At 43.7% G+C, this 288358-nt stretch overlaps 2 protein-coding genes and 2 long non-coding RNA genes across 4 annotated transcripts; 1 reads left to right on the top strand and 3 right to left on the bottom strand.

Moving 5' to 3' along the window:
* Positions 1-55428: 55428 nt before the first annotated feature.
* Positions 55429-59862, bottom strand: LOC140426835 (uncharacterized). The gene is made up of 2 exons (XR_011948303.1): positions 59587-59862; positions 55429-57721 (listed from the first exon to the last, which is right to left on the bottom strand). It is a non-coding gene; the product is annotated as an uncharacterized lncRNA (long non-coding RNA).
* ctnna1 (catenin (cadherin-associated protein), alpha 1) lies at positions 59863-259054 on the top strand. The gene is made up of 18 exons (XM_072512062.1): positions 59863-60081; positions 89560-89674; positions 91693-91888; positions 115994-116160; positions 119207-119326; positions 120005-120274; positions 133717-133920; positions 206687-206767; positions 212436-212588; positions 214741-214833; positions 215581-215737; positions 230045-230245; positions 231588-231739; positions 234191-234301; positions 239777-239958; positions 241408-241513; positions 254958-255092; positions 257911-259054. The coding sequence occupies exons 2-18, from the start codon at positions 89570-89572 to the stop codon at positions 258193-258195; spliced, it is 2718 nt and encodes a 905-aa protein (XP_072368163.1). The 5' UTR covers positions 59863-60081; positions 89560-89569; the 3' UTR covers positions 258196-259054.
* LOC140426836 (uncharacterized) lies at positions 112733-136134 on the bottom strand. Its single transcript, XR_011948304.1, has 3 exons — positions 135959-136134; positions 119342-119482; positions 112733-113103 (listed from the first exon to the last, which is right to left on the bottom strand). It is a non-coding gene; the product is annotated as an uncharacterized lncRNA (long non-coding RNA).
* Positions 186822-189276, bottom strand: lrrtm2 (leucine rich repeat transmembrane neuronal 2). The gene is made up of 2 exons (XM_072512061.1): positions 188783-189276; positions 186822-188504 (listed from the first exon to the last, which is right to left on the bottom strand). The coding sequence occupies exons 1-2, from the start codon at positions 188784-188786 to the stop codon at positions 186952-186954; spliced, it is 1557 nt and encodes a 518-aa protein (XP_072368162.1). The 5' UTR covers positions 188787-189276; the 3' UTR covers positions 186822-186951.
* Positions 259055-288358: the final 29304 nt, after the last annotated feature.

The raw sequence follows: 288358 nt of genomic DNA, 5'->3' as shown, positions 1-288358 counted from the left end.
CATTGCTTCTTTTAATGCCATTTCTTCTGCATATTGTGCAGTGTGGGGTCCCAAAGGGATTGCAATGGTTTGTTCTGGGATATATCTGGACTCCTGAAATTGCTGTTTGACTAGTCCTAGCCCTGCAGAGGATTTCATTAATCCATCTGGTTGAAGTATTTTCATTGAAGAGGGATCACATTACCAGACATCTTTGTAGTCTGTGAGATTGTGTTGGGGTTTATTGTCTCTCTCTCTCTCTGGGTCCCCATCCTCCATTTGAGGAAGGGATTGTAAATCCAAATTGTTCAGGAGTGACTTCTCACTCAAGTGTGGGGTCCTGAAGTAATGTTAACCATTTGCCATATCTAGCAGCTGTTGTTTTTCTTTCAATCTCTGGCAGCCTGTTTAAACCTTTCATAGGATGACAAGCAGTCTGTATCAGAATTGGGGGCTATCCTTGCCAAGGCCTGACTTTAATTAAAACTTGTAAAATAAAGGTTAGAGTCCGTTCAGTAGCATTGTATCGCTGTTCAGTAGCAGTAAAATTGTAGGAATAAAAAGCTACTGGGATATTTTCATCCTTGTTGTAGGCTATTGCTACCCCTGTTTTTGATCCGATTTTAATCCTAAGGACCAGTTGTAACCGACTGTTTCTTGTGTTTAAATCAATTGCTTTCTGCACGTCATCCATTAGTTTCCCAAGGGATTGATAATCCTCATGGGTGAAAAGGAATGGATTGTTTTTTGGTGAACATCTGTCATAAAGAGGTTTAGCTAGTGCAGAATAATTGGGGATGAATGCCTTAGCATAATTTAGTAATCCTAAAATTGATTGAAGTTCTTTGAGTTTAGTGGGCATTTGTATGCGTGCGACTTTTTCACTAAAATCATTTGTCAGTCCCGTCCCGCTATCTGTGACACTCAGGCCAAGGAAATCTACTGTCTGTCTGCAGAGCTGAGATTTTTTTAGATTGATTAAATAGCCATTGTCAGTGAGTCATTTAAAAACTTGATTCAAAAGTTCAAAGTGTTCGTCTAAATCGTCTGTTGGTAGGTAGATGTCATCTACATAACTAGTTACTTGTGGTAAGCCTGACAATATTTTCATTACTCTAGCTGAAAAAATTTGTGGAAAATTTCTAAAACCCTGTAGAAGGCGAGTCCACACGTATTGATATCCATTAGGTGCAGTGAAGGCAGTATATTGCTGATCTGTTTCCCTAATGGGATGAGACCAAAAGACGTTTGCCAAGTCTATGCAAGACTTGTACTTTTTCCTAACTAATTGGCTTATCATCGTTTGGGCATTTGCCTGCTGAGCTGAGTTTGGCTCAGTGCATTTGTTTAATTTTGTATAATCAATCACAAGACGCCATTTGTTGTTGGCTTTAGCAACACCGAACATTGGCGAATTGTAACGTGAAGGCCTTTTAATTAAAACTCCTTGTTGTTCAAGTGAGTCAATTGTTTTAATGAGACTGGCCCTTCCCCAGTGCTCTGGAGTGTGCCACTGCTTTTGGACAGGGAATGGATTAACCCCTAGTGGGGTTAGCTCAATTTGCAACTTGCCACAGTGGTTTGCGTGCTGCTGTAAAGATTCCCAGTGGTGATTTAAAAGGTGTTTTAATTTAGCCCGCACTGTGCTGTCTGTGTGATATTCGAGCTGTTTCACAACATGCTCAGCTCTTTCATCCATGTCAGAATTAACGGGGAATGTGTTAAACCACAGTCCTGAATCTTTGGATCCAATTAGTAACAAAACCTTTTGTCCAGAAGGCGATGTTTGATTGATGTCTATCATTGCAGTTTTTAAATTGTGCTGAATGCCATTTAATTCTACGGGGCAGTCAAAAACCCAAGTTGACTGTGATTGTCCCGTTATCCCCACAATTTCAATTTGTTCTAGAAGGTTCTTCAGCTGACACTTGGAATTTACTTGAGGATCTACAATTGAAATGTCTGACCCTGTGTCAATTAATGCTGTTCCAAATAAATCCCTGATTTTAATGTCTAAGTAATTGATTTCTGTGCCTTGGGCTGGGTGAGTCAATTTTTTGTTGTTTAATCTGATGCTGGGAATTCCCTGGCTGTTTAATTTTTACCATATTGGTCCGGGTATGTGTTGGGGTCTGCTGGACTTTGGGTGTTTGATTTTGGCGATTCCTATTTCCTCCCTGCCTTTTGGGGGTTAGGGGAGTCTGTCCTTGATTTTCCCATTGGCTACCGTAATATCTGGAATTTGGAATTTTATTTCTAGGAGGCTGCTGTCTCTGTGGTTGTTGTCGAGGAGAATCTCCTGAGAATAATTGTCTTCTATGGGATTGAGATCTTTGTGATTTAGTTATCACTTTTAGGAGATTGTATTTTAAATCATTTCCTGCTATGAGTCCACTATCTTTATCTCTCTTTTTATTTATTTATTGATCTATTTATAACCAATGACAATTTTTGTTACTTAGCAAAGTTTGAAAAAAGTTTTAACAATTTTCTTTTAAAACTTAAAATGTTTGAAAATTCAAATTGAATTACTGACAAACTGCAAGCTTAGTTCTGATCTTAACTCAGAACTGAATTTAATATTTGCTTAACACGAGCTTGTGTAACTTTTACAACTTAATTCTTTATCTTAACAATTTTTCTAACATTCACAAAAATGTTGTCTGCTTTTGGGAGGAAGCAGTTAGCTGCAGTGATTTATACCGTTGCAAAGTCAACTGTCATCTCCAATTTTACACTTTTTTAACTGGTGTCATTAAGTTTCTATCAATCCACAAATAAACATTATTTCAAGTAATTAAAACTTAAGATTCTGGCAATTCCAATCAATTGCTTGTTAAAATAATTAACTTTTATCAAAGAAGTGGCGAACTCAGCAATCCACTGGTTTCCTTTATGTAATTTAAGACAACGTCGCTGGAATTTCTCTGACTCGAAAGAAAGCTATTGGGTTACAGTACAGCCTGCTGGAGCTGCTATCTCAAAGCCTGTCTGATGAGCACTGATCTGCAGTCTAAAACCTTTGGCTGCCGTTAACCCTTTGAGGGACTTCTGCTTGAACTACCATGTGGCATCCAATTCTTTGGATGCGTCCTTGTTTTAAAATTTTTAGGGTAAACAATTAATTGTGTGCAACTTGGAATAGGGCAGTTCCATTTATTCGTTCATTTATATCTCGGGCAACTTTATATATTCTCCCTGCATTTGGAATATTTGCCATGTTTACAGGTTCGAAAGCTTTCTATTTTAGGGACCACACCGTTTTTTCTCTGCTTTTATTTTAAAATTATTTTTTCATATTTAATATTTGTATGAGGGTATTAATCTTGCTCCACATTGGGCGCCAACTGTAAAGGATTTAGGTTATTCCAGATCTGATAATACTTTATTAATAACCTATGCTCTAGGTTAACCCACCAAAAGAGGGAAACCTGTTTTCCTGCCAAGATTCAGAATAGATCACACGAAGGGAGAATGCTTTTCTGGGTCTCAGAGAGTTAAACAGAATTTCAGTTTCTTTTTATGGGGAAAGTTCAGATGCGTCACTCATAACTAAATCTTTACCTCTATCGTCGTGGGTCCTAGCCATTTAAGGCTTCCTAAATGAGTGTTTAGGGGTTTAAACTTTGAGAGTAATTCTTACACAGTATAATTTTAATCAAAGTATTTTTATTGTAAAAATACTCCCAATAGATACATACCGAATTGCAGAGTTCAAAATATAAATTGATTAACAGTCTTTAATGATCTGTTAATAATATAAAATCGTTAACAGTCCTATGTTATCTGCTAACACACTAACTTTTCTCAATAGAATGAGATATCTGAAACATGGAAAATCCTAAAGTATCTCCTATCAATTTCTTAGTACGTTTCTAAGAAGTTAATCAAAAACATACTTACAAAACCTGAGGTTTTGGCTGACAAGGCAAGCTTGAAGAACAAAGCTTTGACCCACACTCCTGCAGGGGAGTGAGAAGGGTACCTCTCTGCTAAAATGCCCCTCTTGTTATGTACATAAAATTATCTTATCAGTCAAGAACTGTATTTGTTATCTTGTCACTTATTGTTGGTTAATTATCTATAGCCATATGGCTAATTGGGTGTATTATCATCAATACATATTTTAATGATCGTAATGTCTGTGTAAATGTCAGGTGTCTTAAGATATATTGGCAAAGGGGACTCGTAGAGAGGCCTGTCTTTTCTCGGTGTTGTCATGTTCTTTAGATTCCAAAACAGACACTTTTTCTGAGGGTGTTATTACAAGCATCAAGAAGTATAGTTAGGAAGGATTTGTGTATTATCTATCTGAAGAATTTCCTGTCCTCATGCTTTGAATATTTATAAGTGTAGGGAGTGAGCCCAAAGAATTTATGGTGTGTCAAAGGAAGGTCTTTCTTATCCTGTAATTGTTTGTATTAATGAGCCATTGAAACCAGCTCTGAGTTTCTCCCAGCAGGTGGTAACTTCAACATGACCTTTAGCTGAAGTGGTTTTATTCCACTTTGAATTAGAATGCTGTTTGTATTAATGCCTTATTTCAAACCAAATTCTGCGGCGAACGTGAAATTCATCACACAGGCCTTATAGTGAGTAACCAGCACCCTTAATTGCCCTGCACCTTGTAAAGGGAAGGTTCCAAGAAGTGGTGTGATATTTTTCTGGGCTGTGTTACTTTGAGCAATGGCTGAACATGTGAGAGAGCAAATGACAATGGAAGTTTTGATGCAAGACATGGAAAGAAGGAGACATGACCTGAATCCACAGATGGGGGCAGGAAGTCCTCATCATGTGATCATGCCTGGGAAGAATTAATGGCGAAGGTACATGCCAGGAGTGTTGGCCACTGATAGCAGAAGAAGGATGTGGAATCCAACGGAGAGACACACAAGAACACACGGTAAGATGTAAAATTGAAGCAGGTTTATTCGATATAGACAGCTAACTCTCCTCACCCCAAAGGCACACCCTTCCAGACCTCGAGCAGGTCAAAGTTTAAATACAATTAGGTTCCTCCTTGTTAAGGGGAAACCCTGCCCCATTTTACCGGGGGAGTTCATACTCCATGGTGGTCCGAGGGAGTCGTAACAGAGGATCTGTTGATCTAATTTTTTTTACACTCATTCCACTTCTTCCTCATCCCACAAATTTTTATAACACACAAGCTGCAGATGAGGTAAGTACACACTTTTTACTTTTTTCTCGTCACAACAAAACATTTGTCACTTATGCATTTCAAGTATCAAATAACTAAATACTTCTCAGTCAGTAGAAGAGAAACGAAAATCATTAAGGTAAAGAGGTACTATCATTCTCGTTCTTTCACTCTTAGCCACTAACTCAGTAATTGATGCTGTGTGTATTTTAATGGCTAAGATAAAAGAGAGATCAGCACATGGTGAGACATCAGGCACATGCACAGGAGCTAGGGTGAGGTAAAAGATAGCGGAGGAATCCACTCGCCAGTTGGCAAGGTCACAGACTAATTCTTCTGAAATCCAATTGGCTGGCAACTCTCTTAGGCAGAAGCCTCTCCGGAAAGGGTGGGTGTCTCTCATGAAAGCAATTATTGATGCTCCAGTGTTAAAGTGCTTTAATTTAAAACCTTTGGGCTTGTGGGAAAACTCCCCCTGATTACCTTTTTAGCTTGGATTGCTTGGATTTCAATGCCCATAAGATTCAACATGGGGACTTTGATTGGCCAGGCTACAGAGGAAGGATAATTTGCCCACAAAACCAAGGCCCAGAATTTCACAGAGCCAAAGAGACTCTGCACTTTATCCGAAATCATGCTGGGGCCCCGAATCTGGAAATCCTGCCCCCATTTATAACAAATCCTATTTTTGCCAATGGGGAGAAGTAGGGGAGGGGGTGGTGATTCACACACAGGGGAAATCCAAAACCAGCAGGGTCATTTTAACTCAGTACTGAGTTCTATCAGACCCCATTTTCAGTGGGGCAAGATTTATTTCATTCAGAGCATGCTTTACCTTGTTTAAGAGTAGATGTGAATGCTCATGAAAGGTGGATAAGGTTTGTGGAACTGTAAAAATGTCAAGTTATTTAAATCCCCTCCTTTTAATTCCAGCTTTCTATGTCTCTGCGCTGTAAAACAAATTGTACTTTCAATTTCAATAGCTGTGTGCTGATATAATCCTAAGGGCTATCACTGTAATATCATTACCAATTGACTACTTCCACAACCTACCATTAACACAGTTGGGGGCTGTAAGTTCACAGATTGACAGCTCCAATGGGTTATTAAGGGATTAGATACCATTGATGTGCACCTAAGAGTATGAATGTTTGCTTTTTTCTAAAAGATTACGTACTTGAGAGGATTTAAAGAAATTGAATGGTATGTTCTGTAAATGTATTGTGCACCTCGGACCCCATTTTCAAAAATTACATATCACTAATGCCTAATACAAAGGGACTTGGCTCAATTCGACCCCCATGTAAAGTCCTTTTTACCATATTTTTTGTATGACTGACATACCTTTTATAAATAAAAATAGTTTGGGTGTGAAAATAAAGCCCATTATGTTACTTTTTAATACACAGTAGAAAGAAGATAAATTAGCGGCTCTCAGCAGTGATGTTGGTGGGGCACTACAATTAATATTTGTGCTGTTGCCTGAAGGAGAGGGTAAATGCCCAGGTCAGCTTTCCTGCTCCTGGTGGCTATCTGATCGTCCTGCTAGATAATACATACATTTGTGTAAATGTTAGGTAAGATCAGCATCTGGCTCAACTGTATTGCCTCCTCCTCACTCCTCATCACAGCTGACCAGCTTGCTAATGCTCAGGACTGGATTTTCCTGTATTTAATTGTCCAGTGTTTGGTTGAATGCATCATAAAATGGTTTGGTATTGCAAATTTAGCCCCTAGCCACACCAGTAGATGTTTTCGATTGAATGCTTCTAATGCCATCATGTTCAAACATTGTGTTTGTGTTATTCCTTTTGTAAACCTCTTTCCTCACCCTGATATGACTTAATAAAGCCCCAAATGTGGGTGGAACTGAAAAGCATGTGGACACTGAAACTTTGGACATGCTTGTTTTGGTCTCTGAGTAATTTCTCCTAGATTTTAACGCAACTGCATCGGATTATTCACTTCCCAGAGGCAAGTTCCAATAGATATTATTAATAATGCTTGACACCCTGAATATTTAAATTCTCTGACGCTGCAAAATACAATGCAGTAATTTGGTCAGGCAGAGGTCCTGCCCCAACACAAAAATGACAAACCCAGGTCTTGCTGTACACCTGAATAATAGACATTTCGATGATCAGCCAGAGATCTGACAAAATAAATCAGTGTCTGGAAGTCAGAAATACTCATATAAATAAAATACAAAGTATGAAACAAAAACTACATATATATCACTAGCTAGCAAAGAATATATATTATGTGTCCCAGTACTTAAGACCCCAGTCTATACTTTTATGAAATATGTATATATCATCATGGTTACTTCCTGATGCGACAGTGAGTGGAAGTGAACTGTGGCTTTAATCCACTAGAACAGTGCCTGCCTGCAATTTCTCTGCTAGTGAGAGCCGCCTACAGGGCAGCTGCTCTTTGTACCTCCCCTCAAGGGGGCAGAACCAGGGGCGGAGCCCACAAGGGCACCAACGTGATACATTCCATGTAGTACAGTAGAATGGTCCATAGGTGGAGCCCACATGGGTAGCAGCATGATACAATGTGATACACAATGTGATACAGTCGTGAATGGTTGGTACAATACGTTCACTACACTTCCTAAAGTTTAAAAAATTGGACAAAGACTTTAAAAAGGCTGAAGCTATGTTTGCCTGTAACTTTGTACAATGGAAAATTTCTGGCAATATCAGAGAAGCTGACACCTCATTATCTCTGAACAGAGACTAATGATGCCTGCAGCATTCGAGAAAAAAATTCAAAGAGAATTATGCAAAGGCTATGTATCTTTCATAAGTCAAGCCTGGCCAATGGAGAATGCCAGTCTGGTAGGACAAAGGACTCTGCAACATTCCTTCCAAATCTTAAAGGCTGAAGTAAGAATCCAGGTAAAGGAATGCAAATCCTTTGTCAAAGCCAAAATGGATAGGTGGGAGTCATGTGACATGACACCCTAGCTGTACCACCATCTTGCTGTACTACCAATCAGTCTTCCAACTCCCATCAACAAAGCACCAGTTCACAAAAAGAGCTCCATCCTAGGTTTGAATGATTGGTCCCACCTACGCTGTATCTACTGAAACTTCTGACCTTCTGTACTATATCCTACAAGAGTAAATTGCCTCTCCATTCCCATCTCATCGTGGACGTCGTCTCTATTGGAAAAGTGGATTATCCAGCATCGGTTTCAACCTGCTGACCTCTGTGAAGGAATACACCTTTGGACTTTTGATTCAGGGCTCTGGACTCACCTGAAACAATCATTCTTATTCTCTCTGTGGTCGTTGCCTGGCACCTCTTTGTTTTCTTTATCCCCCTTTTACTGTACGAATGCAAACAAAAAGGTGTGTGTGGGGGTGGGGGATGGGGGGCAGGAAAGGAGCAGGTTGTGAACCCTTTTCCCACATTTGGAGTGTGTATAAAATAAACAAATCCACTAAGTTTATCCTATCGTGAGCTTGCTGTGGGGTTATTAATAGAACATTGGATAACACTAAAACTGAGGGGTTATATACATCAATACTTATAACGGGGGAATTCAAAAATCAAAAGTACCTTTCTGTTTACTAACAGGTGGTGAGAGGAGAAATCAGGGCTGTCTAAGTTAAACCCCCTCCTGCCCTAACATATGTAATTTTTGAAGTGTTCGCAGGGTTAAAATAGATGTGGTTGAAAAATAATCTAATTTTACTGGTATGAAGAATGATAGTAATAAAATAGCATATTGAAAATGTAATTTTCTTTTCTCATTAAGATTACAACAAAATACATTATATTTGAATGTCTGGAAAATTATTATGCAGTTGAAATCTTTTTAAAAATTAAATATTTACATTATCAGGCAGACATCTATAAAAAGACCTACATTACTGAGTCATATCCTACTTTCACACGTCTTTTTGGGAAATGTTTGAAATGAACCCTTTATCCTACATTATGCCACGTTAGACAAAGTTTTGTTGACTAATTTGTGCTTTTTTAATAATTCACTAATAATCATTGCTTTTTCAGCACCCCTATTTATCAGAAAGTACAGCTTTCAACAACACAATGAAAAAGTACCAAACCCATAAAAATGATGAATAACATGACTATATTATTGAATGATTTAGTTTACATTGTTTCAGTCCTTTTTTAAAATAAATTTAGAGAACCCAATTCATTTTTTCCAATTAAGGAGCAATTTAGCATAGCCAATGCACCTACCCTGCACATCTTTGGGTTGTGGGGGCAAAACCGACGCAAACACGGGGAGAATGTGAACATTGTTTCAATCCTAACCAACCTGTAGCTAGTACAGATGAAGTGGTGTATGCTTGCTTTATATGAGCAGACTATTTTTTGTGTATATTCTCCATAACAATATAAAAATGAAATTTATAAGATTGCAGCCTTTGAACTCCAAAGGTAATCCACCATGAGAAGCGGGTGTGAGTTTTCACAAAGATAAAAGCAAATTATTGTGCATGCTGGAATCCAAAACAAAAACAGAAAATACTGGACAATCTCAGCAGGTCTGACAGCATATTTGGAGAGAGAATGGAGCTAATGTTTTGAGTCTGGATGGCTCTTTGTCAAAGCTTTGTTAGCTCCCTTCTCTCTCCACAGATGCTGTCAGGCCTGCTAAGATTGTGTAGTATTTTATTTGTAAATTTTCACACAAGACATGAGGAAAATATTGGTGTGGCTATTCCATTGCCTGACATCGGTATCGGGAAAACTGATCAAGGGGAGAATGGAGCAGAGTCCGAAAAACGGGATCGGTGCCAGCCAGGCACTAAACCCATTGTGACGATCCGATCCTCCGCTGACGGTGGCAGCGAACTACACGTCCTCCACATAAATCCCACAACCTGTTATGCATTGCCCATCCAGGACTGTGGACGATCCATCCACATAAATCCTAATGGGGTCACATGTGTCCGGGTGAGGGGTGCGCTGGGGGGTGTTTTCGCGATAAAGGGGCCTGTATTATGGTGGGGCGAGATGATTTCACACTCATGGGGGGTTCCGGGGTACTGTAGATTGTCCGCTAAGTATGTGTGTGTTTTGGTCCGTTTAACTGTGATGTCCCGTCCTTGTAAGAGAAGGGTCCACCTAGCAGCGCGGATTTGGCTGACGGTACCGTCTTTAAGTCGTCCGTCTAGTAAAAGTTGGGTGGGGGTGTGCTCGGTCAAAATGGTGATGGGGTTCAGTCCGGCAATGTATGAAAAGTACTGGACGGCCCAGAAAACTGCGAGCAGGTGCCGCTCACAGGCTGAGAATCCCTGCTCCACAGCATCTAAAATTAGGGAGGCATAAGCCACGGGTCTTAGCTGGTCGTGCCGTTCCTGCAGGAGCACGGCTGAAAGGGTGCGGTCTGTGGTCGCTACCTCTATTGCATAAGGGGAAAGCGGGTCTGGAACTTGTAGTGCGGGGGCGGCTACGAGTGCCTGTTTTAATGATTCCACAGCATCCGTATGCTGCGGAAGCCATTCCCAGAGGGCTCCTTTCCTTAGGAGGTCTGAGAGGGGCGCTGCCTTGCTGGCGAAACCGTCAATGTGGTTTCGGCAGTAGCCAACCAGTCTTAAAAACGACCGGAGGGCTGAAACGTTTTGGGGAAGGGGCAATTTAGCGATCGAGTCAATTCTTTTGTGCTCGATCTCGCGTTTGCCGTGTGTGATAATAGTACCCAAATATACCACTTTTTCTTCCAATATCTGGGCCTTTTGGGGGTTTACTTTACAGCCAATGGAATGTAGTAATTCCAGGAGTTCGGACAGAAGCTCAATGTGCTCTTCCTTTGTGTCTGTCTGCAGTAGTAGATCGTCTACATACTGTACCAGACATTCGGGGCGAGAAAATATCGCTAGTCCATTTGCCAGCTGTCGGTGGAAAATGGAGGGGGAGTTGTGGAAGCCTTGTGGCAGGCATGTCCACGTGTATTGATGCGCTCGGAAAGTGAAGGCAAATTTATACTGGCACGCCTTTGCCAATGGAATGGACCAGAATCCATTACTAACGTCCAAAACCGTGAAATATCGGGCATGGAGTCCCTGTTTGAGCATGGTCTCGGGACTTGTTGCAACGGTGGGGGCTGCTACGGGGGTGACTTTATTGAGTTCCCGATAATCAATGGTCAAGCGCCATGATCCGTCGGGCTTCCTTACTGGCCAAATCGGGGCATTATTAGTTGAGGCTACCGATCTTAGGACGCCCTGCTCTAATAAACTTTCTATAACCTTTAGGATTTCTCCCTCTGCTTCTAGGGGGAATCCGTACTGCTTTTGGGATCTAGGGTCCGGTCCTGTTATTTGTACGGAGCCAGTCATCCGTCCACAGTCGTGCTTGTGGGTCGCGAATGCTGCCCTGTTTTTTTGCAGGACTGCCCTAACCTGTCGGTCCGTGCTGAGTGTGGTGGGGTTGAACCAAAACTCGCCTAATGCGCTAATTTTGTTCATATAGTCCCCTATATTGAGCGTTGCGGGGGCTCAAGCGGATTTCGCCATCTTCCAGACACACTGGTTGACTGCATCGAAAGAGAGGTGGTGGGAATTCATGAAGTCGATCCCCAAAATGTGCTCTGCTGTTGGGGGCAGGTCGACTAAAACTACGGGGTGTTTTGTGTTAATGGTTCCGATTTGGATGTGTACAGGGGTTGTGATGTGTCCCTGTTGTGAGTGGCCTGTGAAGCCGCTGAGGGTGATAGTGGCTGTAGTGGGCCACGTGACCTTACCAAGGGTGGAGCAATTTAAGGTGGTGCGGGACCCTCCTGTGTCCCAGAGAAGCTCGATCGGCTGTCCCCTAATTTTCGCTGCGACTACGGGTCGTCCTGACCTATCCCAAAGGGTATCGCAGACCCAACTGGGGGAGCCTGTACACCGTCAGTCCGTTCCGGTCAAATCTGTCTGATCCGACTGGGCGCTAACGCTACGTATGGGCTCTGCCTTTTTCTTATTGAGAGTGCCTGTCTGTTGGGCTCTCTGTGGCTTTTTAGGGGCATTGTATTCTTTGGCAAAATGTCCCAACTGTCCGCAATTGTAGCATTCTTGGGGTTTTGCTGGGGGGCTGCTCTTTCCCTCGTTTACCCAGGCGGGGTTGTGAAGAGTGGTTCTTACTGTCTGCACGTCTGCGGCGGCTTGTTTTTCCTCTGGGGTTCTAGCGGCGGGTTTACTGTGAGCCGACTGTTCGCAAAGGCGGGACAATCTTTTGACCACCCACTTCTCATTATGAGCCTCCTCCGAGGGGGTCATAATTACTACAGGCATTCTGTCCTGCTTCCGTGGCATGGGAGATAAGGGTGCAGGTCCATTTGGCCATATTGTCTGCGGACAAATGGACACGGTCTACGTTTCCGAAAACGGCTTCAAAGTGAATCCACAAGCGTCCTGCGAACGCTGTGGGGTGTTCCGACTTTTTCTGTCTGCACTTATTTAGGCCATCTACGGGGTCGCCCCGGTTATACCCGATCACATCCAGGATCGCGGTTATGCATTTCTGCAAGGGTGCCTCCTCCTACGTTCTGTGGGTCGGGAAGGGCTGCTGCGACCGATGGGTCTAAGCTGAGGACCATGAGCTTTACCTGCTCTTTCTCATCCAGGCCGTACAAGGTCACCTGGTGTTTGACGGTGGCAAAGAAATGGTGTGGGTCTGAAGCGGGGAGGAACGGTGTAATTTTAGCACATGCGTCCCGTAATTGGGTCACTGTGAGGGGGTGGAATATAGGACTTTAGCCTCGTCTGCTGTGGCTGTGCGGTGGGTTGTTACAGGGTTCATGGGAGCCTGAACTAACTGCTGTGTGGGGGGTGGGGGTGCTTTCCTCCTTTGTGGCTTTCCCTGCGCACATGTTCCCTGAACATATCTCTGCGCTGTCTCCTGCAATTCTTCCCAATCAGGGCCGTCTTCCTGTTCTAAACTTTCCCCAAAGGTTTCTTGGAATCCTTTTTGGACAGAAAGCATTGATTGCAGGTCTGCAATTCGCTTTTGGCACTTCGCGTGGTCTATGGTACTTTGCCTTTGTTCCGTGGTTGCAGCGTGGAGTGCTCTCAAGGCTGCCTGGAGATCACTAGATTGCTTCTGTAGCGACTCCACCTGCTTCTCTGTCTCTTTCTTAACCAGGACTGCACGCTGCATGTCCTGACAAGCCTTCTTATACTGGGATTGAAAACTGCTTAAATGTGCCAGACAAGACTGGTGACCCCGTTTGGCGTCAGCCACCTCTTCGTCCTTGGCTTCTAACTGCCTTTTCAATTCCAGGTTCTCTTTCTCCATCTCACATACATCGATTTTACTCATACAATGTATGCCTTCTATTTCTTTCCGGAGCGTCCTGACGACCTCCTCTGTGCCTCGCAATTGTGCCATACAGGACACGATTGCCATCGGCTTGCGCGCTTTTGCTCAGCTCTTCTTATAAATTTCACTCATGTTCTCCCACCAAGTATGCCCTATACTCCCGGGACCTGAGTCGTCATTATTACAGAAACCGCTCCACATGGGCCATCCTTTGCCCTGTAGAAATTTCCGAATTTCCACTTCCCAAATGGGACACCGTCCCACTTTAATGCTGCTGATCGGTGCGACTGCAAATTCTTCGGGGTTCATGAGGCGTTGCATTGCCTGCATGGCCATCTCTCTTATCTGCTTGCTTAGTTCGAATTTGGAACAGGGGGCTAAGGTGGTGTCGTAGATGCGGGTACGGCTTGCGGTAATTTCCGAAAATACCGACTTCAGACAATTTTGACGCAACAAAATCTATCAGTTTTACCTTATAACCCTGTTAGTTACGCATGCATACACACACTTCCGAATTGTGAATTATTACCCAGAACCACTTGAACATTTGTGGTTTTTTTGTTTTTACTTGTTTCCAATTGGATTCTATTCAAATTTCTGGGGTTCTCACAGAGTGGTTTTCCACTTCTATATCGGGTCCCACCAGAGTCGCCAATTATATTGCTCTTATTAGCCTTAGTTTTATTAGCTCTGATTATGTCACCTTTGCTCACGAGTCGCCAGGTATCTTTCGGATACCGCCACGTGGTTCAAGCTCGAGTTATGATTAATAAGACAGCACACCGCTTAGTAAGATTGAAATCAATGGTCATTTATTATGTACAGCAATAAATACTTACACAATAATCCTACTTTCTATATCACTACCTGCCAATACTTAACTTTTGGGGATGGCCCACCAGGTCAGGGAAACAAATGGTTTATCGAATTGGGTCTGGCCTGCGGGATTCAAAAGGCTAATATGGGTCGATGGCTAGGAGTCTCTATCGGGTAGCGATCGCTGGAGTCAAACTTACAGTTTCTGGTTGATGTTCTTGCGAAGGTTGCGAGCAGGAGAAGAAGGGAGAGAGAGCGAGATCTGAACTTGGCCCCTCAATTTATAGGGCCCAGGGGCTTCCCGCCTCTCGGGGCGGCCCTTGACCCTGAGTCCCAAGTGATTGGACTTGTTCCCAATCACTGGGTTCGATATGCTCCAATAATGGGGCGATTCCTCGATCGGGGGGTGGTTGTTCACCTGTCTTTGTTTCGGCCACTGCAGGCGCCGAGAGGTCTGGCCTGGCATTCAATTGCTAATATGTTGCAATTGTTCCCGGGGATAGCCGATTAAATTGCAGATGTCTGTGTTGATGTGCTGCTAATGGTCGCAGGTATCGATCTGGGCCGACTTCCCCAGAGCCGAATACGCTATTCTGTCTGCAGCTGTCCGTTTGTGTCCTGTTGGCTGCTTTTCCCATCAGCCTTTTCGGTTAGCCATTTTATATCGGGTTTTGGCCAAATTAATCGGGAATCAGCCATTTTAGGTGGCTACACTCGCAACATGAGTAAGACTACGAATACTAATAGGAATAGAAGCCCACATGCACGTGAGATTTTGGTGGCTTCAAATAAATTAGATGAAAAAGTTATTAAAGGAGCTAAACAGCAAGAATTGCATAGTTGGAGTGAATTTGGGGTATACACGGAAGTACCGGATAGGGGACAAAAAGCTCTATCCCACAGATGGATTTGCATGGAAAAGGTTCTTCCGGATGGAACTTATAAGGCAAAGGCCAGGCTTGTGGCAAGGGGATTTGAAGAAAACTTAGAAGATCAGGATTTATCACCTACAGCAGGAAAGGTTATTTTAAAGATCTCCTTGGCTCTATTAGCCACAAAGGCATGGGAATGCAAATCTATAGATATAAAAGCTGCCTTTTTGCAGGGGCATCAGCTCCAAAGAGACATTTTTCTCCGTCCTCCTAAAGAAGCAGCTAACACAGAAGGGGTACTCTGGAAGTTGAACAAATGTGTATATGGATTAAATGATGCATCTAGAGTCTGGTATTTTTCAGTAAGGTCAGTTTTGTTAAAGTTAGGCTGTTGCCAGTTGAAAGCAGATCCTGCAATGTTTTACTGGCACTATAAAGAAAATCTTTCTGGCATTTTTATGATGCATGTCGATGATTTTTTGTGGGGTGGGTCTAGTGATTTTGAAGCTATTGTAATCTCTAGTTTGAGGAAAGAATTCAGGGTTGGAAGGCAGGCTTCCGGTGTATTTAAATATATTGGACTGGAAATTGGACAGACTAAGTTAGGGGCAACTTTACTTCAGCAATCTTATTTGGAAAGCATCAGCCCAATAGCAATTAGTCGTGGCCGGGTTTCACAAAAAGACGCAATAGTTTCAAAGATAGAAAAAGAGCAACTGCAAAGTTTAATTGGGCAACTGAACTGGTTCGGTAGACAGACTAGACTGGACGTGAGTTTTGATGTCTTAGAGTTGAGTACAAAAATGAATGATCCCAAAGTGGAAGACATAATAAGAGCAAATAAAGCGTTGGCCAAACTAAAAATGCAGGAGTGTGTTTTGAAGTTCCCGGTTTTAGGTGACCTTAGGCACTTGAAACTCATAGTTTATAGTGATGCGTCCTACGCAAATTTATGTGATGGGGTTTCAAGTGCAGGAGGTTTTATAATTTTCCTTTTGGGGAACAATGGTAAATGTTGCCCGCTTATGTGGGAAACAAAGAAAATAAGGAGAGTGGTAAAAAGCACATTGGCTGCTGAGACGTTAAGCCTTGTAGAGGCGGTGGATATGGCCTTTTATATAAGTATGATATTGACAGAAATTTTGGGATTAGGGGATTTGGGTAATATACCTATTGACTGTCACATTGACAATAAATCCCTGTGGGAAAATGTGCACTCTACAAAAAGTGTCAATGAAAAGAGGTTACGGATAGACATCGCAAGTTTGTAGCAGATGTTGGACAGAGGGGAAATAACAAAAATTAAATGGGTCGACAGGAACTGTCAGACTGTTTTACGAAAAGAGGGGCGAGTTTACAGAAACTTTTGGAGATTGTTAATGAAGGGCGCTTGTTTCTGTGACTTTTTCTTTCTTTCTCGTCGAAACAAAAAAAAGGGGGGGAAATGAGTGTATTTTTGAGTTTCTTGAAATTTTGTTTTCACCTAATTGTTTTTTCTCCAAGGAAGGGGAGTCTGTTAAGTAATGGATTAAGAGACATTGCAATAAGTTGTCTCATTTATGTTAAGCATCCATTAATTGACATTGATACGTAAAGGGGCTTCAGGTGGCCTCTGTCAGGTGATGTATAGTTAGAGTTTTGTGCAAAGGCTGTTGAAATGAAACAAATGGGTGTTTGTGAAAAAGGAACGGAACTTTAGACTCTTCATATCACAGCAACTAAAACGTCTAACAACTATTTGGAGTATTGCGTGCAATTCTGGTCGCCGCATTATAGGAAGGATGCGGAAGCATTGGAAAGGGTGCAGCGAAGATTTACCAGAATGTTGCCTGGTATGGAGGGAAGATCTTATGAGGAAAGGCTGAGGGACTTGAGGCTGTTTTTGTTAGAGAGAAGAAGGTTAAGAGGTGACTTAATTGAGGCATACAAGATGATCAGAGGATTGGATAGGGTGGACAGTGAGAGCCTTTTTCCTCGGATTGTGATGTCTAGCACGAGGGGACATAGCTTTAAATCGAGGGGACATAGATATAAGACAGATGTCAGAGGTAGGTTCTTTACTCAGAGAGTAATACAGGCGTGGAATGCCCTGCCTGCAACAGTAGTGGACTCGCCAACATTAAGGGCAATCAAATGGTCATTGGGTAGACATATGGACGATAAGGGAATAGTGTAGATGGGCTTTAGAGTGGTTTCACAGGTCGACGCAACATCGAGGGCCGAAGGGCCTGTACTGCGCTGTAATGTTCTATGTTCTATAAGGCACACAGCCGCTTAATAGGACATTAAGCATTGGCCTGCACGTCTCTATGATTTAAATTAGCAAGCAGCATAAAGTTTTCAAGGGCTATTGAACTTCTGGGCTGAAGTGTTATAATCTCCTGAGGTACTTGTATGAAGATAGTATCAATATGACCCAATAATTCCTCTGAAAACCCTATCAAAACTATCAACCCTATATGGAGGAGTGCCTATGAAAACAACACTGCTAATGACTCACACATCCTTCCAAGGCTTTAATAATCAAGACCAAACATGCTTTATGTGGCATAATGCGAAGCTATCAACAAGGTCCAGAACAGGTTATTTTCATATTTGTAGATGTCACTCCGATTAGCATTGGAGCGGTCGAGGATATGGCAAGAATGTGACAAGTGAAATATGCTTATATAGAACCATCCCCATGAGAAGTAAATTCGCAGGTAAGTGATAAAAATCACCCTCAGTAGTCAAATATGATCATAATTTCACACTTCTAAGGGTGAGCACTCTTTTAACTAAACTGCAATTATCTCTGGTAGTGACACTTAGCAATGCAGGCCAGCAGAGTCGAAGACTGAATCCTTGTTCTGTGCTCTGTGAGCCAATGTGGGGGACAATGAAAATGCTACAATTGACTTCTGTCCCCAGGCTCAGCAGGAATGACTTATAATTGTTATAATTGTTACAGGACCCTTCCCTCCTTTTAGAAGTGTATTTGTGTGGACATTAAATAAAGATAGCATCATTCCAAATGTAACGCCTCCAAGGTTTAAAGCCACACAGTACACATTACAGCAACTGGCCTATTGAGGCATCAAAGAGCTGTCAGTAATTATGGTCATAATGTTAGGAATAGCCCCAGGCTCATTTGTTCAAGGAGTCAGCCAGTTCCTTAAAACCCCTCTTCTCTGCCCTCTCCTATCCACATGCTAAATTAGATAGGTCATAGATTTCTTCACAGAAACATGAGCAGGTCATGTATTCCCGGCAGCCTGCTCTGTCATCTAATTAGATCAACTTTTTTCCAAACCTCTTGACACCCTTATCTGTAAAAATATTTCAATATCTTAATCTCATCACCAAGATCAAGACTGCAGTTGTCTTTGTCTCCCATTCACCATAGCACATGGTCCAGCCTAAATGTCTCCCACCAAAGCAAAACCTAAACTCATCTCTCCAAGCTTAGTATTTTTTCTGAGAACCATGAATTCCTTCAATTCCTTTCCCATTTAACATCCCCTTCCTATTTCCTACGCCAGAAGATACTGTAAATTTTTCCTGTTTTCAAAATGTCTATTCCCTTCAAAACTGCATTATCACACCCCCAAAAAACATTGACCCTTGGTCATCTTCTATACTTGTTAATCTTCAACTTGATTTGATTTATTGTCACATGTACCGAAGTACAGTGAAAAGTATTTTTCTGCAGCCGAGAGAACGTACACAGTACGTACATAGTAGGCAAAAAGAATAATCAAAAGAGAACATTGACAAATGGTCCATTGACAAACAGGGCGGAACAAGGGGCCAAACAAAGCAAATACATGAGCAAGAGCCTTTCCTCACTAAGGCCCTTGAGTATTTCTTTGGTCACAGTCACCTCACCGAGTGGGATCAACTTTCTCATAAAAGCACTAACTGAAGTCAAGAGCAATGTACTAAGTGACTATACATTATCAGTCACTGCCTTTATCAACCACTGCAGGGAATTGGTATGTTCAGCACGCTAACTTCCTTCAATGTTTCTCCTCAGTCATCCAGCTTTCTGGAACTCCCTTTACATGGTTCCATTCATAACTATCCAAATCAACCATGATTTCCATTTTGCCTCTCCCAGCAACCCTGATATAAGATATTAACTAAAGTTTAATAATCATCTATTTACTTCTAATACGATCCAAAATGCTGTCAATTTTTATTTGAATAACCGATGTAATACTTTCAATCGCAGAAAGTTATTTTTATTGTAATGTATTTGGGGTGGGATGAAAACTGGGAGGTTTTCACTTATGAATGTATAAACCTGCATCACTTCTGTTTTATTTCAGAAGGAGAGAAATGCATGGGCGCACTTTTACAAGTCCGTTAGCCCGTGCCCACAAATCCCGAGCCACTAAATCTTGCGAGGAGGCCAAAACGGGATTTGCGCTGTCAAGATCTCGGTTTGAAATCGTCTCTGCCCCCTGCCGGTGACGTGATCAGGGTCACACCCAGAAAGGGCAAGAACCCTTTCAAGGGGAAGAATTTGCATAAATTTATATAAATTTAATTATCATTAAATTGTAACGTCTGGCCCCATGGAATGCTGCGGCACGTATCGCTACTGGTTTTCAAAAACGAACCCCCCCTCCCCTGGCAATGGGTCAGCGACTGGTATTGCACACCACATCCACACTCCAGCCTGATACCGCACCGTTGAAAGTACCGGGCAGCGGGTGCCAGACATCAGAGTCCTCGCCTCCTATGAGGAACAGGCCCTGGAGGTCATCGGGGTGACTGAGGACAGAGCAGTCATCAACAGCGAGGTTGGCCTGCATCACGGAGGTGAGGATCCACTGCCCCACCCCCGCCCACCAGATGACCTGTCGCAAGTGAGTTGATCACATTAAATGTAATGATCCTTCCGTCTCATTGACCACATGTCTATTCTCCCACAGGATCGCCATCGGATGGTGCCAGCTCATCCACCCCCCCTCCCTCTACCACCACCTGCACCGCCACCACTGTGCCTGATACACATCGAGTGGAGGTAGGAAAATCCAGGTGAGACAGCAGTCAGAGGTCTGCTGGATCCCAGGACCCTGCTGGGTCCCAATCAGATGCTGAGCCCCTGGACAAGGTTATCCCGGAGCTGATGCAGACTAGGGTGCAGTCTTGAGATTCAGGAGGGGATGACAATGACACTCCAGTGCATAGCCAATTGGAGGAGTCCCAAAAGCTACGGCACTGGAGATGCCGCTGGCAATGCGTGGCACTGAGTCCAACACAGCTAGGGTGGCGACTGCAGCGGAAAGCCTGCAGCACGACATCGGTATCATGAGTGGTGGTGTCCAAGGCATTGCTCAGTCAGTGCACTTTTCTTTACCTTAATTTCCTTGCTTTGCATGTTCAGCTATATCCTTTTTGACCTCCATTTTTCCTTTACTTTTTCTTTCATACCTTCCTGTTTAATATTTCTTCCCATCCATGACCTCCACCCCCCACTGAAGTCACCAGTCAATTACCTCATTAATGTTTATGGGATTTTGCAATATATAAAGTAACTGTTATTTCAGCCTATTTCACAGTCACTGCTTTTGACATAATTTATTATATGTGAAGAACTTAAAAGACATTCCCTTCTTCACACTTTGAAATTAATTTCTTTATTTCGCCTTGTTTCTATTTAATTGCATAAGTATTCTTTCCTATAATGGTTACATTTATTTGTATCCAACACTCTTCCTCATGCTCATACACACAATTAAGGTTTCGGAACCGCTGAAAAAGATGAACCTTTTATGGGGGTTTCAGGACTATATTAATAAGCTGCAGATCTTTCCATTTAGCAGCATGATGTATATTTCAAAAGTCGCAGTGCATTAATCAATGTTACAAAGCTTCCTTGAACTTGTAACTTAATAAGAAATTGAGTTAGTTGGTGCTGAGGGTAAACTTGTGTACTGAAAGGAAAATGTATGTAATTTTCTAGGGCAATAAAAAATCAACAGAGAGCCATTAATCTACAATCACATGTTACTGCAGGAGGCCCTTTTAAAGTTCACAGCAAGAATTTAGTGTTTAATCAAATCATGCTTTGCCAAAAATTGTGCTTGATAATAATGAGATTCTGACACGTTTCCACACTTAAATTATCTTAATCTTTTTCAGCGGTTAGAAATATAGGTCAAAATTGTCTGACACGTGGCGCCTCAAACGCAAACCGCGGTAGGGTGGAGAATCTGGCGCCCGACCAAATTGCAAGGTCCGCACCTGGCACGATTTGGGGCACCATGCTCCACACCCTCGTGGTGGCAATAACGAGCTTTGCGCCCCGTGCTGGCGGCGACATGCAAAACCTGCGTTTGCATTCATTTAAATGTAATTAGCACATTTGACCTACCATCTTCCAGGCCTCCGCGATGCTCCGCCCCTCTCAGGCAGACGTCACGCGAATGCGATTTACTCCAGGTATTTGCAAACAGGGACTGTGCACCGTGGCTTCTGAGGGAGAGAGAAAATCGGGGTGGCCTGGCTCAAGCTGTCATTGCTGAAGTATTTGTTCTAAACACACCCATTTGGTACAAGTTACAGGCCCCTGGCTGCTCATTCTGTTGATTGCTCGCTGTGTCCTGTAAATGTTCACCGAGCTACTGGTCATTTGAGAGCCCACCCAGGCCGCTCCTCTGGGAACCCTCAGTTCCCAGCTGACCCATCAACAGGATGGGCATGGCCAAGCTCAATCAGTGACCCACCAGGTGCACTCATCAAAAGCGCTGCCCCTCTGTAGGGGAAACAGGGGAATAGCAGAGTTCATCACAAAAAAAGGACACATGCACCATGTCCTTTGGCACCCTCCCTTGCACACTGCCCCTCTCAGGGCAGAGGCCTCACCAGTGACACTATCAGCTCACCCACTCCGCAGGACCACCTGCTGTCTCCAAGCCCTGCCTACGTACATCGTGGTGGCCTGCTGTGTCCTCTACTACATCATGCAGCAGAGGGGTGACGAGCTGGAGGAGGAGAATGAACACCAGGCCATTCGACAAGGTCTGACTCCTTCTCACGGTAGCACTTTCCACCGTCCATCTGGGTGATCCCTGCATGCAAGCCGGCCATTGCATTATATGGTCCCACCGAATCCCTGAGGTGGCAGTGTAGGGCTGGGGCGGTACGGGGGCTGGGGGGGGGGGGGCGCACCGGAGCGGTAAGCACTGGCTGAACTGTGGCCCCTGGTCCAATGCACCACAATGTCCATCCATTCCATCCCCTCGCCACCTGCACACCCTCTGCAGCCAGCCCAGACTAGCCCATCCCTCACACCCTTCTGACAGAGCACCAAAGCAGGTTGTAACATTGTGCACAGGTGTTTAATGTGAACAACTTTTTACGGTTTGTGCCCCAGCCCCTAACACTGTGCCCTGCAGCCATGCCAGCTTAACTGGTGTCTACCTTTTTGGCCTTACAGGCCCTAATGCTACACCTAGCTGGATCCCCAGGCAGTACATTAGGTACGGAGGCAGCCTGCTACGGTTCTCACCCTGTGACCTTTGGTGGCCGTTTTCTGGGGCGAATGAACCCGGAGGGACTTTGCTGCTGCTCGGGTGTCCCAGGTGGCGTGGTGCCACCTTGTTCTGCCCGCTGCCCATGTGATGTGCCAGGGATGGGATGGGGAGGGTGGGGCAGGGAGCGGGTGGACGTCCCAGGCATTGCGGTATTTCGCACCTTCCCTGCAGGAGTCACCGGCACAGGCACCATCATTTCCTCCACCCTCGGGGTTCCCGATGGCCCTGGACTATTCCATGGGATGGAGGGTGGGAGCGGAGCTAACACCCAAGGCTTCCCCTGTCACCTGGTGCTACCAGTCCTGGAGGCCCGCTCTCGTCTCAACTAGGGTCTGCATGCTCGCGACCACGGAGCACAGGGAGTGGATTACCTCCATCTGGAAGTGCGCCACATCACCCATGACTGTGCCACCACCTTTTGGTTTTGTGCCACATCAGACAGTAACAGCGCCATCTCCCCCTGGGACTGGGTGATATCCCTCTGCATCTGTGCCACGTCGGCCAGTACCAGGGCAATGCCGCCAATGCTCTCAGTCATGGCCCGCTGTGACTAGGCCATGCTCTCGAATGTTGCTGCAATGTCCAGATGGCTCTGTTACATGGCTGCCTGTCTTAGGGCAGCCCTGTCCTGGGCCTCAGCCACCACCTGCACAAATTGCCCCAGGCCTTGGACATCATGACCCATGGCCGAAATCTTCACCACCAAGGCCTCCACTGTGGAGACCACACATCGTTGGTACCACCTCATGCTCTTGCACACGGTTGGACTCCTCCAACTGCACCTGCAGGTGCTGGATGCTTGCCAGCAAACCCTCTTGCAGTCCCTGGTTCTGCAACTGCATCTCCACAAACGATGGGACTATCCATTCAAGAAGCCCGAAACCCGGCTGGACGGCAGCTGGTCCCTGGGGTCAGCCCGCCCCCTTGAGAGTTCCTACCTCTACCTGTGGTACCACAGCATAGTATCCCAGGAGCCTCTTCATTAAAGTGTCCAGTCAAAGAGATTATCTCTGGGATGGTGGAGGGTGCTGGAGGCAGCGTTGTCGGCATCTTCCCTGGACTCGAGCTCTGGGGTATCACTGGATGCAGTTCGAGGGCTCTTGTCCATGTCATTGTCATCACTGCTTGCAATTCGGGGTTGTAGTTGGGTTCGAGCAACAGAATGGCTCTCCTCATCACCAGCAGCTCCTGCAAGGCACAAGACAAGATGCATAATTGCATCGTGGGCTGGTGGGGAACATGTAGGGAGGGGTGGTTTGTGGTGGAGAGGGATGGGGTGGGGGCGGAGGAGTGGGTGTAAAGATGGTGGGGGAGGGGGTGACAAACGCACCATGGGGAATCGCACTCTGGGGTGTCTCACTTTCTCGCCCGATGCTGACCTCCGCCTCACCAACTGCCCTTTCTTTGGGCCCACCGACCACGTCCAATGCCCTGTTCAGCTGTGGTGAGGGGCTACAGGTCCGGCAGACCCCCTCCAGTCTTCATCCTCTTTCAGCAGATGTGTGCAGCCTTCTACTGGATTGAGGGGGGTGGGGGGGGGGGGGGGGGGGGGGGAGGCTGCAATGTATGGCATGCAGCCCAGGGAGTGGGTAGTTGGTGGCTCCAGTGGCCGGTATGGGTGCTGGCATGTGGTGCAGGGTGAAGGTTTGACCAACTTCGGGTGGTGGGTGGGGGATTTACGGGTGTGTGTGAGGTGAGGGTTTGTGCTAGAGGCACGGTGCTGCCTCCTCACCCTAGCCGCCCTGAGGAAGTCGTGCAATTTCTTTCTGCACGGCTGGCCGGTTGTTGCCCACAGCGTGGACGACCTCTGCCACTGTGTCCAGGCACGGCGAATGGCGGAAGCTAGCAACATCCTTCCCACCCCGGGGTACAGGGTCTCCCTTCCACGACATCCAACAAGGTCTCCAGTTCGGGGTCTGTAAATCCTGCAGTTGCTTGTCTTGCTGCCATCTTGTTGGCTGGGATGGTGTGTGTGGGAAGTGAAGTGTGTATATGCGGCTGCAGCTTGTCAACCCCCTGAGTGTCAATCGCAAAACCGGCGACTCAGACACCGTTTTTCATTGGAATCGTGTTCCATGTGGCGCTGGTGGTAGCCCCTTAACGGTCAGTGAATTGGTCCAGGTGAGGCGCCAGTTTTGCTGTTGTAGAAAGCCACTAATCCTGCCCCGGCGTCAACATTTTGTCTCAGGAACTGAGAATCCAGCCCTGTATTTATGAAAGCTAGTTTGATGGTTCAAAGTTCTTTCTTGAGGAGTGGAAGGACTGGTGAAGGAGGAACTGTGAATGGAGAAAGGGATAATGGAAAATTTGAGGGGAATGCGCAAGTCAGGAATTGCACAAGAAAATCCTTTACCCGAAAGATGTTGTTCTACACTCCCTTCCTGGTGTCTATTTTTTGTCCAAGTAGTCCTAGTCAGATCAGGATAGATAATTTAGCTGTTCCTCGTCCCTGAGCCTCTGTCAATATTGAGATAGGTGCACAACCCCACTGTGTGAGATGCTGTCGGGGTTGTTTCGAAACTCCCAAGAATGACATTGACCATAAGCTATATATTTACTGAGGGTGTGGAAGAAAAATAGATTCAGAAAAATGCAACTTCCAATGTTTCCTGGGGAAATCTAAAAATGACCATTTAATTATTACTATCGGTGTCTCTTCAATCAAATTGAGAGATCCCAACTGTACATTCTTTTGGAAAGATTCTGTCATATTAATGTCTACCAGGCTCCTCAAAGGCTTACTGACCCCTTAACATAAAAATGTGTTTCATGAATTCTAGTTCGCTTCAGTGAATATGACAGAATACTGTACATCGATTTCTTTATTACTACTGTGAAATTTCACCGAACAAGAGCACAAACTGGTTGAAAATCAGGGACAGCACACAATTTTCAGATACATACTCCAAGTGAGTATTGTTCTTGTGGTGCAGTGGTAGCATCTCTACTTCTGGGCCAGAAGCTCTAGGTTCAAGTCCCATGTCAGGATTGTTGGCCACGGAAGATACTTTCATGACATGGTTCAATGGGCTGATAATCAGCTTGAGAACCCTCCCACCTCCCCCTGCACTACTGCCCAAAGAGGCAATAAGGCGTGTAAGATATGCTGAAGAAAACTCAAAACTGCCATGACAGACGTTTAAAACATGTAGGGCAGCACGTTAGCACAGTGGTTAGGACTGTTGCTTCACAGCGCCAGGGTCCCAGGTTTGATTCCCTGCTGGGTCACTGTCTGTGCGGAGTCTGCACGTTCTCCCCGTGTCTGCGTGGGTTTCCTCGGGATGCTCCGGTTTCCTCCCACAGTCCAAAGACGTGCAGGTTAGGTGGATTGGCCATGATAAATTGTCCTTAGTGTCCAAAAAAGGTGAGGAGGGGTTATTGGGTTATGGGGATAAAATGGAAGTGAGGGCTTAAGTGGGTCGGTACAGGCTCGATGGGCCAAATGGTCTCCTTCTGCACTGTATGCTCTATGTATCTATGTATGTAAATCTAATGGGAAGGATTCTCCATCCTGCCAGCCCCCTTTTCCATTGTGGCATGCCCCACCAGCAGCAGGACCCTCCGTTCCAGCAGCAGGACCCTCCGTTCCAGCAGCAGGCCAGTGGAGTTTCCCATTGTGGACATCCCATGGTGTCAGGAAACCCGCGGTTCTCACCAACGGAGATTCCCGCAGAATATCTTTGAATTGACAGCTGTGTATGAGCAGCTGCTGTTCCATGACTTTTGCACAGAACAATGTACAGAGCGTGGCACTATTTTACTAAATGCTGTCTACTTTACAATTATGGGTCAATCACTGGAAAGTCAGTTCCCATTTTAAGTGTTGAATTCTTCAGGTTGTTTAAGGAAGAAAGGAGGAGAAATTCAACTTGCGCTAGTTTCCGCAGCATCTTTGGACTGTGGGGGGCAGTGTGATCTGAAGGTGCACAAATTGAGTGACAGGTGTGCAAGAAAATAGTGCTCACGTCCTCACTTATTGAAGATTGCTCGAGCTGCCATTGGTATTTTGCTGTTTTTTGGCAGCTCACCAACTGCGGATATTTGGTTATCGAGAGAAGTCAGGCATCGGTAATACAATTTAAACACAGCCTTAACCACTTAAAAGGGAAATGCACTTCGGCAGCCATCAATTGAATAACAGTTATGTAGGCAAAATAACGGTCAGAGTGCTGCAGAGAGGGCTCGTTGCTGCTCTGATTTGGCATGGCGGTACAATGGTTAGACCTGTTGCCTCACAGCACTAGAGACCCGGGTTCAATTCCAGCCTTGGGTGACGGTCTGTGTGGAGTTTGCACATATTCCCCATGTCTGCGTGAGTTTTCTTCGGCTGCTCCTGTTTCTCCCCCCCCCCCATTTCAAACAGCATTTCAAACTGACCATCACAAGGGATGCAATGACAGGTCACTGTCTGTGCGGAGTCTGCACGTTCTCTCGGTGTCGGTGTGGGTTTCCTCCGGGTGCCCCAGTTTCCTTCCATAAGTCCCAAAAGATGTGCTTGTTAGGTGAATTGGCCATTCTGAATTCTCCCTCTGTGTGCCCGACAGGGGTTGGAATGTGGCGACTGGGGGATTTTCACAGTAACTTCATTGCAGTGTTAATGTAAGGCTACTTGTGACAATAATAAAGATTATTATTAATAAGCACTCTGAGGTGCTTCAACACAATTTTTAAAATTACAAACATTTCAAAATGATCATTACAGAATGTGCAATGGTATTCAAATTGTCGACATCGATCATATTTCACTCTGAAGTGCTTCAATAAAATTGTGGTATCATGTACTATTTACTGTATATATATTCAATGTGAATCAGACAGGTTGTAGGGTTCTATGTAATTTCCAGCCTTTCAGTGTACTATGAGTGAAAAGCTTCAGACAGTGATCATTCCCCATTGCACTTCTGCAGCAGCTGTCCCAAGCTTTATTGCGCCCTCAGAATATAGTTCTGGACGTTTGAATGTGCCAGTTTGCAACACTCAGTCAGGGTCAACTTTTTGCGCTGGAAGACCAATATGTTTTGGGGAGACCAAAGATCATTTTTCACCACGTTGATAATCCTCCAGCTGCAGTTGATGTTTGGCTCAAAATGTGTCCCTGGGAACAGCCCTTAGAGCACAGAGTCCTGAGTCACGGAGATGCTTGAGATGACCTTTTTTCCCCTAAATTTAGAGTACCCAATTCATTTTTTCCAATTAAGGGGCAATTAGCATGGCTAATCCACCTGCCCTGCACATCTTTGGGTTATGGGGCTGAAACCCATGCAATCACGAGGAGAATGTGCAAACTCCACATGGACAGTGACCCAAGGCCAGGATCAAACCTGGGACCTTGGTGCCGTGAGGCAACAGAGCTAACCACTGCCCCACCATGCTGCCTGAGATAAACTTCGATTAAAAACGGCTGCATCTCTCTCCAGAACTTCTTTGCAAAGGTGCGTTCCACAAGGAGGTGGACAAGGATCTCTTCCCAGCACAGCCACTTAGGGCAACGTGTGGAGGGGTTGAGAATCCAGGTGTATAGGAAGGATCTGATGGGGAGGGCCTTTCTCATCACCAGCAAAGTTATGGCTTGGTGCTTGTTTGAAAGTTATGGCAATGAGGCATCTTGTGAAATTACTTTGATGGTCTGCTTAGGGAACCATGCAACAGGCTCCACCATCTCCTTTTGCTGCACGGCCTCTAGGACGTTACATGCAGACCACTACCTGAAAAGGTTGTCCAGCCTACTGAGCTAACCTGGTACTAATGAGCCATAAACTGATGTATTTTCTTGAAACCAAACATTGTTAAATTTAAAAATGGATAAGACCACCCCAGTGTGGAAGCACATGAAGTATTCTGGAACAGAAAACTGATTCAAGCATATTTCCATAGCCTCATAATTTAATACCTTGAGATTTCAATTCTGGTCCATTTACTAGATATCTAACTTAATATGTGTTCTTAGTGTGTCCCTAGAATGTACAAATTATTGTCTACTAAACGAATATTCTTAGACCATAGGGGGTTATTAAGAATCAGTGTCCCTGAGACAGGCAGCAGACAATTTACCAGAATAAAGCAGATCATAACCACTTACCTTTTCAGATGGCAGCTGATTTTTAAAAAATTTGTTCATGGGGTATGGGCGTCACTGGCAGTGCCAGCATTTGTTGCCCATCCCTAATTCATGTGGGTAGTTAACTGTCAACCTAATGAGTCTGGAGTCACATGTAGGCTAGACAAAGTAAGGACAACAGATTTCCTTCCCTAAAAGACATTAGTGAATCAGATGGGTTTTTATGACAATCGACAATGGTTTCACGGTCATCATTAGATTTTTCATTCAAGATTTTTATTTTAATTCAGATTTCACCATCTGGCATGACCTAGGTCCCACAGAGCATTACCCTGGGTCTCTGGTTATTAGTCCAGTGACAATTTCACTATGCCATCATCTCCCCTCTGATGGGATTGATTCTGCTCTTATTTACAACTCCTTTAGGCCCATCTTTTGTTTCTTTATCCTGCGAGAGTACCCTTTAAGAAATGGTGTTTAAGAAATGTACCTTTAAGAAATGGAGCTGCTCGTGTTACTGGAGTGATGTCAGAGTGTGGGTGGAGCTGAGCTCTACTTCTGCCTTTTTAGTTTCAGTTTGAGAAAAGCTTTGGTGTGTCTGTGAGCTGCACTGCTGTTGATCTCTGCCATCCAAAAACTATCTAAGGATCATTTGGTGAATTCAGAAGAAGTATAAATGTTTTCATTCTTGAATGTAAACCCTGATGTGCTCCTGTTTGGAGGTTTGTTAAGTCTTTTGGATGTTAAAAGGACGGCACACAGATTACTTAGTGTTGTATTCTTTGGGGGGTGTATTTGATTTACTGGTTGCTAAGATATTCACTGTTTGTTTTAAAAAGGTTAACTTGAGTTAATAGAATAAACATTGTTTTGTTTTAAAAACCATTGGTCCATGTCTGCTGTACCATACCTGTAGAGTGGGCTGTGTGATCCCCATACCACAATCTATTAAAAGTTGGGGATCAGGTGAACTCCATGATACACTTTGGGATTCTCCAATCCCTGACCCATAACACTTTACTTGTCCCATTACCATTGCGCTTCTGCTTCACACCATTTTCTCTCTTCTTATAGATCATAGAGTCAGGCGTAAACCACTTTATCCCTCAAGTCTGTTCCACCATACAATGAAATCATGACTGACATGCGACCTAATTCCTTATACCCAGCTTTGCCCATGCCCCTTAATACCTTTGGATTTCTTTCAATTTCAGATTTAAAATTTACAATTGTTCTAGCATCCTTTCCATATAGAAGTGTTCCCCAACTTCACTACTCTAGAACTCTAGTTCTAGAATCTTTTTTTTTTAAATTCATTTTTCCGGGATGTGGGTTTCACTGGCTAGGCTAGCATTTGTTTCCCATTCCTAATGGTCCTAGAGAAGGTGATGCTGAACTGCCTTCTTGAACCGCTTCAGTCCATGTGGTGTAGGTACACCCATTGTGCTATCAGGGAGGGAATTCCAGGGTTTTGACAGAGCGACAGTGAAGGAACGGCAATGTATTTCCAAGTCAGGATAGTGAGTGACTTTGAGATGGTATCTTGTCAAATACCTTTCAGAAATCTAACCACAGCACATCCACAGGTTCCTTTTTAATCCACCTTGCTTGTTATTTAAATTAGTCAAACATGATTTCCCTTTCACAAAACCATGTTGACTCTGCCTAATTTCATCGAGGTTTTCTAAGTGCTCCGCTATAACCTTCTTAATATCAAATTCAAACAATATCTCGATGACAGATGCTAAGCAAACTGGCCTTAGTTTTCTGCTTTTTATATCCCTCCTTTCTTGAATAGAGGTGTCACATTGCTATTGTCCAACCTGATGAGACCTTTCATGAATCTAGGGAATTTTAGAAAATTAAAATCAACACATTTACATCTCAACAGCCACTCCTGGGATGAATCAGGGTGGTACGGTGGCACAGTGGTTAGCACTGCAACCTCACAGAGCCAGGGACCCGGGTTCAATTTCGGTCTTGGGTGACAGTCTGTGTTGAGTTTGCGTGTTCGCCCAGTGTCTGTGTGGGTTTCCTCTGGTTGCTGCAGTTAACTGCCCTGGAGACCCCAGACACTAATTTGTTTGACCAAATATTGACACTTGTGAAAAAGCACTTCAACCCCAGACCCTCCATTACATTGCAGTTATACAAATTTAATTCGACCATCAGGGACCCAGGGCGACAATTTTGGCTTTTGCTGCCAGGCTTCACCAACTGGCTGAGCACTGTAAATTAGGCGTAGCGTTAAGCGACATGCTACACGGCCATCTGGTTTGTGGCATCAACAATATCAATGTGCAAAGAAAATTGTTAGTCAAAATGGAAATTACCATGGTGAAAGCGATAGAAATAGCTCAAGCCAGTGACTGAGGTGGGAAAGGTGCTTCTGAGCTCTAGGGCATGCAGGAAGGCGAGGTAAATCAGCTTTGGGCTGGAATGGCTGTTAGGCAGACACCTCAAGTGACAGGCACCTCAAGTGGAGATCCCAGAGGCTTGGTCAGAGGCACGGAAGAAAAGTGGGCCTTCAGCCCAGGAATTTTGATGACTGTTACAAATGCGGGGAGACTACCCACAAGAAATATGCCATTGCAGAGATTTTGTGTGCTTCAAGTGCAACAGGAAGGGCCACATTCAGGCATGTTGCTGCGTCAGAAATGGCAGCCCCAGTTTAAAAAAACACACACAATGACTCCACTGCATAAAGTGGAGAAAAACTCCGTAGAGGAATCCAGGTTAAATATGGTTAATGTTAGTTTTGTGAAGGTCACGAAGAATCCAGCACGCGTTTTAAGGATGCAAAGAAATAAAATTTCTTTACAATAACATATATATACACAACAGCAGCAGCAACTTCGCTTGCTCCTCGCTCCTTCCTGGCTGGTTCCAAACTGGCCAGCTTTATTTATACATGGAGTCTGCTAATGATTTCTCCACCCCCCCTCATTGGGGAAGCTCATACTCCCACAGGATTGTGGGATTGTCATTAGTCCCCAGCCAATGGTAAGCAGGCAGGTTATAACATCCATCTCCCCCAAAGTCCAAGGAATCCACCGAAGACCATGGCGAAGGAGGGCGTCGGACTCGTTTTGCCGCAGGCCGGACACCATTTGCACGAGGCGCTGGATCGGGCAGCGTGTAACGAGACGGAGACCGGCGCCTCCGTGATGAACGGCGTAACGGTTGTACATCCACGGCCCGTGGGCCCGAGGATTCCCCCTCTGATGCGTCCTGTGTCTCCATCCCGGAGTCAGAGTCTGCTGCCTCCATCATCTCGGCGTCTCTATCTCCACGCGGTTCTGTAACGACCTGCGCAGGCTTCGAGTGAGGCACCAGTGGAATATTGTGAGGACTACCTTCCCTTGTCTCTGGTCTCTGCGGCTGTAGAAATGAGCTCCGGGGGCGGGGAATCTTTTGAGGGGATAGTCTTCTGGAGCGAACATGGTCTACAAGTTTGCGCTGGAGACGACCCTGTGCTTGCACCTGGTAAGATATAGGGCCCGTTTGGCGAAAGATTACGCCAGGGACTCACTGGGCACCACCAGCAAAATTCTGAACGAACACTGGGTCACCGGGCGCAAACTGCCGAATCGGACGATGCAGAAGAAAGAAATATCCCTGCCGTTCTTGTGTGCGGCGTACTTTTGCACCGATGTTTGGAAAACCATGCTACGGCGGGTGCGAAGTCTCCGGCCCATTAGAAGTTCTGCGGGAGCTACCCCAGTCACCGCATGGGGAGTGGTCCTATACGAAAGCAAAAAGCGAGCCAGTCTCGTGTCCATTGACCTGGAAGACTGCTTCTTTAGGTCTCGTTTGAATATCTGCACTGCGCGCTCCGCCAGCCCATTTGAAGCCGGGTGGTAAGGGGCAGTGCGGATATGGCGTATGCCGTTCATCTTGATGAACCTCGCAAACTCCTCAATTGTGAATGGAGTGCCGTTATCTGTGACCGGCACCTCGGGGAGGCCTTGCGTACTGAAAGACAAACGCATCTTCTCAATTGTTGCGCAGGACGTTGTGCCTACCATCTTATGCACCTAAATGATGCCATTTAGACTGGGCATCGATTAATAGAAGGAACATGGATCCTTGAAAAGGGCCGGCGAAATCCACATGCAAGCATGCCCAAGGCCACCCTGGCCATTCCCAGTGATGTAGGGGCCTGGCCGGCGGAAGCGTCTGATGCTCCTGGCAAATGGAGCAGTTTTGGGCTACCTTCTCAATGTCGGTGTCGAGGCCTGGCCACCAGACATAACTCCGGGCCAACATTTTCATCTTGGTCACACCTGGATGCCCATTGTGTTAAAGTCTCTTAGTATCAGCTCCTGTCCTTTTTCCGGGACAATCACACGCTTCCCCCACAAGAGGATGCCGTCTTCCACGCTGAATTCTGACAGCTTGGAGGAAAATGCCCGCAACTCGCCTGGGAGCTGTCTATGCTGCCCACCATACAAGACTATGTGCCGAACCTTTGACAGGACTGGCTCCATCTGGGTCCACTCACGGATCTGTGATGCCGTGACAGGCAAGGTGTCCATAAAATTTAGGGTTGCAACCACCTCACCAGTTGTGAGGGTTGACATGGGGCCGGTCGATAAAGGCAATCGGCTCAGTGCGTCGGCATTCGCTATCTGTGTTCCTGGTTTTTGCTCCAGAGAATACTCGTATGCAGTGAGCAACAAAGCCCAGCGCTGGATCCGTGCAGAAGCAATGGGCGGTATTGGCTTATCCTCTCTGAAAAGTCCCAGCAGAGACTTATGATCAGTCACGATAGTGAAGTGGCGGCCATACACGTACTGGTGGAAACGTTTCACCGCACAGACCACTGCCAGGCCCTCCTTCTCGATCTGCGCGTCCTTTTTTTCCGTTGCAGTCAATGTGCGGGAGGCGAAAGCTATCGGCGCTCGGCCCCGTTCTCCATCTTGTGGGACAGGACGGCCCCAATACCATATGGGGATGCATCCCATGTGACGAGCAAAGGCTTTCCAGGATCATAGTGGGTTTGTAACCCAGACGACGACAATTGTTGTTTTACCTGCCGGAAAGCGGTTACTTGCAGCTGACCCCAAACCCAGGTGTGATTTTTCTTTAGCAGAAGGTGCAACGGGGCCAACGTAGTTGCCAGATTGGGGAGGAACTTCCCGTAATAGTTTACGAGGCCGAGAAAAGAACGAAGATGCGAAGTGTCACTCGGGCGGGGGCCTGTTGAATCGCGCGCACCTTCTCTGCGACGGGGGTGCAAACATTCGCGGTCCACCCGATAACCCAGGTAGACTACTTCCTTCGCTTGAAAGACGTACTTTGTGCAACATAAACAGACTCCAGCCTCCGAAAAGCGTCTAAGGACAGCCTCCAGATTTTCCAAATGTTCCTGCTCCGATGTCCCTGTGATCAAAACGTCATCTAAATAGACAGCGACACGCGGTAAACCTCTCAAAATGCCCTCCATAACGCGTTGAAAAATAGTGCAGGCAGAGGATACTCCAAAGGGCAAACGTGTATATTCATACAGGCCCCGGTGTAATAACATTTAATCATTACATATGGTCGGGAGGCAGGGTCCAGCTCCAACTGTAGGTAGGCGTGACTCATATCTAATTTTGTGAACGAGAGTCCGCCTGCAAGCTTCACGTAGAGATCTTCTATGCAAGGCATTGGATATTGGTCGAGTCGGGAAGCCATATTCACTGTATGTTTATAGTCGCCGCACAAGCGAACTGTGGCATCTGGCTTCATTACAGGTACAATTGGTGCTGCCCATTCAGCGAAACGAACGGGCCTGATAATACCCAAAGTCTCCAAACGAGCAAGCTCCCCTTCTACCTTCTTGAGCAAGGCGAAAGGCTCGGGGCGCACCCGGAAATAGCGTGGCGTGTCTCCTGGTTTGACTTGGATAAGGGCTACGGCCCCTTTTATTTTCCCCAAACCAGGCTGGAATAAATCTGGGTATCGTCCTAGCACCTCAGTCAACCCTCCAGAAACTGTTTGGAGGATATGCTGCCTCTGCAACCGCAAATGGTGCAACCAGTCCCGACCCAATAGGCTGGGCCCATGGCCGCGCACCACGAAACGCCCCTCCTTGCGTCCATAAACAACAGGGGTCATCGTAGTTCCTGCAATGTCCAATGGTTCCCCCGTGTTGGTGGCCAACCTGGCCTGTGTATCGGTTAATGTAAGGGTCTGTATACCCTGCTTGATGCAGTCGAATGTCCTCTGGGCGATGACGGAGACCGCTGCGCCAGTGTCCAACTCCATCTCAAGCGGGTGACCATTGACCCGTACTGTCACCTTAATGGGGGCCACACGGGGAGCTGCCACACAATGCAGCTGCAGGCAGTCGTCCTCCGTCTCCACGGAGTAGAGTAGTCAGGAGTAGTCGCCGCAGGTTCATCCACATGGAAGGTATGGCCCCTGGGCTGGTCCCAGTTCCGGTCGGAACGATGGCACCTCTGGCGCCCCCAGGACTGGCGTCCGCGACGGGGTTGGCGCCTACAAGTCTGACACAGACATGGCTCCTCATCCATTGGTTCTGGAGAAGGCGCCCTTCAGGGAGGAATGTCCGACTGCCACTGGCGTCGATCCGGACGTCGCCTCACCCAAGGTACTGCAGGAGTGCGGGGGGACGTTTTCGGACGGAAGGGGTTGCGCCCCAAGCCATGCACCTCCATTCCCTGTAGCTCCTGCACTCCTCGTTCTGCGCTCTCTCGGCACAATACTATTTGAAAGGCCTGTTGAAAAGTCAATGTTGGCTCAGCTAACAACTTTCTCTGGGTGGCCGCATTGTTAATACAGCAAACCAAACAGTTGCGTAACATTTCTGACAAGGTCTGACCATAGTCACAGTACTCCGCAATCCTGCGTAGCCTGGATAGAAAGTCGGCAAGGGATTCTCCTGGGGTCCTCTCAGCGGTATTAAACCGGTAATGTTGGACTATCATGGACGGGGTTGGGTTAAAATGTTGCCCCACTAAGTTCACAAGTTCATCAAACGTTTTGGTGTCTGGCGCAGCTGGGTACGTAAGGCTCCTAATCCCCCCAAACATATGTGGGCTGCAGGCGGTGAGCAATATGACCACCTGGCGCTCGTTTTCGGTGATGTTGTTTGCCTGGAAATAGTAACGCATCCGTTGTGCGTACTGGTTCCAGCTTTCCAGCGCAGCATCAAAAACATCCAAACGTCTGTACAGAGGCATGGTGTAATAGGAAACAACTTCCAACCTGTATCCAACAAAATCCAGGGAGGTGGTTTCAGCAGTGTAGACAGCTATTCATTTTAACCCTCGTTGCCAGTTTTGTGAGGGCCACGAAGAATCCAGCACGTGTTTTAAGGATACAAAGAAATAACATTTATTTACAATAACATATATGTACAACAGCAACTTCACTTGCTGCTCACTCTTTCCTGGCTGGGTCCAAACTGGCCAGCTTTATTTATACAGGGAGTCTGCCAATGATTTCTCCGCCCCCTCATTGGGGAAGCTCATACTCCCACAGGATTGTGGGATTGTCATTAGTCCCCAGCCAATGGTAAGCAGGCAGGTTATAACAGTTAGCAAGACAGCTCCCATAGAAATAGCCTTTATGATTAACGGGCAGCCATTAAACATGGAGGTCAGCACAGGGTTGTTGTCCACAGTGGTGGGTTAAAAAACCTTGAAATATCTTCAAGGAGGGCACCAACTTGAGTCTCAGCAACACCACTGCAACATATACAGGTAAACCGTTAAAAATTTTAGGTACAATGATGACACCAGTGCCGTATCAACAACAGTCAGCTAGGTTACCCATGATGATTGTGGGAGGACTAGGGCCGAATCTCATTGGACAAGATCGGCTATGTTAAATAAAGCTAAACTGTCGAGAAATTTTCAGGATATCAGATGGCATTTTCCAAGAAGTTCTGTGCAAGTACAAAGATGTGTTTCAAAACAAGCTTGGTTGAATACAAGGGGTAAAGCCAAAAATTTGTGTGAGCCCTGAATCCACGCCAAAATTCTTCAGAGCTAGGCCCATCCCATATGTCCAACACCAGTAAGAGAGGCTGAGTTGAGATGCTTGAAGAACTCAGGATATTAAAACCGATACAATTCTTGGAATGCACAGTCCCTGTTGTCCCTGTCTTAAAACCTGACCATTCTGTCAGAATCTGCAGTGACTTCAAACTCGCCATTAACCAAGTGGCCCAATGCGACAAGTATCCAATTCTCAACCATCAATACGCACAAGGGGCTTTCCCAATATACCTGATTACCTTTTGAGATAGCAGCTGTTTGCGCCATATTTCAATAGATGATGGAGAACCTGCTACAAGGAATTCCAAATTCGAGGTGTACTGAGATGATCTCTTAGTGACAGGGACATCACACAAAGAGCATCTGACCAACTTGGAAGAAGTCCATAAAAAGGTTCAGAGAAGCTGGCATCAGATTAAAAAGAGAAAAAGTGCACATTTGAGGCCAGTGAGGTCAGGTACTTAGGATTTAAGGTGGATTCAAAAGGCTTGCAGCTTTTAGAGGATAAGGTAAAGGCCAAAGAAGGCCCTGTGCCAAAGAATGTCGCAGAATTTAAATTGTTTCTTGGCATGGTAAATTACTACGGCCGGTTCATCCCTAATACACCACCTTTTAAAAAAGTACCAACACTGGCATTGGAAAGACCCATTAAAGTAAGCTTTTCATCAAGTCAAATAGGCCCTACAGTTGCCCAGCTTGTTGGTCCATTTTGACTCAGACAAACTGATAATTTTGACCTGTGGCGCTTCACTTTACAGGATAGCGGCGGACCCACAAGATGGGCGATAGCCCTGGCAGGCCCATCGCTTTGCCTCCCGAACACTCACCGATGCAGATCAAAAGTATACCTAAATTATGAAAGAGGGCCTAGTTGTGATATACAGCGTTACAAAATTCCATGTGTACATGTGCAGCCACCGGTTCACCATTGTAACTGACCACAAGCCACCACTAGCGCTACTTTGTGAGGATAAACCAATTCCACCAGTTGCTTCTGTCAGGATGCAACAGTGGGCCTTGCTATTGGCAGCTTATAGCTACAATTTCCAACATCAACTGGGGACGCAGAGCTCAAATGCCGATGCCCTGAATCGGCTCCCATTCCCTCAATGTCTGGCACCAATGCCTGTGCCACAAGAGATTGTCCTGGTGTTGTATTTTCTTGATACCCTGCTGGTCTACTCGACCCATATCGGGAGCTGGACCCAACAGGACATGGTCCCCTCGAAGATCAAACAAATGGTTCTAAGTGGATGGCACCACGTCAAGTCGGATCAGCTCAGGCCCTACCACTGAGGAAAGACAAACTCAGTTGTGAAGATGGAGTTCTGCTTTGGGGTTCCCGGCTGGTGGTACCACCCCCATCAAGAAAGCCACTGCTGCAGGAGTTGCACAGAGCATACCATGGTAAGACGAAGATGGACATTTTGGGCAGGAACTACATTTGGTGGCCGGGAATTGAAAAATATATTGAGAACCTGGTTCATCAGTGTAATTTCTGATAATCATAGCAAACTTTGCGTCCGCAGCTCATCTGCATCCATAGGAGTGGCCTGGGTGTCCATGAACAAGGTTACACATTGATTTTACTGGTCTCTTGCTGGGAAGAATGCTTGTGATACTGGTGGACGCCCACTCCAAGTGGCTGGACGTCCAGAACTTCGGGTCCACAACCTTAACGGCCACCATCGAAACCCTGAGGTACATTTTCACCATTCATGACCTTCGAGAAGTCTTGGTTTCCGATAATGGCACAGCTTTCACAGGGGAGGAGTTCTAAGAATTTGTGCAGATGGCATCCACTACATCTGAAATGTGCCTTATCATCTGGCCTCTAATGGCCTGACCTAAAGAGCAATACAAACGTTTCAATCTGCCGGAAAAAAACTCAAATTGGTTAACTTCCTCCTCTCATGCAATACCACTCCTCATATCATTACTGAGGTCACACCTGCAGACCTATTAATGGATCGTCACTTTCGCACTCAGTTAGACCTCATTTTCCCTAATTTGGAAGGGAAGGTGGAGACGAGGCAAGCCTCCTAAAAGAAGTATCATGATCCAATGAAAGATGGCAGATCATTTAAAATCGGCGATCTAGTTTTCGTAAGGAACTTTGCACATGGACTGTCGTGGACGCCAGGGAAATCTGTGGCAAAATCTGGTCCTGTCTCATATCTGGGGGATGTACAGGGGAAATGAGTGTGGAAGCACATAGGCCATATAAGGAGCTGAGAGGCTGCAGCCCCAGCAACTGAACAGATGGTTCCAGTGGGCACTGCCAACACCCCTTCGGTGGTGCCTGAGGCAAGGGAACTGGGGGGCTCAGAAGAGGCCCCTCCCACTGCTTTTGATGGGATCGGAGAGGAGTGCGCTCCCAACGCACCTGTTGAGACCTCAAAGCAACCTCCTGCTGTTGGCGTAGACACTGCCTCATTGGTGGAGGAAGCACTCAGGAAACTGAGGCATTCCACCAGGCTTACAAAGTCCCCTAGCAGATTGACTTTGTGAAGGACAATGCTGCATTGCCCTCCATGGTGTTTTTACCCTCACTGTGCACAGTTACTGTAAATAACCTGTATAATATATATATATGTATGTGCCGAGGGATTTTAGGGGGGAGGAGGGGAGAGATGTGGTAGCGTGGTCCCTTTAAGGGGTGATGTTTCGCAGGCCACATGACTCACGTGGGGCCTATCGCATGAAAGTGCGCAAACCCTGACCAATGTGAAAAATGTGCAGGGTCCTGGAAACAGGGGCCCAGGCATTGTGGAACTGGGAGTCATGGAGGGAAGACCTTTATGAGATACCTCTGTGCCTGTATATAATTATGATGTGGAGATGCCGGCGTTGGATTGGGGTGAGCACAGTAAGGAGTCTTACAACACTAGATTAAAGTCCAACAGGTTTGTTCAAAATCACTAGCTTTCGGAGCACTGCTCCTTCCTCTGAGGAAATGGCAGTGCTCCGAAAGATAGTGATTTTAAACAAACCTGTTGGACTTTATCCTGGTGTTGTAAGACTTCTTACTGTATATAATTAGACCTCATTATTCTTTCCATTATTCTCTGTTATACAAGAATCCTCCTCAGTGATACCTCACACTATTAAATTCCCCTTGTGGAAGAGACCAGAACTCGGAGACAAAGTTTAAAAATAAGGGGTCTTCCATTTAATGAAGATTTTTTTTTCTCTCAGGTAGTAGTGAGTCTTTGGCACTCTGTTTCCCAGAGACTGATGGAGACAGGGTCATTGAATATTTTTAAAGCAGAAATAAATACATTCTTGACTAAAAAGGGAGTCAGATGTTAACTGGTGGTAGGCTGCATTGCCACTGAGGCCACAATCAGATTAGCCCATAATCTTATTGAATGTCAGAGCAGGCTCACGATGCCGAATGGCCTATTCTTGCTCCTAATTCATATGTTCTCATGTTAGTAGGGAAGATCTGATACCGGTATACCAATTATGACAGGTTTAGACAAGATAAACATACAAATGCTGTTCTCATTAGCTCTGGATACAAGAACTAGGGGATATAGATCAAAGAATTTGGGCAAGTGATGCAGGGGGGTTGAGAAAGAACATTTTACCCAGCCAATGGTAATGAACTGGAGCTTGCATCCTCCAGGAAGCAGAGAAAATCAATGTTTTCAAAAAGAAATTGAGGGAAATATATTTTCAGGGAAAGAGGATAGTGGGGGAATGGATTGACTGGATTGCTCTCCAGAGAACAGTCATTGACTCGGTGGGCTAAATGGCCTCCTCCTGTGCAATAATTACTCTATAACTCTAAAGTGCTGTGACTCAAAATAGAATGTTACCAATGATTTAACTTAGAGCTCAAAAGATTAAAATCGTTAAGCAGAAGTGCTTAGAGACAAGATGTATCAGTTCATGAAATTGCACATGGCACAACACCTACCACTTTAGCGTTCCACAATTTGAATATCCATTATTTCAGTGTGATCTATTCATTTGAGCTCAGCAAGAGCTAGTTTGATGTAATCTTCACTGGGATGGGTGGTGGGGGTGCAGGGGAACCAGTTTGACCAGCGATCCTTCTAACCCATTGTCAGCCACAGAAAACTGGGAAAGTGCTGAAGGTTAGTTGGAAATCCTACTGGCAGATCCCCAGCCATAAAGAACTGTCAGTAATGGGAAAGCTTTTTAAAAACATTGATCCGGGAGAACATTAATAACCACTTGGATAAGCTTGGACTAATAATGCAAACCCCACGCAGATTAAGGTCAATAAAAACAGAATATGTTGCAGCAACTGTTGTTATGGTAAAGGTGCCATATAGTCCCAGGTGACCATAGGTTCCTTTCCACTTTGAGGGGGGAGAGGTGAGTGGTGGTGGTTTAACTGGAGGATCACCACACTCAGGCAAGGGGCCAGGTTGGAGAAGGCAGGGCCTTCATGAATAACCTCAGCCGATACAGCAATTGAACCTGTGCTGCTCGTCTTGTCTGCATCACAAACCAAGCTGTCTAGCCCACTGAGCGGGCATGGTGTTGTTACAACACCCAGGGTTAGTGCGCGCTCATAGTAATTGTCATCTAGGATTTTCAGTAGAAATAAATGTGGATAGCTGTCTTATGTGAACATAACCTAATAAGCAGTTATACCACAGTACCTGTAGAATATGATATGCTGCTGTGAAGCTCAAATTTTGTTTGAGAGACTGGAAACTATATTGTGGCTTATAAAGTCTTGGAAATATCTTGTCACTTCACAGGCCATGGGCAGAATTTTATCAGCCATATCTTATCATGCCATCAGGCTGAGAATGAGGAATTTCAGAAAATCTCAAGTTGTACCCAATACAATCCCACCTCCAGCAAAATATTCCAGAACCGGTTCCCATCCAGTAGTGACTGGCGACCAATTAATGACAGTTAAGTACCCATGTAGGAAAAAAATTAGTGGAGCCACTAGGATCTTTCAGACAGCGAATGCCCCCCCCCCCCCCCCCCCCCCCCATTGAGGTCAAAGCCCGGCAGGTAGCTGGTAGACGACATCCTGGTAGCAGATTGGGGTAGGGACTCGCAAGATCTCCCCTCTGTTAAGATATGGCTGCCAGAGGGCCACAGCTGCAGGTGAAGGCCATTCTGTGGAGTGCCTGAAAGCTGTGGCCACTCTTATTTTTGACTTTCATTTAAGCTTCAGAAAATATCTCCATTATGAGCTGCCCTTGTTACCCCAACTCTCCTGATGAAGCTGCCGACCACCCAGAGTCTCATTAGCCTTCCCAACTACGTACTCTGCATGCCATCCTTAATTGGATGGAGCTCCTGGAGGTGGCCTACCATTTGGTTTTCTCTGATAAGATTGTGCAGGCAGTTGGACTTCATTGAGGTCGTGGCCTGATCCAGCATAGCCCAAAAAGGGGCTCATTATAATCCACTTCAGGTCATAGTACAAGGAGAATATCCTGGCCTTTTCAATGGCGGAGGAGTTTCAGTCTCCATCACAACCAGAACATACAGCCTGGCCCTTGGTTTGTTGTCTTAAATGAAGGACTGTCGCTAGATCTACTCAACAACAAAGGAGCTCTGTACACATGTGCAAACATGCCTGCATAGAGTCCCACTTGCCAGCCAGGTAATTTCTATATTGCAACAGAGCTAACTTCCCCTCTTCTCCTTTACATTTTTCTTTATTTTACCCCTTATGTAAATTCTTCATAAAATTGCTGTAATAAGTTAAACCTCAGAAGAAATACATCACAAAGTTTGAATTTCTAAACATATTTTGCTTTATTTGCAGGAAACAATATCATGATAATATTACTGTGAGAAATGGACATCACATTTGAAAGTTTTACACATGTAAGTGTATGTCACATTTGCACTTGATTGGCTCAAATATTATATTCCTGAAAACAACAACAGACTGAATCATGCTGATTATTCAAAATATTACTGAGCAGGCAAACCGACAAAATCATTTAAACAACTTGCTTACATGTGAAAGTGGACATCCTCCTTCATCAATCAAGACAGTGTGTACAAAGCAAATATATTAAGAACACAAATCAGTCAACTTAAAATGAAAATCAATCATTCAAACTTAGAAATAGTGTATGGGACAGTTCCTCTTTTAATCTGAGCTGTGAAAAGTACGGAGGTGTTTCACAGGTTTCAAAAGGGAATTGGATAAGCACCCGAAGGGAAAACAAAATGCAGGTCTGCAAGGCAAGGATGGGGGAGTGAGACCAGCTAAACTGGCCTTGCAGGGAGCTGGTATGGGCTTGATGGGTTGAATGGCCTCCCTCTGTGTTGTAATCATTCTACGATTTCATTCATAATGTAAATAACTATGAAGAAGGTGCTTGAAAAGGGAAGAAAAGTATTTTGAGCAAATTTTATAAAATGACGCATAAATAGTATCACAAATACTGTGCCAATAAGGCCTGAGTTCTGAAGAAGTCACATTGGACTCGAAACGTCACCTCGGTTTTTTGCTCCACAGATGTTGCCAGACCTGCTGAGCTTATTTCCAGCACTTTGTTTTATATTCGGCCTATTTCTTTCAATATTAGCAAATGGAGTAATGTGTGATATGCTCCTTGAGTAAATTTGTGAGTTAGTGTGGTTAATCGGCTGTTGTGTTTCACATTTCATATGACGGGTCATGGGTAGTGCCAGGACATTCAATTACAAACAGGAAGTCAAAGTATCAGGGTGGGGAGCCTGGTTATACTGAGAACAATATAAAGATACAATCAGTGGTAATTAGGTCATCAGAACCATAACGCAGCCAGCAGATTATGTGGGTGCGGTTTGAGGTAGCAGTGGTGGGGGTTGGAGGAGACAGGTGATTGCTGTATGTGAGAGGTCTTAAGGCATATGCGAGCAGCCATACCATGAGCCAGTGGGGTGGTAGTGAGATACAGGCAGCAGTGAATGTGATTTATATGTTATTTACTTTAAAATAAAGTCAAAATATATGCTCTACTGAACAAAAATTTAGAAAGGGCAGTCAAAGGTTTCCAGGTGTAAATGATGTGAAGGCCATCAGGAACAAGCTGGAAGCGATGTAATAATTTTGGAGATGAAGCAGGAGAGTAAAAGGCAGAAAATTCCCAAAAAATCAGGAAACATGACATTTTAGATTTTTTAAACTGTAAAAGGGTGGAAATTAAAATGTACTTAAAGAGAAAACTTGGCAGTACCAAGGTGCCCGGGTTCAATGGGGAGGGTCAGGGGGCTACCCTGCCCTGTCCCCGAGCACCCAGGGTCCTCCGATGGCCCGGGAGACCTCCCCCCCCCCTCCCCACCTGCTGGGTCCTGTTCCATTTTTCTGTGGACCAGTACTGAATGGCGCCCAGCTGGGGACCCCCTGGGGAGGCCGATAGATCACAGGTGAGCAGATCTAAGCAGGTTTTAAACCTACTTAGGCGTGCCAGGCTTTGTCCTGCCCATTGTGGGCAGGATCCTGATCGTAACGCCTTGCGAGACTTGGGTATATCTCGCAAGACGTACTGGCTGTTGGGAAGCCCATGGGAGACCTTTCCCAGAATCTACCGGCTGCGTCCCGCTCCCGCTAGGGGGCAACACGGCCGGTAAATCACACCCAAGATATCTAAGTTTTTCTTTCAGATTCTGATCTACTTGCTTTGTATTTCAGCAACTTCTGTTTTTTAATTTCTGCTGTTCATCGTTTCAGTTTCAAATTAATTTTAAAATGCCACTTGTAGCAATGTGAAATTAATGGTGGAAAAAATCCTCCAACAAATATTGACAGCATTGATATCATAGAAATGGTAATTAATTACATTTTATGCAATGGTGCCTGTGAAAATGTTGTCACCATTCCATGTGAAGAAGCTATAGTTGAATTGTTCAGGATGAAGCGTTCAAAAGATATTGGGAGAGTGGAGGTTCGAAAAAAATGCACAATTAACATATTGATTATTACTGTGGTTGGAATAATACCCAAATACTCAATTAGATAAATGTGCTGAAGTATTTACAATTATAATCTGTTCTCTTCACGGGACAAGGGGACCAAGTGCACTTAAAGACAATTAGATATATTGATAGAGAAGCACATAATGCAAAAGTATGTACTGGTGAGGAAGGGGGAATGGTGATAAGAATTGTCTATGTGATACAGGGTAGAGGCTCAATATGCTGTGCCCATATTGAGTTGTATGAGGACTAAAACCTGAGCGTATTTTGAAATGGAAGTTGGTAGAACAACAACATGGTATTCAGCAGTTAACTGTTACCTTTTGGGGAGTCATTGATAGGAAGGTGGTCTTGGTTGCATGGGGAAAGCAAACATCAGGACTTACATCACTATTTCCCACCAGGGATGTTATGGAGTATCTGTTGTCTTTTATTAAGCATATGGTGTCATGATAGGGAGATATTAGGAACTTGGGTCCAAACATGGGTCCAACATGCAGCAGATAATTTAGGGATTAAACGGGCTAAGAAAAAAGGACAATTGAGCAGGATGGAACTGCCTCATTTTCGGTCTGCTAGGAGTCCCAGGAAGGTGGGAGTGAGAGCGGCAAGGTGCAGAAACAGTTGGGGGGAAGGAACACATCGGGTAGGGGAAGGTAAAGATCGCTTCCGGGGAAGGGGGCTATCACACAAGCGAGCAAGATAGCGCAGAGAAGAACGGGAGAAGAGGGCCCTGTGGCACAGCTCCCAAGGGCGAGAGAGTACCTGGCCGAAGGGGGGAGAGAAAACTCTAGATGGGGGAAGGAAGTGGGGGAAAAGATGAAGGAGGGGAAGGGGGGAGGCCCTCAGGTTCATTGGGAGGGGGAGAAAGGGGGGTAGATGGGTTCAGGGGGGAAACCGGGAGGTTGGGTAGAATGCTGGCTATGACAGGTGCACATGGCAACAGCAGAAACAAGTGGCTAAACAGCCGGCTTGTAATACACGCTCCACCTTGGAGACGAGCATGGCTCTCTTGCCGACAAGTCATTTTGTGAACAGATATCACAAGCCATAAACAGATAGGTTACCAACAAGCAGAATGGAAAGGTCTCACCCTCCACGTTCTGGGAAGCACTGAAGGCGGTGATAAAGAGGAGAAATTATTGAGTTCAAGGCTGCAAAGATAGGAAGGAGAGGGTGGCTAAGCAACAACTGGTTGACTCCATGCTGGAGGAAGATCAGCAGTATTAAATGGCCCCGACCATGGAACTACTGGCGGAGAAGAAAAAGCTACAAATGGGCTTTGACTTTGCTCTCCACTGGGAAAGCAGTGCACCAGCACCGCCAGACACGGGGGACATTATACAAGAATGGAGACAAAGCCAGCTGCCTGCTGAGAAATCAGGCAGCCACAAGGGAAATAGCCCAGATAAAAGACAGGAGCGGCAAGCTGGTCGCAGCGCCAGAGCAGATCAATGAAGCCTTTACAAAGAACATAGAACGATACAGCGCAGTACAGGCCCTTCGGCCCACGATGTTGCACCGAAACAAAAGCCATCTAACCTACACTATGCCATTATCATCCATATGTTTATCCAATAAACTTTTAAATGCCCTCAATGTTGGCGAGTTCACTACTGTAGCAGGTAGGGCATTCCACGGCCTCACTACTCTTTGCGTAAAGAACCTACCTCTGACCTCTGTCCTATATCTATTACCCCTCAGTTTAAAGCTATGTCCCCTCGTGCCAGCCATTTCTATCCACGGGAGAAGGCTCTCACTGTCCACCCTATCTTAAGTCTCCTCTTAACCTTCTTCTCTCCAACGAAAACAACCTCACGTCCATCAGCCTTTCCTCATAAGATTTTCCCTCCATATCAGGCAACATCCTGGTAAATCTCCTCTGCACCCGCTCCAAAGCCTCCACGTCCTTCCTATAATGCGGTGACCAGAACTGTACGCAATACTCCAAATGCGGCCGTACCAGAGTTCTGTACAGCTGCAACATGACCTCCTGACTCCGGAACTCAATCCCTCTACCAATAAAGGCCAACACTCCATAGGCCTTCTTCACAACCCTATCAACCTGGGTGGCAACTTTCAGGGATCTATGTACATGGACACCTAGATCCCTCTGCTCATCCACACTTCCAAGAACTTTACCATTAGCCAAATATTCCGCATTCCTGTTATTCCTTCCAAAGTGAATCACCTCACACTTCTCTACATTAAACTCCATTTGCCACCTCTCAGCCCAGCTCTGCAGCTTATCTATATCCCTCTGTAACCTGCTACATCCTTCCACACTATCGACAACACCACCGACTTTAGTATCGTCTGCAAATTTACTCACCCACCCTTCTGCGCCTTCCTCTAGGTCATTGATAAAAATGACAAACAGCAACGGCCCCAGAACAGATCCTTGTGGTACTCCACTTGTAACTGAACTCCATTCTGAACATTTCCCATCAACCACCACCCTCTGTCTTCTTTCAGCGAGCCAATTTCTGATCCACATCTCTAAATCACCCTCAATCCCCAGCCTCCGTATTTTCTGCAATAGCCTACCGTGGGGAACCTTATCAAACGCTTTGCTGAAATCCATATACACCATATCAACTGCTCTACCCTCGTCTACCTGTTCAGTCACCTTCTCAAAGAACTCGATAAGGTTTGTGAGGCATGACCTACCCTTCACAAAGCCATGCTGACTATCCCTGATCATATTATTCCTATCTAGATGATTATAAATCTTGTCTCTTATAATCCCCTCCAAGACTTTACCCACTACAGACGTGAGGCTCACCGGTCTATAGTTGCCGGGGTTGTCTCTGCTCCCCTTTTTGAACAAAGGGACCACATTTGCTATCCTCCAGTCCTCTGGCACTATTCCTGTAGCCAATGATGACATAAAAATCAAAGTCAAAGGTCCAGCAATCTCTTCCCTGGCCTCCCAGAGAATCCTGGGATAAATCCCATCAGGACCCGGGGACTTATCTATTTTCAGCCTGTCCAGAATTGCCAACACCTCTTCCCTACGTACCTCAATGCCATCTATTCTATTAGCCTGGGTCTCAGCATTCTCCTCCACAACATTATCTTTTTCCTGAGTGAATACTGACGAAAATTATTCATTTAGTATCTCGCCTATCTCTTCAGACTCCACACACAACTTCCCATCCCTGTCCTTGACTGGTCCTACTCTTTCCCTAGTCATTTGCTTATTCCTGACATACCTATAGAAAGCTTTTGGGTTTTCCTTGATCCTATCTGCCAAATACTTCTCATGTCCCCTCCTTGCTTGTCTTAGCTCTCTCTTTAGATCCTTCCTCGCTACCTTGTAACTATCCATCGCCCCAACTGAAACTTCACACCTCATCTTCACATAGGCCTCCTTCTTCCTCTTAACAAGAGATTCCACTTCTTTGGTAAACCACGGATCCCTCGCTCGACGCCTTCCTCCCTGCCTGACCGGTACATACTTATCAAGAACACGCAGTAGCTGATCCTTGAACAAGCTCCACTTATCCAGTGTGCCCAACACTTGCAGCCTACTTCTCCACCTTATCCCCCCCCCAAGTCACGTCTAATGGCATCATAATTGCCCTTCCCCCAGCTATAACACTTGCCCTGCGGTGTATACTTATCCCTTTCCATCATTAACATAAACGTCACCGAATTGTGGTCACTGTTCCCAAAGTGCTCTCCTACCTCCAAATCCAACACCTGGCCTGGTTCATTACCCAAAACCAAATCCAACGTGGCCTCGCCTCTTGTTGGCCTGTCAACATATTGTGTCAGGAAACCCTCCTGCACACTGTACAAAAAACGACCCATCTAATGTACTCGAACTATATCTTTTCCAGTCAATATTTGGAAAGTTAAAGTCTCCCATAATAACTACCCTGTTACTTTCGCTCTTATCCAGGATCATCCTCGCCATCCTTTCCTCTACATCCCTAGAACTATTTGGAGGCCTGTAGAAGACTCCCAACAGGGTGACCTCTCCTTTCATGTTTCTAACCTCAGCCCATACTACCTCGGAAGATGAGTCCCCATCTAGCATCCTCTCCGCCACCGTAATACTGCTCTTGACTAGCAGCGCCACACCTCCCCATCTTTTGCCTCCTTCTCTGAGCTTACTAAAGCACCTAAACCCCGGAACCTGCAACATCCATTCCTGTCCCTGCTCTATCCATGTCTCCGAAATGGCCACAACATGGAAGTCCCAGGTACCAACCCATGCTGCCAGTTCGTATTATTTCGTATACTCCTGGCATTGAAGTAGACACACTTCAAACCACCTACCTGAACACTGGCCCCCTCCTGCGACGTCAAATCTGTGCTCCTGACCTCTATACTCTCATTCTCCCTTACCCTAAAACTACAATCCAGGTTCCCATGCCCCTGCTGCATTAGTTTAAACCCCCCCCAAAGAGCACTAACAAATCTCCCCCCCAGGATATTTGTGCCCCTCAGGTTCAGATGTAGACCATCCTGTCTGTAGAGGTCCCACCTTCCCCAGAAAGAGCCCCAGTTATCCAGAAATCGGAATCCCTCCCGCCTGCACCATCCCTGTAGCTACATGTTTAATTGCTCTCTCTCCCTATTCCTCATCTCACTATCACGTGGCACGGGCAACAACCCAGAGATAACAACTCTGTTTGTTCTAGTTCTGAGCTTCCATCCTAGCTCCCTGAAAGCCTGCCTGACATCCTTGTCCCCTTTCCTACCTATGTCGTTAGTGCCAATGTGGACCACGACTTGGGGCTGCTCCCCCTCCCCCCTAAGGACCCGGAAAACACGATCCGAGACATCACGTACCCTTGCATCTGGGAGGCAACATACCAAACGTGAGTCTCTCACGCTCCCACAAAATCTCCTATCTGTGCCCCTGACTATCGAGTCCCCAATTACTAATGCTCTGCTCCTCTCCCCCCTTCCCTTCTGAGCAACAGGGACAGACTCCGTGCCAGAGGCCCGTACCCCATGGCTTATCCCTGGTAAGTTGTCCCCCCCACAAGTATCCAAAGCGGTATACTTGTTTCTCAGGGGAACGACCGCAGGGGATCCCTGCACTGACTGCTTCTTCCCAGTCCCTCTTACAGTTACCCATCTATCGCCAATCTTTGGTGTAACTAATTCCCTGAAGATTCTATCTATGACCCCCTCTGCCTCCCGAATGATCCAAAGTTCTTCCAACTCCAGCTCCAGTTCCCTAACTCGGTCTTGGAGGAGCTGGAGATGGCAGCACTTCCTGCAGGTAAAATCAGCAGGGACACTAACGGCATCCCTCATCTCAAACATCCTGTAGGAGGAACATTGCACTCCCTTCCCTGCCATCCCTCTAACTTTCTACCAAGATCTGGCTAACAACTAAATTACATTTTAAAAAATCTTCTACCGGGAGCTGCACACCTCCGAGCTCCCAGTTAGGGACTCGAAGATGAAGCAGTTTCTTGATGGACTGGACATGCTGGTCTTGGGGGAAAATAGGTGATGGGGCCTGGAAGCACCATTAGAACTGGGGGAAGTCATCAAGAGCATTAACTCCATGCAGCAGGGAAGGGATTGCGGCTGGACGGTTTCCCGGTGGACATTTATGCCAGCATTGGCCCTACACCTGCGGCAGATGTTTGCAGACTAACTAGCAAGGGGAATCCTGTCACCAACGCTGGCGCAAGCCTTAATATCGCTGATCCCCCAAAAAGACAAAAACCCGACGGAGTGTGGGTCCTACAGACCCATCTCACTCCTTAACACCGACGCTAAGGTCATGGCGAAGGCTCTGGCAAGGCGGCTGGAGAGCCGCATGCCAGAGGTAGTCGTGGAAGATCAGATGGGTTTTGTCAAGGGCAGGCAACTAACAGCGAACATCAGGCTCCTGCTGAACGTGATAACGACCCCATCCAGGGTGAGAACACCAAAAGTGATCATCTCCCTGGACACAGAAAAGCTCTTCGACAGTGTTGAATGGAAGTACCTCATAGAGGTACTAGAGCGGTTTGGGTTTCGGCCTGGGTTCACCTCCTGGGTGGAACTACTGTACAGCACTCCTGTGGGAAGCATACAGACAAACCACCAGCTTTGGTTACTTCCAGCTCCGCAGAGGCACGAGGCAAGGATTCCCATTGACCTCGCTGCTGTTTGCTCTGGCAATTGAACCATTGGCAATTGCCCTTAGAGCGGCGAAGGAGTGGCGAGGTATCCAAAGGGGAGACAGAGAGCAGAGACTCTCACTCTAGACAGATGACCTGCTCTTCGACATCTCGAATCCCCTGACCAGCAGGAAAAGAACAATCAAACTCCTGAAGGAGTTTAGAGGCTTCTCAGGTTACAAGTTTAACCTGAATAAGAGTGAAATCTTGCCTGTGAACCTGCAGGGGGAGGAGCAGATCTGGCGGGACTGCAGTTCAAACTGGCCCAGACCAAATTCCACTACCTATTGATCCAAATAGCCCATGACTAGACACGGATCCACAAGTGGAACTTGATGAATCTAATGAAGGAAGTTACAAGGGACCTGCGGTGGTGCGACTCACTCGCACTCTCCCTTGCAGGGAGACTGCAGACGATCAAGATGAACATGCTGTACAGGTTCCTCTTCCTATTCAGATCCCTCCCGATCTATATCCGTCAGCTATTTTTCAACACAGTTGATAAATTAATCATGATGCTTGTTTGGGGGGGGGGGGGGGGGGGGGGGGAAGAGGATTAGAAAGAAGGTACTGCAAAGGAGGAGAAATGCGGGAGGACTGGCCCTCTTAAACCTCCAGTCCTACCACTAGTCTGCCATCGCAAAAAGCGTGCAGAGATGGGTCAAGGAACCATGAGTGAGTGGTGAGGATGGAGGAATGTTCCTGTGCAGGGACATCCCTCTGAGCCCGAGCCACATCCACACTCCCATCCTCTCTGACCAGATACTCAAAAAGCCCAGTGGGAAGAGCCATGCTCCAATCTTGGAATCAAATGAGGCAGCACTTCGGATTAACTGAAATGCCCACCATGATTCCCTTCTGCAATAATCACTCCAGCAACAATTGACGCCTCCTTCAAGAGGTGGAGACACGCGAGGGGACACTGATGGGAGAGTAGAGACCATGGGGAAAGTCATGGAGAGGTTTCAGCTCCTTGGAGGGTACCACCTAAGGTACATACAGGTTAAAAACTTCCTCTGCGAGGAAACAATGACATGCCCCCAGATACCAGGACATCTACTATTGTTATGGGCCAGGGTTTAGAGAATCCCAAAGTGTATCATGGAGTTCACCTGACGCACAACTTTTAATAAATTGTGGTATGGGGAGCACACGGCTTACTCTACAGGTATGGTACAGCAGAAAATGGACCAGTGTTTTTTTAAAAATAAAACAATGTTTATTCTATGAACTCAAGTTAACCTTTTTAAAACAAACAGTGAATATCTTAGCAACCAGTAAATCAAATACACCCCCCAAAGAATACAACACTAAATAACCTGTATGCTGTCCTTTTTACCATCTAAAAGACTTAACAAACCTTCAAACAGGAGCACATTAGATTTATATTCAATATTGAGACTTTTTTACAATTCTGAGTTCTCCAAATGACCATTGATAGTCTTTGCGTGGCAGAGATCAACAGCAGTCAGTTCACTGAAAGAACACAGACACACCTACACTCTTCTCAAACTGAAACTACAAAAAAAAGCAGTAGAGCTCAGCTCCACCCACACTCTGACATCATTCCAGTAACATGAGCAGCTCCATTTCTTAAAGGTACATTTCTTAAACACCCATTTCTTAAAGGGTACTCTCACGTGACACTATTAGAAAGACTGCTGAACAGGACGGCACGTGGCGTAGTGGTTAGCATTGGGACTACGGCGCTGACGACCCCGGGTTCGAATCCCGGCCCTGGGTCACTGCCCGTGTGAAGTTTGCACATTCTCCCCGTGTGTGCATTGGTTTCAACCCCACAACCCAAATATATGCTGGTTAGTTGGATTGGCCACGCTAAATTGCCCCTTAATTGGAAAAGAAAAAAAATAATTTGGTATTCTAAATTTATTTAAAAAAAAGACCAATTAATGCGAGCGACCTAGATGAGGGGAACTGTTTGGACATGTAAGGAAGACTGTTAGAAGAGGTGCACTCACCCCTGTACGAGACAAAGAAGTGGAAGGAAGAACTGAACAGGGAGATGGGGAGGACTCTGGATCGAAGCACTGCACAGGGCAAGCTTCACCTTCACATGCGCAGGGCTGAACCTAACGAAACTAACGGTGGTGCACAGAGCACACCTAACGGGAACACGAATGAGCGGGTTTTTCCCGTAGGTGAAGGACAAATGTATCTCTAGAAAATTACCATGTAGATACAGTAAGCGATCATGAATGCTAATCTTTATTGCAGGGCAAGGTTGGAGTAAGAATAAGAAAATCTTGTTGCAAATATATAGGGATTTGGTGAGACCACACCAGGAGTACTGTGTACAGCTTTGTTGTCCTTACCTAAGGAAGGATATACTTGCCTTAAAGGAGCTACAGTAAAAGTTCCAGAGTTTCAATTTCTGTGATGAAACTGTAATCCAATGAGAGGTTGAGTAGTGTGAGCAGAATTGAGATTGAGCAAAACTGAATTTTTTGGGGGAGTGTAGGAAAATGAAAGGTGAACTCACTGAAATATATAGAATTATTTGTGGGCTTGACAGGGTAGATGCTGAGAGGCTGTTTTCCCTGATTGAGGATTATAGAACTAAGAGTTATAGTCTTAGTATGACAAGTTACCCATTTCAAACTGAGATTAGAAATGTATTTACTCAAAGCACTGTGAATCTTTGGAGTTCTCACCCCAGAGGGCTATGGATGCTCAGTTGTTCAGTATATTCAAGATAAAGATTGATAGATATTTGGACAGAAGAAATCAAGGGATAAGGGAACAGGGCAGATTTGCAGAGCTGATGTAGAGAATCAGTTGTCATCTTATTGAACAGCGGAGCAAACTCAAGGGACGTATGGTCTACACCTGTTCGTTTACAAAAGTAAAAGTAACAGCATCTTGCTCTCGTATTTCCACTATTCCCTGCTGTCACCACGTTATTCCCATATCAACTTCCAACCTTGTAAAAAAATATTAGTTTATCTGAAAATGTAATGTTCTCAATCTAAATTCAGGGCAATAAAGAAGTTATTAATAGATCCTGACACTGATAATTGCATTTTCTGCTTACTGCCGTTGTATACTGTGCTCAGCAACTAGCCAGGACCTATCATTTTGTCATAGTAGCTTTCAGTAAAGAGCTGGCTCAAGCAAGAAGTATGCGTTTTGGAGAATGCAGGGCATGTGACTATTGATAGCGGCAATCTGACCTTACAGAATATGAAGAGCATCACATAATTTGTGATTGCCATTACAGTTGTTTTCTTTGATAATTTCACAAAATATCAGGCAAGTCATTCCTTCCAGGGAAAAGGCAAACACACTTGACAAATGAAACTGTAAGTTTCAACTTCTTGCACTTGTGAATAAAATAGCTCCCACAAGCTGAATCAATAAAAAGCTCATCAATCCAAAGCTATTAAACTATGTAAGATTGAATATTACTTCATATAATAACAATTAATCTTTCCTACTGCCTTAAGAATAGCATGTCTAAGAATTTATTAAGAGGACAATATTTACCAGTGTTTTGTAAATGTTATGCTTTGCTATTCTTAGAGTTGATGTGTGCGGTTCAATGATAATTGCATACAACGCATAATGATCCTCAGATTGCCTGGGAGTTGAGCCAAATCAGGCCAGCAATGTCAGCAGTAGCATGCCATCCATTCCTGCCCTCCTCCAAATTCTGTCACTTAGGGATTTTTGTGGGTTGCCCCTCCAGCCCAGAAAGCTCATTCACTTCTTCAATAATAAAATCCCTTAGGACTGTCAAAGACTGATTGACAAATGCTGATTTTTGTAATGGGGTATGTGCTATGCTGGCATGGCCACCTCAATGAATATAAATTTTGTGCAGTCAGTGGAAGCCAGATTTTCAAGTTAAGTAAAGTTGGCAGCTGAGAAAACCATTTTCTTTGCCAGGATTTCCCACGGTTAGTTTTACTTAATCAAGAAAACTCACTTTGGGCTTTTAGGCACCAATCAGCATTAACATAGGCTCCTGGACTATAAAAGTAGTTCTATTTTAGTGTTCATTTTGGCTAGTTGTAGTTCTCCCTTTCTTTTCCACTTTCATGTGATGCTATTGCCCTGTTGCTATTATTTTTCCTGAGCTGCTTTTACAATGCACCCTGTATTCTCAGAAAAGTGAGCTAACTCATCCATTCTCCTGCATTTAATTTTGCATTGTGCAGCTTGTATTCCTGAAACTGGCTGCACCATGGGGCCCAACATTCCACCTCTTTGCTGAGCTAGCCGTGACAGTTTAATAGCATGCACATAGTGATGTTATGAGAAGGATTGGTGCCAGCCAAGAGGACCCCGCAAAAAATAACTTTTTCTTGTCACTAGTCTAAAAAGGTAAGTTTGTACTGATTTGGCTGCCCATAACAGAAAACCTACACTCTTGGAACTAGTAGCTGGAAAGCAGTATAAACATAGCTCTTCTTAAGTGCATGTTAGAGTTGTTTCAAAATAGCAAATGACATTATTACTGCTATCTTTGGATTAGCCAGTTCTCTGGTGCTAACAGCAATGAAACACTGAACAAGGATCTTTACCACTGGAAAATGAGCAGTTTCAGTCAAACAATGTTCATGTAAAACATTAAATAAAGATGTGTTATTGTTTTGGTTCCTAAGGTTTGTCTAAGATAAATCACAACAAAAACAAAACTGTTGAATTTATTAATTAATTTTAAACTGATGCAAAGATGCCATTCAGTACATAGCTTTTAATAAAATACATCAAATATGTTGCTTGTGATATTGTATTAGCATACAGTGTCAGTGGAGTACAATACAGATTTAATTTGGAAATACTCATTATAAATAGTTCTCAATACAGTCTTCCCCTGTCGCTGGCAGGTCAGGTGCAGGAAGTTAAGAGGAACATTTTGCCGCAGTTTCTAATTTTATTTCAGTGCCTGACGGTCTTTTTGCTGAAGTTGTTTTGAAAGGGGGTGAACAGTTGGTTTTGTCGTTTGTTTGGGCAGGGAAGGTGGCCAGGATAAGGAAGAAAGCACTTCAGAGGGACCGGCAGTTGGGGGAGTTGGGCCTTCCAAACTTGTTGTATTATTACCTGACGGAAAACATGGAGAAGTGGGGGTGGCTGGAGTAGGGAGGTGGAGGCTTTATGGGTGAAGATGGAGGCTGGTTCTTGAAGGGGGTCGGGGCTGCGGATACTGGCACCACTTCTGTTTGCCTCAGGGAAGTATTCGGGAGGTCCTGTGGTGGTTACCTCATAGAAGATTTGGAGGCAATTTCAGTAGCACTTTAGGCTGGGAACGGGGTCGAGACTGATGCCGATTGGGGGAGTCATGGATTTAGACCGGGAGGATGGATGCGAGGTTTCGGGGATGGGAAGAGAGAGGGTGAAGGAGATGAAGGATTTGCTTTTGGAGGCACGGTTCACAAGCTTGGAGGAGTTGAGGAAGAAGTTTGGGTTTCTGCATGAGGAAGGTTTTCGGCATATGCAGTTGTGGGACTTGGTTAGAAAAGTTTTTCTAACCTTTTTGGCAGCACCTGCTTCCTCGTTGTTGGAGGAGCTGCTGTCGGTAATTGGGTTGGAGGGTGCGGTCGTCTAGGCAATTTATGGGAGGATTTTGCTGGAGGATAAGGTGTCTATGGAGGGGATTAAGGCCAAGTGGGAGGAGGAGTTGAGGATAGCGCTGGAGGAGGGACTGTGGTATGAGGTGCTGCGGAGGGTGAATGCCTCAACCTCGTGCATGAGGCTGGGGTTGATACAGTTGAAAGTGGTGCACAGGGTGCATTTGACAAAGTTAAGGATGAGCCGGCTATTTCAGGGGGTAGAGGATACTTGCAAATGGTGTGGGAGGGGCCTGACAAATGATGTGAACATGTTCTGGTCATGCTCAAAGTTAGAGCAATTTGGGGATCGTTTTACAGCACCATGCTGGCGATCCTGCATGTGGATTTGGTTCCCTGGGGGCCACAGTTGGGATGGCGGATCTGTCAGAGTTGCAGATTGGAGTGGGGGAAGATATTATTATTATTATTTTTTTTTAAATTTAGTATACCCAATTCATTTTTCCAATTAAGGGCCAATTTAGCGTGGCCAATCCACCTACCCTGCACATCTTTGGGTTGTGGGGGCAAAACCCACGCAAACACGGGGCGAATGTGCAAACTCCACATGGACAGTGACCCAGAGCTGGGATTGAACCTGGGACCTCGGCGCTGTGAGGCTGCAGTGCTAACCACTGTGCCGCCGTGCTGCCTGGGGGAAGATATTATAGATACTGCCTCATTGATTGCTCGCAGACGGGTCCTGGGGTGGAAGTCAGCTTTTCCACCTGTGCCTCGGCATGACTGGGGAATCTAATGGAATTATTTCATCTTGAGAAGGTTAAATTCACCCTAAGGGGCAGATGAGGGGTTCCACAAGAGGTGGGGTTTGTTTATTTTGCATTTTGGAGAACTAGTTACTGTTAACTGTTGCGGGGGGGGGGGGGGGGGGGGGGGCTGGTGGAGGGATTATTGTATTTGGGGGTGTAATGTATTTGTCTTTTTTGTTTTGTTAAACTTTGAATAAAAATACTTTAAAAAAATTGTTCTTCATATGAAAGAATAGGGGAGTCGGATTAAATTCACAATCTTTCTAAGCCAGCATAAGGCAATATTGACTGATTGGTCTCCTTCAGTGTCGTTTGATTATCTTGAAAAGTGTGTTATGTTGCATTCAAAAAAGAGAAAAATCAGCTGGATTCACATTTCTATCAAGTATGCAATGTCAGTGGTTGGAAACTACATGTATGATCAGGCTTTTCTCTATGGTGCATTCAATTTGTAAATCATCGCTGCCAACTCTTACTGTTTCGACTCATTCGGAGAAATGCCTGTTTGGAGAGTTACAGACAATACCTACACCATGGAGTCTGTTGCACCATAACAAGTGTCTTCAGAAGTGGAGGTGGAGAGCTTTAAAAAAACAGAAACACTCTTCTTAGCCCTGTTGATAAAGACATTAAATTGTAAGTCAATTATTGATCTGTGGACATGGCATCAATCTTGGCTATATGAATTATCTATATGTTTCAGCATGAGTCATCAGTGGAAACCTGATTAATATTCCTTCACTCTAGCCCATGTAGCTCACAGCTGAGAAAAAACAGCTCAGCATTGACTGAGCAAAGTACTTCATTGCAGGTGAAACATTTTTGGGGAGAATAATAAGGATCTAAATGTAAATGTTGCCACAGTCCCAGAGGACCATAGGCGACCTTTGCAAGGTGACTGGTGCTGATTTAACCTGAGGGTCACAACATCTCAGGCGAGGGGCAAAGCTGAGAAGGCGGGGCCTTCATGAATAACCTCAGCCAGTACAAGAATTGAACCCGTGCTGTTGGTGTTACGCCACATCACATCACCCCTGTCCAGTCAAACCACCCCATTATAAAGATTGAAATAAAGGCAAACACTTGTTTTTTAAAAAAAAAAGACATTTCTGGTCTGAATGGCTCAGATCTACACCAGATGGAGCATTTCCCCATCAAGCATGGGAAACTTCACATTTCATTTTATGACTGTGAGTCTGAGGTGCAACATCAATATTAAAACAATCTTGTAACCTGCACGGCAACTTTCTGAGTACCTGGTAAAAGTTAAATTGTAAGAATATAGGCTACTGCCGTATTAACCTGTGATGTAGCTTTAAAGTTCAATCAAACCATCATGAAATTCATAGCAGCTCTATAACTGAAGGGCAGCTTTGTAACTGATTATCATAGAACTGTAGATGTCTTAAAAATGTATTCATGTTGGCTCGGTCACCCAAACTCCTCTAAACATAATCAATTGGGACCTAGTCAAAATAATATTGATGTTTTTAAGGACCGTTTATGAATACAGTACACATTTTTCATATTTATAAACAGAAAAAAATTTAGTTGCACTAGATAATTAAAATAGGGCCCATTAACAATAGAAAATGAGAAGTACACTTGGCAATTTTGTCCTAAATATAAAATCACTTCCTTCCCTTTTTAATCAGATCTTTTTTAGTTCACTGAATAAGAAAGTAGGCTTCTGTCAATTAGAGCTGTACAGCCTCCAGGGCATGAGCAAGAGTGGTCTGAGGAGCTTGGTTAATGATTTTTCTCATTTCCTCCCTTGTGAGGTAGCAGATGGCTCCCATTTGACACTTATAGTGGTGACCTGGTCAAGGTCCAATGAACATTTGTGGAAGGATTTATGGTCGCAAACCCTAATTATACAATAGTGTAGTGCAAGAAGTTATTTTTTTCTATTCGTGCATGGACATGGGTGTCGCTGGCATGACCATCATTTATCGCCCATCCCGAATTGACCCTGAGAAGCTGGTGGCTGCTGCAACGGCATGTGTGTTGAACATACACCCACAGTGCTGTTAGGGAAGGAGTTCCAGGATTTTGACCCAGCAACCAAGGAAAGAATAGCAACATATTTCCATGTCAGGAGGCGGGTGTGTACTTTGGGAGGAGATGGTTATGGGGTGCTGTTCTCTTGCAACTGCTGCCCTTAGGTCTCAGAGGTTGGGGGGTACTGTCGGAATCAGCTGCGACCACTTTTCGATTCGTGATCTCGGCCATGGCATATCAAAACGTTAAAAAGAAACCCACGCAGCAGGAAGTATGTCAATAAACTGAAAGACGGGCGAAACATGGGGGGGGAAACTGGAATTGTTCTGTGTGTTGAACTCCCCCGCCTACTTTTTTTATTGGAAAAAAAAAGGGAACAAGAGTTGAGCTTCGAAAAGGTTGCAAGAGTGGGTCGATAAGGCAGCAGATGCGAAACGTTTAGCATGTTGTTTTCTCCCCTTGCCCTGTGGGTACACACCTGACTTCCATGACACACAAACAGCCAAGCTGCTGCTCTGGGTGTGGCGCTGAGCTCAGTTCCAACTCCTGCTGCCCTCCCACCGCAAGCCGCTCACTCACACTCCTCTCCTGAGCGCCTCCGCCTCGGCGTTATCCCGGCCACGGTGTTGCGGGACCCTTTTCGTTCTCGCGTTGAGTTTTAATTTTTTCTCTCTATCTCTCTGCGAGCGCTTTTGACCGCCGCTTTCCCCGGTGGCGGGGCCCCGCGCACCAAAGTGGGGGTGCGGCCACTTCCTTGGAAGCGCTTTGCCATCCTCCCTCCCCCAGCATCGGTTTGCTGACTCACAAGGTCGGGGTTTTAAAAGTATCGCACCAGAGGAAAGGGGAAGAGAAGAAGAAGCAGCAGCAGCGGCGAAGGGAAGGGTGTAGACAAAAACAAGGAGCGGAACCAGGACTTTAAAAACATTCTGTTTGGGGAAACCGATTGAAGAAAAAAATACCTGGAAGCGAGAAAGTAAGTGAGAGACGGAAGCGAAATACCTTTTTTAAAAAAAAACGCAAACATCACTTTGAGTAAATCTGGAGTCTGGTTGAAAACTCACGGTTTCAGTTGTGCGGGCCGTGGCGGCCGTTGGGAAAGTTCCGTTTCGAACTCTGGCGAAGTTTAAATGGCCGCTCTCGGTGTCGGACTCTTTTCCGAGGACTTGGGGTGTTTGTCGAGCAGGATTTCCGCGGTTGCGGTTCCGAGGCTCAGATTTGTTCGCTTCCTCAGTGTGCGTGTGTAGTTTTTATTTTTCGATCCGTGGTCATGTTGGAAGCGGCCGTCACCGCGGCTTAGGCCCCGCATCCTCCTCCTGGATTGTTTTCCCGGATAGGGACATGGGGCCCGGCACCGCCCTGGGAACTGTGCTCATTTATAAGCATTTTATTTTTCAAACCTAGAGCCTGGTCCACACAGGCCTACCTACTCGTTAAACAGAATCCCAAATTCGCAAACTCTTCTGTGAATTTTCTATAGGTGAGCTTTAAAATCACTGCAATTAGGATGCCAAACCAGAAGCTCCCCCCCCCCCCCCCCCCCCGAATGTTAACTTTCAGTACACTGTAATTTTGAAGTATTAATAGAATGTGTAGCTGGGTGGTGATGCAACTGAAAAATGCATTAAAAGCGTGCTAGAGCTTTTGAAAGGTACTTAAATCCCATTTTGAGTCCCTTTAACGTATGAAAACATGCCCAGTTGCTTCACAAGAGTGTTATAAAGCAGCATTCGACATTGAGGCACATGAGACCAGATGGCCAAAAGCTTGGTCAAAGGGGTAAGTTTCGAAAGTGTCTGAAAGGAAGGTAGAAAGGGAATTCCAGAACTTCATATCCTAGGCAGCTGAGTACACACCACCAGTGGTGGAGAGATTTTAAAGTTGGTGATACTTGAGGCCAGAATTAGAGCAGTGCAGATTTCTGAAGACTGTGGGGGTGGAGGAGATTGTGAAGACAGGGAGGGGCAAGGCCATGAAGGAATTTGAAAACGAGGTTAAGATTTCAAAATTAACGAGTCTGGCCGGAGTGAATGGGTGTAGTGAATGGATTTGGTCTCATGATCTCAAGTTCTCCAGAGAGTAGAATGTGGGCGATTATCCAGGTGTCTGTTGGATAAGTCAAATCCAGAAGTAACAAGGTTTTGGCAGCAGATGAGTTGAAGCAGGGATGAAGTTGGATGATGCTACAGAGACGATCTTAGTGATGGCATGGATATAATAATCTTTATTAGTGTCACAAGTAGGCTTACATTAACAATGCAATGAAGTTACTGTGAAAATCCCTTAGTCGCCACACTCGGCGTCTGGGTATACTTGAGGGAGAATATTCAATTCACTGAACAAACATGTCTTTCGGGACTTGTGGGAGGAAACAGGCGAGCCCGGAGGAAATGCAGACATAGGGAGAATGTGCAAACGCCACATAGTGACTCAAGCCAGAAATCGAGCCTGAGTCCCTGGCGCTGTGAAGCAACAGTGCAAACCACTGCAACCGTGCTGCCCATACTTGTGGTGAGATGTCCACTTCGGGGTCTGTCTGGTATGAAGTTGATAGCTAGTGAGGTTCAAAGACAATGGCTTAAATCTTCCCAATATTTGGGTTGGAGGCAATCTCTGCTCATCCAATACTTGATTCCCGATGAGCACTGATAATTTAGCAACTAGTAGAGCTGAGAGAGGTATAGAAGAAGGCAGGAAAATGGAGTTGTGGCCACAGATCAGTCGTGATCTTCTGAAGTTATGAAGCAGGCTTGGGGCTGAATGGCTTTCTGCACGTCTTTTATATGTTCGTATAAAGGTGATGGTGAGGTAGATTTGTGCTTTTGGATGGTGCTGCCGAGGGGCCGAATGTAGAAGGGAAATAGGGGCCAAGGATACATTTTTGAGCGACATAGAGCGATGCAGGAGTGGGAAGCAAAACTATTTGTAAGTCGTACGCTGGCTATGATTAGATAGATAATGATGGAACCAGATGAGAGCAGTCCCACCCAGCTGGGGAAGAGACATTGAAGAAGGTTGGTGTGGTCCACCTTGTCAAAGATTTCAAAAGGTTGTGATGGATGGTTTACCTTTTTTGTAGTGGCAGTCTCACTTATAAATACTGCAGGTCATTGATTAAGATTAGGAGTGAAATCTTGGAATGTAGGCAATTTCTCATACTTGAAAGCTTCCCTTAACAAAGTCCGACACGGATGACAAAGATCGTTGTACCCCCCAATAGCTCAGCCATTGGCTGACTTGAGGCAAAGAATATTTGTAGTCAAACTCTAAGGTAATGGTTTACAGAGCAGCAGTGATTCCATTTCCATTTTCTTCGGAAACTTGTTCAACCTACAGTAGACTCTTCAAATACTACCAACAGTGCCTTTTGCGAGATCCTCCAAATGTTGTGGCAAGAAAGGCATTCCAAAAGTAACACCTTCTCCCAAGTCAACATACCCAGGACCTATAATACACTGTGGCACTAATTACCCCAAATCAGGTCCATTGAGTGGGCCATTTGTATGACCGCAGACTTCCGAGGCAACTGTTCTACTTGGACGCGGCAGCGGAAGTGTTTTAAGGATATCCTTAAAGCATCTCTGAAGAGATCAAATATTGCTACCGACTTGTGGGAAGTCACTAGAATTTGATCGACCAGTATGAGAAGGCAGTAAATGCATTGAGAGATTTCATTGGGAGCATGCAGTGGTGATGTTGAGGTTTTGGAGAGAGCGTGCAAACCTCCCAACGCATCTACCTGACCCTCCACTACCACCTTCCCTGCGTCTGGCAGTATCTGCAGATTGCGCATTGGACTTATCAGCCATCTCAGAATCCATCGGTACCAAAAGTATGAGAGATTACATTTCAAGGTCATGCTATCTCAGTTTAAAATCTCAGTATTTTGTCCTATTATAAGTCCAATTTTCTATTATAGAGTGACTCTTCTCAAGGGAATTTCGCAATTAAAGTTCCTAACTGCAATGGTGTTGTTGGGTGTAGGTTTCATGCTATGACAATATTAGCACAGTGCAAATGTGTACAATGGGAGCTTTTGATTTGTTTTCAAATCTCTATATCATTGAGGGAAGAAGAACAGAGGATGCTGGAAAAATTCAGCAAGTCTGGCAGCATCTGTAAGGAGGAATATAATTGCGGGGTCAGATTAGTATTTGCTGTGCATAGATGGTAGTTCAGGTATATTGTGCAATTCTTTTGTATACAAAAGAAGATATAACATTGTATTGCTGGAAAAAGAGATGTACTGTTGAAGCTTTTCATCTTGCATTCATCAGGACAGATGCAAGAATAGTCATTGCAAGGGTCTGTTCTCTGCAGGAAAAAGGAATATGCCCAGGCACTGTGCCTTTTTTTGAATTAACCAAAAGCATGAGAGCAATAGTTACTTGGTGTGTTCTCCATGGCAACACCTCAACTTGCACCGAATCAGCACCCTTTCTCATGCAGTAAATAAATTGTTGCTCTTGCAATTTGGCATTCTTCTGAATGTCCTGATTGCAAGCCAAAATGTGTCGACAGCGTGTCACCTTTTTCAATAGCACTTCCAGGTTTTGTACCACCAAATTACTAAATAACATTGTATTCTGATTTCTCCTGGGGATTGAGGGCACCTCTGTTCCATTGCAAAAGGAATGGAGTGTGGGCTTTGGCTCAGTGGTTGCACATTTGAGTTATGAGTTTGACGGTTGCACGTTAAGGTTCAAGCCCCAATACCAGTCCCGTGAGTATATATTTAGGCTAACTGTAGTAAATTAGTGTTGCACCATGGGACACCGAAGAATCTCAAATTAGATGTCAAACCAAGACCCCATGAAATTATTTGAAGAGTGGGAAAGTTTGCCGGAGTGTCCTGGCCAACATGTATCTTTCAACCAAGATCATGGAAAGTTAACTGTTCATTGATATTTGTGGGACATGGGTGTGTGCAAATTGGCCAAGTGTCCCTTGCGTCCAATGCCTATACTTCACAAGTACACCTTGTACACAAGTACACAGATGCTGTGAAAGGTGTATTTTTGGAATTTAACGCATTGAACAATGTTAACTGCAATGTTTCTTGCCTCTCTCCAATTAATTTACATCGTGTTCCCAGTGCTTAATTGAATTGATATCTGAAATCTGCTCTTTAAAGTATCCTTGTGAGAGGACTTTATTCTGAAGTGTTTGCATTGATGCTGTTCTTGGAATGTTCCACTTGTGCATTGTGGTATCTCAAGTTCTGTGAACCTAGGTGCAGTTCTTTTTCTTTGAACTAGCCATTCATAACTGGGGTGCTCATGGAACATTATCATTGGCTTCTGCCTGCAAGGGAGAGAACAGAGGTTCCTGATCAGCAACTATCTTCCTCGTTCTCTGATCGAAGTGGGTGTTGAATGAGGCTCTGCTCAGGTTTGACTGTTCACTTTTGCATGACGAATGAGCATTTAGGCAAGCTGTTGACTATTTCTGGCTACACACCCAGATGCTAGCATGAATGCTTTAGGAGAGAAGTGAGAAGATGAAAATATAGGAAAAAAGAAGTCCAAAACCCTGTGGTATGTTTTTTTGGCAAGTTTTGGAAGAAGCAGGGGTGTGCTTGTGGCCTAATGGAAAGTCTTAATTGCCTCCAAATCCATTAATTCTACAAAAGGATGAGGGGAGGCAGGGAGTGACTCCTGGTTATCCTGCCCACTACAATCACAATAGTGACATGAATATATATATATAGTGCCTTTAACATAGTAGAATGCCACAAGGCATTTCACAGATTGTTATCTTAAAGGAGGAAAGACCAGTTAAGAGCAGTTTAGAGCTTTGGACAAGACCGCATGGCTACTAGTGGTGAAGTGATAATGGAGATGCTTAAGAGGCCAGAATTGGATGAACACAGATTTTGAAGATTTGTATGGCAAGTGGAGATTGAGAGATGGGAAGGGGTGGGGTGGGTCCATGGAAGGATTTGAAATGGTTTCTTGGAAATTATTGTTGATGCTGTAACAAAAATACTCCCCACTCCCATCTAAGCGATAGATGGATAGCTTTTTCTTTTGGGCACATTATCTAATTGATATAAGTTCTCAAAGAAGCTTTCAAGTATCCAAACAACCTTTGTCATTGATGCTAATATTGTGATTTTGCTACAAATCTCTAGATTTGACCTTGACCTTTTTCCTTTTTGTATATGAAATGTGTTTCATCAAAATGTTACAAAACATTGAAAGCTAAGGTTTATTTTATGGCTTTCTTCAAATACTTGGATTTGTTAAATACTGTTGTCCAGTTGGCTCTTTTTCAGGCTCACATCAGCTGACCCCACACCATGTCCAACATCATGATTAAACTAAATGTTCTAAAGTCATGATCCACTGAATTGCCATCTTAACATTTTCAATCTCTTCTATGCTGGAAAAGATGTTATACATATTATTGATTGGAGGTTCCTCAAAATATGTTCATGTAATCATTTGCTAGCATTACAGCAACCGCATCCATCTGTTTTGGAATGCAATCTGTATCGGAGTATGTCCTCAGTACTGAGCGACCTTCGTAATAGTACTATGACTCCATTTTAATGGTCATGCAGTTGAATTATCTATACAGAGTTTCAATAGACTCCATCGATTTGTGTAGACCCCATCAATCGGAGGTTGTTATGGCCGAATGTATGTAGTTTGATCATCCTCATCTCTGATGTAAACTTTGAGGAGCAATGAGTGGGATTATCGGTAGCGTTGTCTGCAATCTGATTCTAAAGCTGAGCAAACTAAGTTGTCCGGTAACTTAGGTTTTATATTTAATTCTTTGCATACTCTGTTTATTGGTGTGCCTTATGAAGTTTACTGCTTTTGCTGTTGTCACATGTATTAATTTAATACTTACTAGAGGTCATATTTCAGCCTGGTTCCTTTTTAATATCAGTTTTATTTGCTAAATGTTATTTGTCACTTGTTAAAAATGTATAAATAAATAACTTGAGAAAGGAACTTTAATCCCGGCTAGTAAGGTCAGAAATTGGGGTTACTGGGTTAATTGGGGTTACTGGGTTAAGGGGATGGGGTGGAGGAGGTGTGTGCTTGAGTGGGGTGCTCTTTCCAAGGGCCGGTGCATACTCGATGGGCCGAATGGCCTCCTTCTGCATTGTAAATTCTATGATTTTATGAAATGTTAAATTTGGACAAGTAGTAAAAGGAAGAATATTGAAAGTTCTTTGCTAAATTGCATTTTTATAAATTTTCAATTTAAGATCTCTGGTTTTACTAGTTAAGGATTATTTTAAGGTAATTTATTTTCTGGATTAATTTTGTTTACATCAATCTTGAGATTATGCTAGACAGACATTCAAGCGAAATGGGCATCAGATGGGAAAGTGGAATTGAGGTCAAAGATCAGCCATGATTTTATTGAATGGTGGAGCAGACTCTAGGGGCCATATGACCGACTCCTTCTATTTCTTGTTTTTAAGCTGCTTTGCTAAGGGAGTTAAATTACTGTTCAGGATAAGCATTTATGTGCTGAAAGACCTTTCTCAACCATTGATTATTATAATGAACAGTCCCTCTAAGCTATGTGAACACGTAAACCATTCCTGCTAAGATGCACACGTAACCAGCTGCACAGCCTTCTTTAAGGGACTGTCCAGTGTAACAAATGGGCTGCACACAACAAAGGGAAGGGTATATTTTATTTATTTTTCAACTTATTTGCAATACATATTGAGAACTTTTCAACATAATCGTTATTGTCACAAGTAGGCTTACATTAACACCAATGAAGTGACTTTGAAAAGCCCCTGGTCTCCACGTTCTGGCTCCCGTTCGGGTACACAGAGGGAGAATTCAGAATGTCCAAATTACAACACGTCTTTCGGGACTTATGGGAGGAAACCGGAGCACCCGGAAGAAACTCACACAGACACTGGGAGAACGTGCAGACTCCACACAGACAGTGACCCAAGCTGGGAATCGAACCCAGGTTCCTGGTGCTGTGAAGCAACCGTGCCAACCACTGTGTTACCATGCTACCCCGAAAGAGCAAGATGCATTGAAATGGGCAATTGAAGGGCCATCAATGTTATGCAACATCTTGAATTCTTCCTCCTCTGCTGCTTGACTGAAAAATATATATCCATTAAGCACCCATGGACCAAAACAATAACAGCAAAAATAAAGACTGGGGAAATAAAGGAATCACCAGGAAGGACCCGTACAACTGCTAATCACCAATGAATAGTGTTATAATTCTTTTTACATGATATTATTCATGCCTTCCTTTTTTTTTTTGCAAATATGAATTTTTTTAAATGTCACTCATCGAAACAGGCAACCTGGATTTGGGTAAACTATGTGGTATAAAAAAATTGCAGAATATTGCATGTATCTGAGTTATACACAAAACTATACAATAATATCTTCAATGTTTTACATCCGTCTATTAATCCCTACTTATGAATGACTTTTTGCTGCTAAAATTGACCATGCCCCCAACTCTGAAATGTGAATATCTTCTAATTGCTCTTGTTTGGGAGTGTTGATTGTATTCCGCTGTGTGATCTGGACATTGAGATAGCCCCCAGGAGAAAAAGAAAAAAACCTAGATGTCCAATGTTCAGCCATGACTCTTGGCTCTCCTCAATGCCGTCCGCAAGCGTTGAGATGGCCTCTTCCTGAGGGATGAACCAGGAAGTTGGGAGGAGGTCAGTGCCACTGGGTCTCAAAAAATAAATGCCCTGTAGTACAGGAAGAGGGGCGGCATGCTGGTGGAGCAGCATGGTGGCAAAGTGGTTAGCACTGCTGCCTCACAGCGCCAGGGACCTAGGTTCAATTCCGTTCTCGAGTGACTGGGTGGAGTTTGCACTTTCTCTCCCGGTGCTCCGGTTTCCTCCCATGGTCCAAAGATGTGCAGGTTAGGCCATGCTAAGCAGCCCCTTAGTGTCCAGAAGGTTAGGTGCGTTATGGGGATAAGGTCAGGGCGTGAGCCTAGGTAGGGTGCTCTTTCCAAGGTTCAGTGCATACTCAATGGGCTGAATAGCCTCCTTCTGCACTGCAGAGATGCTATGAATTTCTATTCCTTATCAGTGTTTAATAGAAGTGGAACCAACCTTGTTCTGCCCACCTGAATGAAAAATGTAACTTCGATATGATAACTTTTTCATTCACAAGAACACATACCACAATGCTATCTATGCAAAGAAAGCTATTTTGTACAACTAAAGGGGAATAAGATCAGTGAAAGCTGAAAATAGGCTGATAAAATTAGACAAGCCAAAATATTTGGATATTGGAAATCTGGTAAAATATGTAGCTGATCAGGCAGCATCTGTGAAGAGAGAAACAGTTAAACATTTTAGATTGACGACCTTTTAATCAGAGAATTAAAGCTGTGTAATTTAGACATGAAATCAAAGCACTTTTTTTCGCACTATAGTAGAAATCTGGAATTCCTTTTTCTACCTAAGGGTGCTGTTAGCTTTTGTAATGCTTTTACTTGGGAGTACCCAGAGCCATTCAAACATGTTTGCCTCAATTTTGGAATTCTTTTTCTGGAGAGTTTTGCAGGTGAGTTACATTGTATGGTGTAACTTGTAATGAGGACTTGGTTAAATTGAAGTACTCATTCAGAATTCAAGAAAACAGGGGCTCGGTTAGAAAAATGTAGATATTCTGTTTATTATTTTTCCTTTATAAATGCCACGTTTTCTGCAAGACCATTTGGGGGGACTTGCCAGGTGCTTTTAACTGCATAGTGAATGGCAGCGAAGTATGTAATTGGCTTTGATGACAGGTGTATCATGGTCATGCCCTCTCCGAATGTTCGCTCATGCATGCTATTCCTGCCGGACTCACTGAATAATGCTCAAGCTGGGACTGCTCCAGTGTTTTGGTTGTGGATGTGCATTGGAACTTCCAGTGCTGCAATAACTGAGATCACTTTAAGTAATGTTTTCCAGATATTGAAACTAGCATTTGCTTATCCTATTGGCTCAGTATGGCAATGTAGTTCATTTATCATTGCCTACCAGATGCTGCAATTTTTTTGTAATTTAAAATATGCCACTCCCAACAAATTATAATGAAGTGTATAGATTGCTGGATGATGTAGTTTAGATTAACTTCCCTTTATTTTATTCAGCTGTAAGCTCTGTATTGCTTATAATCGGTACAGAAGTGCTCAGAACTTTTTTTAAATGTTAAAAGCAAGTCGTTTTATTCGAAGTAACATAGAGATTTTTGAGTTTGTTATTGACAGTTGGGCTGTTTTGATAGTTGGGCTGTATATAAAATTTTGATAGCAAAAATGAATTCAAATATTTGAAGTGTCATTACATGCTAAAAGGTTGCTGCATCCAAGTTTCAGTAAAGATGGCACTTTTTATTGGATAGAAAGTGGATGGAAGGTACAATGTCCCTTGTAAAAATGAGAAGGGAAAGGGTTACAGATTACAAATTAAAAAAAAAAACAGTGTTGAACTTTCTATTTCCAGAAAGTTTCTACTTCTGAATGCGTATTGGGTCTGAGCATGTGTGTAGAACAAAGAGTAGTGTATGTTGCTGTTGTGGTACTTCACATTAACAAGTGTTGGCGGTTCAATAACTCAGCTCATGGTGATAATTCATTGATCCTCTTTTGGTGGTAGACTTCCATAGAATTTAGGTGGCAGTACTGAGGAAAGAAAAACTTGAGATAATTTTTAGCAATTTGAACAATGAGGCAGATGTCACTTTGTAATTAAAACAGAAAATGCTGGAGGAACTCAGCAGGTCCAGCAGCATCTGTGGAGAGAGAATCAGAGTTAACACTTTAAATCCGTATGACTTCCCCAGAGTAAGGTTGTGTTTATTTACTGGCATACTAAATTATATCAGGTTGGTCATGATAAATTGTACCATTTTTAATGGTCTTGGACCATCTTTATATTGCAATACTCCCAACAAAAGACCGCACTCCATGTTGGTGGTATCAGTGTACTGCTAAGAGATACTTCTGGTGGAGTGATTCTACAATTCCCATCTGTGTTATTTGCTCCTTTTTGAAGATAATAGTGTGTGTTTTTGTTCTTCCTGAGTGCTTAGACCCTGCAATCTTAGCTTTCAAAGAACAGTGCATGATATGCTTGTGCTTATGTCCTTGTGTAATCGACTTGCAGTCCAGGAGGTGATCTGAACGGTACTAATGAATTCAGCATTTTGCAGGACCCTTTCAGATGCCATGCTAGATTTAATTTAAAGGCGGCTAAGCTGCTTGGCGATTTTCTTTTATAAAAAAAAAAATTAAAAAAATTAAGATCCTGTCTCCTTATCTTTGTCTATTGCCCCCTTTATCTTGTTTTTTTTTAAAGAATAGATAATTTACCCAAGGTACTTCACAGGAGATGATATAAACATATACTTTTTGTTTTTACAAGTTCTTAAGGGTGAAGGTGGGGAGGGGAAAAGTTGTTGAATTGAGTTGATGGGCCATGTTGGGCCTGTTTGGTAACTATGAAAACAGATTTGGTTCTGCATGAGTATTTCTCATATTGAGGTTAATTATTTGAAATGTGCAATATTGTGTAATCTTGTACATTAATAAATACTCTTATCCTTATGACCTGATGTAGAGCTTCTGCCCTGCCTCCTAAATGTTCAGAACGTTTGACCATGCCCATAAATCAGTCAGATATAACATACCAGATTATGAAACCATTTCCTGTTTATTGCTGTTGAATGGAATTCCAACAAAAATGTAGCCAAGTGCTTGTCCCATGCAGAGTGTTTTCAATTAAAACCAGAAACAAATACACATTGCATTAGTCAAATTCAGCAGTCAGATAAATGTGATAAATAGTTGAGCCATAGAAGTTCTCATGTTTACTGTTGGGGTTCACGGCTGGAATGGCATTTGAAGCATAGTAACTGGTTTCAAATTTTTTGTGTTGGGAAATCTTCTAGAATACTGCTTCTGATCACCATCTAAAGATGCCTGTGTGGATATCTGGAGAGGCAAGTCTGTAGTGGTGTCCTTGTGCTGAGGAGTCTGCTGAGATATCTGTGCTAGGCAAGTCCACATTGTAACTGTAGGCTAGATGCAGCACTATGAAGCTAAGGGAATTTAATTTTCTGTTATTGCTTGCTTAGCTGGGCAATGTTGGTCAGAAGGTCTGTAAAAGTCTATTCTTAGTGTTGTTTCTTTGTTAATGGGTAAGTCCTACATTGGAACACTGACATTTGGTTATAGTATGCATAGATTTAAACCTTGTGGCCCGAGAAGCTTCATGGTATGTCCCCAAGTAGCACAAAAGATAGACTTGGTGGTCTACATTATTAAAGGGAAAGGAGTTAGCTGTTTGGTGAGTTTCGAGTAAGTGGTTAAGGTCTGTTCAATCCTAAGGTTTAAATAGTATGCACACCGGTGGTAAAATTAATAAAATGTATAAAAAAAACAAAACCAGTGAATAATATAATTGAGTAATATAAAAGACTGCAACATGTGGGTGCTCCTGGATGCCAGTGTGATCCTGGGCAAACATGTCTGTAATAAGTGATGATGACATAAGGATTGGGACAGTCATTGAGCTGGAGGCTTAGCTGCAGAAACTGCAACACATCAGGGAGTGAGCATGTTAACTGAATGCTTTGCACCAGGAGGCAGTCATACCACTTGGGATAGGCCCTTCTGATTTGGAAAGTAGCCAGGGATAGGAGGGTGTGACTGCAAGTGAGGCAGATAAGGGACCCAGAGGGCAGGAATTCAAAACTGGCAGCTTCTGCAATTGTCCAATAGTTCTGAGGTTCTCTGAGTTTGTTGAGTGAGAGTGGAGGCTGCAAGGTGGATCAGCAAACTGACCAATCTACAAGAAGCCATTAGTGGGGCGCGCAAAAAAGAATGAAGTGTTAGTAGGGGACAGTGAAGAGAGGGGGATTGACCATATTCTTTACAGCAAAGAATGAGAGTTTATGCCACTGTGTTGTCTGTCTGATGCCAGGGTTCAGGACATTGCTTAGGGCTGGAGAGGACCTTGCAGTGGGAGGGGGAGGTTCCAGTGGTCATGGTCCATGCAGTTACCAACCACACATGTCAAACTAGGAATGTGTGCATGAGGACCTGGGCATTAAATTAAAAAGCAGAAAATGAAAGCTTATAACTTCTGGATTATCACCTCAGCCACTTCTAAATTCACATAGGGTACATAAAATTAAAGAAATTAATATGTGGCTCAAAGACTGGTGTGGTATGTGGGGCCCTGGCACCAGTACTGGGGAAAATAGGGGCTGTAACATTGGACAGTCTGCACCTGAACCATGCTGGGACAAGTGTTCTTGCAAACCACATTAACTAGGGAAGTAGAGGGTTTTAAACTAAAGAGTGGAGGCAACGGATAAATGTGGGCAGATGTGGTATATCAAAGTGTGGAGACGAGATGAGATTAAGTTATTAATATGGGAAATGATAAACACTCTTTGACCGGAAAGAGCAAGAAGTACAAATCGGAGTAATTCAAAAGACCAGGCTAGTGGTTACAAAAGTTATTAAAGGACAAAACTTAAGACTCTGTATCTGAATGCACATCATATTTGAGACCAAATCCCCATCCGACTCGACCCTGTACAGCCCCTCATAAAAGGCCTTTAACAGCTCATTTATCCTCTGCAGATTGCCATGTTCCCCCCCACTTCACTTGAAGAATTTCCATTGTGCTGCCTGTCGCTGCAGCTGGTAATAATATTCTTTATTATTGTCACATTTATTGCTTACATTAACACTGCAATGAAGTTATTATGAAAATCCCTTAGCCGCCACACTCCTCCTGTTCGGGTACACAGAGGGAGAATTCAGAATGTCCAATTCACCTAACAGCACGTCTTTCGGGGCTTGTGGGAGGAAACTGGAGCACCCGGAGGAAACCCACGCAGACACGGGGCAAATGTGCAAACTCCGCACAGACAGTGACCCAAGCCGGGAATCGAACCTGGGACCCTGACGTGGTGAAGCAACAGTTCTAACCACTGTGCTACCTTGCAGCCCATAGCCAGCATGTGACCAACCTTCTCCCCATACTCGTACTGCGCCTTCCGCAACTGACCCACTGCCCTTCCTGTCGTCAACCATCAATCTGCCCTTGCAACTTTTTTCTTTCCGCCAAGTGGGGCCCACAGAATACCTCCTGTTCCCCTCAACTATCACTGCCACAATCCCACAGAACATTTGTCAGCCAAAAGTCCTGAATCGAGATCTCTACCCCAGACTCTGCGACTGGCCCGGACAAAGTCTTGCATCTGGATAGTGTGGGACGTGGTCTGAAATCACTATTCCCGCACATTCTGTACCTCCACCCCATCAGCACTGCCCGGCTCACCACAAAAAAGTAAATGTGGAAATATACCCTTTAGATCTACGAGCAGTAGTTCTCCCTCCCCCAAACCTTCACAGATCCATCATCCAAATCCTTCCATAAACTGTCCCAGCTCTTGTGCTGTTCTTGACCTCCTCATTGACTTGGGGCTCACATCCAATAAACAATTAAAATGCCCCCCCATAATCTAAGCAGGTGAGAGTCCAAATCGGGGATTGCCCCGAATAGCCTCTTCATGAATCCAGCATCGTCCCAATTAGGCGCATACACATTCACCAACACCACTGGCGTCCCCAGTAGCACCACACTCACTTCACAAACCCCCCCCCGACTTTGAGCGAATCCCACCCACTCCTTCCTCAACCTCCCTTGTTGACCTTTCACCCGAAGGTACGACTCCTACAGGAAAATCACCTCTGCTCTGAAACCCTAAGTGCGTGAACACCCGGGACTGCTTATTTTGCCCGCGGACATTCCGTGTCAAGGGTTCTACCTCCTCTTCCCCCCCCCCCCCCCTCGAGTCCGTCAACATCACCCTCTAGCAGCAACAACCCGCCCCCCGCTGCATCTATAACCAAACTCACACTCAATTACTGCCATGTCGGCCCCTCCCCCTACTTCTGTTCACTGGCATTTCTTGCTAGGGTGATGACGCCCATGCACCCAATCCAACCTGAGAAACAACACCCCAAAATGACTTCCATACAGAGCATTCTCGAATGATCCACTGCCCCACAACAACCCCATATGCACTGCACAGAGCATAACCAACTGAGTGCAATACAATTAAGCACTATTCTCCCAACACTAAAGGCCCCCCCTCTGAAAAAAAAACAGCAATTTAACTTCAATACAAAGGTAACAAAAATTCAAAAATGGAGGGTGCAATCACCTCCATAACAACCTTGCCCATTCAGCAAACCAAAACCGATAACAAAATTCAACAGACAGAACTTCCACCCCCTTCAGTCCTCCCCCAGTTTATGTTCCTTAATAAAGTCATTCACTTATGACTGTGTCCCAAAGTAATATTCACGGCCCTCAAAATCTGGCCCCAAACCAAATCTGTTACTGGTCCAGCACTGTTTTGGTCCTACCGAATGTGGCTCGTCTTTTGGCGAGCTCCGCACCAATGTCCAGATAAATCTGGATTACGTTTCCTTCCCAATCATAAGCCCACTGCACCTTGGCCCACCTCAGAATCTTTTCTTGTCATCCTTGTCCTGGAGTTATCACTGCCTATTGAGGCGCCTCTGCCTCCGGGACCTATGCGCCCGATCCACTGCTGGGGCCTCGTCCACCAACCTGGCCAGCATCCTCATGACATAGCCCGTCACATTCATTCCCTCCACTCCCTCCGGTAGTTCTCCACTCCTCCGATTTTGCTGCTTGGACCCATTTTCCTGGTCATCTCCACCTTTGCTTGTGTCCCCCAGAATGGATCGTCTTCTCCACCTCCAGCGTTTCAATCAGGTCACTCTGGTCAGGCACCACCTTTTGCACCTCCAGGCTCTTCTCTACCAGTTCCAAAGTTCCGCAGAGATGTGCCACTGCCCCCTCTAATGATGTTTATCAACTGCTCCATTTGCAGTTTTCCAGTCGAGGGCAACCCTCCCTCCTCCGCCATTTTTGCAATTGATGCTGTGCCATGAGTCATCTACAAATCCTTAGCCAGGGCTCTCATTGGCTTCGGTCGAGTTTGGTAACCTGCAAACACACCATCAGGGGGCGAACTAATCGCCTTCCACTCTCAGTACAACTTTGCGCCAAGATTTCTCAAAAGTTCAGGTAAAAGTGGCCAAAACCAGTGCCTTCAAGCAGGAGCCACCCTGTGTGCGACCGCTCACTCCATGGCTGCCACCGGAAGAGTTTGTCTCTATATTTAAGGAAGGATGTAAACACATTGGAAGCAGTTCAGAGAGGATTTAACCGATTAATAGCTGGCATGGGTGGGGTGTCTTATTAGGAAAGGTTGATCAGGCTAGGCTTGTAGGTGCTGGAGTTTAGAAAATTGAGAGGCGACTTGAGGGAGTGGATTTGGAAAGTATGTTTTCCCCTTGCGGGAGAGTCTAGAACTTGGGGCCATTGTTTAAAAGTAAGAGGTTGCCCTTTCAAGGCAGAGATGAGAATTTTTATTTCTCAAGACTGCTGAGAGACTTTGGTATTCTCTTCTTAAAAAATGGTTGACATGATGTGGCGATGCCGGCGTTGGACTGTGGTGGGCACAGTAAGAAGTCTTACAACACCCGGTTAAAGAACAACAGATTTGTTTCGAATCACTAGCTTTCGGAGCCCAGCTTCTTCCTTACAATTCACCTGAGGAAGGAGCTGTGCTCCGAAAGCTAGTGATTCAAAAGATGGTTGAGGCAGTCTTTGAATATCTTTAAGCCAGAAGTAGATAGATTCTTGATAAGCAAGTCGGTGGTAGGCAGGAATGTGAGGTAGTATTCTCCCAAGACCTTGCCCAAATGGTTGCTCTTAGTGTCGGAATGATGTTGGAGCATTTCAGCTGAACTCCAATTCTGATACTGTCTGACATCAAAACAGCACAGCTTTACAGTATTGTTTCCTGGGTAGTTGTTGGGAACATAAACACGAGCTGATTTTTCTGTATCTTGATGTGCTGTGGGTTTGAAATCCTGTACCCTTGTTTCCACTCTTGAGGTAATGACTCTGCAGAGACCAGAACTATAACCTTTTTTTTGTATGTTGCGGTGCTGGATGCAACTTCATTTACTTGCCCAGATTATTGAATTAAATACACTTTTATTGTACAACTATTTATTTCAATCGTTTTTGGGTTGGATTGAATTGCTGAATGGACCAGCTTATTTTCATATCTCGTTTATAGAAATTTGTTTTGGCAATCTTGTAAGACAAATATCAGCAATAGTTTTTTTTTAGCTGAAATGTTGTTTTCAAAGAAATGTTATACCATTGTAGCATTGCTTTCTTTCCCCTTTCTCCCACCTGTTTTAATTTTTCTGCCAACTTTAACCATGGACAGAAAGTTTGCCTTGCTGGTTTTCTAAATGTGAGTAGTTAGTACACAAATTAGTTAACTTTTTATTCTGGTTGAGGATAGCCTGTCTTTGAAAAGTCTGGTCAAGATTGAAACCAGTCATATGAGAATGGAGGGTTAAATCATGGATTTTATTACTTGTATTCTGGTATAGCATCTGCAATTCAGGGGAGATCCTGTGAATGAATTTTGAAATTATTTCTTCACCATCTCTCCTGATATCCACTTTGAGTTTATCTTGTCCATGAGGCCCAGTTTCTGTTCCCCTAACCCTATTTCCCAAAACTGCTGATCTCCCACCCTCCCATGTTAGCCAGTATTATAAATGGCTCTCTGCAGGTGTTGTCCTCTCTCCTAAAACTGTTGCCATCACCCTCACAGAAAAAACTATTTGACCCCACTGTCCTGGAAATTGACTGTCTAATTTACAACCTCCCTTTCTCTTCCAAAGCCCCAGAATGTGTTGTCGCTTCCCATATACATTCCATCTTTCACAGAACTCTCCCTCCAACTGGGTTTCCAACCATGCCACGCTACTAAAATATTTCTTATCAGAATCACAAATGGCATTCTATCTAACGGTGAGAAAGGTAAACTTTCTCATTTCGTCCTTCTTGAGCTGTATGCAACCTTTTGGCATAATTCACACCATCCTTCTTCAGTGCCTCTCCAGTGTCATCCATCCGGTTGAATGGGACTACACTGTCTTGGTTCCGTGCATCTAATCATAATCACAGAATCACTTGTAATGGCTCCTCTTCCTGCTAGTGCACTGTTTGCTCTTGTGTCTCCCAAGGATTTATTATTAGCCCCCTCCAGTTTTGCACCTACATGCTGTCCCTCTGTTGCATCATACAAAAGCATGGCATTAGTTTTCACATGTACTGATGCCACCCAGCTCTACCTCTTCAACACCTCGCGTGACAACTCGACTGTTGGTAAATTATCGGACTGGGTGAGAAGAAATTTCCTCCTATGAAATATTGGGAAAATTGAAGTCCTTGTTTTTCATTCCCAATCAGCTCCATTCTCTAGCAGCCAACTCCATCCCTCACCCTGAAAACTGTCTGAGCTCAAACCAGCGTTGCTAACTTTGGCTTATACTTAGCATTGGCACTGGCCCACCAGGTCAGGGGAACAAATGGCCTTTCGTTCGATTCTGAGTCTGCAGGATTCAAAGCTGGTATGGACTGGTAGCTAGGAGCGCCTGTCTCGTAGCGTGCGTTGACTGGAGACTTACTTGATTGATGCGGCAGCTAGGCAGGTCACTGTCAAGGGTTGTTTCGAGCTGCTGAGTGACCCTGCCAAGAAGGATGAATTGACCTTTGGGACTATACTTTATAGTCCCCACGGGCTTCGTGCCGTTCTGGGCGGACCCCGTATCTGGTTCCAAGTGATTTGACTAGGTTCTGATCACTTGAATAGATTTCTCCAATACTGGAGCCGTTCCCTGATCGCTGGGCGGTTCCTGAGTGTCCGTTGGCCTTCCTTTGTCTTGGCTCCTGCTGGCGCCGAGGAGTCTGTCTTGGCCTTGTTTATCTTAACTGTTTTCAATTGTTCCTGGGGGTCGCTCATTAATATGCAGATGGCTGCTAGTTTCAGTGCTGTCTGGGTTTCTGCAAGTTCTAATACCCAGGAAACTTTGCACATGCTAGTTTTTCCTGGCTTGATTGAATTTCCCTGCATTTTTTGCGGATCTCCATTTTAAGTCGGGAAGTGGCCAACCCAGGTGACTACACCAGTCTGCTCATAACCTTGGTGTCACGTTTGGTCCCACAATGAGCTTCCAACCTTGCATTCATTCCATCATTAATGCAACCTATTTCCAACTCCATAAAGCGTCCTCAATTCACCCTAGTCTCATCCCATCTGCTGTTGAAATCTTCAGTCATGCCTTCATTACCCCATTTCTTCAGTCATGCCTTCATGACTCAATTTTTTCAACGTGTTCCTGGCTGGGCTCCCACATTCTTCCCTCTAAACCGGAGGTCATTCAAAACTGCCTTTGTCTTAACTTGTGACAAGTCCTGTTCCTTTTTCACCTTTGTGCTCGCTGACATATATTGGTTCCCGGTCAAACAACGTTTTGAATTCTTACTTTTAAACCCCTCAAATGCCTTGCCTCTCCCTATCTCTATAATTTCCTCCAGCTCCACAATCCTGAGATTTATTTGCTCTTCTAATCCCCAAATTTAACTGCACCACCATTGGCGGCAGTGTGTTCAGTAGCCTGTACCAGATATCTTCCCTACTCCGCCTCTACATTGCATTTCTTTTAAGACGGTCTTTAAAATCTACCTCTTTGATCAAGCTTTTGGTCATCTGACATACTCATTCTCTGGCTTGGTGTTCTACTTGTTTTTTGTCATGCTTCTGTGAGGTACCTTGGGTTGTTTCATTACATTAAAGGCACTGTGTAACTAAAATTGTTTCCTTTTATATTGCAAAGTTTGCAAGGTCTGTAAGTCTTTCAACCTCTATTTAATAGAGTAAATAACGGGGTGGATTTGAACTAGCATTGCTGTGCAGCAAGCTGCATTCACTGTCTGCCATTTTTCCATCAAAATGTTTTCATAAATGTAAATCAAATTTAAAAATCAATAAACAAACATACTGTGGTGACTATCTACTATTTTCCCCTATTCAGCCAAAATTATATCATCTACCGAGCTTCAGTGCTTATTTTATGTATTGTGAACTCCAAATATATGTGCACAGTTGTTAAAAGACCTGTTTTAGTGCCTCATAAATGCAGATGCACAGAAACAGCACAAGTCGGGTGGATTTGGGAGCATGAGCCCAGTAAAGGGAGTGTGAAAGTTTTAAGAGTATTAAATGATACGTGTGCATCGATGACGTGTCCTTGGACTGTACTGAATAATTAAGGTTTCTGGGTTTGATGTCTGACTCTGAAGTGTACCTGTAGGATGTTAGTGTAATATTTACTGTTTAGTTAGTAATTTATAATGGAACAATATTTTCTACAACTTCTGATGCATTTACTATAATATTTTACATGTACCTAGTATCACGAGAAAGAATATGTTTGATTTATCAAACATATACTCTGCTTTTTTTTTTCTTTCCCATTACTCCCTACCCTTCCCTTTCCAAATCAGCTATGTATAGTACCTTTGAATTCTCTTGCTAGTATATGTACTGTTAAGGGCATGCATTTGGTAAATTCAGAGTTGTTCAAATCCCAGAAGGGAAACTTGAAACTATTACCCTCAAACTGTGCCTGCAATTTGTATGTGGAGAGGTGTGAAATCCAGAAAATGATGTCCTCGACTGTTAGTAATGATTTTATTTAAATAAATGTTTATTATAAAATAGAAGGAAACAACAATCAAGTAAACTAGAAATACCACAAGACAATAGCTTTACAGAGTGTCACTAACAGTTTCAAACCACCTTGTCTTCGGAGCCAACTCTTCCCAATTTGTTTCACAACACCTAATAGATTTTGAGATCGATTTATATTAAAAAAAAAAAAAAAAAAAAATCCATTAGCTTTTTACCACACAGTGCTTTTGTGTCTTTGGGGTTGCTTCTGAGGTAAACCAGCAACTTTTCAAATCAGACTTCCGCCACCCATTTTGCTTGCTGGGAGATAAAGAGCTAGTCCTGCTTTGGCTGAGATCTTAAAAAAACAGCTTCCCTGCAGAGGTTTTAGTATCTCCTCAAATACATTTCCCCTTTTGATCTCTCCCTTATGTGACCTGATTACCTTAGAACTGTGCTCTCCCAGTCTTTATTACCTCCATCACTCTGCTTTTGCATTCTGAAAGTTAAAATAAAGTAATCTCACTTTGCATATCTTTCTTTGAATCCTTAAAATCTACATATTCTGCACCACTTATTGCTATATTGCCTTGGGGAAACATCTGCTTGTTGCATTGCTCAGCTCAAAACATATTATTCTATCCCTTAATTATCTTACTCACATTCCCACAGTTTAAAATTATATAACCAGAACATTACCAGCAGAAAATAATCCAATTTCTTGGATTTGCCTGATATATTTTTAGGACAGGCTGTAGCACTAGTCTGAAAATTTCAGCCATTTAAAAAAGTTTAATGCTCATATAATCGTTCAATACTATAGAACTTGAAATTGCTGAAAGAAAGGACATGTTAAAGCTTTTTGTCTTGCACTCATCGCGGTAGCACAGTGGGTAGCACTGTTGCTTCACAGCTCCAGGATCCCAAGTTTGATCCCTGGCTTGGGTCATTGTCTGTTTGGAGTGCATGCTCCCTATGTCTGCGTGGGTTTCCTCTGGTTTCCTGCCACAAGTCCCGAAAGACGTGCTGTTAGGTGAATTGGACATTCTGAATTCTCCCACTGTGTACTCGAACAGGTGTCTGAATGTGGCGACTAGGGGCTTTTCCCAGGAACTTCATTGCAGTGTTAATGTAAGGGAAAGACAGGAAAGTGCTGATTTGGTTGGCAAGTAAATTCTGGTAGAGGCATTGCCATGGAGAATGCATCAGGTGACTGACCAATTTACTGTTCAGCATCGTTTGAAATTTAATATCAGTTTGATCCTGATTAGTCAAGGCATTGATTGCACTGGGGAATGAATCGGCGAATGGCTGTCACTTATTTTCTTTAGCTGACACAGGTGGTGCATGTGTTCTTTCAGTCTGCAAAGAACAGGGCCCTGTGTATTAATATATGTGGCTTCCACTACACACACGTGCCACACTGAGTCTAACTGACTTTCTTAAATTGGTTGACAATCCTGTGTGCTAACAATTGCACTATTTAGCAAATGTTGACCAATTGCAGAATCACATTTAATGTGGACACTGTTTTGCGTTTTGCAAGCATGGGCTTGTTGGGGCATGGTTGGTACCGTGCCTTTTGTGAGCAGTGGCTGGGACATGTTGTTTGATGCAATCAGCTCGTCTTTAGGACATGCGGCCTACATATCGAGCATCACACTGGCACAGAGATTCATATACCACATTACTCATTTGTGTAATAGGCAGAGTGTCTTTTTGACTTGATTGTAGCACCCTAGTGGTGAATACCACTCGTGTTGCTATTTCATGATAGCAGTGTGAAACATTAGCTTCACCTGTTGCTGAAATGTTTTGAGATATCTTGCCCTTCCAAGGCAGTCTAGGGTATAATGTGCACTTTTCAGGGCCGAAAGGGAGTTTCTGTGATATACAAAGAACAACAAAGAACAAAGAAATGTACAGCACAGGAACAGGCCCTTCGGCCCTCCAAGCCCGTGCCGACCATACTGCCCGACTAAACTACAATCTTCTACACTTCCTGGGTCCGTATCCTTCTATTCCCATCCTATTCATATATTTGTCAAGATGCCCCTTAAATGTCCCTATCGTCCCTGCCTCCACTACCTCCTCCGGTAGTGAGTTCCAGGCACCCACTACCCTCTGCGTAAAAAACTTGCCTCGTACATCTACTCTAAACCTTGCCCCTCTCACCTTAAACCTATGCCCCCTAGTAATTGACCCCTCTACCCTGGGGAAAAGCCTCTGACTATCCACTCTGTCTATGCCCCTCATAATTTTGTATACCTCTATCAGGTCGCCCCTCAACCTCCTTCATTCCAGTGAGAACAAACCGAGTTTATTCAATCGCTCCTCATAGCTTATGCCCTCCATACCAGGCAACATTCTGGTAAATCTCTTCTGCACCCTCTCTAAAGCCTCCACATCCTTCTGGTAGTGTGGCGACCAGAATTGAACACTATACTCCAAGTGTGGCCTAACTAAGGTTCTATACAGCTGCAACATGACTTGCCAATTCTTATACTCAATGCCCCGGCCAATGAAGGCAAGCATGCCGTATGCCTTCTTGACTACCTTCTCCACCTGTGTAGCCCCTTTCAGTGATCTGTGGACCTGTACTCCTAGATCTCTTTGACTTTCAATACTCTTGAGGGTTCTACCATTCACTGTATATTCCCTACCTGCATTAGCCCTTCCAAAATGCATTACCTCACATTTGTCCAGGTTAAACTCCATCTGCCATCTCTCCGCCCAAGTCTCCAGACAATCTAAATCCTGCTGTATCCTCAGACAGTCCTCATCGCTATCCGCAATTCCACCAACCTTTGTGTCGTCTGCAAACTTACTAATCAGACCAGTTACATTTTCCTCCAAATCATTTATATATACTACAAAGAGCAAAGGTCCCAGCACTGATCCCTGTGGAACACCACTGGTCACAGCCCTCCAATTAGAAAAGCATCCCTCCATTGCTACCCTCTGCCTTCTATGGCCTAGCCAGTTCTGTATCCACCTTGCCAGTTCACCCCTGATCCCGTGTGACTTCACCTTTTGTACTAGTCTACCATGAGGGACAGTGCAAAATGATCTGAACGGGGTAGCCATAATCCCGCAAGGATATCTTTATGGCCTATTTCAGCCTCAAACTTGAATGGTAAACAAATGACACTGGCCCTATTTACCGTGTTGCCAATAAGACCATCCCTATAGTGTGGCAAAGGGCGGCACAGTGGTTAGTACTGCTGCCTCACAGCACCAGGGACCCCGGTTCAATTCTGGCGTTGGATGACTTGTCTGTTTGGAGTTTGCACTTTCTCCCTGTGTCTGTGTGGGTTTCCTCTGGGTGATCCGGTTTCCTCCCACAGACCAAAGATGTGCAATTTAGGTGGATTGGCCATGCTAAATTGCCCCTTAGTGTCCCAAAGATGTCCAGGGTAGGTGGGGTTACAGGGATGGGGTGGGGGAGTGGGCCTAGGTGGGGTGTTCTCTCAGAGGGGCGGTGCAGACTCGATGGGGCGAATGGCCTCCTGCACTCTGGGAGTTCTATGGTGTTTAACTGTTCTATGCTCCTTGGGTCTAACTTGATTCCTGCAATGTTCAACTCCTGTTTGAAAATTTGTAGTTGTCTTGTCACTGAAATTGATTAATTACTTTATAGCAGCGAGTTTCCAAGGATAGTAATATCTACAAATGCTCTGAAGTTTCACCTTTGCAAATGTGCACTGATGAAATTTGTATCGTTGTCATTTGCTGGTCGCATAATGAATAGGGTTGTTGGCTTGTCTGGTAGTTCAAAATATTATCTGGGAGCTGCCCTGTTATCAATATTGCATGCTGGCTTGTGCCAGTGATAACTGACATGCCCACATCCTTGTATTCCACACCAGGAGTTCTCAACCTTTTTTCTTCTTGAGCGCCCTCCCACCCCCGTTTTATAAAAATCCCATGTATTTCCTTTTAATACGTTTTGCAACTAAACATAATTTTATTCTCATTTAATTTGTTGGGGCTCGACAATTCTGAAACAATGGTGGTATCTTTCCAAGGGCTTGCTTAATGTTCATATTGACTCTTATACTGAAGTTGGTTGACTGTTGTTGAGTTTGGTGGCATTCTGCTCGAGTTGGTACTCTTGTCACTGGGAGACTGTATCAGAATTGATAGGGTGCTGTTGAGACCAATGTGCCAGTTCTCGCTTCTCCTTTATTACCGATGGAGTTCTAACATGACACTGGATACGATCTCCTTGACAATACAACAGATCATTAATTTTGAACCTCTGGGGTAAAGTGGCAGTTTTCTGTTCTTCACAGTCTGTGGACTGAAGTTATATTGTCAGGGTTGATACTGTAACCTCAGGAATTGGCAATAAATTAACTTTAAATTGCGTATGTAGTGGAGACAGAGCCACTGGTAGATTCCTTGACAGCATTGGTTCAGAACCCCTGTTCTGCGCAATCTATTTCTCCCAATTTCACCTCCCTTCCTTCCCCATCTGCCCTTTTAGAAAAACAAATCTCTCTAAATCACCTATCATTGTGCTCAGAAGCTGCCGATTGCTTGCCCTACCAAATACTTTTTCAAACGCCTATCCTCTGCCCACTCATGTTTGACATTCACTGCCAAGTGTATGCCAAGTGTAATGTGCATGTGGTTATTTTTACTAAAATTGAAACTATTTACTCTTTCTTTCTCGCACTACTCTCCAACCTTTGTCCATGGAGCTGAGCCTTTGTCACCGATTACACTGTCCCCAACCTATCCTTGATCTTTTTCCAGTTTCACTCCTCTTTGCTCATGCCCTCTCTTAGCATCGAGTGAAACCCACTATCAGCTCCCTTGTCTCCATTTCCACTGAACTGTCACCCATCCAGCTTCCTTTCCAGTCCCAATGTTAGCTGATGATCTAAATAGCTCCCTCATCACAAAATTACTGTACCTCCCCTTTCACAACTGTAGTTTTCACCTCTTCAAAACAAGTCAACTTCAACCCATGTATCTTTGCCAACTACCACCTACAAATTTCTGCCCCAAGTCATTGAATTTATTATTGTATCCTAAATCTGTGCCTGCAACTGTTTCTGTTGATTTAGCTGCACTGAAAAGGCCATTGTCAAAGTCACAAATTGCATTCTTTCGAACTGTAACCATTTAGCATTTTCTCCTCCTCCTCCTCCTCCTCCTCCTCCTCCTCCTCCTCCTCCTCCTCCCCCCCCCCCCCCCCCACCACCACCACCACCACCACCACCACCTTTCTCCTCTCCCACCACTGTCTTACTGTTGGACCAATGTCCAGTCTTGACGTGCTGCAGTTTCTTCTTGTTAAATATTGGGAGATGGCAGCTGTTGTCTTTGTTCCTGCTGCAAACTTCATGTTTCTCACTGATTCCACCCCATCTGTGGCCACTGGGCTTTTTTTGCAGCAGTTGAGTGTCTTCCCCTTTCTCAACACTTTGTTGAAACTCTTCCCCTATGCTTTTAATATCACTAGACTTGACAATTCTAATACAAAAGCAAAATGCTTCAGATGCTGGAAATACACATGTCAGACATCATCAATGGAGAGAAAAAATAGTTAATGTTTCAAGTCAACCCTTCATCAGAACAGTGTTACCTCTGTTTTGTTCTCCACAGATGCTTCCTGAGCTGAATATTTTCAGCATTTTCTGTTTATACTTGACAAAGTCAATGTTCTCCTGACTGACGTATGCTCTGTAGCAGAGGTCGAGTTAGGAGTAGTCAGTGCACATGTGGATCCTGCTGCTTTGACTTTGAATAGCAGTGCTGAGGGGCAGCATGTAGACGAGAAATAGGGGACAAAGAATTGTTCCTTGGATAACTCCAGGCGCAAAGTACAGATGTCGAAAAATAAACTTGATTTGGTTACATTTTGAGGTAAAAATGGGCAAAGTGAGGATAGTGCCACTCATCTGGACACTGGAGGAACAAGTTTGGAGGACAGTGGTGTAGTCAACCATGTTAATAGCTGCATAGATTGAGAAAGATAATGAGGAAAAGCGTATCACCATCCTTCGAGGATGGATTTGATTTGGGCTATTTCAGTGCTGTGGCAGGGTGGAAACTTGATTGGAAAAGGTCAAGAATAGAGTTGCTGAAAAGAGTGGTGTATACTGATGAGCTGAGCTTTGGGGAGGCAATCGAGATGGATACATCTTCTACACAGGTACACTGCAGACTACTTGAGATAGCAAGTATTAACAGTCCATAATGACAGCTGGTATTTGATGTCAGATTGCATTTCATTGGCTTGTGCACTCTTGTGTAGCTTGGCCCACATTCCTGGATCCAGCATTCATCCTCGCAATAGAACCGTAGACCTACTTTCAGAATTGAGGAAAATTGGGATTCAAGTGAAATTGCTGAGTATTTGCTTTCATTCTGTTAGTTTTAGAATATTTGCTTTTATTCTTAATTTCAGAATAATGGCAGATGTAGAACTGTAAACACAAAAATTGAAATACCCCAGTTCCTCAAATAATTTTGATTCTTGTTTCTGCTATGGCTTGTTTTGCTATTCTTTAGGCGATATGTTGCTAAATAGTTCAGCAGGGGCTTGGGAAACTGAATTGTAGCTCCAGCATACAGGAGGTTGATAGTAGTGAGGTCATGAGTAAGGTTTTAAAGTTGCAGGAGTGTACCGGCAGGCAGGAAAGTGGTTTAAAGTGTGTCTTCTTCAATGCCAGGAGCATCCGGAATAAGGTGGGTGAACTTGCGGCATGGGTTGGTACCTGGGACTTCGATGTTGTGGCCATTTCGGAGACATGGATAGAGCAGGGACAGGAATGGTTGTTGCAGGGGTTTAGATATTTCAGTAAGCTCAGGGAAGGTGGTAAAAGAGGGGGAGGGGTGGCATTGTTAGTCAAGGACAGTATTACGGTGGCAGAAAGGACGTTTGATGAGGACTCGTCTACTGAGGTAGTATGGGCTGAGGTTAGAAACAGGAAAGGAAAGGTCACCCTGTTAGGGGTTTTCTATAGGCCTCCGAAAAGTTCCAGAGATGTAGAGGAAAAGATTGCAAAGATGATTCTGGATAGGAGCGAAAGCAACAGGGTAGTTGTTATGGGGGACTTTAACTTTCCAAATATTGACTGGAAACGCTACAGTTCAAGTGCTTTAGATGGGTCCGTTTTTGTCCAATGTATACAGGAGGGTTTCCTGACACAGTATGTAGATAGGCCAACGAGAGGCGAGGCCGTATTGGATTTGGTACTGGGGAATGAACCAGGACAGGTGTTAGATTTGAAGGTAGGTGAGCACTTTGGTGATAGTGACCACAATTCGATTACGTTTACTTCAGTGATGGAAAGGGATATGTATATACCGCAGGGCAAGAGTTATATCTGGGGGAAAGGCAATTATGATGCGATGAGGCAAGACTTAGGATGCATCAGATGGAGAGGAAAACTGCAGGGTATGGGCACAATGGAAATGTGGAGCTTGTTCAAGGAACAGCTACTGCGTGTCCTTGATAAGTATGTACCTGTCAGGCAGGGAGGAAGTGGTCGAGCAAGGGAACCTTGGTTTACTAAGGCAGTCGAAACACTTGTCAAGAGGAAGAAGGAGGCTTATGTAAAGATGAGACATGAAGGTTCAGTAAGGGTGCTCGAGAGTTACAAGTTAGTCAGGAAGGACCTAAAGAGGGAGCTAAGAAGAGCCAGGAGGGGACATGAGAAGTCTTTGGCAGGTAGGATCAAGGATAACCCTAAAGCTTTCTATAGATATGTCAGGAATAAAGCTTTCTATAGATATGTCAGGAATAAAAGAATGACTAGGGTAAGAGTAGAGCCAGTCAAGGACAGTTGTGGGAAGTTGTGCTTGGAGTCCGAGGAGGTAGGGGAGGTGCTAAATGAATATTTTTCGTCAGTATTCACACAGGAAAAAGACAATGTTGTCGAGGAGAATACTGACATTCAGGCGACTAGACTAGAAGGGCTTGAGGTTCATAAGGAGGAGGTGTTATCTATTTTCACCCTTTCCAGAATTGTTAAGTCCCCTGGGCCGGATGGGATTTATCCTAGGATTCTCTGGGAAGCTAGGGAGGAGATTGCTGAGCCTTTGCCTTTGATCTTTAAGTCATCTTTGTCAACAGGAATAGTGCCAGAAGACTGGGGGATAGCAAATAATGTCCCCTTGTTCAAGAAGGGGAGTAGAGACAACCCCGGTAACTATAGACCAGTGAGCCTTACTTCTGTTGTGGGAAAAGTCTTGGAAAGGTTTATAAGATATAGGATGTATAATCATCTGGAAAGGAATAATTTTATTAGACATAGTCAACACGGTTTCGTGAAGGGTAGGTCGTGCCTCAAACCTTATTGAGTTCTTTGAGAAGGTGACCAAACAGGTGGATGAGGGTAAAGCAGTTGATGTGGTGTATATGGATTTCAGTAAAGCGTTTGATAAGGTTCCCCACGGTAGTCTACTGCAGAAAATACGGAAGCATGGGATTCAGGGAGATTTAGCAGTTTGGATCAGAAATTGGCTAGCTGGAAGAAGACAAAGGGTGGTGGTTGATGGGAAGTATTCAGACTGGAGTCCAGTTACTAGTCGTGTACCACAAGGATCTGTTTTGGGGCCACTGCTGTTTGTCATTTTTATAAATGACCTGGAGGAGGGCGTAGAAGGATGGGTGAGTAAATTTGCAGATGACACTAAAGTCAGTGGAGTTGTGGACAGTGCGGAAGGATGTTACAAGTTACAGAGGGACATAGATAAGCTGCAGCGCTGGGCTGAGAGATGGCAAATGGAGTTTAATGCAGAAAAGTGTGAGGTGATTCATTTTGGAAGGAATAACAGGAAGACCGAGTACTGGGCTAATGGTAAGATTCTTGGCAGTGTGGATGAGCAGAGAGATCTCGGTGTCCATGTACATAGATCCCTGAAAGTTGCCACTCCGGTTGAGAGGGTTGTTAAGAAGGCGTATGGTGTGTTAGCTTTTATTGGTAGAGGGATTGAGTTTCGGAGCCATGAGTTCATGTTGCAGCTGTATAAAACTCTGGTGTGGCTGCATTTAGAGTATTGCGTGCAATTCTGGTCGCCGCATTATAGAAAGGATGTGGAAGCATTGGTAAGGGTGCAGAGGAGATTTACCAGAATGTTGCCTGGTATGGAGGGAAGATCTTATGAGGAAAGGCTGAGTGACTTGAGGCTGTTTTTGTTAGAGAGAAGAAGGTTAAGAGGTGACTTAATTGAGGCATACAAGATGATCAGAGGATTGGATAGGGTGGACAGTGAGAGCCTATTTCCTCGGATGGTGATGTCTAGCACGAGGGGACATAGCTTTAAATTGAGGGGTGATAGATATAAGACAGATGTCAGAGGTAGGTTCTTTACTCAGAGAGTAGTAAGGGTGTGGAATGCCCTGCCTGCAACAGTAGTGGACTCGCCAACACCAAGGGTATTCAAATGGTCATTGGATAGACATATGGACGATAAGGGAATAGTGTAGATGGGCTTCAGAGTAGTTTCACAGGTTGGCGCAACATCGAGGGCCGAAGGGCCTGTACTGCGCTGTTATGTTCTATGTAATTTTGCTTCACTCCGCAAATCTGAATCTTGCTTAGAAATGGACAAAACCTTTGTAAGCTACAAAGTACACATGCTGCTTTTAATTTAAATTGCCATCAGTTATTTTGTATGGTGTTACCTATTTTCATTTTGGTCTACAACATTTTTAATTTGGGTGATTATTCTACCATTGTATTGTTTTCTGCAGGTTGCCCTTCTGGCTTAGCTGCAGAATTCATTTTTTTTTACTGCTTTATTTGGTCAACAATTATAATAGTGCTAAATGTTGGGTATCAATTTTAATTGACTGTTGTTTTAAAATTTGGCAGGCAAGTAAACATGACGACTATCAACACTCAAAATATTAGCTTCAAATGGGATCCAAAAAATCTGGAAATAAGAACTTTGGCAGTGGAGCGTTTGTTGGAACCTTTGGTCACACAGGTAAGAATATTCCATAGAAATGCTTAATTGGAATTACACATTTCACATCTTTTAGCATGGAGGAAGCTATTGGTGCCGTATAATGTTAAATGCATAAGCTGTCATGTCAAACAGTTGAGACCAGTAAATCTAAATATTTGAATTCCTAATGCTGCCTGTATGATACCATGAGGCAGAAATGAACATTTTGGGAAAGGAATGATATTTGGGATTATACTTTGTCAAATCTTCACAACTGGATAATTCCACAGCTTTTGGGGCTCTTGGAATTGAGGTACTGAACTGGTAGTATGACATGGAACACATGAGCAGGAATCAGCCATTCAACCCCTTGAACCTTGATAGACCATGGCTCATTTGTATTGTAACTCAATTTACATGCCTGTGTTCCACATTCCTTACCCTTGCCTAATAAAAAAAAAAACCAATACGTTTTGAAATTTTCAATGCACATCTGCAACACTTTGTTTTTGACAGTGCCCATTTTCCATTACGAAGTGTATCCTGACACACTCCTGACAGCTGTAAGGTTATGCTGCATTATTCGAGACGTTCCCTCCAGAGAAATAGTTACTCTCTGTCCACCACATTTAAGTCTTACAATCATCTTGAAATAATTGACATCTGGTTGTGCTGATTTGGAAAACTGATATGATTTCAATAGACAGTGAAATATTACTCCTGGAAGCCTTGCACTTCCTGATGATAACCGGAATATTGATCTTCCATTTCTATACTGGTTCTCGTTGCTGAAGCAGTGTGGAAATGTTTGCATGTTATGGTTCTTTTTTCCAAGTAGCTTTCAAAAATCCTTCTCTCAGCTTACAAGGTGTAAACTAATATTTCTACAGCTATGTTTATTTATGCAAGTTTTTACCAAATCTTAATGGATAGGTTAATAAAGTTTACATGCTGGAATGCCATTATTCTTTGATTTGGATAGTTAGTGGATTTGACACTCAATATTTCAATAAATAGCACAAAGATGTTCATGACACTTCTTCAGCATGGTGATTGGCATCTTTGTGTATTGCTGAACAGCAGAGAAAGGACTGCTAGAATACAGTTCATGGGTTTTAGTGATCCTTAATACCTACTAAAACAGTTATGATTCATGGATGAGCCTACGTAGTGCACTGGCAGATTTTGTTTCTGATCATGTAGGGCATGATAGCTTAATTCTCATCTCGTAAAATTTTCATCAAAAATTGCTAGCAGCAATTTGGAATTGTAGTTAATGGGCTCTTTTTCTCATTTCCCTAATTCAGAAGAGTCTGCTGTATTGTTTCAATCACCAGCTCAACAAAGACCAAATATCCTCTTTGGTCTATAGGGCTCAATATTACACATGGTGGACTTAATTACTCATCCTCCAGGGCAGTTGTTTTTCCCTCATTTGAGATTTTATCACCAGTTTATTTAAGTGGCAGTCCCTCCTATTGAAACTCCTCCTTTCTAGATTGGTGACTGCTTAGTTTTTCCACATTTGTTCCTACCTCAGCTTGCTGCTAAAACATTATTTATGCCTTTGTCACCTGTAGACCTGACTCTCAGTGCTCTCCTGCCATCCTCTATAAGCTTCAGTTCTTACAAACTCATTGCTTGTGTACAAGTCTTACCTACCGAACACCTCATTCTCACTAAGATTCTTATCTTCATAATTAAGTCCTATTTCTATAAATTCTTCCACTCTTAGCACATCTCTGACCCAACTTGCGTCAACTCTCAATTCTAACTTGGACATTGTTTACTGGCTTCCCCCAGTAAACAATGTCTTTAGTTCAAATGTTTTGGAATTGTCGTTGTAAGTCTTTGCTGTCTTGATCACTCATTCCCTGCTTGTAAAGCCCTTTCTAACACTATGTCTTTGGTTACTTCTCTTAATATCTCCTCTTGGCTTTGAACTTCACCTTGATTAGTTTCTTGAAGTGTTAATGATATATAAATGTAAATTCTTTCCATCGATCTTTCAATGCAATATCCATTTGGACTTTTAAGACCAAAATTGTACTTTGCAGGTGACAACCCTCGTTAACACCAGCAATAGAGGGCCATCTAACAAAAAGAAAGGACGTTCTAAGAAAGCCCATGTTTTGGCTGCTTCTGTGGAACAGGCAACACAGAATTTCCTGGAGAAGGGTGAGAAAATTGCCCATGAGAGCCAATACCTTAAGGAAGAACTAATAGCAGCTGTGGAGGATGTACGCAAGCAAGGCAAGTGTATTAACATTTGTACAAAAATGGTGGTGCAGGTGCTTGAGCATTTTTGCATCAGAAGTCATGCTGGCAAAGGCATGTGTAATATAATTTATATTTTAATACGCAAAATATTTATTCAGCTCGAACATATTGCTTTCAGCCAACACGTGTACAAAATCTTTTTTGGGAAATGAGGGCATAAAGAAAAACTGAATATAGAATGGCCCAGCTGGCACCTGAGGAAACTTAAGAAATATAATTGTAACGCAATTTGCCTATAACTCCTCATTTTGCTGCTTTGGGAAGGCCATACTATATTGTAGTATTTTTCCCTCCTTGGTGATTAGTGTTTTTGTACTTGGATCTTATTTTTCCTTTTAAATCAATGTCGGCTGACCAATGTTTCGACTCTGTCTTCATGACTGCACAATCTTTAAGAACAATCTATATTGAACTTAGTGAATGCTTGCTTGTGACTGGAAGTGTCAGGAACTTTTTCTTGTTTTTGTTTATCTTCCTTTGGGAATGACATGGTTTTCATTACTGCACAGTGGTGAAATTACGTCATAACATTGTGGAAGAGCATTATAGGAAACATTGTTCAATTTTTGTGCTGCAGTACTGGTTGGGAGATACCCAAGCTAAAGATGAATCAGTAGAGGTTTGAAGTTTGTGTTGCCTGAATACACATAATATTTAACCACTAATATTTCCGTCCCCAAAAAAAGTAAATTTCTTGTGCTTATGTTTGTGTCCTTCTGTTCTGTATCCAATGAATTATCCTCAAATAAGTTTGCACATCTCCCATTTGAAAGCTTCCATTATATGTCATTATATCAGTCTCCTTAACAAGAGAAGTTAAAGTTCATCTTCCTTTTTTTTTTCCTCTTGGCCCCTAACCTTTTTAACCTTCTCTAGCCCAATTACATCGTTGGTGTAGTAGGTGTTTCAGATCTGCACATAATACTTAATTGAGCCCATGATCTATGCAACGGCAGGATAACTATTGTGAGGGCAGGACGGTGGCGCAGTGTTAGCATTATTGCCTCATGGCGCTGAGGTCCCAGGTTCGATCCCGGCTCTGGGTCACTGTCCGTGTGGAATTTGCACATTCTCCCCGTGTTTACTTGGGTTTCGCCCCCACAACCCAAAAGATGTGCAGAATAGGTGGAATGGCCACGCTAAATTGCCCCTTGATTGGAAAGAAAATGAATTGGGTACTCTTTTTATAAAAAAAAAAAAAAAAGTTTTCAATGGATATCTATTGTGGCTGTACACTCTTATTTCTTTCATGAAATGTGTGCATTGTGGGAAAGGCTAGCAGTAATTGCTCAACCCAAATCGCCACTGCAAGCTGTGGTGTAGTTATACCCAAAATACTGTTGGGAAGGGAGTTCCAGGATTCTGACCCAGTAATAATGAAGGAACAGTGATATATTTTCAAGTGAGTGTGTGACTTGGAGAGAAACTTGTAGGGGGTAATTTTCCCATCTGTTTACTAGCCTTGTGTTTCGAGGTGGTGGGGCTTATGGGCTTACTGGGGTGGTGCAATAAGAGAACGCTTGGCAATTTACTGCAATGTATCTTTCAAGTAATGCATTCCGCGCGGGCGACACAGTAGCACAGTGGTTAGCACTGTTGCTTCACGGCATCAGGGACCAGTGTTTTATTCCCAGCTTGGGTCACTTTCTGTGCGGAGTCTGCACGTTCTCCCGGTATCGATGTGGGTTTGTTGCGGTTTACTCCCACAAGTCCCGAAAGACGTGCTTGTTAGGTGAATTGGACATTCTGAATTCTCCCTCAGTGTACCCGAACAGGCACCAGAGCGTGTCGACGAGGGGATTTTCACAGTAATTTCATTGCAGTGTTAATTGGATTGGATTTGTTTATTGTCATGTGTACCGAGCTACAGTGAAAAGCATTTTTCTGTGAGCAGATCATTTAAGTACATGAAAATAAAATAAAAAGAAAACACATAATAGGGCAACACAAGGTACACAATGTAAATACATAGATACCGGCATCAGGTGAAGCATACAGGAGTGTAGTATTAATTCAGGTCAGTCCATAAGAGGGTCGTTTAGGACTTTGCTAACAGCGGGGAAGAAGCTGTTTTTTATTCTGTTCTTGCATGTTCTCAGACTTTCTTATCCCCTATCCGATGGAAGAGTGAGTAAGCAGGGTGGGAGAGGTCTTTGATTATGCTGCCCACTTTCCCCATGCAGCAGGAGGTGTAGACGGAGTCAATAGATGGGAGGCAGGTTCGTGTGATGGACTGGGCTGTGTTCACGAGTCTCTGAAGTTTCTTGTGGTCTTGGGCTGAGCAGTTGCCATACCAGGCTGTGATGTAGCCAGATAGGATGCTTTCTATGGTGCATCTATAGAAGTTGGCAAGGGTTAGTGTGGACGTGACGAATTTCCTTAGTTTCCTGAGGAAGTATAGGCGCTGTTGTGCTTTCTTGGTGGTAGCGTTGACGTGGATGGACCAGGACAGATGTTTGGTGTTGTGCACCCCTAGGAATTTGAAGCTGTTATCTCCACTTCGACCCTGTTGATGCTGACAGTGGTGTGTACAGTACTTTACTTCCTGAAGTCAATGACCAGCTCTCTAATTTTGCTGGCATTGAGGGATAGATTGTTGTCGTTGCACCATTCCACTAGATTCTGTATCTCCCTCTTGTATTCTGACTCATTATTCGAGATCCGACCCACTATGGCCGTGTCATCAGCAAACTTGTAGATGGAGTTGGAACCAAATTTTGACACGCCGTCGTCTGTGTACGACGGGAGTATAGTAGGGGGCTAAGTACACGGCCTTGCGGGACCCCAGTATTGAGGGCTATCTGTGGAGGAGGTGGCATTGTTTATTCTTACTGATTGTGGTCTGAGGGTCAGAAAGTCGAGGATCCAGTTGCAGAGTGAGGAGCCAAGTCCTAGGTTTTGGAGCTTTGATATGAGCTTGGCTGGGATTATGGTGTTGAAGGCGGAGCTTTTGTCAATAAATAGGAGTCTGATATAGGAGTCTGATATAGGAGCCCTTGTTGGGTTCAGTGTAGGGCCAGGGAGATGGCGTCTGCTGTGGACCGGTTGCGGCGGTATGCGAATTGCAGTGGATCAAGGTGTTCTGAGAGAATGGATTGCTTCATGACCAACCTCTCGAAGCACTTCATTACGACTGATGTCAGGATGTGAGCCTACTTGTGACAATAATAATGATTATTATTATTACCACAACCATGTTGAATTAATGGTGGAGGGAATAAATGTTCAAGATGGTGAATGAAGTGCTGATCAAGCAGGCTGCTTTTTCTGGATGGTGTTGAGTTTCTTGAATGTTATTGGAGCTGCACTCATCCAGGTAAGATGAGGATATAGAATTCCTACTGTGCAGAGGAGGCCATTCAGCCCGTCGAGTCTACACCGACAATCTGAAAGAGCATCCTACCTAGGCTCACTCCCCTGCCTCATAGCCTCACTTAACCTAGACATCTTTAGACATTAAGAGGCAATTTAGCATAACCAATCCACCTAATGTTCACATCTTTGGACTGTGGGAGGAAACTGGAGCACCCAGAGGAAACCCATAGAGACACTGGGAGAATGTGCAAACTCCACACGGTCACCCAAAGCCAGAATTGAACCCGGGTTCCTGGTGCTGTGAGGCCACAGTGCTAACCAATGTGCCGCCACAGTGTTCCATCTATGCCTTGTAGATGGTGAGCGGATGTCTTCACTACTTCACTACAAAGCAAGGATGTTACCGGCCATTCACAGCCTTTGCTGCATTCGTTGCACTCTATAGTTTCTTGATAGCACATGGCGTGAATCAAATTGGGAAGCATTTATTGCCCATCCCTAATTGCCTTTCCAGAGGGCATTTCTGAGGCAACTAGATTGGAGTCACATGTGGCCAGACCAGCAGATTTCCTTCCCTAAAGGGCATAACAGCCTGCAAGAATCATGGTATTATGGCATCATTAGACTTTTAATACCAGATTTCTATTGGATTCATTCAGTGACAATACCACTAGGCCACTGCCTCCATTAAATTGATGGAGGATAATTAAACAATCAGATTGGCAGGACTTTGGACTTTTAAAATCCAGTTTTCCTTTAAAAAAAATTAAATTGAGTACCCAATTATTATTTTCCAATGAAAGGTCAATTTAGCGTGGCCAATCCACCTACCCTGCACACTTGTGGGTTGTGGGGGTGAGACCCACGCAGACATTGGGAGAATGTGCAAACTCCACATGGACAGTGACCTGGGGCTGAGATCGAACCCGTGTCCTCGATGCTGTGAGGCAGCAGTGCTAACCACTGCGCCACCGTGCCGCCCCAAAAATCCAGCTTTTTTAACAGCCACCTATTGGGCCTGTTGCTTTCAGATATGTCTTCACTGAATTCCAGATTCCAGCTAGTATTTTTGCTCTATTTTGCATTGTTCCTATAATTTCTTAGCTTCTTTTGGCTCCTTAAATTTATGACTTGACACAACTGTTAAATTGCATCGGTCAGTTGTTGACCCATTTTCTCCTTTTGTCGGTCTTCTCTTCCTCAATCCCGTTGCATCTTGCCATGTTGCAATTTAACCTCCCATATCTATTGTTAATACACTAAAAAAATAACTGCCTCCATTTCCACATGTGGAGTTGTAGGGTGATTTTCCTTTGCCTGTGCGCACTCAAATTCCAATGTATTCTACATGGTTATATTGAATATTAAAATAGTATGCTTCATAAGTGCTGGTAATGATTAATTGTAACTTGATTGCTGCATGTTTAAGATATGATTTGTTTTGTAAGAAAAAAATGTCATAGCAACTTCAGTCTTGAAAGACTACAGTTTGATAAAACAATATATGTCATTAATTTGGGGTGAGGGTAGTAGTGGAAAGAGTGCAAGTAATTGGTGAGCTATTGCTGCTTACTTGAGGTTATGACCTTAAAGCCATCTCTGGCCAATTCCCAATGCCCTTGTCATAACTGCGGGATTCAATGGCTTTTGAGTACTTGACATTTTGAATGCTAATGTCGCAAGTGCACGTACTTTCTGGTGAGGACAGATTGCAACAAATATCTTATTTTGACTTTTTGACTTCAGAGGATTGTAGAGATTTCACATTAAACGCATGGCAAATAATTTGCATGCATAAATTGTGACTGTTTAAGTGGCATTTTCTAATCTAAAAACTGTATAATACTGAATATTTAGTAACTTATCTGCATTAACATATTGTAGAGGGCTTTATCCTACAATAACATTCTGTTAATTTCTGCAACGAATTGTAGACTATGCCAATGATTGCTATGTCTGTATTTTGTAACCTAAACCTTGTAGTTAAAATGGTGTTCCTGACCTGACCTCCAAAAAATGTATATTGGTGGTCATGAACTACTAAGCACAAGGTCTTCAAATTAATGAGGATTGGTTCTGAAAAATTAATTCATGCAAAATGCTAAGCAGTAAATGCTCTGGAATCAGTATCAATAATAGCTTAATCTTAAACTATTTCAGAAAATGGTGTTTTTCATAAATAAAAACTTCAGTTTGGCTTCCCACATATTTTAAACCACTGCTTACAGCTCACTCATGAACTGTCGTTGCTATTTTTGGTTTGAAGGATAGATTGAAGTTTTTCTACTTTTATAAAAGCAAATACTGTAGATGCTGGATGAACTCTGGTCTGGCAGCATCTATGGAGAGGGAAACACAGATGTTTCAAGTCCATATGGCTTCAGAACTGAAGAGGGGTAAAATGTAATGGATTATGTAGTTGGAGTGGGTGTGGAGGACGTGGGCTAGAATAGAAGATCAGGGATAGGGCGGAGCTAAGGAGAGATTGACAAAGATGCCATGGATACAGGGTGTGAGACAAAGGAAGTGTTAATATTGATTTTTGCTTCCAATTTCCAACCCTCTCTCACCTTCCCGTGGTCCATCATTGACACTTCCCTTCCTAGACCTCTGACTTCATTACTGGCGATAGACTGACCAATACTCATTACAAACTCATTGAATCCCACCACTCCCTTGACTACAGCTCCTTATACCCTTCTCCCTGCGAGAATTCTATCCCATTATCTCCCTTCATTTGCCTCCGCTGCATCTGTTCCAATGAAGGCACCTTCAAAAACAGCGCTTGTGACATATCTGCCTACCAAGGTTTCTCCCTCACTGTAGTTGACCGTGCACTTGGGATATCCCACCCATCTCCCGCATGACTGCTCCCATCCCTCCCATGACAGGGTTCCTCTTTTATTCATCAGCCTCTGCATTCCAAGGATCATCCTCTGCTGTTTCCACAAACTCCAAAACACATCTGTCACTTAGTCTTCAGTTTTGTTTTCATTGAGAACTGTTCCCCTATTAACAAGTTCTGCTATCTTGCCTTTTTCCACTATCTTTCGTACTCAATGCAACTATAACACTCCCTTTGGCTTGTGTCCATGATATATTTCTCAATCTCTCCTTAGCTCCAACCTATCCCTTGCCACCTATTCTGCCTCGCCTCGTTCACCCTCTTTTCCCCCACCACTATATAATGCATTAAATTCTACCCCTCGTTCTGAGGGAGTCACATAGACTTGAAAAGTTAAGTCTGATTTTTCTCTCCCTACAGGTGCTGCCAGACCCGAGTTTTTAAAAAAAATATGTTTTATTCTCCTTTTTCACATTTTCTCCCAAATTTACACCCACCAATAATAACAATAATCGGTAACGAATGCAATGTCAATGCCCATATCAATAACAACAATCCCATCCTCCCAACCAAACCCCAAACAGCATCCCACATGTTAACAAAACAAATAACAAAAAGGAATTGGGACTCACCCATAGTCACCATTAACACATACAGTTCCCCCGCCCCCCACTAATGTTTGATGTAATCCAATTCTCGAAAGTGCATAATGAATAACGCCCATGAATCGTAGAACCCCTCCATCCTTCCCCTCAGTTCAAATTTGACCTTCTCGAGAGTTGAGCATTCCAGCAGGTCCCCGCCTCGCCAGGGCACAGGGTGGAGAGGTTGATCTCCATCCCAACAAGATCTGCCTTTGGGCGATCAACAAGGCGAAGGCTACAACATCTGTCTCCGTACCCGTTTCCAACCCCGGCTGGTCCGACACCCCAAATATGGCCTTCCGAGAGCCCGGGTCCAGACCTGCTGCGTTTATCCATCATTTTCTGTTTTATTTTTCTACTATTTTTTTTCTTCCACTATTTTCAATGCAATTTTAGAATACTCATTGCTTCACATGTTTGGCACTCATTGAAATTGTAAGTTTTAATTAATTCCTACCAAGGTGTTTCTCATTGGGGAAAATATATAGAGTGAAACTAGGTAATTTTTTAATGTGCATTATCAGATTATGACCCATCTTCCTATTTTTCATAATGTGATTACTATCAACCAAAATCAACTATACAGTAATTGTGTGAAATTGATATGATTTTGAACTTGCAAAACCTTGTAAGGTCAGACCATTTAATAATCAGAATTAATAGATACAGATATCAGGGTGAAAACCAATCATTTATTTTATTTTGCCTTTGTTTTACTTGATGACGACCTGAACTATAATGTACAGATTAAGGATTTCAAATTGACTTGTTAATTTTCATCTCTTTGTAATATGTTAGTAGTCTTCTGATGTAACTACCAAGTAAAAGATATGGCTTGTATCCTTGCTTCCTTGTTTTTTAAAAAACCCTTGTTCCGCTTTCAAAAGCCTGTCCCTAATTTAAAAACAGTTGGTAAGTCGTTGTATTTCGTACATCCGTGTCATTCAGAGTAGCTCATGATCTGCTAATTCTCAGCTGATTCAGCATTGACTTATGATGCTTCTTACTGGCTTATATACCGAACGGCAGCAGTGTGTTATCAATCAAACAAGAGGTTTAAACTTTAGCCCACCTTGTGTCATCTGTCCAGAATCACATAACAGTTACAGCACAGAAGGAGGCCATTCAGCTGGATCTGTGAAAGAGCAATTCATGTAGTGTCACTCTCCTTCCTACCTTCCGTAGCGTTGCACATTCTTCCTGTTCAGTTCATCCCCTTGTGATTTTCAGTACCTCTATCAAATCTCCTTTCAACCTTCTCTTTTCCACGGAAAATGGTCCCAACTTCTACTTTGCTCGAGTGGTGAGAAAAGTTTGCAATTATCCAATTTCCTCTTGTGGAATTGCATCATTAAATGTGCTTCTCGTCAATTTCCACAAGATCAAATTAATGATTCAAAGGTCTTCTCCTCCCAACTAACCTGCCTAGAAGCTCAGAGGCATGATTTTGGTGAAGTATTTTCAATTTTTTTTTAACATTCATATTTCCTTTTTTTTTACTGGTTTGAACTTGCTCTCTAATTTATGAACAATGGTGTTTCTCGATTTCTGTATCTCCCATAAGGTCAACGCTTGCTCCATTCAAGATGGAAAAATATATGCTTCTCTAATTTTTCCCTTTTTTAAATTCAGTGCTCGGTTGCTCTTGGATACTCTGGAAGGTGTTGTCTGCACTGCCTGTTAAATATCTCCATTGTCCGAACTGCACATGGTGCTTGATGCAATTTTACCAAGGCGCACTACAATTTTATCATTGGCTCCACAGTTCAGAATTCTACTCTCTTTGATTGTTGTAGTGCAGTGATTAGCGTGTAAGATTAAAGGCATGGGACTGGGGGTAATGTATTGTGATGGATAGAAAACTGGTTGGCAGACAGGAAACAAAGAATAGGAAAAATATCATTTTCCAAATGGCAGGCGCTGACTTGTGGGGTACCAAAGGGATCAATGCTAGGACCCCAGCTATTTACAATATATGTTAATAATTTGGACGAGGGAAAGAAATATAATATCTCAAAATTTGCAGATGACACAAAGCTGGGTGAGCTGTGACGAGGGTGCAGAGATGCTTCAGTGTTATTTGGGCAGATTGAGTATGTGACAATTGCATGACAGATGCAGTATAATGTGAATAAATGTGAGGTTATCCACTTGGGTAGCAAAAGCTGGAAGTCAGATTATTATCTGAATGACTATAGATTGAAAGACTGGAATGTGCAATGAACCTTGGGGGTCCTTGTACCCCAGTCATGGAAAGTAAGCATGCAGGTGCAAAAGGAGATGAAGAAGGCATGTTGGCCTTCACAGTGAGCGGATTTGAGTACAGGAGGGATGTCTTGCTCTAGTTATACACCTGGACCAAACTGGTAATATTCGGCGGGATTCTCCAGCCTCCCATCCACGTATTTTTTGGTGGCAGTAGGTGGCGTGCCATTCTCTGGTGGTGGGATTCTCTACCCCTGTAGGAATTTCCAATAGAAATTCCCATTGAAGCCACTCCACTCTATGCTGCTGCAAAACCATCGGGCGGGGATGTGTTGCTGTGGGACCAGCGAATCTCGCCACCAATGGCAGGCGAATCCAGCCATTGTGTGCAGTTTCATCAGAGGACGAATGTTCTTGCTACAGAGGGAGTCCAGCAAAGGTTTACCAGACTGATGCCAGGGATGGCGAGACTGACGTATGAGGAGAGATTGATTCGGTTGGGATTATATTCACTGGAGCTTAGAAGAATTGAGTGGGGAATCTCATAGAAAGCTATAAAATTCCAACAGGACTAGACTGGGTAGATGCAGAAGGATGTTCCCGAGATGGGGGGAGGGGGGGGTCCAGAACCAAGGGTCACATCCTGAAGGTACAGGGTGAACTATTTAGGACTGATATAAGGAGACATTTCGTCATCTTGAGTATTCAGAGTGTGGTATTCGCTACCACAATGCAGTTGAGGCCAAAACATTGAGGGCATGATTGGCTCGCAACGCCTCGTGAGATCCAACACGATCTTGTGAGATGTTGCGATGTAGGCAGGATCACTTTTTAGAAAATATGCATATTAGAGCGAAACAGCTAGTCTCATGTGCAAACTCAAGAGGTACCTGAGGCTTTGGGATTTATTCCCTTTGCCTTGGAGACCTTGAGCACGTGCCATTTGGTACTGGTCTCCACAAACTGGTACCATAGATTATCATAGAATTTACAGTGCAGAAGGAGGCCATTCGGCCCATCGTGTCTGCACCGGCTCTTGGAAAGAGCACCCTACCTAAGGTCAACACCTCCACCCTATCCCCATAACCCAGTAACCCCATCCAACACTAAGGGCAATTTTGGCCACTAAGGGCAATTTATCATGGCCAATCCACCTAACCTGCACATCTTTGGACTGTGGGAGGAAACCGGAGCACCCGGAGGAAACCCACGCGCACACGGGGAGGATGTGCAGACTCCGCACAGACAGTGACCCAAGCCGGAATCGAACCTAGGACCCTGGAGCTGTGAAGCAATTGTGCGATCCACAATGCTACTGTGCTGCCCATAAAAACAATACATCAAAGGGCTCAGATGGAACTGCACTCGTGGGGGTCTCCCATAGGATCGGAGGCCCTCAGCTGCATGCCCTTTGGGCAGTGGTGCCACCTGGGCACCCTAGAAATGCTGCTTAGGTGCCAGCCTAACACCAGGTGCCCAGATGCCACTGACAGCGGGCATGAGCACTGCCAGCATGTCAGGTTGGCATTTATGCACGCGCGATCAGGCCGGGGTGTCCTGCGTGGGTGTGAGGAGGGCAGGGACCCTCCCATAGTGCGACCGGTTGGGGGTGAGTCGCTACAGGGGTCTTGGCAATCAGGAAGTAATTTAGAAATGGTGTCACAATCTCTCTTTACACTGGAGCGTTCTGACAAGCAAGCTCCCCAGTGTACAAAACGGGACTATGTGCGGCCTCGGTCACGGTTTCCCAGCTGAGGCCCCACGCGAGTCGCTTTGTATACTCGGGTGTTTTAATCTGTCACTGCCCGCCCTCTTCAATCTTTTATTTTCATGTGTAATTCCTGGGCTGCCTCTTCAAATATAACTTCTCTTTATTTGAAAATCTGTGACTTCTGAAGCCAGGTTTTTAATGTAAATGAAAAACATTCGGGGTTCCGGCACCAAACTCTGGTGATCCCACTCACCAATGCCTTTTACATCTTGAGACAGCAGCCTAAAAGTACATATCTGCAAATTAATACTGCACTTATGTTTTGTTTCTTGTTCTGAACTGGCAGTGAAATATATTCTGGGGATTGTTCAGAATTGGGAGGTTGCCTCATATTGGCTATTGTACTTGCATAACTTTTTAATTGTGTTAGTGGCTGATGTCAGCAGGTCATGCTGGAAAATCATTAAAATATGTTCTGCTGGTACGTTCTTGTTGTCTTGGGTGCTAAAACAAAAGAGGGAAAATGATCAATACTTTGAGTCTGACAAAATATGGCACCTTTATCTCATCTGGTTGGTGACCTGCACTGTGAAGATCACTCCAATTGTAGAGAAAATACTGGAATCTGAAGCAGATTTAATTAACTTAGCCTCATCATACTATGATTTTCTAAGTCAATACTGTTTTATGAGAGGGGAGTCATGTTTGCCAATTTTAGATTTCTTTGAGGACGTACCTAGTATAGTTGATAAAAGGGGAACTAATAGATGTAGTATATTTGGATTTCTGAAGTGTATTTGATAACATGCCACATAAAGGGTTAATGTGTGTCATAGGGGTTCCAGGAGTTGGGAGAATACAATAGCATGAATTGAGAATTGGTTAACTGACGAAAAGCAGAAAATGGGGATAAATGGGGCATTTTCAAGTTGGCAGACTATAAATAGTGGAATGCCACAGAGAACAAAGTGCTGGGTCTTGGCGATTTCCAAACTTTATTAATGAACAAGACAATATGGCGGCACGGTAGCACAGTGGTTAGCACTGTTGCTGCACAGCTCCGGTGTCCCAGGTTCAATTCCCGGCTTGGGTCACTGTGTGGAGTCTGCACGTTCTCGCTGTGCCTGTGTGCGTTTCCTCGGGGTGCTCCGGTTTCCTCCTACATGTCCAGAAAGACGTGTGCACGTTCTCAATGCCTGTGTGGGTTTCCTCCAGGTGTTCCGGTTTCCTCCTAAATGTCCCGAAAGACATGCTGTTGGGTAATTTGGACATTCTGAATTCTCCCTCTGTGTACCCGAACAGGTGTCGGAATGTGGCGGCTAGGGGCTTTTCACAGTAACTTCATTGCAATGTTAATGTAAGCCTACTTGTGATAATAAAGATGATTATTATTAAATCTGAGAATGTATCTTCCGTGTGTTGACAATGGTGGCAGTGGAAGCTGAGGCCGACGTGTGGGTTGTAAAGAGATATGGACAGGTTAAGTGAATGGTCAAATAAGTGGCAGGTCGACTAAAATGTGAGGAAGCGTAGAGCTATCAGATTTGATTCCAAGAATAGAAAAGTTTCTCTTCTGAGAAACTTGGGACTGGATTCTCCATCGCACGGCACTGAAATCAGGAAATGTGATTGGGCGGTGAATCGGTTTTGACACCAAAATCGGTGCGGGTTCATGCCTAATCGCAATTCTCCGGTGTCTCGACAGCGGCGTCAATGCGTTCTGCTCCGCACGGTGTTATGGGCCAGGGTGCAGAGAACCCAAAGTGTATCATGGAGTTCACCTAACCCACAACTTTTAATAGATTGTGGTATGGGGTGCACACTGCCCACTCTACAGGTGTGGTACAGCAGAAATGGAAAAGTACTTTTAAAGCAAAACAATGTTTATTCTATGAACTCGAGTTACCCTTTTTAAAACATACAGTGAACATCTTAGCAACCATTAATTCAAATACAACCCCCAAAGAATACAACACTAAGTAATCCTTTAAGCTGCCCTTTTAACATCCAGAAGACTTAAAAAACAAAAACCTTTCAGCAGGAGCACATCAGGTTGAAGTCATTACTAACAGACGTTATTACGTTTAAATCACCAAAGGATCGATTTACATTCTTTAGATTACAAAGAGAGACTCTAGTACACCATCTGGCTGTGACTGCAGCTATCCAGCTCTGAAAACGAACCTAAAACACACCCTGCAGCAAACAACCTAAAACGAAAGTAAAAAGCTGACAAACAGCACAGCTCCACCCACATTCTGACATCACTGATAAACACCCATTTCTTAAAGGTACATTTCTTAAACATTCATTTCTTAAAGGTACTCTCGCATGACACCTCCAGAAAAAAAAATAAACCAATAACTTCAAGATGGTTTCATTTTTCACCTTTTCACTATCCTTTAAGAAATGCACATAGTAAATATACTTTTTTGTTTCAAAAAACAACACACGCAAACAGGTATAATAATATAGTCCATTTTTTTTTCGTCGTTCTTCCTCCAACTGAAACTGCTTCCGTTCATCACATTCATGACAAAGCATCGGCTATCACGTTATATCACATTTTGTGCACCTTTTAAATGCTGTCTAGCCAATTCACGTCTATTTAATTGTTCCGTAAAATTTGACACGTAATCCAATAATGTAATTTCCGATTTCTCACTCACCAATTTTTCCTTAATCAATTTAATGGTCCTCTTACCTCATGACCAAAAATTAGTTCAAAAGGACTAAATTTGGTTGACTCTTTAGGTGCATCCCTAATTACAAACCGTACAAAAGGAATTTCTTTATCCCAATCCTCTGTATAATCGTGATAATAAGCCCTCAACATTGACTTTAATGTCTGATGCCACCTTTGTAAGGCTCCCTGCGATTCTGGATGGTACGCAGTTGATTTAAATTGTTTTATTTGGAGGTAAAATTTGATCCTTGATCCGATTGTATTTCTGTGGGAATCCTCCACTATCTTTTTAGCAGTAATATTACGTACTGGAATAGCTTATGGAAACCTAGTAGACACATCCATTATAGTCAAAAGATATTGATTCCCACTTTTTGTTTTAGGAAGCTGTCCTACGCAATCAATTAGGAGCCTTGTAAAAGGTTCTTCAAATGCTGGAATGGGTATTAAGGGTGCTGGTTTTACCACTGCTTGAGGTTTCCCTATCACTTGACATGTGTGACATGATTGACAACATTTAACTGCATCTTTATGTAGTCCAGGCCAATAAAAATGTTTTGGGATTTTAGCTTGAGTTTTCCTTATTCCCAAATGACCTCCCACTGGTACCTCGTGTGCAACTCGCAACACCTCCTTTCTATACCCTACCAGCAATACTACTTGATGAACTTCTACCCACTTTTCATCCGCCTGCATATGTAAAGGTCTCTATTTTCTCATCAAGACATCACTTTTACGGTAATAACACTCTGGTATGCACTCAGATTCCTTTTCCATGTATGCTTTCTGATACATCCGTTTTATTTCTATATCTTTTTGTTGTAACTCTACCAATTTTCCTGAACTAAAAATATCCGCCACATCCCCCACCTATTCTTGTTCTCTTTCAACCATCTGATCAAAAATCATTTCTGATAATTGCACTTCAACTCCTTCTTCACTCTTTGATTTCTCTTCTTGTCTTAACCTGTGACTTTGCGACCTTGTTACTAGACAATCCGGAAAAATCCCAGGATATTCGTCCTTCATCACTTCAGTTGTCTGATTTTCCACTGGCATATCAACCACAGTAGGCCTCACTCCTACTTGCGATCCAGCTATATCATTACCCAAGATAAACTGTATTCCTGGTCAAGATAGTTTCTCTATTACTCCTACTACCACTTCACCACTCTTCACTGGACTTTCTAACCTTACCTTATATAATGGAAAGCTACTCCGCTCATCCTGAATTCCACATATTACCACCTTTTCTCGCAACATTCTTCCCAAACTACATAACTCCTCATCTCTTACCATTAAAGATTGACTAGCTCCCGTATCTCTTAAAATTGTGACTTCTTTACCTGCTCCTCCTGATACACATGAGTAAACTTTACCCACACAAGTAAATTCTTTAAAGAGATCTGGCATCTTCGTATCAATCACCTCTTGATCAGGGTGTACAATCTTTTGCACTTCCTTCGCTTGCCTTGGGCTTTCCTTTACCACTTTAACAAATCCTACTGTCTTACCCTGTATTACCACATCTGCCTTCCCAGTACTTTTCTTCAACCACCAACACTGTGACTTTATATGGCCCAGTTTACTACAGTGAAAACATTTGAAACTTTTCATTTCTTTTCCACCCTCCTGGATTTCCTTTTTATTCTGAGGTACACTCTCCATATTATCCCCCATCAGATCACCTTTACCTTTACCACTTGAGTATTTCTCATGTCCCCAGTTTTTATCCCTCACAGGCTGAAACTGATGTCGGAAACCAAGCTTTGATTTATGAACTAATTCATAATCATCTGCCATTTCTGCTGCTAACCTCACAGTTTTAACCCTCTGCTCTTCCACATGAGTTCTCGCTACATAAGGAATTGAATTTTTAAACTCCACCAAAAGTAGAATTTCTCTGTAGCTTCACACGTTTGGTCTATTTTCAAAGCCCTTATCCACCTATCAAAATTACTCTGTTTGAGCCTTTCAAAATCCATATATGTTTGACCAAATTCTTTCCTTAAATTTCTAAACCTTTGTCTGTATGCTTCAGGCACTAGTTCATATGCACCTAAGATGGATTTTTTCACCTCCTCATACATCCCAGATACCTCTTCTGGTGGCGATGCAAACACTTCACTAGCCCTACCTACCAGCTTTGTTTGAATCAGTAATACCCACCTGTCCTGTGGCAATTTTATTTGTTTAGCTACCTTCTGAAATCAGATGAAAAAAGCTTCTACCTCCTTCTCGTCAAACCTTGGCAATGCTTGGACATATTTAAATAGATCCCCACCAAGCCTTCGACTTTGTCACTCTTTCTCGCTATCCTCATCACTATCATCCAACTGTACGTTTCCCTTTACGTCTGCCAATTTTAACTGACTGTCATGTTTCATGGCCATTTTCTGAAGTTCAAAATCTCTCTCTTTTCTTTTTCCCTGATCGATATCTCCCTTTCTCTTTCTTTTTGTTCTGCTAGGGCTATTCTTTCTTTTTTCGTTTCTTCTCTCTCTTTTTCGCTCTCTCTCTTTTTTTCTCTCTCTTTCGTATTCAAGCTGCTTTAATTCGTTCTCGTGTTCCATTTGTTTAATTTGTAACTGAAATTTTGCCATTTCCAATGAGTCAAACTGTATCTCAGGCAACTTTAAATGCTTAGCCACCGCCATAATTACCTCATCTTTTCGTATTTTGTCAGGTAATGTTAACTGCAATGTTTTTGCCAAATCTAACAGTCTGCTTTTAGTCTCTGTCCGTAAGGCACTGCGTGTGACCATCTCCACCCCCAAAAACTTCAGAGCCTCTGAAAGAGCCATTGACAACAACACACTCCCTACTTAAACTAAAATACCACACCTGAAAAGCAGCCACAATATGCTCACCCATCACTGTCTTTAGGTTCACAAAGCCAATCCAATAGATAGAGTTTTATCCCGGATGAGCCCCCAATTTGTTATGGGCCTGGGTTTAAAGAACCCCAATGTGTATCATGGAGTTCACCTGACCCACAACTTTTAATTGATTATGGTATGGGGAGCACATGGCCCACTCTGCAGCAGTGGTACAGCAGAAATGGAAAAGTATTTTTTTAAAGCAAAACAATGTTTAGTCTATGAACTCGAAGTTAACCGTTCTGAAACATACAGTGAACATCTTAGCAACCATTAATTCAAATACAACTCCCAAAGAATACAACACTAAGTAATTCTTAAGCTGTCCTTTTAACATCCAGAATACTTTAAAAAAAAAAAAAAAACTTTCAGCAGAAGCACATCAGGTTAAAGTCACTACTGAGAGATGGTTTAAATTACCAAAGGATTGATTTACATTCTTTAGATTACAGAGAGAGAGTCTAATACACCTTCTGGCTGTGACTGCAGCTATCCAGCTCTGAAAACAAAACTATAAAACACCCTGCAGCAAACAACCTAAAACGAAAGTAAAAAGCTGACCGACTGCCCAGCTCCACCCACACTCTGACATCACTGATAAACACCCATTTCTTCAAGGTACATTTCTTAAACATCCATTTCTTAAAGGTACTCTCACATGACTGTACCGTAGACGCCGTTTTAATATCATTAACAGGCATGACCCGGTATTCTCTGGGGCCTCTGCGATTCTCTGCCTCCACTGGGGGGATTCCCTGGCGGTGGGTTCATTTATGCTTTCACAAATCATGAAACGGGCGCCGTGGCTGCTGTGGGGGTATGGAAAGTGTTCAATATTGCCATAGTGTGCAGATAGTTGTGCCACTGACTGAAGGGGGTGGGGGGGTGCTGCCAGGGCCAGAGGGAGTAGCAGGAGGTGGGCTATGGGATCGGGCTGGACAGGCACAGGACACCATTGCCGCAGCCTGCAAGGTAGCCATGTAGCTACACAAGCCGCTGACTGCCCACTGTGAACTTATTGCCGCGGGTCATATGGTTGTCCCTCAGGCCAGCCCTCCCCCCCCCGACCCCACAGTGACCTGGCCCCAGCTGACCCATCGGGCGTGCTCCAGCGCACCGTCTTGTCGGCTGGGGAATGAAGTGTGTATATGTGGCTGCATCTTGTCAGCTTCCTGAATGGCAGCCCCGAATCCAGCACCGTTTCTCATTGGAATCGATTGTGCTCCACGTGGCTCGCTCGTCAATGGTCACTAAATCCTGCCCCGGCGTCAACACTTAGTCTCAGGAACGGAGAATCCGGCTGCTGATCTTCCACGATGAACACCGAGACAAATAGTATGCTATTTATTGCAAGTAACCTGCGATTATCCCTCTCTCCAGTCACACTGTCTGGACCTGTAAAGACTCGCATTCAAAGTACCATCTTGCATCATTAACTTTGTCTGAATATGTGTTTATGGAACCCATCTAGTCACTCACCTGATGAAGGAACTGCTCTCTGAAAGCTAGTGATTCCAAACAAACCTTTTGGACTAACCTGGTGTTGTAAAACTTCTTACTGTGCCCACCCCAGTCCAACGCCGGCATCTCCACATCATGTTTATTACAAGGGGATAGGACTAAAAGTAAAGGGGAGACTTGCTAAAATTGTGCAGGGCTCTGGTGAGACCACACCTATGTTGTGTCCAGTTTTGGTTCCCTTAGTTAAGGAAGGATATACTTGCCTTGGGAGGCAGTACAGTAAATATTCACTATATTGGTTCCTGATGATGAGAGACAAAGTAAATTGGACCTTTACTGTGGAGTTTAGAAGAATTACAGGCAATCTTAATGAAATGTAAGGCGTCTGAAGGGGCTCGACAGGCAAGAAAGACACTAAGGTCCTCTACCCGGTTAGGGAATCTAGAATCTGGGGCAAAATCTCCGGATACGGGTCAATCATTTAGGATTATGATGTCGGGAAATGACTTCTCTTGGAGACTTGTAAATCTTTTGAATGATCTATTCCAGAGGGTTGTGATGCACCATTGTTGAATATATTCAAGACTGAGGTCCTTCCCTCCATTCGGCGGGAAGGAGAATGGGCAGGAAATTAGAGTTGAGGTAGAAGAGCAGCCATGATTGAACAGAATGGTGGAGCAGGCCCCAGGTGCAGAATGGTCTACTCCTATAATGTTATGAAACCGTTTATAATGTTAGAACACACTTTTCAGTTCCTTTACTGCTGATGCCATAAATCTCCTCACTCTCCCTGCCCATCCCAATCTTGATGTATGATTTTCAACAAGTAGTCAGCATAGGATCTTTTCAACTATCTTCCATTTCATTTCCAGCCTTTACCTTCATTGTCCCATTTCAAGCTAAAGGAGTTGACTTTCATCAAAACGTTGTTGAAGTCTTTTGGTCCTAGGGCACCAAACTGCGGTTTTCTTTCATTGACTTGGAATGTCTTTTGTTCAAGGAAAGCTTATTGACTGCCCAAATAATATAAATGTTACCTCCTGTGGCATCCACACCATTTCATTTTCTTCCCCAGCTCCTTTAGGCCTTTAATAGGCAAAGCTCTTGATTTGATCTCGTCATACAAGCCGCTGATCCTATTTATTTTCATATGTTGTGTCTCTCTGCCTTGTCAATCCTCCCGATGTCCAATGCTACATGAAAGCATGTAGAAGATAGCTATGATCTTGCTGAATATTGGAACGAGCTTGAGAGGCTATATGATCTATTCCTTACTCCTATGTTAGGTACTCCAGAACCCATCTGAAGCAGATTGGAAAATGTGGTTAATTCTTTGTATCTTTAATTGGTTTCAATTCTTAATGAGCCAATTGTTAAACATTGGGAAAACTCAAGTTGTCTTCGGTTCCTGCCGAACTGTATTTCCTAGCCATCCCCCTCCCTGGCTAATGGGCTGATTGACCTATATTGGCGAGTGGTCTAGCAATGTTTCAGTTTTGAAAATTCTCATCCTTCCATTGGTTCCATTGCTCCTTTAAGCGGCCCATTGTGCATTCCTCATTCCCTTCACTCCACCATTCAAAACCTAGTCTTTAGCTGTATGGGTCTTATTTGCGATTTAGAAGGTACATTTTCACATTTATCTGAAAACATAGGAACAAAGGTTCCACTCTTTGATAAATTAGATGTTTTGATTTTGTGTGGATCAATTTGTAATGCAGCTCTAAAGAGTCAAATCTAGCCTTTGTTTACATGCTTGCTGTTGATCAGGATTGACTTTGTTACATGGAGTATCTTTAGTTGAAGAACAACTGCTAAGAATGGTGGAATGAGTTCCTTGCATTACACACCCCCTATTATTGAACCCATTTTGAGATTACCAACTGCTGCATGATGAATACTTATTCTGTGGTAGCTGCATTTTCTATTTTACACTAGTTCACGGACTCCTTTTATTTAAATAAAACCCAGCTCTTTCATGCTTTCTGTGGCAACCAAAATCAAAATGTACATGATCTCGGACACTGATCATGCAATGAAATGCAGGCGAAAACCTGAGTCCTCATATGGCAAAACGTATACAGTTCTAAATGATGCCATGGTTTCTGCCTAATAACTGCTTATTGTGAGCACGTGTAAGACTGAGGAAGGGGGGGAGGGGGGGGGGGAAGATTACTTCAGTGCACCTCAAGTACACACTCTGGGACTATTTTGTGTCCCACATCCCCCTGTCTGCATGTGTATACTTCACCCACATGACTTTAACCATTTGCTGCCCCCTACTTGTGGGTCTCACTGGAGATCATTGCCCATATCCATCCCATACTTTCCAATCCAACATTTATTTTTTAAAAAGTGAACACATTACACTATTCAGACCAAAACAAATTTATTTACAGAAGTGATCTTCCTGGCTTCAGAAACTGGCAAGAAAATGCTTAATTTGTGCGATACAGAAATTGCATAAGTTTTAAAACAAATTAAAATCCTGAAACCTTTTTAAGTAACTTTTCACTGAATCTTTGCATGACTCCACATAGGCTCACTTAGGCAGCTGGATTTTAATCGTGCTGATTAAGGGAGGGGTCCTAATTGGCTACCGGGAGAATTGTCTTCCCTGCAGAGGGTGCTGAAGAATTATTTTTGGTGGAGAGGAGAAAGTGTACATGTAGTCTGATGACAGTAGGTGGGCTGTTAAATGCTGGAAGAGAATCTAGATCTAAATTACCTATTCGGCACCAGTTCGTATGATTATCTGATCTAAATCTATCAATATATTCTGCTACTTCTCATGCTCTTCATAGTCGCCCCTTAAATGCATCAACACCATTTACTTCAACCACACCTGGTGATAGCGAGTTACAGATTTTCTCTCTGGGTAAAGAAGTTTCCTAATACTAATAGTCATGAATGCTGTTAACTGGTGCTGATTAGGTAAATGTGGCTTAGATTTAGTGCCTCATCCAGAAAGAAGGCAGCTCTCATAATGTAGCTGTCCTTTGTTCTACACAATTTAATAAATGCAGTTCCCCATACTAATGGGAAAGGGACTATCTTCATGCAAAAACAAAATCCTGCGGATCCTGGAAATGTGAAATAAAACAGAAAATTCTGGCAACACTTGGTTGCTGACCTTTCATCAGGACTATGTTATGTTGAATGAGTCATATTGTAGATTATGTTTCAGTTAGTGCTACTGTTAATTGGTACAGGAGTGGGAAGGTCTTTTGTTTTCCATAAAAAGCAAGGTAATCCTTGTGGAATTTGCAGCTGAGTCATTTCCTTCATTCAGCAGTCCACTGATGAAGTAGCCTTTGGCTCGTCATCTTTTTTTTTCCTATTTGTTTTTTAAATTCCAGCTAAAGAAAGTATTTTGACACCACGAGAAGTTTCTTGTGTTGCGGCATGTCCATTCTTGCATCTGCTTCACCTGAATAGTCAACTTTGCAAAGGAAACACATTAAATTTTAATTGTGTGCCATCACTGCACTGTGGGAAGGTCTACCATCATGGTAGTTTCTTGTATTATCATAACATTATGTACTATTATAAAATAGCTTGCATTTTCACAGGAAAAAAAAGACTGCAAAAAATTATTTTCAAAATGCAACTGAGTTTTAGCACGGCATGCAAACCAGCATGCTAGTTAAATGTCTTGCTTTTAGTTTAGTTCCAGCCTTTCAATTCCAGCATATATTCTTGTGTGGTTATTTTTAACTAGTCCACCCCCATTCCATAACTTAATGCAAATTTATTATCAATTCATTTCAGTGCTTTTGAGTATTTGTGCTCATAACTGGGTTTCCTTTGTGTCTCAGAACATAAAAATTGCCCATCTATATATTGTTTATGAAACTTGATTAATTGATGACTGAAGCAATGGTTTAATCCAATTTTTAGGTATAAACTACTTTGTGTATGAGGGCAGCATGGTAGCACAGTGGTTAGCACAGTTACATTAAACCTCCAGGACCCCAGGTTCGATTCCTGGCTTGGGTCACTGTCTGAGTGGAGTCTGCATGTTCTCCTCTCCCCATGTCTGCGTGGGTTTCCTCCCACACCCCAAAGATGTGAAGGTTAGGTGGAACTGCTTCCAATGCCACCACATCCTTCCTCAAATAAGGTGACTATAATTGGACACACTACTCCAGATGTGGTCTCAACAACACCCTATAAATTTGCAACAATACTTCTCTACTTTTATACTCCAGACCTTTTTCAATAAACGCTAACATTCCACTTGTCTTTCTTATTATATTTTTACCTGCATACAGACTTTCTGCGATTCATGAACAAAAATACCCAGATACCTCTGCCCAGATGCATTTTGAATCTATTTTCCATTTGGATAACTTGCCTGACTTTTTTTGGCTAAAATGGATAACCTCACACTCATCCACATTAAACAACATCTGCCAAATTTTGTTACACTCTGTCCCTGCTTGCAGCTCATTTATGTAGATTGTAAACCGTTTAGGTCCGAGGACTGAACCCTGTGGCACCCTACTAGCTACAGTTTGCGCCAGCCAGAGAAGGGCTCATTTAACCCGACCCTCAGCTTTCTGTCAGTCAGCCAATCCTCCAATCCAATTTAGTGTACTACTCCCAACCTTTTGGATCAATCTTTTTTGCGGCAACTTGTCAACTGCCTTCTGGAAGTAGGATGAGTAGGGCGCCGAGAATTCGCAACATATACCTCCAGAGGGGCAGACAGTTGGAGGGTTCTATCACTACTCTTGTATTACTGAGCAGCCAACGCAGATAACGTGTTGGGGTGGTACAGAGACTCGGACACCATATGGAGGAGGATGGAGGCAAGGTTCCCGTAAAGGGTCGAGCCTCTGGGCCCTAGTAATGGCACCACTTCCACTCTCCATCGAAATATACCTCGAACTGAGTGGTGATCTCCACTTTGAAGATATGTGGGCACCTCAGACAACATTACAAGCTAAGTGCCATGTCATTACTGTCTCCTCCAAATGGTTACCATTTGTTCGTTCGTTCCATCAGCTTTGGATTCAGCTTTTAAGGCATGGGAAGGGGCTAACGTGCTTGAGAGACCTGTTTATAGATTTGAGGAGATCTCGGCAAAATTCCAACTAGCAGGGACACAACCTATTCTGATATTTTCTACTGCGTGACTGAGTTCATGGGGTTTGCCCTGTCTTCCCCCTTTCCTGCTGGAGGAAATCTTACGGTTGGTAAGGACTGGAGGGGGGAGGGTCTTGAATATCTGTGAGCGGACCATCTCATTGGAATCTACGTTGCTTGATCAGTTGAAGGCAAAATGGGAGGAGGAGTTGGGACCCATCTTAGATGAGGATGTGCAGAAAGGGGGTTCTGAAGGTTAAATTCTACCTCATCCTGTGCACGGCTCAGATTTCTCCAACTCAAGGTGTTTCATCGAGCTCATCTAAGCAAAAGTAAGATGAGCAGGTTCTTTGATGGAGTGGGGGACAGGTGAGAGCGATGTTCTTGTGGGTCCGCCAACCTTCCCCTCATGTTCTGGTCTTGTCCAAAGTTGGTGAACTTTTGGGTTTCCTTCTTTAGCACTGTGTCAGCGGTTCTCAACATTGATCTGGAGCCTTGTCCAATGGTGGCCATTTTCAGGGTGTTGGACTTGCCAGGGCTGTGGATGGGGGTGAAGGTGGATGCGCACACCTTTGCCTCACTGATGGCCTGAAGGCGAGTTCTGCTAGAATGGAGCCGTCCGCTCCGCCTCGTGCCTCAGGCTGGTTGGGTGACCGTATGAACTTTTTATACCTGGAAAAGGTCAAGTACACCGTCAGGGGATCGGTAGAGCGATTCTACCTGAGGTGGCAGCCATTTATCTCTCACTTAATTACCATCAGCTGTTTGGGCAAGGTGGTGGTGGGGGGGGGGGAAACGACGACGACGACAGGGTTGATTGGTGGGGTCAGGGGTGGATGGGGATATTTTGGATGTTGCTTTTGTTGTGTTTTTCTATATATCTGATTTCTTGTGTTATTAACACGACAATTGTACCATGTTTAACAATTTATATGCAAATTCTTGTGTCCTTGCAACGTCCTGAAATGTTTTTAGACCAATGGGTTATGTTTGAATGTGATCACTGTTTTTAAACACAACAACTAATTTGCATACAGCACGGCTCAAACAAATGAATGAGAAGATGTTTTTTGGTGTAACTGGTCGATTCCAGCTTTGAATTCTATTTCACTTTATTCTGGTTATTTGTTTTTTATTTTAAAAATGTGGATGTGTAATTCTAACCTATAAAGTAAAAATATTCCAATTTGCAAATTTGTGATATTTTCCTCCTTTACTCTCCCTTTTAACTTTTAATATAGGTGAAATGATGAGAAGTGCTTCATCAGAGTTTGCAGAGGATCCTTGTTCTGCTATGAAACGTGGCAATATGGTTCGAGCCGCACGAGCATTGCTGTCTGCTGTTACTCGCCTTCTTATCTTGGCTGACATGGCAGATGTTTACAAACTGCTTGTACAACTGAAAGTAGTAAGTTCCGCACTGAACATGTTCCCATTTAATTTGAACTTTTCTGATCAGTGTTCAAATACGTTGTTGTTTGAAAAACAAATTATGCAGACAATTATTCACAAAGCAGGGAAATATTTATTATTCCTATGTGACACTTGGGAACAGTAGGACAATATTGTTCTGGAAATTTCGGGGATATAGCATGCTTCATTAAAGATTGCACTTTCAATGTATGATTGGAAAAAGTCACTGATTTTCAATAGGGTCATTGCAGCAGAAGTGCTTCCTTTCTAGCTGGCTCAGTCCATGGAGACTTGTATTTTGTATAATACTCTTCAGGGACTGGTGGTGCTTTGGGGTTAGATACAGGCCTTTTATATTCTCTGACCTAGATTCAAATCCAGGCCAGAGTGTGTGGCTGTAATTTGAATCCCATATTCTACAAGAACTAAAAGCTTGAGCAAACAGATATTCTGTACTTTCAATGGACTTTATTGCCTTATTTCACAGACCATCATCTTTTGCAATGAAATGAGCTAATTAATTTTGGAAGAATTATTTGTTTGAAGTAAAACAACTTTGATAATGAATTACACCATACATTTGGTTGACTGAGCCTTTGTTGTACTGATTATGGTGAAACGGTTTTGACTGTAGGCTTTTTTTAAATTTAAAAATATATTTTTTCGAGTACCCAATTCATTTTTTCCAATTAAGGTGCAATCCACCTACCCTGCACATCTTGGTTGAGGGGGTGACCCACGCAGACACGGGGAGAAAGTGCAAACTCCACACACATAGTGACCCGGGCGGCCAGGATCGAACCAGGGTCCTCGCCGCCGTTGGGCAGCAGTACTAACCACTGCACCACCACCATGCCACCCCAGACGAGTGTTTTTTTAGCCATAAGTTTCAGAAGTGAGTTTATTGTAATATACAGTTATGGTTTTCTATGTGGCTTTGTTGGTTTTATTGGGAAATTATTGACATTAGATGTAAGGAATTTGTATTGTCAACTTATGGACGTTATTGAATTCCCTTTGTCAATCTAATATTATACTACTTTCCACTTTCAAAAAATGCATTTTATGTTTCAACTTTACTTTAGTTGCATAGCTGGTAAACAATGGAGGGGAAGAGAAGGAAACAACATGATGCCATTTTGGGTCACCTCCCACAATCACCAAAAACCTGAGATGCTTCCACGTGGATATAAATATTATAGCTTTAGTTGCAAGAACTTAGTCCCATGCTGTCATGATATCCATACTAACATATCATGGTGCAATCACACACACACATACACACACACACACACACTGATGGACAGGTAGATGGACCAATCAACACACACACAACATCACAGCCAATCACCAGTGAGAGCGCACGCACTATAAAACAGGGAACACCACAGTTCCTGCTCATTCTACCAGGAGATAGCTCAGAGCACAGAGCTCACAGCATGCCACTCAGACATACACCATGTGCTGAGTTCCTCTCTAAGATAGTGCTAGGGCTGGGTCCACAGGTTAACTGGTGAAGTACGAACCACAGCCAGAAGTTAATAGTTATTATTGTACAGAATAATAAAACAGAGTTGTACCAACTACAACTGTGTTGGTTCGTTTGTGTATCGGAACACCCAACACGACACATGCCTCAGTTCCTTCTACCTGCAGTTCCTTCTACCTGTTGAACTCAATGTCCTGTAATAAGGTGTGTGGGAGAGAATGCATTTTCTAAGTCACACCGTGGAGGAAAATTGCAGCATATTTCTGCAATCATGGCTCTCCGTGAACAAGGACCTTGTGTCAAGTGATATTTCTGCTGTTGCCATTTCCCTTTAATTTGCACACCACATAGTACAAGAGCACCCCCTTCATCCAACCATCCAGCTAAAAGCACCGCCACTTGGGTAGTGCCCGTTAGTAACTGACTCTCCTCACTGCTGGCATGTGATTTTTTTTTTTTACTTAATTGGATTTTTTAAAAAAGGGGGTAATGAAAAGGCAGGCCCTGGGTTGGTTGGTGAGCCTGTGTCGCCCGCCGCACTCAGTGGTGGAGGATTCGGGCCCGAAGGGTGACTGTCCGAAGGTTGTCAGCGTCCAGTGTCGGGAGCTGATGGTGCTCATGAGGCTCTCTGCAGTGGGGTGCAGGGCTCACTCATGCCTGACACTGTGTTGCCTCTCATCCCCTCTGGGGGACTCCCAGCATCTGGCACAACAGAATTGAAGGTTCTTTTGTTTTTCTGCCTCTGTAGATAGTTCACGCAGTGTCCGATTTTCCCCCCCCCCCCCCCCCCTCCACCAACACCCCGACTCCCTCCCTCCCCACTATCCTCCTTTTCCCCCCTCTCCCCACCATCCCCCCTCCTCTCCTTTCTGTTGGTACAGAGGCGAGGGTATCCGGTTTCTCCAGCGCAAAGTTTAATGCTTGTACCGTTTGTTTTTTAGTGCAACTGTGTTGCAAACAATTTTAATAATCAGAGTATCTCCCCCCCCCCCCCCCTCCTCCGTACGTTGGAACTGAGGGGAGGGTACTCTGTTTCTCCATCACAATATTTGTGTTTGTACCATTTGGCCTTGTACATTTTTTTTTACTGTTTTAATAAAAAGATATGGCCAATCCCCCTAACCTGCACGTCTTTGGGTTGTGGGGGTATGACAGTTATGGGGGAGAATATGCAAACTCCACACGGACAGTGACATGGGGCGGGGATCGAACGCGGGACCTCGCCGTCGCGAGGCAGCAGTGCTAACCACTGTGCTGCCCTACATGTGATTTTTAAAAAAAATCCATGTTAACTGTTCAATTCATTGAGCCACATCAGGCAAATAGAGTGAGGCTAGGAATGAGAGATATCGTTATGCTGCATGAGGCCTGATTGACAGGAGGATTCCCAAGAACAGATAAGTAGTTGCGAGTGAGCTGCCATTTACAATAGACTCGTGAGCATGATCACCAACTCCATTTGCCTAAATTGCTGGCCTAGAAATTTTTGTACTCTTGTATTATGCATTTAATTTTTGTGAATGTACACACAATCAGTTTCACTCTTTTCTAGGTTGAAGAAACCCTTGTAAAAGTGAGGAATGCCAACAATGAGCAAGAGCTTGGAATACAATTTAAGGCATTGAAACCTGAAGTGGACAAACTGAACCTTATGGCAGCCAAAAGACAGCAGGTATTCAAAACTTACTTGTATGATCACAGACATGGAAATGGTGAAGATCTTTTTCATATATGCAGTCCAGAAGAGAGGATGTTGCCAAACTATACGCAGAGTGTTTTGGTAACACTAAGAGGCAGCAATAGTTGGTTATAGATGAGATGCAATAATCTGTGTTTTAGGAAAAATATATTTAGAAGTCTCTTGGCTTGACTGGTAATTTAAAGCATGCACCTAGATGTGCTTTTCTTTATTAAAATGCTGTATGAATGCAGTTGTTGGTAATCCATCTAAAACCTTTTCAGGACATTTAACAATCTATCCATGCTTCATTCACTTGGACAAACTGCATTTTTTAAAAGCAGTTCTTGGGTTGTTTTAAAATTGTTTTCTTTAGATGCTCAGTTTAATGAGAACTATTTAATAGGAGGCAGGTAACAAAGAAGGCTAATTCACCAAAGTGAAGAATTTTAGTGTAATGTGGCTATGGTTGGGATATACTGAAACAATATTTAATGCTAGTTTTTGGATGGTATGCAGTTCCAACCAAGTTACAAGAATTTGAATGACTCCTGTGGAAAATTTAAGGGGGGTATCTAGAATAAAAATGCAACAAGAGTATGATTTGTCGCTGCTGAGATTTATAGATAATTTAAAATCTTGGTGTAATGTGGTATGGTATTTCTTTTGAAGGAATTGAAGGATATTCACCATAGAGATCAAATGGCTGCAGCACGAGGAGTTCTACAAAAGAATATCCCCTTGCTCTACACTGCTTCACAAGCTTGTCTCCAGCACCCAGATGTGGCTGCTTACAAAGCCAACCGAGATTTGATCTATAAGCAATTGACGCAGGCAGTTACCGGCATTTCAAATGCAGCTCAGGCAACTACATCAGAGGATGTCGCCCTTAGTCAGCAAAGTAGTGCTGGTGAACTGGCGGATGCTTTGAATCGCTTTGATGTGAGTATTTCCGATAAACTTTGACATTTGAAGTAGATACTATTCTTCAAAATTAAGTAAATCATTTTGATATTGTATGTAGTTCCGCTAAACGTTTTGTATGACATGCACATGATTATATGAACTTGGTTACTTTATTCTTGATGGTCAATGAACACTGGAGCTCAAATCAAAACTAGAAAATATTGTAATTAGGGTGGTTCAGAAACAGGTGGAGTGACGTGATTGCAAACTATGTCGGCTAATGCTTAGGCTGCAGGCCAGATCTTGCAAACTACCTTCATGTAACCAGCAAAGCCCCTACTGGTTCTTTTCGTCTTTCCTCTTGCTGATTCTCATAATTGACTTAGCTTCAGGCTTAGTAGACTTTGATAAATCAGGGAGCAACCTTTACTAGTTATCTAGATTTGAACATTTTCAAGTGTTGAGGCTGAATAAATCAGTTTTCTAAATTGGGGAAGGATGAAGGATGGCAAGGCTTCAATATTTTTTTCTGGGTCTGTTTTGTTTTTAATATAGGCATTTCTTTGTATATGTGGAGTTCTGTCTTTTTGTGTATGGGTTTTAACTGTGACTAATAGTGTAGTCATGGCCTACCCATGGGGGTTTAAGTCATGTATGAGGTTCCCAGTCCCAAAACATTTGACATAATTCAAGGAAAGATGCAAGTTTGCTGTGATTGTCTAGCCCTCGCCAAATTTGTGGCTCTGATCAAGTGTGTCATGTCCGTGCACAGACATATTTACAAAAGCAGAAACAGAGCACTTGTGGGCTATGTGCAAATGCTATCAGGGGCTACACTGCATCAAACAAATCCTTTTATAGCTACTGACACGCAATGCCTGACTCGTGCAGTGCCATGTGGGGAATAAGCACAATGTTGCAGGTTAGTGCCATAGAGATGGAGGTTAGGATCCAAGTCCAAATTGATATGCACTAAAGATGAAAGTTTGGGACAAGTGGTACAATTGAACAAGCAGGAAGACTGTGCCACCTTTCTTTTAGGCTAGTACTTCAATTGGATGCAGTATTTGCCTTAATTCATTTCTAAATTTTAAAAATGTGAAGAGAAGCTGCTGGAAATCCCCAGCAGGCTGAGATGCATCTGTGGAGAGAGATACACCTTTAATCATTCCGCCACGGATGCATGCTGGCCTGCTGAGTATTTCCAGCATCTTCAGTTTATATTTCAGATTTTCAACATGTGCATTCTTGAAAATGCTATAAACTTGCTGGTTCTGTTTGTTTTGGATTTTCACACGTGTTTTCCTTTGGGAAATCGTGGGGAAGCTTTGGAAAGACTAGCAGGGTAATTATCAACTTGTTTTAACCGCATCATGAATGTTCCTTCCATGCCCACAAGTCCTGAAACGGGACTTGAATCCGGAGTTTCTGGTTCAAAGCAGTGATGTTCAGCACTGACCTCCCTATATTTGTTAGTGTAAAGTTACTTTCTTTAACTTGCATATCCTCCTTGTTCAGATTTTGGTTCTCATATAGTTTAAGCTTTTCACCGTGCTTGTCAGAGGAAGCCTGAAATTGAGGCAGATTGGCCCCGATATTGCGGTAGTAATGAAAGCAACGCTTTTGCTGTCATTCCTCTTCTGAAACTTAGAGCAACCTCATGAGTCCATGCATGCATGGTTAGAAGTGGAAATTGAGAAAATGCTCTCAATGATTCTGTCCTTCCCCATTGGATGCATTGTTGAAGTCACCCTGGACTAGATAATCAGTTAGAAATTACTGAACCTGTAACATAGGAGATAATTTAGCACTTTGAACCTAGCCCTCATTTAATGTGAAATTATTGATCTGTAGTTAATTCCATTTATCTGCATTTGCCCCATATTTGAAGGTTAAGTGTTTGGAATCCTCTTCCCCCAACAAACAGCAGAGGCTGGGTTATTGAATGTATTCAAGACTGAGTTAGACAAATTCTTGATCAACAAGATTCTTTTGGGGGTACAGGCAAGAAAGTGGAGTTAAGCCACAATTTGATCAGCCATGATCTTCGAGTGCTGTAGCAGATTCAAGGGGCTAAATGGCCTACTCTTGCTTTCTTATTACCTTTTCTGTTCCCTGTATTATGTTGAAAACTTTAATCAAATCATCCCATAACCCTCAATTCCAGGGAATATAGCCCGATTTGTGTAGTCTCTCGTAATTTAGCTCTTGGAGTCTAGGCATCACTCTGGTAAATCTCTGCTAAATCCCTACAAGGCCAATGTATCTGAAAGAATACTGCCCAGAATTGCTCATAGTACTTAGATGTGGTATGAGCAGGGCTTCTACATAGCAGTAACATGAATTCTACCCCATGTATTCTCGCCCTCTAGGTATAAAGGTCAGCATTCCATTAACCTTATATTTTCTAATAATCTGTATACCTGGACCCTCAGTGTTTCTAACCTTTCACCATTTAAAAAATTATCCATTTATCTTTTTAGGTCAACCATGGACTGCCTCACGTTTGCCTGCATTGAAATTCATTTGATACAATTCTGCCCATTCTATTCTTCTATCTAGGCTGCTGCTGTCTATTTTTGCGTCATTGGCAAATTTGGGCATGCGGCTTTTTATAATCTAATTTGTTAATGAATGCAGTGAATAATTGAGTACGCAACACAGATTCTTGCATGATGCCAATAGTCGCACCCTCCCAGTAGGACTACCTGCCCGTTATCCATACTGTGTCTTGTCGCTTGACCAATTTCCTAACCAGCTCAATAATCTGTTTTCGGTTCTATGAGCTTCAACAACTATAGCTAACTCTCTAGTGAGACACTTTAACAGATGCTTTCAGGAAGCCTATATGAATAATATCTATAGACCCCTGTCCACTGTCTTAATCACCTTTCAAAAAATTCATTGGGCATGCAAACCTTTCACAAATACATGCTGCCTCCCTGATGAACTGAAGATTTTCAAGATGTTAAGCCACTCTATCCGTAACCCTTAAGTTAAAATTTGCACTTAATTCAGAAAATTTGTTATGCAACTGGTTACCACCATCATGCCCAGAGCAATCCAGGAAACTCAGAGGATCGGCTAAGTTGAACCCTGTAAGATGTAAAATTGAAAGGTACCAATGCAGCCCTATTCCTTATCGTGGTTCAGGTCCTCAATGAAGTACTTAAATGATGAAATGTGTATGTACTTCAGTGCCTGCAATATATAAATTATGTATTGCTTTGTAGATTTAAGATAATTTTAATTCAACATTACCATTCTTTTAATATCCCATCCACAACTTTCCTCTTGCCTGCTTATTTTGTCTATTATGTAACCACATGATTGTATATTTGTATGTTTTTAACTTGATTAGTCTGTAAATTTTTAGATAAACTCATAGTCTTTATTAGTGTCACAAGTAGGCTTGCATTAACACTGCAATTAAGTTATTGTGAAAATCCCCTCGTCGCCACACTCTGGCGACTGTTCTGGTACATTGAAGGAGAATTCAGAATAGAACATTACAGCGCAGTACAGGTCCTTCGGCCCTCGATTTTGCGCCGACCTGTGAAACCACTCTAAAGCCCATCTACACTATTCCCTTATCGTCCATATGTCTATCCAATGACCATTTGGATACCCTTAGTGTTGGCGAGTCCACTACTGTTGCAGGCAGGGCATTCCACACCCTTACTACTCTCTGAGTAAAGAACCTACCTCTGACATCTGTCCTATACCTATCTCCCCTCAATTTAAAGCTATGTCCCCTCGTGCTAGACATCACCATCCGAGGAAAAAGGCTCTCACTGTCCACCCTATCCAATCCTCTGATCATCTTGTATGCCTCAATTAAGTCACCTCTTAACCTTCTTCTCTCTAACGAAAAGCGCCTCAAGTCCCTCAGCCTTTCCTCATAAGATCTTCCCTCCATACCAGGCAACATTCTGGTAAATCTCCTCTGCACCCTTTCCAATGCTTCCACATCCTTTCTATAATGCGGCGACCAGAATTGCACGCAATACTCCAAATGCGGCCGCATCAGAGTTTTGTACAGCTGCAACATGAACTCATGGCTCCGAAACTCAATCCCTCTACCAATAAAAGCTAACACACCGTACGCCTTCTTAACAACGCTCTCAACCCGAGTGGCAACTTTCAGGGATCTATGTACATGGACACCGAGATCTCTCTGCTCATCCACACTGCCAAGAATCTTACCATTAGCCCAGTACTCTTTCTTCCTGTTATTCCTTCCAAAATGAATCACCTCACACTTTTCTGCATTAAACTCCATTTGCCACCTCTCAGCCCAGCACTGCAGCTTATCTATGTCCCTCTGTAACTTGTAACATCCTTCCGCACTGTCCACAACTCCACTGACTTTAGTGTCATCTGCAAATTTACTCACCCATCCTTCTACGCCCTCCTCCAGGTCATTTATAAAAATGACAAACAGCAGCGGCCCCAAAACAGATCCTTGTGGTACACCACTAGTAACTGGACTCCAGTCTGAACACTTCCCATCAACCATCACCCTTTGTCTTCTTCCAGCTAGCCAATTTCTGATCCAAACTGCTAAATCTCCCTGAATCCCATGCTTCCGTATTTTCTGCAGTAGCCTACCGTGGGGAACCTTATCAAACGCTTTACTGAAATCCATATACACCACATCAACTGCTTTACCCTCATCCACATGTTTGGTCACCTTCTAGTCTTTTGGAACTTGTGGGAGGAAACCAGAGCACCCAGAGGGAAGCCACGCAGACACTGGGAGAACGTGCAGACTCCGCAGAGACAGTGACCCAAACCGGGTCTCTGGTGCTTTGAAGCAACAGTGCTAACCACTGTGCGACTTTGTCACCTTTTTGCAAGTTATACTGAAATTCAGCCTTCTGGCTGTTCCTTGAAATACAATTATGTTCTAGACTCTAGTAATTCCCTGGTAGCAGTTATTAGGCTTAATGGTCTATAATTACCTGGTTTCTCTCTCGACTTGCTTAAGTAGTGGAGAACTGGCACATGTAATTTTCCAAACTGAAGGAATAGTTCCAAATCAAGAGAGTAATGGAAGATTGCAGTTGGAGGATCTGCAATGTTCTTGCCTATTTCTATTAAAATTCTATCAAGCCCCTTCTCAACCTTCTGAGGAGAACAACCTCGGCTTCTCTAATCCATCTGTAACTGAAGTCTCTCATTCCTGCAGCTATTCTCGTAAATCTTTTCTGTACCTTTTCCAATGTTTTCACATCCTAAAGTATGATGTTTAGTTTAAAATATAGTACAGTAAAGATGCTGTGGCAGACAGTTAAGGAGGTATTTAATAATTATAAGCAAAGATTTATCCTAGTGAGAAGGATTCTTTTGGTAAGGGTGCATCAATCCATTGCTAAATAAAGAAGTTAAGAATAGTTTCAAATTGTAGAGAACACTGTACAATTTGACGAAGATAGGTCAGAAGATTGGACAGATTTTAAGAACCAGCAAAGAATGACTAAAATATAAAGTAGAATAGGAGAGAAAGCTAACTCCATGAATTAAAAAAGAGATGGAGTTTCTACAAATATTTAAATGGGAAACGAGTAATTAAAGCAAGTGTTGTCTGGAGAGAGTGTGTCGGGGAATTTATAATGGGAAAACAAAGAAATGGCAGATGTTGATCCAAAATTCTATACAAGTTTAACATTGCTGCTCTTTTTCTATTCTTGATATTTGTTTGCATTTCTTGTGGCCTTACTAAACTGCATCACTGCCGCTTATTTTTGTATCCATTTCCCCAGATTGATTTATTGTTTTACCGCATTAAGACATTTATTTTCCCAGGAATGGTGGCCTTATTCTTCCTCCCGTTCTTATCTATATTGTAATTTGCAAATTATATGTACCTTCTGCAAGTTTACTGATGCTTTCCTACATTTTGGCACAATCATAGAATTTACAGTGCAGAAGGAGGCCATTTGGCCCATCGAGTCTGCACCGGCTCTTGGAAAGAGCACCCTACCCAAGCCCACACCTCCACCCTATCCCCATAACCCAGTAACCCCACCCAACACTAAGGGCAATTTTGGACACTAAGGGCAATTTAGCATAGCCAATCCACCTAACCTGCACATCTTTGGACTGTGGGAGGAAACCGGAGCACCCGGAGGAAACCCACGCACACACGGGGAGAACGTGCAGACTCCGCACAGACAGTGACCCAAGCTGGGAATCTAACCTGGGACCCTGGAGCTGTGAAGCAATTGTGCTAACCACAATGCTACCGTGCTGCCCAAAACTCCAAATATGGAATAACCCATATTAACCTCCACTCCAATTTTGGTATCATCCACATATTTTTGAATACTTAAGTCGAGATCGTTTGTGAATGGTGAACAGCAATTATGGTGGAACGTTGCTGCCCATCATTTGCAAAAATATTTTTCTGTCAAATCAGTCCAAGAGCTACACTGATAGACCTGAGACTAAATTGTATGTCGGAACACTTACTTTGGGAAATAGCGTATGGTATAGCAAGAACTAGGGGGCTGGTTAGCACTAGATGGCTAGTGTGTTATTGTAAGGATCCTTCCTGCTTATTCGCTTATTTCCCCTTTTAAGTTTGCCGTAACTTTTTTTTCATCCATGAGTGATTAATGGGCATCTCACTTTAAGGCAAGCAGCCTGTACCTTTTAATTCGAACAGAAGAAACCAAAAGGCTCTGCTGGTTTAAACTGCAGACAAGGGATGGATGGGGTCTCGGTCTGATTGATTGGCTGGTGGCCAATGGATTGGCCCAAAAGGTTGTGCTCTCCCCGGTAACCGCTAATGATTGGATCCAAATTCACTGGGATGTTTTCAGAGTCCTGAGGTTTAATTTTGATTTCAGTTTGACTCCTGGCAGCCCCAAGGAAGGTCTGCTATCCTCTCCTCCAGAAAGGCTGTGTTTCTGAACTGGAAGTGAGCACCTGAATGAATCTATGTACAGGAGAATCATTACAGGCTGTGCAAACAAAGTCCAGAACCGACCAACACTCTCTCCACAAAGGTGAGGCCTGAATGCAAATCTTGAACTGAAAGCAAAGTTTGAAAGGCAATCCGGTGTCTCTCCAGAAAGTCTGTTGCCTCCTGAGTGCTGCATTTTCCAAACCACATAGACCCTGAATGAACGAATCTACAAAGAAGATCATTACAGGTTGTAACCGGACACAGGAAGCTTGCTGTGAAGAAAGTATGCCAAAAAAAAACATCTGACGCAAAGACGCTTATCTTTTGACCTTCATCCTTATTTGTTTTACCCTTTCCACCCCTCTGTGTTTGTCTGTCTTATGTGGGTAGAGGATGGAAGCAGTTAAAGTGGGTATTAGCTTGTCGTTGCTGCATATTTCATTGTCCCTGTTATAGATTAACAGCAATTGTGTTTACATTTACAAACCTGATGACTAATTATTGGGCAGCCAAAAGCCAAAGCCTTCGGGTATTTTTATAAGAATTATTGGTTAATTCACTGTGTTAGGATTCCGGGGCACATGGGGCTGGAATTGACCGTGCACTAGCCCAGGGTGTGGTAACATTATTCAGAATAGCACTAATTTGTTCAAGGTGAGGCAGATTTGGGATCTGCCCCTTCGTCTTTCCTCGGAGAGTGGAAGGCAATGGCAAAAGAAAAGCTACCAAGAAAATAGCTCAGGATGAAGCATCAGCCGATAGTGAGTCAAGGACCTGTCTTCTGGCAGATCACACATGATATAACAGCAAGAGCTAAGAAGTTCAGTTATTGAATGTTGTGCAAGGACCCTGGGAAGCAGGAGAAAAGGGAAAATCCAAGCAACTGCAGAAACAGAACTGCTGAATTCTACACGTTTCCAATATGTTGAAAGTAAAGTTTTTTTTTTTTCCTAAAAACCATCACCTCATCTCTGGACTTTAAAGAGCATCCTCAAAATGTACCAACATAACCATACATATTGCCATCTATTAATACCCATTTTATTTCCATCTGTGAAGCACTTTGAAGATATGTTTTTCATGTTACAGGCACAACAGGCGTTCAAGTGTTTGCCTCCTGTTTTCTCCTCCTCATAAGCTTAGATGCATCTTTTGTTGTATTGATTACTGAGATGTTAGCATTACATTTTACAGGCCAAGAGTTATAAATACCCTACTAGCATAACCCATTGTTCCTTTCTGATCTCCACTCACTATCCGAATCATCCTTTAATCAAAAATATCAACTTTATATAATGAGCAAATTTCCAAAGCTGCAAAGATATTTAGAAGTGTTTTAAAAAATATATTTCTTTATTCTCCTTTTTCGCATTTTCTCCCAAATTTACACCCACCAACAATAAACAATAATCAGTAATAATCAATAATTAGTAACAAATATGTCAATCCCCATATCGTTAACTACGATCCTATCCTCTCACCAAACCCAAAACATTCGCCCACATGCTCACATAAACAACTGACAAAAAGGAATCAGGAATCACCCATGGCCACCATTAACACCCACTGCCACCCTCCCACCCCCAACTAATGTTCGGTGTTATCCAGTTCTTGAAAGTGCATAATGAATAATGCCCATGAATTGTAGAACCCCTCCATCCTTCCCCTCAGTTCATACCTTCTCAATAGTCAAGAATTCCAACAGATTCTCTCTCTTTCTCCCCCCCCCCCCCCCCCCCTGCCACGGCACAGGGGACCAAAACATATGAACGTGGTTAGCAGGGGCCCCCCCGCAACGTTCACACACATCTTCTACTCCTTCAAAGAATCGGCTCATCCTCTCCCTCGTGAGGTGTGCTCTGTATACCACCTTCGGCTGTATCAGCCCCAGCCTCGCGCACGAGGTGGAGGCATTCACTCTCCGGATCACCTCACACCAGAACCCCTCCTCTATATCCTCTCCCAACTCTTCCTCCCACTTTGCTTTGATCCCTTCCAGCGGTGCCTTCTCCTCCTCCAAAATAGCTCCGTAGACCGCTGACACTACCCCTTCTCCAGTCCCCCTGTCGTCAGCACCTCCTCCAGCAATGTGGAGGCCGGCTCCTCCGGGAAGTTCTGTATCTCCTTTCTGGCAAAATCTCGAACCTGCAAGTATCTAAACATTTCCCCCTGCTCTAGCTCATACATCGCTTCCAGCTCCTTCAATCCTGCAAACCGACCCCTAAGAAACACATTCCTCAGTGTCTTAATCCCCTTCTCCTCCCATTTCCGAAAATTTCCATCCCACCTCCCTGGCTCAAATCTGTGGTTCCCCCGAATCGGCATTTCCCTTGACCCTGCCCCCAACCCGAAGTGTTGGCAAAGCTGCCTCCAAATTATCAATGAAGCTATTATTATTTAGAAGTGTTTTAATACTTGTTTTCTTCCTTAATGAGAATTGTTCAGGGAGTCTTTACACTTCCAATATGTTCTTTTATTCACATAATACACCACGATTTTGCTCTGCCACGTTTTCATGACATGCATCATTTGGGAAAAAATAAGGTAAATGTAAATGCAAATCTAAAAGGCCAATGATGCACTAAAACTTGAGATGACCCGATGACGAACCTCTAACACTGATACTATAATGTATTCCCAATAATACTTTAAAATTTTATCTTTGCAGCTTTGGAAATTTGCCCATTGATGCATAAATTTGATGATTGTGACTATTTTTAAAGGATAATTTTGATAGTGAGTTGAGGTCAGACAAGAGCACAAGATTAACTTGATGGGGCTTGTATGATTTATTATCAGGAATTTATAACTGTTGACATGTGAAATATAATGCTAACATCTCGGTGATCAATATAACAAAAGATGTCTTAAGTATCTGAGCTTTTGTGGAGGAGGAAACAGAAGCGAGACAGAAACTTGCAAGTCTGTTCTGCCTTTAAAATGGAAAATATATTTCACACATGGGAATAAAATAGGAAATCGAAAAGTGGGTTAAGTGCTAAATTTTGAGGATGCTTTTTAATATCCAAGAGAGACGAAGTGATTGGTTTTAGGAAAACAATTTGATATTATGGTTAAGGCAGTTGAGACCCTTGCCACTGATGAAGAGAAAGCACAAAGCTGGATATGCAGGAGCTTAGGCTAGCCATTACATTAGCGATAAAGTTGGATAAATCAATTGAGGGATTTTACGCTAACAATGCGATTTTTAAATTACTGTATTGGGTATTATAGAACATAGAACATAGAAAATACAGCACAGAACAGGCCCTTCGGCCCACGATGTTGTGCCGAACCTTTGTCCTAGATTAATCATAGATTATCATTGAATTTATAGTGCAGAAGGAGGCCATTCGGCCGATTGGGTCTGCACTGGCTCTTGGAAAGAGCACCCCACCCAAACTCAACACCTCCACCCAACACCAAGGGCAATTTTGGACACTACGGGCAATTTATCATGGCCAATCCACCTAACCTGCACATCTTTGGACTTATGAAGCAACTACTGACATGCTGGATGATGAGACTTGGCCTGAAACAGGATATGACTAGAGACATAGAATAGACATAGAATTTACAGTGCAGAAGGAGGCCATTCGGCCCATCGAGTCTGCACTGGCTCTTGGAAAGAGCACCCTACCCAAGGTCCACACCTCCACCGTATCCCTGTAACCCAGTAACCCCACCTAACCTTTTTGGACACTAAGGGCAATTTAGCATGGCCAATCCACCTAACCTGCACATCTTTGGACTGTGGGCGGAAACCGGAGCACCCGGAGGAAACCCACGCACAAACGGAGAGAATGTGCAGACGCCACACAGACAGTGACCCAAGCCGGAATCGAACCTGGGACCCTGGAGCTGTGAAGCAATTGTGCTTTCCACAATGCTACCGTGCTGCCCTTAAGAGGACTATTGGATGGTCTGGAATCTATCATTTAAGGTGGAGTTTAAGAAATAAACTTTGGAGGCGATATGGATGCAGTGAGATTTGAGGTTTCTATCAATGGGCCAAGCCACAGGTTGCACACATTCGATGACAGCCTAACTGAGCATTTGGTGATGAATTAGGTGTATATGCAAGATTTTCAGAAGTGAATAATGACATTTTCAGTTATCCCATCGCTTGATTTAAAGATGTTTTTGCATTTCCACAACCTGGTGTTAAACTGATGGTCTTGACTGTGCAGTGGGGTTTGGTAGGGAGGTGGAGCAGAATGTCATCGATCTATACATGGAAATTGATCCCTTTTTTAAAAATCATGATCTTTTAGGTGAAGCAGGTAAATAAGGAAGTGGAGAATAATGAAAAATGGAACTTTGCATTCTACCAGAGATGAGTATGAAGAGGTGGGAAAATAAACCATTGTTGCAGCTACTCCAGCCAAATGTGATAATTATAAGTGAGACCATGCAAGAACAAAGTATTCTAAGCTCTTTTTGAGGGAATGGGCAGAGGGAGTTAATTGTTCACGATGCGTAACTTAAGGAGACATTTTTAGGTAGATAGAAGTGTTGTGGTAAGGAGTTTACCTCTGTAGCGTGTGTGTGTGTGTGGGGGGGGGGGGGGGGGGGGGGGGGTTGTGGTGTGATGGTTGATGGCTGTGCGATTCAGTGCTGAACGTATGGTACAAATGCACAAGGTAATGCATTTTGGGGGTTTCCCCTGAATATAATAAATGCTGTAGCAACGCTGTCAATATAATTTAAAGTTTCTAATTTTGTAGGCACTTGGTTTGGTGAGATCCCTGAACTGGTAAGAATTTAACCGGTAGAAACTGATTTAAACTCACAAGGTGAATGCGGGAGAGTTGTTCAGTAATGAGTTAAGAGACATTGCAATTAGTTGTCTCATTTATGTTAAGTTTCCATTAATTGACACTGATATGTAAAGGGGCTTCAGGTGACCTCTGGCAGGTGATGTATAGTGAGAGTTTTGTGCAAAGGCTGTTGGAATGAAATAAATGGGTGTTTGTGAAAAAGGAACAGAACTTTAGACTCTTCATATCACAGCAACTAAAACATCTAACAAGAGTCTCTGAATTTTTGTTAAGTTACTTGATGGACTAGTTCTATAAAATGTCTTTTGCATCAGATTATATCTCTTCATTCAAATACACTAAAATGTTTCTGTATGTTCCTTCAGGGCAGCAGTGGAGATGGTGCTGGATTATTTCACTGTATTAAGATAATCGAGTCCTTGAGTCATCTGACCTCAGGATGTATGTCTGTTTTAAAATACACCAAGCCTTGTGCTGGATTGGATTCAGAATTGGGGTTAATTACTTATAAATTAAGTGCAAGTGTTTCATACGGTATGATTACATCAATTGTATCACTAATATGAAACAGTTATGTTGAAAATTATATACTTTCTCCACTTTCATTGTGTTACCACTTAATGCACTTCATTTTCTCCCCATTGAATGTTGGACCTCTCTCATTAAGTTTAATTTATTACATTCTGAATACAAGTTATACCAAATTAATGACATTTGTTTTTGTATTTGTACATTGAAGATCTACAAATGTAACTGTTTCAACCCGAGTTATTGAAAAATTACTACCTGATTTCTACACTTTGCGTATTAAATACAAAAGGGACAATTGCTGTTGGAAGTTTTTTTTTTTTTAAATATCGAAAGGAAGGTTTTAGTTCAGAATGGTCGGTAGAGGAAGTGGGTAAGTGCTAACCTTGAAATTTGAGTTGCTGGCCTGACTTTCAATTGAACTGATTTGGTGTAGTTGAGTTAGTATTAGCCTTCCTCATACGCAGGGACTCTAGTGCAGGGACTCTAGTAAAGGATAGGGAAGTATGAGAAAATTCCATTTGCTATATGGTCAGGCAGAGAAGCTTGTGAACAATCTGTCTTTTTCATCTTACCTGGGGAAGAAAACTTTTGGTAATAATGAAATTGAAAAATTCTTTAGCTCTTCAGAGCTGGATCATAATATAATTTTACACTTCCATATTTGCAGAAATGCTGTGTTACCAAGATTATTTCAGTGAAAATCTAATTTGTTTTCAAGGATGTATTTATGATAAATCGTTTTATGTTTTTGCCTCTAAGCACAAATCTTGCTAATTGAGTTTAGACAAATTAATTAAATGTCATTACTATAAGATGTGTGCCTCTTATTGTATGAACTTTCAAAGTTTTAATGCTATGGATGAATGTCCTTCTCAATATTGAGGCTGCAAAAGTACTTGAGCGGTCATTTAAAATCTATGCACGAATATATATTTGTGGGAAAAATCTTGAAATGAATTAATGGCCTAAAGCAGCACCAGCCAAGGATGAATTCTTATACTGGGGCAGTGGGAGATAATACTTTATGAACTTCAGGTTTTGTGAAAAGGATGGCTGGCAGTGCTTCTGTCACTTCAGATGCAAGCTGGAAAACGTGAGCTTTTAAAATAATCTGTAGCTGTAGAACTGCACCACATTTTTTGTCTAACTTGTATGCATATCTGTGTTATTCATGATTTGATTTCAGAGTATATAAACTGATATTTGAAGTGAGGGTAGAGTGCTCTACTAAACATTTTTTTTTTCTCCAATAGAAACAAATAATTGTGGATCCCCTGAGCTTCAGTGAGGAACGTTTCAGACCATCTCTGGAAGAAAGACTTGAGAGCATCATTAGTGGGGCGGCACTAATGGCAGATTCGTCTTGTACACGTGATGATCGTCGTGAGCGAATCGTGGCGGAGTGTAATGCAGTGAGACAGGCTTTACAGGACCTGCTTTCTGAATATATGGGCAATGTGAGTCAGATAAAGTTCATTTTAAAATTTAAATCTGTTTGGATCCAGTGTTTATACTAGGGCACATCTTTCCCATAATAAAGAGCTGAATGATTAGACTGGTGATCAAATTATTTCACAATGCAGAATCCTATTTGAAATTGATAATCGATGAAGTTATATTTTGTGTTAATAATGTAGGCATAGCAAATTGTGAAATGGAGATATTTCCCTCCTTTGGGTGAATTTATTTGCTTGCATAATTAAATGATCACATTAAAAATAGTAGTGTTGTGATCCCTGAAGAATCTAATTTCACGTTTTAAGATTTTTACTGTAAAAATAGCCAAAAACATTGACGTAAGAACTAGGAGCAGGAGTAGGCCATCTGGTCTCTTGAGCCTGCTCCACCATTCAATAAGATCATGGCTGATCGTTTTGTGGACTCAGCTCCAGTTACCTGCCCACTCACCGTAACCTTTTATTCCTTTACTGTTTAAAAAAACCTACCTACCTTTGCCTTAAAACCAGTTAACATTTAACGAGGTAGCCTCAACTGCTTTACCAGGCAGGGAATTCCACAGATTCACGGCCCTTCGGGTGAAGAAGTCCCTCTTCAACTCAGTCTTGAATCTGCTCCCCTTTATTTTGAAGCTATGCCCCCTAGTTCCAGTTTCACCCGCCAGTGGAAGCAACTTCTCTGCTTCTACTCTATATATTCCCATCATAATTTTATATATTTCTATAAGATTCTCTCTTCACCCCCCCCACCCCCCTCTCATTCTTCTAAATTCCAATGCTTTTAGTCCCAATCTATTTAATCTCTCCTCATAAACTAATCCTCTCAACTCCGGAATCAACCTAGTGAATCTCCTCTGCATACCCTCAAGTGCCAGTACATCCTTTCTCAAGTAAGGAGACCAAAACTGTACACAGTTCTCCAGGTGTAGCCTCAACAGCACCCTACACAGCTGCATCATAACCTTTGCTATATTCTGAGCTAGTTTACTCTCATAATCTATCTTGCTTTACTTTATAGCTTTTTCGTGGCTTTCTGTTGACCTTTAAAGATTTCCCAATCCTCAAGTTCCCCACTAACCGTTGCCACTTTGTATGCATTTTCTTTCAATTTGATACCCTCCTTTATTTCCTTATTATCGATGGCTGATTCCCTTTTCCTACAGTCTTTCCTTTGCACTGAAATATACTTTTCCTGTGCACTGAAAAATCTCTTTGAAAGTCCTTCACTGTCCTCAATTGTCCCACCACAAAGTCTTTGCTCGCAATCTACCCTAGCCAGCTCCTCCCTCATCCCATTGTAGTCTCCTTTGTTCAAGCACAAGACACTGGTTTTGGATTTTACCTTCTCACACTCCATCTGTATTTTAAAATTCAACCAATATTATGATCACTCCTTCCGAGAGGATCCCTAACTGAGATCATTAATCATTCCTGTCTCATTACACAGGACCAGATCGAGGATAGCTTGCTCACTCGTAGGTTCCATTACATACTGTTCGAGGAAACTATCACTGATACATTTTATGAGCTCCTCAAGGCTGCCCTGACTGACCTAGTTTGACCAATCGACACATAGATTAACATTCTCCATGATAATTGCCATACCATTTTTACATCAGTTATTTCTTTGTTTACTGCCCATCCCACCGTCGTATTATTATTTGGTGGCCTATAGACTCCGCCTATCAGTGACCTCTTCTCCTTACTATTTCTAATTTCCAGCCAAATGGATTCAACCTTTTTCTCCATAGAACCTATATCACCTGTCACTACCGCCGTGATTGCATCCTTCAATATCAGTGCTACACCACCTCCCTTAACTTCCTGTCTGATACCCCATGATATTTAACTCCCAGTCATGACCATCCTGCAAACATGTATCTGAACTAACTAAACACTATTTTTAAGGGCAACTTCTACTTTAAACTATGGCAAGGCACTCCTCTCATATTTATCATACATCGTGAACTCCACGGAATTACTGTCTTTGTGCCAAACGGTCCACGTTGCTCCCAACTTCTAATAGATTTGCATTTACCTGTTTCGTCAAGAAGTAACTCCAAGTGCCCGCCTCCAGGCACTTCCTTTAGTTTTCTGAGAGTCTCCTAAAACAACTACCTCTAGCCATGCCAGAACAAATCTGGAATCCTTAGATGGCTTCACGATGTGTCTCTTTGACTAAAGACCGTAGATCTCCCACATCTTGCTGTGCTAGTTTGCAAAACCAAGAATGATCTCATCATGAAACTGCTGATTGTCTGAGATATAGGGAAGCCTGTAATCTGATCTCAAAAATAACAGCCTCTGTATTCCTCCCCATGGCAACATGAAACTCATTAACTTTGCATCCAGGTAGAAATGATTTAGCTATTAACTGCAACACTTTTTCATCTTAAGAAGTAAATAAACAGTTTGCAGTACAACTGGTTATAAGCCAATACTTTCAATACCTCCCTGGGATTTTGCAAGACTGAGCTCTGAACTGAGATTGCTGCCATTGTCTCAAACTGTGAACACTTGCACCGTCGCCCCAATAACACAATCTGGGCCTCGCTTTGATCTTTAACTGCCCTGGGCTGCTTGTTGAGCAGAATTCAGGTCACATCATCCCATCCCAAAACATAACAGTCTTATAAACCATATACTGTACTGGATTATGTAGTTTGTCGATACATTCTGCCCCGAGAGGTAACATGACAGTCACTTCATCTTGAAGTATTTCGACATGGAATGGTGTGGAACTTTCATGATGAACGTAGTAGAAAACAGTAACTGATGTCTCCATTGTTTTTATACCAATATAGACTGGGACATAAGTAGTGTAAAGGGCAGAGAGGGTGAAGAGCTTCTGGATGTTTTCAGGAAAATATTCTTGATCATTATACTTCTGGGTTAACGGGGAAGAAGCAATGCTGGATCTGGTTCTGAGGAATGAAGTGAGTCAAGTGAAGGGCCCCAAAGCATTAACCTGGACCTCTGCATCATTGGTCCAATGACATTGCCACTACACCACTGTCTCCTCATAAAGGATGTGAAGGCTTGGATAAGGCGCAGAAAAGATTTACAAGAATGGTTGCCAGGGATGAGGGACTTCAGTTACAAGAATATATTGGATAATCTGGGGTTGTTTTCCTTTGAAAAGAGAAAGTTGAGTGGAGATTTGATAGTTGTGCTCAAAATCATGAGAGTCGAGACAGAATAGATAGAGACACTGTTCCCATTGAAATGTTGCGAACAAGAGGGTAAATGGCAAAGAACCAACGGCAATATGAGGAAACACATTATTTTACACAGCGAGTGGTTATGACCTGGAATGCACTATTGAGAGTGTTGTAGAGGCAGGTTTAATTGTGGTTTTCAAAAAGACAATTAACTGTGTACCTGAAGAGAAACTTGTAGTGTTATGGAAAAAGGAAGGGGAAGGAAGACCAGCTGAGTTGCTCTTGTAGAGAGCCAGCATGGACATGACTGGTCAAATGGTCTGGCACTGTACTGAATGATTTTATAAAGTGCTATTTATTTGATGTGGTCATGTTATATTCTGTTTGCATACAATATAATTTTCCAATACGACTAATTACATCGGCAACCTGCCTATGCTGCCAGTTTTTTCCCCCAAGTTTCCAATGTAAGCTATTTATTGTTGAGATTTTGGGCAACTAACTTACCCGTTGGTATATTTGAAAATGTTATCTTTATTTTGACATCCTGGTAATTGGTATTATGGAGCTGAAAATGTACACATGAATGACTGCTTCCGCCTTTCATAGTGAATATTTTGAGGTAAGTAGATTTTAAAGTGTCAGACCCAAGCCCATTGCTTCAGTCACTCCTTGTTTGTTCTTCTTCTTTCTCTTTTCTCCTGTCACCCAGCCGTGATGACTTTTGCTGTTTATTCTCTGTTGTTAATCTGACCCATCAACACACTTCCCCCTTCCTCCTCATCTCAAGCTTAAATTGACTGAATAATCCCACAGCTGCAGGATGCTCCTCTGCTTGTATTCATTAAAGCTCCTGTTTCTGCCATCTTCCCTGTCTTCATTTCCCTCCAGATTATCAGCTCATTTGATATAATCGACCGCACTAATGGCATTAACGTTGTGCTTTGACTGAAACTTGGCTCACTGTTGGAAAAACTCTTCTGCTTGCCCATGTTTTGAAACTATTTATCGCCTCCCCTGCCTAAAGTGCCACAAGGGCCATATGATCCTTAACACCAAGTAAACTTTTGATTTTCCCAGCTACTGCTCAAATGTGCTCTGGTATATTCTTGACCTAATACCTAACATTCATGCCACAAAGTGGCAGGCAATGACCATCTCCAGCAAGAGAGAAGCCAACCATCTCCTCTTCACATTAAATGACATCTCCCATTGTTGAATCCCCACTATCAACACCCCGGGGGTTACCATTGACCAGAAGCAGAATTGGCTAAAAAACTGTGGCCGCAACAGGGAGGCTGGAAACTAGGAATTCTGTGGATAGTAACACCTTCTGACTCCCCAAAGCCTGTCCCCACCTGTAGGCCACCAGTCAGGAGTGTGATGGAACACTCTCCCCTTGCATGGATGAGTGCAGTGCCAACAAGAAGCTTGACACCATCCAGGACAAAGCAACCTGCTTGATTTGCACCCCATCCACAAACATTCACTCCACCCACTTCCAACGCACAGTAGCAGCAGTCTGTACTATCTGCAAGATGCACTGCAGGAACTCACCAAGGCTCCGTAGACAGCTTCCAAATCCACGACCACTACCATCTAGAAGGACGAGGTATGGGAACACCATCACCTGGAGGTTCCCCACCAAACGGTCACCATCCTGACTTGGACATAATTGCTGTTCCTTCATTGTAACTGGGTCAATCCTGGAACATTCTCCCTAACCACACTGTCAGTGAGCCTATACCACATGGACTGCAGCAGATCAAGAAGGCAGCTCACCACCATCACCTTTAGGGTAATTAGGGATGGGTAATAAATACTGGCATAGTGAGTGATACCCACATCCCATGAAAGTATTTAAAAAACTCTTGGTCCTTTTTCTTTCTTGGGATATGGGTGTTTCCAGAAAGGTCTGCACTTGTCCTTATTTAATATTAGACAAGTTTTTATTATAACAAGATAAAACTAAGCAATAACATATATCCTTGCAAAATATACCCACCCAATCCCAACACCCCATAAACAAACAATATTACCTAAACCCCCCAACAGCAACTGACAGTGACTAATTCCCTGAAAAAGGATATGAAAGGCTACCACCTCAAGTAAAACCCTTCCACCAGCCCCCTCATAGTATACGATACACAAATTTCATCAGATCATTTAGCCAGGCCGGAGCACTCGGTGGTGTTGGGGACCTCCACCAGAGCAGAACTTGCCTCTGGGCTATTAAGGAGGCAAAGGTGAGGAAGTCTGCCTTCACCCTCTCCTGTGGCACCAGCGAGTCCGATACAGCAAAAATAGCCACCAACGGGCATAGCTCCAGCTGAATCCCCAGCATTGCTGAAAAAGGAGACCCAGAAGCTTGCAAGTTTGGGAAAAGACAAAAACATGTGGAATGATTTGTCGGTCCCCTAGCACATTGATCGCACCTATCCTCCACCCCGAGAAGAAATCACTCATCCATGCCCTGGTCATGTGCACCATCTTGAACTGGATCAAGTTGAGCCTAGCACAAGGAGATGGAGTTGACCCCTGTCAAGAGCTTCACTCCACACCCCTTCTCTTCCCCCGCTGCCCCACATCCAAAGCTGGACCCAGTTCACCCTCCCACTTTCTCTTCACTTCCTCCAGGCTCCGTCGACAGGATCCAGCCATACACCTCTGAAAACCTCCCCTCGTCCAACTCTGCCACAGGCAGGACCCTATCCTAGAGCAAGGGTGATGGTGCCAGGGGAAATTAAGGAATCTCCTTATGCAAAAAGTCGTGAACCTGCAAGTACATAAATATATTGGTTCTCAGGAGCTGGAACTTCTCCTACAACTCATCCATACTGGCGAATCTCCCTTAATAAACAAACATGTCCCCAAATCCTGAACAACGAGTCCATGCCAGATGGCACAAACAAATGGTTCCTGCATATGGGGGCAAACATTGACATGGGATCCAGCCTAAAATGCTGCCTAAACTACTTTCAAGTTCTCAATGTGGCTACCACTACCGGGCTCATGGTGAATCATGCAGGGGAAAATTGAAGCGGGGCAGTGACCAGGGTACTTTGACTCTAACCTCGACAAGAGCCCACCTCAATCCACCCCATATAGAATCTGGATCCCTAAACCACCTCTGTACCGTCTCAATATTTGCAGCCCAATAATGAAATAGCAAATTATGTATCACCAAACCTCCGCAGCTGCGCCTCTCTCTGTCGAAACACTCTCAAATCCGTGGAGTCTTGCCCGCCAAAATAAAGGAGGATACTATTTTATTCACCTGACAAAAAAAAGATTTTGGGAGAAAGACTGGGAAACACTGAAACAAGAACCTTGGGAGGATGTTCATTTTCACAGTTTGCACCCTGCCTGCCAAGGACAGGGGGAGGACATCCCACCTTTTCAAGCCGACTTTGACCCCATTCACCAGACTACCAAAGTTATTCCCAGAAAACAGAAGCTTGACCTGGCTTGGCCAAATGGCAATTTCCCCAGATCAGCTCCCGTCCCTGGGAGATTCACTGAAAAGTATTCACTTTTGCCCAAATTTGCCTTCTATCCCGAGAAGAAGCTAAAACTCCCAAGTAGCTTCATTATCTCCTCTACATTTGAGAGTGGGTCTGTTATGTACAGAAGCAAATCAACCACATATAAAGACATCCTATGCTCCCCTCCACCCCACCTATTTCCAAGGCAAACAAAAGAGGAGGCGATGGACAACCCTGCCTTGTACCCCTGTTTAATTGAAAGTAACCAGAACTCTGGGCATTCCTACGCACTCTTGGTGATAGGGGCCCTGAACAGGAGCCGAATTCGAGATAGAAATTTTGGTCCAAAGCCAAACCTTCCAAGAATTTCAAATGGATAGTTGACCCCATCAAACTCTCTGCGTCCATGAAATTGTCACCTCTGGTTCGGGCATTGGTGTGGGGGACAGAACGACATTTAACAATCTCCGATTACTGTGATCCCTTAACAGAACCACTCTGCTCCTCTGAAATCACCCTCCCGGAAGGCACGGCACCAAAGCATTGGCAACACGTTCGTCAATACCTTAGCATCAGCGTTCAACATTGAAATGGGTCAGTGAGACCCACTCCGTAAGATTCTTATCCTTCTTCAGGATCAGGGAAATTGATGCCTCTGCCAACATCCCCTGACCACACATTGAACATATCTAACAACAGTGGGATCAACAGACCCGCATATCTTTTATAAAATTTGACAGGGAACCCATCCGTGCCTGGAGCTTTACCCAACTGCATTAATCCATTACACTCTCTAAAATAATGAGGAGCATAGATAAGGTAGATAGTCAACATCTTTTCCCAAAGACCGAGAAGTCTAGAACTAGAGGGCATAGGTCTAAGGTGAGAGGAGCGATACAAAAGAGACCAGAGGGGAATTGTGTTCACACAAGAGGGTGGTGAACATCTGGAACGAGCTGCCAGAGGCAGTGATAGAGGCAGGTACAATTTTTTCCTTTTTAAAAAAAAAAAAGTTAGACAGTTACATGGGCAGGGTGGATATAGAGGGATATGGGCCAAATGAGAGCAAGTGGGACTAGCTTAGTGATAGAAACTGGGCAACATGGACAAGCTGGGCCGAAGGGCCTGTTTCCATGCTTTAAACATCTATTACTCTATGACTTCATAACCGCTTCCAGATCAATCAGCGCCTCCAACTCCTCCCTTCTCTCCTGCTCCGCCACCCCCTTCTCTCCTGCTCCGCCACCGAGAAGGACAACAACGTCCAAAAACTGCAACATTGACAGTCTCTCCTCTGGAGGCTCTGACTTGTATAGCTCTGAATAAAAGGCCTCAAATGCTGGAATAACCTTTCCTAGGGCTGAAACCAACCCGCCACTCAAATCCCTTATCTACACTATCTCTCGGGAGGCAGCCTGCTGCCTCAACTGGTGTGCCAATAGGCAACTCGCCTTCTCCCTATATTCAAAGAAGATTCCTCTCCAGGGCCACAGCTGGTTCACTGCCTTGCCTGCTGAGAGCAACGCAAACTTTGCCTGTAGTTTCTTCCTACTGGCTAGCAACTCCAGTGTCAGGCCTCGAGAATGCAATCCACCAGCCTCCACCTCGCCACCTACCAGATTTATCCTTTGCACCTTGTAAAACTATTTTCTGTTCTCTTCTGTGTGTCTCTCACTCTCTCTCGCTTTCCCCCCAGCTCCCACCCCCCTCCCAAAAAAAACCCCACCACTGCCTTCAGAGCTTTCCACAACATGGAAGGTGAAACTGCCTTGTTCATATTGAACTCCATGTACTTCTCAATGGCGGAGGATATACGCTCACAGAATCCCTTATAAACCAGTGTTGCTGTGTCCAATCCCCATGGGGGTTGCTGAGTGGGGCCTGGCTCCACCATCAAATTCACAAAGTGCAGAGCATAATCCAAAATAACTATCTCCGCGTACCACGACCCACCCAGCCCCAGAATTAGTTGATGTGAATCCAGCTCTGGGATACAAGCCAATACCTTATTGGTAAATACCGTGTCATCCCAGTTCGGTGCATGCACATTTACCAATACCCCCTATGTGCCTGCCAACAACTCACTACATACCTCCCACCTGGGTCCACCAATATTTTAGAAGCTCAAATAGAATACCCTCTTGTCGATCAACACCCCCCTCAATCATACTCCAACCCAGTAAACAAACAAACAACCAAAAGGAGAACAAAAGCCCCTATCTTCCCCACCCCAAACAAAACCAGAACAAAAATCTTGATTAGAAAGTAGTAAGCTGCAGATAGCCCCACTCCTCTCTGCTCCCATTAACTAACTTTACAGCTAGCAAGGTGATCCCCCACGCAGGGTAAAACCAGAAAAATAATCATAACAATTACCAGCCCCCCTGGCCACATCCAACTTTAATATAAAACCTAGAGGGAAAACTAAAACCAACACCCATCCCATAAACAACCCAAAAATACAAACTATAAACTCCAAACTTGCCCAGGAAAAATAAACACCTGCAACAACAACCGTGTCCCCTCGCCGACAATACAAAAATCCCATAATAAGTACAGCTACAAATGCCCAAACAAATTTGCACATTCGTTCGCCCACAGTCCATGTTTCTTTACAAACTCATCCGCTTCTTCTGGCGCATCAGAGTAATAGTCTCTCTTTAAAAGCCCCTCTTAAAACAGGCTGGGTACACCACACCAAATCGCGCATTCCCTCTCTTCAACGTGGCCTTGACCTTTTTGAAGGTCACAAGCCTTCTGGCCAGCTCTGCTCCGCTTCCACGATCTGATCGATCTTGATGGGATGGTCCTCCCATCTAGAGTCTCGATGGTCCTTCACCCAACTCGGGACCCATTCCTTGTCTTGGTACCTATGGAACCTGATGATGATCACCCTTGTGGTTTCCCAGATTGAGGCTTCTGCCTTAGCGACAGATGGGTCTGGTCCAATTCAGGAGGGGATGGCAATCCCCCCTCCCTCACCATCTTTCCATCTTGGGCATATAGTCCGTAGGATTTTGGCCCTACTCTCCAGCAGCCCAATGATTCTTAAATTTTGCCATCTGGAGTGGTTTTCCAGAACCTCCACCTTACCCTTCAGACTTCATCCCTTAGCCATCAACACCCTCTCTGCCTACAGTGAAACAATCCAGTATCTCTGGTCTGAGTGTGCCACTCTTTTGTATCCCAACACCTTGCTCCTTAACCTTCCGATCTGTCTTCCCCAAGGCTGCACGGATGAAGGCTAGAGCCCCTTCCTTCACCTTCTCAAGGTTCTCCGAGACTGCCTACCTCTGCTTTTAAATTTATTCGCCAAGCAACTTGCCAGCATCTCGGCCGTCCACGGGGTGGCCAAAGTTACAGCCGCAGCAGGAGCCTCCGCCATTCGCTCCACCACCAAGGCTCGTGAGGCTTCTGAGTCTTGATGATGTTTCCTTGCTCGTCTGCTGCCTTGTGTTATATTTGTTGGGCATTATGTCGGGACCTTATCCCATCGAACTATTCTAATCACTAGCTATTTCTAACCAATTTCAACCCTACCTTTTCTTTGCCTTCCCTTCGATGTCACCTATTCAATATCTATCCTTTCCCCCACTATGTCCTGTATGAACTCATGAGACCCACAGAATGTTCCTTTGCTACCATTCTCACTAAAGTTCTGGCAGCTCAACTTCCCAACCGATACTTTATGTGGGCTGATTTTGTAAATGGTTTCCTCTCCTCGGGCACAGCCATTTTCCCTTTCAAAACAGCTGCCGTCTCATTTTGTTTGCAACTAATAAAAGCTCACTCTTGTCTCCTCTGCCCTTGCAAACATGCATCTCCAATATCTGAGTAGAAAATCCCAGCTGACCTTGAATTCTCACTGCCACAGTGATTCCATGAAATTCTTTGTGTTAATTGAAAACCATTTTGAAAGAAACTGGTTACATGAAATGGTATGTCAAAAGGTTATTGTGGGTTCTTAGAAGCTAGAGTTCCCACAATAATGGTAGTTGAAACACTGGGTATTTTTTATCCTAATAATGTGTTAGTTACATTTACTACTGTAGTCATGATCGTGAAGACTGCAGTCATCATCCAAGCATAGAACTGATTTTCCAAATACAATCATGTGATCCTTTTACTCATAGTGATTCTGCAATGGGTATGTTATATCTATTTGAGATTGTTTTGGTTACATTGTTGAAAAGCAAAATAAATGCGGAGTAGAAAACTTCGAAGGATAAAATGCTGGATCTGCATAGCGAGTCATGTGTATGAAAGAAAGGCATAGTTTTCAAAATTTGGAAATGAACAAATCTCTGAACAGACTTAAAATAATTAAACACTGAGGTATGGAGGAAGTGGGAATGAAGGACAGTTGATAAGTCAGTAAGATGATGTCTCTTTTCAGAAGCTGTTTGTGTTTGCCATGTGGAAATATGAAAACTATTGGATTGTAGAGACCATGGCCCAAAAAGTGTTGTGGTAAGCCAATGAATAGTGCCCACTGTTAGGCTTGCTCTTGCCTTCAAAATGTCGACAATATTTTGCTTTGCAAGTGGCTGGAAGTGCAAGATGGCAATAGCAGGGCATCTATTGGGCATATAGGATCGGAGTAAACAGGGCAAATAACTGTGCATCACCTTAACATGTTGGATTGTAGGATTGTAAAATGAACAGAACAGACATGAAAATTCAAATTGCTCAATCAAGTACTAAGAAAGAGGAGAAATGAAAGATTAGAATAAGTGAGAGATGAAAGAAAAAGGAATTAATTGAAATGGACAAGATCTTGTTTTCTGTGGAGAACTTTTTGTATCTATAACGCAGTTCATGTCATTTATTGTATTCAAATAGGGAGCCAGATAGTGAGATGCTAATGATGGAGCAGCATCTTTTTGATTTCTCTGTTCCATTACACACCTGCTCTTGCTTGAAGTTGCTGAGGCTTTGGCACATTAAAAATTCAGTAACCTTGCTGGAATTGTTTTTCCAGCAATTCTTGGGCATGTTTCGGGTATGGAAAAACTTGCGTTGAAAATGCGTCTTCAAAATGGACTGAACGTTAGATTGGAGCTGATATAAGAAAATTGAAATAAAATATAAATTGAGATGAAAAATCTGGGGCTGGATTCTTCGATTTGGAGACTAATGTCCCCATGCCGGCGTGGAAACGGAAAATTGGCACAAAATGGCCACCAAATCCCCGTTTTGCTGGGGGCTAGCAGGATGGCAGCGTAGAGCACTCGGCTCCAGCTGCCGATATGCCCCGGAGAATTGCCATGTCCATGGCCGCGCATGCGCACAGTGACCGTGCTGTGCTTCATGGCGAGGCAGCCTGCGCACCCAGCCCACAAAATAGTGCCCCCCCCCCCCCCGGCCGGCTCGCAAGTCCCGGACAGCCCCACTACTGTGCCCCCAGCCCCGAATAATGTTTCCCCCTGCCCACGGATCGGCCCTCCCCTCTATGGCGGCGCTGGACTGAGTCCACAACCGCCATGCCGAGTTCCCATTGGGTGAGACCACACGTGTCCTGCGCCGTCGAAGGCGGTGCATTGGGGGGACGGACCTCAGGCAATGGCCGAGGCTGTCGATACGTGGCACGTGTACACCGCTTTGGAGGGGACGAATCATCGCGAAAGCTGCGGTGCCACCTATGATTCGGTCGGGAAATGTGATTCTCTGGCTGTAGTTGCTAATGGCAGTATTTGGACTAGAAAGCTACTGCTGTTTTTCTGAAGTTCGGAATGAGCAGGTGGTCCCATGTGAAGGCTTATTTAGATCCTTTGTTTATTGGTGCTACTTTTACCTGTTGGTGCACTCCATATATCACCATGGTGAATGGACCAGTGATTGCTGTATCATTCAACAGGCTACTGACAATTTTGTTTTTTCAATATTAATGATTTGTATACTTAAATTATTATGTTGAATCTTGATATTCAGATGAATATTGCCATTAAATCCCCAGTCTTTGTCCAGGTGTTGAGTAAATTCCCAAGGCCAGTACCTACTTGTGAACATAGATTTTTGTTTCTATCTTAGATGACTTCCATTCAGGCAGAGTAGCCAACATGTCTGTGTAATTAGCTGATATTTCACATTCACTTAACGATCAGTAAATGCTTAAATTTCCATTCATTCTTGCTTGGTAAAAGTTTCAAATCTTTTGCTCCATGATCCACTTTCAACGGTAGGGCATGGAAAAATTACATTGCTGCAAAAAAGCCAAGACCAGCTCAAATTCCCATCTGTAATCCGCATGCATTTGTTGCAAAAGGTACAGATTTAAAAATACCCCCCCCCCCCCCCGTTTCCTACACTTTGGTTTGGTATTGTTGCAAATGCCATGATGAGTGCGAGATGAAATATTTTGACACAACTTTTTCTTCCAGCAATATTCCTGTTCTGTGCTAACAAACAATTTATTGTTTGAAAATTTAAATTATAGCCTAAACATTAAATATTGTGCCGGGGAAAAGATCCAGCACTTTTGTTCAAGTTATTTTATACTCTTTTGGACTCTCTTCAGTTTAAAAATTACATTCAAATTTCATCCCTAATTAGCACTGGGAGTTCCAAGACTTTGACCCCATGATGATGACGGAACAGCCTTATGACCCCAACTCAGGATGATGTGTGACTTGGAGGAGAAGTTGCAGGTCATTTCCCTGTGCGACTTCTGCCCTTGTTCTTTTAGGTGGTAGTGATTGCAAATTTGAAAGGTGCTGTGTGGTAAGTAAGCTGCTGCAACGATGCCAGTGGTGGAGGCAGTGAATATTTAAGATGCTGGATGGCGTACCAATTAAATGGGCTGCTTTTTCCTGGATGGTGTAGAGTTTGTGTGTTGTTGGAGCTGCATTCATCCAGCAGAGGGCAGTAGAGCGGAGCTGCTGATTGGCTGTTGCGGGTAAAATTTGCATCAATGCATTGCGGTCACCGTATCTTGAAGGTGGTTTGTGGAGGAGCTGTTGTCAAGTGACCGTTAAACCCAAAACACTTCTTCAGTGTTTCCCTCCCTACCTCCTCCTCTAACCAAGAAAAAAAGACAATCACTGTAAGGATCCCAGCCGAGTAAAGATCAAGAGGGAGACTCGAGGGCAGGTAGAAGTAGAAAGAAGTTGAACCGTGACGTCACAGCCTGCATGCAAGTAATTGGCTGGTGACTGGTAAGTAGTTTTTCTTTGCCCTGAGGTGTTATCGTGCGGGGCGCAGTGGTTGCTGAGGGGTAGAGTGAATAACCGGTAAGCTCTTTCTTTCTTTTTTTATCTAGAGGGGATAGCAGGGAAGGCAGTGCATAGTTCCCCCTGCAGAATGTTTGAAGTGAGGGACTCCGTCAGTGTCTCTGCTGATTTCACCTGTGGGAAGTGCACCCAGCTCTTCAGAAACCGCGTTCTGGAGCTGGATGAACTTCGGATCATTCGGGAGGCAGAGGTGGTCATAGATAATAGCTTCAGGGATGTAGTTACTCCGAAGAATCAAGGTAGATGGGTGATAGTGAGAGGGTCTGGGAGGAAGCAGTCAGTGCAGGGATCCTCTGTGGTCGTTCCCCACAGTAACAAGTATACCATTTTGGATACTGTTGAGGGGGACGACCAACCAGGGGTAAGCCACGGTGAATGGATCTCCAGCACTGAGTCTGTCCCTGTGGCTCAGAAGGGAAGGACTGAGAGCAGGAGAGCAATAGTTATTGGGGACTCGATAGTTGGAGGGACAGATAGACGGTTCTGTGGCAGCGAAAGAGACTCACGGATGGTATGTTGCCTCCCGGGTGCCAGGGTCCGTGACGTCTCGGACCGTGTTTTCAGAATCTTTAAAGGGGAGGGGGAGCAGTGGCAAGTCGTGGTACACATCGGTACCAACGACATGGGTAAGAGAAGGGACGGGGATTTAAAACAGGTATTTAGGGAGCTAGTGTGGAAGCTGAGAGCCAGGACAAATCATGTTGTCATCTCTGGTTTGTTGCCGGTGCCACGTGCTAGTGAGGTGAGGAACAGGGAGAGAGTGCAGATAAACACGTGGCTGCAGGGATGGTGTAGGAGGGAGGGTTACAGGTACGTGGATAATTGGAGCACGTTCTTGGGAAGGTGGGACCTGTACAGACAGGACGGTTTGCACCTGAACCAGAGGGGCACCAATATCCTGGGAGGGAAATTTGCTCCGGCTCTTCGGGGGGGGGGGTTTAAACTAATTTGTCAGGGGGCTGGGAATACTAGCTGTATTCCAGTAGCCAGTGTCGGGAGTAGTGAGGTACTGAGGAGGGTATCAAGGTCGCAGGAGTGTACCGGCAGACACAAAGATGGGTTGAAGTGTGTCTACTTCAATGCAAGGAGCATCCGGAATAAGGTAGGTGAACTTGGAGCGTGGATTGGTACTTGGGACTACGATGTTGTGGCCATTACGGAGACATGGTTCGAACAGAGAAGGTGGTAAAAGAGGTGGAGGAGTAGCATTGTTAACCAAGGATAGTTTAACGGCTGCAGAAAAGCAGTTTGAAGGGGATCTGCCTACTTAGGTAATATGGGCCGAAGATAGAAATAGGAAAGGAGCGGTCACATTGTTAGGAGTTTTCTATAGGCCCCCAAATAGTAATAGAGATGTGGAGGAATAAATTGCAAAACAGATTATGGGTAGGTGTGGAGGTCTCAGGGTAGTTGTCATGGGTGACTTTAACTTTCCAAATATTGATTGGAACCTCTATAGGTCGAACAGTTCGGATGGGGCAGTTTTTGTACAGTGTGTGCAGGAGGGTTTCCTGACACAATATGTGGATAGGCCGACAAGAGGGAGGGCCACATTGGATTTGGTACTGAGTAATGAACCGGGCCAAGTGTTAGATTTGTTTGTGGGCGAGCACTTTGGAGATAGTGACCACAATTCGGTGTCTTTCACTATTGCAATGGAGAGGGATAGGGCCATACGGCAGTGTAAGGTTTATAATTGGGGGAGGGGTAATTATGATGCGATAAGGCAAGAATTAGGGAGCATAAGATGGGAACAGAAACTGTCAGGGCAAGGCACAAATGAAAAATGGAGCTTGTTCAAGGAACAAATACTGCTTGTCCTTGATAGGCAGGGAGGAAATGGCCGTGTGAGGGAACCATGGTTCACAAAGGAGGTTGAATGTCTTGTCAAGAGGTAAAAGGAAGAGTATGTAAGGATGAGAAAACGAGGTTCAGTAGGGTCGCTTGAGGTTACAAGGTAGCAAGGAATGAGCTGAAAAAAGGGCTTAGGAGTGCTAGGAGGGGGCATGAGAAGTCCTTGGCGGGTCGGATCAAGGAAAACCCCAAAGCTTTTTACTCTTATGTGAGAAATAAAAGTATGACCACGGTGAGGGAATGACCAGGGTGAGGGTAGGGCCAGTCAAGGACAGTAGTGGGAACTTGTGCATGGAATCATAAGAAATAGGAGAGGAGTTGAATAAATACTTTTCTTTAGTGTTCACAAAGGAGAGGGGCCATGTTTTTGAGGATGAGAATGTGATTCAGGCGGGTAGGCTGGAGGAAGTAGATGTTCTGAGGACGGATGTATCAGCAATTTTGAAAAACCTGAGGGTCGACAAGTCCCCTGGGCGAGGTGGGATATACCCAAGGATTCTTTGGGAGGCAAGGGATGCGATTACCGAGTCTTTGGCTTTGATCTTTGGGTCCTCGCTGTCCACGGGGATAGCCAGAGGACTGGAGAGTGGCGAATGTTGTTCCTCGGTTCAAGAAAGGGAATAGGAATGACCCTGGTAATTATAGGCCAGTTAGTCTTACTTCGGTGGTCGGGAAGATAATGGAAAAGGTCCTGAAGGATAGGATTTATGACCATTTGGAAAGCTTAATCTGGGATAGTCAGCACTGATTCGTGAAGGGTAGGTCTTGCCTCACAAATTTGATTGAATTCTTTAAGGCGGTAACTAAGTGTGTAGATGAAGGTAGAGCAGTTGATATTGTATACATGGATTTTAGTAAGGCGTTTGATAAGGTTCCCCATGGTCGGCTCATGAAGAAAGTAAGGAGGTGTGGGATAGAGGGAAATTTGGCCAATTGGATAAGTAACTGGCTATCGCATAGAAGACAGAGGGTGGTGGTGGATGGAAAATTTTCAGACTGGAGACCAGTTACCAGCGGTGTACCACAGGGATCAGTGCTGGGTTCTCCGCTATTTGTGATTTTTATCAATGACTTTGAGGAGGGGGCTGAAGGGTGGGAAAGTAAATTTGCTGATGACACCAAGATTGGTGGAGTAGTGGATGAGTTGGAGGGCTATTGTAGGCTGCAAAGAGACATTGATAGAATGCAGAGCTGGGCCAAAAAATGGCAGGTGGAGTTTAACCCTGATAAGTGCGAGGTGATTAATTTTGGTAGAAAAAATGTGAATGCGGATTACAGGGTCAACGGCAGGGTTCTGAGGAATGTGGAGGAACCGAGAGATCTTGGGGTTCATGTCCACAGATCTCTGAAGGTTGCCATTCAAGTGGATAGAGCCGTGAAGAAGGCTTGTAGTGTGTTCGCATTTATTAACGGGGGGCTTGTGTATAAGAGCCGCGGGGTTATGCTGCAACTATACATGACCCTGGTGAGACCACATTTGGAGTATTGTGTGCAGTTCTGGTCACCTCATTCATTATAGGAAGGATGTGGAAGCATTGGAAAGGGTGCAAAGGAGATTTACCAGGATGCTGCCTGGTTTGCAGGATAGGTCTTATGAGGAAAGGTTGAGGGAGCTAGAGCTTTTCTCTTTGGAGCGGAGGAGGATGAGAGGCGACTTAACAGAAGTTTATAAGATAATGAGGGGGATAGATAGTGGACGTTCAGAGACTATTTCCTCGGGTGGATGTAGCTGTTACAAGGGGGCGTAACTATAAGATTCAGGGTGGAAGATATAGGAGAGATGTCCGAGGTAGGTTCTTTACTCAGAGAGTGGTTAGAGTGTGGAATGGACTGCCTGCTATGATAGTGGAGTCGGACACTTTAGGAACTTTCAAGCGGTTATTGGATAGGCACATGGAGCACACCAGAATGACAGGGAGTGGGATAGCTTGATCTTGGTTTCGGACAATGCTCGGCACAACATCGAGGGCCGAAGGGCCTGTTCTGTGCTGTACTGTTCTATGTTCGATGTTCTACGTTCTATCCAGACTAGTGGAGAATATTCCAATAGCCCCGACTTAGAATTAGTTATAGCAGTGTAAGAAACCTTTTGGCCCATTGACTCGTCATTTTTCCCCTTTCCCCATATGTCATCTTTCCCCTTTCCCCATAAACCTGCATGCAGTTCATTCTCGAAAAATATTCTCTCAGGCGCACTGTGGTGCAGTGGTTAGCACTGCTGCCATGGCGCTGAGAACCCAGGTTTGATCCTGGCACTGTCTGTGTGGAGTTTGCACATTCTCCCCGTGTCTGCGTGGGTTTCTCCCCACAACCCAAAGATGTGCAGGTTAGATGGATTGGCCACACTAAATTGCCCCTTACTTGGAAAAAATAATTGGGTACTCTAAATTTATGTTTTAAAAAAAAAAAAGAAAAAATATTCTCATGTCACTTTTGGTTTGTGCCATTTTTGGCAATCTCCTTAATTCTGTGTCCTCTAGTTCTCGCCATCGTGCCAAAGGGACGCATTTCTCTTGGTCTACTCTGATCGTTCATGATTTTGAACACCGACATCAAATCCCCCTCACCCTAACCCCAGCTTCTCCAATCTAACCTTGTAACTAAAATATTCATCCCTGGCTCCATGGCCATAAATCTTTTCAGCACTCTCTGAAGCCTTTATGTTCCCATCTGCTGATACTGACCGTGGGATGCAGATTTCAGGCTTTGGGCAAGAGGTGTAGACGGGATGTGAGGAAGAATTTTTTCATGCAGCAAGTGGTAATGACCTGGATTATGAGGATGGGAGCAGCAAAAACAGTCAAATCCAATCCATACAATTTCCTTTGAAGGAAATAACTTGCAGGGCCGTGAGGGTAAGGTAGAGTTGGGGGGTGGGAGGAGGACTGACTGGATTTGCTCTACAAAAAACTGGCATAAACTCCATGCACTGTGTGGCCTCCTCCTATATCATAAATAACTCTTGACTCTCATTCCTAAAGTGCAATGTCCAGAATTATTCATTGTCCCCCTGCAGGGGACGTACAGGCTATGGGCAGTCGATGAGACTTAATTGCTGCAGAATTCTCGGCCTTTAACTTGCTCTTTTAGCCACAATAATTATATGGCTGGTCCAGTTAAGTTTCTGGTTAATGGAATCCCCAGGATGTTGATGGTGGGGGATATGATGATGGTTATGCTTTTGAATGTCCAGGGTAGATGGCTAGATTCTCTCGCTTGTTAAATGAGGTTATTGCCTATGTGTTGTATATGTTACATGCCACATATAAACCCATTCCTAAATGTCCGACCAGTTCTTGCTGCATACAGGCATGGACTACTTGATTATCTGAGCGAGCATGGACTACTTCATTATCTGAGAAGTTGCAGGTGGTACTGAATGGTGAAAATCCCCATTTTTGACCTGATGATGGAGGGTTAATTGAAGTAGCTTAAGATGGTTGGGCCGAGGGCAATATCCTCAGGACTTCCTACAGCGATGTCCTGGGGCTGTGATGATTAGCTTCCAACCACCAGTGTGACAAATGGAGGATTTTAGGAAAATTGGATTATAAATGTATTGGGCAATTTAAGGGTTAAAAGCCTGGGATACTGTGTGATTGATAGAAGCAGCCCTGTTTTTAATAAAAAGAAAATATGTTTTGCAGGTCCTGGGAGCTTCTAGCAGTCAGAAGGTGAAATTGACAGAGGGATGTGTTTTTCAGTCTGGGCTAATGCATTGTGGTTTGACTGGGGACAGTCCCTGGGGAGTTCATGTGCTTTCAGTCCCTGGAAAGTTAATTTGTTTTTCAGTTGATGACATCAGTGCTGGATGGAGCTAAGGGGGAGAGAGATTTTACAAAAGCTTTGGGAGTTGAGGTCTGATTTGGCTAACAGAGTCCACAGGTAAAGACAGTTTTCATTCCCAGGAGGATAGTTTAAAAAAGTAATATTTTAAAGCAGAGCAGTCTTGTCTGAAGGCAAGAAAGAGGCTGAAACAACCAAGTTGAAGCAGCTATTTGTCGATATTCAGCCAGAGTCTGCAGTGATTCGAACTGGGGCCCAAGTCCGTTCTGCAAAGCAAGTATTATTCTGTGCCCTTCTGGTTTTAAACTGGATTGAGAGCTGGAGCTGCCTTTTTTTGTGGGGAATTGAGTAGTAGTGTTAAGGGATGATTGCAAGCTGTTCTTTTTGGGTGTGAAGTTAAATAGTTTAATATTGTATTCATCATAAAGTTTTATTTTAAAATACTGAAGCCCTATTTTTTCATGCAATCACTCCTGGAGCAAATCATTCTTTCTGCACAGTCTTACAAAGTAAATGAAAATATTGGAGTTTCGGTCCAGTATCCTAGCCACTGTTGGGATCTGGTCTGGGATCATAATAACAGAAATGTCTTTCCCTATGTCAGGTAAGACACCAACCAGTGAAGAATCCTCCCCCTGCCCCCATCACAGCCATATTACCCCTGTTCAGTTGTCCTCATTTCTAGAAAATATGCCCAATTGCTAACATTTTTCCAGTAGCTATATATCACTGCAGTTATAAAAACAATTACAGCTCCCTTTTGTACATTGTGTATCTAGAAATGTAGACAGGCCCACATAACTATTTGAAGAGAATTTTTATTTTGTTTGTTTACAATGGATCAAGCAAGTAGTTTAATGCTGTCTTGGAGTTTTGTTACTGTATCCAATGTTATCCACGTGCATATGTGTGACTAATCACGAGTAAAGACAACTTAATTTCTAATGATCTGACCGCATGTTGCTTCATGGAAGGATTAAAGTGATTAATTTTATGGCGACGTCATTGGGAATGTGGTCTTTTGTCTGAACTGTCAAAAAAAAACTTTTTTAAAATGATATTTCACTGTAAAAAGAATGCAGTTTGTAGGTCTGATTTTATTATCGGTTTACATCTTCAGATGTTACTCGGGTGTAAATTGTGATCAGTACACAGCATTGTGCTTTGGTCAACCAAATACTGGAAATTCCAAAGGACAGTAGGTGCTCTTCTCTGTTTTGTATCATGATGTTTGCTAGAAGATAGTAATTTGTTGACAGTTGTAAATAATTATGGACAATATTTTATCCTGGAAATTTATTTCCATGTAAACATAAAATGCACACTTAAGTATTTAGTTTTAAGAACTTGAAACAATATCTGCTTTCTGGTGACACTTAATAGCAGAGGTGACCTGAATAAATCCTAGTCAATTTGGTTTTGATTTCAAATAATAGATCACTTTCACAAGCTTTTTGCTGAAAAAGTATTAATTTAAATCTTTGTCCTTTGGCTCTAAATCTTGCCATGACATTTCTGGTTCAAACTGTATTGAGAAGTGTAAACACTGGTCATGTCTTGGACTTGTGTTTTAACTATCTGGATACAATTTTTCAACTATTTTTGGTGCTTTTCCCCCCCTCATTGCTTACTTTAATGTGGTACCTCATGGTGCATTATTGCAGGTAGATTTACATGTATGCTTCCTCTGATCTAATTATTTGCAGCTATCACTGCACTTTCCTTACATTTGAGATAATAAAATAAAATATTAAGAGCCCAGGCAGTCCAATAGATTTAAAATGTGATCCTGTGCATATCCAGTGTGAACTTAAATTGTGAGATGGCTTGTTTTATGTTAAAGGAAAAAAGGTACATTTCTATAAAAGATTCAATGATTCAGAAACCTCCACGTTTTACACTTGCTTTTATGGCCTAGCGTGACCTAGTTTGACAAGTAATGCTTAATGATGGCATATTCATAGATCAAGGGCAATGCCTGCCGCATTCTTGAATAATGAAGATAGAATAAAACTACTTAGTTGAATTTATTTAGATATTGATACAAGAAGTATATTGTCTGATTACAAAAATCAGTTCATAAGAACAGTTTATTCTGTTCATAAAGACTGAAATCAGAATTTTTGACCATTTTATATGTGTATCTTTGAACACTTCCAGGTGTGCCATCAGTGCCTCTCCATGGTTGTCCTGCCAAGACTGAACTTTTCCCATACAGTATCAGTTACATAAGAACATAAGAAATAGGAGCAGGAGTAGATCATGGCTATTGCTGATCTTCTCCCTAAACTCCACCTTCCAGCACTGCCCCATATTCTTTGGCTCCCCAATTGTTCAGAAATCTAATAAGAACAAAGAAATGTACAGCACAGGAACAGGCCCTTCGGCCCTCCAAGCCCGTGCCGACCATACTGCCCAACTAAACTACAATCTTCTACACTTCCTGGGTCCGTATCCTTCTATTCCCATCCTATTCATATATTTGTCAAGATGCCCCTTAAATGTCTCTATCGTCCCTGCTTCCACTACCTCCTCCGGTAGTGAGTTCCAGGCACCCACTACCCTCTGCGTAAAAAAACTTGCCTCGTACATCTACTCTAAACCTTGCCCCTCTCACCTTAAACCTATGCCCCCTAGTAATTGACCCCTCTACCCTGGGGAAAAGCCTCTGACTATCCACTCTGTCTATGCCCCTCATAATTTTGTATACCTCTATCAGGTCGCCCCTCAACCTCCTTCGTTCCAGTGAGAACAAACCGAGTTTATTCAATCGCTCCTCATAGCTTATGCCCTCCATACCAGGCAACATTCTGGTAAATCTCTTCTGCACCCTCTCTAAAGCCTCCACATCCTTCTGGTAGTGTGGCGACCAGAATTGAACACTATACTCCAAGTGTGGCCTAACTAAGGTTCTATACGGCTGCAACATGACCTGCCAATTCTTATACTCAATGCCCCGGCCAATGAAGGCAAGCATGCCGTATGCCTTCTTGACTACCTTCTCCACCTGTGTTGCCCCTTTCAATGACCTGTGGACCTGTACTCCTAGATCTCTTTGACTTTCAATACTCTTGAGGGTTCTACCATTCACTGTATATTCCCTACCTGCATTAGCCCTTCCAAAATGCATTACCTCACATTTGTCCGGATTAAACTCCATCTGCCATCTCTCCGCCCAAGTCTCCAGACAATCTAAATCCTGCTGTATCCTCAGACAGTCCTCATCGCTATCCGCAATTCCACCAACCTTTGTGTCGTCTGCAAACTTACTAATCAGACCAGTTACATTTTCCTCCAAATCATTTATATATACTACAAAGAGCAAAGGTCCCAGCACTGATCCCGGTGGAACACCACTGGTCACAGCCCTCCAATTAGAAAAGCATCCCTCCATTGCTACCCTCTGCCTTCTATGGCCTAGCCAGTTCTGTATCCAAATATACTCTAAAGTATACTCTATCTTGAGTATACTTGATCACCTGAGTATCCACAGCTTTCTGAGGTAGAGAATTCTTTCTGACTGAAAAGATTTCTTCTCATCTCAGTCTTAAATGGCCAACACTATTGAGACTGTGACTCCTAGTTCTAGACACCCCAACTGGGTGAAACATCCTCCCAGCACTTGATATGCCAAGCCCCTTAATAATTTCATATATTTCAATCCTATTACTCCCTGTTCTTCTAAATAGTAAAGAATAGAGACTTGCATTCTCCTCGTGGCTGGTTATGATCTTGGTAGAGACCATTATCTAACGAAAATCTGAAATCCTAGTTATTTACCAGAAAAATGAAGCCACTCTATTCCATGGATTATAAAAGAATTGTTACTATACAAGAGTCAAACAATGCAAACATTAAACACTGTCTTAGTTAATTGCCTATACTCTTAACTAAGGTTGATTTTAGGTTTAATATGAATTAACAGGCACATTGTGATTGATTATAATCTATAAACTATACATTAAATGACAGATACAACTAAGAGCTTACAAATTAGTTCAACAGTCTACTTGGCATATAGATCAGTAAACTCGCTCAGGACCTTCAAAGCTCTTCTTACGAAGGATTTCCGTACTCCTTCAAGGATGTAGCCTGATCGGCAGCTGAGAAGAAAAATCCAACACAAGTTCCATGCTGATCATCCACTCTACCCAGGCCTTGCTGTATCCTGTAAGTTTCAATAAGATCCCCCCTCATCCTTCTAAACTTCAACGAGTACAGACTCGAGAGTGCTCAACCATTCCTCAAATGACAGGCTCTTCATTCCAGGGATTATTCTTGTGAACCTCCTCTGGACCCTTTTCAAAGCCAGCACATCCTTCCTTAGATTCGGAGTCCAACCAGCTTTTCCTTGCCCTCATTTGGTCCTTCGCTCTGAGGTGCATGTCCTGGAGGAATATAGTGTTGGCAAGTGGGCTTTTTAGATCACCGAAGACTTGGGCCATTAAGTCCCCTCACGATCCAGGTGACACTCCTGTCGGGGTTTCTTTCTCTTCCTGCCTATCCCATGGGATCAATCATGTTGTCTCGTGGACATGCACCTGCGTGCCCGGGTTTTCCTTTGTTCCTGAGTCTTCCAAGACGGCCACTAGCCACCTTCCTCTTCTCTCTCTTCCCCCCCCCCCCATTTCCAACAATCATTACTGCCCAATTTCGGTCTTTGGTGGAGCGACCTGTGGGCCCGGTCTATTTCTGGGGCTTTGGTGAAGCCCACCTCCCCGATCAGTTTTCTGAGCATATTCGAAGCAAGCTCTGTTAGGCTCCTACCTTCAGCACCTTCTGGTAATCCAATCTGGAGGTGTTGACACCTCGACCTGTTCTGGTCGTCTACTTTCCCCTTCAGGATCTTTTGGGTTGCGGTCAACTTTATCATCTCGAACGAGGCGATCACTCGTCGTCAGTGCCCGCTTTTTTTCAGGTCCCGGATCTTCGCTCCTTGGGTCTCCCATTGTCGCTTGTCCCTTTATGGGGTCAAATGTGGTCTCAATTGCCGACCACATCACCGACATGAGGTCTTTCTTTACTGCCTTCCTATGCTTTTGGAGTTAATTTGCTATGAACTCTATCCCTGTTGATGACTGGCTCAGCATGGGCGGCTCTGCTTGGTCCACCATGTTCAAATTCGTCTCACCATGCAGGTCTCCCATCTCAAGAGGTCGGGTGTTTTCTTTCTCTGCTCTTACTTGCCTTTAGGTTTGCCTGCTGATTTGCCTAAATCTCAAATCTGGTGGGTTATGGAGGGTAGGTTAGTCTGACTTTTGCTAGTTTGGTGCCTGTGTTTCTCAGGACAGAAAGGTCCAAAAAGAAGTTTCCAGGCAAGGGTCACTTTTCATGTGACCGCTCAGCTCAAGGCCACCACCGAAGTCCCAATGAGAATATTTTTGATCCGACTCTCGACTGTAAATTTTCACCAGCTTGAAACTATCTATACAGTTTTATGCACCCTTAAATTTACCCTAACATCACTGCATTTATTGAAATACCATACATATTTCAACAACTGCAGTTTGGATTTCTTTAGCGCCTTTAATGAAGAAAAATATTCAAGGTGTTTCACAAAAGCAAAGACCTATTGAAATAGATGACTAAAAGCTTGGTCAGAGATGGGTTCAAAGGACTTAAAGCAGGAGAGGGATCAAATGTTTAAGGAGGAAATTCCAGAACTTCAGGTCTAGCTGGCCGTAGGCATTGCTGTCAATGATTGAAAGGGGATTTTGGGTTGCACACAAGGCCAAAACCAGATGGATGTAGAACATGGGACAAACCCTAACCCAAATTCTATATGGCTTTTTGAAAAAATAGCCTGTTCAAAATGGTCAAATGGAAATAGATAAGTCCATTTAATGAGTTTTTATACTATAGTTGAAAACTTGAAACATGATTTTAACAGACTTCTCCCTAGAAGGATTCAAAATTGATCAAGGGAAAGTGTTGAATAGTCTGTTGGTATTTAAAGTTGACGACACTCTGACTGAATGGGATGCACACAAGGATATTGCAGGGATTGAGAATGGAAATTGCAGGAGCGCTAGCCATAATCCTCCAGCTTTTTATACACTCAGGAGGTGCCAAAGGACTGGTGAATTTCAAAAGAGGTTGTAGGCATAGCACAGAAACTGCAGATAAGTCAGTTGAACCTCTGTGGTGGGATAGCTTCCAGAAACAATTATTTGGGATAGAGTTAGTGGTCGCATGGTAAACTGGATTGATTGGAAGGACCAGTATGGATTTCTAAAGGGGAAATCCTGTTTAACAAACATGCTGGAGTTTTTAATAGAAAGGGTCAATGTGGGCAATACTGTTGATGTGGTGTAGGTAGACCTTCGAAAGGCATTCGATCCAGTGCCTCACAACAGACTTGTGAGAAAAGTTATAGCTCATGGGATGAAAGGGGCAGCAGCAACGTGGATACAAAATAAGGTGAATATTTGGAAGCAGGGAATAATGGTCAATAGATATTTTTCAGACTGGAGAAAGGTTTGTAGTGGAGTTCCCCAGGTTTTGGGACTCTTGCTTTTCCTGAGTGGGTAGATAGGTGGAAGATGAAGTTCAGTGCTGAGGGGGCTGGATAGAGAAAAACTGTTCCTGCTCGTAAAGTGATCAGGAATGAATGAGCACAGATTTAAAGTGATTTATAAAAGAAGCAAATGTGATGTGACAAAAAAATGTTTTCACACAGCAAGTGGTTTGGGTCTGGAACAAACTTCCTGGATGTGTGGTGGAGGCAGGTTCAGTCAAGGCACTCAGTAGGGCATTAGATGATTATGTGCAGGGTTATGTGGAAAAGGCAGGGAAATGACACCAATTCATAATCATTTGGAGAGCTGATGCAGATGGACTGAATGGCCTGCGCCAAATTGATTCTGTGATTTGGTCTTATCAGAATTTCATCAGTTTTCACATCTTGTATTGCAGATCAGTTCTTTATTCCATAGTAGAAAAATCACATGCTACACTACTAATTGAAATTCAAATCACTTTCCTCACACTTAAATTGGCACTGGTAAAATTCCATTTGTCATTTTGCGCTGTCCAAGACACAGGGTAGTAAGACTAATGTACTTCAATCATTCACTGCTGTACTGGATATGGTAGGCTTCAGTTGCTGCTTCCAAATACAGTACAGATTGCTTTCTTGAGGATGGATGGATGGTAAATGAAAGCTTTCAGGTTTGTACAAAATAGTATCATATCTGGAAATGATACAAGTACCTGCAGACAGATTACTTGACAGATCAAGGTCCACTTTGAACACTGCCAAATATTTAAACACTTCCATTGTTGGAGCAGCAAGCTAATACAATTAATTGAACGAACTGCCCATTTGCCATTGTACATCAGGAATTCTGCTAATGCTGTTTCAAAAAATTGCTAAATGTGTCTGGCAGTAAATACATTAGAAATGTATTTTGCTGATGGGAAATGAGATCAATAAGTCCTTCTCAGTAAGCATTTTCGAGATTTATTGGTGCACGGTAATGAATACTTATGTGGTGCTGCCTCAGTCCTTGACCCCTTTGGCTTTTTAAAGCCGCAGCCCTGTCTTATTTGTGCAGCAACAATAATTTATGTTCACTCATAAGTGGTGCAGTGTACGTTGACTCAAACATGACAATTTGTATTTGCTGAGGAAGATTTTGTTAGTATTCAGGTTCAAAAAATGGGCAAATTTTGAACAGTTGCCCAATTGGCTAATCATTTCTGTAGCACAATGAACACGCTGAAAATATTTATGGTGCCTGAGAGGTTTTGTATTGATCATTAGTGCTACTGCATGGTGTTCATCTTTGGAGTTTTAATAAATTCCTGCTCTTTTTGTAGTTGACTCCTAATTAACTGTAGTGAGCACTGTTTCCTTAGGGATGTTCTTTGGTCTTGACTTTCTATAGTGCATGCAATGTCAAAAAATTCCAAGGTGGACCGGCACGGTGGCACAATGGTTAGCACTGCTGCCTACGGAGCTGAGGACCCGGGTTTGATCACAGCGCTAGGTCACTGTCGATGTGGAGTTTGCACATTCTCCCCGTGTCTGCGTGGGATTCACCCCCACAACCGAAAGATGTACAGGTTAGGTATAGATTGGCCATGCTAAATTACCCCTTAGTTGGAAAAAAATAATTGGGTGCTCTAAATTTAAAAAAAAAAAAAAATCAATCCAAGGTGTTTCACAGAAACAATAGGCAAAAATAGACACTAAATCACAGGAGGGAATATTAGGGCAGGTGACCAAAGCTCAATCTAAAAGTTAGGTTTTTGGAGAAGGTGTTGAAGGGGAGAAAAAAAAGGATTAGAGAAGAAATTCTAGAATTTTGAGCCTAGATGAAAGCATGGGGGCCAATGGCAGGCATAAGTAGCAGGGGATGCACAAGAGGACATAGTTAGAGGTATGAAGAAGATTAGAGATGCCCTAGAAGGGATGAAATTGTTCAAATATCAAAGTCACTTGCAATTCGGATGAATAAAGGCAGCCACTTTCATGTGATACAAAATGCTTTATCTTTCATATATTCTGTGCTATAGTATTATCGTTAGCTCATTGTTATTACTATTAAACTGATTAATTATTATTAAACGTAAATTAATTGCAGCATGTAAATTTAGTTAAGTGCCCCTAAAAGGTAACGTTTTCATGGGTTGGAACCTATTGGATCTGTAATTTAAAATTTTGGGGATATTTAGAAAAATTGTCCATCGTTTTGGGGATGAACTTTGTAAACTTTATTACTTTTTATTTTGTGTTGTAAAGTACCATTTTCGTTTGGTGAATTAATGGCCATTGATTGCCAGAACAATTCAAAATCTTTTTTCCTCTGAATGCATATATTTACATAATCGACTGCTGAAAGCCTAAATGTATTTTTGGAAGAGTAAATGTCGAGGCTGTAATAGTGCTTCTTTGCATATTCACTTTGTTTGATTTAGTTTCAGAAACATCTTGATCAAGAACAACTTATTTGGGGTTGCTAAGTGTCGATGTGCGTACTGCAGAAATGTATTGATATTGAAGCTGGCTTAGCCTGAGCCACTGAGTGTAGCTCTTTCCTATTGATTTAGCTTTTCAGCTCAATCATATCTCCTTTAGCCTTGGTTGAATTCATGCTAGCTCTTATCTGATACACCATTTTGGCTAATGTTTTCCTTTATTGAGGTAGATGTGGCATTTCAAAAGGAGCAGATTGTCATGTTCTGTAGACTGGCCAAAGTGAATGATGAACTACAGAACATCTAATTTAAATTTATTATGAAACAACTGCGTGATAAAGATAACTAGGATTAAATAAAATAATAAACTACTAACTAATTAACTACTGTATATCTACTGAAATATATGTCTCACCTCCAACACTACCTACTCCCAACTCCATAGCCGCAGGGTCACGTGGGGGGTTTACACTGCCACCTAGTGGTCAGAGGTCATGTATAACATTATGTACAAAATTGCTTTATGCATATCATCGCACAGATCAAATGATTGCTCACCACTTCTTTCAATATTATTGCCCATGCAAAATGGTGAGTCGAGCTGCAATGGAAATGAAGAGGTCAAAGATCCAAAGGTAGCACTTGGCTATATAACTATAGAGCATTGGTTTTGATAAACCAAAGGCATTGGAGCTCAAAGTTTTCTTGTAGAAAACAAATTCAAAGGTTGTAGAGATTGTTTCATATTTGACAGTGACCAAGCAGTGGATAATTAAATGGAAGGTTGACGACATTCCAAGCTATAAGGAAGAAACGGGTTTGCTATTTCACCTGTTTCATGGTTGCTTTCTAAAGATCCCCGAGTTTCCAGTTGGTTATTTACAAATATGCTACGTGGAGTAATTGGTGCACTTGTTAAGAAGAATCAAGATCAGGCTGAAATCTGACATTTAAAAATTGCTGGAAATACTCTATAGGTGAAACAGCATCTGTGGAAAGAAACGGGGTTAATGCTTCAGGTCAAGGTGACTTTTCATCTGAATCTGGCAGATGGGTTCTAGCAGCTGATCTTATGGCATCGCTTTACAGTCAGCTTACACTCCTATGTACAGCAGTGCTTACATGAAGATTTACTTACCTTTTTGGTCACCTTGTTCTTTGTGTATTTTCTGCTCACCACAATTTCACCCATTGCCTCAGGTCTTGTAAGGTCATAGTTCTTTTTCAGATTAGTGGCTTGCTATTTAGTTAAGTTTAGGTTCATGTCCGAAAAAACTGGTGCAGTGATACATGTCTGGTTCTTGTCGGTTCCGATTGTTTCAAAATCCCAGTCAATCTAGGCATTGCTTGTACGATGTGTAAAGAATGTTCTTTATTTTAGGAATGAAGACCTTTTTGTGGTCAGGTTATCTGGATCAATAATGATGACAAGAATTTGCTCTATTTGGATTGCATGCAAAGAAAATGTTGGTCTGGAAATTCCATTCAAAGCAAAACTTGCATGTTGCTTTTTCTTCAGCTTCTCAAAGCAAGCTCGACCATTAATACTCCTGAGATTTATTGCGAGGAAAAAGGATATACATTAAGCAAATGATGTGTAATTTACAAGCATAGCAAACATTTAAATTCAATTTTTGAAAGTATAATTCAAGGGAATACTAATGTTTTAATGTAGAAATTGAAAATGCGAAATGTTATTTGTACCATATTACTGCATATTCGCAGGTGATATCCGACTAGAAATGATTTTAATTCCGGTTTCAAAGCGCTTCTTAATTTGTAGAAATAATCTTCCACAGTGCAAGGCTGTAGACATTTTGCCTATAATGTAATTTGTGCATAAACCAAGTTTAGCTGTGTAAGCAAATATCCCAGTTCTATGTAGCGGTAGCAATAAGCCTAAATGTGAAAGAAAAGCACATGTTTTAACACTGACTACAAGTTTCTTAACAGTTTACACTCTACTATAGAGCAACACCAATGATGCATCCCTCCTCTCTCTCTCTCTCTCTCTCTCTCTCTCTGTCAGAGGCACCAAGAAAGGAATTGTTCCCAGGGTTTTCTGTTTTTTATCAATTCATACAAAAGCTAATGTTTCAGCCCATTCCTAGATCCAGTGATGTGCTTTTTTGTCTCTGACCCTTCTGTCCTTTGAAAGTCTTCTCAGAATTTGCCTTTTTGACTGTGCCAGGATTTTCCAATCTCTCCTGTGGCAGACCAAAGTTTATTAGTGTCACAAGTAGGCTTACATTAACACTGCAATTAAGTTACAGTGAAAATCCCCTAGTTGCCACACTACGTGTATACAGAGGGAGAATTCAGAATGTCCAATTCGCATAACAAGCACTTCTTTCGGGACTCGCGGGAGGGAACCGGAGAACCCGGACAAAACCCACGCAGACATGGGTAGAATGTGCAGACTCCACACAGACAGTGACCCAAGCTGGGAATCGAACCTGGGTCCCTGGCGCTGTGAAGCAACAATGCTAACCATTGTGCTACCGTGCTGTGACTGTCGGCAGAGACCAGAAAATCCCAGCACCGTTTCCGTTCAGTTGTCCTGCTCCATCCATGCTTCACCACTATGAACACAGATTTAACACTTGTATATAAATATGCAAGTTATTTGAATACAATATTTTGTTACATTGAATATTTATTTATCTAGCAAATAGGTGAGGAGTCTGACGGATTTTCTATTCGAAACTTATTACAAAGCTATTAGTTTAAATGCTGATTACTTGTAATTTTGCTGAGATTTCAAGCTTGTTTAGAAGTATCCAGTTTCTTGTTTTGAAAGACAAGAAAGCAGCTAATATTTATGCCTCATGTTTCCAGAATATCACATGGTTTTTCACAAATAATAAACTTCAAACCTAGTTTGTTTAAACAATTAAAAACATTTAATTTCGAGTGATGGCCATATAAATCCCAACTTAATAAGATATAGGATGCAGAATTAGGCTATTTGGCCTATCGTGTCTGCTCCACCATTCGACCATGCCTGATACTGTGACTATTGCAACTGAACCTACAATATAACTTTGAAATGAAATTTACATGCATGTATTCTTGATACTTAAGTCAGTCAGTGCCCTGATATTCATAATCTCAGAATCATATTTTCAACCAATGTCATGGACTCCTCCATGACCATCCCTGTATATGTTCTGCATCACCAACAGGGCAAACCCACCAGAGGTAGCAATAGTGGTATATAGTTTCGAGGGAGTGACCTTGGGAGTCCTCAATATTGACTCCAGATCCCATGAAGTCTTATGACATCAGGTTAAACACGGGCAACGAAACCGCCTGCTGATTACCATGGATGACACTCCCCTCAGCTGTGAATCAATACTCCTCCATGTTCAACACACCTTGACAGAAGTGCCAAAGGTAACAAGGGCATAGAATGTACTCTGGGTGAGGAAGTTCAATGTCCATTACCAAGCACAGCTTGATACCACCAGGACTGGCAAAGCTCTGAAGGATCCAAGTGCTAGACTTGCCCTATTCAGCTGATGAGAGAACCAACATGAGGGAAACTGGACCTGCTACTCCCCAATCTTCTCTGTTGCAGATCAACCTGTTCATGACAGAATCGGTGTGGGTAACCACTACACTGTACTTGCAGAAACAAAATTGCATCTTCACATTGAAGATGTCCTCCATCTTGTGTGGCATTCTTCTGGTACAGCTACAATACTTGACAAAATAGAAAAGTGCCAAACTATGTCCTATCCACAAAAAGCAGTTTGGATTTAGCCGATCAGCCTACCTTCAGTTGTCAAGGAAGTGATGGAAAGTGTCAATAGTGCTGTCACGTGGCATATACTCATTAGCCTGTTCATCAGTGTTCAGTTTGGGTTATACCAGGGCTCTTGGCTCCAGAACTCATTCGAGCTTTGGTCCAAACATAGACAACATTGCAGAGGTCAGTCAGAGTGTCTGCCCTTGGCATGTAAAAATGTAGTGGAAAATTCCCCATTGTCTGGATGCTTATAACGTGCAAAGTGCTTGTTGGAGGCCTCAGGGCAGTGTCTAAGGCCCTATCAATTTCAACTGCTGCATCATTGACCTTCCCTCCATCATAAGATTGGAAAAGAAAACTGGATGTTTGCACCGTTTTCGATTTTGTTTGCAATTCCTTAGAGAATGAAGTGGCTCTTCTGCCACACAGCAAGATCTGGACAACATTTGGACTTGGGGCTAAGTAACAAGTTCCAGGCGATGATTGGCAACAACACAGAGTCTGGCCATCTCCGTACAATTTCTCCAATCTCTTCACAGAACTGAACTGTCTCATTCCTGGTAAAACCTCGTCTGTAACCTCATCAAGGCCTTAACTTTCTTTAAGTGCTCAGAATTGTATGCCCTACTCCAGCTGATTAAGGCCAACAAACCAGTGATTAGTCAAGTGTCAGATGACTACCTTTTTTTGCGTTTACAAAGCCAAGTCTCCTCTCTCTTTCTTAATTACCACCTCAACTTATCCCATCATTTTCGTAGAATTGTGAGTATACACTCCCAATTCCCCCTGCTCCTGCATTGCATCAAAAGTAGTATCATTCAGATTATGCTACCTGCATGTTCCTCCCTCAAGTGCATAATTTCACATTTATCCTCTGTCTATGTCCTTCTGAAATCTGCTATTATCCTGCTCACTATTAACTGTGTTGTTAGGTTTTATGGAACCCACCAACCTGGAAATTATATTCTCTGTACCCAGGTCTAGATCATTTATGTATTTAAAAGAAAAGTGGTCCTAATAATCAACCACTGGGGATTTCGCTGTATACTTCTCTAGTCAGAAAACAAACATCTGTTCATCACTACTTTGCCTCCAATTTCTCAGCCAATTATGTAGCCAAGTTACCACTGATCTTTAATGCCATTTGATTTTATTTCCAAAAAGCCTGTTATGTTACTTATTAAATATTTGAAAGTCCATATAAGCATCAACTACTACACTACCTTCTTCAGCCTCTTTGTTCCTTCATTTAAAAATCCCGACAAGGTTAGTCAGACAGGATTTGTCTTTCGTAACTGGCTAGCTGTCCTTGTTAATCCATGTTTTTCTAAGTGAGAATTAAATTTTAACTGCTGATGGCTAGACTGATCTGTATTTACTGGCTTATACCTCCTTGATGACCAGGGATATAAGATTTATCACTCTTGGAGGAAAAGTTGTGGCCTGAGTATTTGCTATTTCTCCCCTAGATTCCTTGAACAGCTATCTGGACTGGGTAACTTGTAAAAGTTGAGTGATATGAACTTGTGTAGCACAAAAAACGGGATGATGTCCTACAAGCTGAATTTGGGGAGTTAGGAGTTAAAAAGCAGAACCTCAAGGTAGTAATCTTAGGATTGCTACCAGTGTCATGTGCTTGTCTGAGTAGGAATGGCAGAATAGCCAAGATAAATATGTGACTTGAGGGAGGGATTCAAATTCCTGGGACATTGAACCGGTAGTGGAGGGGGTGGAACCAGTACAAACTGGACGGTCTGCACCTGGGCAGGAGTGTCCAAGGGGGGAGTATTTGCTAGTGCTGTTGTGGAGGATTTGAACTAATATGGCAGGGGGATGGGAGCCGATGCAGGAAGGCGGAGGGAAGCAAGCTGGGGACAGAAACAAAAGGCAGTAAAGAGAAAATTGAAAGGGCGAGAAACCAAAGACAAAAATCAAAAAGGGCCACATTATATCATAATGCTAAAAGGGCATTAAATTTCAAGAAAACAATCCTGAAGGCTCTGTGTCTCAATGCGAGGAGCACTTGTAATACGGTTGATGAATTAACTGCGCTGACAATCATTAACTGGTATGATGTAATTGTGATCATGGAGACCTGGCTCCAGGGTGACCAAGGGTGGGAACTCAACATCCAGGGGTATTCAATATTCAGGAAAGATAAAAGGAAAGGGAGATGGGATAGCATTGCTGGTTAAAGAGGAGATTAATGCAGTAGGAACATAGAACATAGAACATTACAGCGCAGTACAGGCCCTTCGGCCCTCGATGTTGCGTCGACCTGTGAAACCACTCTAAAGCCCATCTTAACTATTCCCTTATCATCCATATGTCTATCCAATGACCATTTAAATGCCCTTAATGTTGGCGAGTCCACTACTGTTGCAGGCAGGGCATTCCACGCCCTTACTACTCTCTGAGTAAAGAACCTACCTCTGACATCTGTCCTATACCTATCTCCCCTCAATTTAAAGCTATGTCCCCTCGTGCTAGACATCACCATGCGAGGAAAAAGGCTCTCACTGTCCACCCTATCCAATCCTCTGATCATCTTGTATGCCTCAATTAAGTCACCTCTTAACCTTCTTCTCTCTAACGAAAAGCGCCTCAAGTCCCTCAGCCTTTCCTCATAAGATCTTCCCTCCAACCAGGCAACATTCTGGTAAATCTCCTCTGCATCCTTTCCAATGCTTCCACATCCTTCCTATAATGCGGCGACCAGAATTGCACGCAATACTCCAAATGCGGCCGCACCAGAGTTTTGTACAGCTGCAACATGACCTCACGGCTCCGAAACTCAATCCCTCTACCAATAAAAGCTAACACACCATATGCCTTCTTAACAACCCTCTCAACCTGGGTGGCAACTTTCAGGGATCTATGCACATGGACACCGAGATCTCTCTGCTCATCCACACTGCCAAGAATCTTACCATTAGCCCAGTACTCTGTCTTCCTGTTATTCCTTCCAAAATGAATCACCTCACACTTTTCTGCATTAAACTCCATTTGCCACCTCTCAGCCCAGCACTGCAGCTTATCTATGTCCCTCTGTAACTTGTAACATCCTTCCGCACTGTCCACAACTCCACTGACTTTAGTGTCATCTGCAAATTTACTCACCCATCCTTCCACGCCCTCCTCCAGGTCATTTATAAAAATGACAAACAGCAGCGGCCCCAAAACAGATCCTTGTGGTACACCACTAGTAACTGGACTCCAGTCTGAACACTTCCCATCAACCATCACCCTTTGTCTTCTTCCAGCTAGCCAATTTCTGATCCAAACTGCTAAATCACCCTGAATCCCATGCCTCCGTATTTTATGCAGTAGTCTACCGTGGGGAACCTTATCAAACGCTTCGTAAGGAAGGACATAAGCTTGATCAATGTGGAATCTGCATGGCTGGAGCTGCAGAACACCAAAGGGCAAAAACTGTTAGTGGAAGTTGTAAAAAAGACCACCAAACAGTAGTTGAGGTTGGAATGACATCAAACAGGAAATTAGAGATGTGTGCAGCAAGGGTACAGCAGCTTATTATGGGTGACTTCAATCTGCATATTGATTGGGCTAATCAAACTGGTAGCAAAGTGCTGGAGGAGGATTTCCTGGAATGTATAAGGGATGGTTTTCTCAACCAAATATGTTGAGGAACCAACTGGAGAGCAGGCCACCCTAGACTGGGTATTGTGCAATGAGAGAGGATTAGTTTGCAACGTTGTGGTGTGAGATCCTTTGGGGAAGGGTGACCATAATATGGTAGAATTCTTCATTAAGATGGAGAGTGACACAGTTAAGTCTGAGACGAGGGTCCTGAACTTAAAGAAAGCTAACTTTGATTGTATGAGACGTGAATTGGCAATGGCAGACATTTAAAGAACACGTGGATGAACTTCAACAATTGTACATCCCTGTCTGGCACAAGGGTAAGATGGGGAATGAACCTCAACCATGGCTAACAAGGGAAATCAGGGATAGTATTTAAGCCAACGAGGAGGCCTGAAAAAGCAGCAGGCCTGAGGACTGGGAGAAATTAAAAGTTCTGCAGTGAAGGTCAAAGGGTTTAATTCCGAAGGGGAAAATAGAATACGAGAGTAAGCTTGCAGAAAACATAAGAACTGACTGCAAAAGCTTCTATAGTTATGTGAAAAGAGTCAAATGAATCATATGAATTCACAATGGGTAACAAAGAGATGGCAGACCAGTTGAACAATTACTTTGGATCTGTCTTCACCTAAGGCGACGCAAATAACCTTCCGGGTATCCTAGGGGACAGAGGGTCTAGCATGAAGGAGGAACCGAAGGAAAACCTTAATAGTCAGGATGGGATTAAAACCCGATGAATTCCCAGGGCCTGATGCTCTGCATCCCAGCGTACTTAAAGAAGTGGCTCTAGAAATAGTGGGCGCATTGGTGATCATTTTCCAGCATTCTATCCACTCGAGTGGATAGAATGGATTGGAGGGCGGCTAATGTAACTCCACTTTTGAAAAAGGAGGAAGAGAGAAAACGGGGAATTATAGACCGGTTAGCCTGACATCAGTGGTGGGGAAAATGCTGGTGCCCATTATTCAGGATGTAATAACTGAGCATTTGGAAAGTGGGGACAGGATCGGTCCAAGTCCACATGGATTCACTAAAGGGAAATCATGCTTGACAAATCTTATGGAATTTTGAGTATGTGAGCAGTGGAGTGGACAAGGGTGAACCAATGAATGTTGTGTATCTGGACTTTCAAAAGGCTTTTGACCAGGTCCCACGCGAGATTAGTGAGCAAAATTAAAGCTCATGGTGTTGGAGGTGATGTATTAGAACAAAGAACATAGTGCAGAAGGAGGCCATTCGGCCCACCGAGCCTGCACCGACCCATTTAAGCCCACGCCCACCCTATCCTCGTAACCCAATAACCCCTCCTAACCTTTTTGAGTCACTAAGGGCAATTGATCATGGCCAATCCACCTAACTGGCACGTCTTTGGACTGTGGGAGGAAACCGGAGCACCCGGAGAAAACCCACGCAGACACTGGGAGAACGTGCAGACTCCGCACAGACAGTGACCCAGCAGGGAATCGAACCTGGGATCCTGGCGCTGTGAAGCCGCAGTGCTAATCACTTGTGCTACCGTGCTCCCCAACATGGATAGGGAACTGGTTGGCAGACAAAAGCAGAGAGTGGAAATAAACGTGTCCTTTTCAGACTGTCAGGCAGTAACTAGTGGGGTACTGCAGGGTTCAATGCTGGGACCCCAGCTGTTCACAATATACATTAATTATTTGGACGAAGGAATTACATGCAATATCTCCAAATTTGCAGACGACATTAAGCTGGGTGGCAGTGTGTGCTGTGAGGAGGATGCCAAGAGGCTGCAGGCTGGCTGAGTGGGCAAATGCAATATAATGTGGGTAAATGTAAGGTTATCCACTTCGGTGACAAAAACAAGAAGGCAGATTATTATCTGAATATTGGCAGTTTAAGAAAAGGGGAAGTGAAGTGCAACGAGACTTGGATGTCATGGTGGAACAGTCACTGAAGGTTTGCATGCAGGTACAGCAGGCGGTGAGGAAAGCTAATGACATGCTGGCCTTTATAGTGAGAGGATTTGAGTACAGGAGTCTGGATGTATTGCTGCAGTTATACAGGCCCTTGGTGTATAGGACCAGTTATACAGGACCTTGAGTATTGTGCGTAGTTTTGGTCTCCTAGTTTGAGGAAGGACATTCTTGCTATTGAAGTGTCCAGTGAAGGTACAGCAGGCTAATTCCAAGAATGGCAAGACTGACATATGAAGAAAGACTGGATCGACTGGGCTTGTACTCACTGGAGTTCAGAAGAATGAGAGGGGATCTCGTGGACAAATATAAAATCCTGACTGGACAGATAAATGCAGGAAGAATGTTCCCAATGTCCAGAACTAGGGGTCATAGCCTAAGAATACGGCACAGTAAGAAGTCTTACAACACCAGGTTAAAGTCCAACATGTTCATTTCAAACACTAGCTTTCGGAGCACTGCTCCTTCCTCAGGTGAATGAGGTGTAAGCCATTCAGGACTGAGATGAGGAAGAACCTCTTCTCAGAGTTGCGAACCACAGAAAGCTGTTGGGGCCTGGATCGTTGGATATATTGAAGAGGGATCTGGATGTGGCCCTTGCAGCTAAAGGATCAAGGGGTATGGAGAGAAAGCGGGAGTGGGATACTGATTTTGCATGATCATATTGAATGGTGGTGCAGGCTCGAATACTACTGCACCTATTTTCCATGTTTCTATCACTTCTCTATTTTTAAGCTGCCCAGTATCTGCCTTCCTTCCTCTACCATGATATCAACTTCATCTTCCTGTTTGGCGAAGACAGACACAAAATACTCCTTCAATACCTCAGTCATGCCACTGTCTATATGAAGGATATTTCTCCAATCGGCTCCACCATTTCTTTAACTGTTCTTTTACTTTTCATGTTACCTGTTGATATTTTCTTATTCTCTATTTTTGCCCTCCTTCTATCTTTTCCAATGTTTTACTGCACTTTGTATTCGGTCTGCATTCTGCAGTATTCCGTAACTGACATTTGTCACTACCTTATGTTTGATTTTTAAAATATTTCCTGTGTATTCCAGCAAGTTATGTCTTTGCATGCCCTACCTTTCCTCCTGCGGGAAGTATGTTTTTGGCTTGTACTCAAACTATCTTGGCTTTTGAGACCAGTCTTTACTCTTTTGTTCTTGTGGGCAGCCTCTGTTTCCTGTCCATCTACCCTAGATCACTTCTCCAATCACTGGAATTGACTCCGTTCTAGTTCAATATTTTATCTTTCGATTTGTCTTTGAACACTTCTGTAGTTACTTCAAACCAAATTTTAATATAACTTTTGCCCAGGTGTTCTCCGACTGGAAGTCACTGACTTCAATTCCCAAAACTCCATTCAACAATGCTTCCTTCCTCATTAGACAGGACACAGATTGATTAAGTTTGTTCTCCTGTATGCAGTTTAGAAATTCCAAGGTTTAATTTAATTTAAAGAGGTAAACCATGGCAGGAGAGCTCAAAGTGTTGGTTTGCTCCTCTTGCTCCATGTGGCAGGCCGGGGGCAGTTCCAGTTCCCCGGGTCAGCATGTGTGCGAGAAGTATCTCCAGCTACAGCTCCTGGAAGCTCAAGTTTCAGAGCTGGAACGGCAGTTGGGGACACTGGAGCATCCACGAGGCAGAGCGTATCATGGATAGCACATATAGAGAGGTGGTCACACCGCAGGCTCAGACTGCGCAGCCAGGAAGGGAATGAGTGACTGCCAGAGAGAGCAAGAGAGATAGGCAGGTAGTGCAGGAATCTCCTGCGGCCATTTTCCTGCGAAATAGATATACCGTTTTGGATATTGTTCGGAGGAATGATCTCTTGGGGCTGAAAACTGGCAGCCAGACTCGTTGCACCATGGTTGGTTCTGCTGCAGAGGGGAGGGGTAAAGTGTGCCAGTGCAAAAAAGATATAGGGGACTCGATTGTAACGGGAATAGACAGGTGTTTCTGTAGCCACAAACAAAACTCCAGGATGGTATGTTGCCTCCCTGGTGCTAGGGTCAAGGATGTCTTGGAGCAGGCACAGGAGGGGGGAGTGTGAACAGCCAGTGGTCGTGGTACAGGGTGATACAGACGGCATAGGTTTAACAAAAAAAAGGGATGAGGACCTAAAAGCAGAATACAGAGAGCTAGGAAGAAAGTTAAGAAATTGGACCTCCAAGGTCAGGATTACTACTGGTGCCTCGTGCTAGTCAGAGTAGAAATGACAGGGTCTATCGGATGAATATGTGGTCGAAGAGATGGTGGTGGGGGAGGGTTTCAAATTCCTGGGACATTGGGACCGGTTCTGAGGGGGGTGGGACCTGTACAAATTGGACGGATTACATCTGGGCAGCAGTGGGACTGATGTCGTGGGGGGCGTGTTTGCAAGAGCAGTTGGGGAGGGTTTAAACTAATATGTCAGGGATGGGAACGGGAACCTATGTAAGGAGTCAGAGAAGGAGGGAGCACGGACAAAATCGAAAGGTTGAAAGGGGAATAAGAAAAGTGATAGACCAAGAAACCAAGGACAAAATTCAAACAGGGCTGTAGTGGAAAAAATAGGGAGCAACACAAACAACGTTAAAAAGACAAGCTAAAGACTTTGTGCCTTAATGCGCAGAGCATTTGCAATAAAGTGGACGAGCTAATCGCACAGATAGATGTAAACAGGTACGATATAATTGGGATTATGGAGACATGGCTGCAGGGTGACCAGGGATGGCAACTAAATGTCCCAGGGTATTCCGTATTTAGGAAGGACAGGCATAATAGGAAAAGGTGGTGGAGTGGCATTGCGGGTTAAAAAGAAAATTAACACAAGAATGAGAAAGGATATTGGCTCTGACAACGTGGGGTCTATACCAAGGGACAAAAGTCACTAGTGGGCGTCATATATAGACCTCCAAACTGCAGTGGTGATGTTCGGAATGGCATTAAACGGTAAATTAGAGATGCATGTGATAAGGGAATATCTCTAATCATGGGTGATTTTAATCTGCACATAGATTGGGCAAATTAAATTAACCACAGTAATGTAGAGGAGGAATTCCTGGAGTGTATGCGGGATGGTTTTCTTGACCAATATGTGGAGGAACCAACTAGAGAGCAGGCCATCTTAGTCTAGGTACTGTGTAATGAGAAGGGAATCATTACCAATCTCGCTGTGCGAGACCCTTTGGGGATGAGCGACCATAACATGTATAATATTTTATCAAGATGGAGAGTGAAGTAGTTGATTTGGAGACTGGGGTGCTGAATCTTAATAAAGGGAACTATAGGGCAGCAAGGTGGCGCAGTGGTAGCACTGCAGTCTCACGGCGCTGAGGTCCCAGGCTTGATCCCGGCTCTGAATCATTGTTCGTGTGGAGTTTGCTCATTCTCCCTGTGTTTGCGTGGGTTTCACCCCCACAATCCAAAGATGTGCAAGGTAGGTGGATTGAACATGCTAAATTGCCCCTTAATTGGAAGAAATGAATTGGGTACTCTAAATTTTAAAAAAATAAAATAAATATATAAATAAAGGGAACTATGAGGATATGAGGCGTGAGTTGGCTTCGATAGATTGGGGAGAGTTACTTAAAGGGATGACAGTGAACAGGCAATGGCAAACATTCAAGGAACGCTGGTGCTGGGGAAATTGATGGGATTGAAGGCTGATAATCTACATCCCAGAGTACTTAAGCAAGTGGCTTTCGAAATAGTGGAAGCATTGGTGGTCATCTACCAGGATTATATAGACTCTGGAGCAGTCCCTGTAGATTGGAGGGTAGCTGATGTCCTCCAATATTCAAAAAAGGAGGTAGAGAGAAAATAGGGAATTATCAACCAGTGAGCCTAACATTGGTAGTGGGGAAAATTCTCGAATCTATTATCAAGGACTTAATAGCGGAGCATTTAGAAAACAATAGCAGGATCAGACAGTCAGCATGGATTTATGAAGGGTAAACCATGCTTGACAAATCTATTGGAATTGTTTGAAGATGTAACTAGGGTGGGAGGGTGAACTGTGATGAGGATGCAGAGATCTTTCAGCATGATCTGGACAGGTTGGGTGAGTGGGCAAATTAATGGCAGATGCAGAATAATTTGGATAAATGCGAGGTTATTCATTTTGAAAGCAAAAACAAGAAGGCAGATTACTACCTGAATGACTGTTAATTGGGAGAGGGGTGTGTGCAGCGGGACCTGGGTGTCCTTGTGCACCAGTCGCTGAAGGTAAGCATGCAGGTGCAGCAGACGGTAAAGAAGGCCAATGGTATATTGGCTTTCATTGCGTGAGGTTTCGAGTACAGGAGCAAGAATGTGTTGCAATTATACAGGGTATTAGTGAGGCCACACCTGGAAGATTGTGTACAGTTTTGGTCTCCTTTTCGGAGGAAGGATGTTCTTGCTCTCGAGGGTGTGCAGTGAAGGTTTACCAGGCTGATTCCGGGGATGGCAGGACTGACGTAAGAGGAGACATTTACTAGGTTAGGATTGTTTTCGCTGGAGTTCAGACGAATGAGGGGGGATCTCACAGAGACTTATAAAATTCTAGATAGGGTAGATGCAGGGAGGATGTTCCTGATGGTGGGTGTGTCTAGAACCAGGGGTCACAGTCTGAAGATTCAGGGTAGACTATTTAGGACAGAGATGAGACATGTCTTCCCACAGGAAGTAGTTGAGGCTAAGACATTGAATACATTCAAGAGGCGGCTAGATATGGCACTTGAGGCAAATGGGATCAAGGGTTCTGGGGAGAAAGCAGGATTAGGCTATTGAGTTGGACGATCAGCCATGATCATGACGAATAGCGGAGCGGGGTCGATGGGCTGAATGGCCACTTCCTGCTCCTATCTTCTGTTTCTTTACTCCCTTACCGTTACTCACGTTTTTGTCCCCACTCTGTGTTAGGATAATTGAAATCCTTTACTGTTGCTGCCCTTTCACTTGTACATATTGCTCAAATTGCCTACAGATTTTCTCCCCATCTGTCATTTTGGTTGGCACTCAACAATGTAATAGCTTTTTTCTGTTTCATAACTAACCAAATAGATTCAGTCTTTGAACCCTCTACTGTATGGTTTCTCTGAAATATTGCCACTGCCCCTCTTTTTTTTTCTTTCCTATCTCGAATGCAGTGTAGCCACGAATGTTTAGTTTTCAATCCTTCCCATATGTAAACTAGATTGCAACCACTGCAGCTTAACTCCATGTGGCACTATGTAGCTACTGCTCCTCAGCTCTATTTATAATACTCCTTTCATTAACATTCATGTGTTCAACAACATTCTGGGCTGCTTTACCTTTTTTCCTCCATCTAACCTTTGCTCTTTCTACGCTATTCATTATGATTCTTTCTCCTTTCATTAACATTCATGTATTTCAACAACATTCTGGGCTGATTTACCTTTTATCCTCCATCTAACCTTTGCTCTTTCCACACCATTCATTATGATTCTTAGTTTTCTATGCCTTTCTTTGTTACTATGTTCTCATTCCCTTCCTGGAGATAAATTACCAGAAAATCTATTTCTTTTAGTGCCTTGGTTGAGAGTTAAATATTGGCCAGGATGCTGAGAAAGCACTGCTTCTCTTCGAATGCCATGCAATTGACTTCATTCACCTGATGCAACATATGAAAGAGAGAACCTTTTACAATGTAGTACACCCTCAGTGCTGTATTGTAGTGTCAGCCAAGATGAGGTGCCCAAGTCTCCAGAGTGAGGATCAATGTACAACCTTCTGTCGTATATGCCAGAGTGCTAGCCCTGAGTCAAGGTGAAAATTTGGATATAACATGTGAAACTTGAATGGTTAGGGTCACTTAAGTGTCATCCTAATAATAATAAAAAATGGTACACGGGTACAAGAGCATGTTGCCTTCGCTTAAGGAGTCTGTGATATATATAGTCCAGATCAAGTACCAACCTAATGGATCAATAGACTTTTTCCAAGCTTATTTTTAATCTTCAGGGTAGTTTTCAGAAATTTTCCATCGGAAAACATGTTCCATAGGAAAGCATGGAATGAGAAAATGCTATTCAACCAATTGAAGCTTTATCTTCAAGAAATGCTTGACTGAAAGTTATATGTATATACTTGCATTATCTTTGGTAATCTATTAAACAATGGAACATTTATTATTCCCATTTCTTATATTTAACTATCCTTTTCCCTTTATTTAGTTTACTAATTTAAATCAGGCGTGCGGTTATTTTGAGCTGTCTTTGAGACTTTGTGGTTTTATGGTGCATACTTGTAGACCTATGCCGTTTGCCTTTTTTCAACATCTTGGATCATGTTTTTCCTCGGTCCTTTTTTTCTCTGGTGTAAACCAGTTAATCTCCGTTCCCATCCATGTAAGACTTCCAAATTCCAGAACAGTCGGTTACTTTTTCCTGAATTATGCCTAGAAAATTGGGGTAGTTTTAAAGACATTGAATGCAAAATTGAACCGACAATTCTAAATATGGCCTTGCAATGATTTACAGTATTGCTGAATGCTCATAACTAGCAGCTGCAATAAAGATTTCTAGCTGGAAGTTTCTGGTGGTTAGTAACTTTTGTCCATAGTCTGCTGAACTGCCTGAGCAGTTTTTAAATTGGGCCAGATTTAGACTGGAACTGTACTGCTGATGTGAAGCAGTTCATATTGTGTACATATGCAGTTTCCCCACTTCCTCTTTCCCCAGTTTATCTTTACCAGATGGATTTTACTTTTTTCAAATCCCAGCTTTAACATGCCTCTAGCGTAATATTAATTAATTATTTTCATAACTGGTGCCTTTCTTTGCATTGTTATGGGTTAGGCTTCTAGGTAAGGAAAATTAAAACATTAGGTACATTGGGTTGACTTTCATTAAGCCTCCGCAAGAAAAAAAATGACGTGGTAGTTTATAGCCCCATTCCCTTTTCCCTGTCTGTTTGATTTAAAATATTTTTAGGGTTTTGGCTTTTTATAAAGGTTGGTTATAATATCTGAAATTCTTCTAATTTTGCATTGTAAGGATTCTCCAGCCCTCTTTCTCTCTGTATCTCTTCTCTCTCTCCCCCCGCACCCCCAAGCAGAGTAGTGCATTAAAATGAACAATGGGTCAATTATAAATCATAATTCAGAAAAACACAGTTTTACAATGGACAATGGTTACTGCTTCAGTTATTGCTTTTGCATTCAATTCGATATATAAATTTGGATGTCATCTTCTGAAATTAATTGTATATTTAAACATGTTAGTTGCAGAACTTTGCACTTACTGTGGAACTGCACCACCATTCTTTTAGTGTAGGTGGCGCTCATAGATAAACTTTGAAAGACCATCCTTAACAACAGTATCCAAAGTACAATAGTTTTTTTTCGCCTTTGTAAACTTAAAACATTTGTTTCAGGAGATGATTTATTTTTGTTGGTAAGTGATGCATATGTAGCTGCTGATTTTTTTTATCTCACAGTATTAACAGACTTTGGCACACATTTCCAAACTGACTTCACAGCAGCAAGACCTAATTCCATTCCTTCATTGTCAACTGCTGAAAATGCTAGTCTTGGGATTCCAAAATTGCAAATATATTTAGTTTTATCAAACTAATTTGCATATATTCACTTGTACTTGATTTTTCGGCGGTTCTTGCCAGTGGGATTTCCCGGTCCTGCTGATGGTGAACCCCCACTGTGGTTTCAGTGGGAAATCCCGTTGACAATAGCGGGACCAGACGACCTGGCCGGCTGCCTCCCGCCGCCAAAAAACACATCGGCGGGGGGGGCAGAAAATCTCCCAGAGTATGGCATTTCCTCTAACAATACTCAAACTGCAACCCAAGGTTTGCGTTGTGGTAGGTGCACTGTATTGCAAATATAGAGTTTTTGTCAGAAAGCAATCCGTGATTCTTTGCACTTTTACTCTCCTTTTAACATAATAAGTTAAACTAAAATTACAAAGAACAAACAAAAGTACAGCACAGAAGCAGGCCCTTCGGCCCTCCAAGCCGAAACTATCAATTGGAAACTGGCCACACCAATGTATAATTGACAGTATTATAAATATGTTGCAACATCCCAATTTCACAATATTAAACAATATATAGTGTTCTGTTCCAAAGTTGATTTATAAACCTAATTCAAGGTTCTAATGGAGAAATTGTTTGCACATGGAAGTGAATTTTTCATGTTACAGTAATTCAGCGACAAATGGCACAAAACAGTCCTGAGACTGGTGGTGTATTGCAATTAGATCATTGATCATATCACACCTGGAATACATAGTGCAGGAAGGTGGAGTTGAGGTTAAATATCAGCCATGATCATGTCAAATGGTGGTGCTGGTTTGAACGCCAAATGACTTACTCCTGCTCATAATTCTATGTTCTTATAATTGTTATCTTTGAGAATACTTTTCAGCTTTCTGCTTTCAGTTCCCTGTCATCCCTTAGCTGAGCTTATAAAGAAGACAGTAAGTATTGTGTGTATCCATTGTGTAGAACACATCCTTTCCAAGGTTAATTGGCAGTGTACACATTTGTTTAAAAATCTTCTTGGAAATGGCCAAAACTCTGAACTTCATTCCAATTGTAGTAACACTCTGGTTAATTCAAAATCTTAATTTTTTGATCTGAACTATCATTTTAATTTTTATATATTGACCATCATTTATTTTGTCAGATTTGTGATGAGTTGACCATGTTTCTAAGTTTGTACCAAGTATGAATGTCGTCATTTTTTTCATTGGTGTGAGAATGTTCAATGAATTTATTGCATTGAACATGGCACTGAAATAGTTTTTTCAAAATTGCAGTTTACTTAAATCTGGCAACTAAATTATTGATTGGCATGTTACAGGGATGAGGAATTTCAGTTGTGGAGAAGCTGGGATTAATCTCCTTAGAGCAGAGAAGGTTAGGATAAATTTGATTGCAACATTCAAAATGTAAAGGTAGTTGCCAAAGAACCTGTGGGGAGTTTTTTTTTCACATAGAATGCTGTTCTGGTCTGGCCTTGCTTGAAAAGGTAATTGATGCAAATTTCACCATTTTCAAAAGGGAATTGGATAAAAATATGAAACGGAAATCAAATTGGAATGCTGTGGAGAGGAATCTGGCATTGGATGGCTCTTTCAGGGCAAGGACACGGGCTGAATATTCTCCACTTGCCTTGAAAGAGTGCAGCCCCAACAACACTCAAAGCTTAACACTATCCAGGAGAAAGCAGCCTGCTTGATTAGCACCCTATCCACAAACATTCAGTCCTTCCACCACTGTTGCGTAGTGGCAGCAGTGTGTGCCATCTATTAGACAGCACCTCAAAACTGACAATCGCTACCATCTGGAAGGGCAAGGGCTGCAGACATATGGGAATACCCCAATGGAAGTTCCCATCCAAGCCACTCACCATCCTGACTTAGAAATATATCACTGTTCTTTCACTTACTAGATCAAGTTCCTGAATCACTCTCCCTAACAGCATTGCGGATGTACCTTAACTGCATGGAGTGCAGCTCTCCACCACCTTCTTGAGGGCAATTATGGATGGGCAATAAATGGTGACCTAGCCACTGACGACCACCTCTATTAATGATTTTTTTTTTAAAATGGCATCCTTTTTAAAAATAACTGACTGACTGAATATTGTAAAGCTATTTGTTTACAATTCAATGTTAAATATGGCCACTTTATTTCTCCATCTATAGTTCAGAAACCTTGTATGCAACACTGCTTCAAATTCATTTTTTTATATATAGCAAAAGGTTTGTTTAAAAATTCTTAAATTCGCTTGGGTGTTAACCTTCCCACCCATAACCTGCAGCATTCAATATTTTTTGACTTGAAAGGATATCTATAAAAATGTATTGGAAGGAACAACCACCAGCTATTGCTTTATTTGTAGTAATTTCAGCTGTTTAAAAAAACAAATTGCATGTTTGCAAAGCAGAGTTGCTAGTGTATATTAAACTGCAGCATTAATTGTCATGGTTTATGTCCAGTTGTTGACTTTGGTTGTGCTGGGCTACTGGAGTTGAGTCTGAATGTAGCCTTCATGTGCAGTACAGTTAGAAAACAGGCTGAAATTGAACCAGGACACGCAGCTGTAACTCCCTTCCCATTTTAAAGTCATGAGTTCTGTTTTTTATTTGTCCGTGTGATGTATCACTGGCAAGACCAGCAATTATTGGCCTTTCCTAATTACACTTGAGAAAGTGGGGGTACGTTACCTTCTTGAATTGTTGCAAGCCAATTTGGTGTGGTACACCAGTGCAGAGAGCAAGGGAGTTCCAAGGTTTGACCCAGCAGCATTGGTATGGTATAAGCACAAGATAGTCTGTGGCTTGGAGGGGAACTTGCTAATGGTAGTGTTCCCATGCACCTGTTGCCCAGCTCTTCTAGGTGGTGGAGGATATATGTTTGGATGGTGAAGTCAAAGGAGCCTTGGCAAGTTGCTTCAGTTTATCTTGTGGACAGTACACATTGCAGCCAATGTTCTTCAGTTGTGGAAAGAATGGACATTTAAGTGGAGGAAGAGGCGCTGATCAAGTGGGTTGCTTTAGCCTGGATTTTATCAAGCTTCTTGTGTTGTTGGAGCTGTGCTTATCCAGACAACTGGAGAGTATGTCTCACACCCGGGACCTGTGTCCTGGACAGGCTTTGGGGAGTCAGGTGTAGTACTCTCTGCAGAATTCCCTGTCTCTCACCTGCTCTTGTAGCTACCATATTTAGGTGGCTGGTCCAGTCAATTTTCAAGGTCCCATCCATCTTTCTAGACTTCAACCAATGGAGCGAATTCCCTCTGATCCCCACTGACTTCAATTTTGCTATATTCTCCTGAGGCCACACTTGGCAAGACTTTGTATTGATGTCAAGGGCAGTCACTCTCACTTTGCCTCGGGAATCCAGCTCTTTTGTCCATGTTTGGACAATGACTGCAATGAGGTCAGGAGCTGAATGGATCTGGTCGAGACCAAACTGAACATCAGTGAGTAGGTTACTGCTGAGTGAGAATCACAGTCAGCAACACCTTCCAACACTTTGTTGACGATTGTGAATAGACTAATGAGATAGTTATTGACTGGATTAGATTTCCATTTCCTTTGTGTGAACAGGTAGATGCCAATGTAGCTGTCCAGGAACAGCTTGGGCTAGGGGTTTGGCTAGTTCTGGAGAACAAGTCTGCATACTACATCCAGAATGTTTGGGGGCCTATGACTTTTGCTATATCCAGTGGGCTCAACCTAGTACTTTAATTTAATTATGGTTACTTGGGTAGAATATTCCTGGCAGCTGTCTCATCTTAATCACTATTAGGATGGGGAGAGTAAAGAAAAAGAAAATTTCAAGATGTTGCCATCTTTTAAGTACAAACCTTGTATTGCCTGCATTTGTGTTTTGGAAATATTTCTCCTAGAAGCAGTTTCATAATGAGTTCCAAATTCCAAATTGCATTGTTTCTGCTGCAGGTTTATTCTGTAACAGATTGACATTTGTGCAGCCTTTTTCAGTCTGGTGTACCTGACACAGGTGCTGCAAGAAGAAGATATTCTGTTTTGCTGCTGGCATCCCAAAAAACCTGAGGATTTCATTGTCTCTGATTGCGAATGTTGCAATTGTTGCTGAATTGTCTTTGTGCTGTTGAATCAGCCCCAATGTGTAAATGGAGCAATAGTTGGGAGTTTTTAGGATAATGATGAACAATTCATGCAAGTAATGGTTATTTGCCTGTTATATTTAAATAATAGCCTCCTCTATGCTTTTATAGCTCAGCCTTTTCAGGAAGCTAGCAGCAAGGTTCTGAATGTTCGTGAGCAGATGGAATTATTATTATAATTAAGGAATGGCAAACATTCTTAACTGTATATCTGCCTTTTTGAAACTGACCTTTAGTTTGCACATATTGATATCTATTGCCCTCTCAATAGAAAAACTCTTCCTAAAGACAATCATAGCATTAATTTTTAATGTCCAAAGCGTTTCAATTTGCCCCAGAATTCTGAAAATACTTTTTTTCCACATTTTTCTCAAACTGAGGTTGAAGCTCCACACCAGACATTTCAGCTGCTGAACGGGGACATTAATGTAGCAATGGGAGAGTGCTTCTTTGTTTGGAGATCTTGTCCTTTGGCTGATTTAACCTGAGACCTTGTGTGCCTTGTCTTGCAGTACAGCCGGAATTAATTATGGTAGTTTTTTGTTTAAAGAAAAGGGAGCTCTTCCAGTGACATATCACGAAAAATAAATTCATAGGTTATTTATCACATTGCTGTTGTGGGATTTTGGTCTGCAAAAAGATTGTTATTTTTTCCTACGCACACACACAACAGAAGTTTGTATGGTTTGTTCTATGCCCTTCTCGAATCAAATTTTCTCTTGCCCTTCCTATCATGAAGGTGGTGAATCATGCTGGATATTGTTCTACTCTTGCTATTCCTTTTGTGTTTCTGGATAGGTGCTGTGGGGCACTGCAACCTCCCCCTCATCCACTGACCATATATAAATTTCCAGCAGAGGTCACTGGATGGCAACCAGGCCCTGGCACACAAGCCATTTGTTTTCCTTTCCTGAGACTATTGCTTCAACATCATGACCTCAACATGGATTGTTGGTTTCATTGCTGGCCTTGTGTATGGTTTGTCTAGTACTATGCAGCCCATTTGGCTATTCATCTTTGAGAGGCCTTTAATTTTAACATGTAGTCCAATAATGAGAACCCAGAGTTTAAAAGCTCATATCGTGAAAACTAGTAAAGGTTTTAATTTGGCGTCTGCAAATTACTCTGCAAGAAATATTGCTGACTATTCACAGGTACCGTTTTCACTTGCACCTTAGAACTTGGACAGTAAAAGAAAATGACATGATCAACATATCTGTACCATTAATTTTTTATCTTGCTTTCCAATGGTAAATGTGTCAACTGCGTAAAATGGAAAAAGCTTTTGTTTCTCTATAAAATGGAGAGAAGGAAATAGTTCAACAGATGGAGTAAAGACTCTTGGAGCAATTTTTAAAAAAAATTCTGGAGGTTAGGAGAATTTGTACTGTTTTTAGACTAACAGATTTAATGCCTTAAGAGATTATAATATAGATAAGAACCTGAGTGACAATTGAGAGGTTTGTGAGGTGTTTTTCAAGTTTGTTTTTGGACAGTCTCCCCTGCCACCTACTGCAATTTCTTAATATTGATGGAATGGCTGAGGTAGCACAAAACTAGGCCGCCTTTTATTCATTGATGTAATTGAGTCTTGGGAATGAATGATTTTCTTTTTTGTATTAATCAGAATTGAATCCTTCCAAATCTGATGTAACATGAGCTGGATGCATGTTGAAGCATGTGTTTAATACAGTATGTAAGAAGGACATATTTAAATAGTCCAGTGACCTGTTCATTTCCCTTGAGTTATCTTTGTGGCTGACCTATATAGTGCGATTTCCAATTTTGTGCTTTATTTGCAAACAAAAATTAAATTGCATGAAGGAGAAAATGCTGACTTTATGAATCACTCTGATCTATTGCAGGTATTGAACTTAAGTTTTAAACTAGGCAGCAATTTTGATTCTGAACCTTGCCCACGGCATACATACATTAATATTACGGGCTGGATTTCAGCCTGGCTCTGAGGTAAATAAAAAATAAAACCTGAGTCAGATGCCTTCACTGTATTCGTTCAGTATACGACAAACTATATCAAAAAAAAATTACGTATTAGCCCAAAACACACTAGTTTGACACATCATCGCAGGTATAGTTAATTGCTTTATAGAATTTCATTTTCAAGCCACTCAAGTAAAGGGGGCAGCATTGTACTACAAAATTGATGTTGCTTTGGATTTGAAACCTTAAGTTATAACTTGTGGATCTTTCTATTAACATGCATTTCTTTCCCAACCCCACGTTCTTGAGCTCTTTTTGGTGCCTGGTGTTCCTTCTTCCCTTCCCCTCTACAAGCTTATGCTTGCTTTACTTTCTGCCTATTATAACTCTTGCTCTCTTTTACTCTTGGGAAAGAGTTTGACTGTATTTCAATGCTGTGGTGGAGCAGATGATGGTATGATTGAGCCTAGATTGGTGGTCAGCAACATGCATGAAGGAGAGTGGTCAGTAGCGTATTTCTGCCTTTTTTAATAGATTTATTTGTCAATCTTTGCAGTCTGCTACCATTTCATATTCCTGCACACTCCCGGTTATTTTATAAGATGTCCAAGTCTCTTCAAAGCAACAGAAATTCTGTGAGATTCCCACATACACTCATTCTTTCCTGGGCAGTCTGTTAAGTTGGTAACATTTATCAATTAGAAATTGGAGAGTTGATTGTGCAATATATTTCTGTAATGCGTTAATTTATCAGCTCGGGCATGACTACATTTCCATTTTCTGTAATTTGATTGAAGTCCTTGCGGGGTAGCTTGTTCCTTGAATCAACCAATTGAGCATTGCTATATGTATTTGCTTATTGCAGTCTTCCATGTGGATATTTTGGCAATTTGCTAACCTGCAGCTAAATTTCTTTTATGTGGCAATGATTTTAACCGTAAACGTACCGCAAGATGGTGTTCTTAAAGTATGAAGTGCAAATTAGCTGGAATATTTTATGATCCCTGGGTCAGGGTATTTGACCTTTTTAAATGTATCTTTTTATTCAAGGTTGAACAAAATTTATTGTACAATTGAGTGGATTTCACAAACACATTCTTTGAAAGCAGAGTTATCTGTTCACCGTCTTAATGTACTTAATTGTAAAGCGTGCTGATCTAATCGAGCAAAAACTTCACTTACCCTGTTTTGATTAAAAAAAAAAAAAAAATAGCTCACCATTAATTCCTTCTGATTGCGACCTTATAATACCATGATTTGACCATGATTTCAAAATAGCCTATAATTTAATAACTTACAGTAGCTGGTTTATCTAAAGGTCTTTTCATCTTTTGTGAAGAGGTGGATGCCAAGGACATGAGACAATTGAATATTTGATCTTTAGTGACAGACTGTCTAACTCACTTAGCATAGCTAAAGGAATTATTTTTCTAAAGTTTTTTTAAAAACTATTTGTGTTGTGAAACTATTACTCAAGTAATTTATTCCACCGACAAAGAAAATAGTTATTACAAAAATAAATTTGGCTCATGGCATGATGCATATCCAGATTGAGAAATCTAGGCTTATTTTCATTTGCAGCATTGGTTACAATTTAGAGTAAGAGAGCCAGTGCCAGAATTTTGGTAACTTTATTCTGCAAATAAAAAATATTAAAGTTCAATTCTGTAGTTAAAAGTTGAAAGCATTTTACTCACAGATTTCCCATTTCTTAAACTGTATGTTGGTTACATGAGCTCAGTAATTTATACTTCACATTCTTTATAAGGCAGCTGCTGACATTTGCATTGTCCATAACCATTTATGATCACCAGTGCACCTTCCTCGTGGGTGGGCTCATATTCATTATAGGGTACTTGTGTAGATAAATCTGCCATGGGCTGCCTGGCTTGGTGGCGAATTTGCCTCCGATGTTGCATCATGGAGCAATGCCTTATTCGTCTTAGGGTAGGGGGGCAGCATTTCCGTGAAATGTACACCACCAGGATAATGAGGAAAAAAGAGAACAATAGAGCCATTGTTCCAGTTATTATCCTGTGCGTAAAGACAGTATTATCGGGCTCAAGGAAGTCTTCAGCAGATGTTTCTATAGTTGGATTTTCAGTATCCTCTGAACCAGAGTCGGTAGACATTAATTCTGTTCCGTATTCAGTAGTTTCTGATTGCTGTGTAGAGTCTGTATAGCCAGTGGTTATTTGTGTGGTGGTTGCTGAAAGATTGCTGCAGATTTGAAATCCATGAACAGCATCTAATATGTCCTCGCCTTGTGTGTGCTCTGGGCTAGCACAAACCATTGAGTTCTCCCACCGACCTTGGAAATTGCTTAGCCAGGTGGCCAGGGCACAAATATTTTTGTTACAAACCCACATGTTACTAGAAAGACCGATGTGGGTTAGAGATTTCCACGAGTTAACAACCTGGCCATCCAGTGCGGTGAGCTTGTTTGAATCCATCAGAAGTACCTTTAGGTTCGGCATTGTAAGGAAAACATGAGGCTCAATTGTTCTAATTTCATTTCCAGTTGCGTCGAGCTTTTCCAGTGTGTCCCAAGTCCATTCCATTCCACATAACAGGATACTAATTTTGTTCCATTGTAAAAATAGTGTTTGGAGACTGATTAGTCGAGGGAAATGAGCAAAATTAATCTTTGTCAGCTGGTTGTGCTCCAAGTGAAGCTCCTTGAGTTTGATTAATCCTGCAAAACCATTACGAGCCAGACTTCGCAAGCGATTGTTGCTTATATCCAAAAACTCCAGGCTTCGGCAGTCCCAGAAAACCCTTATAGGAATGGTCCTTAGTGAATTTGAACGTAAGTGCAGTGTCTGAAGTTTCCGTAAGCTGTGGAATTGCTCTGGTTGCAGAGAAGTAATTTGATTAAATGACAGGTCCAGATTCTGCAAGTTAATCAGTTGGCTGAATGTAGTATTCGCCAGTCGCACAATCCTATTGTAGCTGAGGATTAATTCTTTGAGTTTATATAGTCCTTGGAAGGCATCCACTTGAATAACAGAAATCTGGTTGTGATCTAAATAAAGCCACGTAAGTTGGCTGTAGCTTGTAAACTGATCATTTTGCAGTTCAACAAAACTATTGTGCCTGAGCGACAAGCCTATAGACCCGTGGGAGACATTATCGGGTACTCCTTGAAAACCTTGGGAATCACAGTAAAAGAGCAGCTCCTCACATCTGCATTTTTGTGGACAAGCTGTGCCTGAGGCAGGCAGCATTTTTAACAATATGCTCATCACATACAATGCCACCGTTGTTGGCCCCCCCAATGGCCACTTCGAATGCAAACCTGTAGGTGGCAATCAAATGAAATTCATTTAGGTTTCTAGCCTAAACAGTCCATCATATAGTGTGATTTAGGTGTTTCATCCCCCTCCCCCACAAAAGCTGTTGCAGCTAACGATGATAGAATTGTCAAACGTGATTTTGTTTTCAAAAGGGGGGAAACATTCAATATGTTTTCAACGAGCTAAGTAATTTGCTCCTCCTTCCCCCTCCATCCCTGCAGCCCGTCTGTTCCCCTCCCATCTGGGTTTTCAAAATCCTATTTCAAAAGCAAACACTTACCCATTCTTTTCCGCACATTGGAGACTGCATTCAACTATCCTTCTGTTCAGACTCCTCGAGCAGTGAGCTGGAAAGAAGTTCCAGTGGAAGAGGCAGCTTTTGAAAAGACGCGACACAAAAAGGATTTCTATTTCCTTTCACATAAGACAATGGCGAGTATTCCAGTTGGAAGCAAAAAGAAAAATGCCATAACAAATCTTCACCTATCCCAGCTGTAACGTTTCCTCCCAAAGCTTTGCCCTTGCCCTGCTTTGATTTCCACTGGCTTAGAACTATAGATTTTTTTCTTGAGAATGAATGAAAACAAACATTTCCTTCACTTGTCCATTCAATTGCTTAATGAAGTCCAAACCTTCGTCTGCACAGCTGGTGGTCCTATCCTTAACTTGTTGATGGTAATGAAGTACTTGTGCAGAGACCAGCTAGCGGTGCGAATACATTGACTGAAAGCTTCTTTGGAAAGGAGAGCTGTGCTGGTGCTGCAAGAGCGCAGACTTGCAGATTGGTGGCAGGCTGGCGTAAGCTTGTGACGTGCAATGTTTTCAGGCTTTTCAGTAGCATGATGATGAGCTTCATGCTGCATGCAGTCTGCAAATTGGATGAAACAGACACTGAAGCATCGAAAATGACTAATAAATAAAAGGGGGAGTACTGGATATAATATTTGTCTAGTGTCATGTCTATCAATGGAATTACAGCCGATCCTTATTGATGATTGTTCCTGTTGTACTATTTTTAAAAAAATAAACCCCCAGGAAGCAAATGGCTAATCTGAAAAATAAAATAACTGTCACTAAAAATGTCATTTTCAAGTTTACATTACCTGATCTGAATATAAAATTGAATAGAAGTTTAGTTCTACAATTTTCCCATATTTTTAATCTATGGGTGCTTTCCTAATTGCAGATAAATATTCCTAAAGATCAGTGATAGAATGAAGAATTATTGTGTGGAATACATTTTTATCCGGTTTCATTAAATTGGAGTTTACTCTCTCCTTGTAATCTTAATATATATCAGTTTTGAAATATTGGAAAGATTGAGGCCAAATGCTTTTAAGGTGGACCCATGCAAGATTTTGGCTTTTAAGTCTGTATTTTGAAGAGGCAGACTGATAAATGTTTGTTCTATTTTGTAAAAGAAACTACTTGTGTTTGTATGTTCTGTCGGCTAAATGTATGTTGGGGTTTAAGACCGTATGTGTTTCTATTGATCATAGTCATGTGTGTAGCCATGGTAGGGAGTTAGACCACAAACAGCATCACAGCCAAACCTAATCTTGCCCAATCCTAATAACAACAAGTTCACTTTCAGCAAAGATTCACTGCATAGTTATCAGGAACTCTGGCTGATATTTACTTTTCTTTGATCTCCCCAACTCAAAAGATGTTAAAGTCAATTGTGGTGTCTCTACTGTGTCGTAGCTGGGCTGAAGTAACACAGAACAAACCACATTTTCTAGGCTGAGCTACATAATGAATGGACTGGATGAACACCAGAACACCTGAAAGTTACGATTCAAAATCATGTTTCGGGATCGACCAATGACCAAGTTCATAGAACATATTTGTATCAATTTTAGCTCTTCTTCTCCAAAATGGATTCAATCTGTTGGCATGTAAAGCTTTTAACAATTGAAGTCTTGTGTTGTAGAAACATAGAAAATTGGGCAGCACGGTGGTGCAGTGGTTAGCACTGCTGTCTCACGGCGCCGAGGACGGATTCGATCCTGGCCCCGGGGTCACTGACCGTGTGGAGTTTGTACATTCTCCCTGTGTCTGCATGGGTCTCGACCCCACAATCCAAAACTATGTGCTGAGTATGTCAATTGGCCATGCTAAATTGCCCCTTAATTGGGGGGAAAAAGACGTGGGTACTCTAAATTTAAAAAAAACAGAACATTTACTTCACAGAAGGAGGCCATTGGCTTATCATGTCTTATCTTTTGAATTCTGTCACTTGAGTTAGTTTTGGATTCAACTTGCCACTTTCGCTTGGGTACTGTGGACTTTTACTTTCCTAACCAGTGTCACATGAGACCTTGTCAAAGGCATTGTTGAAATTCATGGAGACTACATCAAGCATACTGCCCTATGGTTAAAATACAACCCTTTCCTATAATGATAAACTGTGTTTATTTAAAGTAATCATGTTCTTGAAAAGTATACCTCTTGTGACCTGTAATAATTAGTTGGACACAAAACAGCTTTAAAGGAATCCTTTCCTACACAACAAACAACACATACTTTTATTTATAAGCACTTTAGCAAAAAGCACTTTAAAGAAAATTTGACACTGAGCCATATGTGGAGAAATTGGGACAGGTTACTGAAAGCTTGGTCAGAGTAAGTTTTAAGGAATATCTTAAAAGGAGAGGGAGGCAGACAAGTATATTCAGAACATTTTAGAGTTTAGGACATTGGCAGCGGCACAAAGTCGTAATTGATTCAATTTTTAAATTCTGAAGTATTTTGAACAAAAAAGTTGGCTTTTCCTATTTTTTAAAAAACATCTCAATAAACATTGTTTATTGACTTTTCAAATGTATGTTTAAAGTAAAAAATGTTGGTCTTGGCTCGGTTTTCACACTCTTGAGTTTGAAGGTCGTGGGTTTGCACCCTACCCCAGTAACATGAGATCATAATTTGACACACTAGTGGAGGACTGAGGAAGTGCTGCATTGTGAGGGGTAAAGTACTGCACTTGTGTCTTGTCGGATGAACATAGACAAGACCATAAAACTTTGAAAAAGAACAGGGCTGTTCTTCTGGTGTATTGAATGATATTTATCTCAACCAATACCATCAAAAAATAGATTATCTGGTCATTTATCTCATTGCTGTTTGTGTACTCTGCTGTGTCCAAATTAACTGCTGTTTTTCTCTGCATTACAACAGTGACTATACTTAAAACACTTGAGTAGCTCGCTGTAAAGAACCTTTGAAAGTTTGATTTTGTGGGGAACAATATGAATCTCTGGATGGCACAGTGGTTAGCTCTGCTGCCAGAAACCCAGGTTCAAATTCAGTCTTGGGCGACTGCTTGGAGTTTGCAATTCTCCCAGTTTCTCCGTGGGTTTCCTCCGGGTGCTCCAGTTTCTTCCCACAATCCAAAAATGTGCAGATTAGATTGGGTTATGGTGATAGGCTGAGGGAACTGGGCCTGTGTGGAATGCTCTTTCAGAGGCTTGGTCCAGATTGCATGGGCCAAATGGCTTCCTGCACTGTAGGGATTCCACGGCAATCACGTTTAAAGTGCAGAAAAGTAGAGTTGGGTTTTCACTGTAACAATACCTAGAAATCTTGCCAACACCTATTTGAGAGAATTTCACCATCTAGCTTTAGTTTGTTTGATTCTTGGGTAACTGTCTCCAGTTAAATGCAAAATCTTTCTTCGCCATTAATTTTGCTTATTAGTTTCTTTTTAAAGTTCCAAGAAAAATTTATAACCAACATAATAATTTTGTAAAATGCTTAGTATTGAAGGAAGACTTTCATTGGTAATTCAAACATAAGCACCAGAGCAAGTTTCGGGGGAGGGTGCATAGCTCTTTTGCTAATTTAAGGGCAATATGTTGAAAATTGTGAACAGGGACACATGGCTACCTAGCCATGCATAGAAATTGGAAAGGGATTTTTGTTTTACAAATTTAAAGTGGCTGCATACCCACTTAAAACCATCTCAATTTCAACCGCTAATATCACAGTCTGATGGAAGGGGCATGAGGTGCACATGAAATCATACTGACTTGGAGAAACTAATTGGAGAACAAGCTTATCGTTGTGTCCCATCAACATGACTTGAGCAAATTTGACGCCCTTCAGAAAATCAACTAAATAATGGGAAAAATTGTCACCCGAGAATATTCAGACTTGTGCTAGAAATTAAGCAGTCATGTAGTCTATAAATCGAAACAGCAAACAGTCTTTGGTTAGCCATTTTAAAAACCAGAACTGGCCCCCCTTAAAACCCCCCCCTTAAAAGGGTTCTGATGGAAGGTCATCGATTTGAACCCACTTGTTCATCTCCCCAAATGCTGCCTGACGTTTTGCATGTTTCCAGAATTTTCTACCTTTATTGGCAGCATTTTGTTTTATTGGTCAGATTGGGTTCTTACCCCATTTCTCATTGTGATCCTGGTATTTTAATTGTGACATGAAACAAAGGCTTTTGGAAATGACCAAGGATTCAGGCAGAACAGAGTTGTACTCATTTTGCAACAAACATTTTGGATGCATGATTTTGTTGAGGATTTCCCATTGTGATGTAGGATGAACAATAAAGTCTTCCACTTTGTACCGCGAGTTGAGTTTTGAACGTTTGAAGCTATCCCAGTATGAAATAATTTCTGTGCAGCAACGTTTTTCGGAAGCAAAAGCCTAAATGTATAAGAACACCAGCAGAATTCCTGGTAAAAGATGTGATCTTACTTGCAGTGTTAGCAATGCAGTGCTGCACAGTGCCACTAAACATTGACTGCAGCACTGGGCAGATTTTTTATCAGGCTAGCATAGAACCCAGATCATAAAGTAGTATGCAAGAAGGTATTTGCAGCATTTGTGCGTACTGAACTGACAGATGGTAGTATAGGTAGTTAATTTTATGAACATATTTTACATTGCAATTCCAATTGGGTCTTGGAGCCCCAGTTAAAAGCAGCAATTGAATGTAAAGTAATTATACTTAAAATGTTTAAGCTTTGGAATTTTTTGTGGTTTCTCATATTCTTATTTATGCAAATACCATTGAAAACCATGTGTTAACACTTGCTGTCTTTTGGTGTAAGCATGTGTTTGTGTGCAACTTTCTTATACAACAGAATCGACTGTGAGCTGAGTGAAGGGAGTCTGATGTAATTTGCACACCTTGGTCATGTTTGAATTATGTTATTTCAAGCAGAGGCCAAATGTTTACTTATTGCAGTTTCATGAAATGTTATTAATATATTTATATTCTTGGATTCTCATTTCCAAACAAATTTTAAATGAACATTTCAAATGGATGTTTTGTTTAATTGGAGCTCAAGCTCATTTTCTTTAAGATTGTCATATGATGAGAGACAACCTGGAAACAAGGCAATAATTGTCTGTGCCAGATTTCCAGGTGTATCTGATCTCTGTGTACCAACAACAGAATATAAATTAAATCTGAATGTGATGCATGCGATTTGCATGTGTGGTTGCTTTAAAGTTGCAGGTGTCATTTCAACACCATTGTGCCTGTGCAAAACTCTCACATAGTGCATCTTGCTATTAATGCATATCAGAAGGTCCCTGTGTATTCTAGCTAGTATTTCTTAACAGTTAAGCTTGAGTTAGTGTGCTATATTATGAAATTGATCCTTGAGTTAATTTAATTTTCTTCTAGAATGGACATTGCTATTTATTTGTGCAGATGTCATTCATAAACTTCAGAGGTACAGTTACACTTCAGTAGGCTTTGTTACCATCAAATTTACATGATGTGGAGATGCCGGCGTTGGACTGGGGTGAGCACAGTACGAAGTCTTACAACAGGTTAAAGTCCAACAGGTTTGTTTCGATGTAACTAGCTTTCGGAGCGCTGCTCCTTCCTCAGGTGAATGAAGAGGTCTGTTCCAGAAACACATATATAGACAAATTCAAAGATGCCAAACAATGCTTGGAATGCGAGCATTAGCAGGTGATGAAATCTTTACAGATCCAGAGATGGGGTAACCCCAGGTTAAAGAGGTGTGAATTGTATTAAGCCAGGACAGTTGGTAGGATTTCGCAGGCCAGATGGTGGGGGATGAATGTAATGCGACATGAATCCCAGGTCCCGGTTGAGGCCGCACTCATGTGCGGAACTTGGCTATAAGTTTCTGCTCGGCGATTCTGCGTTGTCGCGCGTCCTGAAGGCCGCCTTGGAGAACGCTTACCACCGCAGAGATCAGAGGCTGAATGCCCTTGACTGCTGAATGTTCCCCGACTGGAAGGGAACATTCCTGCCTGGTGATTGTTGCGCGATGTCCGTTCATTCGTTGCCGCAGCGTCTGCATGGTCTCGCCAATGTACCACGCTTCGGGACATCCTTTCCTGCAGCGTATGAGGTAGACAACGCTGCCCGAGTCGCACGAGTATGTTCCGCGTACCTGGTGGGTGGTGTTCTCACGTGTAATAGTGGTATCCATGTCGATGATCTGGCACGCCTTGCAGAGATTGCCATGGCAGGGTTGTGTGGTGTCGTGGTCACTGTTCTGAAGACTGGGTAGTTTGCTGCAAACAATGGTTTGTTTGAGGTTGCGCGGTTGTTTGAAGGCAAGTAGTGGGGGTGTGGGGATGACCTTGGCAAGATGTTCATCGTCATCAACCGACAGAATACCCTTCGTCGTCCAGTACTTCCCCGGAGCGGAGAAACTACGTCATCTTCTTCACAGCCTTCAACACGTCATTGATGACGATGAACATCTTGCCAAGGTCATCCCCACACCCCCACTACTTGCCTTCATACAACCGCGCAACCTCAAACAAACCATTGTTTGCAGCAAACTACCCAGTCTTCAGAACAGTGACCACGACACCACACAACCCTGCCATGGCAATCTCTGCAAGACGTGCCAGATCATCGACATGGATACCACTATTACACGTGAGAACACCACCCACCAGGTACATACTCGTGCGAGTCGGCCGACGTTGTCTACCTCATACGCTGCAGAAAAGGATGTCCCGAAGCGTGGTACATTGGCGAGACCATGCAGACGCTGCGACAACGAATGAACGGACATCGCGCAACAATCACCAGGCAGGAATGTTCCCTTCCAGTCGGGGAACACTTCAGCAGTCAAGGGCATTCAGCCTCTGATCTCCGGGTAAGCGTTCTCCAAGGCGGCCTTCAGGACGCGCGACAACGCAGAATCGCCGAGCAGAAACTTATAGCCAAGTTCCGCACACATGAGTGCGGCCTCAACCGGGACCTGGGATTCATGTCGCATTACATTCATCCCCCACCATCTGGCCTGCGAAATCCTACCAACTGTCCTGGCTTGATACAATTCACACCTCTTTAACCTGGGGTTACCCCACCTCTAAAGGGTTCATCACCTGCTAATGGTCGCATTCCAAGCATTGTTTGGCATCTTTGAATTTGTCTATATATGTGTTTCTGGAACATACCTCTTCGTTCACCTGAGGAAGGAGCAGCGCTCCGAAAGCTAGTGACATCGAAACAAACCTGTTGGACTTTAACCTGGTGTTGTAAGACTTCGTACTATCAAATTTACAGTTCAGTGTCTTGCTCTCCTTTTGCTGGGCTGCCCACAATGTAGCCCTGAAGTCATTGTAAATTGAATTTATACTGTTCGTAGTTGACAGCCTTCGAGTATAGATACTTCACTATACTCCCCAGTTTAACAGCACAAATTAATATGTGGCAGATACTGACAAATGTAGTAATAGTGCATGATGCTATTCCCATAAATAACTATAATTAGACTGAGATGAGTATTTGGGGCAGTAATGTTTCTGGAGAGATGATTGAAAATAACTTTAACACAATTGTAATTCAGAGCTAATTTTGCATAGCTTGGGTTTTGGTCACTTCTCTGAAGTATTGTCTTTACTCTTTGAGTTCAAATTGTGACTCTTGAAGAGCATCAATATTGCTATATTCAGGAGGAAGTAAAGTTCCCAGTCATATATTTTCCTCAATCTGTTCTTTTTGTAACATAATCGGACTGGACTATGCATTTTGGAAGACAAACTCAACTGCTTTGGGTTTTGAGTGTGTCTCCCTTATCTGTAAAGCTGCTTCATTGACATAATGTGTAACAAGCTGCAACATTAGATAAATTGCTTCAGACCAGTCTACTGTATTTACCTTGATCCTGCAATAACAATGTTTTCAATGACTCAGCAATTTATATGTAAAATTGTAGTGGTAATGCATTTCTTTGTCTCTTAGTCGTTAACATCATGAATCCATGGTTAAATTAGCTCATACTGCTTTTGACCACTGATAGTATACTTATTGATAATGGTATTTGTGTTTTTCCCATTTGACATTCACCTTCTTATTGAATAGTTATGCAACAGTAAACATTGCTAACTTGTAGATTTGGTCAAAGACATTGTGACCCCATAAATCAGTCGTCTAGGGATGAAAGTCTTCAAAATGATGTTTTGAACCTTTCTTAAGCAACATGTTGTTACTAACTCCTCTAGATAATTACTCTCTAGTAATGTTCAGTGTTTATAACTGGTTATATTTTAAAGTCAACATCTTGACAGAAATAATTTTATTTGGTATTAATTCAAATAGTACAGTAACAAACATAAACTCACCAGTGCATATAATTAAGTGACTGGGCATACTGCCCTAATCTAGAATGTTCCGTTGGGTATATTGAACCATGACCAGTGAAGTGATGACACAATACCAATGCATTTGATGAATTTTATTAATTTACACTTTCTGGAGTTTCCATTTCTAAACCATTGTTAGCTAGTAGACTAGGCTGGTTGTGAGTGCCCTTTTTTTTTTGGATACTCTAGGACGAGGTTAGTTGGATAAGAATTGGGCCAAGGAGATGGGGGAGATCTAAGTAAAATAAGAAAAATAGTGATGATTTGCAGAAAGAAAGGACACATTAGATTGTATTAAAGAAATGCTCCCTTTGGATTGGAGGATTTCTTACTTGCAGTCTGTCCAAATGAAATTAAATTTCAGAATACTCGTAAAAATTAGCTGTTTTTAAAAGTCACGATCACAACTTTTTTTTGTTCATGGGCTTTCTGCACTGACTAGAAGATCTGTACAGACTAGCAAGGTACATTAACCACATCACTTACCTATAGAAGCAGGCTGAGTATTCAACTTGCCCTTAAGCAAAATATATGGTATCTTGGGATAGGCGGGATTGTTATACCTTGCTGCTGGGGCTTAAATTGTTATTTCTTGCTGCCGGGGCACATGTATACAACACTAATACCAAAATCACCAGCACTACTATATTATCAAAGAAAAATACATTAATTTTTCTCCACCAGTGACTGAAGAATTAAACCACACTTTTTTAAAAAAATGCTTTTAATATGGTAGTGTTTTGGATAGGAGTAGACCGTTGTGGCTTAGCCTTCCAAACCAACCATCGGTTTTCCAACTTTCTGGAACTAACGTTTAATGCAACCTATATCTTTTTGTGCCGACTGGTAATCTGCCCCACAATTGTGTTGCTGTTTTCATTATAAAGTAGTAAATTTAAACTATACTTTGCAGATTACTTTTTGTATCTTTAATTTAAAGTAGTATTAATCTTGAATCCTATACTCCACAGAAGAAAATGTGAATGATCATTTTGTCTCCTCACTCCATTCTGCCATCCTTTTCAGAATGTAAAGTTGTCAGGGGGACTATCTTTCCTTGGGACTTATGCTCTGACTTTCAGGAATCGTCCTCATAGTCCTCATAGTCCTCACCTTGGTTTCCTCCATTAATTTTAAATGTTTTTTTTAATATGGGGGCCAAAGCCACCCAAAGCCTTGCACACTTGTGCAGAAAATTGTTCTGAAACTCCGGTGGTGCAGTGGTTGGCACTGCTGCTTCACGGCGCCAAGGACTCTGGTTCAATCCCGGGCCCGGGTCACTGTGCATGTAGAGTCTGCACAATCTGCCCATGTCTGCGTGGGTCGCACCCCCACAACTCAAGAAGATGTGCGGGGTAGGTGAATTGGCTGCTAAATTGCCCCTTAATTGGAAAAAAGGTACTCTAAATTTTTTTAATTGGAAAAATTTTAAAAACAAAACTCAGAATTTAGACATTTTTGTTTAGCCTTTGCCTTTTTCTATAAGTGGGGATTTTTTGGGGAACTTTCCAATCCATTGGTATGCTTTCCTATACAATGAACTTTAAACATTGTGAATAAGATGATTTAAAATTTTAGTCAACTTCACAAATATCAATGGGTGAAAATCATTTTACGCGAGAACATTGTTTATCTTCAGCTTCCTAATTTGTGACACTCAGTCTGCTTTCTTCTTTATTCACCTCTCATCTGAAGCGTCTTCTGCCCTTCACCTCTCACCCATTTCAGTGTAGGTGTTTATATGATTCAGTAGTGATACTTCTTCTGTTGCACTATCTTGCTGTACTGAGCATTGCAGTGAACAGTTCCTGATCAAAATTAGGGAATTAGCTGTTTCTTGTCTTTACAGTGGGGAATTAATCTTTAAAATTAGTCCCTAGTTGACCTAGGACCAAAGAGAAAACTATTAACTGCAATTTAAAGATCTGTAAATCTTCATATTGTATGTGTGATTGCAATCACGGTGAGATTAAATTGATTTGGTTTGAAGAGAAAACTTTAATAGCAGAAATTCTCTGCCTGACATTTGAATGTCTAACTTTTACTTGTTGGTCTATAATAATTTGTTGCATACCACCTTGAACTTGACATAGAAATAGGAATCGGAGTAGACCACATGGTCCATCGTGTCTGCTCCGCCATTCAGAACGATCATGGCCGATGTTGGGCTTTAATCTTCCTCCTTAAATCCCTTAATTCTCTTGAGACAAAAAATATGTCTATCCCAATGTTAAATATAACCAATGATGGAACATCTACAACCCCTTGGGGAGAGAATTCTAACGATTCATAACCCTTTTAGTGACGTAATTTCTCCACATCTCAGCTCTAAATGATTGGCCCCATGTTTTCCCGACCAATGGAAACAATAGTCTCAGATGATCATAGGCTGCCTTTCCCTTTGAGGGGGAGAGCTGACTGGTGGTGATTTAACCAGAGGATCACCACGCCTCAGGCGAGGGGCAAGGTTGGGAAGGCGGGCCTTCATGAATAGCCTGCAAGTATATCCTTTAAAATGTGGAGACCAAAACTGCATCCTGTACTGACGCAGTTGCACCAAAACCCTGTACAAGTTTTGCAAGCCTCCTTAATTCAGGCACTGAAATTCCCTTGTAGTGAAGGCCAACATGCATTTGCCTTACAAATTGCTTCCTGCACCTGCAAGCTAACTTGTGTTTTCCTTGTACAAACACACCTTGGTCTCTTTGAACTTGCAAATTCTTCAGCTTTTAAAAAAAATATTCAGCATTTTGAATTCTCATGACCAAAGTGAACCCGCCGATCTGACTCTCCCGCCGACCCCACTCTGTCGCCCCCGCCGACCCCACTCTCGCCCCCGCCGGCCCCACTCTGCCCGCCCACGCCGACCCCACTCTGCCCGCCCACGCCGACCCCACTCTGCCCGCCCACGCCGACCCCACTCTGCCCGCCCACGCCGACCCCACTCTGTCGCCCCCGCCGACCCCACTCTGTTGCCCCCGCCGACCCCACTCTGTTGCCCCCGCCGACCCCACTCTGTCGCCCCCGCCGACCCCACTCTGTCGCCCCCGCCGACCCCACTCTGACGCCCCCGCCGACCCCACTCTGCCGCCCCCGCCGGCCCCACTCTGACGCCCCCGCCGACCCCACTCTGCCGCCTCTGCCCGCCCCCGCCGACCCCACTCTGTCGCCCCCGCCGACCCCACTCTGTCGCCCCCGCCGACCCCACTCTCGCCCCCCGCCGGCCCCACTCTGCCCGCCCACGCCGACCCCACTCTGCCCGCCCACGCCGACCCCACTCTGCCCGCCCACGCCGACCCCACTCTGCCCGCCCACGCCGACCCCACTCTGTCGCCCCCCGCCGACCCCACTCTGCCGCCCCCGCCGACCCCACTCTGCCGCCCCCCGCCGACCCCACTCTGTCGCCCCCGCCGACCCCACTTTGTCGCCCCCGCCGACCCCACTCTGACGCCCCCGCCGACCCCACTCTGCCGCCCCCGCCGGCCCCACTCTGACGCCCCCGCCGACCCCACTCTGCCGCCTCTGCCCGCCCCCGCCGACCCCACTCTGTCGCCCCCGCCGACCCCACTCTCGCCCCCGCCGGCCCCACTCTGCCCGCCCACGCCGACCCCACTCTGCCCGCCCACGCCGACCCCACTCTGCCCGCCCACGCCGACCCCACTCTGCCCGCCCACGCCGACCCCACTCTGTCGCCCCCGCCGACCCCACTCTGTCGCCCCCGCCGACCCCACTCTGTTGCCCCCGCCGACCCCACTCTGTCGCCCCCGCCGACCCCACTCTGTCGCCCCCGCCGACCCCACTCTGTCGCCCCCGCCGACCCCACTCTGACGCCCCCGCCGACCCCACTCTGCCGCCCCCGCCGGCCCCACTCTGACGCCCCCGCCGACCCCACTCTGCCGCCTCTGCCCGCCCCCGCCGACCCCACTCTGTCGCCCCCGCCGACCCCACTCTGTCGCCCCCGCCGACCCCACTCTGTCGCCCCCGCCGACCCCACTCTGCCGCCCCCGCCGACCCCACTCTGCCGCCCCCGCCGACCCCACTCTGCCGCCCCCGCCGGCCCCACTCTGCCCGCCCCCGCCGGCCCCACTCTGCCCGCCCCCGCCGGCCCCACTCTGCCCGCCCCCGCCGGCCCCACTCTGCCCGCCCCCGCCGGCCCCACTCTGCCCGGCCCCACTCTGCCCGCCCCCGCCGGCCCCACTCTGCCCGCCCCCGCCGGCCCCACTCTGCCCGCCCCCGCCGGCCCCACTCTGCCCGCCCCCGCCGGCCCCACTCTGCCCGCCTCCGCCGGCCCCACTCTGCCCGCCCCCGCCGGCCCCACTCTGCCCGCCCCCGCCGGCCCCACTCTGCCCGCCCCCGCCGGCCCCACTCTGCCCGCCCCCGCCGGCCCCACTCTGCCCGCCCCCGCCGGCCCCACTCTGCCCGCCCCCGCCGGCCCCACTCTGCCCGCCCCCGCCGGCCCCACTCTGCCCGCCCCCGCCGGCCCCACTCTGCCCGCCCCCGCCGGCCCCACTCTGCCCGCCCCCGCCGGCCCCACTCTGCCCGCCCCCGCCGGCCCCACTCTGCCCGCCCCCGCCGGCCCCACTCTGCCCGCCCCCGCCGGCCCCACTCTGCCCGCCCCCGCCGGCCCCACTCTGCCCGCCCCCGCCGGCCCCACTCTGCCCGCCCCCGCCGGCCCCACTCTGCCCGCCCCCGCCGGCCCCACTCTGCCCGCCCCCGCCGGCCCCACTCTGCCCGCCCCCGCCGGCCCCACTCTGCCCGCCCCCGCCGGCCCCACTCTGCCCGCCCCCGCCGGCCCCACTCTGCCCGCCCCCGCCGGCCCCACTCTGCCCGCCCCCGCCGGCCCCACTCTGCCCGCCCCCGCCGGCCCCACTCTGCCCGCCCCCGCCGGCCCCACTCTGCCCGCCCCCGCCGGCCCCACTCTGCCCGCCCCCGCCGGCCCCACTCTGCCCGCCCCCGCCGGCCCCACTCTGCCCGCCCCCGCCGGCCCCACTCTGCCCGCCCCCGCCGGCCCCACTCTGCCCGCCCCCGCCGGCCCCACTCTGCCCGCCCCCGCCGGCCCCACTCTGCCCGCCCCCGCCGGCCCCACTCTGCCCGCCCCCGCCGGCCCCACTCTGCCCGCCCCCGCCGGCCCCACTCTGCCCGCCCCCGCCGGCCCCACTCTGCCCGCCCCCGCCGGCCCCACTCTGCCCGCCCCCGCCGGCCCCACTCTGCCCGCCCCCGCCGGCCCCACTCTGCCCGCCCCCGCCGGCCCCACTCTGCCCGCCCCCGCCGGCCCCACTCTGCCCGCCCCCGCCGGCCCCACTCTGCCCGCCCCCGCCGGCCCCACTCTGCCCGCCCCCGCCGGCCCCACTCTGCCCGCCCCCGCCGGCCCCACTCTGCCCGCCCCCGCCGGCCCCACTCTGCCCGCCCCCGCCGGCCCCACTCTGCCCGCCCCCGCCGGCCCCACTCTGCCCGCCCCCGCCGGCCCCACTCTGCCCGCCCCCGCCGGCCCCACTCTGCCCGCCCCCGCCGACCCCACTCTGCCCGCCCCCGCCGACCCCACTCTGCCCGCCCCCGCCGACCCCACTCTGCCCGCCCCCGCCGACCCCACTCTGCCCGCCCCCGCCGACCCCACTCTGCCCGCCCCCGCCGACCCCACTCTGCCCGCCCCCGCCGACCCCACTCTGCCCGCCCCCGCCGACCCCCACCCACGACTCGGCATGTTGATCAAATGATTTAACTCTCAAGGAAGGTCCTACAGGTAGAAATACAGATTACTGGAGGTCTTTTATATTGGGCAGTAGAGATATATGAAAGGAAGCAATAAACAGAGTATTAACTTATCAGGTGATATGGAAACATGGACAGCTTCTTGTTCAGATCAGTTCAATTAATTTTCACTTAAAGCAAAAGTATTTTTCACTTCAAGCAAAAGTATTTTTCTTTGTATAATTTCCATTAAAGAAAATAACTGTATTAAGAAAATAACTAGTATTTTAAATTAGTGGCAAGGAATAAAACCTCTTTTAAAATAGCAAAACCGGAATTGTGTTGCTATGCAACAGTTATGAAATTAATAATCTGAGAAGTACTAATGGGGTGGCAGATGAATTTAATCTCATCTTCATTTCATAATTGTGAAGTGTGATGCTGAAGGGATCCATTTAATTTAATCAAAAGCGGTCAACATTATTCGTATTCACTATGGTAATTGACAGATTTATAGGAAGTAATCTGGATTATTCGATCATTTTAATTTTGATTTATTCCTGTAGGTCTGCTGTAAATATTTAAATAATTCCCCCTTTCTCTTCTAGTTGTATGATCTGTAAACTGTTTTGTGATTGCTGGAATTTCATAGAATTGTTGAATGTTTACAGCAAAGAAAGATGCCATTCAGCATCTATGCCCGCTTTCTGCAAGAGCAACCAAACTAATCTCACAACCCCCTGTCAATTCCTACAGTCCTGTAAGATTTTTCCCTTCAGGTGCTATTCAATTCTATTGTGAAAGCCATAATTGAATCTGCTTCCACCACATCACTATAAATCTGTGTCCTCAAATTCTCAATCCTTCTACCAATGGGATGAGTTTCTATCCATCTACTGTCTCGATTTGCTCAGTTGTTAGGCTTGCTGAGCTAGCAAGAACAGGCCTCTTAAATAGAGGCTGACGTAATGGCCCTTGGGCCTGCTACTCATTTTGGACAAGAGGATAAATGGGCAGAGAGAATGGCACCATTCAAGCTGTCTCTTGATTAGCAGTTTATTGTGACTTCCGAGATGGCTTGTTACCCAGCTGCTGTTTGTTTTTTTTTATAAGAAATTGAAATTTGCACTAATTTCGCTGTTGCCTGTTTGTTTCAAAGATTTGTAAAATACCTCTCCAAATTCACGTGTATATGACCAATTATGGATGGAATCTGGATATATTCTCGTCTCGACATATGAATATATAAGCCATCTTTTGCAGATATAAATGTGTCCACATGCACAAGATATTGCTTTGGTAGCAGTATCTGTTTCATATTGGTGTAATTCACCCCAGACTATGTTTCCAGTTTTGTTTGCTGACACGGAGTCTTTTATTGGCAAAAAATGCCTTATTGGTGCTTCAAATATTAAAAATATACTTTTAAACTTAAATGAAGGCTTCATAATATTGCAGTTATTTTGGTGGTTTGCAAACGAAGCACTCATCTTGAAGTTTATTTTGTCCTGTTGAGAAACATGATGGCCATGTTGTGTGGAAGTTGTTCAACAGCTCACACCAGTCATGTATTGAATAGCCAACAATATTTTTGAGTGAAGTTCCATAGAAAAAAGTCATTTTCCTGTTGAACAAAATGTGTTCATGTAGAATTATACTTGCATTCCTGACCAAAGAATAATTGAATTTCTGCTTGCCCCTCCCTTCCTAAGTGTCTTTTGCACTCTTTTTGATGTAAAAAGCAATGAGCTGATGTGCTCAAATATTACGGCCACTAGGCGGAGTACAGGAATGACCCAGAAAACTTTGCACAAGATTTTCCTCCCTGCTTGTGGGCAGAAACAATTTCTCAACAGCACACTTCAATTCGGAAATTGCTGGCAAGAATTACAACTCACATTTCCATGCCACAAATATGGCTGCTGCTCACTATAACTTCAAATTTGTAAGTTTTTAGTTTAAATGTAACATTCATTCACAAGTAAACTCAAGTACACATCTGATAAATTATTATAAAATTATTTTTAAACATACCCCTGAAAAGAGGACATATAGGAAATTGAATATTCCCTTTCATTTCAAAGGAACGTAGTGCAACTCTTGACAAAGCTGACTGGATTTGAAACAAATAAGTTGGAAAATATTATTCATGCTTTTCACTCCAAGATTTTAATTTTAAAATGTTCCGAACTATTCACTTGATATTTTGATCTCATTCATTGGTATTTATTTTGGGCTGCTAGTGAATAAGTAAAATGTTTGAGATTACAAACATGAATGTAGCATATATGTACAAAAATATGATTCCCAAAGGTGTAGCAGTGATGTACAAGTATAGAATACCAGTCAAGGCAGCATTCGTGCATGGAGTTGTATCGCTGTTTAAAATAACAATGCCACTCTTATTTTATACATTTTGACATCTGTAAATCTTCAATATTGAACTTGAGATATTATAATTTCTGCTTTTATTATTTATCAAAAAATAGGGTTCATTATTTAGAAAAATCTAGTACTTCATTTTGTGTAAGTATTATACAGACATAATTATCACCCTTTAAATTGATGTGTAATTAGTTTTTTCAAATAATGGTTTGGTTTGGAATATCTCTTATGCTGGAAGTTTTTTCTATAAGTCATTTCTTTGAGCTCGTTGGACAGAAGTTTGACATTTTGTTGACATGGCTATAAACATGTCGCAGCAGTTTAAAGGACTATGTTCAGTGGTTTTCTCTGCTCTTCTAATTTGGTTTGCAGTTTACTTTGCTTATTTTAAATGTAGACAATGCTCAGAAAACTAATATGGTTTTGAAAACTCTTATTTCATGGGATTTTTCAAAAGTTTTGAAGTTGATTGCATTTTCAGTTTTGGATAATTGACAATACAAAATACTATTATGGAATGCAACAATATGAAGTGAATAATCTAGCTGTTCAGTGGTGCAATTCTGTATGCTCTGTTCTTAGACATTAATTAGTTACCAGAAACTGGGGTTATTTTTCACCTTCACTGCATGAACATAGTGGACAGGTTATATAACAGTCAGATGATTCCACTAGATTATGAAATGAAAATAGCTTATTGTCACAAGCAGGCTTCAATGAAGTTACTGTGAAAAGCCCCTAGTCGCCACATTCCGGCGCCTGTTCGGGAGGCTGGTACGGGAATTGAACTGTGCTGCTGACCTGCCTTGGTCTGCTTTCAAAGCCAGCGATTTAGCTGTGTGCTAACCAGCCCATCACTCACATGTGGTGGTGGTGGTGAACATTATCCATGAAGTATTCATTCAAAATATGCATATTTGAGGTATTTGGGTGAGCAGAAAGATTAACTAGAAAAGTTGTTTTCTGAATAAATTCCTATTAAATTGCATCTTTAAAGTGTATGGTAAGGACAGCAGGAGGTAGAGGGGAGAAAATCTATACTTGGAATATACTGCATTAGAAAAAGGATAACTGAAGCTGTTTCTGCATTTCTGTTAAATGAATTGGTCAGATATTTTTAGTTATTGAAACTTGAAATAACAAAGGATTCCAAGTGTGTTGTTTGAAATTGGAGGGTTTTAATTTGAAGTGTGTATGTTTGGAAAAAGACAGGTGTTTTGCATTGCAATGTTTTCGGTTTTAATTGGGCATTCCAGATTTTAAGGATTGTGTAACTTCAAATTTGTACAGTTATCCTGAACTTAAACCCATCACGAATGAATCTTATTGTCATATGGTTCTAGTTCATGCGTTTTAAAATGATTATTGAAAATTCACAAGTACTGAACTGTTCCAGTTAACTATCACATGTAATTTCCATAGTTGCACTCAGTGCCACAACTCCCTCTCCCAACTTGCAAATTGATGCCACAATATATGCAATATTAAACTTCATTTTTATTTTCAGGCTGGTCGAAAAGAAAGGGGTGATGCACTGAATGCTGCGATTGATAAAATGACAAAAAAGACAAGGGACCTGCGCAGACAGGTATGGTTAATTATAGAAGTGATATTTTAAAAAAACAATTTTTAACTTCTAGGTAATGTCGATATGTGCTAGGTATGCTTTAAAATGTAAAACATTCACGAGTCTGATGAGGTCATAATTATGAACAAAACTGGTTGAAGTTACTTTAACCTACCATACCATAGCTGAACTATCTTAGCCAAATATCCAGAGATTTAGCAGCTTGTATCTTGTGTGAAATTTGTAAATGTAAATGAATTTGAAGCTCCAAAAGGCCAATTTTCCTCCACTTTGGCTAGCAGGAACCATTTTAGAATGAATGCCCAGGCAAGTGCTGAAACCACATCCCTCAGTACCCTATGCAAATTGGGGGTTCCATGTTGCATGCAAGGTCCTGATGCAGTTTGTACTGGTGCTTGGAATAGAAGCATATTAAAATGAATTCATAAAATTATGAACCTGTATTTGCACAGTTGTAAAACAAAATTAATGAAGGCTTTTGCCTTGGTGTCTGCGTCAAAAGTTTCCACAGTTAAAAGTAAATTATATAAAAATGGACCAAGCACTAATGGTTATTTTAAACTAGTCTAATGTCATGTCTATTGACGTTTGTTCTGAAATTGTTGCTTGCACTAAATGTTCAACCAAAGCAAGTGAATGCGGTAGTAATTATTTTTGATGTCCACTAACAATGCAACACCCAATGACATGTTATATAATGTGGCAGTCGTACCACCTCTAACTATGCTTTCAGAAACCAGGTTGACCTTGGAGAATGGTCAGCTATTCAACTTTATATTTAACTCAGTACTGCATTGTCTAGAGTTGGAACACCTCTAATTTAAACAGTCTTTAGGAAATTTAATTTTGTACATGGGTCAGACTGCTCTAATTACCATGATTTTTCAAAATCTGTTACAGATATTTTAATAAAAAGAAATGTATTATGCTTAAAACTGATCTGAAGCAGTATTTGTACGCAATTTTAAACAATTATATATGTTGGCAGTTAAATGCCTCTTATTTCTATTCGAGACAAATTGAATACTGCAACTGGAGTCTGTTATTCATCCTCTTTTTAAACCATAACTTTCTTGGGAACACATTCTCTTGTGATTCACAAGATTCTGGGTTCAAATCCTACACTTTCTTGAACACAGAAATCTTGGTTGTGCTGTACTGAGAGTACATGCGTTATGCTATTTTTTGGACAAGATGTTAAACCAAAGCCCTATCTGCTTTCTAATATGGATTTAAAAGATCTCATTGCACTATTCAAAGAGGAGCAAAGGATTTCTAGGTGCACTAAGATATATATATATATAGAGATATATAAAACAATTCATTTGGTCATGATTAAGTTTCCCTGTGAGAGCTGTATGCAAATTGATGCAACATTTCCTACATTACAACAGTGATTTGTGTTTCAAACTTACATCATCACCTGTAAATCACTTTCCGATATCCTGAAGTCATTAAAGGTGGCATATAAATGCAAGTCTGGCCAGTGCTGAAGGGTTATTAAATTATAGAATAATATGCTTTAATTATTTGGTTACAATTTAATCTATTTGATTATTGAATGAGAATACACTCCACTTTTTTGTAAATGGCAATGAAACTAATGATTAATTACTGACAGTGCCTACTTTAAAGTAGAGGGAGATTTTATTTTAGAAATAAAACTAACCACTACCTAGATTGGAAAGAGAATGTTCAGAATAGTGCTATGGCTCCTCTGTCAGCTAATTTGTGTAGTTTCAATTTATTCTTCGTAGGCATTGCCTCCAATTCAGCTGTAAATTTGAAGCCTCGTGCAAAATGGTGTCGTAAGACCACTTGTTGCTCTGAGGGCTTGATGTATCACTTGGGTCTTGTGTCTTTTCTACTCAGTCCTACTAACTTTTACTCTCATGTTCTGGCACTTTTTCATCCTACACAGGTAGGCTTGCAATCCCTTATGCTCTTTAATATCTGATATAAAAGAATTGGATGCACTTGATGGAGCTTGCTGCATCTATTGCCTATCATTATTTACAGGGCAAATACTATGCTACAGAGATGGTTACAAGAATAGATAACATCATTAGAGGCCATTAAGAACCAAAGGATCAAAATTATTGACCATTGGAGAAATTATGTACCTGTTGCGTCGTTAATTACATTTAAATGCCAATTTGATTTAGGTGTTTGAAAGATGATACTTGGATGTTATCGAATGATAGAAATTACAGCAAAGAAGGAAACCCTACTAAAGCATTTTGTGTTCGAATAACTTTTTGTGAAAATGTTTCTTGTAACCATCTCTTCGTTCTTCTAGCAGTGATTGTGCCTTTATGCAATCATGTCATGGCTCTTATTCTTTTCCCTGCCAACTTCCATTTGTGTAGTCTTTTTGGACATTTTTCATTATGTATTTGAATGCAAGCTCTTATTTGAATTTGTTATTCAGGTTGTTGTCTTTTACGTGCACATAAACAATTTGAATTTTATTAATCAAGGCAAAAACCCTTTTTAAACATTGATACCGTCATGCACAGATGTCTCTAAAATATCAATTATACATTTTGTTAATGAAGTGTTAAATGGCATGTACATTTTTGAATTCTAATTCTGCAACATGGAGAGATTTTTTTTTCATATGAAAACTCCGACTTTCTTGCCTGAATCAGTGAAGTTTATTTCAGCTGGTCATCTTTTTTCATGCCAATCTCCAGTCTTTCCCTTCTAATCCATTTGAGTTTTAGCCATGGCTCAATTGGCAGCATTCTCACCTGAGTCACAAGATTGCAGATTCAAGTCCCACTCCCGGGATTAGCACAAAATCAAGCCAGACGCTGTGTGGAAGTGCTAAGGGATTGTTGCACTGCTGGAGGTACCATCTTTTGGATGAAACATTACACTGAGGCCCCAATTGTCTGCTCAAGTGGGTGTGAAAGATCCTATGGCACTATTTCAAAGAAGAGCAGAGGAGTTGCCTGAAATCCCTCCCCAATATTTGTATCCCTCAATCAATGTCACAGAAACAACTATTTAGTTGTTATGACATAGCTATTTGTGGAAGCTTGCATGTACAAACTGTCTGCTGCGTTTCCTATGGTGCAACAGCTTGTTCCTTATCTGCTCGTTTGGGAGACTGACTTCTGAAAACAGTTTTGTTTACTCGGTTAAGATTGAACAATTCAATCACCTTGTTAAGATCGCCCTATGTTTACTAGTTTGAGAGTTTTCCAGATTTCATCAACGAGATGGTGGAATGCCCAAATATTCCCTCCCGAGTTAAAATACATGAAAGCGTAAGTTGTCAACCATAGGTACCTTGCAGAACGAACCAAACAGAATAATTTGTTCAGAACTCTGCATCTGTAATAATCTTTATTAGTGAAAGTAGGCTTACGTTAAAGGCACACTGCAATGAAGTTACTGTGAAAATCCCCTCGCCGCCACACTCTGCCTCCTGTTCGCGTACACTGAGGGAGAATTCAGAATGTCCTATTCACCTAATAAACAATTCTTTTTGATAATTGTGGAAGGAAACAGGAGCACCCGGAGGAAATCCATGCAGAGACGGGGAGAAAGTGCAGTCTCCGCACAGACAGCGACCCAAGCTGGGAATCTAACTCTGGTCCCTGGTGCTGTGAAGTAACAGTGCTAACCATTGTGCTACCGTGCCACCTCAACATTAAAGATCTATTTAGAGCAAAGTGTGAGATCCTGCTCAAAACATGGAGAAATTGCCCTCCAAGGGACTCGCCTGCCTGAACCCAACCTACCATCACCTTGCCAAATGGCATTCACCTAGCCATCTGCATCTGTGATTTCAGCACCCCCCACGGCATGTGGGACTACCAAAAGTTAGACTGAGCTGGTAACTAGAAAACTAGGTGCTGGCCTCTGACTTTCACCTCATCTACAATGCCAAATGGCCATGTGCCTTTTTTCTGCTAGTTGGAGGAAGGAAAACTCATCGGGCCTCTGTTTCACACATGTAAACAGCAAAGGATGGCTGCTCGTCACTTCCTGTAAGACCCTTAAGAAATTCCACACTCTCAAAACTCACCGAGCAATTGTGCTTGTGCTGGTAGGGATTGAGGTGCCAATAATCGCCTCATTCTTGAGCCAAGATGGAACTTTAATCAGGCTTCATGACTTAGCTCCATGGGAATTGTAATCCAGAGAAACGACTGTCCCCAAATTACGACCACCGTTTTGCTAAACTCCTGAAAATGGGAACCACCAGAAGTGGCCATGACAATTACAATAAAGAGTACATTGCACGCCAATTCCAGGAGAGAAAGAGATGGTTTGCACAATTTAATGCCCTTCAGTACTCAAACAAAGCAACACGAATGGGTTCTTTAGACAAAAGCAAATAGTGAAATGATGCAAAAGCAGAGAGAACTTTTATCGGTGGAAACCCTGGAACTTGCTTCGTTATCTTGGTGTCTCCTGACTGCCCCAACAGGAGGCATCAAAGAGCAGTGCAGATGCCATTGCAATCTGTCTCCTAATCATCTAAATGTAACAACTCCACCAGGAAATAAAAAATGAAAAGCTATTTAAACTTTCTTTTCAAAATGCCATTCTGCATACCATAGTTTTGGCTACCTTCATCATCAAAGAGGTAGACACCCAGCTAACCACCAAGTCAGGAAAGGCTGTCAGGATTGATGGCAGCTACCCAGAATTCTTCAAGAATCTGGGTCCAAGTGGATGTGGCTTTCCAGACGCATCTCCACCACCTTTAACATTGGGATAATCTTGCAAGTCGGGCATCATTCCAAAGCCACTGCAACCCTAAAACCTGGAAAATCAGTCCACAATCCCAAAATTACAAACCTATTGCCCTTTTGTTTACAGTATATCTCTTCTGTAGTCAGGACTACTTGGATCTCATCTAAGGTTTTCAAGGCTAACTAATGTATACTTCCTAGCCCCTGATTCATTTATGATGGTTTACATATTCACATTATATTGTGGTTTCTATTTTAAAAACATAAAGGCATTTAGCTTGCAATTACGAAGGGCACATGTAATATGCAGTTTTGCATATGTGATAATGGAAGAAATATGAAACATGTCTGTTGAAGGTACAAAGCATATCTCCCTAAATGTTCCAATACAATTTGTGTGCTACAGTAGCTGTTTCTCATGACTGTTGCTAGTGTACACTGTGGAAGGTCCATCAGTAAAGTGACTTTGCTTTTTTTCTTTTTACAAAAATGTGGCAGGAAGTCATTGAATTCTCAGTCACTTTGGATGCATAATAGATGTACTGTGGCTAGAATAAAGGCCAGCCTCAGTACATGGAAATTCTAGCCAAAACTAATTAGGACATTTTGCTGGCTGTCTATGATCAGAGTGAGCATCCTTTTAAATCTAGTCAGAATAGCTTTTGAACAATATAATATTGGTAGGTCCAAAGGTTATTTTGCCACTCGATACATTTCCAAAGAGTTATTTTTGTAATACCTTGCTTAGGGAAAGGAAATTTCATAAGTAGCTTTTTCTCAACTTGTCATGGAAAGATTGAAAAATATAAAATGTATACTCAACATCTTCTGGATACATAGAATTTCAATATGAAACTGACATATCACTTCAATTTAATTTTAGTCAAATACATTGCATGGTTACTGAAATGTTTTCATTGTTCAGCTTAAACATTGATTTCTATTACTTTGAACAGTTGAGGAAAGCTGTCATGGATCATGTATCAGACTCTTTCTTGGAGACCAATGTTCCCCTTCTGGTTTTGATTGAGGCAGCCAAGAATGGTAATGAAAAGGAAGTGAAAGAGTATGCACAAGTATTTCGTGATCATGCCAGCAAATTGGTTGAGGTAAGGTACAGCTTTTCATAATTGCTGAATCAAGCATGTCAATCTCTGTTAATAGCTATGATCTTTTAATTTTAAATTATTTTCTGCATTCGTGAAATATGTAGGCTAGAAATAATACTGTGAAGAAAAGATTCATAATTTCATTACGGGCATCTTTTAGCAGCTTGATTAATCTACAAAATCCAAACACATCATTGGTTTCATTTTGAGAGGCATGAAAGAGATTAGTAGTTGTCCCTAAAATTTTGTGATTAGCTCCTGAAAATCATTGGAAAGCCACAACTGAGTTATTTTTAACTGGGGTACTATGATTTTATTTTTTGTTGGCTGAGTTTGCAGGACATTATTGTTGGAATCGAATCTTCCATGCCTATCTCAAACTAGTTTGTTATATTTGAGTTATCACTATAGATGTTACAGTTCAGTTAGCCTAACATTTGTCATTGGAAAAATACAAGAATCCATTATCAGGAAAGTAGGATTCGGACATTTAGAAAATCATAATAGTCGGGCAGAGCCAAAATGGTTTTGTGAAAGGAAAATAGTTTGACAAGTTTGTTACAGTTCTTTAATGGTGCAGCAGGCAGGGAGATTAAAGGAATACCAGTAGACATAGTATATTTAGATTTTCAAAAGGCATTTGACAACATGCCACATAAAAAGCTTGCTACACAAAGAAGAGTTCATGGTGTTAGGGGTGATATATTAGTGTGGTTAGAGGATTGGCAAATGAACAGGAAATAGTTGAGATAAATGGGTCACTTTCAACTTGACAAGCTATAACTAGTGGAGTGCCATAGGGGGCAATGGTGGGGCCTCAACCTTATGCAATGTGTTAATGACTTGGATGAAGGAACTGACTGATAGCCAAATTTGCAGATTATGCAAAGATAAATATGAAAGCAAGATGTGAGGAGGACGCACCATCTGCAATGGGGAAATTGGGCAAAACTCCCTCCACTTTGGCTGGAACGACAGAAAAAAAAAATATTATTTAAATAGAGAGATGGCAGAATGCTGAAATACAGAGAGATGTGGGTGCCCATGTACATGAATCACAAAAAGCTAGTAAACAGATGCAATAAGTTATGAAGGCAAATGCAGTGTTGGCCTTTATTACAAACGGGATAGAGTATAAAGGTAGGGAAGCCTGGCTCCTGCTATACAGAGTGAGACCACACCTAGAGTATTGAGTAGAGTTTTGGCTTCCCTATTTAAGGGACATTGATGAGGCACAGTGCATAGCGTTCCTGTCTCTTGAGTCAGAAGCCCAAATTGGTGTCCCAGCCCAGTACTTGATGGCTAGGCATGGTCCATTCATAACACGGCCAAACAGATTGATTGTCAACCTGCAAATCCTTACAACACACACCACTAGCAGGTGGTTACGGTGGTTCCTGGTCAGAAATATGATGGAAAGAAAATTGGAGCCTCTACCATCAATATCCAAGCTTAAGACTATTTATTACATGTATGTCAAAGTTCATATTTCAACAACTCTGACTCCCTGCGTGATCTGTAACACACCACTATTGTACTTGTTTTGGATCAGTTCAGAGAAGGTTCAGTAGGTTGATTCACAGGATGACGGGGTTGTCTGAGGAAAGATTGAGTGGGTTGGGCCTGTACTCACTGAAGTTCAGAAGAATGAGTGTGATCATATTGAAACATATAGGATTCTGAGGAGGCTGAACAGGGTACATGCTAAGAGGATGTTTTCTGCCATGAAGGAATCTAGAACTAGCGGGCATAGTTTAAAAATAAAAGGTCTCTTATTAAAGAGTGAAGATGGGGATAACTTTCTTCTGCGAGTCATTCGTCTTTGGAATTCTTTTCCCCAGAGAGCAGTGAAGTGTTATTGAATATATTCAAGGCTGAATTGACAGATGTTCGATCTACAGTGGAGTCCAAGGATATGGGGGTGAGCAGGTGCCAAGCGGGAAAGTGAAGCTAAGGCCACAATCTGATCAGCCGTGATATTTTTGAATGGCATGGCAGAGCAGGCTCATTGAGATAAATGGCTTATTTCTTCTTATTTCTTGTGATCTTAGAGTTGACAACAAAACCTATGCATGCGGTACCAGTAGTTTATCTAAAAAAAACAAATTATGTATTGAAAACTGTGCATCACTGAATAATTTTATTCTTTTAGGTTGCCAACCTTGCTTGCTCCATTTCCAACAATGAAGAAGGTGTGAAACTAGTTCGCATGGCAGCCACCCAACTGGAAGGCCTTTGTCCACAGGTTTGACAAAACAATGTCCTGTTCAGTCTAAAAATTTAATTAAAAGTGATTTTCTTTTTATCTTGATGTGTTTTGTCTTCTGAAAAGACATGTCTTGTTTTTTGAAATCACTTTTCTCACGATTATTTAGACACTTATCATAGAATTATAGAATACCTTCAGTGCACAAGGAGGCCATTCAAGCCATTGAATCTACACAGACCGTCTGAAAGTGCACTCTACCTAGGCCCACTCCCTTGCCCTATCCCGAACCCCACCTAACCTTTGGACACTAAGGGGCAAGTTAGAGTGACCAATCCACCTAACCTGCACATCTTTGGACTGTGAGAGAAAACCGGAGCACCAGGAGGAAACCCACACACACAGTGGATAACGTGCATGCTCCACACAGGCAGTCACCCAAGGTTGAAATTGAACCCAGATCCCTGGCGCTGTGAGGCAGCAGTGCGAACCACTGCCACCGTTGCCACCCCTTGAGTGACTCCCAAGTGTTGTCTTTTGTTTTTTTTTCCATTTTCAGCCATTAACATTTTATACTAGTCCATCACAAATTTCAACAACTGGAAGATGACATTGCAGCAAACTTGAATATGTTTTGCTTTGTTGACTGGTGCACCACTAATATTTGATTTATTGTTTTAAACTAGCACGTGTCAACTTTAAAGTTTAAGATTTTCAGTAAATTTCATGAACTTGCAAATAACTTTGACCCTCATTATGCTTACAATTAATTCTGTAAAATGACAGGTCATAAATGCTGCTTTGGCCCTGGCTGCTAAACCTCAGAGTAAAGTGGCTCAGGACAACATGGATCTCTTCAAAGAACTATGGGAGAAACAAGTGCGTGTGCTGACAGATGCTGTGGACGACATTACTTCTATTGATGACTTCCTGTGTGTTTCAGGTATTTCTGTTCTAATAAAACACTTCAACGCTATTAGGGAACATCCATGCCACCTTTTTCAAAATAAAATGAAAACTAACGATTAATCGCTATCTAAATGTATTTGTGTTATAATTCAATGAATGTGGATGCACAAATTGGACTGTGAAAACCAGCATTAGTGCTTAAAATTTTACTCATAGAGTGATAGATGCTTGTCACTATTCCGGTTAATTTCAAAAAGCAGAAATCATGAATGGTAACTCTCTGGTGTGACTGGGCTTGATATATTTCTTACAGTGTGCCCTACCAAACAATAAATATCTAACCTAGTGTTAATATTACTAGCACTCAATTGAATGCCATTGTTGAATATCCTTATACCATGTTGCTCTTATTAGCCTTAGTTTTATTAGCTCTAATTCTGTCACCTTTGCTCACGAGTCGCAATCTTGTTCTTTCTGATACCACCACGTGGTTCAAGCTCAAGTAATGATTAATAATGCAGCACACCACTTAGTAAATGTTAAATCAACGATCATTTATTATATACAGCAATAAATACTTGTACAATAATCCTACTTCTAGACTATTACCTACCACTAAAGGCCAATACTTAACTTTGGTGATGGCCCACCAGGCCAGGGAAACGAATGGTCTATCGAATTAGGTCTGGCCTGCGGGATTCAAAAAGGCTGGTACGGGTCGATAGTTTGGAACACCTATCTGGTAGCGATTGCTGGAGTAAGACTTACTTGTTCTTTCGTCGAAGGGTCTTGAAGGTTGCGAGTAGGAGAAGAAGGGTCGATCTGAACTTGGCCCCTATTTCTATGGTCCCTAGGGGCTTCCCGCCTCTCGGGGCGGACCTTGACCCTGGTCCCAAGTGATTGGACTTGGTCCCAATCACTGGGTTCGATATGCTCCAATAATGGGGCGATTCCTTGATCGGGGGGTGGTCGTCCACCTTTCTTTGTCTCCGCCACTGCTAGCGCCGAGAGGTCTGGATCGGCGTTCAATTGCTAATTTGTAGCAATTGTTCCCGGGGATGGCCGATTAAAATGCAGATGGCTGGGTTGATGTGCTGTTAATGGTTGCAGGTATCGGTCTGGGCCGACTTCCCCAGAGCCGAATACACTGTTCTGCCTGCAGCTGTCCGTTTGAGTCCTGTTGGCTCATTTTCCCATCAGCCTCTTTCATTTGCCATTTTACATCAGGGTTTGGCCATTTTACACGGGAATCAGCCATGTTAGGTGGCTACATTCCCTCCTTGTGATCCTAACGCGAAGCGTGAAGGATCACATAAGTTTGTTCTTTCCATTCCCAGACCGGGGGGGGGGACACCTCCTACATGGCCACTGCTCTGGCCCTAGCTATGCGCACATTTTTTTTTTTTACCTAAACAATTCTAAGGGCGCTATGTCAGGCAGGGGCATGCATTTACAAAATAAAAAACTTGTAACCTCTAATTTTACCTAAATACGCTATACTCACTAAACATTGCATTATCCTATCTTACTAAAACATACAACAATAATCACAACATTTAATATACTCTTTCCTGGCTTGGCAGTCAAGCTCAGGATCATACATTTTTTTTTGTTCGTGAAAAGTTTTGTACATCTTTTATTTACAGTAAAAACACAAGTGCATGTTCTTTATTATTTTGTTATAGGTCTCGGGGGTCTGGTCATAACCGAATATAGGGGATCGGATCCGATATACCGGGGTTCGAGCGCGGTACGCTCTCCTCCATTTGCGGAGGCGCATAGTCTGCACTACACAGCAGAGTATCGCCAACGCTAACAGTGCTTCAATTACGTAGGACAGGGAGTACCAGGTTATGAACCTGGCACACCAGGAAGATGCAGTGTCGCTGGTGACTGGGCTTTGGGTACTGCGGGGCAGTGAAACATTAACGGCAGGGAGGTTTGAAGTAATGGGGTCCGCGTTCCCGCGCAACCAAATGTTCATGACAAAAATGTTGAGCACGATGAAAGAAGTCCTCATGGCTGTCCTGGCTGTCCTCTTTCCTTTTCCTTCTTATGTTCTTTTGTTTTCTCCGGTCCTGGAGCCTCTGGAGTTCTGTGAAAACAAGCATCGTATCTGTAACTACCTTGGTTTAATATCTGGTGTGTTAGTGTGTCTGTCCTTTTGGGGCCAATTATACCCTTATAATTGGTCACTATGTGTGACTCCCTCATTTTTTTTCAAAAACCAATTTTAGGACACGGCACACTTCCCAATGACGGACCATTGCTGATTTACCATCCAAATGTTCCAGGATGTAAATAGCATATGGCAGCAACCTAAAGGTCGCCTAAACAAATAGAAACTTTTTGAAATGAAAAATGCCAAACGAGGTGCGTATGGGCCGCGACGGGTAAGATTTGGATGGAGTCCCCGGGTAGGACGGCTACCAATGCCGTATCTCCCCTACCCGAGCGTGTTTGACCAACGGGGGTGGTCCCCAGGCAGGGCGGGTCTCACGCCGTTTCTCCACTGCCTGAGCAACCGACAAGAACGGGCAAAAATGTAGTCATCGTGGTGGGGTTGCTACATGTGATTCTATCCTTGAATCACAAGAGCAGCTACGATCGGGCGTCTGGTACCCGAACCGGTATGAGCTGAAGTGTCTGCAGACAAGCTAGTTCCACTGAACAAGCGTCTGGTCTGCTGACCAGGTATCTGCAGATAAGTTGGTACCGCTGAACAGGCGCCTGCAGGTTCCATCAGGAAGGACAACACTTCTCCCAAGCGTTTCCTTTAAACATCATGTGGACACCTCAGTTCTCTGTTGCGAACAGGGTCGCAAAGGGGTTGGCGGCTTGGGAGTCAGACTCGAGGTCGTCCCCTTCTCCCGGGTGCCAAACTCTGGAGTGAATTAGGGTTGAAAGGGCTGCGTGGTGTGAGTTGGGGTTGCTTTCGTCGTTGCGGACGAGTCTGTAGGAGTTGTCGCGGTGCCAATGAGTTGTGTCGAGTTGTGTGGGGACAAAGTCGGGGTCGTCCGTATGGTTCGGTGGTCGGTGGTGGGATTTGTTTAGAAAAGTGATCATGAAGGGATCACTGGAGTCGAAATCGGAGTCGCTGGGTGTGGGTCCGGTTGTATGGGGATAGTATCGTCCGAGTCACAGTCGCTGTCTCTGCTGCTGCAGTCTGTGGGCGTTCCGGGGCGGAGTGTAGATTTTGGGGGTGGAGTCGAGGGCGAGTATGTGGCTGGGCTGGAAGTGGTGGGGGTTGGTCTGGTTACGTTGGCTGTGGGCAGGGTGTGGTCTGCTGCGTCAAGCATGACGTGGTGGGCGTGGTTTGACTGTGCTCCATAAGCCTTTAACTGGTTGATATGAAACCACGCAGTCTTACCATTTGGGTATTTTATTTTATATACCGATGGGCTTACTTTATCCGTAATGGAGTACGGACCCGAGTATTTTGGAGACAGGAATGTGCTGGGGTTGTATACAGACAACATCACTTGCTGTCCTATATCATACTCCGTTGCATGCACTGCCTTATCAAAACAGGCCTTGCTCTGTTTCTTTTTGGTGCCCAATTTAACTGCGGCTGCTAACTGAGCCGTTTTGACATTAGCAACGAATTGCTCCACGGCTTTCTCGTGGGTGAGGGCCGTAACTTCAGGGCTGGTCAGGTCTAAACCTAACCAGTATTCTGTGCCTTTCATGGGGCGTCCGGTCATGAGGTTGTGTGGGGTGTAACCTGTGGAGGTGGAAACAGTGTTACGCAAAAACATCAGCGCAAAAGGGAGGACTGAGTCCCAAGTGGTGGTGTTCTGCTGGACCATTTTTCGGAGGGTGGTTTTTAGGGTCCGATTCATGCGCTCCACTATACCACTCGACTGTGGGTGGTACGCAATGTGGAATTTCTGGGTGATGCCAAATATCGTGAGGACGTTCTGCATGACCCGTCCCGTAAAGTGAGAACCTTGGTCCGATTCAATACTGCGGGGGATCCCCATCTTGTAAAGGTGGGTTAGGATCTTAGCTGTGGTTTTTGCGGTGTTGGTGCGGGCTGGAAATGCTTCCACCCACTTTGTCTATGACCACCAGTGTCTATGACCACCAGAACATATTTATAGCCATTCCTGCAAGGGGGCAATGGACCTACAAAATCAATCTGGAGGTTAGTCCAGGGGCCGTTAACGGGTCGGGTGTGGCTGAGTTGGGTCTTTTTGGCATATCTATCGGGGTTGTTCTGCGCACAGATAAGGCAATTCTCAATGTAATGGCTTACATCTTCCTTGAGATTTGGCCACCAACAAAGCTGTTTCAGGTGGGCTGTAGTGGGATTGATTCCCTGGTGTCCATGACCATCATGGAATAAACAAATTAATTGGTTCCTATCCTGCTCAGGAACTACATAAAGGGTGTCCTTTAACACCACACCATCATGTGTGGTTAGTGTATTTCTGAACCTCTCGTAGGAGGCTGGAAACTTCCCTTTCACAATCTCAGTGAGAGCGCTATCCTGCTTCTGGGCCTCTACTAGATCTTCGATCCTAGCCTGCGTAACCTGAACTGCACTCACTGGCGCGCTTTTGGGGGGTTTCCAAAAGTACCCATGTCTGGAACCTGCTTTAGCCAGTGCGTCGGCATTTACATTTCCAGGGGGGGAGGAACGATGGTGGCTGCGGACTTTTATAATGCCAAAAGTCCTGTTCTGGGCTTTTTGTAGAATATGGTGGAGTAATGGGGCTGAGGGGAGGGGTTTCCCGTCCGCGGAAACAAATCCTCTTATTTCCCACAGGGGCAGAAGTTCTGTGAGGCTGTTGCAGACATATAGGCTGTCTGAGTATATGTCTGCTGGGCTGGGGAACGAATCTGGGTGCTCCACAATGTACGCGATGGCCGCAAGCTCTGCTGCCTAAGTGTCCGGGGAGTTTTAATGCTATCTCCTCGAGGGCGCTTCCCTGTGCGTCCTCAACATAAATCCCGCAACCTGTTATGCGTTGCCCATCTAAGACTGTGGAAGATCCATCCGCATAAATCTTAATGGGGTCTCACGTGTCTGGGTGAGGACACATCTCAGAGATGGATTTGCTAATTTTCTGGGGGGTGTTTTAGCTATAAAGGGGCCTGTATTATGGTGTGGAGAGATGATTTCACACTCATGGGGGGTTCCGGGGTACTGTAAATTGTCCGCTAAGTATGTGTGAGTCTTTGTCCACTTGACTGTGATGTCCCGTCCCTGCAAGAGAAGAGTCCACCTAGTTGCGCGTATTTGGCTGTCCATTGGCCAGCTGCCGGTGGAAAATGGAGGGGGGGTTGTGGAAGCCTTGTGGCAGGCATGTCCACGTGTACTGCTGCGCTTTAAAAGTGAAGGCAAATTTATACTGGCACGCCTTTGCCAATGGAATGGACCAGAATCCGTTACTGACGTCCAAAACCGTGAAATATCGGGAATTGAGTCCCTGTTTGAGCATGGTCTCGGGACTTGTTGCTACGGGGGGAGGGCTGCTGCGGGGGTGACTTTATTGAGTTCCCGATAATCAATGGTCAAGCGCCATGATCCGTCGGGCTTTCTCACTGGCCAAATCGGGGCATTATTAGTAGAGGCTACCGGTCTCAGTATGCCCTGCTCTAATAAGCTCTCTATAACTTTTAGGATTTCTCCCTCTGCTTCTAGGGGGAATCCGTACTGTTTTGGGGGTCTAGGGTCCGGTCCTGTTACTTGTACGGAGCCAGTCATCCGTCTACAGTCGTGCTTGTGGGTCGTGAATGCTGCCCTGTTCTTTTTCAGGACTGCCCTAACCTGCCGGTCTGTGCGGAGTGTGGTGGGGTTGAACCAAAACCCGCCTACTGCGCTAATTTTGTTCATATAGTCCCCTATGTTGAGCGTTGCGGGGGCTCTAGCGGATTTCACCATCTTCCAGACACACTGGTTGACTGGATCGAAAGAGAGGTGGTGGGAATTCATAAAGTCGATTCCCAGAATGTGTTCTGCTGTGTGGGGATGGTCTACTAAAACTACGGGGTGTTTTGTGGTAATGTTTCCTATTTGAATGGGTACAGGGGCTGTGATGTGTCCCTGCTGTTAGTGGCCTGTAAAGCCGCTGAGGGTGATAGTGGCTGTAGTGGGCCACGTGTCCTGAAAAAGGGTAGAGGAATTTATGGTGGTGCGGGGCCCTCCTGTGTCCCAAACAAACTCGATAGGCTGTCCCCGAATTTTTGCTGCGACTACGGGTCGTCCTGGCCTATCCCAAAGGGTATCGCAGACCCAACTGGGGGAGCCCGTACACAGTCAGTCCGTTCCGGTCAAGTCCATCTGTTCCGAACGGGCTCTAACGCTGTGGATGGGCTCTGCCTTTTTCTTACTCGGAGTGCCTGTCTGTTGGGCTCTCGGTGGCTTTTTAGGGGCATTGCACTCTTTGGCAAAATGTCCCAACTGTCCGCAGTTGTAACATTCTTGCGGTTTTGTTGGGAGGCTGTTCTTTCCCTCATTTACCCAGGCGGGGTTGTGAGGTGTGGCTTTTACTGCCTGCATGTCTGCGGCGGCTTGCTTTTCCTCTGTAGTTTTAGCGGCGGGTCGATTGTGAACAGACTGCTCCCAAATGCGGGACAATCTTTTAACCACCCACTTCGCGTTATGAGCCTCCTCCGAGGGATCATAACTACTCCAGGCATTCTGTCCTGCCTCGGGGGCATGGGAGATAAGGGTGCGGGTCCATTTGGCCATATTGTCTGGGGACAAATGGGCACGGTCTACGTCTCCAAAAGCGGCTTCGAAGTGAATCCACAGGCGTCCTGTGAACGCTGTGGGGTGCTCAGACTTCTTCTGCCTACACTTATTTAGGCCATCTACGGGGTCACCCCGGTTATACCCGATCGCATCCAGTATCGCGGTATGCATTTCTGCAAGGGTGCCTCCTACGTTCTGTGTGTCGGGAAGGGCTGCTGCTACCGATGGATCTAAACTTAGAACCATGAGCTTTACATGCTCTCCTCATACATGGCCGCCTGATGTTTGATGGTGGCAAAGAAGTGGTGTGGGTCTGAAGCGGGGAGGAACGGTGTGATTTTTGCACACGCATCCTGTAATTGGGTCACTGAGGGGGGTGGAATGTAGGAATTCTGCCTCATCTGATGTGGCTGTGCGGTGGGTTGTTACAGGGTTCATGGGGGCCTGAGCTACCTGCTGTGTGGGGGGTGGGGGTGCTTTTCTCCTTTGGGGCTTTCCCTGCGCACATGTTCCCTGAACATATCTCTGCGCTGTTTCCTGTAATTCTTCCCAATCAGGGCCGTCTTCCTGGTCTAAACTGGCCAAGGACCCGGGTTAGATCCCGATCCAGGGTCATTGTCCATGTGGAGTTTGCACATTCTCCCCTTGTCTGTGCGGGTCTCAACCCCACAAACCCAAAGATATGCAAGTGTGGATTGGCCACACTAAATTGCTCCTTAATTGGGGGGAAAAAAAGAGTTGGGTACTTTAAAAATAAAATTAAACTTTCCTGTGTTCTCCAATCCAGTCACTAAAACTGGGTTACAAGAAATATTTTAGGCCAATTTTCAGTTCATCCAAAAGACGACCCTAATTTTTCTCCCTTCGCCAATATTGGAAGCAATTTTAAATTAAGCATTCAAATAATGACTTTATTGTGCAAAACTTGAGAATTAATCCTGTTTCAGGTTTTGAGGTTCCTGTGCTAAGAGAATATTAATTAAGTGGAAACTCTGCACAGAGCTGTGTCTAAACTCTGGCACCGAAGCATAAACACTTTTTCAGATTTTAAAACTAATTTTGATGAGACAGGTATACAGTATAGTCAGCGTTTTTTTTTTTAACCTTTTAAGAAAGAGAACACGATTGCTTTTTTTTCTTAAATTTAGAGTACCCAATTATTATTTTCTTTCCAATTAAGGGGCAATTTAGCGTGGCCGATCCACCTAACCTGCACATCTTTGAGTTGTGGGGTTGAAACCCACACAGACACGGAGAATGTGCAAACTCCACAGGGCCGGGATCGAACCTGGGTTCTCAGCACCATAGGAAGCAGTGCTAACCACTGCACCACCATGCCGCTCAAGAACATGATTGCTTTTAACCACTTGCAGAACCTGTACTTTTTGAAATATTCCTTAACAGGATATGGGCTTCACTGGCAAGGTCAGCATTTGTTGTACATCCCTAATGGCCTTTAAGAAGATGGTGGTGAGCTGCGGCCACCTTGAACCGCATGTGGTGCAGATGCGCCCACAATGCTGTCAGGAAGGGAGTTCCAGGATTTTGGCTCGGCAATAGTTCCAAGTCAGGAGGATATGTGGCTTGGAAGGGAACTTCCAGGTGATGGTATTACTATGCATTGGCTGCTCTTGTCATTTGAAGTGGTAGAAATCTTGGGTTTGGAAGATGATGTTGAAGGAGCCTTTGTGAGCTGCTGCAGTGCATCTTTGTATATGTACCCGCCCCACCACTGTGCAACGGTGGTGGGTGGTATGCTATCACACTCCTGACTTGTGCCTTCAAGTTGTTGGACAGGCTTTGGGGGGTCAAAAGGTGAGTTACACACCACAGATTTCCCAACATGTGACCTGCTCTTCTAACCGCAGTATTTATATGTGTTAGGGTCCTTCCTGTTGATTCCCTTATTTCCAATTTCTTTATTTTTTCTGTTATTATTTTGATCCATGGATGATTAATGGACATGTACCTTTAAGTCGTGCAAGGGAAAAAAGGAACTCGAAGGTTACAAAAGAGAACACTTTTGAACAACAGAACTCAGACTTTTTGGCACCTGAGAGATCGGTGGGACGTTTGATTGGTTGGTTGGTGGCCAATGAATTGGCCAAAACGCCAAATTCTGCCCAGTAACAGCCAGTGATTAAATCCTGCCTGAATAGGATGATTTCAAAGTCAGGGGAAGGGCAGTTGGAAACCTGGATGCTCAGAGAAAGAAGCTGCTCTCTCCCTCATGTTTTCTATGGAAAGCTGCATAGCTGTACACGGAGCCTGCATGAATCTACAGTGAAAATCTCAACTGAAAGCCTAGATTGAAGAAAGCTGTGCGAGAAATAACCATCTGAAATAGATTTATCTGTTTTACTTTCATTATTATTTTTGCATCCGTCTTTTCCACGTGTGTGTGTGTTAGTTAATTATAGGTTTTAATAAAAGTAATTATGTTTAAATTTACAAACCTGGTGACTGTAGTTATTGGGAACCTAGGGCTAAAGACTTTGGATGTTTTTCTAAGATCTATTTATTAATTTCAATTGTTTTGAGACTCTGGGTCAAGTGGGGCTGGAATTGACTCTGCATTTGCCCAGGGTGTCATAACATTTGGTTGGTCCAATTCCATTTCTGGTTAACGATAAGCCCCCAGTATGTTGACAGTGGGGAATCCAACGATGATAATGTCATTGAATGGCTGGAGGAGATAGTTGGATTCTTCCTTGTTAGATATAGTCATTGCCTGGCATGTGTGTGTCTGTGTGTGAGACATTATGGGAATGTTCAGAATACAAAGGGTTAATGAACAAGAAGAACAAGGTAGCGTGCCTCAGTGACTACCAACCAGTGGCCCTGGCGTCTGTTATCATGAAATGCTTTGAGTGGCGAGTCAATAGACGGATCAACGCCAGCCTCCCAGATGGTCTCAATCAATTGCAGTTTGCCTACCATGGCAATCGGTCCACAGCAGATGCTATCTCTCTGGCCCTACAATCAACTCTTGAACACCTCGACAACTAGGACACCTACGTCAGACTGCTGTTCATAGACTACAGCTCCGCCATCAACACCGTTATCCCAAGACTAATAACCAAACTGCAACCTCAGACTTGACCCCTCCCTGTGCAGCTGGATCCTTGACTTCCTCACCAACAGATTGCATCTGTCAGGATAGGTAACAACACAGTCAAGAAAGCCCAATAACGTCTCTACTTCCTACGGAAGCTAAAGAAATTCAGCATGTCTGCATTGACTGTCACAAACATCTACAGATATGCCAAAGAGAGTATCTTATACGGCTGCATTACAGCTTGGTATGGCAACTGCCCGGCCCAAAATCGCAAGAAACTGCAGTGTGTGTGAATTCAGCCCAACGCATCACACAAGCTTGCCATCCTCCCATTAACTCTGTATACACCTCCCGCTGCCTCACAAAGGCAGACCGCATTGTCAGAGACCCCTCACACCCAGGCTTTGCCCTCTTCCAGACTCTTCCATCAGGCAGAAGATACAGAAGTCTGAAGACATGCACATCCAGACATAGGAACAGCTTCTTCCCCACAACTGCCAGACTCTTCAACGACTCTCCCTTGGACTGATCTATTCTGTGTAAGAACACTATTCACAACGCCCTATGCTGCTCTTGTTTGGCCCTTGTTTCGCATTGTAACCAATCACTATTTGTTGATGGATCATTGTCAATGTACTCTGTTGATTATTCTTTTGTTTACTATGTACTTGTGTACGTTCCCTTGGCCGCAGAAAAATACTTTTCACTGTACTTCGGTACATGTGACAATAAATAAATAAATATCTATCTAATGTCATATCATAATTAACCACTAGATGGAGCCAGATGCAGAACTATATAAAAGACTGACTCACAGACTTCTGGGAGAGAGCTGGAGAAGAGCTAGAGAGAGCAGTGATGGAGAGGACAGTACAGCTATAGATAGTGTAGAGACTAGTGTTGAGTGTAGATTATAGATTAGTAGACTATTGTTTACTGTAGGAGTAAGTGGTCGAGATTAATTAAGTAGTGTAAATAAATGTTCACTTTATTAATGAAATTCGCTTCTGTGGTCATTGTGAACACTACAACATCCATCCTGATAACAAGAATCACAAAGAACACCACAGTGTGGAGTGGTGCACATTTGTCACTTATTAGCCCAAGTCTTAATGTTGTCCGGCCCCTGGTACTAGCACTCATGGACAGAAACTGCTTAATTATCTGAGGAGTTAACAATGATAGTAAATATTGTGCAACGAACACCCCCTCCACCTCTGACCTTATGATGGTAGAAAGATCATTAATGAAGTAGCTGAAGATGGTTGTGTCTAGGATATTACTCTGTGCAAATTCTGCAGCGATGTCCTGTCATTCAGACGATTGACCTCCAACAACTGTAGCTGTCTTTCTTTGTGCTCGTTATGACTCCAATCGGGAAACATTTCTCCTTATTTTCCATTAACTTATGTTTTGCTAGGGCTCCATGATGCCACACTCAGTCAAATGCAGTCCCGAACACCTCACCTCTGAAATTCCGCTCTTTTGTCCATAATTGTTTCAAGACCCCAATGAAGTCTGTGACTGAGTTGCCCCAGCAGAACCCAAACACAGGTCATTGCTAAGTAAGTGCTGCATGATGCCTCCCATCACTTGGTTGATGATCAAGGATAGACTGATGGAGTGGTAATTGGCTTGGTTGGATTTGTCTTTGTGGACAGCACACACCAGGGCAATTTTCTACATTGTCATGTAGATGCCAGTGCTGTGGCTGTACTACAAACAACGATTGAGCAGCAGGAGTAGCCAGCCCATTTGACCCCTCGAACCTGCTCCGCCATTCAATAATGGCATGGCTGACCTGATTGTGGCCTCGACTCCACATTCTTATCGACCCTGATAGCCGATAGCCTTCGTCCTTTTGATGGACCAGCTTGGCTAGCTAGTTCTGAGCACACGTCTTCAACATTACTGTTGGAATGTTGTCAGGCCCATAACTTTCAGCAATTTCTTGACATCACCTGGAGTGAACTGAATTGGCTGTTGACTGGTATCTGTAATGCTCTGGATCTCGCGAGGAAGCTGAGATGGAACACCCACTTGGCACTTTGAAATTGGTTGCAAGTATTTCAGCCTTTTCTTTTGTGGTGAAGTGCTGAACTCATCCATTATTGACGATGGGGATATTTGTGACGAGCCCTCTTCTATTACCTGTTTAATTATCCACCACCATTCAGGACTGAATGCGACAAAACTGCAGAGCTTTGCTCTAATCTTGTAGTTGTGGGATTGCTTAGCTCTTTGTTGCATGGTGCTATGATGCTTCCACTGTTTGGCATGCGATAATCCTATGTTGTAGCTAGATCAGATTGACACCTAATTTTTCGGTATACCTGGTGTTGCTCCTGGCATGCTGCACTACACTTCCCATTTCAAACTGAAAATTTTCTTTTCATTTATTTTTTTTAAACGCATTTTATTCAAACTTGTATCAAAGTAGGTTACAGCAAATAAACACCCCGGGAAACATCCTTCCCAACAATCAACCATACAGTTTGTACAGATTTTTCTCCCTTTTCACCCCCCCCTCCCAAATCACCCAACCCTCTGCGACGAACAGCTCCTCGAACATGGTCACAAACATCCCCCACCTTTTCAATCTCCCCTGCTGAGCCCCTTAACTCATAGTTTGGGCGCGAATCTCTGATCGCGGGACAGAGGTTCCACGCCGTCGTGAACGCCGTTGCGTTTCATGACGGCGCAAAACGGGAGCGGACACTAGCGATTCTGTCCCCCACAGGGGGCCAGCATGGCGGGTTCACGGCACTGCAGCCTCACTTCCTGGTGCGCACTGGGGGCGGCTCCAACCCGCGCATGTGCAGTGGCTTTACGGAACGCACCAGCCCTGACGCAACATGGCGCGGGGGTTCTGGAGCCGGAAGCGCAACAAAGTAGGCGTCCGGGGGGGGAGAGAGAAAGGAAGAGAGGCCGGCCTGCCAATCAGTGGGCCCCAATCGCGGGCCAGACCCCATCGGAGGCCAACCCCGGGGATGGAGGCCCCCCAAGGATGCACCCCAACCCTTCATGCAGAGTTCCCGCCGCAGCGACCGGGTGTGGACGGCGCCAGCGGGACTCTGCTTTTTCCGCGCGGCTGCTCGGCCCATCCGGGCCGGAGAATCGGCAGCCCGGCCTCATAGTGGTCCGCGACCAGCGGCGCGCCAAACGAGCAGGCGCAAATGGCGCCGATTTTCTCCACCTCGGAGAATCGCACGCCCGTGGCACGGTTGCGCTGATTCTCCGGCCTGGCGCGGGGCTGGGAGAATCGCGCCCAGGATCTTCTCTAACCGCAGGAAGTCATACAGGTCACCCAACCATGCTGCTACCCTCGGTGGCGATGCCGACCGCCACTCCAGCAAAGTTCGACGCCGTGCAATGAGAGAGGTGAAAAATTAGATTAAATAGTTATTATTTTAAAATATTTTTATAAACACACTTGTATATAAATTAGATAAAATAGTTGCAGAAACCCTGACATTGTACTCCAATATAGTTTTGGATGTGCACATTTGTGCTGTGGAGTTGGCAATTTAAAAAAAAATACTTTGGAATATGTTGGTTTCCTTTGCACTAAAAAATTTCCGAAGTTCATTATATTCATTATGTATGTGAAATGTGTGTTTGTGTTTCATTCAAGTGACTTGGAAGTATCTCAAACACGCAGTTTCAAGTGCAGAGAGTGTAAGTGCAGAGAGTGTATCAGCCGATTTCTACACCAGATTTTCTAAACTCTCATAAAATAAATAATCAATTATTTTGGGTGAGATTTTCCTGGAAATCAACAGTTGGCAGGAAATGCTGTGTTGAAGCCACCAATGGCAATGATGGCGCTCCCCGTGCTATAATGCGACATTTGGAAAAAACTTGAAGTCACAGGTTCTACGACATAACTGGTGGGACAGGGTCTGATTTGCCCACCCCTCCAGCAACGTAGACAGCCAAGGATCAAGACACCATTTTAAAAGGCTGCCCCAGACATTCTCTTTCCCCCCCCCCCCCCCCCCACTGGCACGAACTGGGCACTGGCCCATGGCACTATCCAGGTGGTGCCAGAGGTAAGTGCCAGGCATGACCCTCATCCAGTGTTCCTCCGCGAATACTGCACTCGCCTAAGCTTCCCAGAGGTTTAGCTTCCTAGGTGCACACTTTGGGAGGCCAATCGTGATTCACACCGTGCTGCCACCATGCTGGGGATGTTTGTATCATGCGTTTACACCAATGTAAAATGCAACTTCGCAATTCTCTCAACGCTTTCCGCTCCTGTCACTGAACCCACCAACACAAACGAGAGTGGAAAACCCTGGCCTTTGTTTTTGGTGAGGTTGGTTGGGGGACTAATGGTACCGGCTTTCCCCTTTCTGTTGGAATCCAATGGAATCTTTAACACCCACCTGAATTGGAATAGGCAAACATTTGTTCTACAAGGTAGCATGATGCTGCAGTAGTGTTCACCTAAATTTTATATTCCGAAGGCAAAATGAACCAAGCTAGTGAACTTAATCAAAAATTAGATTTGGTTTGCAGACAGCTAAATTGATTATAAACCAGTTTTATATTAAACTATATTTGTTTTTCTTTTACAGAAAATCACATCCTCGAGGATGTAAATAAATGTGTTATCGCACTCCAGGAAAAAGATGTGGATGGACTAGATCGCACAGCCGGCGCAATCCGAGGACGTGCTGCAAGAGTTGTTCATGTTGTCACTTCAGAGATGGACAATTATGAACCTGGAGTGTACACTGAAAAAGTTCTGGAAGCAACCAAATTGTTGTCTGATACAGGTAATGATTTCCTTCTAAGTATAGCCTAGGTTGTTAGGATATATATGTACAAACCAAGTGCTGAATATACATGAAATGTCATGCATCTGCTCTCCTACTCCCATGTCATTTAAAGCCACAGTAGATAGCACACAGCATCCATTCCCTTTTCTTTAATGAAAAGGGTTATGGGCTATATTTTTACCAAATTTGGGACAAATCTTCCATCTCTTGACAGAGCTACAGGGATGGCAGGGTGATGTGGAAGATGGGGGATGCAATGCTGAAATGTCTAATTCCAAATCCGTAGACCCTTGTGCAAAGCCCCACTGTACCAATTCCAAGAATTCCATTCTCTTAGTAAAGTACTCCACTCCGACCTTCTATAGATCACAACAAGCGGTTTCCATGTTTTTTTTTTAAACTGGCACTGTCACTAAACTTTAGGCTGGCATATGGAAATTACCTATAATATAATATTTCTGAGCGTTAACGGTCCATGAAATTTGGTGAAACTCTTTGAGTGAAACTCTGCGATGTGGTCATCAAAAAATATTGTGTACAAGACTTAAGCTCTTAACTTTGTGATCAAGTCCAAATATATGACCACATTAGCCAATGCATTTACAAGAATCTAAATAATACCATGCACATTTGGGTAGGATTTGTTCAGCAAAGAACCACATTGCGTCAGGCAGTGCATTTTGTTCCTGTTGCTGTTCCTGCTTGATGCCAAAATATGTACCTCCAGTCTGTAGTGCACACTTGATAACGGAAACATAATTCGCATTATACCACTCTGCAAACTGGCCTGTCTGCTGTTAACAGTACTAGCCTAGAAGCCACAACAAATACTTATTTAGTCGGAGAGATACTTGTTAAGTAAAGGAACTGCTAGAGTTTGTTTGCTGGTTTTTCTTTGATGCTGTATTTGTAGGGCTTTATATAAGAGTAAAGGACCATGTGAAGTGCTCTGACATTTTTCTAGGAAGTATAAAGAAGGACCTACACAGTAAATTTACCATTGTAATCTTGTGCTCTAATTTAAATGGCTTAATGGCCTAGATAGCAACAATTTTCTTCTTTGTGACTACTGTTAACACTTGAAGTTGCAGCAATTTCAAGCATTTTGTATAGTGAAAACTTTATCTAATTAAGTGTAATTAATGAATTAGTGAAGCTAATTTATTCTTGAGCAATGTCGCTAATGACCATCAGGTGGAAGTAAATGGTTGATGAGCAATATTTTTCAAAGGAAGTTTAGCACCCTATGTAGAGCACATGTAAACAATATGCAAATCATTAAAAGTTCACATATGAGTAATCTGTATACTAATGCAATTCACCCATTTCCCATATATAGTTATGCCAAGATTTACTGAACAAGTGGAAGCTGCTGTGGAAGCACTGAGCACCAATCCAGCTCAACAACTGGATGAAAATGAATTTATTGATGCTTCACGCCTGGTATATGATGGCATTCGGGACATTAGGAAAGCTGTATTGATGATTAGAGTGAGTATATTTGTGTTCATAGGCAGCTTTGCTGTAAATATGCTGTAAAGTTTTTTGTGACTAACTTGCTTTACAAACTCAAGGCCAAAAGTTAAGTACTCTGAGCTCTTTGCACTCTACTGCAACAGCTGAGATCACCTAAATGATCGCAGAGCAGAGTGCACCTAGTCCATTCCTGGTCCTGTAAACCTCAGCTAATCATTGGTAAACCTGCTGAGTCTTTGGAGGGGTTGTACACTACTGTTTCATTGTAGGCAATACTACTTATTTTAGAGGTCAAAAACAGGCATGTTGGGCCAAATGGCTCCTTTCCATGTGCTAATACTCGATGATTCTGTAGTATGCAGTAGGAATATTCTTTCTTTTTTTTTGTCAGTTGTCATTTACTAAAACTTAAAGAAATTGACCTTCATTATCTTTTCAGTTTTTTTTTATTTTGAGTATCTGCTTTTAGCAGTCTTTTTGGGGGAAATAATTCTTGCATTACTGTGTGCTTTTCTATATGGAACTTCTATTCATTTGTGTTACCTGTTGCCTCCAATCAGTCCAGGCTATTTCCCCTGATTGAGATTTTCATACTCACCAGTAGTGTGGTCAGTCGCAACAAGTGTTTTGAGGCAAACATGATGGTATCTAGCTGCAGCAAATAGAAACGTTAGGCATGTGAAATGTTGCTCTGGGTGATTATCACCACAGAGGTGAAGTGGTTGGCTGAAATTCAAATGAAAGTAGCTGAAGTGTATAACTGTGTTCAATGCAGCAATTAATTTATCCATGAAACTAATACATTTTCTGCTATTTGCTGCAAAATTACTCCTTCCCCAGAGAAACAATATATCATCACAATTAGCCAAGCATTCATTACACTTTGAAATTCCATAGATGTAACTATGTGCACAAGTTGGTGTTTAAAATGCAAAACCATGCTGTTAATTACAAGTTAAGGAAGGCATTTTGCAATGTAAAAATGAAACTACTATTTACTTTGGGCACAATCAACGATTGCAGCACAAATAGCACCCATTTTGAAAAGTTCTTTTTTCTTCCAGCTTCAGCTTAAATTCATGTGCATGTCACAAAACTCAAAACATGAGCCAGTGCAATTGTGTAATGTTTCAAAACCTAAATTTTAATTTTTAAAAAAGTTGCTTTAAAATATTTTTGAAAGATTTAAAAGTAAATTGACTTGGATGACTGAAAAATGGGGTTATCTGAAAAAACATGAATTCTTATTGTTAATACCCTGTGAGTAATCTGATTTTAAATTAGGGAAAGTGACTTTAAAGGAATTTGCAATGCTGTTGTCTGGCTAGATTAAGAGTGGTACGGAGTTTCTTCAATAATGTTTATTAAATTATTCAAGCCTTTCAAAATGTACCTATTAGTATATTTGCACTCAGTTCCAGTTCAAATTTTGGAGCTTCCTCAAAGCCCTATGTACAAGTACAAATTAATCTTCCAATAGCCAGTTTTATTGCTGGAGCCTGTTTTTAGCCAATGCTATTAATAATGATGAAATTTGCAGAAACTTGTTACTCTGAACACAATTTGTGCTTAAAATTCAGCTGTCTTTTGTGTTGATTGCATTGATATCAGGGATTTCAACCAAGAAAACAGCACATGAAGCCCGAAACGAAACCAGACCAGGGTTTTGATATGGAGGGAAATTACTTTTTAAAGCTTATAAACTTGATGGGCAAACCTTAAATTGGGTTAAAGTGCATTTGGCAAGGCTATACTACTGGTACTTATGACAAAGGCAAGGAGAAGTGTGTGCTCCTGGTGTCTTCACTTTTATTCATTTTCAACGTCAAAAGTATGACTTTGGTCAGGTTGTATCTTTATGACATACCACAGTCTCAGTAATCTGATATTTCTTCTTCTCTTCACCCTCCCCCCCCCCCCCCCCCCCTTGCTACCATATGCTGTTTTGGTGGTCTTGAAATTCGCCTTCATTTAAAAATATTTAGTTAATTTTTATGGCTCATATTCTTTTTATGTGCATTACGCGGTTTGTTATGATCCTGTAATTTCCCTATTTTGGGCAATAGCTTTTTTATTTTTATAAGGAAGGTAATGTGTGTCTAACAACTGAGAAATTCTGTCAAGCATAAGGCAAAATAATTTGCTTCCTCAATTGTTTATCTGTTGCATATGAATTATAAGAAATTAGTGGACCCCGACAAATAGTTCAACTGATGTGCTGTTACCATGAGTAGCAGCTACTTGTGTCCCAATGTGACGATCTTTAACAGTGGAAAAAGCCCATTGCAGTGGTGCCAACATAAATTGACATTACTGAAGGTATATTACAGGGACACATTTTTATTGCAAATTCCCATGTACTAAATTTAATACATATTAGATTTTTAGCAGCAGTGGAGGTCAACATGAACTCTTATGCTCTCCTCGTGTCTAGATATTAATAGTATAATTTTTTCCCTCCACTAGACTCCAGAAGAATTGGATGATTCTGACTTTGAAACTGAAGACTTTGATGTGCAAAGTAGAACAAGTGTCCAGACACAGGAGGATCAGCTTATTAATGGACAGAGTGCAAGGGTAAGAAGTTGCCTATGTTTAGAATAAATTTACCTATTTGTTTCTGGTTGATACATAGGTCATTAACATAAGTTATATTGTGTTTGTACTTGCAGCTTTCAAATACAAAAATATTAGCTGATGAAAGTGTTGCATTGTATATTCCATGGGGAGTAACTGGCAGCTGCACAAAGTTAGTAATCAGGCAAAAAGTTTCCAACTATTAAATTTGGTGGTTTGGTGTGGAACTGTTGTGTAGCTAATTGAAGCAAAAATATACAACCTAAAGCGTAATGTTAGTAAATTCCTTGTAACTGTCTCATGTAGACATTTTTCAAAAATGGACTGTGGGAAATAAGGTGCAGAATTCTGCACTACTTTATCTACAGGGAATTTAGTTTAAATGCAGCCAAAGCAGATGGAATGTCAGTGACAGCTGTTGGGATCCAAAGAATGCATGTGGGCAGTTTTAGTACAGCTCCCAATGGACAAATCCATAGTGCTCAGCTGCTCTGATTTTTGGCACTAACTGCCACTGTTGGAAAATGGCTGTTTATACAAAATGAATATGTCATAAGTCTCTTGTTTCTGAAGCTGGGATTGAGGAATATTATCTAAATAAGGAAAGTACGGTTAAGCATCAGCAGAACTTTGGCTTAAATGATTTGAGACTAAATTGTTGAGGGGAGGAGCTGCTTTGAAAAGTGGTTCTGTTCACTTATGGATTTGTTGCTGCTAAAATTCTTCTTTGCTGCGCTGGTTTCTACTTGTCTAAATAGATAAAACCTTACCACCTCCAGTTTCAACCCAGACCGTTCATAGCAGTTCACAACATGATATTTACTCATTATTGGAAATCAAGCAGCAGGTATTCTATATGTGAGTGTATATAGTGAAGTGCATATGCATACTACTTAGCTGCATCTGTAGTTTTTAAATCTTAAAAAAATGTTTAATTTTAGTTTATTAGTGTCAAGCTTTGTGGACAGTGTGAATGAATGCAGGGGAGCATTAACATTCTGTCTGGCAGCAGCTAGCTTTACAAACTTTGAAAGCTATTGGGTTGTGTAAAATTGAACCATTTACAGTGTTAAATGGGAATCAAAAATGTATTCATTCAACTTGCATTTGTTGTAAATGGGGTACGAGTGGAATATAGAAAAGCAGTCAGTCATAGCAGCTGAATAGGTTACACAAATGAAAGTATTGAATCGACCTGCATTGCTTTGTCTTAACAGAAATATTAAATCAGGATATATTTTGGATAGAAGTTTTAAGTGAATATGATTTTAGCTCCTATTGTGCATTATTTCAAGAATACGTTTTGAGGAATTTCTTTGTGATTGATTGAAGGTGACACTACAGAGGTGATGTAGAAATGCATGCTGGATATTAAATTAGTATGTTGAAAACAACTCCATATCAATGCTAAAAAATCCTTCCAGAAAACGCCATTACAAGTTGTCCTTTGTTAATGAGACCTGAGGAAGGGCCATTATTCAATGAAATAAAGTAAGCTAAACATACAGTTCCAAGATAAAACTTGAGTCAACATACTTTTAGAGAAACACTAAGCTGATGAATAGGTTGTAGACAGAAGCATAGTGTTAACTTAGTGCACTAAAAGCTAGTAAGGAGAAAAGTGGAAGGCAGAGAAACAGTTTGAACTGTCTAGTATGGCAGGGGGTGGGAACCAGAACAATGGGTCAGCGGGAGAAATAACTGAGGGAGAGCTACAGACTAAGGCCAGTAGGATTAAGAGGAAGAGCAGGCAGGGAGTGGTTGGTCAACGTAGCGGGGCTGGTGGGCTGAAATGCATTAGTTTCAATGCAAGGAGTATTTCAGGTAAAACAGATGAACTTAGAGCTTGGTTTAGTACGTGGAATTATGTTGTTGCTATTACAGAAACTTGGTTGAAAGAGGGACAGGATTGGCAACTAAACATTCCAGGATTTAGATGCTTCAGGCAGAATAGAGGGGGATGCAAAAGGGGTGGGGGAGTTGCATTACTGGTTAAGGAGAATATCACAGCTGTGCTGAGGGAAGACAACCTTGTAGGGTTCAGGCAGCGAGGCAATCTGGGTAGAGCTCCGGAATAGGAAGGGTGCTGTCACAATGTTGGGGATTTGCTACAGACCTTCTAACAGCCAGTGGGAGATAGAGGAGCAGATATGCAGACACGTCTTGTAAAGATGCATAAACAATAGGGTTGTTGTGGTGGGTGATTTTAACTTTCCCTATATTGACTGGGGGACACTTACTGCTAGAGGCATGAATGGAGCAGAATTTGTAAGGAGCGTCCAGGAGGGTTTCTTGGAACAATATGCAAATAGCCCAACTTGGGAAGGTGCCATATTAGATCTGATGCTGGGAAATGAGCCCGGCCAGGTGATCGAAGTTTCAGTTGGAGATCATTTCGGGAACAGTGATCATAATTTTGAACGTTTTAAGCTGCTTATGGAAAAGGACGAGTGGTCCTCAGGTGAAGGTGTTAGACTGGGGGAAGGCTATTACAACAGCATTAGACAGGATCTGGAGAGTGTTGACTAGGCGAGGCTGTTTGAGGGAAAATCATCATCCGGCATGTGGGAGGCTTTCAAATGTCAGTTGTTTAGAATTCAGGACCGGCATGTACCTGTGAGGAAGAAAGAAAAAGGTGGCAAATATAGGAAACCCTGGATAACGAGGGATATTATGAATCTTGTCAAAAAGAAAAAAGAAGCATTCGTAAGGTCTTTAGGCTTAGGACGATGAAGCCCTTGAAGAATATAAAGCAAGTAGGAAGGAACTTTAGGTGGGAGTTAGGAAGGCTGAAAGGGGTCATGAAATGTCATTGACAAACAGGATTAAGGAAAATCTTAAGGCATTTTATACAGATGTAGAGCAAGAGGGTAGCCAGAGAAAGGGTTGGTCCATTCAAGGATATTGGAGGGATTCTATGTATGGAACCAAAGGAGATGGGAGAGATACTAAACAAATATTTTGCCTCAGTATTCACCAAAGAGAAGGACTTGGTGAATGAGGAGTATAGGGTAATGTGTGTAGATATTCTGAGTCATGTTGATATTAATAAAGAGGAGGTGTTGGGCATCTTGAAAAGCATTAAAGTAGATAAGTCCCCAGGGCCTGATGGGACCTATCCCAGAATACTTCAGGAGGCAAAGGAGGAAATTGCTGGGGCCTTGACAGTAATCTTTGTATCCTCATTGGCTACAGATGAAGTTCCAGAGGACTGGAGAGTAGCTAATGTTGTTCCATTGTTTAAGAAGGGCAGCAGGGATAATCCAGGAAATTATAGGCCGGTGAGCCTTACAGTGGTAGGGAAACTATTGGAAAAGATTGTTAGAGATAGGATTTACTCACATTTTGAAACAAATGGACTTATTAGTGATGGACAGCATGGTTTTGAGAAGAGGAGGTTTTGCATCACTAATTTGATTGAGTTTTTCAAGGAAGTGACAAATACTAGATGAGAGAATGCCAGTGGATATTGTATACATGGACTTCAGTAAAGGCTTTGACCAGGTACCTCATGGTATTGTGGTACACTGGTACGAAAGGTGAAGTCACATGGGATCAGAGGAGAACTGGCAAGTTGGATACAGAATTGGCTTGGGCACAGGAGACCGAGGGTAGCAGTAGAAGGGTGCTTTTCTGAATGGAAGGCTGTGACTAGTGGCATTTCACAGGGATCAGTTCTGGGGCCTTTGTTGTTCATGGTGTATATAGATGATTTGGAAAAAAATGTGGCTGGTCTGATTAGTAAGTTCACAGATGATACAAAAATTGATGGAGTTGCGGATAGTGAAGAGGATTGTCAGAGGATACAGCAGGATGTAAACTAGTCTTGGGCGGAGTAATGGCAGATGGAGTTTAATGAGGACAAGTGTGAGGTAATGCATTTCGGAAGGTCCAATGCATGTAGGAATTACACAATAAATGGTAGAACTCTTGCGAGTGCTGACAGGCAAAGAGATCTGGGAGTGCATGTCCACCGATCACTGAAGTGGCAGCACATGTGGATAAGGTGGTAAAGAAGGCCCACTGCATGCTGGCCTTCATCGGTCGCGGCATTGAATATAAAAATTGGCAAGTCATGTTGCAGCTGTACAGGACCTTAGTTAGGCCTCATTTGGAATATTGGGTACAATTCTGGTTGCCACACTACCAGAATGATGTGGATGCTTTGGAGAGGGTGCAGAAGCATATTACTCGGGTGTTACCTGGTATGGAGGGAATTAGCTATGAGGAGAAGTTAGATAAACTCTGTTCTCACTGGAATGATGGAGGTTGAGAGGCGACCTGATAGAGGTCTACAAGATTGAGTGGCATGGACAGAGTGTATAGTCAGATGCTCTTTCCTAGGGTAGGAGAGTCAAGTACTAGGGGACATAGGTTTAAAGTGCATGGGGAAAAATTTAGAACAGATGTGCGAGGCATGTTTTTTTTTTACACAGGGTGATATATATATATATATATATATGGAACGCGCTGCCTGGGGAGATGGTGGTAGCAGGTACGATAGTGGCATTTAAGGGACATCTAGCGAATATATGAATAGGGTGGGAATAGAAGGATACTGACTCCGTTAGTGCAGACGGTTTTAGTTTAGGCGGGTACCATGGTTGGCGCAGGCTTGGAAGGCCGAAGGACCTGTTCCTATGCTATATTGTTCTTTGTAGTGGGAATTTAAACATTATTATATTGTCTGCTCTAAAGCAGAGATCACTGTTGAGAAATGAATATTTTCTCACAATATTACTTTTGGACATTTCAAGTAATCTTGAATTAGGTTGGGAATGTGTTATTAGAAAGATGTCAGGACAGCACGGTGGCACAGTGGATTAGCCCTGCTGCCTCACGGCGCCGAGGTCCCAGGTTCGATCACCGCTCTGGGTCACTGTCCGTGTGGAGTTTGCACATTCTCCCCGTGTTTGCATGGGTTGGGCCCCCTGGCCACACTAAATTGCCCCTCAATTGGAAAAAATAAATTGGGTACTCTAAATTTATAAAAAGAAAGACAGATAATGTCTACACTGCCTTAGTCTACAGCACCCAGAGTCCAAACTCAGAAGAGCAAATCCTATTACGTGATGCAAAATCTCTCTTGCATCGAACTCCAAACAAACATTCTCCCAAATCGAGTTTACCAATTCAGTTGAAATGTTGAAACAATGTCCTCTTGGCTCTCAAAATTAGACTAAATGTATTCCTTGTAACCCTTGCCAGCCTTCAATAAAGAGGTTATTTTTATTGTTCTGGGGTTTAAAATAGAAATACTAATGCAATTCACAGTCACAATTGGAATGAATAAAAGGAGTATAATGTGAATTAAGTCATTAAATCGTTGTTGAAATTTCAATTTTTTTCTTCAAATAGGCGAGCAGTTTTCAAACATCCTTGTTTCATGTGTGCCTTTGTTCATTTCTTGCAACGTTTGCGCAGTCTTTGCCTTCTAACTATAGATCCTTTCTAATGATTGTCCTTGTTTTTCAGGCTATTATGGCTCAGCTTCCACAGGAACAAAAAGCAAAGATAGCTGAACAGGTAGCCAGCTTTGAGGAGGAGAAGATCAAACTGGATGCTGAAGTTTCTAAATGGGATGATAGTGGAAATGATATTATTGTCCTGGCCAAACAGATGTGCATGATCATGATGGAGATGACAGACTTCACCAGGTATGCCGTTCAGTTTTTTATTTGTAACTCTGAGCTCAGTGATATTTTTGGCTAATGTTGTGGTTCAGCATCGAATCCTTGTGCTAACACGAGCATTATTATGTACAAATTGCTTCACATTACAAAAATGGTAATCTTATATTGATTTTTACCATCTCTTGGTAATTTGCAACAAACCTTAAACATTTTTACCCCTTCAAAGCCGTAGCATCATTGGCACTCATGCTTTGTGAAAAGCTGAAAATGTTTAGTCAATTGGAATTGTTCTTCCTTTTTAAACAGAACTTTTTAAACAGATGATGCATCAAAAATAGAAGCAGGGGGAGGTCATTTGGCCATTTAAGCATGCTCCGCCTTTCATGGCTGATCATCCAAGTTCAATACCCTGATTCAGCCTTCCCCCCTTGATCCTTTTTGTCCAAGTGCTATATCTAATTCCTTCTTGAAATTTCACAAGTTGGGCACTTTCTACTACCAGGAGTTCAAATCCTAATGATTTTTTTTTATTTGGCTTTTTAAAAACTGATAACTAAAGTTTATTTAATTTGAAACAACATAAGTAAGTCAGCAAGCAGCTACCATGCCAACTTGAAATTTCAGTGTAATATGCATGAATAATCCACATTTCTTCGTTATTTTCCTCTGACTTTAAATGCAACTAAGTAAAAAATAAGTTGAGATATTAATATCCCCATAACCAGCTGTGCATTTAAACCCTTTAATACTGGTGTAAGGCGCTCAACAGTTGAGCGGAGATTGCACTGAAATGTTCAAAATCATGAGGGCTTTGGACAGAGTAGATTAGAAGGAACATCAACCGGATTGGACTTGAGGAAAAACATTTCATGCAACAGGTGGTTAGAATCTGGAATGCACTGTCTAAGAGTCTGGTACAGGCTGATTGACTTTCAAATTGGATAATTATCTGATGAAAAATGAAATAAAAATCGCTTATTGTCACAAGTAGGCTTCAAATGAAGTTACTGTGAAAAGCCCCTGATGCTAATAAAAGTAAAACATAAATGTAAAAATAAAGACCAACAACTTGGGGCAAGAGTCTCTCCAAGCGGCGGGAGGTGGCCCACCACTATGAATAGGATTTCCTATCGAATCCACCCCAAGCCGCTGGGGAACCTGTGGGAGGGGGTGTACCATGGGTGGGACAGGAAGATCCTGCCAGCTTGAACAGCCAGACGATCTCGCCCTTGATTTTTTACATTTACTGATCTCACAGGTTCTCGCCTGTATCAATCCCATAGTCTATACAGACTGCAGTTCCTTATCCCAAAAGGATAATTATCTGAATAGAAAACATTTGCAGACCAATAGGAGAAACACAGACCAGTGGCGCAAACTGAGTTGCTCTCGCAGAGCCTGCACAGCATGATTAGATAAATAGCCTCCTGTGTTGCAACCATTTTACGATTCTACGATGGGTTTCTTTTGCAGAGGAAAGGGCCCTCTGAAGAATACATCTGATGTAATCAGTGCAGCCAAAAAAATTGCTGAAGCTGGATCAAGAATGGATAAACTTGGACGTACTATTGCTGATCATGTGAGTCTTTGCAGTAGAGGTAGTGCAAAATGCTAGTGTGTTAAATAGTATTGATAGTAGGACTGTGCAGTGTGAAAGTGAGTGGATTCTCTGTATTGTTTTCACAGACGTAATGCATTCTCTCTAAGTTATTAGCAAAGGTGATATGAAAGAACTTTTTTCACGCAGCAGATGATTAGAGTCTGGAATACCTCCTGAGTGGTCGAGGCAGACTCCGTCAAAGCATTTGAAAAGGAACAATGTGCCGAGTTACGGGGTTGAGGTGAATTGCCATTTGGGAGCCAATGCAGACACGATGAGCAGAATAGATTCCTTCTGTGCTGTACAAAATCTGGACTTTGTGCACTTTTGTTCATGTATACATGCTTTTCTGCAATTTTATATGTATGACTGCTAGTGTGGAAATATTAGACTTGAGAAGTAGCTTGTGCAATATTGACTGCAATGGTATTGGCCTTTCATTCTGTTATGGTAACATAGGTTTAGATTCGTGCACACAAAAGGGTCTGGCTTGATTTGGTATTAGCTCAGGAATGTAGATGCTAAGTTGAAATTCATCAGTTTGTCGTTTTTGGGTGCGATCTTCCGGCTGTTCATGCCAGCGGGATCTTCAGTCCCACTGATGGTGCACTCTAGCTGCGGGTTTCCCGGTGACATGGGGTGGATTCAATGGAAAATCCCATTGACAGCCGCGGGACCAGAGAATCGCACCCATTGTTTGAATTTGTATATAACATCTACATTTCAGTTGTCCTGATGATTAAGAATTTACTTCCCTTTTCTTAACTTGAGTTGTTCACCTGAACTGAGCAGAGTGACTCTGAATGCTCAGCAACAAACTGTTGTGTAATATTCAGAGACTTTGTGCGGTCCAGTTTACATTGTAGATCAGCACAGCAAATGGATTCTCATGGTTTTGTTTATTTATCTATTCACTGGTTATCTATTTAGCAGTTAACTTAATTTTGATGTTGTAATCTTACAAAGTCAAAGAGGTTCATACGTCATAACCAATTGCCAAAGTACAGAAATTAATTTTTGTTTGATTCCTGGACTTAGCACAAATTACTTATTTGCATTTTGGGGTCATGGGGACTGAGTGGGCGGTTCTCTTTAGGTATGTTCCAAAGTGCTGAGCTCAAGAAAATGAATTGGTTAAAAGCACAAAACATAGATTCCAAAATGCTAATTGTGTCAAGCTCGTCTGGATATTATTCTCTACAGGGCAAGTGGAGTGAGAATATGATAACTATAATCAAGAGAGAAAGGAACAGAGAACAAAATGTATTCTGGCTTATTTATGATTACGTGTTCTCTTAAAAATTATTTTGCTTGCCAGCTACACAAATTGATTGGGATCAAATTAAAGCAATGGAAAATTTATAATCGGTGAAACACTTCATGAAATACTTGTTCCACAAAGGATGTGAGGGAGTTATGAGCTGATGGATTGCAATATGAACAGTACATTTCCTTCTAAACCTTTCTCCCCTGAGCTTCCAGTTTCATCTCAAATGCACCTGTGCTATTTGCCTCAAGTGCTCATTGTGGTAATGAATTCAACATTTTCTAAGTAAAGACAATTCTCCAAAATTTGCTATCAGATTTGGTGATTATTTTGTATTGATGTCTTCTTGTTCTGGTCTCCCTGGTGTTATGGGCCAGGATTTAGAGAACCCCAAAGTGTATCATGGAGTTCACCTGACCTACAACTTTTAATAGATTGTGGTGTGGGGAGCACACGGCCCACTCTACAGGTGTGGTAGAGCAGAAATGGAAAAGTATTTTTTAAAGCAAAACAATGTTTATTCTATGAACTCAAGTTAACCATTTTAAAACATACAGTGAACATCTTAACAACCATTAATTCAAATACAACCCCCAAAGAATACAACACTAAGTAATCCTTTAAGCTTTCCTTTTAACATCCATTAGACTTTAAACACCTTTTACCAGAAGCACATCAGGTTAAAGTCACTGCTGTTATTAGTTTTACCATCTTTAGATTACAGAGAGAGATTCATACACCTTATGGCTGTGACTGCAGCTATCCAGTTCTAAAAATGAAACTATGAAACACCCTGCAGCAAATGGCCTAAAACAAAAGTAAAAAGCTGACACAGCCCAGCTCCACCCACTCTCTGACATCACTGCAGTAATACACCCATTTCTTAAAGGTACTCTCGCTACAGATACTTTTATACACACCCATTTATAACACACCTATTTCTTAAAGGTACTCTCACATGACACTGGCAAGTGGAATTTGACTCTCATTTATCAATCTGTTTCATAACCTTAAAGACCTCTGACAGGTCACCCTCAGCTTTCTCTTTTGGGAGAAAAGTTATCCAGCCTGTTCAGCAATAAGTATACCTTCTCGGCTCTGATATCATCCTTGTGAATTTTTCTTGTTACATATTTTCCAATGCCTGTACATTTTTATAATATAACTGTGCACAGGATTCTAAGTTTGTTTTAACCTTCAATAACTTTTCTATTTTTCAATTCTGTCCCTCTGAGAATGAAACCCATCATTTTGTAATGTGTCATTGTTATTCTTACTAACAAAATGCACCACCTCTTTATCTTTTAACAATCCTTTTTTTAAAAACATTTTTGGATGGAGCAATATTTTTTGTTTTACAAACTAGGATACTGCAACATCACTCCTGGTAACTGCAAGTGAGCTGAAAGAGGCAAATGTGTTCTGATTGATATTAAAAACATTTTTTACAGCACTTTGCAATGTTGCTGTAGGATTTGATATCAAAGATGATTTAATACTGGCTGTACCTCACTTGTTAAAACAGTTTAACCTGATGGCAGCATAGAAAATTTCACTCTAAGCTTTAGCACCTTTTAACACAGGCAGCTAACATTGGCATACTCTTGTAAACACACCATTTGATATTTTTTCAAGTTAATACAAATAGCTTGCTAAAGCTATTCCAGCTTGCAGAATAGCAATAAAGTAGAATAGGAAAATGGGACTCGATGGACTGAATGTCCTCCTTCTGCACTGTTAATTCTATGAATCAGCAATTCACTGTATCGCAGACTTTGTATATTCATGTTTAAGTGTCCAAAAATGTAATCTGCATTATACAAAATCACAATTACTCTTCTACAAAAATTAGATTTAAAAACTCCTCAAAAAGCTATGGCTCAGCTGATTTAAGGACTCATTGCAAATATGCATGCTGTTTCTTCAAGCAAACAGTTTGAATAGTTTCCATAAGATTGATATCTGCAACAACCTGACACATAGAAAGTGCTCACACATCAAATTAGTACAGATATAGAAAGTGAAAATCGCTTTCCATTAAGATACAGTTTGAATCACGCACAGTAAAATAGGTTTTCTCAGTCCTGGCAAATGATGCCACATTTTATTGATTCTTACTTTAACACTGACAATCTGTCAATTCCATCTGATTTCTAAGCAATCATTTTACCTGTACAAACTGTCTTTTTAATGGAATCCATATCATTAAACATTATTTTGAAGTTGTTTAGATTGCAAATTATTTTCTCCATCTCCACTATTTTTTACATCCAATACCAACACTTGCCCAAATTCTGTTCAACACTGATATCCATTGAACCTAATATTAATAGATTATTAGGAAAAACTGGACTACTGATCTGTTCTAGCAGCAAAACTGAATACATTGGACAGTTTGTCTCCTCTTTCGTTTTGGAAGCTGGCAGCGGAGATTTTTGTTATGCTTTCACAGGATGTGGCCATTACTAGCTAGACCAGCTCTTGGTCATCCTTGCGAAGATGGTGATCAGCTGCCTTCTTGAAATGCTGCAGTCCATGAAGCGTAGGCACACCCAAAGTTAGGTAGGGCATTCCAAGATTCTGACCTAGCAACAGTGAAGGAGCGGCAAAATATTTCCAAGTCATGATGGTGTGTGGCTTGGTGGGGGTGGAGGGTGAATTGCAGGAGGTGGTGTTCCCATGTATCAGCAGCCTTTGCCCTTCTCCGTGGTAGAGGTCCTTGGTTTGGAAGGAGCTGTTGAGATAGGCTTGACTAGTGCATCTTATAGATGGTACATACTGCTGCCACTGAGAGTCGATGGTGGAGCGAGTAAATGTTTTAAGTTGTTGGATGGGGTGCCAATCAAGCAGGCTGTTTTATCTTGGATGGTGTTGAACGTCTGAGTTTTATAGGACTGCACTTAACCAGGTAAGTGGAGAGTATTGCATCACAGTCCAAAATTATTGGCAGGCTTTGGAGACTTGGGAGGTGAGATACTTGCCACACCGTTCTCAGCCTCTGACCTGCTCTTGGGACCACTATTTAGATTTCTGGTCCAGTTCAGTTTCTGGTCATTACTAATTCCCAAGATGTTGATAGTTAAATCCAAAGAGTTAAATCTGAGCAGCCAAACTATGTGTAGAATACTGAACTAGAAATTGCAGTTAATCAATTGTGGATCATATTTGCATAATACTGCACTTAACCGATAAGTCTCAGTAGCTAGGCTTCCATCTGCTTTCAACTGTATCTTTTCAAAATAAGCAAGTACCCTAGCAGTGTACCTGGTCTTGTATAATGCATTATCCTATCCTACTTATTGTAAATCTGCAAAAGTGGCAACCTGATACTGTCGGTGCCAGCTGTCTTGGACAGATGTTGACCCCTGCTGTTAGCCAAGGTAGACTTTGATATTTTCCCATCTGCCAATAGTTATATAGATATGGGGAAGACACTTTGCACTTGTGTTCCATCAGGTGCTATTTTCAGTTCAGGAACTTGTTGGCTGATTAGTGGGATTGCCAAGTCTAATGAGCCACAGCAATATCATTCTGCCTCCCAAGTTCCCCAATCAGAGAGGGTAGGCAGGCAGGATTGTATGCCTAGTGTTGCCAATCGGCACCAGAGTCACCAATAATGTTGCTTTTGTTAAATGAGTGGAATACTATCCCACCAATTGGCACCAATAATGTTGCCAAATTAACTAGATATGGCAGTTATTAATGATTATCTTGCTTTTCAGAGTCGCCAGGTATCAAATGATACCACCACAAGGCTTTACCGGATATCGATCAAAGACCAAACAACCAGTTAGTCAGTTCAAGTTCAAAGATAGTTTATTTACACACAAGGCTTACTTCAACATGCAACATAAAACACTACAAGTTAAACTACAATAACCTATACTTAACTTCAGGGCAACCTGCTCTTTGCAGATGAACAAGGCCTTTGTTCGGATCTTGCGTGGCTGGGTAGAAGAAGTGGCAACGTTTCTGCTGGGCTCATCCATCTGGGAGCGATCGTTGGTCTTGAACTTGTCTTCTGGTCGTAATACTACACTTGGTATTAGGCGTAGGCCGGTGCCAAGAGAGACCGAACACATGGCTGTCTCTCTTTTTATCCCTCTGGGATTTTGCGCTCTTTGGGGAGGTCCTTAGCTTTGGACACAATAATTCGACAGGCTTCGATCACTGCCTTCGATTTTGGCCAATAAAGGGGCGGGTGTCTTGATGGCTCGGTGCGTCCTGAGCGGTCATTGACCGTGGCTGTTTGGGCTTTCTTAGCCAGGGGTGTGGCGCCAATTAATCTGTATCGGTTACCTGAGTACAATCCATTTTTTCTGGGGAAATGGACCATTAGAATGCAAACGAGCGGGGGGTTTCAATCGTATCTAGCTATCTGGGTTGCAAATACACACACAGGCTCTTGAGTGTGTCTGAGTCCTGGGTTGGCCATAATTCCCATGGTCCTTTGCAGGTGGCCATCTGAGATGGCTACACTAGGCTTTCAAAGCAGTAAATTCTAATTGAAAGAATCACAGCATTCTTTACAGTGGCTCACTAGCACTTGAACGTTAAAGGCTTTACCCAGGTTCCATGCTTTTCTGGAGGTCCTCCTGCAAGATCTGAGGGGCTGCAATAGATTGGGAAGAGAAGGATAGCTACTTCAACCAATCAGGTGACCACCCACTGTGAGAGACACTTTATCGACCACTGGCATTGTGTGCCGAGCTCCTCCACTGGGAAGGAGATATTGCTCCTTGGGGCTATAGATTCAACAGTGACTTACCATGGGGAGTCTGACTCTCCTGAGGCTCAGACATGCTTATAGAGAGTGGATCCACTACAGGGTCTACAAGTAAAAGAAGGTTCACCTTCCAGCTGGACCTTGGTGCCCATTCCCTCTGCCCTATGGTGGGTCTTTTGGCTGAGGCGCAGGCAGATGGTGCTCCAGCTGGTGTTATTCCGAGTGTTGGTGGTGTTTTATCCCTTGTTCCTCATCCAAGGCGAAAGGTGGAGCGACATACACTGCTGCCATGCTGTGGTGAAGGCTAGCAATGGAAAGGTATAGCTGAAAGTGAGTAAAGTGCCTTGCAAGAAGTTGGAAATTACCAGTCAAGCGGAAATGACATTCGCCCAGCGAAGAGATGCTTTGAACTGCAAGCTTTCACCTGGCTATGACTAGAGCTTTTTAGTTTCATTGATCAAAGCCTTCCTGTCTTATCAGTTTCAACTGAATTAACTCATGTCGGTGACCATGACAAGTTGCTGACAGATCGGAAAACTACCCTGGCTGAAAATGTAGTACTGAGAATTCAAATAATACTTAACTAACGTTTTTAAGATCTTAATTTGTTTGCCAACACATCAGAGACCTTCAATCCTGGTTGTTAAAAAACAGAAGAGGATGGGATTTCAGGATCCTGGCCCAGTGTCACTTTTAGAGTATTTAACTCTGTGCAGTTGCAAACTTACAATCCCTTTCCCCAGGAAATCTACCCCCCACAATAATTTCTCTAGTTTAGGTTACAGTTAGAGTAATACTACAAAGAAGAAGTTTCAAATTCCCAGTCAGCAGAAGCTTACTCTTTCCCTTTCTCCCTTACCCGTGCAAATGGAAGCTATGGCAGTAATTTGCTGCTTGCAAGTGTTGCCCAAATAGATAGTTTACCTTAAAGCCACTTGGCTGCAGCTGATAAAAATCAGCCAGTTCCATCTATATTAGAAGCATCATTGGCCAAGTCACAAGTTAAAATTGCCAATTGTAACCCTACCCACTTAGTGTCTATGGTGTAGGTGCTGCACTCACTCCTCCCTTCCAACCCCTCAACAATTTGAACAACTGGGTTTGTGAGAACATGTAGTCTGCTGCCCTCATAAATATAATGTGGAGATGCTGGCGTTGGACTGGGGTGGGCACAGTACAAAGTCTTACAACACCAGGTTAAAGTCCAACAGGTTTGTTACGATGTCACTAGCTTTCGGAGCGCTGCTCCTTCCTCAGGTGAATGAAGAGGTATGTTCCAGAAACAAATATATAGACAAAGTCTGGCAGCTTTGAATTCGTCTATATATTTGTTTCTGGAACATACCTCTTCATTCACCTGAGGAAGGAGCAGCGCTCCGAAAGCTAGTGACATTGTAACAAACCTGTTGAACTTTAACCTGGTGTTGTAAGACTTCTTACTCATCTGTAGAGAAACAGTGTTTCTCTGTTTCTCTTCGTACTCATAAATATGAAATATCAAGTTCTCTGATTTTTTTTCAGTGACTTAAGTCAGCTTTAAATATGGTCATTATTTGTATTGTTTCATTAGTAATGTATCTGAAATGTGTATTGCTATTTACAAAGGTCACAGGATACATTGCTTAAGGTTAGTAATATTGATGTTTCTTACTGTAGCCATTTCTTTTTTTTGTTTGATTAATTAGTTTGCTTCTGTCAGCATAGTGTGATACATATGGAATTTTAGATATACCTGACTAATGTAACTGACAGCTGATGGACCTTATCCATCCAGAGCTAGTAAACAGGAAATGTTTTGTCATTTGGGTTCCTTAAAGGTCTTATTATTCTGAAATTTAATGTTGATTTTACATCAAATTGTTATCACGTCATTTAAACCATCACATCACTGATACCATAGATACTTCATTTATATTTGTAGGAGTGGACTTAAGGTTTGGTGTCAACTTTTTTACATGACTTTTTGGAAGACAATGTTATTTTGAGAATAAGACAAATTGTTAGGAAATAGTCGAGGGAATTCTATATTTGGTCCTGCGGTCATGAATTAAATTGCAGCACCAGAGTGCTAAAGCATGGTGTCCATTATTGATGGGTGGGGGCAACACTGGATGCAGAAAGACAGAGCAACATTAGAATGAGGTGCGCTTTGAGTCACTATCTGAAATAATAGAATTGGGGCCAATGAGTAGGAAATCCTGAGTTCCTGTGTACACAACCAAATGCGAGTTCTGCGCATGCATGCACGCACCCGCAAATATACACCCATACAGGGTTTTTGTATTCACATGATAAAAGCAGAAAATATTCATGTTTATGTAACTGCAGCATGAAACTGAATGTTGTATTAAAACTTAAACAGAGCTGTCTAAGAAATGGCCTTTTTAGTAAAGGTACATTTATAGGATTTCTGCCAACAGTTTAATACAGGAAACAAAAATGTAACTCGTGATTTAAATGGAATTTTGTCAACTAGATGTCAGTTTTGAAAGCAGTACATTAAGTAGAATTCTGAAACTCTTAGCAAGTAGAAAGCAACGTACAACTGCAATAAATTATAAATTCTAGTGCATAATTGCTGTAATTTGTACTATTCAAAATTAAAAACAGAACTGTAATTTAGTAAATCACACGAGAGCAAACAGGTGCAGACCTCCTGAACTTGCTCGATGCTTGTTTCACTCAGTATTGTGCGAGCACTGTAATCCATGTGGTTCAAGGTTACTGAAGCCCACTGCATGTCTCCAGTGCAATGTCTGCAGATGCTTCAGTTGCAAATTTCTCCAGACCTTAACCCAGAATATACACTGTTGTATAATAAGAATTTGGAACGTTAAATATTAATGACACAATCCATTAGTATAATTTCAATTAATTGAGTTTCTAAAATTAACTTGATTATACTGCCCAATTATAGTGCTTTTAAGTTGAAACTTCTAGTTATTTTGAAAAGCTGACCAGGACAATCAAATTACATGTTAAATGAAATTCAAAAAATATTCTATTTAATAGCACTTCTAGAATTAGGCCAATAAATGGTAAGATGTTGACCCAAAATGCAATTTTCAAAAATTGGTTCCTGAAAACGACACCTTCGACCGCAATGTCATAAGTCGCAACCAATTTTTTTATAGGATCAATGGTAGAAATGGAGGCTGGAAATCACTCATCGAGCGCTTTTGAGGTGTAAAATCCTCAACTATTGCCATGTCAAGAAGTCGCTGAGGCGATTGTTGATGGCTGCACGCCTTGGCACAAGCTCCTTGGTTAGTGTGGGGCATATAATGAAGCCATTCGATTACTGTCAGTTGCCTGTTTAAATTTGAACTTCTGCGAGTCTATGCGCCTATTAAATACAACGTAAGCGTATAAATCAGCGCTCCCAACTAGCACGAATTTGCCGTATTTCATACAGAAAATCGGCTTGAATCCGGCAATACGATTTCTTGCGTTGAAATGCGCAATTCACTGCAGCCGTCGGTCGAATCCAACCTGACACCGCACTGAAGGAGAGTATTTAAGCGAGAGGAGTTTTCTTTTGGGGGGGGGGGGGGGGGAATATTAAGAGGCAGCTCCCTGTAAAGGGCTGGCTGGCTTTGTAGGGGGTGGGGGGAGTAGGAAGAGGAGCTGATTGGCAAGCCACAGTGAATGCATTCCTCCCGAAACTCTTCGATTGGTTTCCTTGGCAATGGCTCCTGGAAGACAGGGCCTCGCGCAGAGGTCCCGCCCCCCCCTCATCTTCACCCCGCACGCTATACAGTGCATGCATGTCATGTGATCCTTCTCACAGTCTCTCATCCCACGCCGCATCATGGCATGTTTGAGACAGCCCGTTCCCGACGCTGTCGATGGGTTTTCCCATGTTCACAACCCCTGCCACTGGCGGGATGGAAAGTAAATTTGGGCCTCTATTCTTTGTGGAAAATCTGCCATTTCTTTTGACAAGCCGTTCTTTTGAAATAACTGTACCCCAATGGTTTCTTTTGTCGATCTCACTTCTTAGAGGATTTTTGCAAGGTAGTGTGAAATTAGTTAGCCTTGATAGTAATTGCTTGATAATTTCCACCTAGCCAGTCTAGGTTTATCTTCAGCACTGATGTGCTTTACCAGGAATATACTCAATCTGCATAGTTTATAAAATTTTCAGTGCTTGAGTGCTCTGAACAGGTATTTGCATGTTTATTTATCAAACTAGATCATATATCCATCCATTAAAAATGAAACACTGATCAAACCAAGTGTTTGAAACACCCAATTCTTTCCATTTACTAGATGTAAATGGACAACAAAACTATTCAAGATAAGAGTAATAGATTGCAGCAAGCATTGCTATTATTGGCTTTAGTTTAAAAATCTGCTGCAGATATAGAATATCATAGATTCTCTACAATGCAAAAGGAGGCCATTCAGCACATAAGGTCTGTACAGACCCTTTGAAAGACCACCCTACCTAAGCCCAATCCCCCGTCCTATTCCTACAACCCAATCCTAAGGGGTAATTTAGCATGACCAATCCACCTAACCTACACATCTATGGATTGCAGGAGGAAACCAGAGCACCTGGAGGAAACCCACGCAAACACTAGGAGAATGTACAAATTTCACAGTCACCTGAGGTCAGAATCGAGCCCGGGTCCCTGGAGCTGAGGCATCAGTGCTAACCACTATGCCACCGTATTAATCCAGCTAAGAGGCTTTTTGTATTGAGTAGAGGGAGGGGGAAAAAAAGGGAATGATGAGGAATGTTTCATGTTTAGTGTCTTATTCCAATAAGCCACGTTTTGTATATAATTAAAAATGTAATCAAAGGGAAGGCATGGGTCGCAAAAATCTGTACATGTTTTTGATCTTTCTTGCATTATGTACCTCTACCCATGTTTGTCCAGTTATTTTCTCTTAAAGTTCCTAGGTGGTGGCATTAGTAGTATTGTTACTGGAGAAGTGATCCAAATACAGCTGGTTCACTAATGTTCACTCTTAAATGCCCTCTAGCAAGCCACTCAGTTGTATCAAACCACTACGAAGTCAATAAAAAGGAAAGAAACCGAAAGACCACCCGGCATCGACCTCTGAACTGGGAACAACAATGGCAAACCCAACCCTGTGGACCCTGCAAAGTGCTCTTTACTAACACCTGGGGCTTGTGCCAAAATTGAGAAAGCTGTCTCACAGACTACCCATACTCAAATCCCAGCCGCCACTATCACCATCCCCACCGGCAGGACAGACCCAGCACGGTGGTGGCGCAGTGGTATACAGTCGGGAGGGACTGCCCTGGGGGTCCTCAACAATTCACTCCGGACCCCATGAAATCTCATGGCTTCAGGTCAGACATTGGCAAGAAAACCTCCTGATGCTCATCATGTACCGTTCACCATCAGCTAATAAATCTGTACTCCTCCATGTTGAACACCATTTGGAGGAATCACTGAGGGCATCAAGGGCACAGAATGTACTCTGGGTGAGGGACTTCAATGTCCATCACCAAGAGTGCACCACTACTAACTGAGCTTGCTGATTCCTAAAGGGAATAGCTACTAGACTGGGCCTGTGACAGGTGATGAGGAACCAACAAGAGGGAAAACTTACTAGATCTCACCCCCACTAACCTGCCTGCCGCAGATGCATCTGTCCATGACATTCAGTCGATTGACCACCACACAGTCCTTATGGAAACAATGTCCTGAATTAACATTAAGGATCCACTCCATCGTGTTGTGTGAAGCTATTATCATGCTAAATGTGATAGACTCAGAACAGATCTAAAAACTCCAGATTGGGCATCCATGAGTGGGCCATCAGCAGAATTGTACTCGGCCACAATCTCTAACCTCATGGCCCGGCATTTCACAAACTCTACCATTACCACCAAGCCAGGGAATTAACCCTGTTTGAATGAAGAGTGCAGGAGGGCATGCCAGGAGCAGCACCAGGCATACTGAAAAATTAGGTGTCAAGCTGATGAAGGTACAACACAGGACTACTTCATGCCAAACAACATAAGCAGCAAGTGGCAGACAGCTCAGTAATTCCACAACCAACGGATCAGATCTAATCTCCGCAGTCCTGCCACACCTTGTCATGAATGGTGCTGGACAATTAAACAACTCACTGGGGCAGCTGGCTCCACAAATATCCCCATCCTCAATGATGGAAGAGCCCAGCACATCAGTGCCAAAGACAATTCGCAATAATTTTCAGACAGAAGTGTCAAGTGGATAATCCATCATGGTCTCCTCCAGAGGACCCCAGCATCACAGATGCCAGGCTTCAGCCAATTCGATTCACCCCACGTGATATCAAGAAACTGTTAAAGGCTCTGGATACTGCAAAGGCTATGGGTCCTAATCATATTCTGGCAATAGTACTAAAGACTTGTACTCCAGAACTTGTCCCGTCCCTAGCCAAGCTGTTCCAGGACAACTGGAACACTGGCATATGGCTAATTGCCGCCCTCGCCCTATCCGTCTCCTCTCAATCATCAGTAAAATGATGAAAGGGATCATCAACAGTGCTATCAAGCAGCACGCACTTGGCAATAAACCTGCTCACTGACACTCAGTTTGGGTTCTGCAAGGGTCAGTTAGCTTCTGACTTCATTACAACCTTCGTTCAAACATGGGCAAAAGAGCTGAACTCCAGAGGTGAGCGTGACTGCCCTTGACATCAAAGCAGCATTTGATCGTGAAGAGCATCAAAGAGCCCTAGCAAAACTGGAGTAGAGGGAGAACTCTTCACTCGTTGCAGTCGTAGCTAACACAAAGGAAGGTGGTTGTGGTTGTTGGAGGTCAGTTATCTCCAGTCCTGGGACATCATTGCAGGGCTTCCTCAGGGTAGTGACCTAGGCTCAACCTTCTTCAGCTGCTTGATCAATGATCTTCCTTCCAACATAGCGTCAGATGTCGGGATGTTCGCTGATGATTGCACAGTGTTTGGCATCATTTGTGGCGCCTCGGACACTGATGTTGTCTATCTGCAATTCAGCAAGACCTGAACAATATCCAGGCTTGGGCTGACAAGTGGCAATTAACATTGGTCTTTTCTTACCTAGTAATGTTTATGTTTTTATGTAACAGCCCTCTTGTTAGCTTAGCCAACTGATTTATCCTATGTGAGCTGGGTTGATTTATAAAAGGGCTAGCCTGCAGTTGGTGGAGGAATCTGAGTGCATTACAGCCAGGTTTAATCGCATTATTATCCATCATCTTATGACTATTTTCTAAGTGATATTGCATGCAAGTAATGTTAAGTTTCCACTGACCTGTTCAAAGTCTTATGGAAAACTGTACCACCACATCGCTGCCTGAGATCAGTTTCAGGTATTTCAGTTTGAGTTACGGGTTTGATAACACCATAATGCTTACTCTTGATATAGCTGAAAATGTTTGTAGGAATTGTGGGATTTTTAATTGGCTTTATTTTTAAAACAGTGTCCAGACTCCAGCTGTAAGCAAGATTTATTGGCCTACCTGCAGCGCATTGCCTTGTACTGCCATCAGCTGAATATCTGCAGCAAAGTCAAAGCAGAAGTCCAGAACCTAGGCGGGGAGCTCATTGTATCTGGGGTAAGTATTAGGTACTTAATCAATGTCTGTAGGCCCCCCACAGTCTTTCGTTCAGTTCCTGAGTAGCAGGACCCAATCTTGATTTTTTTTTTTAATGTTTGGTACAGGGGAAAGGCCTGAATCCCTCTGTGGAGCCCATTTAAAAGTTTGGTTTTAACTTGGTATTCCAGTGTGCAGTTCAACCCTGGGTGCGTGTGAGCCAGACACACAGCAACTCCTTGTGGAGGAAGTTTCTAACTTTTTCTTTATAAGGGGTGAAAAGAGGTTCTAGCCCTGTTGAAGCTAGCTGGAAAATTCCTTAGACTCGGCACAACTAGGTCTAATTTGGAACTGATACTCTGGATTCTGGGAAAATTCCAGTAGATATTTAAGGCCTGCATCTCTTACATGTTTACATTTAAAAGTGGTATTTGATTCACCTAGATGTTACTCTGTTTTTATCAACCCAGTTAAACCCAGTGGAGTGGCCAAATACAAAGATTTGTGATGGAATATTAAATAAAGTAGTTACTGAAATACAGGAGGTTATTTGCAAAATTGAAAATATGTTGGTAGGATAAGTGGCTGCATTTTAAGTGACAAATTAAATGGTCTGTTTTGTTGCTGGGCATGTTAATATTAGTGTACTGAAGTAAATTGCAATACCATGCCGTAATCCACAGTTTACTTTTATCTAATATTTTGATTTACTACTCCTTTAATGTACACTACCTGGATGAGCATGCAAACTAAATTGAATAATTCGTCACATTTGCAGAAAATAAACTTTTAAACTGACAGATCCTATCTTGTGACATAGTAGTTGGCCTTTCTTGATGTTTGCATTGCTATTCACAGTTAAGGCTATATATAGCCTTGCAATATATGTAATAATTTCAGGTCTTGGCTGAGTCACAAAGTAAGTCTTACATTTTGTTGGGAAGGAAGGGATAATATAGATAATTCATATTGTTTCATGGATGCTTGCCAACAACTCCTCTGAGAACTAAATGTGTCTAGATTGGAAAACTCACAGGCATGTAGCTTCAGATTTGGGACCATCTAGGAAAGATGAAACAGCAGTTATTTCACCTAAACTAACTCTTCAATGCCCCTGTTAGATTTTGTCTTCTCTGGCTGTCAATTGCTCAGGTACATATTTAATCTCATGGAAAGAACTTTCCTTTCTTGTATGTGGTTGTTGCAAGGTGCATTAAAATCTATATAACTGATGACTAAAAATTGAATAGTTGAGCTTGGCTAATACCGCAGAATGCATTGTAGAGATGTATAATTTTCCCTGCATATGGTGGTTTTTAAGCAATGTTACATGATCCTTAACCAATCAAAGAATCAGGTGGCTTGCATTTTAAGGGGTTAACGTTTACTTTTCCTCCTCTGTGGATGACTCAAGATTGTGGAGAAGTGGGAATCATCTTTGAGTAGTCATCTAGAACCTTCTGGAAAGTGTAAATAGATAGTTCTTGGCTAAAATACCCTTTACAATTAAAGTCTGCTGATATTTGCTTTCTAGGCTCACATGAAGATTGGCCACTTGATGAAATATTGGACAGCAGTTGTTAACCCTTTTGAGGGCTATACATAGTCGGTCAGTAACCTCAGGAAAAGCAGGGAGAAATTGTGGGGGGGGGTGGAATATTTGTATGCAAGCATCAATTTTCGATGAATCCTAAAGGCATTGTAAAATACAAATTGTGCCAGTGATTAACATCATAGAGCCCTGGCTTGTCTCCTTGAAAACATTTCTTAAAGCCTTCCTCTTTGATGAACCTCCGAGTCATCTGGCCTAACATCTCCTTATGTGACTTGATGTCAGACTTCGGTAATGCTTTCATTACGTGAAAAATGCTGTCTAAATATAATTGGTTATTGTATCCATTGTGCAGTATTATTTGGGAGAAAATTGAGCATTAAATTTATTGATTCATAATAAAGTTGGCATCTGGAAAATGGCAATAGTGCGTTCTCCTGCCCTCAACGTGAATTGTGACCGTGATGTTCATTTTTAATTATCTTGTTTTTTAATATTTTTCTGTAGTTCAAGAAATAAACCTGTTCCTTCAGAAAAGAAATCTCGTACCCAGTTGTGGTAGGGTGAAACAATAGATCCTATCCCAAAAATCTATAAATATGCTAATTCCCATTGTACAGCAGATTTTAGAATTTAAAATATATTTTGCATGTAATTTGAATAATTCACCACGTTATTTGAGACATCATTTCGCATCCCGCTAAAGCTAATCTCTTTGCGGATATAAATCCAAATTCAGTAATTTAAAACAAAATGTACCTGCTTTAATTCATCTGTCTAGCATACTGCTTTATCCTATGTAACACCAACATCTGAGGACATTGTTGATTCTATTATCCATTCGAGGATTATCTCTATTGTAGTTTCGACATACAATTTAAAATATTTACGGTACTTCTCGGTGCATCCTTAGTATCGCACATCATTTGTACTTTTCAGTTACTTAGGCAACACACCGTCTCCCAGTGCTATTGTGAAATTGAACACTTGGGTGGGTGTTCTGATTGGGCTTAGGACCAAAAGGGTAACGGCTCAAGTTGTTTCTTCTACGGTTTGGAAAGTGCCTTCGTATGAGACAGAGCAATTGAAGAACTCAAATGTGGACAGCATATATAGCACCTTACACGAGTAGTGTGGTTAGCATATGCCATCAGGGTCCTTGAACAGTATGATATTTTTTGATCTTTTATTGAGCAAATTTGACACAACTTGTAATAACTGCAGGTTCACAGAAAATTGTATTGCAACCTACTTATTCTCAGAATCTTGTCTTTCCTTCATTCCCAGGTGGATAGTGCAATGTCCCTTATCCAAGCTGCAAAGAACTTGATGAATGCTGTTGTGCAAACAGTAAAGGCTTCCTATGTGGCATCTACTAAATATCAGAAGTCTCTGGGAATGGCTTCGCTGAACATGCCTGCTGTCTCGTGGAAGATGAGGGCTCCAGAGAAGAAACCCCTCGTAAAGAGGGAAAAAAATGATGATGTTCACAAAGTTAAAAGAGCATCTCAGAAAAAGCATGTATCACCAGTGCAGGCTCTCAGTGAGTTCAAGGCAATGGATAGCATCTAAAATTTAAAAGCATTCCTATACATGGTCAAAGTACATTTGAGTGGCTTTGAGAACTCCTTTAGTTTGCTCGACTTTTTTAAAAAAGTAAGCTTTTAATATACACACACAAATATGGGTCATAGAAATTGCACATTATCTTTTTCATAAGGTTAAATAAAGTTAGTCTCCATTCCATAATTGGTATGGAAAGTTGGAATGCTGTGCAGATTCAAGCCTTGTTTGACGCTCTGGTAATGGGCTGACAATAACTCTGCTTTAATATTATAAAATAATCAAGAAACTTTAGCTTTTTCATGATGTGCAGATTGGCTGATGTTGAATTTTAACGCCCAAAGTTCTTAGAACCGTCAGCTCTTCTACAGGGAAGAAACTGCAATTAGCGGATTTTAATTCATTTTCCACAAACAACCACATTTGTATGATACTTTAAACCATTAAATGCATGTTATGGTTACTACTGGTTTAATTATTGCTTAGATTGTTAATATCTGGAGTGGTTTGCAATTTGATTTCAACCCATTTCTGTATTCTTCAAACCTTCCCAAACAAAAAAAAAAGAACATTTACCCACTTTTTTTCAAAAATACGAACGGCCAAGTTATTCACACATCCCTTGATATTAACATGCTCCCTCAATAGCCAAAATAGCATTGTGCTGTGCAATCATGCTATATTTCAAGGTACAATGTAATGGGTATGATAATCATTGGAAGACAATCCTAATTAGTAACGTTAGCAATATACTGTACCACACTTAAGAACTTTTAAAATCTTTTTTCCTGATTTGAATACTTGTTGAAGCATAAATTTGCCTCTGTATTGATTATAATTCTCGAATAAAGTTACTGTTTTGACAGACCTTGTAGCTTTTCACACTCTAAAATTACAGTTCTCTTGCAGGCAACCAAAATGTATTCAATTTTCTATTCATTATAATCGTAGTACAAAATAGAGGCTGCTTTCATGCTGCAGACTTGGGCAAAACTCTTAGCATTGCACGGAGACATTTGAAAAATATTTTTAAATTTCAGTTATAGATTTAGTTCCATGTACTGTTAGGGTGGGGGAACGTCTATCCATAGTTTTAATTATGTTTAAATGTACCTTTATTGTTTAGAAAGTGGTGCATTTGCCAACCATATTTTATAACTTAATGATTCAGACGTTGGCATTATTTTTATAAAAAGGGAATAAAAACACAACACGCTTGAAATACTCTGGTCTGACAGCATCCGTGAAGAGGATGTTGACTTTTGTCAGAACTTTCATCAAAAGTCATAAGCATATTTTGATTTCTATGTAATATCATATTTTAATAGGTATTTGCGTGGGTTTCCCCCGAGTGCTCCGGTTTCCTCCTACAGTCCAAAGATGTGCAGGTTAGGTGGATTGGCTATGCTAAATTGCCCTTAGTGTCCAAAAAAGGTTAGGTGGGTTTACGGGGATAGGATGGAGGTATGGGCTTAGGTAGGGTGATCTTTCTAAGGGCCTTTGCAGACTCGATGGGCTGAATGGTCTCCTGCACTGTAAATTCTATGATTTGACTAATTTATTACTTTGAAGGCAAAACCTAAGACACTTGTAAAATTTACCCCATAAAAGAAGCATTTTTGTGTTCTTCCACTAAAATTTCATACCAATAATGCATCTCCCTGGCCTTACACTCCTCCCTGGAGCATCTCGACAACAAGGACTCCTACATCAGACTCTTATTCATTGACTACAGCTCCACCTTCAACACCATAATCCCAGCCTAGTGGAGTGGTGCAGCGACAACAACCTATCCCTCAATGCCAGCAAAACTAAAGAGCTGGTCATTGATTTCAGAAAGCAAAGTACTGTACACACCCCTGTCAGCATCAACGGAGCTGAGGTGGAGATGGTTAGCATTTTCAAATTCCTAGGGGTACACATCTCCAAAAATCTGTCCTAGTCCACCTATGTCGATGCTACCACCAAGAAAGCACAACAGCGCCTATACTTCATCAGGAAACTAAGGAAATTCGGCATGTCCACATTGACTCTTACCAACTTTTACAGATGCACCATAGAAAGCATCCTATCTGACTGCAACACAGCCTGGTATGGCAACTGCTCCGCCCACGGCTGCAAGAAACTTCAGCGAGTCATGAACACAGCCCAGTCCATCACAAGAACCTGCCTCCCATCCATTGATTCCATCTACACCTCCCACTGCCTGGGGAAAGTGGACAGCATAATCAAAGACCCCCTCCCACCCGGCTAACTCACTCTTCCAACTTCTTCCATCGGGCAGGAGATACAAAAGTCTGAGAACACGCACAATCGGACTCAAAAATCGCTTCTTCCCCGCTGTTACCAAACTCTTTTGGACTGATCTCATTAACTGAGATCCCTGTATGCTTACCCGATGCCGGTGTTATTTAGTTACATTGTATACCTTGTGTTGCCCTATTATGCATTTTCTTTTATTTCCTGTTTTTTTCATGTACTTGATGATCTGTTGAGCTGCTCACAGAAAAATACTTTTCACTGTACCTTGGTACATATGACAAACAAAATCCAATCCAATCATACATCACCAGACCACGATATATTGGATGTATTTAATGATGTAGCATTTTCATCACACTACTCAGGAGGCTACGTGACTGGTCCAATCTACTGACTGACATTGAAGAACACAGACCTTTGTCTTTGTTCAGACAGCTATATAAAGTATTTGCATTGTCATTGTATTTTGGTATGCCACATTGTAACAAATGTGATATAAAACAAAAGTAGTCATAGTCACTGAAGGATAGTAGAAGAGCAACCGGTAGATTGAACCTATATTTTCATAGTGTCATCCTAAGCACCTTCCACCAGCCCCAGACACTTCCTGGGGGGGGGGGGGGGGGGGGGGGGGGGAATTTCCTCTCTGATCCTAATGGTTATTAAATAAGCTCCAGGACACTGACTGGGACACAACCTTACCAATAAATAGCTACATATTGAATATGAAGCTATTTGCCCAAACTTGGCAAGCTGTCCATCACCTTTTTGAATACTAGCAGCAAATCCAAACTCATTCCATATACCAGCAGCTTGTTCAATGGTAGAAGACTTTGCAAAACAAAATGCTTTCTAGGTCGCGATTTAGTGGCCGCTTTAGCTGCAGGTGCAAATCCTGTAATAGCTGCTAAATCTCGCAAGAGGCAAAAAATGGGATTTGTACCATGAGATCTGTTTGTGATTGCCCTACCCCTCTCGATGCGATCAGATTCACACCTGATATATATTTTAATAAATTATATTAAATGGCTTGATACTGTAGCATCCACCCGTGGCGCATTAACCCCGTGGGGCGTTGTGAAGGAAGAGTTGGAGGGTTGAAGAGAGAGGTTGGTGAAGGGAGGGTTGGGGTGCATGGAGATTTGGGGCTGGATGCTTGCTTGGGAGGGAAAGGTCTCCTGGGGGGGGCGTGGGCAGCATTGGTGCCCACTCACCGGTATAGGTAGTTGACCTTCTTGCGGCACTGGAGGCCAGTCCTGGTCACGCTCCCAGAGCTTACAGCTGCCGCCACCTCGTCCCAAGTGGCACTGGCTGCCTTGTGGCTCACCTTCCAGGACGCTCGGGTGAACAGCACATCCCTCCTGGCCTCAACCGCATCTTGGCCCGCATCGCCAAATCTTGGGGCCGGTCTTCTCAGCGCCATGGCTGTGAGCTGACTGAGCAAGTGCTGGTCGACCTTGTTAGTGGTAGGTTGGTGAGAGCAGTCCCAGCGAATCGGTTGGCAAGCCTTCATTTGCGATGAGAAGACCATGGGACCTCGTTAAGTGAACCAATTAAGGTTGACTAGCTTTGCCAGCCTCGTTGGGTCGAGCGCCGGGAAGCTTGCAGCAGTTCCCACTCACTACCACATTTGGAAACCTTTCCGGAGAACTGCGCCCTAAATGTGGGCTAAACCCGTGAGAAACTCCCCAGGGCACAAAAAAGTGGTTAAGCAGAGCTGGTGAGAAACTCCGTGCAAACCTACCACAAATGAAATTAGACATTTTTCCGTTATACTCCGCCCGATATATTGGACTAAAGCAAAGTGACAGAGTTCAACTCAGTGCTTCAGATATAACATACTCTGGTTGGATGTTAAGCTATTGAATTGAAATGGTTATTGCACAAGCAGGATGAGTTCATAAGAGGAATTGAATAATCTCCAGTTACCAATGCCTCCAATCATATCCTCGAGAAGATTTGAAAACGAGAAAAAAATGTTTTACACTAAGAATGGATAGCACTTAGAATTCTCTGCCAAAACTGTTGTTTAAATAGAGGCCACAAATAATTTAAAAAGGAAATTAGATGGTTGCTCTAGAAAGAGAAAAATTGATAGGTGATGAAGCATGGTAAGAGACCCCTAGTCCGGTTGGCGATCTGTGAGAGGTGGCTGCAAGTTTGGTGGCTCCCACTGACATCCCTGATTCTCACCCCTCTTTCCCCGTTTAAAAAAAAAAAACTTTACTGTAAAATTTAATGTTGACGATGCATAGAGCCCAGTGGAAGCTGTCCGGTTAAAAAGTCAGCATTTAGCATTTCTTCATCGATGGTGGCAAATGGAGGCCTGAGCCCCGAGGAAGTAGGATGGAGGTGCTAATGCCATCAGATAGTATGACCAAAATGGCGGGAGTAAAGTCATTGGATGATGCTGCTCCTCTGTTGCTGCTATTGCTCTTATCACAGTTGTAAAAAGAATCCCCCAAATGCTGCTGCAGGTTAATAGGACATTCTAAATTCCCCCGGCGCAGTGTGCCGACTCAGGGATTTTCACAGTAACTTCATTGCAGTGTTAATGTAAGCCTACTTGTGACAATAATAAAGATTGTTATTATTACTACAGTAGTCCCAAATAAAGGTCGAAGAAGTACCATGACAATACCGTCGGATTGTACATTCAAAATGGTGGAAACTGGGATGATGTATGATTTATGACAAGACTGGTGGCAGCCATTCCAAATTTAGATACAGTTAGTTCTAGGTGGGGATTTAAACACTGTACTCAACCAAAATTAAATTGTTTGAAGCTGCGCACATTTACTCTTTCAGCTCGGGCGAATTAATGTGTTGGCAGGAAATGAGAGAGGGGGGGTGAAATCCATACACCCAGTGGGAAGAGAATTCTACTCCTTGCCAGTTCGCAATGTATATTCAAGGTTTGATTTTTTTTCACCATAAGGACGGCGCTACTACCGGGGGTGAGGAAAGCAAATTATTCCACTATTGCCCCATACTTGGTAGAAGTAGTCTTGGGGAAGGGGTGATTCAAAGATCGGCTTGACAGCTGGATGTGGGATTGTTGGTGGATTTGGGCGTTTGCAAAAGGATGAGTGACAGTATCGATGAATATATTATGCATAATAATAATGGGGAAGTCTCACCCTCAATGGTTTGGGAAGCTCTAAAGGCAGTAGTGCAGAGAGAAATGATCTTGTACAAGGCACAGATGGATAGGGAAGTGAGTAAGGAACACCAACGGCTAATGGACGACATTTTGGAGGTGGGTGGGAAGTACACCGCAAAACCAACGCCTGAGTTGTTGAACAACAGAAAGGAGCTTCAAATGAAGTTTAATTTACTATTGATTAGGAAAGTGGTATGCCAGTTAAGATGGGCTAGAGAGGTGGTGTATGAATATGGAGACTAGGCTAATTGGGTGTTGGCAGGGCCAACTTGGGCGTAGGCGGCCTTGAGGGAGATTATGCAGGTCCAGGATGAAATGGGGAGGTTGGTATCAGCACCGGAAAAGGTGAATCCCCCAGGGGATGAGTGGGATATGCAAAAGTTCTTTGGCGAATTAAAATTTCCAATGCTGATGAAGAAGACAAGGCTGGACTGGAGGAACCTATGAGGTGGAGGAAATAGAGACTGCAATGGGGAAGATGCAGCAGGGCCGGATGGATTCCCGAAGGAGTTCTACAAGAAATTTATGGATAAGCTGGTTCCACTGCTGGTAATGATGTTTGAAGATGCACTGAAAAGGAGGGTGCTCCCAGGCGCAATGGGTCAAGCTTCAATTTCACTATTGTTGAAGAAGATAAAGATCCGATGGAGTTTGGGTCATATCGGCTGATATTATTAAACGTAGACCTTAAAATATTGGCGAAGATGTTGGTTCTTAGAGTAGAGATAGTGGGGGAAAACCAGACGGGATTCGTAAAGGGGAGATGGTTAGCTTTGAATGTACAATGCCTGTTAAACATGGTTTTGACTCTGGCAGATAGAAAGGTGCAGGGGGTGATACTGGCATTAGATGCAGGGAAGGTGTTCAATAGAGTTGAATGGAAGTATTTGCAGTGTTGGAATAGTTTGGAATTGGATTTAAATTCACAGCATGGGTCAAATTATTGTACACCGATCTGAGAGCGAGTGTATGGATGAATAAAATTAGCTCTTGAGTACTTTCAGCTACAGAGGGGAATGGGACAAGGGTGCCCCATGTCTCCTCTACTATTTGCTTCAGAGATAGAGCCCTTGGCCATTGTGCTGAGGAGCTCAAAAAATGGAGAGGGATAATGATTATACGCCGACGATTAACTTTTTATTTATTTATATATATCTGACCCGATATCTACAATTGGAAACGTGATAGGACAACTAAAAAGGTTTGGAACCTTCTCAGGCTATAAGATAATTTTTTTTAAAGATGAATGCTTTTAAATTTCAACACCGAACGAAAGACAGATCATGGGAGAGATGCCTTTTTGGGCAGCAACCAACCACTTTAGGTACTTGTGGTTACAAGTGGCTCAAGACTGGTCGCCGATCCATAAATTTAATTTTTACAAGCATAACACCAAGGGTTAAGGAAGACTTACAAAGATGGGATAGTCTGCCCCTACTACTTGTGGGCCGAGTGCAAGTGGTAAAAATGAATGTTCTACCTCGGTTTTTGTTTTATTTCAGTGTCTCCCAGTCTTTTTATCGAAAGTTTTTTGTGAAGGGGGAATGATTGATCTCTTTGTTTACATGGGCTGGGAAGGTCTCTAGGATTCATAAATTGTTAAAAGAATTGGGTACTCTAAATTTATTAAAAAAGGATTTGTAAATCATTGCTTCAAAGGGGGTGACAATTGGGCAGCCTAGCCCTGCCAAATCTTACATACTATTACTGGGAGGTGAACGTCGAGAATGTTCGATGTTGGGGCAGGGAACCGGATACAGTGTGGGTACGAATGGAGGAAAGTGGGGACTATGGGCATTGGCTCCAGCACCACTTCCATCGGCGCTGCGGAAATACCCAGTTGTGGTTTCAACGCTGAAGATATGGAAGCAGTTTCGCAAACATTTTAAGTTAGGGGCAGGGTTGAAACTGATGCCAGTCCAAGAAAACTATCTATTTGAATTGGCAAAAATCGATACTAGGTTCCCAGACTGGGAGGAAAAAGATGTGATCGTGTTAAAAGACTTGTTTCTGGAAGGTCGTTTTTCAACATTTGAAGAATTAATCGAGAAATACGAGCTCCCAAGGAGGAAGGGTTTTAGATATATGCAGATACGGGCTTTCATAAAGGAGATCTTCCCTACGTTCCCATTGTTGCCCCTGTCTTTGCTGGAAGTGGTGTTGATGGTGTTGGGGATAGAAGGGGGAGTTACCTCGGCTATGGGAAAATTATGGAAGCAGGATCAGAATTCCTGGATAGGGTTAAGGCCAAATGGGAGGAGGAATTGGGGGAGACGTTAGAAGAAGGTGCGAAATTCTACAGACGATAAATGCATCGAACTCGTGCGAGGTTGGCACTAATACAACTGAAGGTAGTTCACAGAACACATTTGAAGGGGTTGAGTACATTTGTGGCAGATGCGGGAGGGAGCCGGCCAATCATGTACACGCGTGCCTAAAACTGAAGAAGTTCTGGAACACCTTTCGCACCATCTCCACAGTGTTACAGTTGGATCTAGAACCCAGTCCCCTGGGAACCATATTCAGGGTGTTGGATTTGCCGGAGCTCCGGGCAGGGGCAGATGTCTTTGCCTTGCTGGTGGCGAGAAGGTGGATCCTATTGGGTTGGAGGTCAGTGGCTTCACTCTGTGACTCAATATGGCTGGGAGATTTAATGGAGTTTCGAAGCCTAGCAAAGGTTACATTTAGTTTAAGAGATAATGAGGAGGGGTTTCATAAAAGATAGCGCCCATTCATATCTCACTTTAAGGAATTAATCTCAGTCAGCAGCCAAAAGGGAGGGTAGTTAGTTAATTGACTAATTGTTTTCGGGTTGTGGGAGGGTTTTGTGAGGGCCACGAAGAATCCAGCATGAATTTATTTACAATGATATGTACACAGTAGCAGTAATTCACCACTGCTTCCTTCTCAGCTGGTACCACACTGACCAGTTCTATTTATACAGCTGCAAGTACTAGTGATTTCACCCTCCTTCATTGGGGAAGCTCATATTCCCCAAGAAGCATTGGGTAACCAATTGTCCCCAGCCGATAGGATCCGAGCAGGTGATAACATCCCTCGTTCTCCCAAAGTCTGAGGAATCCGCTGGAAGACCCTGGGGAAAGAGGATGTCGGACTCGTTTTACAGCAGGCTAGGCTTCTTACGCACAATGTGCTGAATCAGGTGGTGTATAACGAGAAGGCGAACGGCTCTTCTGAGATGAATGGCAAAATGGCTGGAAGTCCGTGGGGCCATGGAACCAAGGGCTCCCCCGCATCCCCCCACACCCAGAGGTGTCCTGCATATCCATCTCTGAGTCGGGAAGGTCCGTCATCTCGATGTCCCTATATTTGTGGGGTTCTGTAACAACCCAAGCGGGTAGTGAGCACGGTGCCAGAGGGAGACCTCGAGGATGAGCATCCACCGTATCTGAATCCGGTAGGTGCGACGGCTAGGGAAGCACTTTCCGGCGACGGCGAATCTGCAGAAGAGGCGGCCTTCTGGATCGAATGTACTCTAAATGCTTGCGTTGAATATGACCATGGGCTTGCACCTGGTAAGAGATTGGCCCCGTTCATAGAATCATAGAATTTACAGTTCAGAAGGAGGCCATTCGGCCCATCGAGTCTGCACTTAAGCCCATGCCTCCATCCTCTCCGTGTAACCCAGTAACCCCAACCTAAACTTTTTGGACATGAAGGGCAATTTAGCATAGCCACCCCACCTAACCTGCACATCTTTGTACTGTGGGAGGAAACTGGGGCACCCGGAGGATACCCACGGAGACAACATGCAGACTCCACACAGACAGTGACCCAAGCCGAGAAAAGAACAAAGACTTGAAGCATCCGTCGGTTCGGGGGCCTGTTAGATTGCGTGCACTTTCTCTGCAAGAAGGTGTGCAAATTTTTAATGTCTATCTGATAACCAAAGTGGATCACTTCCTTTGCCTGAAAGATGCAGTTTGCGTGACGTAAACGGACCCCAACCTCCGAGAAACGTTTAAGCACTCCCTCCAAATTATTCAAATGCTCTTGCTCCCAAACTCCCGTAATCAAGAATTCATCGAAATAAACAGCGACACGTGGCAACCCTCGCAAGATCTCCCCATGATGTTTTGAAAAATAGCACAGGCAGAGAACACTCCAAAAGGCAACCATGTATACTCATACAAGCTCCTGTGCGAATTGTTAGTAACATATGGTCATACGGTGGAGGCAGAGTCCAACTCCAGCTGCAGATAGGCGTGACTCATATCCAATTTTGTGAACGGGAGTTCCCCTGCGAGCTTCGAGTAGAGGTTCTCTATTCGGGACATGGTATCGGTTCAGCCGGGAAGCTGTGTTCACCATAGTTTATAGTCCCCACACAAGCGAACCGTATTATCTGGCTTCATTACCGGTACGACGGGTGCTGCCTAGTCGGCAAAACGGACGGGCCTGATAATGCCCAGGGACTCCAAACGAGTGAGCTCCGCTTCTACTTTTTCGAGTCAGGCGTAAGGTACCGGGCGCGCTCAGAAATACCGTGGCAGGACTTCCGGGTGTGGCAATGCGGAGTGGAGCCGCACGATTCGGCAGCTCCCGCTACCACGGACTTTCGGGCTCGCTAGAAGAGCCCCAACGGAACTTTTTTTTAAACTAACCCGTGGGGAAGTTAAGAGGGAGGTCTCCCTCCAACGGACTCGAAGTGCAACGGCCACAAAAGTGGCATTGGAGCAACGGGAAAAAAAGGGGAAAAAAGACAAAATGGCGGCGGCCAGAGACAAAGGTGAGCTGCAGGAGCTGGAGCAGTGGGAAGGACCAGGGAAGAAAGATAGAATGGCGGCGGCCAGAGACAAAGTGGAGCTGCAGGAGTTTATTAGGCACTGCTTCGAGGAGCATCGCGAGGAGATGCGTAAGGAAATGCTGGCGCCTCTGCTTTCGGCAATCGAAGGACTAGGGATCACCAGGAAGGCCCACGAGATTCAGATCCAGGAGGTACAAAAAAGACTTGGTCAGAACGAGGACGAGATCTCGGGCCTGGTGGTGAGAGTGGAGCAGAATGAGGCGCTACACAGGAGGTGGGCGGGAAGACTCGAAGACCTGGAGAACCGGTCGAGGAGAAAGAATCTGCGGATCCTGGTCTCCCTGAAGGAGCGGAGGGGGCCGATGCCAGGGCATACGCGAGTACGATGCGCGGGGCGATGATGGGCAAGGAGGCCCCTTCGAGGCCGCTGGAGTTGGACGGGGCACACCGGGTGCTGGCGAGGAGGCCCCGGGCAAATGAGCCGCCAAGAGCGATGGTGGTGAGGTTCCACCGGTTCACGGACAGAGAGTCGGTCCTGAAATGGGCCAAGAAGGAGCGGAGCAGTAAGTGGGACAATGCAGAGATCCGAATATACCCGGACTGGAGCACGGAGGTTGCAAAGCGGAGAGCGGGTTTCAACTGGGTCAAAGCGGTGTTGCACCGGAAAGAAGTGAAATTCGGAATGCTGCAGCCGGCGCGACTGTGGGTCACATACAAGGGCCAACACTATTACTTTGAAACGCCTGAAGAGGCGTGGACATTTATACAAACCGAAAAGTTGGACTCTAACTGAGGGTTTGTGAGGGTGGGGGGGAGATATTTGAGGTTTGATGTGTGATGGTTGTTGTATATAGGGGGTCAACAATCACGCGCAGGAAATGTTACATGGGCTGGGGGAGAGAGACAAGGCCGCAACAGGTGCTGCGCCAGAGGGGGCGGAGCGGGCTTTGGAAAGCGCGGGGTTTGGTTTTTCCTGCACGCGGGAAGAAAGGTGGGAGGGGGAACTCCCACACGGGGAGGTCAATGGGGTATCCGGGGTCAGCAGGTGTCAGCTGACTTACGGGAGTGACATGGGAGGGAGCAGAAAAGCTAGACGGGTCTAGCGGGGGGGGGAGGGAAGGGGGGGGGGGAGAAAGGGTTGCTGCTGCACTGGCCAGAAGGGAATGGGACATAGAAGAGGTAGTCGGGACGAGGGGGGAGGGAAGGGGGGGGGAAAGGGTTGCTGCTGCACTGGCTGGAAGGGAATAGGACATAGAAGAGGTGGTCGGGACGGGGGTCCCCCGTCTGGGGGACTGGAGGGTGAGGGAGGCGTGGACACTGGACTGGCCGGGGTGGGGGGGGGTGGGGGGTGCGGCGGTGAGAGCCCCTCCAATCCGGCTGATAACGTGGAACGTGAGGGGGCTGAATGGGCCAGTGAAGAGGGCTCGAGTGTTCGTGCACTTAAAGGGACTGAAGGCGGACGTGGTCCTGCTCCAAGAGACTCACCTGAAGGTGGCGGACCAGGTCAGGTTAAGAAAGGGCTAGGTAGGACCGGTATTCCACTCTGGACTGGGTGCGAAGAATAGAGGGGTGGCAATATTAGTGGGAAAGCGGGTGTCATTTGAGGCCAAGACTATTGAGGTGGACAATGGAGGGTGATATGTAATGGTGAGCGGTAGGCTGCAGGGGACGTGGGTGGTGTTGGTAAACGTGTACGCCCCGAACTGGGATGATGCAGGATTCATGAAGCGCATGTTGGGGTGCATTCCGGACCTGGAGAAAGGAGGCCTGATAATGGGAGGGGACTTCAATACAGTGTTGGACCCAGCACTAGACCGCTCCAAATCAAGGACTGGAAAGAGGCCGGCGGCGGCCAAGGTACTTAGGGGGTTTATGGATCAGATGGGGGGAGTGGACCCATGGCGGTTTGCAAGGCCGCAGGCCAGGGAATTTTCTTTCTTTTCCCATGTACACAAAGCCTACTCCCGGATAGATTTTTTTGTTCTGGGCAGGGCGCTCATCCCGAGAGTGGAGGGGACGGAGTATTCGGCCCTAGCCGTTTCGGACCATGCCCCGCACTGGGTGGAACTGGAGCTGGGAGAGGAGAGGGACCAACGCCCGCTGTGGCGGCTGGATGTGGGACTGCTGGCGGACGAGGTGGTGTGTGGGAAGGTGAGGGGGTGTATCGAAAGGTACTTGGAGGCCAACGACAACGGGGTGGTGCGGGTAGGGGTGTTTTGGGAGGCATTGAAGGCGGTGGTCAGGGGAGAGCTAATCTCCATTAGGGCTCACAGGGAGAAGACAGAGGGCATGGAAAGGGAGAGGTTAGTGGGGGAGATTTTGAGAGTAGACAGGAGATACGCAGAGGCCCCGGAGGAAAGATTATTTGGGGAAAGATGACGGCTCCAGACGGAGTTTGACCTGTTGACCACAGGGAAGGCGGAGACACAGTGGAGGAAAGTGCAGGGGGCGACCTTTGAGTATGGGGAAAAGGCTAGTCGGATGCTGGCACACCAGCTCCGTAAATGGATGACAGCGAGGGAAATAGGGGGAGTCAAAGATGGAAGGGGAGCCACGGTTCGGAGTGCGATGAAAATAAACGAGGTATATAAGGCCTTCTATGAAGAGCTGTACAGATCCCAGCCCCCAGCGGGGGAAGAGGGTATGAGACGATTCCTAGACCAGCTGAGATTCCCGAGGGTGGAGGAGCAAGAAGCGGCTGGTCTGGGGGCACCAATTGGGTTGGAGGAGCTGAGCAAAGGGTTGGGGAGCATGCAGGCGGGGAAGGCCCCGGGACCGGACGGGTTCCCGGTGGAGTTCTACAGGAAGTACGTAGACTGTTGGCCCCGCTACTAGTGAGGACCTTTAACGAGGCAAGAGAGAAGGGGACCCTACCTCCGACAATGTCGGAAGCGCCAATTTCTTTGATCCTAAAGCGGGACAAGGACCCACTGCAATGTGGATCGTACAGGCCGATCTCGCTCCTTAATGTGGATGCAAAGTTGCTGGCAAAAGTGCTGGCCACGAGGATCGAGGACTGTGTCCCGAGGGTGATTCACGAGGACCAGACAGGATTTGTAAAGGGTAGGCAGCTAAACACCAATGTGCGGCGGCTCTTAAACGTGATAATGATGCCATCGGTGGAGGGAGAAGCGGAGATAGTGGCAGCTATGGACGCGGAGAAGGCCTTTGACCGAGTAGAGTGGGAGGAACCCTGGGAGGTGCTGCGTAGGTTTGGGTTCGGGGGAGGGTTTATCAGTTGGGTTAAGCTCCTTTACAGAGCCCCGGTGGCGAGTGTAGTGACGAACCGGCGGTGGTCGAAGTACTTTCGGCTGTACTGAAGGATGAGGCAGGGGTGCCCCCTGTCCCCCCTGTTGTTCGCATTGGCGATCGAACCATTGGCCATGTCATTGAGGGAGTTTAATAAATGGAGGGGGGTGGTCCGAGGGGGAGAAGAGCATCGGGTGTCGCTATATGCGGATGACCTGTTGCTGTACGTGGCGGATTCAATGGAGGGGATGGTGGAGGTCATGCAGACTCTAAGGGAGTTTGGGGAGTTTTCAGGCTATAAGCTCAATGTAGGGAAGAATGAGCTCTTTGTATTACAGGAAGGGGGCCAAGAAAGAGGGATAGGGGACCTACTGCTGAAGAGGACGGAGGGGAACTTTCGGTATCTGGGGATCCGGATAGCCACGAGTTGGGGGCCTACATGAACTGAATCTGACGAGGTTGGTGGAGCAAATGGTGGAGGATTTTAAAAGATGGGACATGTTACCGCTCTCGCTGGCAGTTAGAGTGCAATCGGTCAAAATGGTGGTCCTTCCGAGGTTTTTGTTTGTGTTTCAGTGCCTTCCCATCGTGATCACTAAGGCCTTTTTTAAGAGAGTAGGCAGGAGTATTATGGGGTTTGTGTGGGCGAATAAGACCCCGAGGGTAAGGAGAGGGTTCCTGGAATGCAGAAGGGACCGAGGAAGGTTGGCGCTGCCAAACCTGGGGAGCTACTACTGGGCAGCAAATGTGTCGATGATCCGCAAGTGGGTTATGGAGAGAGAGTGGGCGGCATGGAAGAGGATGGAGATGGCGTCCTGCAAAGGAACTAGTCTGGGGGCGTTGGTGACGGCACCGCTGCCGCTCTCGCCGACAAAGTATACCACGAGCCCGGTGGTGGCGGCAACGCTAAGGATCTGGGGCCAGTGGAGACGGCACAGGGGTGCAATGGGAGCATCGGTGTGGTCCCTGATCAGGGGTAACCATCGGTTTGCACCGGGGAAGATGGACGGGGGGTTCCAGAGCTGGCATCGGGCGGGGATCAGAAGAATGGGGGACCTGTTCATTGACGGAACGTTTGCGAGCCTAGGGGCACTGGAGGGGAAGTTTGAGTTACCCCTGGGAAATGCCTTTAGATATATGCAGGTGAGGGCTTTTGTGAGGCGACAGGTGAGGGAATTCCCATTGCTCCCGGCACAAGACATTCAAGACAGGGTGATCTCAGGCGCATGGGTCGGGGAGGGCAAGGTGTCGGCAATACACCAGGAGATGAAAGAAGAGGGGGAAGCGCTGGTAGAAGAGTTGAAGGGTAAATGGGAGTAGGAACTGGGGGAGGAGATCAAGGAAGGTCTGTGGGCTGATGCCCTGGGTAGGGTTAATTCCTCCTCCTCGTGTGCCAAGCTCAGCCTGATACAATTTAAGGTGGTTCACAGAGTTCACTTGACGGGGGCGAGGTTGAGCAGGTTCTTTGGGGTAGAGGACAGATGCGGAAGATGCGCAGGGAGCCCGGCGAACCATGTCCATATGTTTTGGTCATGCCCGGCACTGGAGGGGTTCTGGAGAGGAGTGGTGGGAGCAATATCTCAGGTGGTGAAAGTCCGGGTCAAGCCAAGCTGGGGGCTAGCAATATTCGGAGTAGTGGACGAACCGGGAGTGCAGGAGGCGAAAGAGGCCGGTATTCTGGCCTTTGCGTCCCTAGTAGCCCAGCGAAGGAGCTTGCTAATGTGGAAGGAGGCGAAGCCCCCCAGCGTGGACGCCTGGATAAACGATATGGCTGGGTTCATAAAGTTGGAGTGGATTAAGTTCGCCTTGAGAGGGTCTGCGCAGGGGTTCTACAGGCGGTGGCAACCATTCCTAGACTATCTCGCGGAGCGTTAGAGGAAGGTCGGTTAGCAGCAGCAGCAGCCTGGGGGGGGGGAGGGGGGGGAGGGAGGGAGGGAGAGCTGCCTGAGGGGGTGGCTGAGCAAGAGATAACATGAAGAGTAGGGGAAACTGGCACGTACGGGAGACAGCCAGTGTACAAAGCTATGTAAATATACTATTTTGCCATGTATATATCTTGCTCCGCGTGATTTCTTGTTTCCTTTTTTTTGTTACCGGGGGGGGGGGGGGTTATTGTTTGTAAGGGAGAACATTTGTGTTAAAAACTTTGATAAATATATATATTTTTTAAAAAAGAAATACAGTGGCGTGGCTTCTGGGTCAACCTGAATACTGGCTACTGTCCCTTTTATCTTCCCAAACTGAACTGGAATACTTCAGTGTTTCTTCCTAATATCTCAGTCAAACCACATTTTAAGAACATGCTGCCATTGCAGCCGCAAATGACACAAACAGTCCCTACCCAACAGGCTGGGACCGTGGCCTCGCACAACGATGAGTGGGAAGCGTCCCACCTGGCGTCAGTAAGCGACAGGGGTCATCATAGTCCCAGCATATCCAATGGTTCTCCCGTATAGGTGGACAACCTGGCCTGTGTATCAGTCAACTCGAGGCCTGTATATCCCGATTGATGTGGTCAAACGTCTTCTGTCCCACCATGGAGACCGCTGCGGCAGTGTCCAACTCCATCTCTAGCGGGTGACCATTTACTCGTACCGTCACCTTAGTGTCGGCTCAGTTAACTGGCCTCTGGGTGGCCGCATTGTTGATGCCCCAAACCAAATGGTCTCGTAACACCTCTGACAAAGTGTCACCATATTCACAGAACTTCGCAATCCTGCGTAGTCTGGATAAGAACTCAGCAAGGGATTCTCCTGAGGTCCTCTCTACAGTGTTGACTGGGGTTAGGTTAAAATGTTGCCAGTTACAAGCTCATCAAACATTTTACTGTCAGATGTGGCTGGATACTTAAGGCTTTTCATCACCCCAAAAGTATGTGCACCACAGGCGGTTAGCAAAATAACCACCTGACGTTCGTCTTCAGTGATGTTATTCGCCCGGAAGTAGTAATGCATTCTTTGTGTGTACTGGTTCCAACTCTTCAGCACAGCATCAAAGACATCCAAACGTCCGTAAAGAGGCATGGTGCAACAGAAAAAAAAAACTTTCAACCTGTAGCCAACAAAAAGTCCAAGGAGGTGGCTTCAGCAGCAGAGACAACTATCCAATTTTAACCCTTGTCGCCAGTTTTGTGAGGACCACGAAGAATTCAGCATGAGTTTGTCGAGTAAAACAGAAAGCAACTTTATTTACAACGATATGTACACAGCAGCAGTAGTTCACCACTGCATTCTTCTCTAGCTGGTACCACACTGGCCAGCTCTATTTATAAGGCTGCAACTACTAGTGATTGTCCCGCCCCCCTCATTGTGGGAGCTCATATTCTTGAAGAAGCGTGGGGTAACCAATTGTCCCCAGCCGATAGGATCTGGGCAGGTTATAACAGAGGATTTGTTAAATGTTAGTTAAATATGTGTAATGTAAATTATGTAAAAATAATTTGGGAAAGCTAATAAAAATATTTATGAAAAACATGAAGCAAACAGAACGCTTCTAATATAGTAACAATCAGCACCTCTTTGTAATTTCCCCCCCCAAAACATCAACTCACCTCCAAACAAAGCCACCTCATCCTCGATGATCATGTTGACTTTTTAGCTTTGATTGAAACCTGTGCTCATGTGTAGCAAAACCAATGAGTCCCATATCGGAGTCTTCTATACTTTGCCCCTTTGTCCAATGTTTTGATAATTTTGGAGACGTGCAATTCAGATGCTGGCACTAATGGGCAAGAAACACAGGGGGGAACAGGAAAGAGTAGAAATGGAACTGTAACCTGGTTCCTTCCATCATGCTAACCTCATCTCCATGAGTTCATATCTTTTGCCCCTGTTTAGACCAAAATTGTAATAAGGTTTGGAGCTCAGTGGCCCTGACAGAACTCAAACTGAAGATCATTGCTGTGTAAGTGTCACTTTGTAGCACTGTCGATGACATCTTCCATCATTTTACTGATGAATGCAAGTTGGTCGATAGAGCGGTAATTAGCCGCGTTAGATTTGTCTTTTATGTGGACAGGACATACCTGGGGAACTTCCCACATTCTCAGGATAGATACCAGTTTTCTAGCTATACTGGAACAGTTTCGCTAGGGACACAGCTCATTCTGGAGCACAAGTCTTCAGTACTACTGCCAGAATGTTGGCAGTCATAAAATAGCCTTTGCGGTATCCAGTGACTTGGGCTGTTTCTTGATATCACATGGTACCAATTGAATTAGGTGAAGACTGAGAAGGAGGCCGAGATGGATCATCATTTGGCAATTCTGGCTGAAAATGGTGCAAAAGCTTCAGTCTTTTTTGCAAGGTACTGAGCTTCCCCATTATTGATAATATGAATATTTGTGGCGTGTCCCCTTTCAGTTAGTAGTTCAATCGTCCATCGTCATTTATGACTGGATATGGCGGAATTGCAGATCTGATGATCCATTGCATGCAAATTATCTTGTGTTGTAGCTTCACCAGATCGACACCTCATTTTTACGTTATGTCTGATGCTGCACCTAGCTTGTCCACCTGCATTCTTCACTGAACTATGGTTGATCCCTGGTTTGATGGTTATGGAAGTGTGAGGGATGTGCCAGGCCATGAGGTTACAGACTGTGGTTGAACACAATTCTGCTGCTTTTGATCACCCACAGTACATCATGAATGCCCAGTTTTGAGTTGCTAGATCTATTTGAAATCTATCCCAATGAGCATCGTGTTGGAGCCACACAATATGATAGAGGGTATTCTAAATGTGAATATAGGGACTGTGCAGGTTATGTCTCCTACCAATATTGTCATGTACAGTTGCATCTGCATTGGGTGGATTGGTAAGAACAAGGTCAAGTATTTTTTTAAACTTTATGTTCGTTCTCGCACCATCTTCGCTCAATCTAGATGCCAAGTCCTTCAGAATACAGCCAGTTTCTGACATTAATGTCCCTCCACCCAGAGAATATAATGTGCTCTTGCCACCTTGAGTGATTCTTCTAACTGGTGTTCAAAATGGAGAAGTACTTAAGGTGGGGGGGGGGGGGGGGGGGAACAGTAGGATATTGTGGTAGGTGTTGCAGTCTTCAATTGTTCTATGTATAATTATGCAAGTCTGTTTACTATTAATGCTAACTCTGCTTGATTGGTTAAGCCTGTCTGTGTATTCAGGGAAAAGTAAACCAACTGCAGAAGGAGCTGGAAACCTGAGCTAGAAACATGAATTAGACATTTTAAAGCACTGAATAAAACTTGTGCTATTTAATAACAATAATCTTTATTAGTGCCCCAGGTAGGCTTACACTAACACTGTAATGAAGTTACTGTGAAAATCCCCTAGTCACCAAACCCCAGCGCCTGTTTGAGTTCACTGAAATTCATCGAATAAGCACATCATTCGGGAATTGTGGGAGGAAACCAGAGTACCCGGGGGAAACCCACGCAGACAAGGGGCGAATGTGCAGACTCCGCACAGCCCGGGTCCCTGGCGCTGTAAAGCAACAGTGTTAACCACTGTGCTACCCATGCCGCCCCTATCTGTGTCGAGCTGAGCGATAAAATATACAACAGGTGGTAATCAGCAATCTGTAATCACAAAGAGTTAGTTGAGACATTCTGAGAGGGGGAGGGTTTACCCAATCTCAAATTATGTAAATAACAATTCAACTATTTATTCAACAGCCTGTAGGTTCAGAAGATTGGCATAAATAGCATACCTAAAGCGGCAATTCTGTCCGAAAAATACCCAAATGGCTCTCCCAAAATAGCATCTCATACCTTACACAGAATTTCCCAGTAAGGTATGGCAAATTACTTCCTGGTAATAGATTAATAGTTGCCAATAAGATTTTGCCACAACAGTCAGACCTGGGTGAGATTCTCCGACTCCCCGCCGGGTCGGAGAATCGCTGGGGGCTGGCGTGAATCCCGCCCCTGCTGGTTGCCGAATTCTCCAGCACAGGAGATTCGGCGGGGGCGGGAATCGCGCCGCGCCGGTTGGCGGGCCCCCCCCCCACGATTCTCCGGCCCGGATGGGCCGAAGTTCCGCTGCTAGAATGCCTGTCCCGCCGGCGTAGATTAAACCACCTCTCTTACTGGCGGGACAAGGCGGCGCGGGCGGGCTCCGAGGTCCTGGGGGGGGTGCGGGGCGATCTGGCCCCGGGGGGGTGCCGCCACGGTGGCCTGGCCCGCGATCGGGGCCCACCGATCCGCGGGCGGGCCTGTGCCGTGGGGGCACTCTTTTCCTTCCGCCTTCGCCACGGTCTCCACCATGGCGGAGGCGGAAGAGACTCCCTCCACAGCGCATGCGCGGGGATGCCGTGAGCGGCCGCTAACGCTCCCGCGCATGCGTCGCCCGGCAATGTCATTTCCGTGCCAGCTGGCGGGGCACCAAAGGCCTTTTCCGCCAGCTGGCGGGGCGGAAATCAGTCCGGCGCAGGCCTAGCCCCTCAAGCTTAGGGCTCGGCCCCCCAAGATGCGGAGGATTCCACACTTTTGGGGCGGCGCGATGCCGGACTGATTTGCGCCGTTTTGGGCGCCAGTCGGCGGGCATCGCACCGATACCGGAGAATTTCACCCCTGAAATCCCTTTTTTAAGGAAAAATTGGAGATTGCGTATTTATGTAAACAACTCACTGTTGAAATTGCAGTACTTTGTTGCTTTGAAACCCATGTCTGAAAATGTAATTCTGTTTGCTTATCTCTGTAATTATCAGGACATTGTCATTCCATTATTTTAGTTGAGAAGAATCCTACCCTCGTAAGACACTGGAATGGAAATAATGTGCAATTAAGGAACAAATGTCAAGCATGTACATTATAGAAAATTATAATGAAGCACTTTACTATTTAAATGGAGATGAAAACTGAAATCTAACCGTTGCGTTGATACATTTATAAGCAGTTTAGGATTGAATTTTCTCAGGCTGCAGTGACATTTAAACCCAATGATTGGTTTACAATGATACAACACAGAACAGGATCAGTTATATATTTATATAGTATATGTATATATATATATACGTATGTACATATAATGTAAATAATGGATCGTTCATTTTATGGCTGGTAACTGTCACCAGCTGTTGAAATTGCTGTACTTCAAAATCTTGCTATTTCATCAGCTTGCTTAACGACAAAAACATCATCCTGCTGGAATCAGGTAGCTTACTTCGCCAGTGTTGCGAAAATATTGCACTGTTGTAATAATGAGTTTATTTGAAGAAGGGGATCACTTTTCAGGATAAAGAATAAACAGTTAAAAGCTTTTATTTTGAACAGGTTAAAGAATGTGGAAGTGTTACCAAGCTTGACTGTGTGAGGAAACGGGATTGACATGCAGAGTTAATGCTGAATCATCCCAGATTTTATGACTGTATCTCAAGTAATATTGCCTCACCAATTGGTCTGAGTAATTCCTTCATGACTCAAGTTAGTACCCGTGAGGTTTAAAGTTCGATAGAAGAGGTGAAAAAGGATTGTGTGTTAATTAGAATTCTTTGCAGCTACTGGGCTTTTAAAAGGGATCCAGATAATTAGACTTGCTCTTTAAACAAAATTTCAGTGTATTTTTCTTCCATGGAGACATGCTGGTATGTGCCACAGTGCAACAATGTGCTCCAATTTGCTCTCATGAGCTGTGACCTTACCAGTCATGGGCTACTTGCATAATATAATTACAATTCTGCTATTCATACATATGTGGAAACTGTGTCCTGGTTGGATATTTTAATCATTTTTACATTTAATGCTGTGAAAAGGGAGGTATATTTGCTGAATTACACTATAATTCATCAACATTTAAAAGCAGACAACTCTATGCTGCTATTGTGGAGCACAGAAGGAATCTATTTGGCACATTACATTAGTGCAGATTCTCTGAAGGATCTATCCCTTTGGCCCCATTTCCCTGTCCCTTCCTCATATCCTTTTAAATGTTCTTTTTCCATTATTTATGTACTTAATTTTTCAAAGTGATCATGAATTTTGCTTCCACATCTTATTTATGGTAGGTCATTTTATGGCCAACCAATCCTCTTTGGGCGGACAAAGGAAAATCTCCAGACATTGCTTTTGTTGATGATCTCAAATTTATGCCCTCTTGACGTTGACTCACCAACCAGTCATGACACCTTTCCCCATTTATCTTATTAAAACCTTTCAATTCTTAGCGAAGGATTTGGCGATGCTTTACGAATGGAATTTAACAAAAAACTGGTGGAGGAGGCTAGGCAGGATCTCAAGAGGTGGGATACGCTGCACTTGACATTGGCAGGGAGGGTTCAAGTGGTGAAGAAGAACAGGTTCCTGGTCATATTTCAGACACTTCTGATGTTCATACCGAAGATCTTCTTTCGGAAACTGGACACAATTATTTCAGACCTTGTATGGGCAGGGTAGGTGCCAAGGGTTAAAAGGACCCTGTTGTATAGGCAGAGGCAACAGAGAGGGTTGGTGTTGCCAAACCTGCTTCATTACTATTGGGCGGCAAATTTGGAGAAGGTGAGAGGAGAGGGGGTAGAATGGGTTAGAAATGAAGGAGGAATCCTGTAAGGGGTCCAGATAAAGAGCTATGGTGATGGCAGCATTGCCAATGGCGCTGAGCAGATACTCAGGGAGCCCAGTGGTGCAGCCCACAGTGAAGATCTGGAACCAGCTGAGGAGGCACTCTAAGATAGAGGGGATTTTGCTGTTAACGGCATTGTGTGGAAACCATGGTTTTGAGCCAGTGGGACAGATGGCACTTATATGAAGTGGAAAGTAGTGGGGCTGGTTAAGGTGTGGGATTTGTATTTGGAGGGGTCTTTTTCAGGATGGCAGCCGGTGACTAGTGGTGTGCCTCAGGCGTCTGTGCTGGGACCACAACTTTTTACAATATATATTAATGATCTGGAAGAAGGTACTGAAGGCACTGTTACTAGGTTTGCAGATGATACAAATATCTGTAGAGGGACAGGTAGTATTGAGGAAGCAAGGAGGCTGCAGAAGGACTTGGACAAGCGAGGAGAGTGGGCAATGAAGTGGCAAATGAAATACAATGTGGAAAAGTGTGAGGTTATGCACTTTGGAAGGAGGAATCTAGGCATAGACTATTTTCTAAATGGGGAAATGCTTTGGAAAGCAGAAGCACAAAGGGACTTGGGAGTCCTTGTTCACGATTCTCTTAAGGTTAATGTGCAGGTTCAGTCGGCAGTTAAGAAGGCAAATGCAATGTTAGCATTCATGTCAAGAGGGCTAGAATATAAGACCAGGGATGTACTTCTGAGGCTGTATAAGGCTCTGGTCAGACCCCATTTGGAGTATTGTGAGCAGTTTTGGGCCCATATCTAAGGGAGGATATGCTGGCCTTGGAAAGCGTCCAGAGGAGCTTCACAAGAATGATCCCTGGAATGAAGAACTTGTCATATGAGTAACGTTTGAGGACTCTGGGTCTGTACTCGTTGGAGCTTAGAAAAATGAGAGGGGATCTTATTGAACGTACAAGATACTGCGAGGCCTGGATAGAGTGGACGTGGAGAGGATGTTTCCACTTGTAGGAAAACTAGAACCAGTGGACACCATCTCCGATTAAAGGGACGATCCTTTAAAACAGCGATGAGGAGGAATGTTTTCAGCCAGAGGGCAGTGAATCTGTGGAACTCTTTGCCGCAGAAGGCTGTGGAGGCCAATTCACTGAGTGTCTTTAAAGCAGAGATAGATAGGTTCTTGATTAATAAGGGGATCAGGGGTTATGGGGAGAAGGCAGGAGAATGGGGATGATAAAAATATCAGCCATGATTGAATGGCGGAGCAGACTCGATGGGCCAAGTGGCCTAATTCTGCTCCTATGTCTTATAAGGAGAACTGGGAGGGGGAGCTGTGTGGGGAGATAAACTGGGGAGTATGGAATGAGGCGCTATAAAGGGTAAATGCAATGTCTTCATGTGCAAGGATGAGCCTGATACAGTTCAAGGTCATATACAGGGTACATATGAAGCAGGTAAGAAGGAGTGGGTTCTTTCAGGGGGTGGCAGACGCATGTGAAAAGTGTGGGCGAGTATTTTTCTGTGAGCAGTTCAACAGATCATTAAGTACATGAAAATAAAATAAAATTAAAAAAATATATAATAGGGCAGCACAAGGTACATAATGTAACTATATGGACACCGGCATACAGGGGTGTAGTGTTAATCAGGTCAGTCCATAAGAGGGTCGTTTAGGAGTCTGGTAACAGCGGGGAAGAAGCTGTTTTTGAATCTGTTCGTGCGTGTTCTCAGACTTCTGTATCTCCTGCCCGATGGGAGAAGTTGGAAGAGTGAGTAAGCCGGTTGGGAGGGGTCTTTGATTATGCTGCTCGCTTTTCCCAGGCAGTGGGAGGTGTAGATGGAGTCAATCGATGGGAGGCAGGTTTGTGTGATGGACTGGGCTGTCTTCACGACTCTTTGAAATTTCTTGTGGTCTTGGGTTGGGACATGATGTGCACAGGCACCACTTACAAAACAGCTGTGCCATTTAAACACAGCACATAAAAGAAGCAGACGTGATTTTTGCTCTAAGAACATTTTCAACTTTCAGTTTGTTTTCCACAATTTTGTGTTGGAGACGTAAGGAGGTCTAGGCCTGAATTAAAGGTTTCTCGGCCCTCTGTGTAGGCCCTGTATAAAGTAACAACTTAAAAGCTGTGCTTCCCTCTGATATTGACACTGCTGTCTGACATCGGGGTGTGAGAGAGGGAGCGGCAGGGTGGCTGGAAATGAAGGGGGCATGCACATCTGTATGAGGGTCTCTTCATCCTTCCTTGCATCATCAACCAAGTGGGTAATAGGACAAGCTGTCAGTCTCGCTGGGTGAGGAATGTGTTGGCCGGGAATGAAGGAAGGAAGATTAATGAAATGGATGCAACACCACCCCACACATGGGAAACAGTGAAAAGGGGGAAGCAGCGTTAGAGCCAAGGAATTCAGGCACGAAGTGGCAGAGACCCCAGAGAGAGCAACAAGGTGGAGGAGGGTGCGATATTGTCCTGAGTGAAGGGTTTACCGAACAGATTAAGTTTCATCGACATAACTGAAAGGCAGTGCAGGTGAATACTTCAAATGCCTAGTGACAGTCAGAGACATCCATGTCATATTCAAGACGGACCTCACACGTTGCACAATCGGTGCCCATGTCCTACCGCTTGTAGTCAAAGTTTTTTTTTAAAAATAATTTTTATTAAAGGTTTTCATAAAATATCAATAACAAAATGAGAAAGAAAAAAGAACACAACTGGGTTAAGTACAAAACACAATCTAAAAAAGCAACCCCCCAAACACCTCCCCCCTGTACATAAATAATAAATTGACATTAACACCCCGACTGAACACAACAGGTGTATACACCCCCTCAGACCCTCCAGTGTAAATAACATAAACAAAAATAAAGTAACCCCCCCCGCCCCCACGAGCTGCTGCTGCCATTGACCAATGTCTATCGTTCTGCCAGAAAGTCTAAGACCGGTTGCCACTGCCTAAAGAACCCTTGTACCGACCCTCTCAAGGCGAATTTCACCCTCTCCAATTTAATGAGCCCTGCCATATCGCTGATCCAGGACTCCATGCTTGTGGGCCTCGTATCTTTCCACTGAAGGAGAATCCTTCGCCGGGCTACCAGGGACGCAAAGGCCAGAATTCCGGCCTCTTTCGCCTCCTGCACTCCCGGCTCCTCTGCCACCCCAAGTATTGCGAGCCCCCAGCCCGGTTTGACCCTGGATCACCCTCGACACCGTCCTCGCTACGCCCTTCCAAAATTCCTCCAGCGCTGGGCATGCCCAGAACATATGGGTGTGATTTGCTGGGCTCCCTGAGCGCCTAACACACCTGTCCTCGCCCCCAAAGAACCGGCTCATCCTTGTCCCGGTCATGTGTGCCCTGTGCAGCACCTTAAACTGTATGAGGCTGAGCCTCGCGCACAAAGAGTAAGAGTTCACCCTCCCTAGGGCATCTGCCCACGTCCCCTCTTCAATCTCCTCTCCCAACTCCTCCTCCCACTTACCTTTCAACTCCACCACCGAGGCCTCCTCCTCCTCCTGCATCACCTGGTAAGTTTCCGAGATCTTCCCCACTCTCTCCGCACCCCCCCCCCCCCCCCCCACCCCGAGAGCACCCTGTCCTGTGTGTGGCAGTAGCCGCGGGAATTCCACCACCTGCCGCCTGGCAAACGCCCTTACCTGTAAGTACCCGAAGGTGTTCCCCGGGGGGGAGCCCGTACTTCTCCTCCAGCTCACCCAAGCTCGCGAACTTCCCGTCCACAAACAGGTCCCCCAACTTTCGTGTCCCTGCCCTGTGCCACCCCGAAAACCCGCCATCTGTTCTTCCTGGGGCGAACCGGTGGTTCCCCCGTAATGGGGTCCACGCCGAGGCCCCAACTTCCCCCCTATGCCGCCTCCACTGCCCCCAAATTTTGAGGGCTGCCACCACCACCGGGCTCGTGGTATACCTCCTTGGAGGGAGCGGCAGCGGCGCCGTTGCCAGTGCCCCCAGACTCGTACCCACACAGGACGCCGTCTCCAGCCTCTGCCATGCAGCCCCCTCCCCCTCCATCACCCACTTATGCACCATCGTCACATTGGCGGCCCAGTAGTACCCACAGAGGTTGGACAGCGCCAGCCCCCCCCCTATCTCTACTTCGCTCCAGGAACACCCTTTTCACCCTCGGACTCCCTCGCGCCCACACAAACCCCATTATACTCCTGTTAACCCACCTGGAAAAAGCCTTCGGGATAAACACAGGGAGGCACTGGAACAGGAACAAAAACCTTGGGAGCAACGTCATTTTGATTGACTGCACCCTACCCGCCAAGGACAGCGGCAACGCGTCCCACCTCTTGAACTCCTCCTCCATTTGCTCCACCAGCCTTGTAAAATTAAGCCTATGCAGGGCCCCCCAGCTCCTGGCCACCTGGACCCCCAAACATCTGAAGCTCCTCTCCGCCCTTTTTAGTGGAAGCTCGCCAATCCCCCTCTCCTGGTCCCCGAGCTGAACTACGAACAGCTCGCTCTTCCCCATATTGAGCTTGTACCCCGAAAAGTCCCCGAATTCCCTAAGGATCCTCATTACCTCTGGCATTCCTCCCACCGGGTCCGCCACATACAGCAGCAGGTCGTCCGCATAAAGCGACACCCAATGCTCCTCCCCACCCCGCACCAACCCCCTCCAGTTCCTCGACTCTCTCAGTGCCATAGCCAGGGGTTCAAATGCCAGTGCGAAGTGCAGGGGGGACAGGGGACACCCCTGTCTCGTCCCTCGGTGCAACCGAAAGTACTCGGATCTCCTCCTATTTGTGGCCACACTCGCCATCGGGACCTCATACAACAGCCTAACCCACCTGACAAACCCCTCCCCAAACCCAAACCGCTTCAGCACCTCCCACAGGTACCCCCACTCTACCCTATCGAAGGCTTTCTCAGCGTCCATCGCCACCACTATCTCCGCCTCCCCCTCCCTCGCCGGCATCATGATAACGTTCAAAAGCCTCCGCACATTCGCGTTCAACTGTCTCCCCTTCACAAACCCCGTCTGGTCTTCATGGATGATCTGCGGCACACAATCCTCAATCCTCGTGGCTAAGACCTTCGCCAGCACCTTGGCATCTACATTTAGCAAGGAAATCGGTCTGTAAGACCCACATTGCAGGGGATCCTTGTCCCCCTTCAGGATCAAGGAGATCAGTGCCCGGGACATCGTCGGGGGTAAAGCCCCCCCCCCTCCCTTGCCTCATTAAACGTCCTAACTAACAGCAGGCCCAACAGGTCCATATACTTTTTATAGAAATCGACCGGGAAACCGTCCGGCCCCAGTGCCTTCCCCGCCTGCATGCTTCCTATCCCTTTGATCAGCTCCTCCAGCCCAATCGGGGCTTCCAGTCCCGCCACCAGTCCCTCTTCCACCTTTGGAAACCTCAATTGGTCCAGGAAATGGCCCATCGCTCCCCCTCCCGTGGGGGCTCGGATCGGTACAATTCCTCGTAGAAGTCCCTGAAGGCCCCATTGATGCCAAGCCCACTCCGCACCACGCTCCTTCCCCTGTCCTTAACTCCCCCGATCTCCCTAGCTGCGTCCCGCTTCCGAAGCTGATGCGCCAGCATCCTGCTTGCCTTTTCCCCATACTCGTAGACCACCCCCTGGGCCTTCCTCCACTGCACCTCCGCCTTCCTGGTGGTCACCAGGTCGAATTCGGCCTGGAGGCTGCGCCTCCTCCTCAACAATCCTTCCTCAGGCTCTTCCGCATACCTCCTGTCTACCCTCACCATCTCCCCCACCAGCCTCTCCCTCTCCCCCCCCCCCGCACCCTCCGCTCCTAGTGGGCCCTAATGGAGATCATCTCTCCCCTCACCACCGCCTTCAGTGCCTCCCATACCACCCACACTCGGACCTCCCCGTTGTCGTTGGTCTCCAAGTACCTCTCTATACTTCCTCGGACCTGCTCGCTCACCTCCTCGTCCGCCAACAGCCCCACCTCCAAGCGCCACAGTGGGCGCTGGTCCCTCTCCTCCCCCATCTCCAAGTCCACCCAATGAGGGGTGTGGTCCGAAATGGCTATTGCCGAATACTCGGTATCCTCTACTCTCGCTATCAGCGCCCTACTCAAAATGAAAAAGTCGATTTGAGAATAAGCCTTATGGACATGTGAGAAGAATGAAAATTCCCTAGCCCCCGGCCTTGCAAATCTCCAAGGGTCCACCCCTCCCATTTGGTCCATAAATCCCCTCAGCACTCTAGCCGCCGCCGGATTCCTACCCGTCCTAGACCTGGAGCGATCCAGTGCCGGATCCAACACCGTGTTAAAGTCTCCCCCCATTATCAGGCCCCCCACTTCCAAGTCTGGGATCCGACCCAGCATACGTCACATAAAACCCGCATCGTCCCAGTTCGGAGCATACACATTGACCAGTACCACCCTCTCTCCCTGCAACTTACCACTAACCATTATGTACCTACCGCCATTATCTGCCACAATGCTCGACGCCTCGAATGACACCTTCTTTCCCACCAAGATCGCCACCCCTCGATTTTTGGCATCTAGCCCCGAGTGAAACACCTGACCTACCCACCCTTTCCTCAATCTTACCTGGTCTGCCACCTTCAGGTGTGTCTCCTGGAGCATAACCACATCCGCCTTGAGCCCCTTCAGGTGCACGAACACGCGGGCCCGCTTAACCGGCCCATTCAGTCCCCTTACATTCCAGGTTATCAGTCGGATCAGGGGGCTACCTGCCCCCCTCCCCCGCCGACTAGCCATGACCCCTCCTCGGCCAGCCACGCGCCCGCACCCCACACCCGGCCCGTTCCCCACAGCGGCATACCCCCGTCTCGACCCCCCCCCACTCGCTCCAGCTCCTTCTTGACCTTAGCAGCAGCAACTCGAATCCCCCCCCCCCCCACCCCCCCCCCCCCCCCCACCCCCGGCTAGGACCCATCCTAGCTGGTTTACCCACCCCCCTTTGCACTTCCGCAAGTCAGCTGACTCCTGCTGACCCCGGTCACTCCCGCCACCACTTCGATTCCTCCCATTGTGTGGCACACCCTCCTCTCCCGCTCCCCATCCACAGGCTCTCCCCCTCCCCCCTCCGTTCTAAGCACGGGAAACAATCCTCGCTCCCCAGCCCCGCGCCCCAGTCTTCGGCGCGGGACAAAAGTCCGCGCTCTCCGCCTACCAGGCCCCGCCACCAACCAAAACAGTGCCCAACCCGCCCCATCCACCCTCCCCCACCCGAAAGAGAAAAACACAGAGAAAAAGAAACCCAAAACAATGCAAAGGCCCCCCCACCCCCCCCCCCCGAACAAAAAATAGGCATAACATATCCACCGCAGTCCCCAATCGCCCACCTCGACCCTCAGTCTGTGTCCAGCTTTTTGGCCTGAACAAAGGCCCATGCCTCCTCCGGAGACTCAAAATAATGGTGCCGGTCCTTGTAGGTAACTCACAGTCGCGCCGGCTGCAACATGCCAAACTTCACCCCCCTTCCTGTGCAGCACCGCCTTCGCTCGATTGTACCCGGCCCTCCTCTTTGCCACCTCCGCACTCCAGTCCTTGTATATTCAAACCTCTGCGTTCTCCCACCTGCTGCTCCTCTCCTTCATGGCCCACCTGAGCACACACTCCCAATCGACGCACCGATGGAACCGCACCAGCACCGCCCATGGAGGCTCGTTAGCCTTGGGCCTCCACGCCAACACTCTATGGGCCCCTTCCAGCTCCAGGGGCCCCTGGAAGGACCCCGCTCCCGTCAGCGAGTTCAACATGGTGACCACATAGGCCCCCACGTCCGGCCCCTCCGGGAGGCCCAGAATCCGCAGATTCTTCCGCCTCGACCGATTCTCCATCTATTCGAACCGCTCCTGCCATTTCTTGTGGAGCGCCTCCACCTTTACCGGCAGGCCTAAGATCTCGTCCTCATTGTCAGAGATCTTTTGTCGAGCCTCTCGAATCGCCACCCCCTGGGTCGTCTGTGTCTGCAGCAGCTTATCAATAGAAGCCTTCATCGGCTCTGGCAGGTCCGTTTTAATCTCTCTGAGGCAGCGCTGGATACCCTCCTGTTGCTCCTCTGGCCACTGCCTCCACGCTGCCTGGTCTCCGCCAGCCGCCATTTTGTCCTTCCCTCCCTTCTTCGGGTCCACCATCACCTTTTATATCGCCCCGCTCCTAGTTAAAGCCATATACTGACGGGGAGCTGTTATTAACTCCTTCCCACACCGGGAAACGTCGAAAAAGTTCCATTGGGGGCCCTGGAAAGAG

Source organism: Scyliorhinus torazame, chromosome 7 (assembly GCF_047496885.1).
Source record: "Scyliorhinus torazame isolate Kashiwa2021f chromosome 7, sScyTor2.1, whole genome shotgun sequence".
NCBI lineage: Eukaryota > Metazoa > Chordata > Chondrichthyes > Carcharhiniformes > Scyliorhinidae > Scyliorhinus > Scyliorhinus torazame.
Note: the sequence above shows the minus strand (reverse complement) of the source record. Positions and strands in the feature narration are given on the sequence as shown.

Bases quoted from the DNA above. Each gene is read 5' to 3' on its own strand.
- ctnna1 (XM_072512062.1), top strand. From the start codon at position 89,570: ATGACGACTATCAACACTCAAAATATTAGCTTCAAATGGGATCCAAAA. The intron at 239,959-241,407 runs GTATGCCGTTCA...TTTCTTTTGCAG, and splicing joins GAGATGACAGACTTCACCAG to AGGAAAGGGCCCTCTGAAGA. The intron at 255,093-257,910 runs GTAAGTATTAGG...CTTCATTCCCAG, and splicing joins GGGAGCTCATTGTATCTGGG to GTGGATAGTGCAATGTCCCT.